This window comes from Adelges cooleyi, unplaced genomic scaffold (assembly GCF_023614345.1).
Source record: "Adelges cooleyi isolate 19-005CV unplaced genomic scaffold, UGA_ACOO_1.1 ACOO_flye_CR_arks_rails_tigmint_CR_PRNA_9, whole genome shotgun sequence".
In the NCBI taxonomy this organism is placed as follows: Eukaryota; Metazoa; Arthropoda; class Insecta; order Hemiptera; family Adelgidae; genus Adelges; species Adelges cooleyi.
The window spans coordinates 16166155-16427367 of NW_026096579.1; the positions used below are offsets into that span (position 1 = coordinate 16166155).

The 261213-nt window shown below is 30.6% G+C and overlaps 11 protein-coding genes and 1 long non-coding RNA gene across 26 annotated transcripts; 6 read left to right on the forward strand and 6 right to left on the reverse strand.

Annotated features, from left to right (window-relative positions):
• Positions 1–24627: 24627 nt before the first annotated feature.
• On the forward strand, positions 24628–141245 carry LOC126846448 (leucine-rich repeat-containing protein 24). Of its 2 annotated transcripts, XM_050585843.1 has the most exons (5): positions 24628–24946; positions 51516–51539; positions 80473–80537; positions 98968–99028; positions 136070–141245. In XM_050585843.1, the coding sequence occupies exon 5, from the start codon at positions 136145–136147 to the stop codon at positions 138431–138433; it is 2289 nt and encodes a 762-aa protein (XP_050441800.1). In that variant the 5' UTR covers positions 24628–24946; positions 51516–51539; positions 80473–80537; positions 98968–99028; positions 136070–136144; the 3' UTR covers positions 138434–141245. The 2 variants fall into 2 exon arrangements, with proteins under 2 accessions (XP_050441800.1, XP_050441801.1); XM_050585844.1 differs by lacking the exon at positions 51516–51539.
• LOC126846454 (uncharacterized) lies at positions 74190–126369 on the reverse strand. The gene is made up of 2 exons (XM_050585859.1): positions 126240–126369; positions 74190–74824 (listed from the first exon to the last, which is right to left on the reverse strand). Exons 1-2 carry the CDS (start codon positions 126274–126276, stop codon positions 74502–74504), a joined length of 360 nt encoding a protein of 119 aa, XP_050441816.1. The 5' UTR covers positions 126277–126369; the 3' UTR covers positions 74190–74501.
• On the reverse strand, positions 84562–86148 carry LOC126846455 (uncharacterized). Its single transcript, XM_050585860.1, has 2 exons — positions 86097–86148; positions 84562–84937 (listed from the first exon to the last, which is right to left on the reverse strand). The coding sequence occupies exons 1-2, from the start codon at positions 86105–86107 to the stop codon at positions 84640–84642; spliced, it is 309 nt and encodes a 102-aa protein (XP_050441817.1). The 5' UTR covers positions 86108–86148; the 3' UTR covers positions 84562–84639.
• Positions 141246–171830: 30585 nt separating the features above from the next.
• On the reverse strand, positions 171831–194963 carry LOC126846449 (GAS2-like protein pickled eggs). Its single transcript, XM_050585845.1, has 9 exons — positions 194558–194963; positions 190074–190241; positions 182202–182480; positions 181854–182078; positions 177478–177585; positions 177299–177392; positions 176705–176795; positions 175282–176162; positions 171831–173075 (listed from the first exon to the last, which is right to left on the reverse strand). The coding sequence occupies exons 2-9, from the start codon at positions 190239–190241 to the stop codon at positions 172636–172638; spliced, it is 2286 nt and encodes a 761-aa protein (XP_050441802.1). The 5' UTR covers positions 194558–194963; the 3' UTR covers positions 171831–172635.
• A 4165-nt stretch (positions 194964–199128) lies between these two features.
• On the reverse strand, positions 199129–214442 carry LOC126846733 (ubinuclein-2). Its single transcript, XM_050586515.1, has 20 exons — positions 214167–214442; positions 211868–211960; positions 210860–210970; positions 210192–210320; positions 208948–209046; positions 208638–208857; positions 208431–208556; positions 208220–208343; positions 207952–208104; positions 207509–207589; positions 207304–207393; positions 206663–206839; positions 206088–206592; positions 201089–201250; positions 200863–201018; positions 200440–200781; positions 200178–200332; positions 199713–199767; positions 199392–199473; positions 199129–199310 (listed from the first exon to the last, which is right to left on the reverse strand). Exons 1-20 carry the CDS (start codon positions 214311–214313, stop codon positions 199297–199299), a joined length of 3021 nt encoding a protein of 1006 aa, XP_050442472.1. The 5' UTR covers positions 214314–214442; the 3' UTR covers positions 199129–199296.
• A 1070-nt stretch (positions 214443–215512) lies between these two features.
• LOC126846734 (arrestin domain-containing protein F-like) lies at positions 215513–222450 on the forward strand. 2 transcript variants are annotated; one of them, XM_050586518.1, is made up of 11 exons: positions 215513–216002; positions 216860–217574; positions 217996–218045; positions 218105–218246; positions 218392–218490; positions 218915–219096; positions 220294–220418; positions 220513–220647; positions 221172–221392; positions 221941–222101; positions 222164–222450. In XM_050586518.1, the coding sequence occupies exons 1-11, from the start codon at positions 215972–215974 to the stop codon at positions 222181–222183; spliced, it is 1881 nt and encodes a 626-aa protein (XP_050442475.1). In that variant the 5' UTR covers positions 215513–215971; the 3' UTR covers positions 222184–222450. The 2 variants fall into 2 exon arrangements, with proteins under 2 accessions (XP_050442475.1, XP_050442473.1); XM_050586516.1 differs by having other exon boundaries at positions 215515–216002; positions 221941–222450.
• Positions 222451–223647: 1197 nt separating this feature from the next.
• Positions 223648–229856, forward strand: LOC126846735 (serine/threonine-protein kinase greatwall). Its single transcript, XM_050586519.1, has 13 exons — positions 223648–224072; positions 224818–224873; positions 225441–225541; positions 225607–225698; positions 225772–225893; positions 226603–226709; positions 226870–226961; positions 227038–227282; positions 227670–227855; positions 227925–228084; positions 228145–228304; positions 228369–228482; positions 228565–229856. The coding sequence occupies exons 1-13, from the start codon at positions 223977–223979 to the stop codon at positions 228828–228830; spliced, it is 1797 nt and encodes a 598-aa protein (XP_050442476.1). The 5' UTR covers positions 223648–223976; the 3' UTR covers positions 228831–229856.
• A 116-nt stretch (positions 229857–229972) lies between these two features.
• On the reverse strand, positions 229973–241025 carry LOC126846736 (kinesin light chain). Of its 3 annotated transcripts, none has more exons than XM_050586523.1 (12): positions 240828–241024; positions 239937–240027; positions 239472–239665; positions 238645–238866; positions 238219–238312; positions 237079–237313; positions 236741–236828; positions 235304–235474; positions 234531–234735; positions 232287–232513; positions 231752–231910; positions 229973–230747 (listed from the first exon to the last, which is right to left on the reverse strand). In XM_050586523.1, exons 3-12 carry the CDS (start codon positions 239658–239660, stop codon positions 230718–230720), a joined length of 1620 nt encoding a protein of 539 aa, XP_050442480.1. In that variant the 5' UTR covers positions 239661–239665; positions 239937–240027; positions 240828–241024; the 3' UTR covers positions 229973–230717. The 3 variants fall into 3 exon arrangements, with proteins under 3 accessions (XP_050442480.1, XP_050442477.1, XP_050442478.1); XM_050586520.1 differs by lacking the exon at positions 229973–230747 and adding an exon at positions 231055–231481 and having other exon boundaries at positions 240828–241025; XM_050586521.1 differs by lacking the exons at positions 229973–230747; positions 239937–240027 and adding an exon at positions 231055–231481 and having other exon boundaries at positions 240828–241025.
• A 692-nt stretch (positions 241026–241717) lies between these two features.
• On the forward strand, positions 241718–249143 carry LOC126846732 (serine/arginine repetitive matrix protein 2-like). Of its 4 annotated transcripts, XM_050586511.1 has the most exons (12): positions 241734–241846; positions 241992–242054; positions 242787–244304; positions 244407–244538; positions 244621–244717; positions 244986–245170; positions 245283–245393; positions 245458–245844; positions 245947–246046; positions 246920–247038; positions 247180–247965; positions 248405–249143. In XM_050586511.1, exons 3-12 carry the CDS (start codon positions 242808–242810, stop codon positions 248954–248956), a joined length of 3966 nt encoding a protein of 1321 aa, XP_050442468.1. In that variant the 5' UTR covers positions 241734–241846; positions 241992–242054; positions 242787–242807; the 3' UTR covers positions 248957–249143. The 4 variants fall into 4 exon arrangements, with proteins under 4 accessions (XP_050442467.1, XP_050442471.1, XP_050442468.1 ...); XM_050586510.1 differs by having other exon boundaries at positions 241718–242054; XM_050586514.1 differs by lacking the exon at positions 241992–242054 and having other exon boundaries at positions 241718–241846.
• Positions 249144–249379: 236 nt separating this feature from the next.
• On the forward strand, positions 249380–250367 carry LOC126846738 (uncharacterized). The gene is made up of 3 exons (XR_007686924.1): positions 249380–249605; positions 249690–249998; positions 250142–250367. It is a non-coding gene; the product is annotated as an uncharacterized LOC126846738 (long non-coding RNA).
• A 740-nt stretch (positions 250368–251107) lies between these two features.
• On the reverse strand, positions 251108–253505 carry LOC126846737 (3-ketodihydrosphingosine reductase). Its single transcript, XM_050586524.1, has 7 exons — positions 253188–253505; positions 252926–253091; positions 252665–252807; positions 252411–252602; positions 252160–252327; positions 251540–251641; positions 251108–251468 (listed from the first exon to the last, which is right to left on the reverse strand). Exons 1-7 carry the CDS (start codon positions 253299–253301, stop codon positions 251355–251357), a joined length of 999 nt encoding a protein of 332 aa, XP_050442481.1. The 5' UTR covers positions 253302–253505; the 3' UTR covers positions 251108–251354.
• A 2116-nt stretch (positions 253506–255621) lies between these two features.
• LOC126846295 (E3 ubiquitin-protein ligase RNF126-A) lies at positions 255622–260045 on the forward strand. Of its 8 annotated transcripts, none has more exons than XM_050585592.1 (9): positions 255622–255914; positions 255980–256180; positions 256249–256359; positions 257465–257574; positions 257760–257861; positions 257931–258094; positions 258173–258288; positions 258399–258517; positions 259523–260045. In XM_050585592.1, the coding sequence occupies exons 2-9, from the start codon at positions 256091–256093 to the stop codon at positions 259788–259790; spliced, it is 1080 nt and encodes a 359-aa protein (XP_050441549.1). In that variant the 5' UTR covers positions 255622–255914; positions 255980–256090; the 3' UTR covers positions 259791–260045. The 8 variants fall into 8 exon arrangements, with proteins under 8 accessions (XP_050441549.1, XP_050441547.1, XP_050441548.1 ...); XM_050585590.1 differs by having other exon boundaries at positions 256076–256180; positions 257928–258094; positions 259523–260044; XM_050585591.1 differs by having other exon boundaries at positions 255622–255874; positions 256076–256180; positions 257928–258094; positions 259523–260044.
• Positions 260046–261213: the final 1168 nt, after the last annotated feature.

Below are 261213 nucleotides of genomic sequence, written 5' to 3' on the forward strand. Positions count from 1 at the left end.
TCAAATTTTACTTATAAACGAGTGGTTTGCTTAGGATTTGCATATAGTTTTATTGTAATAAAGACAAAAACAAACATGATAATGGACAATCCCAAAATTTGAGGAAAACAATATTTTGATAAATTTAACAATGAAAAATAAATTGATTTTATCGTCGGTAAACTGTTGGAAATTCTATTATTATTTAGTGTATTTAATTTAAGGTATGTAAATGTATACTTTATACTATACACGATCATTCTTGGCAAAATATACTATTTTGATTTTTGTCATTTCTGTGTTCTTATAAGTCCGTAATTGAATAAATATACTACAATATTTAAATTGTTAGCCTATTTTATGACAACAAAGTGCCAACAATAATATTGCAACACGACTTGTGATTTTGAAATATTACAAATGAGTTGAAGGGCATTAGTACCCTTCTGCTACTCTTAGAGACTGTAACGGAAACGTTTATACATATATATATATACCGGGTGATTCTTTTGACGCCCTACACTAGTTAACTCTTAAAATAATGGCAATTTCGTAGTGTTTTTTTTTTTAAACAATTATTATTTATACTATATTACTGTATGTGACAATAATTACATTTTTATCTTTTTTAGTATATTCTAGAGCTTTATCAACTTTTGAAACTTAAATAGTAACGTATATATATTTTAACCTTTTTAAATTAACAATAATTTGCCGAAAATGTTGACTGGTCTATAACCAGTTTTGAACAAATAGTTGTAAAGTTATTAAGTTTTAAAATTTAGGACAGGAGAAAGAGTGGAGAGTAGAGTTCTTTTTATCTGTGCGCTATTTCTCAACCGCACTCCACCTCCTGTCCTAAATTTTAAACTTAAATAACTTTGAAAATAATTTTTCAAAACTGGTTATCGACCAGTCAAATTTTTAAGCAAATTATTGTTAATTTAAAAAGTTAAATATATATTTACGTTACCGTTTACGTTTCAAAAGTTGATAAAGCTCTAGAAAATACTAAAAAAGATAAAAATTTTAATATTGTTTTATACAGTATAATCAAAATGTTTTTTAAAAATAAACACTACAAATTTGCAATTATTTTAAGAGTAAACTAATGTAGGGCGTTAAAAGAATCACTCGGTATATATACATTGATATCTATATTTTATTGTTGATTCCAAAATAACACAATTTTTTTTTTTGTTTGTTGTTGAAAACCAATAATCTGTCGGCTGTTAGTTAAAACCGTTAAGAAGGGATATTAACAATAACAGAAGCTTTTCGACATTCCCGTTTTGCCCAAGTACCTTTTGCCCAAGTTTTTCTAGCACCGTACATTTTATTGACTTGGCGTATTGTTGGCAAATAAAATGTTTTTCGGTGGACGTTGTGAAGAAGGGTACGATCCATATAGGGCTGGTCTTGTCGTTACCAGTAGACACGAAAAATCCATTATAGATAAAATAATGCGTTTGACACAGGCCCCTTTTCTATTATGTGTTTTTTTCTAAAAGAGAACCAGAGGAAACGTAACAGATCATTTTGATATGATAATATATACAAACGACATCCGCACGGCGCACAATTTTGACTGTATGTCAATGTGTATATTACAACTGTAAGGAAGTTACGTTACTTGCTAATGCACACCCAAAGTATTCATGACAACGAAGGGGTGGATGAAAATTGATAGCTGAGAATGTTTGTTAAACACAAACATTGAGTCCCCATAATTATGGCGTACATACTTAAATGAAATAAATATGAATATTTAAAGAAAGAAAGAAATAAAAAAAAACCTAAATTTCCGTTGAAAATGCTGACTTTAATAATTTGTATAACAGTTGTAAATATTAAAAACAAATTGTACTTTAAGTTTGTATAATTCGTTAAACGGATTTCTATGGTGCTCTGTTGATATTATAAAAAATATACTTGTTTGTAAATCGGTCAGATGTAGACCGGATATACTTTAATTATTATAAGATGATTCGATTGTATACAAATAATATAAGACCATTATAAAAATAAGTTTTCAAAATACTTATCCTCTCAACACATTTGAGTATTGATTTATAGACCTAACTTAACTTCCCTTAATTTACTCAAATTGCACACTATAAACCATGTAATCATTTTTTTTTATGTAGTTTTTAATAAATTAGATAGATACGGGATGGTAAGACATAAATTATTATCATTCACGTTGTTTTATTATTCTCATTAAGAAGTTTATAAAATATGCGTCATATTTAAATGGGCAATGAATTTTAACTTTGCTTTGCGGGGTATGAAAAGGTTAGACTTTCAGAACTGAGATTATTAAAAAATATTAATATTTTTATATCTCGTGTTTTTCTGTCGCCGTCTGATCTAGAGTGGCATTATTTTCACTCTTATCATTTTTGTTTGTTATGGAAATTTACCACTGCTCTCAACCACTTACTGTATAATTATTATGAATAATATTCCTTTATAGCATTACCATAAAAAGCACGAATACGAGGCACGCGTTTTTTTAAGGTTCACATGCATTATTCATATTAATATAATAATGGCTACCGACTAATAATTACTAGGGCTATACTAATAATTACAATTTTAAATTTCCAACTAATAACTTGATATGTTTAACTTTACTAGTATTTATACAATTTAAAATTTAGTTAAGTATTAATATTATGGCAGTTTTGTCGTTTTAAAATAGTTTTGAATATTAATTGTTGAGTGTTTTGTTATTTCATACAGCTATAAAAAGTAAAAATAATCAATAAACATATTATATATATAGAGTTAGATTACATTAGAGATCTTCAATATGTTATTGACTGGTATTATTTTTTCTTGTAAATACTTTCATTGCAATCTTGTCAAATCATATATTTTTTATGTTTAAAAACAAGAAAATAGTAATTTAAAATTGTAAAGTTTAAAATATTATCTAAGGATAGTTTTATAGAGTGACTTTTATAACTCAAACGACAAACTGTATCGTAATTAATATATAATTTGGCTAATAAATGATAATGACATTACTGAAATTAAAAATAATTATATTTGGAATGCTTAACTTTTAAGTCCGTATAAATGAGAAAAGTGTGTGATGTAATACAATTTTTTATGCGGTCCAATTTCTACTCGCATTAAAAATTTTAGCGCTGCTTAAGCTAGAAACCAGACTTAATTTTCTACCGAGCAATTTTAATCCGGTAACCTGTAACATAATTATGCACAACCGTAAACGTAAGCACTAAGCTGTAAAATTAATGAACACCTTTAGTCTTTAGCCGACTTAAAATTTGGTTCTAGGGCTATCGATTTGAAGACCAGCGAGCCATCTTAAACACTGATTAAGTGGTTAAAACCTCTGATCTAAACGTATCTTCTTACTACAATTCTTGCAGTACTTATACTCCAATTTCTTTCGGGTGACCCGAAGAAACGTGTGTAATCCACTCCTTTTGAGGTAGTTGAACAAACATTTCTAAAAGCGCAATCTTGTTAATGGACAGTACACAATTGTGTGGGCACAACTTAGAGGTGACTAAACTGTAAGACTTCCGCTTCATGTCAGTTAATATAAATGTCAGTGTATTATTATCACATTTACTTATTGTATACTAAACAGACGGTCAATATTTATCAATAAAGCTCATTTAATAAAACAATTTTTTTTTATTAGTAATAGCTGTGTTTAGATAAAAATAGCGTAACCTAGCTTCCATTTATTGGTCCTTGCTACAATTTGTATCCATACTAAGGCAGTTAACGATCCCGCCAAATCCGTCTCAATACAATATAGTATATTTACCTAATGAATTCGATACAATTTGGTGTGATGCAAGTTTAAATTTTACCCCTAAAGAGTAAAAAATGTATACCAAGCCGTTCATCGAAGCGATAATTTTAACTCGGACGTCAAGTGTCAAATTAATGTTTCGCTTTGGTTAAATTAATTTAGTCAGATTTCGGAGAGAAGCTTTTAGGTCTAAAATGTTAAATGCAAGAAAGTAAATTTCAACGGAATTATTTAATCATCCTTATTTGATGAGAAGTTAATGCACTAAAATACTAAGACAACAGCCGGGTTCACTTTGTCGCGCAAATATTTAAATAGCATTTCATTAGTACTGTTTCTTTGTAGTATACAAATACATTATTTTGCAAAAGTCACTAAATATATACCGGTATAATAAAATAAATGCTATGAAAAGATACACCTATAAATATATAATATAAATGATATGACAATATTAAAAAAATTGTATACATACACACAATCAATATACTCTGTAATGTATATTATATCTCTGTATCTATATTATAATAGGTAGTGTACCAATTGAATATTATTGTCGAATAAAACACACAATCTAAAGTGTTTAAAAATTCAAAACAAACGTGTTTTTAAATCCGATAGTTATTTTTAATGAAATTTTATGAGCATAGTGGTTAAAATAAAAACATACATTTATTAATTTAACGCAATAATCGAATGCAGTTAAATCAATCAGATTCTATGGGGAGGCCTAGATTTATTGTCCTCAAAGAGCTGTCACGGCGTCAGCGTTGAATTTATGGACCATTCAAAACGGTTTTCATTAAAGAGATATAGTCATAAAATAATATAAACATATTTCTTTTACATTGAAAAATGAATAATGATTCACTAATTAAAGTAGACTCCAATGTTGAACAGAAACAATATATTTTAGTTGATAAAATACTTGCACTCTTGAAATACGAAAAAAAAACACTGATTAATAATTACTATTATATTATTATGCTCATACTATTTAATTATGTCCCGGAATGACTTTTACAATGTTCATAAATCATACATAAAAAAAAAACGTATGGACAATCTATTTTCAATTTATTGTCACTGCTCCAAACGGAAATTACAATAACAGAATAGTTTTTAAATTGTTTCTGGAAAATATTACTCATAAATGAAGTATTTATTTGAAAAAATTGAGTTCATAAATTTACAATAAAATTATTAAAACATTTGTGTAGTACATATTTTATGGTATCAGAATACTTTTGACAGTAATATTAAAATTTAATATTTGCATTTATAATATAATGGTATGGGTTTAATAAAACAGTTTAAAACCCACAGATGATTTATTTAATACGAGTATCAAGTGGGCAATATTCATGTATAAACCTAATAAATGTTTCCCAAAAATACCAAACGGCCTTGACAATTCTTTCAATGCGAAAGTCCTTTACAATTCAACGGTTGTTCCCTAATATCGCATTCTGTAGGTTTGTTGAAAAATATAAATACATATATTGATGTCATGCACCACATTTCTATATTTACGTTTTTGACACCTTAACGGTATTGCAAGAGTACAATATTTCACCGTATTTCACCTTTCAATACCCGTCAAAAGTCAAAAAGCAAAAAAAACATTTTTCATTTAGATATTATTGATTTTCGTTTCGTTAACGGCAGCCTGTTTTATAGCCAACACTCAACATTAAGGAAGTGTATATTTATATATGTATATATGCATGTTCAATCACTTTGAAATATACACATTATTATTTACCTTTCTTTTTCTCATACTAACGTGTACAGGTCGGAAGCAATATTTAACGTTATATTTCAGTATTACAATTATACATAACAACCGTCTCGTGCAAATAGTTAACCAATTTAATTTTTTTTTTAATTTTAAAGAAGACAAATTTAACGTAAAACGACGGTTTTATGATTTTACATTCAGACCAATTATGTGCAATTTTAATATATAGTATAATTTCGTTATGGAACTTCTTTACTTTTCTGTAATAACTACATAAATATAGTTGATTAGAAATGCTGTTTTAACAAATTAGTATTTAACATTTTTCATACACATATTATTATGATAAAATTATGAAGGGACACATGTTTAAAATATTTGGTTATATTCTTGTATTATTAAAAAAAAAATAACTGTGTACCATTTTAGATGTAAAAGTTAGTATTAAATTTTGACAAAAATGGTTATAGTTAGCTTTACAGCTTTTCGCTGTAGAAATGATCATATATTTTTTTAATATAAAATATATTCCAACGGTCCTTGTGGCCATTGTGTGGTCCTTTATTTAAAGAAATTATATACTCCAAATAGTGGTTTTGTTAGACCTAATACCAATAGTGATTACTTGGGCTTAAAACTGTATGTATAGAGTATGACGTACATATGTACATTCCATATCACTAAGGCCAAAATATAAAGTTATTTATGCTTCTATAATATGTTTGCGTGAAGGTAAATCTAATTAAGCTTGGTCTACGTAATACCTTCACGCAAGTCATATATACTAGGAGGTATTTCGGCTTTATAATACTGGTAGCATAACAATATAGGGTTCAATTACGGCCTACGCGATACAAAGGTATATAAGCAATCTGAGTAGGTATCCCAAGCTAGGGATTAGTTTATTGGCAAATATTATTGATATTAATTTTATGCACGTGTTAAGTTTTGTGTCTATTTTTAATGTGTTTAGTCAATCTCCATAAACGATAACGTTTAAGTACAATATTTTTTTTTAAACATAAATACTTACTAAATATTATTATCACTAGTCTTAATCATTCTACGCTTAACTTCTAAACAACGAGGTTTGTGGCTTTTTAATTAGAAAATAATTATTAGGGTTCATCGGCCAACGACAAAGGATTAAATTTGTGTAACAAGAACAAAGGTTTACTACGGAAATCCCGATTTCCCCGAAGCCTTATCCACCCATAAGTAACATATCTAGATGCGGTAAAAATATATGTATATATAAACTTACTACAAAGTCCACCAACAGGGTTGCGTCACAAAGTAGTTCTCCTTTAAATTCGCATCTCGGTGGATTCCTATATAGGTTATATCTTATAATAATAATTGCACACTGTGCAAAGAGTAAACACCATAATATTTTGTTCACTACGATATGTTGACAGCTCTGGCCTACCTATAATAGTTTCTGGTAAGGAATACGCTTTCTACTTTATAAATATACACTTATATATTTATTCATTTAATCAGAAGTGCTTTAAAATGCGTTAAGAATGGAAATTATTAGGTTAATTTTTTAAATCAAACTAAAGCCCAGATCGAGCTGAAAAAGATTAACAATTCAACAAACAAGTTACACTTCAGAAATATTCATAGATGCAAAACCGAGTTTTTAGTAACATCATATTAGTAATTGCTATGAGTAATAATTAAGTCATTTTCATCACAATTATTATATTATAGACATTTGTTTGAGATTGTCAGAAAAATAAACCATTTAATAACGCTATATCGAACGTTAGATTAAGCTCACTAAACTAATTAAGTTGATCTGACTAAATTATCAGCCTGCAATATTTTTTGTAGCTTTTTTTCCGAAAAGCCAAAAAAGGCAATTTGAGTTGCATTAACAAAAAATGCTAGGTTAGGTTAGGTGAAGCTATATCAACTTAGATGCAACATCTATCAGCGGCAATCAGCCTAGGATGAGTTTGTAAACAACATGGAGTTTATAATCTTATAAACGATTTTGCCTATGAGCATTGTGAGTGAGTATAATATTGCTAATAAATAGGGCCCGAAAGTTTATGCACTAAAAAAAACCGAAATATGTTTGTGTTTATGCGCTAATATTATGTGTACTTAAAATTGTTTTTCATATTATATTTATTTTATAAGTTTTTTAGTACGTTGTAACCACAATACCTAAACGAAAAAAGTTTTTTAAGTTCAATACACAATATTTATTTAAATAACATAATACATTATAAAAACAAATTAACACTTCTTGTTTAAAACATAAATGAAATGAATTATACAAACGAAATTATTGTCAACTTTTTTTCTTTTTTATCTGATAATAATGATTTATGTTACACTATAATTCAGTATTATTCTAAAAAAAAAAAAAATCATATTTATTGTCATTATTTGGTCGGTACTTTAAGATAAAAAAAAATATGGAAAAACTAGAAATATGTAAAAAAAAAATGTTAATTTAGATTCTTTTAAGTGTATTTAATTCAAATGTATGGCTTATCTGGCTTTTTTTCGGACCTACTAATGAACATTTATACATAGATATGTATACAGAACCAATCTGGAGGAACTGTAGGACTTCCCTTAAGTAATAAATAATTACTTATGGTATAATTAAGGTATAATAATATTGTAAATGAAAACGAACGGCAATCTTCGCTTTTGCTTAAAATTCGATTGCTTTGTTTGACATTATATCGACTGAACTATACTGTAAGTAAACTACACCCGAGTGTATCGTTTCTGGCTGTTTCTGCCGACGTGATATCCAGTAAACTACTTAGAGTGTGCATGTGGTTCAGCAGGCGGTGTATTGGATTTACTTTAATTGGCTGCGTGGAATTTAATTGTAATCTAAACTCAATATGTGTATCTACAATATGTGTTTGATTTAAATCCGAGTATTAAAATCATTTTGAAACATTTAATTTCCAAAATAAAACAAAAGTGCTACGGTTTGTTGTGTAGATTATTGGCGGTTATTCTCCATTTGTTCTAAAATCACGTTTTTGTGATTGTTTTTAACGGTTTAGCTCAGAAAATGTATTGTTATTACAATTATTTTATTTTTCTGTTTAAATCTCCTAGACCGCTGAACATTTATCACCATGAAACGTCGGTGCGCTTTAATTTTTTTTTTTTAAATAGTTTAATTACTTCAAAATTAATGAGTGATATTCTTTAGATACAATACCATACCGATATATATATATATATATATATCGAAAGCCCAAAAGTATATCATTAACCATTTGCCTTGGGAGCAGTAGAAACATTTCCTTTATTTCACTCTTTTTGGTGTAGTTTTTAGACTTAAAATCTCAAAATTATACCCAGGTAGCACTATAGTGAGGCTATAAACAATTATTTCAAAAACCTGTAGATCAACTTATCCTTGTAAAGAAAAAATTACATGTTTGCCTTTACAATGCTTTACCTCCCCGACACCAATATCTTTTGAGTCATTGTTTATTACATTACTTAATTACTATATATTGATAAATTAAAGGTAATATATTAAAGTCACTTTTTATACTTAGTTACCTGACAGATTTAAAAAAAAAAAATATTTTTGTGTTTAGAAAGATGATATTATTTTCTATGCCGATTTGTTTTTAAAAAAGTTATAGAAAACAAATTCAAACGGCCTCGCACACGGTGATGTCTTTTTCATGTTTCTATATTGTTTAGTGGATATTTAACAAGTTTATCGCAGCACAGCTCTGGGAAATGGTTGATCGACCCTTTTAAGACGGTTGTATTGTTACCTTTCGTAGGGTTGTTTCGGACTGAAATAAATTGGATATCTCAAAGGCTTGTAAGTAAACTCGGGGGTACCACCTTCACCCACAACACCTTCTGCGGGTCGCAACGACGCCTAAGCGCGGGGCAATTGCTTTTACAATTTATACACATGCACACAAACAAATTGGATATATTTTCACGTTACAAACGACGTGCTAAACTAGCGGTATGTGGACGTAGACGGTTTTACCGGACAGGCAAGTGTGTAAGTATATATACATACAAGTTTACGCGATTAATAATAATAATATAAGGGATAGAACAGGTAGGTACGCAAAAACAATATAAAACGAGACGAAAATGAGAAATTAAATTTCATGCGGTTTTTGATTGCGATGCCGGCATTTTGGCGCCCGAAAATAATGATTACTCTTCACGCACACGCGCCCAACCGGCAAAGAATCTGCCCCCGCCGCCGTCTTTCTTCCCCTTTGCCAGCATCCCTTCCCCCTCGTCCCTTCGTCCCTCCTATTTTGTATTTGTACACACACACACACACAGACCGCATACGTCTCCAAACGAGCTTTTTGTCAGTATTATAATAATATATATTATATACAGCACCTACTCTACTAAAATAAAGCGATGGCGGCACACCGATTACGATGATAATAATAACGTGCTACATATTATTATTATTACTAAATATATAAATTCTACCGCGTATGTTGTTTCCGGGTTAAATTCGGAATAATATACACAGTAATAATAATGATGATGATAATGATAATTTGCCGAACACACTGTTTGCGTTCACATCTAGCACACGTCTAGTTACAAAAAAGAAAACGTTTTTACCAAACATACAAAATCAGCTTCGAGCAGCAACGGTAATTGCTTTTTGTGTTTCGCCGAATTAAATCGCTCGTTGTTTAAACAATGCAGACCTCGTTGAACGTTTTAAATTGAGTTACCATATACGTTTAGTTAGGATAGATAAAAAAAAAAAAATGGTATATTCCTCGCGTAAAAAGAAATTGTTTGAATATTTATAAAATATACCGTGTAGGCTGCAGCCTCGGGGGTTACATGATAATATATAATAATACAAAGAGAAAGATACAAAATGAATAAGTTAAAACATTTTAAAATTAAAATACTATTTATTTATAAATGGATAACAAAACCCCTTTAGTATACGAATGAAATTCAATATAATATCGTACAACGAAAAACGACTCAATACGAATAGATAAAAAAATAAATAGGTGTATGTAGAAAAAAAAATGAACAAATTAATAACAGTAATTGGTAGTACTAATAACAAACATTACAGTTGTAAAAATAAAATCTACAATAATAATATCGAAAATAATATCGATTAATAATATCAAATTCAAAGCTTAGCAAATTACGTTTAAAAAAATTACAGGACATAAAAAAAATCAACAAGACCGGTAATTTGGTTTCTTAATAATAGAGCTATAGGAATAAAAAAATGTAAAAATATAACTATTATTATTATTATTATAAAATGGAACGTGGAACAAAATTATATTTTATAGACACCTGTGGTTAAAGGGGATACCTCGAAGCTCATACAAATTAACCGGTGAATTAATTATTGACATGGTAAAAATGTATTAAAGCCTCTTGCATTCTTAATTATTGCATATTCAAAACTCCTTAAACATAAACCTCATCCAATTAGGTAACTAAAATTATAACATTTTAATATCATTTAATATATTTTAAAAATGTATGCTTTTTGTGCTGTACTAGGACTAGGTCTTAAATACATATTTTATTTATTTGTTTTAATATGATTTTTTTCTTAGAAATTAATAATTTGCAGTATAATTGAGCACAGATTTTCGGGACCAGCTCCACTTGAAGCCCATTACTCAGAATTTGCTCATCTACACTTATTAAAGTGCGAAATAGTAATATAAAAAGTCTATTAACTGAGTATAGTGTACCTACTGATAATAGTATACTTCAGCGGTATACCATTAATTTTAAAACCAATGTTTATGGGTACTTGAATACAAAAAAAAGCAAACACATTATAATTGGTCCGCAATAATTACATAACATATTATGTTGTTTTTCAATTAAGTTTTTTTTTACATTTCCTTGAGTTATAAAATCCAATTTACAATTTAGCTGAGTGTTGAAATATATTTTTACTAAATTTGGTCATTCAAAACCAATCTTTATAAACGAAATAATATATTCAAAATCCATATAAACATACTATGAAGCCAGGTGTAATTAACCACCATTGTTAGATTATTGATTTCTTCGGAATTGTTGTGGCTACTAATTAGAATTTCTGTTAAATAGCAATTATTATCTGTCTTTACCAAAACCGTATACCTTCTACGCCTTTTTTATAGAAAAAATATAATTAAATTATAAAATATTTAGGTTTTTTTGTAGTTTTACATTTTTTTTCCGTTATCACAATAATCGTTTTAAATACACACAAATCACAATTTATGTATGACGCGCATGTTGTAAATCATAGTTATTTGACATTACTAACAAACTAGATTAGATTTTAGATTTGAAACATCTGTAACGGATTTCGATTACACAATGTATAAAACATTTTTAAAACTCAATCATTTTTTTTTCGCTTAAAATTGGTCAACCGATATAATAATACGTTGAAAAACTGTTTATACTAGCACAAAATAAAAAAAAGGAGAAAGAGAGAAAATATTAATATTAAGTGTTCGGTATACCGTGTAATGCGTTTTAGGATTTATGTTTCCTATAAAACGTAAATTACGTTATTTCCTTATAAAGGATTGTTTTTCACTATATTTTATCTTATTATAATACGTGGGTTTTCCCACAGGTGCCATTGAGATGTGGGTATACACTACTATGTACTATGTAATATGAAGGTTTTTAGTTCAAATATTAAATAAAAATACTGTTTAAAACCCATTTTTTATAGTATTTTTATTACATACAATATTTCAACAAACGTACTATATGAAGAGTGAAAGTGTCAAACGTTCCAAGTGCCAAAATATAAAAATTGTACTTTATAATTTGATTTGTATTTTATTCATTACCGGAAACAATTTTGTAAATTTTTCAAGTAAAGAATAGTTATTTATAAAAAAAAACAATCATATTTAAAACTCAAAAATATGTTAAAGTGTTTCCGGTAATGAATAAAATACAAATCAAATTATAAAGTTCAATTTTTATACTTTGGCACTTGGAACGTTTGACACTTTCACTCTTCATACAGTGTTTTACTTATTTACCATGAGTAAGCGTTTGACAAATAAATCCAATATTAAATCATCAATCTGAATTGCTTATGATCCAAATATTTACTTTTAAAATATTTTTTTAAAAATGCATTGAATTCTCTTTGGTCGCGAGAAAAAAGTATAGCTGTTGTAATGCTATCAGAGGGAAGCACCCAGAAAAAACGAAATAAATAAACATAAATTAAGTTTAAAATGGGTAACGCTATGCAAGTCTATTAATTTAAAACAGCACAGTGGAATTGGTGTGTTGCCGTTTTTGGGGACGGCAACTAATTAGTAATTAGTAGCTTGGAGATAGGTATAAAATTAAAAGTAACGAAGTATCTTTATTAAAAAGCAAAAAACCCTCTTGAATGGTACAGTATTTTTTCTTCCAGCTTTATCTTTTTCATACATCAGTCAATTACTTCTTCTCATTCTCCTCCTCCTCAGAGAAACGAAGATAAATTATTACTGCAAGATTTGAGCTTCCTAGGAATTAAGCCATTATACGTCAACACTGATGTAAATGTAAAACCAGTGTTGTCACAAAAAAAAACACATTTTTTTTAGCAATTCAAAAGTTTTATACTTGATATGAATAAAATGTATATTACGATCCATAAAATATTTTATAAGTATATTTCTAAAAAAATTATAACTGAGAAAAAACCGTTAAAATTCAAAATAGTGTGTGAACCATTTTTTTTTTTTAACTTTTGTATATTGCCAAGTATTATTAAAGTAGGATCTATTTTTTTTTAAGAATCTAGATTTTTAAGCGTCATATTATATCATACATTTTTAAATAAAAAAAATTGCCTTTGATTAATGCACAATGCACATCATATTAAAACTAAACCTTCTAAAATCAATAATAATTTGATCATTATTTTTATTTGTAAGCTATTGTTATGTATTTTTAGAGATATTTCAAATTTTTAATTATTCTACTTTACACTTTTCATTTGCTAGTATAGTTATCACATAATCTCCCTTAACTTTCTTAATGGACAAGCAGATTCTGTTTGATATAATATTATAGTATAGTACTTGCCTTTCCATCAGCAGGCTAATGATCATTCTTCTACAACATATAGAATGATGGAAATACAGTGATTATTTTGACTAAAAGTTTACCTTGTATAACTTTTATTCAACTCGTGATCTCTTATACGCTTTATGCTGTTTCTATATGCTTTGTGTTATCTGATATTTTTTGCATACATTATTTGGCTTTTGACTGCTTTTCGAAAACTTTTTCGAAATAATATCCCACACCAACTTATTATAGTATCATAGTATAATACCTTTAACTCGCCCATTCGCAGTAAATTACAAGACTTTTATCCCTTTTCATAGACTTTTTATGCCACCACGTGTAGTTCTTCTTACTACGGTATACCAAAACTGTCTTGCAATTTTTTAATTGATTTTTTAATGTTGAATACATTATACAGCTTATAACGTTATACCTACTTTTAGAATTTCTCGTCGGGTTCAACCTTCTAACGATATGTCGTTAACCGTAAATGTTATTGATCGTTTCCTCCTATGTTTTTGTGTGGTCAGGTCTTATGTCAAATCGTATATAATAATTAGTTGTGTTGGTTTTATCCAAGACATTTCAAAACATTGATATTCCCTACACGTATGAGCCACGAGGGACAAACCACCAGTGTTGACTACTGGGAATATAATATTTGTAAACAAATTAATTCATAGATATACCTAATATTATCATTATGGTCTAATGCTGTTCAATAGATATTATGCCATTTATGTAAATTCTATAATAATATGATACATCATTCAAATTGAGTTTGTATTAAATCTCTCAACCGTTGTACAACAACATATTAATCTTATCATAGCTGAAATCAAAAAGTGGAGTGTTACTAAATGTAGGAACTAATTTATATCCCAAAATGCTTTAAGTGTTTAGTTACACAAGGTTAAGTTCAGTCCACTACATTAAATTAATAAGGTTGGTATTGTACGAAGGGCTGACAAGCTCGAAACAATGGCTTTAGTATTGTGCACTTAAATAAAATAAATATATTTTACTAATATAGCTGTAAAATATATAAACTATAGATTTTTGTTTGTCAAGATACTGTTGTCTTTTTATCTTTAAAGTTATTAACTTTTAATGCACTCGTCATTCATACTCTCTTTAAATGCGTTTTCATCCATCTCTTTTTTATCTGACCTTAGCTTAATACACAACACAGTTCTTTTCTCAAACCTACTCCGTTGTGGTACTCCGTTTTGTTTTCTTGATATTTTTCAATTTTCTGATCTCGTCTTCCTGTTACATCTTACGTCTTCTTCTTATTTACCCTAATTCACTATTTCCATTGAAGAACTTTGTTTTAAAATCGGTTATCATCATTTTACCATTATATAGATAATGGCCTTGCATAACGATTGAGAGGCAATAATAACTAATGAATGAGTAAAAAGTCAACAACAAAATCGTTTTCGAAAAACATTAAATAAACTGAACAAGCTGTATACAAACTTAATATTATCATACTTGAAAAGTTTTACTTGTTTGTTAGTTGTTGTAGGTACTGAGAAACCGATTCCTCAAAACAATAGAAATAAATATATGTTTGTAGATTTTTACTCCGATTTCTTGTTATAGGAAAAAAACATACTAATAAATACATTTTTTTTGTAATATTTTACATTCATATTTGTTTCAAGTTAAACTTTTTTATTTAAGTGGCATAATTAAAAGACTGTTTTCGTCATAGTTCTGAGAAAACTAAGTTTTATTGGGCAAACATTTTTCCGGTGTTATAAAAATGCTTGTCTCAGAAAAATATTGCACTTTTATCCGACTCTATTTAGTATGTTAAAAACAGATTCTTAGCAAATTATTTAATAATCTTTTCCAAAGCTTTTCTTATATCCTTTTTTACTAGCCTTGCATTATAATTTATAATCATCAGAGAGCTAAAATTATTAGGATTAATTATAACATTATGGTTGCATGTTATTCGATTTGATGAAATTTTATTTATTTACATAGAAAATTATTGTACAGCATCAATACAACGCCATGTACCACGCCATAACGGCCGGTTGAAAATTTTAAACAAAAAAGAAATTACAATTTTAATAGATATACCTTTTTTTTTTTACGAGACTGATGCAGATAAGATAATTTATGCATTACTATATAATATATATTGTTTAGTAAAAAAAAATAAACAGGAGATAAACGCGATTTTTTATCATCAACAACAGCCGACGCGTTACACCATGCTTATGCTTAGCGTGTAGGTACATAGTTTACACGACCGGCAAAGTTCATTCATAATGGATAAGATATTTCTGCGGGTTTAAGCGAAAAGGACTCGATTGCATGCGACAGAACGGGTGGTGGTCCTAGTAAAATACCTTGGCTTTTAAAACGCCTTTGCTTTTATATAAGGTGCACCGTGAATTACAGCGCATAAATATTAATGGTTTCAAATAACAGAGACAGTGAGAGAGAGAGAGAAAGAGAGTGTGTGTACTATAATGACAACCTTACAATATTTACGTAGGACAAGTATATATAAGTAAAAAATGTCATCTCTAACAGGGAAATAAGCTCGGCGAAAGAAGAGCGATAGAGTGAAAAACGCTCACAGTGACATCATTGCACACACACACATATATATATATGCAATAATATCTCACCAGCCGGGTGGAGATCGGCTCTCTTGGAAAATGGGCAATTAAGTTCTCGTTAGGGACGAACATTACTGGATGATAAATTTCACGAGGCCTTTGAAAATCACTTTTGAAGTGCTAAAACGTAGGCAGCCGCCGAATTCCTCGTAATCTATACAGTCGAAACGATTAGACCGTTTTTTCTGTCATTTGAATTTTGACACTTAAATAATGTAAACACATTTATGTACACAATCAAATATAATGTTAAATTATTGTCGGTTTGCTGCGAGTCTTTCAAGATGTTATTATTTATTAACGCGACACATTTAATTTAAAAAAATTAGTTCTTTACTTATATTATACTTGCAAAAGGCAGTAAGTTCTATAAGAAAAAAAATGCCTTGGGTGTTTGCTGATAGTAGTTAATTAAAATGCTTAATAAATGTCTTAAGCTCTGTTATTGGCATTATGACGTGTCAGAGACGATCGGAGAAAGGAACAAGTCCAGAAACCATTTGCTTCTTATTAAGTACCGATAGTCGACCTTCGATTTTAAATAATGCTATTTTGTTATTTTTTACTAATTAAATTGTAAATTAAATTAGTTTAGCTTATAAAATGAATAGGTACTTGAACACGTAATAATATTATTATACGTTTCATTTGTACACACAATATATGGACTATTGTCCCTAAAATCCAGTGCTTTAATATTAGCTACATAAACATTTTTCGAATAATGTTATAACTTATATCATATATTATTTTCAGAATGTGAATATGCAAAACTGTAATAGTGTGTTTATGTTTGTAATAATTTTGCCGAAGAATATTAACTTTTCAATTTTCTCTAGGTACCAAACTAAGTTGCAAACGCCAGTTTAGATATTCTGCTTATAAACAAAACGTTAAGTTGAAATTATATATATTTTTAAGTCACATGTATACCGATTTGGAAAACTAAACAATAGGACTATCATAAATATAGAACGCCTGCAGACACGCTGAAAACATACAATTTTAAATCGAAAAGTTTCTTGGTTTAGCATGGAATCCAAAAATATTATATCATATCTGTCACTTTTAGTATTTTTATAACGCAAACCCTTGCGCAAAAAAAAATTATTATCATTACATGTATGACAATATATCATATTATTTTTTATATTATTGCTAGCATGAAAAATCAGTTATTCAAAAAAAAAAGCTCTAGACCAATAAAATACTTTAGTATGACTTGACAGTATTATTCTATTATTTTTATACTTTAATAAGTCTATAAGAAAATAAATATATACAATATGGTATGAGAAATATAAAATCAACTAGATATTTTAAGACATTAAAAAAAAAACTATTCATATCTAACGAATTAATTAATTGAATAAATTCATTGGAGGGATAGGATTTGCATTTCATAAAAGCTGAATGCATACAATAAAGGAATTCATAAAATAAACCATAGAATGGCTATTTTAAAAGTAAAGACCAAGTGGTTTGATATAATATCTGTAAACGTACATGTCCAAGACACAGGAGGTTCAAGTTGAATTTTAAGATGGTATGGAGAGTATTTTAGAGGGAATGTCGTATGGCAAGATACAAATCTAACTTTTTCAAATTCTTCTGTCTGAGGAACCTTTTGAATAAAGTATTATGTAATTTATAGAACTACTACTCGACGAAAGTGATCCGGTATTAAAAAAGTTAATACTTACTTTTTGAATACAATTCAAATATTTAGAAAATAAATAAAAATCGAACAAAATTTTGTAAGCAATAATATTTCTAGGTAAAATAAATACTATATTATATTATGGAAAGCTAGTATTATTACTTAAAATACGTCTTTTACAATAATAATTCTTATATAAAAAAACACAACTATTTTATAACGCTGCAGTGGATAGAGTTTAATAAAATCACATACAGTTAAAATATATTAAATATCACTGAGGAAAAGGGTTTATTATGAAAACATTGAATTAATTGACAATTTAGATATAAGTGCGACGTATAAATATTATTAAAGTAAAATAAAAACAGTAGGTGCTATATAATTTGTTTAAAACCTAGCTACGATTGCTGGTTTACAGTAGGGTACCAAGTCTCTATCTGTTTCGTAAGTAATTCATATTCTTCTGTACCATTTGGGCCGATTCCGGTTTGCATAACAATTACGCCGAAAAAACGTTTGTATTTGTAAACGATGCCGTTTCGTAAAGTTATATTGCAAATACCAGAGATAAGATCAGCGGTCTTTATTAATGGATCCGGAAATTTTATAGCTCTTAACAACGCTATTAAACGACATATCTCGCCGAATTTGCGGATTGCTGGTGTTTCAGTACCTGAAAAATGAATTTAAAAAGTTTTTTTTTTAAAGAATTTGCCAATTTTAGCTTCCAACTAACTACTTTTGTTTTTTTTTGTTCAAAACGCAACTAATACACGTGTATAAAAAAAATCATAGCAAAGTACATTACTCAGGGTGTCTGTATTGTAAAGCCTCAGTCAATATATTTTTAAATAGTGGAACACCATCGAACACCCTGTATTTTATAATCTATTATTCAATTAAATTATTATGTTATTGGGCTGGATACAAGAAAATTTATGTCGCCGTTTTCATTATACAACATTAAAAAAAATATTAAGATATTAGATATAAGTGATAAGAGATAAGTGATTAGAAATAAGAAATAAATGATAACTGCTAAGATATTAGGATAAGATACAAGGTTTCTTTTTTGTTGAAGGCTTTAATGCTTTTAATTAAGTAAATTGTTTTACATTTTTTTTAATCTGTTACAATGTGGCAGAGATTGACAGATAGAAGAGGCATTCCAGTGGAGGATCTTCGACAGAGCTAATTAAAGATATTATTTTGGTCTCCGAACCAAAGTGTTGAGGAATTCATTTTTTTTTAATTATTATTTTTCTTGCAAAATAATTAATGTAAAAAGACATTGCCTATGCGATGGACCAAAAAAGATAATTTCAATCGACATGAAATAAATTGAAAATACAATAGATATAATCATAATGCTACCAATAGTTGTATGTTAGGATAAGAACTTCTAGACAAATCAATCCTATTTGTTGATGTAAAAAACTGCATTTGTGTGCTACTATGGTACGAATGGTTCTATGATATTATTATGTATTATTTATGAATTATAAATGGATATGACTCCTGTTATTATTGAAAAAGAAATTATTTTATAAAATCATTATAAGAGTGGTACACCAATAAAGCAAAACCAGTATAAATCTACACTAGTTATTAATATATTTACGTATTTCAGCGAGAAGTATCGATTTTGTAACTTTTCCAGTTATAAGTCTTCTTTCTATTCCAAGATCTAGTAATGCATCGTCATTAATATCTATGAAAATATATAAATTAGAGTGTCTTTAGAAAAAAAAAATGTTAAAGAAATTTTCTGTCAGTGAGATAGTCGCATAATTTTTTTTTAAATCGAGCGAAATATTTTCTTTCAATTTATATAAATTTCTATTTATAATATATGTCTTTAGGGTTATCTACGGTGGTCAATAAATGCTATAAATAAATGTTACCTATGTATGGGTCAAGTTCAAGGCTAGTGACAGCTGTATAGAAAATTATTAATTTTAAAAGTTATTCGTAAAAATATGTTAAACTTTCTATATTTACTTGTAAATCGGTATATTTTTCTTTGGACATCATCCTGTTCGAGTGTGATAAACAAATCTAAAATACAAACAAAAAAATACAGATTTTCTTATGACAAAAATTATAATACATTAAATTGTTACCTGGTATGTCGAAAATGTATCCATATTCTGAAATTAAAACGAAAATAATATGTTATGCCTAATTTAGTTATAAATGATTATTAAGCAAAAATTATCAGGAATATTATTACCCGGTACAGCGAATAACAATACAATTTCCTCTAAAATAAAATAAATATTAATTGATAAATTATGATGTTAGATTTTTTTCTACAAGTTATCTAAAATCATATTTTAATAATAATAATTCTAATAGTATTTTAATTTTTTTTTTATTATATAATAATGACTAGGTACCCATCGTTCTATCTCCATAAACATAATATTTAATTACAGTCTCCAATCCAGCAACATCTATAAGCAAATAGTGGTTTGAGCCGTATAAACAATTTCAAATAAATCATAATAATATATAAAATTATATAAAAAAATCTTCAAAACGAAAGTATACAAACATCAGTATCACGTGTACTCACATAAGAATTACTTAGGTGATAAGAAGGTGAGAATTGAAAAGAAAAAAATGGTCCAGACCAAAAAAGTCAGTCTATCAAAGTAGTAATATCTACATTGTAACCTAGTCTGTTTTATGGCCATATGTTAAGCTATAAAAAAAAAGAGCAGTGTTGCTCATGAAAGTAGATGTGAAGTGAGGTTATGGACTAAAGAAAGAGCAGACTTTGCCACAATGTAGATATTACTACTTTAATAGGTTAACACATTTGGGACAGGGTTTGGAACATAGGCCTGTTTTTTCGATTACATTTTTGTTGGGTTGTATCTTACCTGTAGCAAATGCCTTGTCGATGAGTAGGTCTGTAATAAATTATTTCAAACATAATATGAATTATAATGATAAAATTTAAAAAATATGTATATTTAAATAAAAAATTGACACTGACTTGTAATGTAAACCGACGTTGCATACTCCGCTGTGAGAAAAAATTAAATATTTTGAATTTTTTTAATTAGATTTTTAACTTCTTTGATTAGGTAAGTGTAGAAATAAAATAATTACTTGTCATTATTGGCGAAAAGTTTACAAAGGCAAGTGTTATAAAAATGTAGTGCAGTTCCATATTGTTGAATAATATATTAATTAAAAAATTCAAACAATATAACTAAAAAAGATTTAAATTCTACTAGCTTGCTTTGCTTTCTATGGGAGAGTGATTTTCTCGATGTGTCAACCGAAACAGAAAAATCGAAATATATTTTGCACTTGTATGGTGACATATTTACATTAGTTTGAAGCGAATTTTCATATATATTGTATGCGTTTCGAAAATATTGTCGGCTTGTGATTTATTATAACTTTCGAATTTTTCAGATGAAATATTGTGTCAATAAATGCACGCACAAATAACAGAAAACCCAATTTTGACGGTGTCGATTTCATAAAAAGAACATTTTATAAGTTATTAATTTAAAATAAGTACCAGAAATTGGCACATAGAACAATTTGTATTTGCCCACATACCTGATTTAAGATTACACATTTTAACTTAAAGTATATTGTATAATTCTGTTATATTCTTCATTCGCAGTATTGTACAATTTTTAAGTACTTTAATTATTGTAAATAATTTAATAACGACAATTTTATAGTCTTTTCTGCAGCCTATTTCTTAAAATGCCAATAATTCCATAAAATATATTTGTTCAAAACTTGTTATCAACTAGTCAATCTATTGTAATCGGATATTCATGATTATGATAAATGTATAAAAAATAAAAACATATCATTGTAAAAACAATACCTTTTCAGCTCCGCGTCGAATCTAAATACTATTTATATCTGATAATGTACAAAACATTGTTTATATTTTTCATCTATCGTTTTATGTTTATTAGGCCTGGACTTTAAAATACATAAATAAATACAATTTTAATTAAATTTAAAACAAATTTCATCCAACTAAAATATGAATACAATATGCATTTTTGCAACCAACATGAGCATAACTAGTAGAAAGGTAGTTTTAAGAAATTATGCCACCGAGAATCGATTTTAAGTTTCAGCCTTTCTCAATATAATCATAATTATTCAGGTACTTCTTAACTCATTTTCTATTAACTTAAAATATTGTTATAAAGTAAAAAAAATTGAGGTTAGGACACACCTCCAATCAATATTAGTTTAAAATTAAAACATTGCGTTGGGATGAATATTGAAATACCTAGTTTTAAAATACATGTAAAATTTAATTCAACAAAATAATATTTGTTCATCTTTCTATCGACCTTTAATTATTTACTTATTTTAATTTTCTTTAATGTATAATATTTCCTTTTTTCTACTCACCTCTTTTATTTAATCTCACTTAATTACTATGCAACTCTCTGTAATCCCATCCTCAGATTCATTCTAACATGCTCCCTATTCACTTTTAATTAAAGTTTTCTAAATCGCTTAATAATACTAAAGCAATGCCTTCCCACTTCACATTTAAGTTAAAAATAATATTTGCTGAACTTCGTTAAATGTAATCAAAATTATGTATGCGAGTTGAAAGTTTAAAATTCAGTTTACAAGCACATATTGTACATCAAGATTATTTCTAATTGTTAAAGAAGTAGTTACAAAAGTGGAACAATATAATATTGTATTCCAAAATTATCTAAAACAGTAGGCAAGTGAAATCTAACAAAAATAAAACTCTTGTTAATGAATTAATTTTTGACAAAATGGAAGAGCGTTAAATAAAGTGATGGATAAAAATAATATTACACTTTAATTTACCTCCTATCAAATCCAATAAGAGCTACTAACTGTACAAATAATTTTTGGAACTTAATTTCAATAACCATTAATTGTGATAAGTTTTTTTAAATTTTAAAATGTAATAAAGTACACTGTTACTACTGAAGTTTTAAAATTTATTACAACTCCTGAAAACGTCAATAAGATAAGTTTCAAATGAATAATTTATTTCTTTATTTTTACCCTAAATAAATAAAAAAAATTGGTTTTCTATAAAATTAATACATTTCCATTACCAAGCGTATTTGAGTTGGCTAGAATCAAGTCTTGTGATCCAAAAACTGAGAAAACGAGTTGGTAACATTGCCTTATAGGATTTTTGATGCTGAATCTAAATATTGTGTTATCAGGTATTTTGAAAACATATGTTAAGAACATGTATATCATTGAACGTAGTAGTTCAGACACTGGTGTTAAGGTGACAAACATTATTTGCCTAAAGGTGGATACCTAAATATTTGTGTACAATCGGTTCAATCTATATACTCAATGCTTAATCGTTTTAAGGTTTCTATGGAAACTAAACGCCGACATTCTTGTACCGTCTAACGAATCGTCTTAACATATTTTACGATCGAACCTATTAAAAATGTTTTATATTGGCTTCGACGCTAAGCTGAGAAGGTATTCTGTTGTTTTTATGAATCTGTACCATGTACAATTTTTTTTTTATTAAGGAAAAACCAAAAAACATTGCTATGGCGTGTGTGACTGAATCCAACAGACACGGGGGATCTGAAAATATTTTTTCATTTCATTGTTAGCTACAATAATATAAAAAAATAATTAAAAAATCAAATGACAACGGTTTATAAGAAAAATATGAACATTGAACTGTGCGGGGTATTAAAATAGTTTATATTCTCAGAATTATTCAGATCACAATAAAGGTCTGCATTTAATTTTTTTCATTTATAAGTCTGTAAAATAACCAATTGTACTTGTTTTTTTTTCTTTTGATACTGTCTGTACTACGCTATCAAGTCTATTTATTTGTAAATAATACTATGTATATATTATACAAGATAAAAATTAAGACGCCTGTACATAAGTACAGGCGTTATATATGTATCATATTCTATAAAAAACTAGAATGTTGACTCTCTACTATCACAACCTTATGCTAATAGGAGTTGCATATTTTATATCTTTATATATATATATATATTATGTTGTAACGACAGCAACAAATTATCAGGTATATTACATAGCCGATCAACCCAATAGTATCCAAGTTTAATGCTAAAAATTCAATTGTACGCACATTAGGTATTGTCATTTCAATGCGTTTATCGTTATTACCTATTGTAACATCAAAGCGTTGTTTATTCAGAAGTCGATTTTATCACTTTCAGCTAAATACACAATAATAATAATAATAATTCCCGTAGACCAAAAAGTGCATGCAAACGCTTGTCGAGTAACGATGGCAATATTCTTTTAACGGCAGATATATTATTGTATTTGTACTCATCCTTGTAGATTTGTACTGAAATCAACTTTGCCACAAGGTGTGACAACCGAGAAGCATCGACGGGGAAGGTGAGGGTAGTGGGCAGACTGGATGTGATGATAATTCGATTAAATCCTTGTTTATACTCGGTTGGGGGGGGGGGGGCAAGACGTACGAGAAATGATAATAATTAACACACAGAAACGTACATACACAAAATTCACAATACTGCACACACACACACACACTTTGGGGCCGAAGCTTGCTGCCAGTCGACGGATGCCCGGCCAATAATAAGAGGCGACGACGTTCGGGTGGATTCGGAAACCGCCGTCGCCGAGAAGCACACACACCCTCACAAAATGGGGATTTCAACCCCCTAGGCCATTATTATTTACCCTGTCGCCGGTACCTAACGTCGTTAGACCATCGCCGTTCCGTCGCGTCACGCTTCCTATACAGCCGGTTGTCGCCGGTTATTTTTTTAATTTTTTTTTTTTTCACAACCGAAGGGTGTTTTTTTGGTTTTTGTCCGAGTATACTTACATATGAAAATATCGTCAAAAAAAAAAAAAAAAAACGTTTTAGTGCATTTTTCTGTTTGCGATACACCCACGGTGGATTTGACAGTGTGTCGAGAGATAATATTATTATTGGCGTGCAATAATAGGCAACGCACCCTCGGGAGTACACAACAATAATTACTACTTAAGGCGCTGTGTTAAAGCGGGTAAGTCTCCAGTAATGTTTTTCATTAGTTTCTAATAATTACATGGTAACAATTATATACTTTGAGTGTAATTTTAATTTGTGCCGTTTAAATACCAGAAATGGTCATTGATACAATGTACAAACAAAAAATACACACATCGTTATTAATTAATGCACTTAAAACGTTAATAACCGATAAGTGTATTGACAGTTGTTTTGGAAAATCGGTTATTTTATTCATATTTAGCAATTATTCAATATATGTATACGTCTATTAGCTCTGTACACTGCATTCACAATCGAACATAGTACATGTTACTACTCGGATATTCTTGTTCCCACTTTCTTACATACTTATTGGGTTATCGTATAACATGGTTAATACACTATCGACAATCACTTTTCAATGAGCTACGATAGAAACCGGTAATGCGTATTATTTTGATTATGCCGAACAAACAACCGACTGTAATTGAATAATGTATTCATTTTTATGTAGGTACCTAGTTTTCTCCATTGACTTTATCCCCGTTTCCATTAGTGTGTAAACAAGTGGGTAAATAATACCTACGGTATTAAACATGAAGTACGACATAAATTAATATGGTTGCTTTGTCGTTTCAACATTTGAACAATACTCGGTATTAACGATATATACATTTACCTACACGGGTTAATAAAATTGAATTTCTTGTAAAACGTATCATTCGGGGAAATGATTTTATAGTGTTTCTTAGAAGGTATTCAACATGATATTATAATTTATCATTATTTTGTATTCCGCAAATTCTTTAGGAGTTACATTTTCAGAATAAACATTTATTTTATTTTCATTTTTAAAAAATGAGCCTACATAGAAATATTATAAGTGTTTCTTTGGCGGTTTCATTCGTACATTTTTTAATAATGAATAATACAATTCGAAGTATACTTCTTAGTTTATACGGACAAGGTATGATTTTTTTTTATTTAAAAAATGTTGTTTGTTCTTTGAATTGTACACATAAATAGTAAATATGACATAACTTTATATAGTGTACTTCATATATTATACTTATTATTGCAAAACCATGAACGATAATATAAGAAGAGTGTTAACCAAATTTGGCAGATGAAGTATTAATTGTGTTTATTAAATATTTTTCTTTCCATATTTTTCTAGATTAATCTTCATTAATATTACAGTAATTTTTTTTAATCGCACTGGTAAAATAATGTAAGGCATTTAAATTTAAAAAATTAACTACATTCTTCGGTTATTTTTTGTAATTAACCATACCCGGTGCTCATAAAAACTGAATTTTTTGTTTTTATTATTCATATTACTATATTATGTGTAACAATATTAATCAGCGCTATAGACAATTTCAATTAGTTACTTTAATTATCAGTGTACATGTATTATAGCGGTGTCATTGGATTCATTAAATTCTATTCACGGAAAATATGTTTTTATTTTTTCCCGAGCATAATGTATTTAGTAAAAAGAAGATACGGTTAAATATGTACTATCTGAAATTTAACATACAAAACAAGATAGTATGTAAATTATTTGTTAGCAATTTTATAACAGTGTAATAACCTCCATTCTCCCTTTTACAATTATTTACAAGATAAAAGGCTAAATGTATAATATTATTATTGTAAAAAAAACGCTGTATTGCAGCTATGGAAACGGTTTCGAACAATTTCAAAACTTTAGTCAATATTAATAATCTCATTATTGTTGTGGATCAATACACAAACACATACACATACACACACACATATATTTTTGCGACGCACACTTAATTTAGTAGCTGATACATCAATCAAATACAAAACTTATCAGACAGGCCAACCAATCAGGCCGAATATGTGTGTGGCTTCTAGTTTTATTTTCATACAGTTCGACGATATAGAAATGAATGGACAGACTGCATTTTTTTTTTTTAAACGAACATAAATTCTGATAAAATGTATGTATGGCTAATAAAAGTTTTAATAAACATAACTGCGTACCTCATATTTCATTTCAACGAATTCAACGCGCCATGAGAACAAAAAGCTCCGTTTATACATACCTATATAAAATGAAACACTGGTTTGAAACACAAGTTTATTACTTATCCATACACGGGAGTCCCTGTAATATTATTTTATCGAAAATAAAAATTAATTACTTACGTCCGAACAACATATGTTTGCGTGAAATTAAACTTAAACTTTTTCTATGACTCAAGTTTTTTTCCAAAGAAAATACCCCGGTGCGCTTATCTTTAAATCACCTTAGTGTCATGGCGCGTACTTACAAATGTACATTGATTTGATAGTTTGACATGTTCTTTAGTTGTATGCGTCTAACAAGAGATTTATCTTCTTGTGTTGTTTCTAAGTCTTTGTAGAAAAGAAGAAAACTAGTCAATTCCACGGTGTAACACAGCAAAAGTATGTCGTGTCTTTTGTAATGTTTGGCGTTAAGACTGAAACTCTTGTAGTGTAGGTTAGGTTGGTTAGGTTAGATATGTTTCTAGACGTTCACTGTATTATGGAAAAAGTACATATGTGGCCCGTTAACAACACAGTTACTATTTGCTTCAACCACAATTATTTTAGCTTTTTTAAAAAAAAAAAGTTTGTTCCTGGCAATCCCACATTCTATAAACGGGACTATGCCAAATTTCAACAATGTTGAATTGTGAGAACAAGTGCCCTCAGCGTTTGAAATACCTATCATAGCTTCTGCGTTCTATCAACCATACAGAACACAAATATTAAAACCATAAACATAATCAAAACTTTGTTGGATGTTATTTGATTGGAACCTAAATTAAAGTTTAAAAAATTATAATACGGATTTATATATTAAGAACAATCGCACTAAAATAAAGTTTGTGATAGGTAATTTATAAATAAAATTTCCATTTTATTTATTCATCAAATAGTTTATATTTAAATGTACATGTAAAATAGCATTGTTTCCAATAAAAAATAATTTCCCTTTTAAGCTAAATACGAATATAAAAAACTATAATAAGATTAAAGTTATTTTCAAAAGGGTTAACATTATTTTATTGTTTGAATCAAAAGTTTCTCATTTCTACGAACATAATTCAAACTAAGTTAATTTTTTTATCATTATGAGATAGTATAATTACATTAGTTAAATCAATCATCTGCAGAGTTCAAAAACAAAAATTAAAACGACATTGAGAAAGTCCATTAAAATATTTTGGCAAGGATTAAGTTTTTTTTTAAAAAAGTTTTTCTTAATGATCAGTATAAGCTTTTTTTAAGGATCACGTTAATAGTAATTATTTTTGATATTAACGGATTTAATAGTAATTTTTTTTTTGCAAAGGAATAATAAATGAAATCATACTTCTGGAAGACTTTTGTTTATATTTTACCAATCTAATTATGTAATAATTGTGATAGTTTTTTGGCTGACAATATTTTAAATATCCTTATAACTCTTTAAATAGAGAGCTTTCGCAATGTGTCTGGAAATAAAAATTGTATAACAAAGACATTAAAAACTTAATACTAATTCTCGTTTGAGAGAAATTCATATTATCACAAAGTACATACGAGTATTTTGTAAAATTTTACATTCCACCATTGTTTTTTTTTGCGATAGAATAAATATAAAATATATATACATATTTTTAAATTTTACATGAAAATATAATGTATAGTAATAAACTGTATAGTGTTTAAACATTTTTTTTTTATACAGAACCAACGAGGGGGAACTGTTGATCACATGACTTCCCCTCACTGTATATATTATAATACAATACTTCCTATTTACAAAATGCAATCATTAATGTTAAAATAATTTTTGTCGGTCATGTTTATCATGGTTAAAACCCCATATAATAAGGCACGGATTGTTAAACCTTAAATACTGTAAAAACACTTAGATAAAGAACAAAGAGTAAAAAATATGTCTTTTATAGAAAAATGTACAACGATCGAACCAACTTATTTGGACACGCTGATGTTTTGTAGAAAATTTCATTGTAATATTTATTGATGATTTCACGGTGGTGAAGAATGAATTGTACAAAGTTTTATTTATCTCTGGAAAATAATATAATTACATTTAACGAGCGAGTGACTTTAAAAAGCATTCCAAGTCATTATATTTTATGGAATATCTCGACGTGTATCGGTGTGCTTACTCGGCGAATTTCGAACTTACTTGTGTGCTTTAATGACGTTTTGACTTGATCGGCATAACGGCATTGGAAAGAATGAAGCCGTTAAATCTACATAATCGTGACTTTTCATACCTGGGCGCCCTTTGCAAAACCACGCACCGTGCATAATGGTTGTGCGCCAGCATGCTAACAGACATTAAGACGCCAGTTCCGTTTAACGACTTTATCAGCTGTAACTTCTTCTTCTTCCCCCGGGGAGGATCTACAGACCTTGGTGGTCGGTAGTCGGCTCGCTCGACACTTAACCCCTCTCTCTTTTGGAAACCAATAACGGTATATATTAATCGGTCCGGTCTAGCAGCTGTAACGCGAGACATGAAAATAAAAAAAAATTCTGCTAATTACATATAAAAAAAACCATTCAGACATAGTTGTTGAACGAGTGGAATTATTTCAGTTCGAACGGTTCGCAAACACTCGACAACGACTGCAAAACTGAACAAAAAAAGTATATTATATATATGACCATCTTAGCGTTTCGCGGTAAGACCAATCATTAAAGTCAAACTGAATGAAAAGATCCCTCGGCAGCGATGCTCGAACTAACGCAAATGACGGTGGCGTTTCCACTGTAAGTTTAACCGACCTAAAAAATGTATTGTAATATAAGTCGAGCAAGTAGTTTTCTGATGTACAGAAGTACACTGTGCACGAGAACGCAAAGAACTTTTGCGTTTTAAATGTTTCTTAGAACTACTACGCTTTCTTGTTGTAACCCCTCGACCGCGGGAGGTAAGTAAATCTCCGGTATCCACATTTCGCGGTTGACCTGTTCTCGAGTTTGCGATAACATAATTAACCAGTTGGCCGACCAGTGTTGTTTACACGATTACCACAGCGGTGGTATAAAATTTTGGTATATGTAGCAATTCGGGCTTTGCCGAACAAGAGCACTTTTTACATACATTTTCGTCCAAAAGAGAGAGCACAATTTTATAATGCCAAAAAAACAAAATAATAATTATTTAACAAAAAAAAAAAAGTTTCATATAAATATTTTATCACATCAAATTATCAAAACAAATTTCAATCATCATTTGAATTTTTAGGGTAGTTTTTAAAAGTCAATTAGCAACCCATATTATATTTAACCGTCAACCGCTATTGCTGAACTCATTATATGGAACGCGTATTGCCTATATATAGTCGGCTACCTATGAAAATGTCCATGAATTGTTCATGATATTAATTGTTCCTTCTATGATTTATCAAAATACATTTGACGGAGTTATCATCACGACGTAATCATCACCTAACCTAACATTTCTATGATTTCTCAAATATATGACCACAGACCTAATCTATCATTTTTAATATGTATCATGGAAAAGTAACGTAGCATTTTTACTTTCTATAAAATTGTGGTACACAAAATGGCTGTCTCCCGGGTCGAGATATTTTTCAGTCTGAATATATTATATTGAGTTCAGTGACCGCTGTGTGTACAATGATAATATTTCAATAGCTTCTGTGGCAGTGTAGGTCCATAACGTTAGTATTATTATTATTATTATGTAACCACTGACAACTCATTATTAGCGTGTGCACAAAGGCTCATTTGTCATTTGTCATTAAAATCGTTCAACAGGTTCCCGTGGCGCTTTTAGACCTGGAAACAACCGAACGTTAACATTTAAACGGATATGCGGACATGTGTTTTACACAAACCGAGGTTATGATATGACATTAACGGTTATGAACATTGCCCGCAGAGAATTCGAATGTAGCACAGTAACACAATACAAGCAAACATATTGTTATTATAATATATACAACCGTGGAATTCACCCTTAACAGAGCTTGGGTGGTCGTATACGTCCATTTAGCACGGGCAAAGGCATACCCAACGATATGGTTGTTGTATAGGTAATATAATATTATTAGATTACGAGGTCGGGTAATATATTATGTGAAATACTCAAGAGCCGCATCGTTCTGTGGACTGATCTTCCCTCAGAGTGTTTTTCGCAGAGCTCTGTCATTTATTATATATAAACCCATTAAAACATACAGTATAATTATTATCTCAACGACTTTGTAAACAAACTTGGGCCGTGTGGTTTTTCAACATTCTCGGTATCATCGGTACCCGCATAACTAATTTTAATGAAAACATGTGAGTACAACAACCTGTACACAATCCTCAAACAAACTGTGTTGGTACCATGTGAATTCGTTAAGTTCATAATGCACGTCAGTTCGAATAATTGTTATAGAACTTTACTACTGTTGACTTACACCTGACCTGATTGAGAAAATGTTTGCTTCAAATTTTGTACCGGTCAGAGAGTTAAAAAAAATATATAATAGTATTGTATTTGAAATAAATCAAAAAAAGTTGTTAACTACTATCAAATCTATCTTTAAAAATAGAATAAAGTCATTTTAAACTAGCTATATATGACTTTATAATTTGTATAATTTAAATGATTTATTTTCTGTCAATTTATATGTTGATTAAACAATTCGAGCTTAAAACTTAATAAGTAGTAAGCGCAGACAACAATAGAAAAACTTAATCAACGATAAGAATCGGATTAAATTAAGTCTATCTCTGTTGTCTGATAAAAGTGAATTCATTTTGTGTAAACATCCAGCTTAATAAGATCTGCCAGTAAACCGTTTTACCGTTTAATCGTTGAATGTACGTTTGCGCACTCATTATTACACTCTGCTCATATTTGAACTCGCTGTTTTAATTTATTTTATTTTCTCGTTTAACGTTTTAATATTAAAAAATAAAAATTCTCTTTAACAAAAGTACTTTTTTTGCGATGGATCATTATTTTTTATTTTAAAAGCGATATGGTTCAATGACCTTTGTTGCAAATATAACTAATTGTGTTGACAGAATACAATTTATATTCAATTCCAAGCAACTGAATCACATTGTATATTGCTTCCTCAACGAAAAAGCTAAGGTTTCTTGAAAAATTTGTTTTTCTTATCTCGGGATCAGACCAACGTTATGTATTCTTATAGAATAGAACTTGGAATTCAGACAATGTGAGTGTCAATAGCTACTATGGGGATTCGAATGTTCCCATTGTGTTTGTTTGATTGTCTAAGTAAACTGATTAATTTCGGTCATGATTGACTATAATTTTATTTGGATTTATTTTTAAACGCTTTTGGTTCTAGACGTCTGAAGTATGTACGGTTTATATGTAGTTGGATGAACCCGATGTGTGTTAAAAATGTAGAAGTTATGACTTTTTTTGTTGTTATCGTCCTAACAATTATTAACAATAAGGTGTAAACCTTATGATCATTTTTGGTATTTTTGTGATTTTATTTCTGTGATGGAAAAGTAGAATTCGGTTTTCTGACAAAGTCAGAAACGTTGTGTACAGTTATAATAACAATACATATTTATGTGAAAAACAAACGTGTCACCAACGTGTTAACCGAGTAAAATGTGCAAGGAAATGAGAATATGTATTCAAAGGAAGTATATTAATGCGGTGTCTCGCCGAATTCGAAAACTTTGTTTTCAAGTAATTCGGTAGATTATAAAAATCTAGGTGAAATATATTAAGACTAATATTTCATTGTTAAAACTTCGCGAGGGTCGGTATTATAAATAATTTACGATTACTTAAAGTTCACAGACTAACACACACGCAGAGGTTTAACGCAAAATAAGTCACTGTTGCGGCAGCCGTTACCGGGCTGTTGTTTGTGCTTGGCCGGGACTCTAAGAATATTGATGACGGCGGAAGTTCTATATACAGTAGGCAACGTTTTCGCCGTATCTTACATGCGGCACAATCTATTTTACCTATCAACGCTGTTGATATTGATTAAAAAGGGTAAACGCTCCGTCAACCATACAGTGTCTTCCGGTCAATTGGGTCACGTCTCCCGAGCGGCACCACCACACCACCCTATCCAAGACAGATTACAAGTCACGACGCCCACACCGCCGTATAATAATAATAATAATAATAATAATAATGTGTTTTATACTAATAATAATAGGTCTTTGGCCTTGCGCTAATAAAATACCCACTGCGCCGTCGGTCGGGCGAGGGTAGCTGCTTTGCGGATTAAAGTGCTGGTGCGGGTTGATTGCTCGGCTCTACGTACGCTGAATACCGTATGAGTCTTTTGTGCAACACTGACGTTAAACATATTATATATATATATATATATATTGAACCCCTTTTTAGACTTATCGCTTAGGAGGTCGGCAGTATATGGAGAGCAAGCTTTTTGGAATTCTGCTGGCGACACTGTCCGACCTTTGTGGCGGCGGCTCCGACCGATTCACTATCATAAAATAAACCCCGAAATCTGCCGGACGCGCGCTGGACCGGCACAAGGCGGACTTTATTATTTTTTATTATTATTATTTTCCCTTTATTAAGGAAAACACGTCCAGGTAACGTGTATATCACCCACCCTCTCCCTCAGTTCCCCTTAGCTCGACTTAGCTAGAGCATAGATTTTAAAACAGGTAGGAACGTATATAATACACAGATAAGCGGTGCCATAAACAAAAACGGCAACAGATTTTATGCGGGATTCCCGCCGTCAACAGAGGTACCCCCGTCATAGTTTACCATCCGCCCATCCACGTGAGCGGCTAGAGGGTACCTCTGTTGACGGCGGAAATCCCGCATAAAAATCTGTCGCCATTCTTGGGCGTTGTGTGGTTCGAGAGAAGAACCCGGTAACTGCGGTGTGTATACAAGTGTTAAAAAACCCATATCAAATAATCAATACTTTCTCAGTATACTTACAATATAAAATGTAAAAGCCACTCGTTTTGCGGTTTTATTGTTGATTTTCATTATTATTATTATATTATTGAAATAATCCAAACAGCGATGTCACAGTCAATTTTTACAAACGTCTAAGTTAATGGACTTTAAGACAAACATTTTTGCTACAGAACTGAACATAAATAATGTATGAAAGTCAAAATGGAATTTCTCTTAAAAGAGACCATTATCAATACGATTGCGTGCCACCGAAAATGTTGTGAAATGTCTTTCATCAATGAACAACAATAATAATAATAATAATAATAATAATAATAACATGTTGCTTAGTTTTCGACCTCTATTATTTCTGTCTCGAGGGAAATCGGTAGGTAACACGGAAATCACACACAGAGAAGAGAAATGGGGATAGTTTCTTTTCAAAACGTTATGCTCTTATAGAAAGATGAAATAAAAAAAAACATTTGTCAAGAAGAAAACATCATATTTTGTCAAGTTTATAGCTAGATTCCTGTGCTGCACTAACGAGTTATATTGGTAAAACTGTATAACAGTGAATTGAATAACACACAACTACTGATATTATTATGTAAAACCTGTTACACTTGATTTTATTTTTAAGCAATTTATAGTAGGTAATATTTTTAAGGAAGAACGACCCAGTTGAGTTAACTCGGTGACTTGGAAATCAAGCGACTTGTGCGAAACTATTTAGGCCGTCTCTTTAGGGAAGTTTAGCTGTTATGAATGAATGCTAATACTTGGCACATATTACAACTTAGTAATTTATATCACGTTTCGCATGAACCCCGACTTACATTACACGAAGGCATAATAAAACAAAAGTAAACATCTAGATAAGGAATAACACGTGCACAGTAAGTATGTAAATTCGCGTAAAATATGGTTAATATCAAAAAATCAGATAACCAAACTTTGATATATTATCATTATATTTTTTTTTTTATAATATTTATTGCATTACGAATGAACGATAAGTTGATGCAAAATTATTGCAAATAAAAGTTAATATTTTAATAGGTATCTAATAAAATATGTAGTACACAATGCTATCTTTTTATACTACCTTTTACATCGCGGTATTAAATGCAATGTTTTCTTTCCTACCAATAGGAAACGAAAGGTATTTTTTTTTTGGCTGTACATAACAGCTGACCTTAAAATCCAACGACTGACTTAATTAGTTGGCCGTTAATTAATTAGCAAAGTCAACGAGATTCGGAACCAAATAGCGTAGGGTAAATTTATTTCTCAAGGCGGTTTTTACAGAATAATTTACAATATGTACAGGATGACCAGTTTTTGGGCCACGTGTATCATGAAATTAAATACAATATATTTATTCAGTGACAATCCTGGCTGGACAATACATTATGTGTATATTTAATTTGGCGCGATAACGTTTTAAATTTAAATTATATTAATTGTGATGATAATCTTTTCAAATCTATCGGAGAATTTAGATTATTTATTTTATCAACCGTTTATTATAGTTTATTGAAAATAGCCAAGTGATTCACCTTTGTTATATTATTTTCTTCGTTGTTTTTTTATGCTACTACTTAATAATTTATTAACAGCTGTTAAGAGGGTAATTTGGTTAGTTATTAAATTAAAATACAATAATTGGCGTTAGTCGACTATACTATGTGAACATTGTATAGTTTTACAAACAAAATGTTTTTGTAATCCGAATAAGTATTATCTTTTTACGGATCCTATCGGTTGTGGCCACGTCTTTGGCATAATGTGCATGTTATACACCATTGCTCGTTGTACCCGTTCAACTGTGCACTATAAATCTCTCGGATAAAGCCTCTTCTATTCCGGCAGCACACAACCGCTTGTCCTGCCCGTTCACTCTTTAATCAGGGGCACCTACTACCGCACCGGATGGGGAGGTGGGGATAAGGGCAGAAGGAAAAACAAAAATAATAGCCTTTTAGTCTGTATTATAAATCCCGCAATCCGACATTCTGGCGACCTTCTCGTATTAGCCCCGTATAAGTCTCGGCGTTATTAAAACAGATTAATACTGAACATCTGGCGCGCTAGTGTTTATTTCCCGTTTGCCCGGCCGACCTGCAACCGTACGTTTTTTCTGGATCATTCTTATTGCTAGAATGCCGTGCACGATCAAATCGTCAGAGCTCGGTTAGGTCGTCTGGTGATGTGAAACGTTAAAAAAAAAAATTTTCCAAACAATTTGCAAACGCCGTGCCGTGCGGTTTGGCGAACTCCCCACTAACGACGTTCACTCACTATGTCTGTCTTATAAATTTGCTGTCCAAATTTATTCCGAATAAACGGGAACACCACGGCAAAATCGAAAAGTAATACACTCATTTCCTAGGAAAATATGAATATTTTGGAAATTATTTTTTACTTGTAGATACACAATTTACTGTATTTTTCAATACCTTGAACATATTCAACATCATTCTTGATGATTTTCGTTAGTTATATTAATTTTAGTGACGCCAATGTGTTGCAACACGAGACTTGAACTTCAACTCACCTTACTAAGTTTTCAGTATATTCCTGGTTAGTGTCAATTAAACGCTCGAACAGACGTTCCCCGCACCGTTTCTGATGTTAACGAGTAACCGGCTACTTTCTTGGTTACATAATACAGTATTTCTAGTGCATTATTTCCCACCAATTGTACTTATATGTATTCACCGCCCAGTAGTCGAAGAGTGTGTGAAAAAACTACAAGTTATTATGGTAAGAAAAATCAATATTTTATTACACGACCCGAACTTAAATAGGGTTACTATACTATAGCGTGTGTGAGTCAATATAATAAATTACATCTTCCCGTTCACTATGAATAGAAATATTATTAAGATTTTCGATTATTAAAATTACAATAGGAAAAAAAAACTGTGTATAGTAAATGGACCTATTTCGTTGGACGATAACACTAAACGACCGGCTATTTTACCCGGAAGTCTGTATATGAGTATAATATAACACTCAAGTGAGTACTGTACACAGCAAGAAAAATGGGATTTTGCGGTGACCCCGTTGGTGTAGTGCTGTTTTAGAGAATACCCCAGAGCACTTTCAAAATATCTCAATCTGAACGACCTTCTATTCTTATATCCCGTATAGTGTTACAAAATACATATTATCTGCGTATAAAACTTTATAACACTCCGTTACGTGACCTTGTCTTCGGTCTATAAGTATGCAAAAAATTATTTTTTGTCAAGCACAAAATATTTTATACATATATTTTACATAATATTATCTTCAAACAAAACCGTTAATCGTGCTTACCTTTAGCATTTGATACGTTAAGCTAGTTATTAATTTACAGCTGAACTTTATAGTGATTGAACAAAGCCGTTTGTATTTCTATCTTACAACTGTTATTATTTTTCAATATACGGTCATAGAACATGACGATTTTTTATAGGAGTTTCACGCCACTTATCCCGGCGTTAATAAACATTTATGAGTTTGAAATTTGGTTTATAAAGTTGCACCTATATGATGCAATTTTATTACTAAAAGGTACACTTCAATTCTTCTATCAAAACTACTACTACAGTTACAGCTTTTTTATTTGAAACGATTACCGCAGACATTATATTATAAGGAATAAAAGAAAGTTTATTTAATTGACCCCGCAACTTGGCAAGATTATAGCAAAAAATAAAACCTAATTTTTAACAATACTACAAGAACGACAAAACTTTCTAGTTTAACGCAACTGTTCAATTTGTTGAACGAAATTCTACAAAAACTTCAAATGTGATAGTAAAAAAATGTACTTATTCTATTTCATTTTCTCTGGGGTTTTTTTTTTAATAGGTACTATAGTGTTGTGTAAATAGTATACACGTTAAATTTTAGAAGATAATAATTTATTTTAAAAAAACTTGTAAAGTGGGACATTGTAAGGTCGATGTAATCACATGGCTGTAGAATGTAAGAATTATTATAACAGCTGTGAGTTTTGAAATCACTCTCAAATAAAATGCTTCAAAGCGAACCTTAAGATGATATAAATATTAAATATCAGTAAAAATCATTGTGAAGACGGTGTTGTGCTTGAAATGGTATTCTTAGTATACTAGCGAGAGAGTTTTTGAAGTTTTATAGTGTTTTATAACAATCTAGAACTGATTCGACTGTTTTTATTTAAAAAAATCATAGCACGCCACAATAATTTTAAGTTGAAAAATAAACATATTTTAATTTTATGAACTGTTTAAATTTTTGGACTTTGGTCAGTTCTTTTGACCGGGATAATCTCTGAAACTACTGGCTCGATTTACAAGTGGTTTTTTCTTCGTTTTTGGTGAAATAAAACAACAGATTGAATCAGACTATGGTACTTTATTTCTTCGGGGGCTGTCTGAATAGTGCTTGCGTTTAACACTCACAAAAACTATTGTACGTTTAGCTGTTCATCTTGAAAATGGACACCGCATGGATTTCTCGCCAAGTAATGCTACATAGAGTAATAAAACATTTCATAATTAAAATACAAGGTTCTGCTGTTGAAGGATACCTTGGAGTGTTCAGGCCTGACATAATAGCAAATGTTATCATTTGAGAATGTTACGCTGAATAGAAACAAGTCCAACTCCATTCAAATATTTGTGAACACATTCAACTTTTCAATTAGTGTACAAAGTGCGTGGTCTCTTGGAAGACGATTCGCACCGCATACACACATTGACAAAAGCTGTTTTCACACACGAGAGTTTTTTTTTTTTTTGCGATCTTTCGTCATGTGACAGATCCACTGGACCTCTGGAACGTATAAGAAGAACTCAGCAATATTATAACGTCTTTATTCGGAAAACCCCGCAATATATTTACCAGGAGTTCCTGTTCCTGGAACTTCAGAGTAATGTTTATTGAATAAAAGTTTTTCAGCCGAGTCTGCAACCACGAAAGAGCATTTTCATATCTCGTTGAAATAAATTTAAAGCTTCCAGTTACAGCATAAGGCCAAGGAGATAAAAAAATTATGTACAATCAAGTTTCTGGCTAAAATTGTAGTGTTTATTATCTAGCCCAAAGTAACTTAACATAGAGAATTAAATTATTTTGAATTTATTATTTAGTTATAATTTGAACGTTGAACGTACAACATATTTCTTATCTCCCTCCCCCTATCTCCTACCTCCTATCTCCCATCCCTATCTCCTACCCCTGTAACGGTTTTGTAACGCTTTTGTAACGAACGCTTTTTTCGTTACGCTTTTTTCGGTTATGTGCCAGAGCTAAGACATGAAAATGTCAATAACGATTAAGTGAGATAACATATTATGATGTGTAATTGTAGAGAGAATTGTGGACACAAATGAGCAACTATTGAATGTAGTATAGTGGATGGCTTATGCAAACATTTTTAGCGAGTATTCGAGATTAAGCCGGAAAAGTTTTTTCCTCGGCTGTACCTAAAAGGACAGAAGATACTTTTCTAACAAGTTTATTACTATCTAAGGTGCCACCAAAAACCTCATTGATCTTTCAGTTACATCATCTGGCATTCCTATAACTCTTTTTTAAAAATTTAAAACTGCGCATTCAATGTTTTGAACTACCTTTTGTGATTTTCAAGCTGACACTTGCCATATACCTAGAAAAAGCTAACTGTATAGGATAAAAGTACAATGTCAAATCGAGGTTGTTCTGTCTTGACGGGATGTGCTGCAGGTGAAAATGTCTCTACCCCAAAGATCCCTTTAATCCCATTTTATCTTCCTTTCAATTTTTAACGATTCCAACTCCCAATTAAGGTTTGCTTCACAGTTAATAAATATAATTAACACAGCACCCAGTCAAGTTGCTATACACAAAGAAATGTACTTTTTTTGTTTATCGATACAAGTGCATTGTTAATTTAATTAATTTTTAATTTTATACAATTTTATGATTAAAACAATAAAAAAAATAATGTTGAATTTACTACTTTCGTTGTTTTTTTTTATCTAAATAACAATGCCTAATACTTAAAACATGAAATTGCACACCCCAAGCGTAGGGATGTATGTATATTTATAATTAAATTTATAATAAACAAAGGCATGCTAATTAGGTATATGATGGTATGATATTTTAACAACTGTTATTTTATGGATTTGACGTTGTTGTTTAAATTTCAGTGAACATGTTTACTGTTGACGTTTAATCTAGCTTTCCAAACGTAAATTTCGTGATGTTGGAAAATTTACAAAGCTCAAAAATATTGACTGTAATGTTTACACGAGTAACAGCAAAACAAACAAAAAGCAATAACGTTGATTTAGTCTTTCGACATGTTAATTTTATTATTGATCATGTTTTGTTCACAATATAATGTTTGTACAAATAATATTGTTTAAATACGATCATAGTTTTGATTACTACTTTGATGACATTTTTATTATTACCGTATACAACAGATCAAAGGTAGATACTTATTAATCCGGTTAGTCATTTAAAAACCGTGTATACATAATAATAAAAAAATCTATACTTTTTTTCAGGGATTTGCATAAATTAAATTCTATTACCGAGCAATTTAATTAATTTGTTTATGACTTGATTTTTATTTTTTCTATTAATGACAAACGGTTATTATTCTGGCGGGTCGTAACGGACCCGAACAATCGTAATTAATGGACGCTTAAGTAATATGTAATACCCGTTTGTTCGAGTATAAAAATATTCACCGTAAGTTGTTTAAGCGAATACTTTATTTTTTTTATCAAATAATCCCATAGTATTTTTTTATCAAAAAATCCCATAGTATTTTTTTTTTGTATTCCAGAAATACTACTAAATCACGGATACACATTTTTATTCATACAGTCGTTGGAATTCTGGGGCCGAGGCCAATAATAATTTGTCAGTAAAAATAACCGGCGTGTTTCCTTTTTTTTACTCTTTCTCCCTATCTTTTCCAAGGCGGCGGCCGAGGAGGTTAAGAAAAATGAGTCTAGATTTTTATTATAACTCGGCGCGCACCGCCACTTATTTTGCCGAAGGGGTGAGAAGCATCGCCCCATCCCCCTCACAGTTGACCTCCACCGGTCCGCCCTATCCACGTGGCAAACTTGGAGCCGAAAATGATTATGGGCAAACCCCGCATTCATCGAGGAGATTTACGACCGAGTGCATTATAAAGGTCCAAAGTTTAAAAGGTCCACATCCGTGATCGGAGATACGTTTGCCTCGGTATGTACACCTATCAGTCAAAATTGCTGCCCATGTAAGCTTCGACTAGTATACGGTTAGGTTTTTTTTTTTACATCACTCCACGAAACGCCGCTCTGCGAAGATCCCACAGCAATAAACTGCCGGAAACAATATAATATACTTGCCTAACATTGTTTTTATCGTCTCTACGCATTTCAAAAGGCACTGAAAATAATAATTCTAATACCGCTTTGCATTGGCTCGCCGGAAACCGTATATGGAAAAGTTTCTGTTTTTTTTTGCAAATGCACAAATACGACCAATGTTGGGGGGGGGGGGCAAAAGGGAAAAACAATAGCAACCCGCAAAAAAGAGCGCAATATATGTTTGTATATACATATAGAGAGAGAGTACCTACACATAAGGCGTTTCGGAAGGATTTGAGCGTTTCGGAATAGAATGAAATAAAAACGTCGCTGCCAATATAATTCAGCTATAAGGTCGATGATTTAACGTGCCGTTTGATGGGATTTATCCGTGAAAGCCAACTTGATTCGATTTATCGCACAATATTTCTATTATAATATATGACACAAATATATAATTTTATATTATAGCTGGTGTTTGTGTGCCCGCTAGATGCATATAAGTCTTATTATTTAATCTATATAAAAAGATAGTGTGATACTGTTACCACACTAGGTACTATACTGTATTGTTCAGAATATTATTTGCTTATGACCTCGAAACAAAATTACTAAGCTAGTACCTTTGAACTGTATACTAAGTTAATTAATTAATTTGTTTTTTTTTTAATAACGGACAGTTAGTGCAATTTTAAATGTGGATAACAGATATTATATAGATATGATAGAGATAGAAACTATATAACTAATAACTATATATATTTTCCTATACACAATCAATATAAGATAAACAGTTAAATGAATATAATAAGAATAATAATAACATATATATAATAGGTGTTCATTCATATTTTTTCCGACGGATAATAAAATATTGACAAGTGAACATCATGCATTAAAGGTTTAGTTAATAATGAGGAATATATAAAATGATACTTTATTTCTGATACTTTAGTTATTTTTTTAAAAGAAATGTTGGATAGTAGGGAGAAGTCGTCAATATTATTATTAAGTAGTTTATACAGAAATCTCATATAATGAAAGTTTATTCATCTTTTAAAGGTTAGGTGTGGTTACTATAAAAGGTTTTTATATTACTATATAAAATCAAAAATGTTGCGTTGTGGGTGAACTTACCACTCGACAACTCTGTAACGCATATATTATAATATGAACAAAATGAATGGTATCAAATAAAACTGGGATATACATTTCGAATGCTGGAAAACTTTTAACGATAGCCGCAATTATGTTTTCCAACTTTAAAACTTTGTACTGCAATACAGCGTTACATTATAATTATACTATTTTTTATATTTTTTTTAGTAGAATTAATTAAAATTGATACATATATATATTTATAGTACTGAGTGTATCGAATTAATAGGAATCATTAAAATGGTGAACAAATTATTTTGCTGCATAATCTTTTTTAATCGAGAAAAGTCTTCCGCTAATTTATTTCATAAAATTCTTTGCCGGATTTCCTCAAACACGTTTTCAAATAGAGTTTTTTTTGAAAATGTTCGTTTAACGATAATAATTATAATATAGTCACTATATTCAAATATTCGAATCATGTTCGTTGGTTTTAATAGTAATATTCTTGTTTGCATGTTTTAGGTCATCTAATAAACTTGTAAACCAAAACCAAATCAAATTTGTTTTGTATTTATTATAATAGCAGAGAAGATGACATTTAATTAAATATTTGAAATACAGCTGTTATCATTGAATCGTTGTATTATTTTTTAGTATTTCATAATAAAAAAAATATGACATTTCAATTCCGTTTTTCAATTTGATATTTTACATATTATTTTTATCATGATTCTTGTCATAAAATAATTACCGAATTTCGCTTATAATTTTAATTGAGTTATTTTTTATTTGGAACGCGAGGGAAATATATATTCAGTGTACATGATATTGATTTTGTTTTTCCACTAGGATTTTTATTAGATACAGCGTAAAAGCTTGTCCTAAATTATAGTAACTGGTTTATAAAACGCATGCACAACAAAATTAGGCAATTTAAATTTGCACCAAACGACGGAAAAGGTCTGTTCTTGTCGTAGTAATCGATTTTATTACATTATTTGCTTGTTAAAAGTTGTTGAAATACATGTTGCAAATTTGCGAAGTTCGGTCAAATTATTAACTCGATCTCAATTGGCTGTGGGGGCTTAGTGAAAAGCTCCAAAGGTCAATTAAAGGAGAATTTGTGAGTTTCAAAATACTGATCTTTCAGCAGACAAGTTCCGGTCTTTTCTACAAACATTAGTATTGACCCAATTGAACCTGATGTGATCGTCAAATCGTTTGGAAGCTTTACACTCAAATTGGTGTATTGGTCATTAATGGCCAACATCAAATAATTTTGAGCGAATTAAAATAAACATCCATATTATAAGCATGAGAAATGCGGAGATAAGAAAACAGGTATCAAACAGGGTCAAAGACAAATAAGTCAAGTCATTAAAGCATGTTCATCTGCCACTAATAGCATATAACATTGTCATTCTGTGCTAATAGGTACGGACTGTCTGGGAGAGTAATATTATGTTTGTTGAGTAATGCACTATTTCAATTCAACGCCGTACCATATATACTCGGTAGAAAATCATAATTTTTTTTTTTTACGTTCAAAGTTTTTCCTTGGAAACAATTTTGAAAATACAATTACACTGTTATTTTGTTTTGCGTATAAAATGTCCATTAAACTAAGACGTAACGGTCTTGACAGCTGTAATAACATAAACTTTTTAATATGCCCTCTGCTGTTATAAAGGGATCACGTACTTGTAATTATGCCCCAGTGAATTGTTAATTTTTCATTTTCCTAGTATTATATTTTCACATTTAGTCCGGCAACGAGTAAATATCAACCGTTTTTATCGTTTTTTTTTTTATAAAACTTACATCGCAGTTATTAACATGTATTAATATATATATGCATACCACTATAAAAAACAGACTAGTACAAAAAAATAACTACATGCGATAGCCATTTTTAGTTGTTAAGGTCAAGCGGGCGCGTTTGAAGAACGAAATGATATTCATTTCATCAATTGAAGATTACCGCAACTTGGTAGTTAATTATTTTAAGCTATTACAGAAACAAATGTAAATCCTAAGACATCTTTATACGATGAAAGTAATAAAGTACAAACGATTCAATAAACACAAAAAAAAAACCTATTTCGTTTTAAAATGTCATATGACAGTGCTAGTGTACCTACATTGGGGCAATATTAACGATTTCCCTTAATTCAAATTTAGTAGCCATCTCGCCAATATAAAAGGCATATTTAATTTAGTCCATAATCGCATAGGATCGTGTCGAAATGGACTTTAACGTCACCTATTGTGTACCTAAACGTTAGCGGTATTTTCTTTGGCGTATAAAAAACTATGACAGAAAAATTGATGTTGTTTTGGGCATGTGTGTCTTCACCATCTACAATATTCTAGGTTCAACTTTTTAATTAGAATTTTTTTGTTTAACGTTTTCCGTGTAGTTCATTAACGTACTATAATATAATATTATGTTGTTACCGTTAAATTATTCTCGACCAAACCGAGTCGACATATTATTTTGCAGCAGATAAAAAAAAAAAAAAAAATAAAACCAGAACGTATAGTATCTCTTTGCAACATTTTGAATAAGCGCGGTAGTAAACAAATGGGACCTGGCAGCAAAAAAATAACACACACGCATATACAAACTTTTGGGTCACATCTCACACACACACACATACACACAGAGACGTTTTTCCTTTTTCTTGTCCGCTCTCGGTACGAATAAAATAAAATGTATAGGTTTACACAAAACCAGTGGTGGACCCGACAGCACACACTCACTCACAAACGGTATACTATATGCTTACGACATGGTTATATGTGTGAATGTGTGGTGCAAGAGTCAGCCGAGGCCAGGGTGATATCGATTGCAGCCGGTGGCGAGGGCATTTTCTGGCCCCGTTCCAAGGGAAACGGCGTAGCCCGTCGCTCGGACCGAACGTTTATCATGCCAAAGAAGAAGCCCTTTAACTACGTACTTAAAAGATAAAGAAAAAAAAAGGGCAAAAAAAAAACGAGCAACAATAATAACCGCGTCCTCGTCTCTTGTGTCTCGCGTTAATTGCGCCGAAATACTTTTAAACGGAAAACGGCAACCGCAAACTTTGACACGACCGAGTGAGCACCACCAATTAAATAATATTATATTTTTGCTATTTTAATTTATTTATTTTTCCCCGTTATAATCTTAAGAATACGGTAAACAATTTTTTAGACTCGGTTAAAAATGTGTTTTTTCTTAATTTATGAAACCACTATTATCGTTATGTATAAAACTATATTATATTGATTTCCAAGCCGTTAACGGTGTCTGTTATTGTATTGCAAATTTATTAATTGTCTTATGTATTTGTGGGCACCTTACTTAGAATAAAAGTCGTTTCTTCTTGAGCAAAAAAATTCAATACAATCATTCTGTCTTGTACGGCGAATTAATGGAAACCGTTCAAATTGAAATTGAAATAGGTATACCACTCTAACGATTTATCAGTATACGGATTACGGAATTGTTTCTTTCGGAACGGTTTTTTTTTTTTTAAATTTCTTCATCGTAAAAATTATCAACCCTCGTGTAGGGTTTCAGTAGCTTGAGTCCTATTGTCCTCGGTAAGACCACCAGAACAGTTGGGGAAGCGTTCAGTCGTTCAATGTGTAATGCACGCATTGCACCCGGCAACGGCTCACCCTATTGTTTTCATTGTGAACACAGTTCACTGCAATGACATTTCAATAGTCCCAAACCGAAAGCTACACAAACTTTTTTATATTATTTTGAATCTATAAATACTAAAAAAACATACTAGAACTAACAATAAATATTACAGTGAAGTCACACGATGGCCGTAACGCTTTAGTGATAAACCATTTTTTTCTTTATTGCTCTCTCTCTAAATGATTATAGTCGGATCGAAGTTTTGGCCTCTTTTATATCATTGGCTTTTATTTTTATTTTCTCCATAACGCTGTAACATCAACAATTTTGGTTATAAGCTTACTTGAAGTTGTTTTTATTATTTGCTTTTACTTGTAAATAAAAAAAAATTATATATCTATGTCCAAGCAGACCTTGAACGCCTGTAGCAATTGCAACCAAACTTGGTACACTCACATGACTTAAGTTTTAGAGAAAAAAAATACTGTGGCAGTAAGACATCCTCAGCACTGCTAATGTTAATATTAATGTTTAATTCATAATTTTCGGTATAACTTGGCTTATTGTAAAAATTTGCAATTTTTTTATACTTGGATCATAATATTCGAAATAGAGCAATCGCAAATACTTTGAACTCGACATTATATTATTATAACGTTTTCAAAATCTGACCTAAAAGTCCTGTTCTCGATTTTGATTGCAAAGGCTCCGCGATAAAAAGCAAAAGCCTAACCACGAGATAGAAAAAAAGGCTGGCAAACGCTTTTTTGTTTTACCATTACTTTCTTGCCATTTAATATTCTGTATTAACCCCTAAAGATATAAATTTAAAACACACACACACATACATATCTTTATATATATGTGTGTAATGGCGTTAAAGGTAACCAAAGATCTTATTGAATATTACAATTTATATAAATAAAACCTATAAATATACTTAGAGAAAACCCTATTTAAAAAACAGTGTATTTTTAAATTATATCTATCTTGAAAATAATTGTATGCTTAGCCTATGAATGAATCGATCATTGAACGTAACTGACATTGTAATGGAAAGCAATCAAGACTTGGCACATCATGTCAATGTTTAAATAATGACTGTCGAAATAATGATTTAATATTCATTAATATGATTACAACTGACAATTTAATTGATAACTATAATTTATTTGTTATAACATAATTAAGCAAGTTTTAAGTAAGTCAATTGAGAAATGTTTCTTCGAGTATAATAGGATTACTAATTATTTCCAACTAAGTAGGTCACACTTTCTTATAGGATTTCTATTTTCCTATCGTTGGTAGATCTATGCAGGGTAAATTACATTTTCGCTATATCGTAAAACCCAATTGAATCTACTTTAATGGTCTTTTCTCAATACGCTCTCCACCATTATATTATATGCTATGCTCGCAATCCGACTATGTTGAACATTTCAATAGATTATATTATTATATGGATATAAACGGTTTTATTTCGCATCCCAAACGTTTAATCTTTTAAGTTGAAGCCGTACGATAGAGTATAATTTATTGTTAAGGTGCTTTCTTTACACATACGCGTTAATTGAAAATCGATTGTATGAACTAAACATAAAAAGCTTAATTTTTTTAGCATTTTCATACATTTTTTTTTTTTAGTCAAAATTTAATGAAAATACAGAGTTCTCCATACAGTGAAATGGTATGAAAAATCAAAGGAGCGTGCACACGATATTTTGTTGAATTATAACATTGGCCGATTGCGGATTAGTGCGAATTTTAGCGGTTAATGTAAATTGCCATGGCAGCGAGGAGCGCGTTTATAATTATTTAAAACAACAGGATAGGCTTAACGTGCAATGGCGTGTCCGTGTGTACGACGTGGCGCGTATAGTGACAGCAAGATAGGGTGGAGAGCCCAAAGAGACGTGATTTTGAACAGCCACCAAAGGGATTAACCGATTCCGTACATAATTTTAGCCGGGAATTAATTGCTGCGGGTTTTAAACCTCGCCGAATTATTTATAGGTCCCCGATACTACACTAGACGAGTATAATACATGTGTATATATTATAATATGTATATTGATTTTTCACTGAGTATTTATTTTCCAATTAATAACCGCGTCTAACGAAAACCGACACAACCCTCACACCCTCACCCCCAGCTCCTCCCCTCCCCCCCGGATTTGGATCTCTTTTTTTTGGAGTAGCGGCAATGATCGCCGCGACACTTGTACAAGACCATGACTCGCGGATAGGGCAGTCTCAGGCGGTGCAATTAGGGTTAGGAGTGGGGTAAGTGCGTCGTTAACATGCTTATGTTATTAACTGTGTTAACGTTTGTTTGGAATAATATTTAATACAATATTTACTTATTATTTTCTGTTGTTATAGACGTATCCGCTATATATACAATATATATATAGGTTCAAATGATTCCCGTTACAGACAGTTTACCGAGTGTGATATTGTATGTTATTGGTTATGGAAATTGTGGATAACGCTGTAATGGTAAAAAGGCGTTTGCTTTCTGGTATTATTTTTATGATACATCATTGTAAAGACAAATGCTAACGTTCGACTCGAGAGTACGTTAACGATAAGAGGTGTGGCACCTCATATTCTATTTGTATAGTAAATTGGATACAATGTTATTTGCGTTCATAGAAGAAATAAGTGGTGTATTTGATAGCATTCAAATGACGACAAGTCATACACTAGGTGATTTTTTTAACACCCTACACTAGTATACTTATAAATGAATTTACAAATCGCCTATGTATTTCAAAAATAGTTAGAAAATTAACGTTTTGAGAAATAGCGAAAAACTGTCAACTGAGTTTAACAAATACTCGACCGTCGTGTCACCAGCGGCCGAGGCTTACAAATGAGACAAACAGGGGCGGCCACGGGGGGGGGGGGGTAAATAATTGAATTTGGCCATAGAAAATCGACAGTCCGTATAAGAGATCCTTTTTTCCACAAAACCCTTTTTTTTAAAAACCAAATCCCCCCGTTGGGGGAAACTTCAATTTTCGGCGAAATCTCCCATGTTATCTATGCACACACTCGCGTGTCATTTGGTAATGCCGTTTGCGTCTAGCTCTGGGCTTCGGTGAATTGCCCTCCCCAGCCATCCGTGTCATAGTAGTATTAGGTTGTTGCGTGCCCGACGTTCGGTATTATATTTTATAACCCGTTTCCAATATATAAATTATGAAAACATCACATAACCGCACATAAATCAGTACCTCCCCTAACGCGACGACTGTGAACTTATAATATTGTATTATGTGTGTGGGGAGGGAGCAAACCGACTACTGTACAGTTGTCATCGATAAGAAACAAAAAACATGTTAACCCGTCGTTGGTAAACCTATATTGTAGAACACAATTGCTAGGCTGCGAGTGCTGCGCTCACACGCTATTTTTTCAATTATTATAAATTACTAGATAAACTCAGAACATTGAATCATACAAAGAAATATGTATCTTTTTACTCACTACCAATTGGTAATCATTTTTTTGTATTTACTATCATAAGAAAATAAATTAAAATAAAAAACTTTAATTTAATTTTTTTTTTTAAATTGTATAGTACAAAATAATAAAAATTAATGAAATAAATGTAAAAAAAGGCCTAAAATGTAAATTTAATGATTATAAGAGATTTAAAATAATTAAGCTGAGGAGATCGTCATGTTATTACAGGATACACAATAATATGTAAAATACAGTTGACAAACTGTGAGCGCGGCGCTCACTTTATCGGTACAGTCAATTTTGTTCACTGATAACTCCGGAGAAAGTATAGTTCGCGGCTTCTTTTTTTTTTATAAATATTTGTTTACTTGTTATTCAAAGGTAATAATAGAATCAAGCCAATTAACAAACATTTATACGACTGGCATTCAAAACTCTATCTGTGTGAGCGCCGCGCTCACGTGTTTCCCAACGACGGGTTAAGTGTAGTTATATATATATTATATATATATATATATATATATATGCCCTAGACTGTTTTTGATTTAATTTTTAGATTTTTTTGGTTTCTCCTGCGGCTCTGAGAAATGTTTTTAAATTGTTAGGTAGACATCTGAAATTATTCGCCAAATTCTTATACTTAAATAGGTGACTATCGATTGGAAGAGTAAGAAGAAATATTTTTTTTTTAGACACAGTCCAATATACATATTACTATACAACAATAAGTAATCTCGTTTGTTTCAACCTCCGTCGTGTTTGGGCTTTGAATCTCATCTTATACAAGACCATTTCTCACAACTTTTTCAAAATGACAATGCTCGTTTACAATGTTGTATTCTCCGAAACTTACCTTCAATTCCAGACAACACACTTTATCGTCGAACAAACTGTCAAAATGTCCAGGGTAATATTATGACTAAAACATAAAATATTAAAATTCAAAGAACAATATATTACTTTTTCGATATACGAATGCATTGCGACATTACGATAGTAGTCACTGTTTCCTTGAATGACTGTTTATTGTATTGTATAAAATACAAAACAGACGTTTTAACTTGAATTGTGTGTACATTCTAGTTTTTCAATAATTATACATATCTTAAGTTTAATCACACTTTAATTATTTTGAGATATAACATAATCGAAAAAACAGATATTGAAATTTTAGACAACCTTAAGTATAAAAAATGTCCACTTTTGTTTTGTCCAAATAATTAATTTTCTATAATATGTCATCTGTAACTTTGTGCATAACACTTAAATTATTTTATTGCTTTGTAGCAATTCAGAACAGGCTGCATTACACATTGTAGGACGGTAGTTTTATGTTGATTGTTTTCGCTATTGCCTAATACAAGATTTTGGGTAAGTAACTCAATTTCCTGTAATTGGGTAACAAGGTACAAGATGTTGCAGTTTACAAACCGAGTTACCCTTATCAAGTTATTCATCGTCCTGGGACACATATGTAGTCATAGAAGACTTTAAGTTGACCCCAAAATAATACAGAGCAATAATTATAGTTTCCCTTAACAGCTTAAAGTACAGCATATTAGTAATATGTTATTTAGTCCTTGTTTTTTTTTTAAAGTAATTTAATTGACTACTACCCGAAATAAATTATATTTATTTTATACTTGAAATTAAAATTAGTTGCATTTAATTTTGGCAAATAGTTTTCGTTTAAAATTCATAATACGAGAATATTTCATGCATAAATATAATATGTCCAAAAACATGTGTATACACTTTAGAGTGTAGCGTTAGGCATCTGTAATGAACTTACTGACTTCTGAGAAATTTCCAAGTTTAAATAAGTTTCTGTCACTTTATATATGCTACACAACTTGATGAACTATAATGATTAATAAGGGAAGTTTGGTTTGCACTGTCTTACATCAAGAAAACATGTTCATACGGGCCATAACAATAAATTAAGTTTTGCCCATAATATTTTATAAGATTAAATGTACATAAATAACATTAAAAAAGTCATCGTTAGTAACGCTTGCTAAATGTAAAATAAATATAAAAGTATTACATTATCATTGTATAAAAATTTGTAATTGTATTTAATAATACTTATTTGTTTTTAATTTATTTGAAATACATTAGTTTTTCTTTTTTACAGATAATGAATTTTATGACAATGAAGGTAAGCTAGAACAATGATAAGCTATTGGAAGTAATTTTTTCTAATACTTTATATATATTATATTTGTAAGTAAATTTTTTAAACAGAAAATTAAGAAAAAAAGGTCATAGAATATTTTACAAAACAAAAATGTTTATTATTACAATTTTGTGTAAATATAAGTGCATATTAAAACAAGTACGCAAGTATTAAAATATTCTAATCCTCAAGTTAGCAGTCAACCTACGGGTGCTACTTATAGCTTTAACGATTTTTCATAATAATATTTTTCGACTTTTAATTCTGTATTCAAATAGAACGTTGTATTTAAAATGAGTTGAATTTTCGCATTTTATTTTTATTAGCGCTTAAAGAACTTTGCATAATGTTTTTCATTTAAAATTAAACATAACTTACCGTCGTTTAGTTCAATGATTTCCATCTGCAATTTGTTCTGACTAATAAAAATAACAACTCTTTCCCGTGCCTACTGCTGTTTTTATAATATTGGGTGTTTATTTTATATACGAATGTAAACCGGATTTACAGTCTTTATGTTTTTGAGTGAATAGCTTAAAAAAAATTATTAACTAGAATTCTGCAAAACGGAATACTTATACCAGCCTATATAGTAAACTATGTAATAATATATGTACATTTTTTCACTCAAAACCTAAACCAAAGGAAGAAGGCATTATTGTTATTTTTTTTTTCAATTTAAACTTCGTTAAAAGTATTTGTTTTTTTAATTTTATTAACGATATAAACCAGAAAGGATAATTCGGATACAAAAAAGGTTAATGCCGACAATTTACATAAAACCGGAAAAGGATAAAACGCTTTTGTTAAAAGTGTTTGGGTAAAAAATATCGGTCGAAAGAAAATATTTGTATAGCGCAAAAACTGTCCACATCGCATAGAATTACCATGATATTTTCATTGAAGAATTTCTTTTTTTTATTCATCTTAAATTTTGATATTTTCCATGAAAACTAAGTCTGTATTGGTTTTCAGTTAATTTTCATTTTATAAACCAATGATATGAGGCAGTGATCACCTCACAAAATATACACATTACCTACATATTATTATACAATTTCTTGTTAGCTTTTCCAATTTTTACATGTGAGTTTATATATTACTGTAAATTCCAACTGTTCAAAACCACTATATATTTATCATTTTTAGTTATTTTCCAGAGCGCCGTCAAATTTTGAAACTCAATAATTGGGAAAGTATACATTTAATTATTGTTTTAGAAGAAGTATAATTTGCTAATAGTTTTTTACGGGTCGATAACCTTTTCTATCGATTACTTTTAATGTTATTAGAATTTAAAATTTGGAAGGGGGGTTTGACTGCGGTTGAGCAATGTCAATATATTAAAATAATATTTTACAGTTTACTCCACTCTTCCTCCGACGCTAAACTGTAATAAGTTTATACATAATTTTTTAAACCTGGTTATCGATCAGTCAAAATGTTCAGAAAATTATTCTTCTTCTAAAAAGTTAAATAAATATATAAGTCTCAATGAAGTTTCAAAAGTTGATAGCGCTTTGGAAAATACTAAAAATGAAAAAATTAGGTAATTTTCTAATAATGTAGAATAACATAAATGAAAATTAAAGTACAAAATGATAATTATTTTCCTAATCTAATAGGTACACATGAATTGTTATAATATGAATACATCTTTGACAATTAATATGTTGGTTATTTGTTAAGACCAAAGGATAATATTACACTGTAATTTCTTGCTATTTGTCCATGGGATCTAATGATATGTTAAGTTATGATAGAATATTGTAACAGTCAAGTTGTACCTATATTTTATTCTGTATAAATATATTATACATAATATAGCTCGCAAAAGGAAAATTTATAAAGTTGTTGCTGAAATTAAATTAACCAACTAATAACAAACTACGCTCATCAAGTACGCTCGCTTTTAATGAAACAAGATGCAGTTATAAATGAAGTAACGTGTTTGAGCGACGAGCAAAACCATTAATTATTATTGTATTAACATAGCGCCAGAATAGGATTTATAAATAAATGAATGTAATTTCAAAAAAAATATATGAGATCCAACAAAATGAATCAATACATAAATAACGCATAGCAGCTGCTATATTATATTAGCTTCATCCCTAAAATCTTTTAGTGAATAACTAGGTGTACACTATTCTCAAACTACAGCGTACATGTACTTAAAATATTTTTATTGTTTTTCGTAAGACACTATTATCTGTAGTATCTTATCAGCACGATATATTTAACGGTATTTTATTTTCTTCTAATTAGACAGACTGACTTTGGCCTTACACTGTTTGCGTCGCATTCAAACTGCTGTTTTTACCTATATTTTCATTAAGTATGATTTTACAGACCCAGAAGAAAATTTAATGAAATCTTACCGGCCAATGTACAACAGCTGTCATTTTGCAGATTTTCATAGTAATATATGTAAAAAAATATGTTTGTATTGGCCTTGTATATATGTATGTATGACACTATATGAACGGCCAATATAATGTCGGTGAGCTGTGTGGAACGGGACAAGCTTTAAACGGCAGCCGAACAAATCGCTTTTAAGCCTGTTTTTTAGTGCTGTAACATTAGTATATGTATTGTGCCAGTGTATACAACAATAATAGCGCGTTCGCATATTCAGTAATGGCAGCCGATTAACCGCAGCCAAAAGACCAGAAACAAAGGACTTGCCTGCGCTAATACTCGCAAGCTTGACCTTCTTTCAACCGTTTTCGAACAAATCCGATTTGCCTGCCCGCGCCCTCCGACTTTGGATGATGATAATAATAATGATATCGAATCGCAAAACGTCATCCGCAGAAACTTTTAGTATAATATTTTCCAAATCGAATTTCTTGCCACGGCGACGAGGTTTGCCCTTCGTTCATAGAAAACGATTTATCGATTATTGTCTCCCCACCCTCCACTCCTTACAACTTATATTAACTTATATTCCATAATGATCATACAGACGTTATTCCTAAACTTTCGAATATTCACCGGTAATAGAATCACATACAATTGCTTAATCAGGTTTTATTATGGATCAACTGCGAGTATTATATTATTATGTGGGTACTCTTCAGAGGGATTTACCTAAAAGGGGTTTATTGGGAGGGGGAGGGGTTGAGATAAGCTGATTGACTAACTAAATTGTCTTCGTATTTCTACGGAAAATATATTAAATTTTGTAGGTCGATCCAATTAAAGTAACGCACATATGTTCTACGAATATAATTTTTTATTTGGAATCAAACGTAACTTCTTAACCCGTGCTTCTTTTTTCTTCGTAAACCCAATATGGTGTAAACAGATTATGCCGGAAAAGGTTTTTTTGGCACTAAGTAATGAGCAAAACCTTGATTTTTGCAATTCATTTTTTAAAAAATATATTGTTTTTTTTGTTTGTACATTTTTATTCTTTGAGCAATTAAAATCGCAAATTCGTCATCATCATTATTATTATTTCAAATATAACGATTCGAAAGAAAACGTTTAAATCCAATGAATAGGTTTCCAGTGAAAAATAATGAGTTTACTTATTTGTCTTTTGTGGCCATTTTATTTTTATTTGCGACTTTATACCCCATTGTTAGTTTTGCATTTCAGTTTGTTATTTTCTTTTCTAAAAAAAAAAAATAGAACCCTTTAGTTATAAGTAATATGTAATAATATGTAAAAATACAAAGTTAAGTGGAGGTTGTTGTAAGTATATATAAAGCACATATAAAAACATTTATTTTTATTAAAAAAAAACAAACAAAATTTGATATTTTATTTAAACTGAAACTAAGGAGTTTTTCAATTGATCTAAATATTGTTTCTTGTTTTATTTCAAAAATCGCAGTGAAAAAATCGTTACATATTGTTTATTATTGTCTTTGAAAGTTAGACTGTCCAACAACCCTAAAAAATACAATAAAATAATACAAATTTTTGGTTTGAAGTTTTTAAAATAAAAAGTCAAATTTTTTCTGATCGTTTGAAAAAGATGCTAAAGGAAACGTGATTAAAAGACTAAGTTTTACTTTGAACTGTTTACTATGTTTAAAGTTCCCTACAAAAACCCTGAGAAGTCAAAATATTGTCTATAAATAATTGGGGTTTATTAAATAAAATAAATCTTTTAACTAAAATAATTTATGCCTTCTATAGAAACACAAATAATTAATTATACAAAAAACTTGCTTGGTAAACTTATAACTGCCAAAGGGTCGTTTTAGTAGGTACCATTTTAAAGCAGTTAATTTGCATCATACATGGCGTTGCAGGTAATTATACTATTTAATTTTCCGAAGGGTATTTTTATCAGATTAAAAGTTACCTTTTACTTCATAATAGACTTATAAGGATTATAGTGTAAGTTTCATCATGGCCGGAAACGTATAAAAGTAAATGACTTGAGCTTTATGGCTCGAGAATAATTTTGATAGTGGAAAATTCATAATATCTAGGTATTATGAGTTTTATGTTATTTAAATATAAAACAAACTTAAGTAATTGTGCGATACATAATATTAGGTCATCGCGATTTTAGAAGTTGTCTGTTTATTGTATTTTACTTGTTACAGTTACTCCCTTTTATACATATTTTTTTAATAATAACATGTATTCTTTTCTTTTCTTTAATTTGTTCATAATTTTATTGAAAATAAATGTTGTCAAATAGTAAACGAAATAATCATACATCTTTAATATGTTCTTTTATCATAAGCAGTATCTCGTTGTATTAATTATTATTATATTAATTAAAAGTTAAAACGATAACTCGAAAGATGCAAGGTTTTAATAGCCGAGCCTAAATGTAATTATTGGCGATTAAAATTAACCCTTCGGGCTTCGGATATAACAACGTTTTACGGTATTAATAGAAAACGACCCTATTAGGTATTGCAAGCGAACGTTAAATTTACATCATAATTTTATTAGCTCGGTAGATCAACCATTTATATTATATAAGCTGACTGATTTGTTTTACTCGTTCTGTATAAATAGTTATATAGGCGTAGAACAGGGGGGGAGAGTACTAAGGGGGTTCTAGCCCTCCGCAAATTATTTTAGTCTGCCCACGAAAATACATAATTTTTCTACAATTACCCTAACAAGTCTGTCTGTTCACAATCTGTGCGAGGGCCCTAGCTTCCCCACAGAAATCCCGATTGTATTGGATCGAATCTGTCCGTAAGTCATTTTGGGACCTGACCGAAAACGATTTTCACTGTAAACAGATGTACTAATTTGGCAAAAGTTTTGTGCTAAACAAGCAACCAAGTTGTCTCTGCATTACTTCCCACTCTGTGTACCCTGTATTTACTTTTACTATAAACTCTCCCTCTCTCTCTCTCTCTCTATTTGGTACGCGCGCTCGGAGATGATGATTTTGAGTTTTGATAATGTCAGCGAAATTATTATTTTCAGGTGTATAGTTTGCCATTTGTGTGTATAATAAACGTATATACAGTACACATACACACATACATTGCGAGCACGGACAAAACTATAATAAAATATAAACCCCCGAACCGTGTTAAGCTTTTGGGTACGTGCGCGAAAACTTCACGTATTTCTTCGACTAGGTGCGGTACACGTGTGGCGCTGCTAACAAAAAGAAATATAATATAATATAGTGTTCTTATTGTATGTAATATATGTATATATATTATGTAAGACGGGGTGCAAGGGCGGACCAGGTAAAGGGGAAACTCCGGGCTGTGTGTGGCTGTGCGAGGACGGCGGATATTAACGATAGCGTTGACGGGTCCGCGGCGATGATTTTATTAGCGAAAGAGGCGGTGCCGGTGAATTGCTCTGCCGGAAATGAGAGAAACGTGTCGGTTTCAACGATAATTTCCTGTCTTGTGGCAACCGCCCTGATAACGGTTCGTTCGAGGGTGCTTTCCATGACGAACCACAGCAGCAGCCGCCGACATTGTGTTCTTCCCTTCCAAGTCGGATCCGAGTGAAAACCCAAACATTAGTCCCGACCGAGAGAAAAGTACACAGCGACTTCCCTCGAAGAAAAAAACATTAGATCATAAAATATATTATGTCTATTATATGGTACCTATAAGAAGGGAATTTAGTACGACAGATAAACCTGCCACTTTAGAATATATAATATTATGTTCGTGTTCATTTTCATACTCTCCCTCTGTCTACAATCTCCTACCCTTCCCTTGCCGTCACCGTTATCTGATGTCCCTTATCACTATTCTCGTATCACCTACCCTTTATCGGCTGTTTCTTATCACTATAGGCAACTATTTAATTCGATCAATACCAGTATAAGTATGTTTCTTCTAACTTGTATTATAACATTTTGTAATAAAAAACCGTGTAAAAAAGGAACAATATATTTCGGGTATAGAAGGGACAAAGCCTCTAGCGCACCGGCCAATTCGCAATATTCGAAATTTCCCTATTCGTTCTTCTCTATATTATTATGCCTTGAACCCTTTATTGATAACGGAAACATCGTGTGAACAGCACAAATAGATATGAGAAAAAAATATTAAAAAAGTCAAGTCCTCACTTTTCTAGATATGAAACGGAAATAAAAAAGCATGCATGTAATAAATATTCCAATAAAGTTTACGATATACAGGCAAATAATACATTTTATTCATGTTTTATGCTGTATTTTGTGTTTGTAAAATATTATTAAATTGACACCTTTTTCTGTATTGAAAGTGTACATAAAAAAGAAAATATTTAATATACTCCGACACTTAAGGTATTCAGAAGGCATGATGTGTTATTATTTTTTTCTATTGACTTGATAGCTTTGACAAAAATAGAACTTTATATTTAAATATACTATACACATTTGATCGTATATTTTATCCAAATACATCAATAGATCCAGACAGTTTTCGAACTTTTACTTTTAGGGCTTTAAAACAGATTTATTAAACACTATATTGTGTCCCAGACGAAAACAAAAATATTCAAGATTTTTAGCACAAAAGTATCTTTTAAACAGTATCGAAATGGCGGCATGTGTTATTAAAAGATGCGACTCAGATGAGAATTGGTGGAAACTGGACGGGAGGGAGTACTCTCTCTACTGTTTAGTCCATGCCCATTACATAACGGCCAATTAAGCAACGACCATACATTCATGTTATGAGGTACAACTCTTTGGCATCGTATCTCTATAGATTACTTTTTCTTTTAGAGTGTTTGAGATTGATGAGCACACCCCATCGGCTGATTTGTACTTGGAAATATTATTATATTACATAAGGGTCACGGGCTTTATCTTTGCACCACAATCTTGATAGCGTTATTAAATATTAATTTACAAGAGATAAGAATGTGGAACAGTTGTTATATTTAGTCAATAGGCAATTTTCTAACGTTTAACCTTCTCAATAAACTGTAGCTGAACAAATCAAATTTATGAACTACTTAGACACATATACATAACCATAGACGCAGCTGTTCGTGGATTATTTATGTATATTTCAGTGGCTTTGCTATGTATATATATTTATTTTTATTTTTATGAAGTACACATAAAATGTCGACGCATCACGCAAGAATTGGTATGCACACTGTGGAATTTCCCAAGCTATTAGCTAATGACAGAGACTGTAGTCTTTTATTGCCACATTTCGTATAGTGGGACAGAACGGTTACTGGCATATTATTGTTTTTCCTTCTTTCACTTTTTCTAATAGCTGTTACAGTACGGTGGACTGTGAATGGTATTGGAATTGCAAAATTGCCGGCAGCCGGTAAAAAGGATATTGGATTTTCCGAAGGGGGAAGAAGCGACTTACGGAGAGGAGAGCGTTCGACTTATCGGATCGGCCGTGAAAGTGAAAATCAATGGAAACACCCTCGGGAAAGCTTTAGCAGTGGAGAACCCTTTAAATTACAAGTGATAATGATGATTTTGTCAAAATATTAGTCTAGTTCAATTCATTGGTTTCCTTTACAACGACGACAACCTTTTGTTTCACCGCATAATTCCCGTGTCACAGTCAACAACAAACTCAGAGTATTATTGTACAAATGATAACTTTAATTCAAAGTCACAAATAATGAATACTAAAACAGCATAGACTACGCGCCACACGGTAACTATAATAGTCGAGGTTTTTTTTTTTACATATATTTTAGCTTCGACGCAGAGCTGAAAAGGTATTGTTTTACAATAATGTGTTTTCATTTTTGTCTATTTTTGTGCCTTGATCCACACTATATTTTTAAGCAATGGACCGATTTCTTCGTGTAGCCAATCTATAGATCAAAAGTCGTATCTCAAAGGTATTTTATTTGGCTAAAAATTTATATAATCAGGCAGATATAACATAGTAGGACTATAACATATTAAATTTTCTTAAAAATGAAGTGGATTCGATTTTTTGATTTTTCAAAACATTGACATTCGAAATACATGACAGAGTATGTCATTATGATAATTGTTTCGATTAAATTATTAAAACACAGCGGCGATAAAGTAACTCGAACACATTTTTTTATTTTTTTTTATACAACTTTAACGTATACGTTAATACCATTTAAAACATTATCAAATACATCTCATACAAGTTTAACAGGATATTTTACCGTTTTTCTTTTACGTCAAACGACGATGTCAAGTTGTCAAAAGTTTGTGCAACGTTTTATTCGTTTCGACGTTTATTTTGGATAAATAAACATTTATACATTATAAACGGAAGAGAAAAATAGCCGACGCCGAGGTATAATTAAGAAGGTTTTGCAATCCGGTTGACTTGCCAGCGCATTAATGTAAATTATGGTATTGTGGAAACTAAAAAATAACCGTTGCGGTAGCTATAAATAACAACTCCTCTCTCACTGCTTGTGCGATGCTACCTATTTCTGCCCAAAACGGCTTGACGCGTTATAATATGATTACTATGCATCGTCTCGGTCGTTTAAATCCTAAACTAACCATTACTTTGATTTGAATACATTTTCGTTGAAACAAAACCGTAACAAAGAGTAGTTAGTATAAAAAGCTAAAAAAAAACCTGTTTATCCTCTTTATAAGCCTTTTGTACAGCGTTCATAATTACTTAGTAGTTCACTATATTTGATATGAAAGGTACCTTTCCCCCCCCAGTTTCGTTCGCCCACGGTCCCAAAGGAGTTCATCATTAACCAGTTGGACGGCGGCAATGTTTAGTTCATAAAGTGGAACCAGAAAAGGTCCATTCGTGTATATACTTAGGTAATACTTAGGTCTCCAGTACTCTTATTGTGTTTTGGTTTCTTGTGTGTATACATGATAGAATTCGAATAATAAAAGTCACCAATAAGAAAATCGTCAAAACAAAATATGGGAAACTTCTTTTTTATGCTTCAACATGTGCTTGAATTCAGGAGCGTTGGGCTACTTACTATATTCTGACGTTTCAGCGATTACATAACTAAACTACTCAATTCGCAGGGCTCAAATGTTATTTTATAATAAGCAATTATAATTTTTACTGAAATTCTGATGAACCTCTTAAAATGTTTAAAAGGTCGTCTGAACACCCTCTCCCCCTCTAATTTCACCATTGTTTGAAGTAATGTACTTACAATGTACTTACCTACCTTAATTTTTTTTTTTTTTGATAAATGTTAAGGTATAACTTATTTACCGCAGTTGAAGTATTTAAGAGTGTTGTTAATTGGTTACAAATTATGTTATGCGCCACTAGAATAACAAATAAAGCCAATTAACGGTTTGTTCAACGAGATAGTCCTTGGATCTATAAAAAAAAAAATAATACTTCAACGCGATTGTCAGTTGTCGATTGTTTTGTATTTTGTTTGCGCTGTGAACTAACTAAAACGGAGTATTGATCGCATATTTATATATATATATATTGTCAAAGATAAATAACTAGCAACGGTATTATAGCGAGAACCGCGGGTGTGAATTATAGCCTTAATAATTCCACATGAAAAATATGAGTTGAAAGTTAATTGCCAATTTTTGCAGAGACGCTGTAGAATATATATTGGTTAGCCATATTCTCAAAAGAGGCAAAATAACAGGAAATAATGGCAGATTTTCATTTTGCAAAAAGAAATAAACAAATTATATAATTCAAAATTTATAGAAGTTTTCCTTTGCGATTTATGTACATTTTTTTTTAAATATAGTAGTACAACGAGAATGGTTCAACGAAAATTATGAACAATTTTGAATATTACCATCTTGAAAGTTTTTTTTGCTTAAACTTTTGGTTGCTTGTGATTGGCATTATTCTGAATTCTGTAAAATAAAATACAGATTATCGTTTTACTTATTTAAAATAGATCACACATGTACGACAAACTTGTAATTTTTTTTTTAGTGAAATTTTATTTGAAATCGCAAAATAAAAAAATTATCCACTTAAGAAGTTAAATTCCTCCTCTAAATTTTATTAAGCGCTGTCACAAAATAATCTAAGTTAATAACTGTCAATACATTTTTAATAGGGTTTTAATATTTTTTACGGACATTTCGAAGAAAGTTATTTTTTTTTTATAAAGGCCGGCTAGAGGCTACGCGAGATTCTTTACTTATGAAAAAATTTCAAGAATTATTATTTGGTTTATTACTATCTTAGTAATACATTATTAAATATTTAAATAATAATTTAAAAAACTCTAGTTATATTTTGAAAAATAATATTTTTTTATTGAAACCTAATAACCATATTTTTATATGACTAAATGCCAGGGTAAGTCTTAAAAAAACGAAAGTATAATAACCATTGATTTACATCCTAAAAGGTTAATCAATGCCAATAGCCTATTTTAGATGGTACATTTTAATAGTTAAGCACAATTTTAGCTGGGGGTAAAATGCCATATACGGCTGTCTTGTGATACATAGGCAAGTAAAAAAAAAAATGTTTTTTTTAATATTAATTTATTGCTTTTGTACACATTATAGCACACTATATGATATTAAAAATGTAAGTTTAATTACTCGAATAAGTTTATAGATATAAATATGTGTGTTACATACATGCGTGTGTTGCATTACTTACATAACAATGTTGAATTACCATTTCATAAATGGAAAGAATTCATTTTGTCATCTCATCTGATAGTATCCGTTTAAATGGTAGTATTGTGTTTCGTTGTGGTTTAATTTCAAAAGTTTATTGCGAGACAGTTTTGATTTATCTACAAAAATAAACTTGCTAAAACTATATGGTCAACTTGGATTTTAGAACTCACTTTTGTACCAAATATTTACTGCTCCCGGGGCACGGGCCCATTTAAGTCGTTCACCGATTTTGTGTACTATTAAATATTATATTTCACCAGGTTCAGTGTCTTATAGCGGGTCAATGACACAGCAAAACGAGCCTCGGAGCATAATATTATTTCAATATTATAGTTATAAACAGCTATCAACCCGTATTCACTCTACTTACACCCCTGCGAGTATTGTTGACACGGACCGGTTAAGGGGTTGTGTTTAAAATTAAATCCCCTCACCGTTTTCGTCCGACTTAAGCGAGTGCATAGGTACTATTCTTATCCGGACAGTGTGCACTTGTATCGCAGTTCGTACTTAGCGCGTAATGTACAAGACATAGTCAAATGCAAATTTGTTTCGCCGTCTTGCTTAGATTACTTTTTGAATTTTTACGGTCACTGCATTAATACAACTTAATAATACTTTGGACGGGACGAGCACTCATGACTTTTTAGTGAAATGTTCATTAAGACATTGGATTTGCATTTAAAAGATTTATGCACGGGCAACAAAGTTTATTTAAATAAAATATAATATCATATTATACTTGTTAATTTGAATTACAGCTCGCCGAATTATTGCAAACCCGAGGATTAAAAACTCTAAGTTTTTAAGTATACAATATTTCGAATACAACAACGGCAAACGTTTATCACAGTTGGACTGCGATAAATGGCAGCCTTCTTATGAATGATTACAAATAATCGGCATCTTAGAAACATGAGGTCGTAAGTCGATCACAAGTAGACACATATTGTGTACACACTGCGGTGCTCGCTCATCTGTATTCAGGGAGATACACGATTCTGGCCATCTGCCTTCTCCCCCTCACCCGGAATAGAGACTGGCCGGTAAAGTTGTAATTCATTAAAGGTGCGGGGCGTTGGACATTGAAAGGGTCTGCGGGACGGTCCATAATAATATAATGTAGGGTCTGACGTTACCGGCTTTTGACGTGGTCCGGAGTCGTTAATTGTTCTGCAAGACACAGCGCGACCCTTGTCTTGCATTTCGCGTTACTTATATAGCAGGTCCGAGCTAGGTCGGCCCGGGAATACTCGAGGAGAAAATTCAAATATACCGAATTCGATTAACGCGGACAATCTTGTCTTGAAACATATCATACAGATAACTCGAACCAACTGATTCTCAGTTTAGAATATAATTATTCGCTCGCAACGGCCCAGCCGCGGTTTGTTGTTTCGTTAAAACAGTTAGATGACGGCGGAATATATTATAGAAACAAAAACCCTGTGACTTGAAGTTGGGTAAAATCATTGACTATATGAAAACAAATAGCTCACTAGGAATGTAAACAAAAACTACTGAAGAAATGTCAACGGACCGAATACCAGCTAAGATTGGCGATGGCGACACTCTGATACGGTCATTATATTTTGCGATTTGGCCGTTTGGACATTTGGGCGCCAACGGTGTTCGGCTGTAAATTTCAGCCAACAAAAGACCACCGCACTTACTGCATTTAGATGGCTGTCATCGTCTTACAATAGCCGGCTTTTGAATAACCGCTGACAAGGAATACCAAAAAAAAAAAAACAACAACAACACTGCACGCTCCATTACTTTACATCATTTCTTCCAAACGCACAACGCAAACGGGATTAATGTTACCATTCGGAGAAAATACAGGCCAACTCACTCGGTGGTGTGTAGCAAAAGTGCAAGTCGCGAGTGTGCATTCCACTTGTAAGTTCTAAAGTAGGTTCTAGAGTCGACCGAATAGTTCAGTCGCTCGTGTGGCATACTTAAAGAGTAGGATAGTTGAAGAGTGAAAAGCGCGTAACGTCTTATAGTTAACGCGGTGCACAATGCAAACATATTTTCGTTGCAGGAGAGTCTTTGAAGATAGCGGTTTAAAATATTCAACAGCAGCTGTAAATTATGAATATTATCTACGAGCAGTACTTAACAACTTCAACATTCCAAAATGTTTGGCTCCTTTTCTACAGTGCCAATATTCACCTGAAAGGTGTGATTCTAATGGGAAAAAAGAAAGTTGTAAAATGTTTGCTGATTTACTGAAAATTACTAACAGTTGTTCTTAAGCAATTACATAGGTTAGGCTCTACTATTAGCAACTCATCTTATATTCACCTTATATTATACCATATTACTTATATATATATATATATATATATATATTCGTGGCTAGATCTGAACATGATATGTTTAAACGTGAAATGTTGATTTGATTAATAACAAAAAAGAAATAAACTTTCATAATATTGTTTTAACAAGTTATTATTGATAGGAACTCGGCAAGTTCGACCAAAAAAAAAGCCATCAAAGTTTGGAACTTTATTTTTGTATTATGCTAAAAAAAATCGCTTAAAGAAAAAATAAGAGGCTTTTTTTTCACGGCTTAGAAATTATTTTGTTCGACTTACATTATTTTGCAGCGTAATAAATCATCGGCAACAAAAAATGAGGGATTAAAGTTTGTACACATGACACAACCGGAAAATATAATATTATATGAGTAGTTACAATTTACAAATAAAAAACAGTCTTAAAACAATACAAAACTCGCTAACACAATATATATTTGTTGTATATTTTAACTTTATTTTCGCAAATGTTTTATCGATTATTAAAATAACTGATATATATTAGGGTCAACAAAATAAACACAGCCACCGGTTAGTATTTTGACCATATCAGTTAATATAATATAATTTTAAGACCTCTAAATGTTTTCAGCAAGTAATAACAGTGATAAAACAGCTAAAATGGGTACTACTGAATTAATATAAATAAACTAGAGTATTGAAGAGATAGAGTGGCCTTACCTATAAATAAAATTAGAGCGTAACCGGTACTGAAACTTCAGTTTAAATAAAGTTGAACACCGTTTTATTTTGGTTTTCGGTTGAGTGTAGTTTATAGAAAATATGGTAAAGGGGTGTCCGATAAAATAACTGACAGATTTTCCTGATTTCCGTGTAATGACAAGTATTTATGACAGTATTTAGCAATATGTATGTGTTTAAGGATACGTGTCCACTTTTTATCAGTCCTCTGAAAACTTCTTTACGGTTGACGTTGTTTACTCGAATTAAACTTAAGTACACCATCGGTGAGACGATACAAAAAAAAAACAAATATTCTCTTCGCGTCCAGTAGGCACCAGCCTGGCATTGTTAGCGCGTGGTGGTACTTAGGGAGGCCCAGGTTGACAGTGAGATAGTAATGCGGCCGTAAATTACCGTGTAATAACATAGGAATAGCCGGGGTAGCTATGGTGGCCAGCAGCAGGAACAACCAAGTGTGTATTTATATATTATGGTGGAAAGTATAGAGCTAGTGGTAGACGGAATCTACTATAATAATCTAAGTATAAGCACAATGGCTGTGCTACGGAGCACTCACCGAAGGCGCCAAGAGGACACGCGGCCGGGTAGGGTATAACTATTTCGGGCGAAACAGATATACGGTAGGGAGGCTTTTACAAAACGCGCAAAACCAGGTTATTCGCGGGGGTGCCCCCAGCTGGGGAAGGGTGAAAGGGATGAATTTATTACTGGTGTCCTACCTCCTGCCATCTGACCGCTCGGGCTATGCACAGCCGATATATATCTACCACCTCGGCGAGGATAGCAGGACAGGGATTTATGTCCACGGTTGACTCGACTGGTCACCATATATAAAACACCATCACGGTGGTGGGGCCGGTTGTACTGTCAAACGTTTAACCCTTTCCCTGTCACCCCCTTCCCACCCTTCGTCCGCGTCATTGCCACTCTAATGTCACGCGATAATCCGTTGATCCCTATTTAATCGTGGCGTATAACTTACACGGTCGGCGTGACCGTTAAGGTGTGTGAACGCCAAGATCACATAAATTCAATACGCTTTGTAGAAAAAAAATTATGTAACCACCTGTACGAGTACAGACACACTCCGACCCCCGCCGTCGACCAATCGAGTGGTGACCTCCGAATTTTGTAAGTACACATCATACTTTGGAAAGTCAACCGGTTAACACCGCCGCTGAACTCGTGTATGTTGTAACTTGAGATTGGAGTCGTGTAGCAACAAAAAACTTGTATCCAGGAATGCGGAAAAGAGCTTCACGGGTAACATACATATCTACCATTGCCGGCATGCCTATACGATTAGCGAAGCCCTGTCAGAACGGTAATCATGCGAGCTTACAGGAGATCAAACGAAAAAAAACCGTAACAATTTTCTCATACCCGGCGATCCACAGTAACAACAATAATCCGTACTTAAACTCAGCCCCTACGAGAGCAAAGTAAAGGGCTTTAAGAGTCACGCCACAATATACAAAGACGTGTGACACATAATATTACGTGGTCGACCACGTTATTATTAAGCCCTCTTGTCAGCCACCACTTTAATCCTAGATCCATTCAAAATTATCAAGGTCAATTATTGTCGGCGCTTGTCAATTTTGGATTTTACCGCATTAACGACGGTATCTTTAATATTTTTCTTCATCGCAGTCTCGTGTTACGCTTAAAGACTCTCGAGTTTATTTCCCAGTGTTCGTTCAATCGGTTTGTTAAATAAATATTGGCAAGGCAGGGCCGTTAATTTATCGATTATTGATTTTATTTTTAATTTGTTATCATCATTTATAGTGTATCCGTATCAGGACTTCCGAAGAAATCCGAATTACGTTGGCACTGACAGAAATAGAGACACATTACAACAGTATGTTTCTTAGTGCCCGACACAGGTTGCTAGCGAAATGAAAGCCAAATAGTGTAACCATACAGCATTAAACATAATATTAATATCGTTCAATCGAAAATAATATTCTCATGGCATGCGATAGAGATTAAATGTGTAGTATGAATACGATAAATATCAAACATTGCGCGCGGTGATACAAATATTATTATAGCTCCGTCTCGTGGGAACGATTTATAGTTTTAAACAAAGCAGCCGCGCTACAATAAAAGATAGGAAAATGTCTTAAGTTTTTGGTTGTTTCGAAAGTAGTTTTAAAAGTTTACGACCAAAAATATGATGTCAATAATACAAAATAACGAAGTTACGTCATAATGTTGGAAAAATCAACTATGTATAATACACATACACATAAGTTTATGTTCACCAATAGCATGACTCTGTGACGTTGTAATGGTTTTTGATATCATGTGGTTATATTAAACTGTTTAAATTCAAATTATTTGTATGATACATTATATTATGCATAATGTTTTATACAATTAATATCAGACTATGTGACAACACATAGTTGTTATTCAAAGTAATCTAACCTATCTCTGTTTTGAGCTCACCATATTAATTAACGAAACATACACTAGTTATGCGTTCAAATATAAGCATTTTTAATTATAAACGGCGTAGGTAGAAAATCACATTTAAGAATAGCCGGGAATGAAAAAGCATAATAATAAACCAAACTACAACAACAGACGCAATCAACGGTATTGTAAAAAAAAAATAATGGAAGCTTGATAAAAATTAAATTAAAATGTATTTTTATACTGCTGCAAGGTGCCATCAATGACTTTTGAACTCGAAACGTATAAATGAAATAAAATAATGGTAGTCTGACCGAACACAATTGAAATAACTACCTCAAAACTTTTATACTTAATGTGGAAAAATCAAAAGACTGATATTTAAATAATAGGAAAAGTAAGAATCGCGCCAGCAAGAATTGGATACCCAACTAACACACACATACCCAACTAACTCACTCATATCTTGTCACCACATAAAACTAACAACCATTTTTATTTAAAATTGTATAAAAGAATGTACTGAATTTTTAAGGATTTTTTATTGTGGTTAGTTGTTTCGGAGAATCATCTAATTTAAAACTGCAATTCGAAAAAAATGTAATTTATATTTGAAATATCGCTTTCTGCTTTTACAATTGTAGTAAAATGTTAACTGTATACATTTTTCGAAAGTTTTTTTATTTTTTTTAATGACCGTTAGTAATCATAAAAAATGATTTTACTTCTTTAATTAAAGTTTTCGACTGATAATATCCGGAAAAAAGTTAAGCTAAATTATCGAACCTCAAGATCTCACAAAAAAAGAAGAACTTAATAGTTAATGTTTAATTAATTAAGAAAACATTCGATATAAATAACAATTTTTTTTTTGTCCGTAATATAATTGAAGATAACTAATAGTAACTAAAACGTATTTTTTCAAGTGGACTAATTACTTACAAACCGACTAAACAAATAAATGTTGAGTAAATATATTCAACGAACATCGCATGTTTTCGAGTAGTGGCTTATTTGTTTGATCGTTTACTTTAATTGGAACTTCTTAGTTTTAATGTTCTTTATGTTTCTTTGTTTATTTCCAATCAAAACAAAAAATACAACAAATAAACACGGTCGAGTATTTAGCGTGCCGGCCAATCAAGAGCAGTCCAAACGGCTTATATACGTGTATTTGATCAGCTGCGCATTTGCGTTGTAAAGCCCAGTTTTTACAAACACCAGAATTACATTTTTAAAACTCAATTCACGGTACAGGAAACACGTGGTTTGTACTGTAATACAAGCGCATGTACGGTGGACTATTTTTTTTTTTGCATTGTCTTTGTTTTTCCCTGAAAAAAATGTATAATAATATATGGCTACCTTTTTTTTTTTTTTTTGGTTTCGTTAAGTCTGTCTGTGCGTATGGTGGCTAAAAAGGGATCAGGTCGGTATTATAATCCTGTTTTTTTTCCATTCTTTTTTTTTTTTTTGTCTGTGACACCGATCTTAATGACGGGCAAGCGATAAGCGTTGCTTCCCCGTAACGAGGACGTGGTGGAGGAAAAAGGGTGCTAACCTAAATCGTTTAAAAACGATCAAATGCTGAGAGAAGATCCCCAGAAATATTGGAGTTAAAAAAAAAACAACCCTATGTTCTATACATTTAGCATATCGTGTGCTTGTGCACGGTTTTCCACGTTTGTGCAACTACACGTTAAACATAACAATATGAAAACTCCATTATGTTATTTTGCCAGTTTTTTTTTTCTCCAAAGCTCCAAGTTCTTTTCAAAACGTTTGATGTACTGTAGTTCAATGAGCATGATAGTTGATTTCTCGGAACAAAACCTATTGAAAGTTTCTACACTTATGTTTAGAAATAACATCAAAATAATATTTCTGTTAACCTTTCTTACAAACTTTTTTACTACTTCGTTTCAGCCATATAAGTTTATCATTTACAAATACATACAAGTCGACATCTCATGAAATTGTTTTTATTTATGTTTTAATTTTATTATTGAGCTGAACTGCTCAATTTTGATCAGTCTGATTATATTTTCTTCAGTCGAAGCTCGTTTGGATTCAAAAATGATAAATCTTAAAAAAAAAATTGGACGTTCTACAATAATTATATAGGTACCTAATGTAACTGAACATAATTTAAAACAAGTAAACTATAAAATATAAAAAAATTGGCGCTATAAATATTCTACTCGCTGTGTGTACAATTAATACAAAATCATCATTGTGAACTCTAAAAAGATGTTTTCAACTTTGTACCGATGTTGAATATTATTTTATTTACTACATTTCAAGTAACAATAGAATATATCTTAAACATAACATTTTGAGGGGGGGGGGGGAAATAGGTATAAGCATAAAATATGCTACTGCAAAATAGCCATTGAACAAAAGCAACAACACCACAGTTGATTGTTGCCAAAATAGAAGTTCTTAGAATAGAAGTTCTCTAGAAACGAAAAAACAAGAAACTTGTTTTGGCACTGGCGGCAAAGGATTGTGGTCGGTATTCTTATTTATGCCAGTTAACTTATTTCGTATCATATTTAACTGTAATTCTGGAAAGTCTTGAGTCATAAAATTAAACCGATGGGTAACTTAATGTTGTATATTAATTTATACTATTATAGTCTATTTGTGTATGTGAATCGGCTTCGCAAAATAATAGTATTTAACTCAGGTATTTTTCTTGTGAAATTTAACTAAAATTATCATTTTTATTTATTTTTTGTTAAATTTTTTTTGGGACTTGGAAAATGCGACTTGTGAGTCGTTTTATTCCAAGACAAGCATCAGCTCTAAACCTAACGTCTCGGATTGTTATTACCCGCCTTTGTTTCACCCGACGGCTCAAATCCTTTTTCGCCGCATTTATACAGCTTTTTCACCCCTTGGTAATGCCCCGTCGCTTAAAGCTGCTTCTTTGGACTCGAAACTTGTCGCCGGTAAACAAGATAAATTATACTTTACCAGGCCATTGGAAATAAGGGGGGGTGAGCAAGAAGACTTTTTTTTTGCCCCAGTCGGTTCTAGGTTTTTTTTCTTCTTTTATTCGCTTCCTTACACCAAAGACTGGTGGAATTAATATTATTTAAAGATATATTACACTGCGTACACATACTTATGGAGATGACCTTTTTTTTTCCAGTAAAATTACAAAACGAAAATCAATAGTTATTTTGCAGTAAAAATAAAGTTGTACGTCACATGCCAATCATGTCTGTTCATTATTATTATTAGTGCATGTCCGTGAAAAGGTGGGAAGGGATAGTGTTGTCTATAAGTGCTATACAATGTTGAACCGAACTGACAATGGTTATTTTCCATTTTGCAAAAGGGGTAGGAGAGCGACCCCGTCACGTATTGGACGTTTTAATGGAAGTTTCATGTGTGCTCGTGTGTGGGTATAATAATATGTACTTGTGTATAATGTTTCAATGGCAATATTGTCGCCATAACTATATATATATATATATATATATATATATGTGTGTGTGTGTGTGTGTGTGTGTGTAGGATAAGGACCGTGAGCCGCATTGATCAAACTATACGTCGCGCAAATCCAGATTGCTATTCCTTACAACACAACCGTTTTCCTTAGCCTACATATTATTATTGCCATGACGGCAAGGAATTATATTATATAATACGTTTGATACGATATACATGTAGTCGGTAAAACGTCTACATTGAGCCTGCCTTCAACCGGAAACCTACTACATATAATATGCATTTATAAACTTAGCGTTAAGCGTTAAGCGTTTGTCGAATAATACAAAACTCGAAGCCTATTGTTTTCAATCTGCTGGGCGACTATCGACAAAGCTAAATGTGTTTTACAACGTTAAAAATAACACAAATATATAGTATTGGACTATCGAATTACACAAACCCTAATACAATATATACTTGTGCTATTTCCCTATCGTCTTAAGGGGCAACATATCTTTAGTATAATTTATAATTAATAATTTTCTTGTACACAATTATGGTATTGGAAAATTCTAGCGTCGGTGATTCATGCGGTATTCGGCCTCAAGCTCAATTTCGTTGGTATACTCTAAATGAAATTCTGAAGTAGTTCTTTTCGCTCTGGACGATGGGGGAGACCGCTCCGATTAAAAATACCAAAGTTTCTGAACGAATTTGCCCCCAAGGACCCGTTAAAAGGAAATAAAGATACAAGAGGAAACCTCGTTTAATCGTCCCTAAACGGTTTTGTGATTTTCAACCGGACCCTCGTGTGGCCGTGTTTAACTGCATCCTCTTTTTTTTTTCGAACCACGACATACAGCATTTTTAATGTTATCTGCTTTTACCGTTTGAAACGACGACGGCGAAGAGATAAACAATTTTTTAGAGAATCGTTTACTTGAAAAAAAAAAACATTTAAAAGAGATAAAAGTATTCGAGACGTTCACGTAGAAAACAGATACAGCGTTTTTTTTTCACCGTCGACGGCAGAAAAAAATGTATATGTATTTCTCTAAAAAAAGAAACTGTTTGCTCAATAGAGAGTAGAATCCGTTGGCTTTTTAATAAATTACGTTAAAAGCATAGGTATTTTTTTCAGTCACAATATTCATAGGCGACCCTCGATAATGCATAACGTGTGTGCTTATAAAATCGATCTAACTCTTGGCGGTCGCCCATAAAATATAATAATATTTTACAGGCTTGAAAATAGTTGTGTCGTGAGCACGAGGAAATTGTGTAATTTTTCTTTCATGTAAAAACGATTCACAGTGGCAATACTGCAGTGGCGTCAAACTTTAAAAAAAATCTTCACATAAAACTATTTTATGTGAAGTAGCTTTTTCAATATTATATAATCTGCTATATCGGCAAACTTAGTTATACCGTTTAAGAATCGTAAAATAACATTTTAATATGTACATAAAAATTCGTTTTAAACCTAAAATACACAATAAACAACTATAATCTAAACACCGAAGTGTAGAATTTACTGTAAACGCAAAAATTAAAAGCTGCAATAATAATTATAATTATACAGCAAATACTCAAAAATTAAGTGTCTATGTGTAATGGTAATTTGACAAAGATAATAATTCCTTATAATCATAGCAATCAAAATCGTTGTCGATGAAGTTAGTGACAAATATTAGGTACATTGTAGTTTCAGTAAACAATGAAATCATGATTGATAAATGGTACACATCGCTCTGGAAAATACTAAAAAAGGGATAGTTATATAATGTTATATTGCGAAACAACAAAAATATAAATGTTTTCCATAAGAAAAACTATAAAATTCACAATTATGTTCTGTTATATTGTATAATAACAATGGTAATAATAATATAATAAATACAAATTGCAATTATTTTTAAATACATTTTAGTGTATTTATGTTAAATGGATATATACCGAAATAGCTATCGGTTGAACTAGTGATGACTCGATAATAAATTCACAAACATTATTTTGTATCATTATAAATACGATAGTTTTATAGAAAATTAAATATAAGCCTATAATAGGATTTCCTTTTTCTTTTTTTCCAATTTCAAATCATATTACTTATAAAACTCATAGTCTGAGATGATATTATATGTATGTATATTATTCCTTTTTGCTTCGAATGTAAGACAGAAGATTATGATAAAATCAATAGCCATAGCCTGTAGACACGTCTAATTTTGTATTATAATTGCATCAAAAAGAAAATAAATAAGATGCTCGACAATGGACAATGATAATGGTAATTGGTTTGCGTAGAATGGTTTGTTAGTACTTGCAAAAGTTTCAAAACGGGATATTTTTAAGTATACCGTGTGATCGTTTGAACAGAGAGCACAACTATTGGCAAGACCGTTGCGGTGGTCTTTGGTACCGTCGATTGACAAATGGTCCTCGTCTTATTTGACACAGTAAGAAGTACAACAGCTACAGAAATTTCGAGCATTCCTATAAGCTTGACAATAGCAGCGCCGAAGAAGACCTTGATTAATTTTCCAATGTGGTTTCATTTATTATATGGTGTAGAAGAGAATAAGGATGTTGACAATTTATTTAATATGACTGTTGAGTTCAAGGCTGACAACTATAGTTTTAGCATGCGTGTGTTTCTTAAAACATATTTTAAAGGCATCTCAACAACTGAGTCTTAATCAAGTTCGGTTTGTTTATTAATTTAAATTATTATTATATAATGAAATATTAATCGCTTGAACACACACCCTTCGACAGACTTCAAAAGCATTCAGTATTTAACATGTTGAACATAATATATTTTGCAACAACGTTCAACGTAAGCTGTGCTGTATAGGAAACATATTGAACTACTTGTATGGAGGATAAAACATTCTTATCGACATTTACAAACAAAATAAAAAACAGGTTTAATTATAAAATACAACTATAAATGGTTTTTGTGGACTAACAACGAGCAAAGAGAAATGTACTGTTGGCACATTTTCAAGACAACTTATCCCTCTAATTTCTACTAATTTCCGTAGAAGCACCTTCAAAGTTATCATCCATTATTTTCCGAGCAACAGAGTCGGTCTTAACGGATCTCATCATGGCGGACAAGACGTCGGCTTTTTTCCTGGCATCCATAAGCATCTTATCGTTTTCAATGAACTGAAGTCGTGAACTGTGTAACATCGATGCCGCGTACGACACGTCTTCCTGAGCTGTTTGCAATCTCGAACTTGCCACCATTACTTCCATGGTAGCCGCCTGCATCGTCTGATCCGCATAGTTGGCTTCGATTTCCATCAACTTAACGTCGTCTTGGGCTTGTTTTGACTTGTCTAGAACCAAAAGTGTGCACAGAGGGTTTTATTTAGTAGTTTATTATGTATATAATGTACATACATCGGGTAGGAGTTACAATGACAGAGTACGTTGTACCAACATTATTATATGAAATTAACTAAAAACATATTTATAATTATCAAATTGGATGGACGTTTAAGATAATTATATCCTTAACCTCTGAATTATTTTGCTCCTTAAATGCATTTAATTTAATTAAATAATTACGCCACATATACTTTAAATACAGTAAAACAAATATAATTGGGTAAACTAAGCCGTTTAGGTGAACTTATTTGGAATTGAGTAATTACTTTAAACAGTATACTTTATTTAAAACTTTATTTAAAGTATTAGTATTAGCGCTCAAAATTTGTTTAAACATTGCAATTAAACCGCAAAAAAATGTGTTTCTAACATTATTTGTATTTACTTATCTACACAAACTCAAGTTTTAATACAAAAACGGATATGAAGAAACGGTCTACACAAATATATATTTTTTTATTATTATTAAAAAAATAAGAATAGCGTCGTTTACTTATTATTAAAGTATCTAAACATTAAAGAGAGGTTTTTTTTTATCTGGCCATAAGCGGCGTGAGCGTATGAAACGTTTGTATGATTTTGATTTTAAGGAAAATAAATACAATTTGTTGTCTGCAAATTCAATTTGCCTGTTCATCATCAATTAACGGTAGTAATATATATATATATTTTATTCGAGGCTGATAATTATTGTAAATTTTACCTTGTGCGCTGAAATACTCGACTAAAGTAAATTGCAAAAAATCGTGATGGTCCAAAGCGTTGGGCTGAGAAAGGTTTTTGGACGACCGGATAACGGCCAAGACGCGGTCACAGTACTCATCGTAAGAATCTCCTAATGATCTTGTACAATACAACATCCAAATGATTCCGCCGGTTAGTAGCTGAAAAGTGTGCATTGTATTGCTCCTGAGAAAACCGCCACATAATACCTACCGGGTCGTTTATTATGCGGCCATTGTTACCGCATTCATAATATATATTTTTCAGGTTACCAAGTATTATTATCTGAATAACACGACTAATATCAACAGAGCTATTTGACAATTCAAAAACAGCCAATAAATAATAAATAAATAGACATTTAGACAGACATCATATTTTGAACGTAATCCGAAATAACGTTGAGATAATAACAAATTAAAATGTAAACAGATTATTTACGAAACGAATTTCCTTTTTGTAGTATTACTAACATGAATTATTAATGTGTTTTACACAACGTTTCGAAACAAGTCGATAAACAGTATTAGTAATTTAAGTGTGAGAGACATCAAAAGGAACAGTTCAAAGTAAGTATTCTAACCTTTAGTATTGTTACTGGTATTGTGTAAATAGTTAAAAAATAAGATTAATGCAAAACAATGATTTTAATCGAATAATAACTAGCCCCACGCTTGATTTAATAAATCTATCAAACGACATAAAAATACTGGGCCACAACAATATTACAATATTAGAAAGTTTTTAGTAAGCCACAAAATATTAAGCTCAACTTAGATATTGACAACATACTTTTTTTTTACCACGTCTTAATGCAAAATAAATGACATTACAATGGGAAACTGTTATGTTTTCACTAACGCGGTTAACTAGGAGTTAGATATGACCGGACTTGAGCCTTATGATAATAATAATACCTAATAGTTTATACTGTTATTGTCTACCTAAAAATTATATAAATTTAGTTTTCTACAAATATGTGTATAAACAAATACATATATACTTAAAAATGTTCTTGTTAATACAATCTATTCTTAGACTAAAACTTTAAAAATAATTTATTATATTATGTAAAATTATATATATTTACATAATATACCAATAATAGTAATGGATTTGAATTAATGTAAAAAATATAAAAGAGGATACAAATTATGTTTACTTTAGACTTGACCATAACATATTCTGTATAATAATTACAACAAAACGCTAACCTTTCTGTATATACATGAAACTAGCACTATGAAAAAAATCCGTTTGTGTCTGCTTTTTGTTTCGAACTATTCAAATAAGGATTTTTTTCCATTTTAATAGCATGTTATCTATTATACAAATTACATACACATCATTATTTTTAGCAATAACACAGTATATATACATATATAACGTATTCAATCATTATTCACCATGTTCTTGAGTGCACATTGTTATTTTGGTTTTTATTAGCCGACACTACGAAAAAAACTCATCTTGAGTTAGTTCTATACTAAACAAGCGTTTCATAAATGATGAAACTATGAAATATCCAAATAGCTGAGGACCCGTTTAGTTTTAACGTTTTTGTTTTAAATTAATAAAACTTGCACATAAAGTGTGGAATAATGAAAGAGTACCGTGAGTGGTATGCGAATGCTATAACAGTGGCACGTTATGAAATACATCACGTATAATGCAATGTGTATGTGTCTATTAGATAATTTAATTTACAATTCCCAGGTATATAAATTAAATGTGCCCGTTGACCGTTAACTTCATCCCATTGAAACTTTCTGTAGTTAAACGACCCAAAAATATTCCCGTAGTTTTGAATCTATTCCAGCGAGCAGTCGACAAACAGACAGAGTTTCCTTTTCCACTTGAAATCACCAATTCAGAAAATTAACAGAACGCCGAGGTTTCCTTTCATTCGCATAACGATTCAATATCGTCGCTATACATAACAATATGTTTGCACCCAGTATAGCATTGACCTAATTATCATGTGCACAAGTAATAGTATACAACTATATAACGTATAACCTTATATATATAAGTTATAACAGTTGTATTGTTATGTAAAGAAAAACAAATCGATTTGTATTTTAGTTTATGAAAATATCCGTTCACGTGTAAAATTTACAATACTTACAACATTATCATACAAGTAAGTGTATTATTTTGATAATTGTTTTCAATCGTCCCCTTTCTTATAACTTCGAAGGTCAAAATCAACGAATTAGTGTTTCTGATTGACACTAATTCATTGATTCTGTTTTTTTTTTTTACTTGAATACCTTAATTTGCTATTGAAACACTTTTAAGGTTAACCATTGTAAATCATTTTTTTTTTTATTAATACAGCTAACCGGTAACGGTACAAATAAAAATGAATTTATCATAATAATAGTCATTCTATGTTACTTAATCACATATGTATGTATGTAGGCGGGAGAGAGGTTCAGTGTAGTATTATTGTTATTGCGCGCACTACCTAAACCGCATTGCTCCCCTGTCTCTAAACTTTGAATGTTATAAGCTTAAAAGTTGTAAATTTTATATAATATTTTTATGCAACATACCCGTTTGAATATTAAAATACGCTTTGTTCGTTGTGTGTCAACATAAAATGCGCACATATGATAAGTGGTTCTTTTTAAAAACAAAATAATAAAATTGAGTTGGCAACGTTCATATTTTTCAACACTAAAAACGAATAGACGAATAGATCAGGCAATTAGACGCTTTAACGTCGACAAATTTGTATGTTTAAGTAAATCAAGTCAATTCAAATAACTCCAGTAGGGACCCAATAGTAAAATAATAAGAAAACAGTTCTTATGTGAAGCAATAAGAATACAATTTCCATTCATTTTTTTTAAAGGGTTAATAGTTTATACACACTAATGAATAAAGTAATTAATGTAATTACACAGTGTGCAAGCAATCGAGTCGCCATAGTTAATCGTATTCACTGGGTGCTATACATTTCATTCACTATTAACAATTTATTTATCATTATAATTTAAGCCAAAATTAATACTTATGGCAAATTACTAATTAGGTATTCAAATACTGACTTTATTTTTAACATTTTTTTTAGAATGACTAATTTAATTTAATGCTTTTTGTTTCGTCACTTTGTTTAACATTGCATTACATTTTTGTTTTCACCAACTCGGCTCTTGGCTAAGACTAGGAAAAATAATTATTTGCGACAGCCATTTATTTTGGATATATTCCTATTTTATAAAATACATACAACAATTTCTCGTTTTTTAATTACATTTTTTTTACCAACAATTTTGACATTTTACCGGTTTTCAGTGCGCATAGTGTTTTTAAAACGTCATGGCATTCAAAGTAGGCGACGTCGGTCTTTTTGTTGCCTGTAGGTATAGGAAAAAAATCTAAATTAAGGGATTATATAGTGCACCACTTGACCGAAGGCGAAATGAAAATAATGGTCTCGGTGAAGTCGACTCAAGGACACGCGCTTGCTATTTCGCGTTCGCAGGGCACTTGATAATGAGAAAAGACATGCTTGCCTCTGAGATTCCCCTTCGCTTTGCGTTTATTAGATTTTCCATTATGACCGTCGAATTCACTTAGACTTTAGACTTAGTTAGGCTTTTTTTTTCCCCAATATTGGATTGGTCTTACCTTTTCCGCAGTAATCATTACACAACGTTTTTCATTTCCTTCTTGAGCAATTACAATATCACAAAATTCAAGTTGGTTTATTAACCAACAATAATATACAAAATAATATGTAACTTTGTACACAATAAAAAAGTAGTGCAGATAGATTAAAAATGCCCTCACGGTTTGTTGAATTTAAGAAAAACTATATGCATATTATTTTGTAGACAACAAATAAAAAACTATCACAGTGTACAAAAATCGTTCCTTCCCATTTGTAGATAAAAAAATTAGAAATTTCGTTTTTTTTTTTCATGTAATTATTGCAATTTAAAAAACAAATGTATACATCACAGAACTATGACGCACTAGCTTTTTTTCAATCGAATAACTATTTGTTTTTATTTTTATTAAAATATTAGAAGCAAATCAATATAATTTATAGCATTACTCATAGTTAGTTTGTTTTCCAGTTAATTACATATCAAAGGAATGAGATGTTGGCACCTAAAAAAAAATGAAACATATAGTAACTGTTGGGTTCTAAACATGGGCACATAATATAACATCCTCTACTAAGGTCAGTACTAAAAATTGTAACAGTACAACACAGCCATTGAATTTCTTTGTTTTTATGTAAGCTACTGTCTAGTCAGCTTTATTTCATCGAGTGCCTCGTCATGGTCAAATGTATTAGTACTTTAGGTAAATACTGGATCATCAGTTCCATTGTTTTATTTTTTATATCTAGCGTCAACTAGCTATCGTAAGTTCAACAATATAAATCTCTTTAGTGTTTTTTTTTTATAGTCTATTCGAAGTTGTGTTATTATTTCAGATTTTCAGGCAATAACTGTTGTACTGTACGTACTGTTGTTGTTTTATAATTTGGTTTTTAATATAACATGAAAAATCTAGTTTCCTATAATCATAAATCTAATTACAAAACAAAAAAAACTATAAGATTTAGGTATTTTTATTAATTCCTTCAATGATATCATTAAGTATATGTTTAAACGATTTATATATTATACTACATTCACTATTACAGTGATGGAACGTAAAGAGTGTAACATGATGAGCTGACAGATCGACATAGAATTATGATAAACCTGGTATTCTTAGCCTATATGTATGTTAACAATTAATTAAAACCTGCAATATAGTGTTGTTGTAAATTCAAAATGATAATAAAATGATATTTTACGCCGTTTGACAGTATTGATAAATTATTTTTTTTTTTTTTTTTTTTTAGATAGAATAATCATTTTTTAAGGATTAAAGGAGAAGAAGTGGCTACTGAAACTCAAGAGGAACTGAGTAAGTTTTTTAATCCAATAATTATTATACACATAAATCATAATATAATATATGTGTCGTTAATTGTAAAAGTGAGTGAATTTTGAAATAATGAGCTTTTTGTAAATTAATTTGTAGAAAAAAAAATACAAGTATTCATTCAGTGTTTTAAATTTTGTATATATTTTTGCATTTATCGAAGTTGCTTTTCTTCTATAGTTAAAGATATGACTAAATGCGACTCCACTAACGAAAAATATGTATGTTTTAAAAATTTGGAGTTACACCACTTTTACAATTAACAATCCATATATATATACAATGTACCCATATTCACATGCGAATATCTACTATTAGAAAATCATTGTAATAACTCTAAAGGTAATACAATTCCACGGTACACGGATTACAATTATTTGAAATGAATATTTCCCATTACGGATGCATAATAAATTTACTTGCGTACAAAATTCAGTTATGTACTTTATGGATTGCTCGGTGAGAAAATTATTGTTCATATCCAACGGGCAATTGTATATAATAATAATTATTATTACAATATTAGGACAAAATGGCCGCGGGTAGGCTTGAACGCTTTTTGCTTTCATATTACATATTATAGGTCGGGTGTTATAAGAAAAGCGACGTCTTGACTTTTTCAGCAATATGGTCATCAGTTATTTTTTATTATTATTTTTTTTTTTTGAAAACTTGTTGGAACTTTCGGTACTTGCCACCCCTGGGCGATCGTAAATTTCGTTATTTATGTTTATTCTATCAACTTGCCGTTGTTTATTAGTACCAAGGAAAGTTTTTTTTTTTTTAAAGTTTCCGATACGTGCTGGCGCAGAAAGTGTCCTTCGATACAAAACGTTAGGTATATGTAAGAAATCCGTTACTGGTATACTACAAAAAAAAAAAGTAAATCATAATAAAAAATGCTTATGTGTAAAAAATCGTATACACAGATGCTTTGACGTCAATTGACGTAAACTCTGATAAGATTGGTAGGTAATGTTATTATTATAACACATGCACAGTATAGTCCTTCGACAGTCTTACAAAGTTATGTTGAATTTTGTGTATGTTTAACTCCAAACAGTTTATCTTCTAAAAAAAAAAAATGGTGAAAACGCAAATTGACAAAAATAAAATTACCAATTTAACAGTTTTTTTTTTTTTAATGCTATTCGAGTAATTGAGACTGAAGTATATCCGTGCACTTAAAATATAACATCCTACACCAACACTTGTAATGCTGTACCGACATCGCACATGTACTAATGAATAGTAAACTGCATAATAATTTACACAGTACGTGTACCGTTAATAATAGACAACGATGCCGTTAATAATATGTTTCGTTAGAATTTGCTAGATACACAATTTGCCTTAGAAAGCAGTCTTCTGTAATGGCATTTGATCTGATACCATCTCTGAATGTATGTATATTGTAGTATAATATTATGGTCTCCAAAATAACAACAGTACAGCAGTAAACGTCGTGCAAATGTGATATTCTCGACAACTTCTTTTGACGTTTATGTCAAACAGTGTAATTCTAAACCGTTGTGTTTTTTAATATAGTTTTGCCATCTCAAAAAAATATAACTAACAGGGTCTTCATTCACAGAAAACCCTTAATAGAATAACATGATATAAATGTTTTAAATATAAAAGTGAAGTGAATTGTGTTTATGCTTTTCTATTTTAACACACAAAATAAAAAAACCTGTAAACGTTGGACAATTTTATGATTCAACGATTTCAATTATTCAACTTTATGATTTCAACCGGTTAGATTATTTTTTTAAACTATACAGTTTTAATTTAAAATGTGTAGGTTGTTTAAATTTTCTAACACTCCTTTAATTGTGTCTATCACTTTAAAACATTGATATAAATAATATATATTATTTACCCTGATACTCATATGCATATATTATATGGTCAAAGACATCGCAGTCTGTTCTGACACCAGAGATAATTATTGGGATATTAGAAACATATTTAATTAGAACTAACAAAACCAATTACATGTAAAATATACCTTGGTATACAAAAAGGCATAAAAAAAATGAAATAAAGGGAATGGAGTACAGAGAAAGCTTCATATAGAACCAGTATGCCTGTTGGTAGTTGTATCACGTAAAAAATAAAAGTACCACCAATAAAAAAATACTTCCAAGTTTAGTCAATTTACCCGAAGCTTTCGATTTAATACCAATGCGTGACTATCTGGAGGTAATATTATTTTGCACTTTGCTGACAGAAACCTCGAAAATGTTGATTAACTGATAACGTTAAATGTGGAAAATCGAGTCGACTGTTCCTCGTTCGTTTTCTCAGAGTGATTCTGTAAGAAGAAAAAACTCATTTATTTTTATACTTTTTCGTAATGCCTTAAGTTTTCAATTATTAGATTGTGCGGATATATTGTAAGAAACTGCTGTAGGATACAAAAGTTTAAAAAGTATATTATTGGATTTGTTCTTGGCGTTGCTTATCTTTTAATATACTTACACAGTCGTGTGCACTAATATTTACTAAGTATAAGTATATAATTCCTAGATTATCGTTCGGCAAAAATGCGTTGTTGGTTGTGAGACACGATTTGTACTGCACTTTTCGGATAAAAAAAATGTCTAATTCAAACTGTACAACATTTTTTTGCTTTTTAACATAGTAAAGGAAATTTGATAACTTTTTATCTCGAACGTAACAATTAAATATATTAAATCTAAATTAAATCTATTCCGAGGTAAAAGCTCGGTATGATATGCAAACGTACAACACGTACGTACTCAAACTAATGTGTATTTATATATATACATATTGTTAAGCGAATACACAAGTAATCCTATAAAAGATACCCAAGCAGCGGTACTCTGACAGCTTAAAAGAGACGATTAACAAGGTATACAGCAAAATGTTGTATAAGTCTGACGTTAATTTGTAGAGTCCCGAATTAACCGCTTTGATCATGTTAATACTAATTTGATGAGTGCACACACTACGTCATGTCCTTTGTATCGTTAAAGGCATTTCCAAATAATAATAATGTATCTAGCGAATGAATCCAGTCGTTCTGAGCGTTTCGATTTAATTACAAATATAAATACAGAATAATCAAAACAACCGCATAAACATGTGTATACATCACATAACCTGATTACTTTTTTTTTAATTAGTAAAATTACCTAACCTCATTCCCTCTTTTAGACACCAGAGAAAAAGAGTCGAAATGTCATCATTGAGTTGCCTTAGCCCTTATGACACAGTATACTATTAGTAATAATGTTATTTTAAATATTCAATAATACCTAATATGGTTATGATGATAGTTAGATTTCGTTATTATTTTGTCTTTTAGTGAGCTTATAACCATCTTGATAAGTTTAAAAGTACATTAAATAAAAAACGAACACCCGGTTTTGTTTTCTGCCGTAAACCCGGATTATTTGTATGTTAGTACATATATTATAATATATTCTTATCGTAAGACACTACTAGTGTTTAAGTACCAGTTAATATTACCATTGGCGGGCACTTTATTTATTTTGTAATCAATGAGTTGCCGCACCATTGTACAACAAAGCCTAATCGAAATTTCTTTGAAAAACGTGATAAATATAATTATTGTATTTAACGATCTTAAATTATGTCACTTGCCTGTTTAATATAATAATAATATGGCAATATACAAAGGAAAATAATGTTTGATATTTCATTAACGCCGCGCCGCTTCGACACGAATGTGCAGCGATAGTTAATTTTCATTGTTCATATTTTAAGTACTCGTTAAGGGAAAACAATGTAATTATTATTGCATTTTCATTTTTAATTGTTCATTAAAAAGATAACGCATATTAGCATCGTAACCATTATCCATCGCACTAATTACTTTCTAAATAGACTTTATTCAGATGTAAGAAAACTATACTACCATCAAAATACACAAAGCACGTAGGTAGGTAAAATTGAATAGTCGTTAAACAGGCGAGTAACTAAAGTTATTTATTTTATATGAACTATTTTACTGTCATGTGTTTCTGCCATTTTCAAGTATACATTTTAACGACAGCCGCGTGTAGGTAATTTTCATATTTTCACTCGATAATAATCACAATCTTTTTCCGGTTTCCAGAAAACGTTTGACCTCTTTGTATTCGAATCCGTCGTGGGCCGCCTGGTATTCGGTCCATCCGTTCATCTTGAAATATCTCAACTCTGCTTCTTTACTCCGGTCAAGTGGTTGGTTCGTTATCACCGACCTTATGATCGGATAAAGGGTATCGTACGAATTTGTGTATGATCTTTGTGTGACTGTCCACAGACGGCTCATCAAAGCCAGTACACGGTCGCGTTCCCTACGAGATACTTCCAGTGTCTTTTCGTCGTCCAGCTTAAAAGTGCAATACCTAAAAAACGTAAAAACGCACATTTATTATTCTCAAATGGCAAAAAAAAAACAATAAGAAACTTTCAACGACGACAATTATTGCAAAAAAATAAGTTGTGGTACATATTTTTAGAGAAAACCGTCCTTATTTCTATTGTATATATAGTGAAGTATGATTAACAACAAAAAAATCCTATAATATAAGTACACAAGAGTCCTATTCACTAAAACTCCGTGGATAACATTTTTTTTTTATAGATTAATTAGTCTGAAAATATTTTCCTCGAATGAAAATTATAATGTATACAACATAATATAATCTAAACTAAGTTGTTCACAAAAGGTTTTTGTCATAAATTTCAATGTAAAATAATTTATCGAGGTATTTTATAGTGAAGTGTTTATTTGGCAAAGGTATAATAACTACATTAATTTATTATCTCAATAAAAAAATATTGCGTAAGTATTGTGCACGTATTAATTAAATTTATCCAGATAAAGAACTGATGAAAACAAAAAGGCCTTGATTTAACAAATCGATTAAAAGTTGGTACCTTATCATGTATTCCGTTAACATGAGAGATTTCTCGTATGTTTTATAAGGCCGTCTGGATGTTGACAATAGCTCAATCTATTGATCTCGTCTGTGGGGATACATATCTTAGGTTTTGGGTTGACTTCGTTTCTTGTCCGGTTTAAAGACATGGTTAATTCAAGGATTTTTCTATTTTTTAAGTTCAAATTTTTTTTCACGGCAAAAAAAAAAAATTTTATCATTGTTATGCGTCAACTTGGAAACCAGTCAATAAAATTCATTGCTAATTGTTATAATAATTTATGTTCTATCGTACAACTATAAAACGTACATACTATTTTCCAAAAATCAATAATTTATTTTTTCTTTGATAAACACATTAAATGATACCTACTATTAGGTTTACCGAGAATTATTTTGTTTGATGAAATAGATACAAAGGGCAAAAAATTACTATATAAAGGGCAAACAAGCCTTTGGAACCAAGGTCAAAGAAAGCAATTATTCATAGTTGGACCTATCAAAAGTGGGGTATTTATGTAGATTAATTAAAGCAATTCATCTGGAAATAAATTACATTTTAAAATAAAGTATTTTGTAAGGGTTAGAGTAAAATATATTAAATGTATAGTCTAATGCTTACCATATATTCATTTGGTCTGTGGCAATTTATCTGTAAAAATCTTTATTTATCGATAATAAAATAAAATGAAAAGAGTAATAGAAAAAATAGAGCACATCGAACCCGTAGTTCGTAAAAACTAAGTAATATAATATTGTCTATATTACATGGTATAAAATAAAATAAATCACCTTCCGTCAAATTGCAATAAAAAATATTTATTCGTCTCTACAAATAACTAGTACGCAATATTATATTTATAAAATGTACACTTATAGTTATTGTTAGTTTTCAAACAAATCGCATAATTTACTTTAAAGTACTAAAAGTTTTATCGTTTAGTTACTATACGATTATTATATTTTATACTTATACGTCATAATGTAATATAATAATATGTCTTTTTAATAGCTAGCATGTTGTATTTATTTTGTAGTTTCGTTAACTATGAACAGCTACTAATTAAAAGTCACCTTTTATAATTGGACCAATTTTAATATTTATCTTTTGACTCGGAGAAGTATATTGTAAATATAAAATGCAATTTCACCGACGATAAGCTGTTTCTAAATTAAGCATAATTAAGAATTCTGTGCTATAAGTCAACTATAACGTACCACCCGTTATTGCAGTTTTAGAATTGAATAAACCGAAAAAACCCAACTTTTCTCATCTGCTCGGATAAGGTGTTTTCGAATAAGCCCGGCAAACGCCTTGAGCTTTGTCCACAAATGCAAACGACGCAGGCTGGCACATGTAATATTATATGTACCTATAAAACACAGAAGTTTATATTATATTATAATAAAGCGACAATACCGCTGCAACAAACGTTATACGTTCATGTGGCCTTTGCCAATGTTTGCATAATAAAAGAGTGGTGGGGTACAGAGCGTAGACCATATTGTACTTAACTTGCACATAAATATATATGATAAATAAATAGGTACACATTTGCCGGGTTGTTGTTCTCTCGGCGGTGCGGTCTTACTGTTAATCCGCCCCCGCTGACACTTGTCGTCTGACTGGTGCCGGCGATGCCAAAGTTTACATGGTAAGAAAACATTTTTGTCTTGTATTCGCGAGACGTTATTCGGCGTTATTACTGAATTGCAAACTCGATTTGAACGGAATACACGATTGCTGTTTACCGAGCAATTGTTGACGAACGCGAACTTACTACTAGTACTTGTGTGTATTGACATTCTAATGAAAACGCGCGTACAATACTTACGAACTAGCGAGTCGTCCTTTTTTTGTATTATTACCTTGACGCCACGGCGTGGCTTAAGTATGTACCTATCTACCTACACACGTATATAGCTACACATGATATTTTGTCTTTTGCAATTTTGGAGGTTTTTTAGTTTTAGGTGTTGTTTTTTTTTACTATGGTTTTAATTTTTTTTCCCCCACCGCTGTCTGATCCGGTTATCCCGTTGAATTAACCTAACGCTTGAAAACCGAAACTTTGGAACGAAAAGTTATTGGTATCTCAAAGTTTCCGGATCGTAAATTTCCCGCTGATAACCGATAGGGGCGCGGCGAGACGACAGGGAAAATAAAGTTTTTTTGTTTAAAAATCGTGCAAATACCTTTTAGACGTTCTTCCCATATTGTGTAGCCACGCAGACATTTATCTCGTCCCAGTCGTCTTACCTATATGCGCCGCCGAGAAACCGTGTATAAGGAGACTTTCGCTTCCCGGATTGTTGTTCCGTTCTGATAGTAGTTCCTATTTAATAGAATGCCAATCCTTATTGTTACAAATGCAATTTGGTCCGGTGACGCCACCGGGATTTTTAGAGCCATTCATATATTTATTAACAACATAAAGAGATAAACTAACATATACTGATAGGAATGGGAGTCGAAGTCGTGGTCATTTTTATGGTATTTATGTGTGTATAAAAGAATCGTAGTGTGTATTGCTGTCAACTAACCTTATAACTGTTATAAATTGTGATAACAGTTATAACCAGGTGACAGGTTCTGATTTCCAGAAAATATGGCGGAAAATGGTAACTTCAATTATCTCTATTGGCGGCATGTACACTTAGCAATCTAGTTTATTCTATAAATCTGTGCATATACTAGCTGTGTGCATAAAGTGAAGTAAACAGAACGACTAAAACCAGTGTGGCCACACAAAAGTCCTCATCGTTAAGTGATTGGAATAAGATAAAATAAGTTTTTTACCCTTTTTCTTAAAATATTATTATTGTTTTTTTTTTTTAAGCTAATGTTTTCATTATATTTAATGGTATTTGTTGTTTCTGGACAGACTGACTTTAGTCACATTAAAACTACTATGGCCACCCCCCCCCCCGGAGCTGTTATATTATGTACAGCGTTAACGACACACTATTAAATAGAGTTGTTAATAAAGAAAATTACCAAAATTCCAGGTACTTTCAATGAAAAAACGTTCACGTTGAAAAAACGAACAAAGTATAATATATTATGTTTTATGATTTCGATTATCGTTACAGCGTGTACCTATTTGTCGATTCATCAATCGCTCCGGACAACAGCTATAATATAAATGATTAAACGACAAAACATCATAAATGTGGTATATATTATAGTATGTGTATAAAAAAAAGTAGCAGGTCGGGTTGTTGTATTCAAGTCTTCCCGAGAGACCATAAATAAATGGAGCTTCATGAGTAGGTATATACAAAATATATAGTCGACAACAACATGGGGCGGGGCATTGTTACTTTTTGCAACCATATTTTCTTCGCCGCCGTCTCTGCTGCCGTCTAAACATTGTAGGTACCGTATTTCTATTGGCCTGCTTAATTCACACCGTTCAAATGGTATACACCGACACAATGAACGTCTATCGCGTGAGACACATTACCCGAAGGAGCCGTAATGGAAAAAACGCAAGAAACAACACACCGCATTTTGGAATACCGTATTTGCCGCCCTTGGGAACTCATCTCATCCTTGCCGACTATCTCTAAATGGCCTCCGTTTCGGTGGAGTACCGCAAGGACCTAACATTAACGTCTATGTAGACGTTAGGATCGGCAAAGAAAGAGTTTGAAAATCTTACTGTTACACAATCAAATCACACGGATATCGATACTATGATTTTGTCTTATTCTCTACTAGCATAATAATTAATGTCATTAACTTAAATTAAAAAAAGTTAGTAAATATAATATTAACATTCAAGGACTTAGGGCATTTGTACAATCTGACGCTATGCTGTTGAAAAATTCATTGAAACGTTTTTTTTTTTGTTAAGCTACATTCTTGGTTTTTTTTGTTTTTAATTAAAAAAAGGTTTATAGCACTAGCGAAATCAATTGCTGCACCTATTCCTATTCAACGATAAGCGTTTCAACCTAATACTTCAAACCAATAAATGGTGTCCGCAATGTAAATGTATACAACACCTCACCGCTACTTAATTGCTATACAGAGTCCTATTAACGTGACTCGAACGATTTCTAGAAACGCATCATGGCAGCCGGCCGACTGTAAAGTAATCAGCAGAAACCAACGTGATGTTCAAAACTAATTTAATACTACACTAATATGGTTTGTTGTGAGATATCGACCGAGTCGTCGGGATTTAAATGGATTATCCTAATTATGAAACATGAATGAAATTGCGTTATATCTTGAAAAACATAAGATAACTTCATGGTTTCGCATTAAAGTCAAAAATTGATTCAAATTATACTTAATACGTTTGATAATATGCGAGGCAATGGTGTGTTGTTCACAAGTAATTGGAAATTAATAAAAAAAATTCGATTGATTTTCAATGATAGTGTTATAAAGCTTCGTACAAGTTAACACAAACAAACCTAAACCTTAAGCTAAACACTTAAGAATAAAGAATGAACAAATTAGTGTTAAATTTGTATTTTATCGATGTTCGCAATGGCACTTTTGTCCAACATAAATTATTTACTTTAAACCCAAAAGTCTTTGTACTGTGAAATTATAATAAAAACCAAAATAATCCAAGTTTACTTTTGATTCTAATAATAGCCTATCGAGTAAGTAACTCTAATAATCTCAACGAAAATAGCCATGCTATAATAACAGATTTGTAACGATATCTAGTTGAATATAATAGCTTATTCGATAACCATCGATATTTACACTTACCAAAACCATAAGTCTATGGTAGGACGATATAGTTAATATGTTCCTTTTCCAAGCCATACCATATTTTTCCAATTTATGTAATACCTATTTGAAAAATAATATATATAAGTATAATTACACCAAAACTGATTTTAAGTAACGTTTATTTGTGTTGCCATCCTTCTACGGAAATAATATATGTACATTGTTTTATTTAATCAGACAATCAATCAATAAGTAAAATAATTCAATCAATACAATTTTACTTATCATAACAAAGTATTTGTTTCGGTAAAATGTTCAAGTAGATTGTTTTATTGATAATATTTAGTGTTTTGTAACCCGGCGTATCGTGTAGGCAATTTTACTACGGTTGTGTCTACAAACACAATTGTGTTACATAAACACATGGTATTATATTTAATATATTATTAAATTCAAGTATTAATATTTAATTTTATATTGTCAACTGTTAGATTTACTTGGTTTCTTCCTAATATATTAAACGTTTACTACGCGATATATTGTATACTCTTAGTTTTATAATCTTCTAAAACCTCAATAAGTTCTCATACAGTTTTGAACAACAAAATCCCTATACCTAATGTGTTAAGGCCTTTTATATTATAATAATAAGTAAAATATATCTTAACTATAGCTCAGCCCGACCAAACTATTCTCCGCATCGGCAGAGACCAGGGGAGGGGGTAGGGTTGAGATTCTAAAAACCTTAAAACTAGTGCTACGTTTATTTTTTATTTCAACAAATCGCTCACTCAAAAATTAATGTAGGTATATTGATATGTATTGGTGTATAGAATGCGTACATCCGGACCGTACGTTAAAAAACATACTCTCTCGCGTTTGTATTACTATAAAATAAACTATATTACTGGGCGGTAACATGCTGAGTATAGTACATACTATATTACTGGTCGCCCATAGGAAACCTTCATTCCGGAAAGCATTTTTTTCTCCGTCGGTTCGTTTGGCGAAGTTCGTTTCAATCAATCATACGGTCGTTGACGGTTGACGGTATGCATTCTCTCTTGAGTAAATGGATGTGGGCATAGCTGTGGGTTTATTTTGTTTTTGGACACATATATAACCTATTGCTATGGTGGTGGTGGTGGTTGCAGTGCACCTTGGACCGGCGACACACAGCCAGCAGAGGAAGAGCATTGTTCCAAAGGAATAAAAGTGGTGCACGAAGGGGAACGAAATCCAACGGTTTCTTGTAATACAATTTAAACGCGGTCGTCATCGCCCCCTGGAGGTTCATCCGTCAACGTCGCTACGATTTTTATGGGGTTTTCCGATGCCACCGCTACCTCCGTTTTCCCATTAGCCGTTTTTAACAAACAGAGGCGGAAAAAAAATAAATGTACATCTCGGTTTTCCATCTTCTTTATACAATTGTTTCCAGGTGCGTCGACAAGAAATACCTATTATTTAAGGGAAAATAATAATAATAATGTTAAAAAAAAATACCTCACTAAAAAATAATATTTTCTTATAATAAAAAAAAACGAGTATAAAAATAAATTGTACTATATTATTTAACTCGTAGTATTATAATATTAATTTCAAATTGTCAAAACCCAATGTAAAAATATCATTAACAGTAGTATGTAATATTTTTAGAATATTAAGAAAACCGTTTTTAGTCCATCAGCCATCAGTAAAAAATGTATTCAATTTGAAGAATACTCTAAACGTCTTATCGATTACCTAGTTAAATGTTTAATAAAAATGCAGACAAATTATCAGAGCAGTTTTGGACAATTATTGCGTGTGCTTATAAAATATATTATTTGTATTTGTATTTTTTTTTCAATAAAAAAATATATAATTATAGCTTAGAGATACCTTGTAAGCGATGCGCGGAAACTGTTATTATTTACATTAGGAACGACGTGCCATTTGCGAGGAGTTTCTGAATTATTTGATTTTCGTTTTTGTAGTTAGTAACAATTCGCTCTTAGCACATTCAATCCGTCTTAACGTTTCAACTCTAGCAAAAACGCCGGTGTCTAGTTTAAATTAAGTGTTCGGTTAATAGGTGTCTGGACGAGACGACGCTGTACAAAAGGGAGGCCTCGTTACCGGGAAAACGTCAAATAGAAATCTTCTTAACAGCGTGCTTTGCCGAGCAAGTGATTCGCATTTGGTTCATATTTGTCCGCCTCTAAAACCTTCTCCGCCGTCTTAAATCCGAGGCAATTAATTTCTCCATCAACGGCGACAAGATCCCTGGGTGGACATTAAACATGCCGTACTGGCGGCAACAACAGCTACTACGACCACGACGGTGAACAGCGTTTCGCACTTTCCTCAGGGAGCGGCTGTACATTGTTATTATTCTTAAATATACCGCACAATTAACAGCACTCGATGTTAGTATAATGTTTATGACGACGTGTTAACCGAGTCTGCGCCGTTTATTATATCGCTATCCGTTAATTTATCGCTATCGGTGTTTTAACCAGACCGCAGACACACAATGTTTTAAACTAATACATAATATAATCTTATTGCCTATACAATACAAATGAGTTGTATTTTACTGAAAACAATTTATTGTACAATGGCTTTATTTGGTTAACACGATAAAAAAAAACACTCTGTCTACACTGTTGTAGTACCGTCACTACCGTGTACTACATTACTTAGAGGGTTTTTTTCTTAATTTAATTTTTATATAGATATTAGAAGAAAATTTGCTTTTGATAATTAAATGAAATAATTAATGAAAATTAATTAAATGAATAATTAATTAATGATTTTGACCTTTATTATAAACTACACCATAATTATTTTTTTATTATTAATACATACATACGAGTAAAATATATAAATACATATAGTATATACAAAACATGCGTGGGGTTCTACTTTCAGTGAAGTAGTCTCATTACCATAATTATTAATGTTGTTCTTTGGCTATACTATTTTCAAGAATTTGTTTACGTTCACTACGGGTCCCTGTGACAAGAACTACTACCTTAATTATACTAATACCTCGAATAGTAAATCTATAATCATTTTTTTCAAATGCTGTCTTGGTTAATAATGGGTACGTGCAACTCGGTTCTGGTAGTATGAATATTGTATAAATTGGCCACAGCTCTTAAAAAAAAATGTACCCTACCAGGTCATTGCGAATATAGCCGGCGCCGTCAATCAGAAACTAGACTAATATAGCGCTTTGTTTTTGACAACGAGATTTGTTCATCTAGGAAATAAAATCGCATTTACCGCCATTATGGTACGTCCGGTCATTATTTCCTATGAAAGCGTTTTCCTTTTAAAACAAATCCAAAGTCGTTTGTTCCTCGAAGCAAACCCCTACTGTAGTTTCGTTCAGAGGCTAAATTTAAAACACACCAATGTACATAATATATATTTATGTATTGCTAGTCTGTCACTATGATAATAAATTTGAAACCATACTTTAACCGTGTTTTGCACTTTTACCGTAAACTTACAGGCGCGTTTTGGCAAACGTTTCGACGATACAGCGGTTTTAAAAACGTGTTTTTCCATTTGTATAATATAATTGTGTTATTTTTTTACATGGAAAAAAATGCATGGGTTGTTTATTTTTATCTGAAATTAAATTTTTACTACCTAAACTGCGTGGCCACATTTTGAACTTTTATCCATAATAATACATTCTTTTTTTGGTTGTGTTCGCAAAAAACGTCTAAAATTTCAGTCAAAACCAGAAAAATTAAACAGAGTGAAATTATATAAAAACATTGAGTATAATAAAGAAAGCAAATGAGAAAAACACAACTGAGGTGTTCTTTTGTGATAAAGGGTTCAAATCTACGCGCCTATTTTATGCAGCCTCTAAAAAATATAATTATTATAAGATAAAAGACTATTATAATTAAGTATTTTTTAATATCTCAATATATTTTTCTTTGTTAATCGCAATAAAAATGCCTCATTGATTAAATAACTTTTGTATGGTTAAAACCCTTTTATGAGTTATAAAATTTAATTTAGTACTAGCACTTATTTTTTACAAATTATACATGTTGTAAACGACTTATGTACTAAAACAAAAATGTTTGTTAGCTGCTTTTAGTAATATGTTTTTGATTTGACTGATATGAGTTTTTCACAGTTGTAGAACCTATTGGCCAAATTTGTATACTTGGAAAAATAATGTACTTAATTAAACATCTCATGCGAGAACGAAAAATAATTCCATTTTACAGTGTTTTCATATTTTGGCAGCTTTTTAGGTTTTGGAAAGGTAGTTTTTGACGCAAGAAGGGTCCATCTAACAAATTTAAATTTTGAAAATATCTGGAAAATATTTAAATGTGTCATTGGACGAGCAAAATGGTACCCAGACGTAAGTACTGGACTTGTGGCCCTTATTGCATAAAACAATGAATGTTTTATATTGTCTTTAGTATATTGTACAAACAAAATATAATAAAAACGTTTAGAATAAAAGTTAAAGTACATTATTTAGGTTATGCTTCCAAGTAAAACTTTTTTCAGTATTATAATTTGGATTTATCATTACTATTAATTCCCCCTTTCTGCCAAAAGGAACCCAACCTCCAATGAATTTTTGGAATTTCTTAAAGCAGAGTAAGAATTCTAGGAACAAGAGATGTTGGTATTGGAGACAAAAAATATATACAAAAAAAGTGGTTGCTATCGAATTTAGAATTAAAATATTGAAATTAATTCTGTGGGCTAGTTAACAAAAGTGTAAATATTTAACACAACTTTAAATTAACTAAGTATAAACGTCAGTAAACTTTGGTAATTTAAGGTACTTTTGAAAAAAACAATTTTTGGTTTCTGCGAAAGAGAGAAAAATAATTTGCTCCAATCAGACCAGAGCAGACCGTATTATAATTGAATTTTAATATAAACAGCTTCTGTGAACTAACTTTACTATAATCGTGTAAATTCGTATGACCTTTGCTTGTTTTAGTTTAGTCAAACGAATGTGTTACCTAACACGTTTTGTAATATATAGTATGTTTAATCAATTTTAAACAGTTAATATACATACACGGTTTAATTAATATGTTTAATCACTTTCTTTGTTTAGCTTCAGTTATTTTTACTTATCACTTGCAAATAATTTAACTGTTATTTAAGATCGGTGAACATTAAAAAAAAAAAAAAGTACTATAACAACCCTTTATTTTTTTTATATTAAAGCTGTACCGTAATACAACCATTCAATTGTGTTGCATATTGTATGGAACATAATATAATATATGGGGAGAGAGAAAGAGAGGGGGAGAAAAGTATTGAACCCCAACAGTTGTAATAGTATATATATTTCTGCATAACTTTTATTCGGGTCATGATCGCAGCACAACCCGAGTACCTTTCATTGGCACGGGCATTGTAATGATTATTTAAAAACTCTAAATTATATATAAAAAAAACCGGCATAAAATTATGGACGATGGATACTATGAAGTTTAAAGGGTAAAACTTTGCCAATTTACATACTATCCACTGTACGTGGATGCAAAAAAGGCTGCGTAAAAAACACCGGAAAATATATACATTGTATCACGCCTTTGTAATTCATAATATTTACATACTCCCGTCAGGCAATGCAAAAAACCAAAATCGATTATTTTCTCTCAGCATCTACACTTACACGTGCGCACAATATGTTGTTTGTGTAACAAAACATATATTTTAATTGACTAGTATAATTACAATATAGTAATACTATTGTTATAGTATTCAAATCTGTATTGTAATACAGATTACAGACAGTATTCAGAATTTAATAGCCGAGTATATATTATATTTTTATTAAATAATCGTTTTAACTGAAAAAAGTTTCATACATCTTATAAATTCAGCTAATAACTATATTTATTTGATCATATAATGATAATAATTTATATTGCTTAAATTCGAAATTTGTATTATATCGGTAATTTTTTAAAGTCGAATCCATATTATTGTGTAAGCCACCAACACAATAGTGTTGAGTGAACAGTTAGCGTTTTAATATTATTTAACTAGTGCAATGTAATTTTTGTACTCGCATACCACATAAAAATTAAAAAAATATTCAAACAAAATAATTGTCGACTATTTTTTATTTTCATTATATTACTATCGTTGTTTAAAAATGTAAATTGTATTTGTATCCCATGTAGAAAAAACTAAACTTCATTATAAAACAAAAATACCTTCTCGGCTATCGCATCGTAGCCAAAATTAAATATTTTTAAAAAGTTGTCAAACGTGGTTTGTTATATTTTGTTAATTTATGCTTTCCCCCGAAATTTAACGTTTCAGAAGTATTTACAAAATTTATACAAATAAAATAAACGTAAAATGTTAAAAAAAATGTTTGTATATTTTTATGTATAATAGAGATTGAAAAGATAAAATATAATATAATAGACGGTATGCTGAAATGTTCACAGCAATGTGGAATTTACATTCCTTTCATTTAAAAACGAAGGACAATCTTTATTTAGGTTCAAAGTCCACTAGAATGTTAATTAGATTTTTTAACGGTCAAACACCTTTCGGTTTAACCGTTGTAGTGAAACGTGTTTGATCATATAATATTTACTAATATCTTGTTTGCCGCAACAAAATTATTTTTTAAAAGGTGTTACAACATTTTAGTGGTAAAAAAGATTAATGAATTTTACGTTTTGCGACCGAAATTCAGAATTTTTCAAAGTGTATATTTTGTTTACATGCTAAACATTTAACAATAACAATAATTATTTTGCAAAAAATACAGTTTCTAATTTAATTTCAATCAATGTATATCCTTATATTAAATAAATCTATTTCCTGTATTATAAAAATGTCCATCTGGTAATGATTATTTTTATTTAAAATTTACTACAAATAAAAATAGCTAGTTAAATGCTAGTTGAATAGCTTGTTTACAAATTGAAAACATTTTAGACCTTGAAAAAATTTAACACTACAACATAATATAACGGTAACGTTGTGTTTTTTTCGCTTAATAATTTACAGTAATTCATTTGATTTAATGGAGCAAAAATAGACCATAATTCGACTTGATCCAAACTAAATCTACATTTTTATATTACGTCGATCGAATAAATTCAGAAAGCGCTTTGAACATTTTAAATAAACAATTCGATTATAATAATAGAAAAATAAAAATTGATGTTAACATATATTTTTTCTTCAAAGCGTTACATAAAAGTACAAGCTTTATATTATTGTATTGCAGATATAAATGTTATATGCAACGCTTTAGCGTACTAACTATATAATTTGTTCTGTATAACTGTGTCGTCCCTGTATGTATGGATTTTGTAAATATTTTTATATCCCTTTTCACTAACATAACCGTTCGTTCAAAGGCTTTAATACGTTGTATTGAACAGTTTTATGGCTTCTCTATGGTTCCATTAACAGTTTTTTGAGCATTGAATTTTTGCCCCGCTTATAGGTGACCAAAAACTATTTATTACATATTTCATGACGCGTCCGTTTTGAGACTAGTGCTCGAATTTTCTTAAAGTAAAGAGCAGTGTACAAGTCGTTGACACGAGGTAAGCCGAGATCGATTTTGCACAAAGCGTACTTCCGGGAACCCCGTGAAGAGAACTTCACTTCCGTCGTAGGAATTTTCCGAGAATGAAAGACATGTGTTTGTAGTGTTCAAAAAAAGATAAGTTTATAACTTCGTCGTTCTTTGTCAATGCCGAAAAATTCAAGTAAATAATAACAACAATAAACAAAAAAACATTAACGTACCTACTTGGTATAAAACGCGTACTCTCGCTCATACTTGACATTTCAATGGGGGAAAAAAACCATACAGTTTGATTCATTAAGAACATGACACTCTCCATATCTCTTAAAATAATTGCAATTTTTTAGTGTTTTCTTTTTAGAAACTTTTCTGTTATTTTACAATATCATATAACGACTTAATATACATGTTTACCTTTTTTTAGTATTTTCCAGAGCTCTATACAATTTTGAAACTTAAAAACGATAACGAATTTGTTTGATTAACTTTTTAAATTCAGAATAATTTGCTGAAAATGTAATTAGTAAAAGGTAATTACTTTACAATTTACTAAAGTTTAAGTATTTTAAAAGGAGATAAGAGCTTTGGAAGAAAACACAAAAGACACGACATTAAACATTGTAAAAAAAAACATAAACTAAGGTGTCTCCAAAAAGGAAAACTACAAATTTGCATATCTTTTAAGAGTAAACGAGATGCTTGTCCACAATAAATTATCCTGAAATTTTAGGAATTATCCTAAAAATAAAGCTAATACAGTGGGGTCGGGGCGTAGTGGGAACGGGGAGGTGACAGATCTACAGGAATTATTATAACTGAAAAGTGATAAAATCACTTTTATATAAACGCTTCTATGCTAATCTGTGGCAAGTTATAGAGCGTCGTAATTTTAAATTGAGAAATATGTACATTTTTTGCGGTGTTTTTCTCGATTTTGATGTGGAAGGGATAATTTTCCGCAATTAAGTACTTTACTGGTACGATTTCTGGTCTATAGAATTGCTACACGAAGAAATCAGAGGCCTAGAAGATATCGTGGGTACAGACACCAAAATATAAACAAAAAAATTAAAACACATTATCATAAATACAATACCTTATCAGCTCCACATCGAAACTAAAATGTTTATAATACACATGCATAACCACGCGTATACTATGATTATTAGTGCTGCGCCCGTTCTCTATTAAACTGTTTATTTTTACATATTACAATATATTATATTTGTTTTACAGAATCGCAGCTGGGCTGGATGCGGAGTAGCCACGTCGGGGGCCGATCGATATCCATCGCTAAGTGAGTGAACTCCGAATTGTCGAATTATTTTTAAACTCTCTCTCTCTCTCTCTCGACGGTGAATTTCTTGAACGTGGCGGACCGTAAGATTATGACTAAAGATCTCTTCGAAGATCCCCCCCCCCTGCCGATCAAGGGGAGGCGCAGAAGGGTGTAGATTGATGACAACTGTGTAAGTACGGTCGGTCACGGATCCGTCGTCGTCGGAATTGAAAACGAAACAGAAAAATCTAACCGAATCGAAAATGAGCGAACGGGCATCGACACGACGGTGGCAGCAATAAGGGGGACGACAGTCATTTCCCAGGGGATGAGCGTTATCACTTTCACGGTCGATAGAATCCTCCCCCGCCCCCACCACGCCACCACCCCAACATCCGGTGTCCGGTTTATTATATATAGTGTACACGATGCAAATAAAACGGAAAACCGCCTGGTCGTCCGGAGGCAGCGACGGGATATTTATTAGGTGTGCGTATGTGTGTACTGTATAAATTACTGACGTTCGGTATGTACGTATATAGAACCGTACGGTAATAGGAAATAACGTGTGCGGGTTGTACCACCATCTCGCATTGTCTCTTAGGTATATGGCACACGGGAAAAGCGTATTGAAAGCACAGACAACCCGTCCGTCTATAATTCTCAGCGTCGTTGCATTATAATAGTTATCACCATATTACACAACAAGTTACAAATATAAAACCAGATAGTGCACTTTAAAATTTAAAAAAACCGAAAAATCTAAACAAACTTTAATAATCTCACTTCAGCGTGACCAAAAAAATAAATGAGCTAAAAATAATCCTTCTGTTATCTTAATGCTATCCTTTTGTGTGGCCAAAGAAATTCTACCAAACATTTGTAATATTATCACAATCGAACATTTATTTAATCTGTGATTATATGCGCGGACTGGTCAATTCGCAGCTGCTATAATTGGACGGTTATCACTATTATATAAAATGTATTTTAATATTTTTTATTTTACATTATTCAACGACCGCCGGCATAATAATTTAACATATTTTATTCTTGCTTCTGCGTCCATGAGATATTAATTTCCAAAATAACCGACGGGTACCTGTTCGTTTCTCGACTGGCAGACGGTGGTTTTAACTCGGAAAATACCAAGGCACAACCTTGGCGGTATTTTACACCAACATTTTAATTAACACTTTATCTTTTAATACCTACTCGCTAAGTTGACAGTATTTAATTATGTTTGTATGATTTAATTTAAAAATTTCAACAAGGCTGTCGCTGTAAATGTGTTGCGTTTGTAAAAAGCAAGTACCTACTTTCAATATTATACTAAATTATAATGGCTTTATGGATTGGCTTAGAGCATAATTTTACTAATTATACAAATAATTAAAAAGGTTAATTTTATCCACGTGGCTACAGTCAAACGTTTTCGAGAAATCTTAGATTTGAAATAAACATGATAATAAATTCAATTTTGACATCTTTTTTTGTTTTAGAATCCATAGTTTTTTTTTTTTTAATTCAAAATATATCATAATACTTCTTTTTGACAATACTCACTCCAAAACTATACTTAGTGTTATATTATATTCAGTAATTATCTGTCAATACATATTATTAAAAAATCAATTTTTACATAATTCAGATACTATATTTTTTCCTGATTATAATTATTTATCATTTTATCTGTTTATTAATTTGTATTTATATAGGTAGATATGATTATTATAATATTATGTAATTGTACGGATAGTAAACATTTTTTCGCTACTTTTTAAAACAGAATTAACCTAAACTAATTTGTATTGACCCAGTTTTACTGTAAAATTATTATGTTTGACAAACGAACAGAAAGAAAACAGAAATAGTAACTCAACTGATACTGACTTAAGAAAATATTTAAATGAACATAATAAAACCATTGTTCTTCTTCGCGAGGGTAGTAATTTCTGTAGACATTTATGAGCCATTTTCGTTCTGACAATTGGGGTGCAAAATACTTTTATGTTTTCAGCAATAACGAGCGACTCGATTGAAGACAACATTAAAACCAGACGGTGCGATGAGATGACTATGATAAAGTATACATTGTTTTGAAATGTTTACACGGGCACCGCTATAGTGTTAGATAATTATATCTATCGTGAGTCAAAAGCTAATTTAGTTGGTTTTACTTAGGAAATAAAATATTGCTATATTTACAATGCAAACAAAAATCTTACAATTATTCAGCTTATTAATATATTTTTTTAATTTATACGCTTCGCCGTGCGATAATAATAATAATATTATATTTTTAACAAACTCCGTTCGCGTTCCAAGAAATTATTAAAGTTTTTTTAATAACAACAAAAACCGTATTTTCTTATTTATTTTTTGAATATACATTAAAAACAGTTTGTTTTTATTTTAAACGAATTAAAACGAACACAGTACAATAAAGTCGGATTGGGATTTGAAAACAAGCGAGGCGACTTTTGAATACAAATGTATTTTGAACAAATCCAATTATATACTACCTATTATAAAGTCAATAGCATCGAATACGTACATACATTAAACATTGTGAAATACCAAAATGACTAAAACTGGAACATGTATGTGACAGCTAACATATTTTATTAATTAAAAAAAAAAAACAAATCACAAACAAATCAGATTCCAATAGACACTACTGTTGTATAGGCTTCTGTAACACTCAATTGTGTACAGGTTTTATTAAGTGCAAATTATATATTATATATACATTATACATTATATATTATACATATAATTTATATAGTGAAAATATATTTGCCTTCAGTTTTATATAATATGATATCCAAAGCGAAAACTAAACGTTTGTGAGAGTATAGTATTATAAGTTTAAGGGCTCTAAAACTCAACAACAAACTCGACGAATCGACTTGGGTGATGGATAGATAATATGAGCCATCTTAGACATTTATAAATACTTAAGCAGACACGTCGTTTGCCAGCGTTCGCTCGGTATAGTCGTCAAAACGACCCGAAAAATAGCTTTTATCGATAAATCGATTTCGTTGTGCAGTAACGACTTGACTTCAACAAATCAGTGTTATTTATGATACGCGGCTGAGTGCTTTCTAATTCCTGACAGCTCTGCAATGATTTTGAAATGTTCGGGTAACGTTGAAAGCTATTTTAACTAGAATAAACTGAATAATACACACACAATCTATAAGCAATAATATATTTATTTTTTTATTTGCGCTTAATATTTTATACACGTTGTTGGACGAAGCCTGGAAAATTAATGTGGGTTTAAACATAACGGCACCGAGGGATGTGTGTGTTTTGAGTGCACAAACGGTGACGGATAGAAAAGAAACGTGGGCGAGTGAAATTGGCCAACCAATCTTATTTAGGCCGGCATTTATAAGAATAAGACAAAATAAATACAACAATATTATATACACGTTTTTAATTTAAACTGATTTTGAAATTGTCTAAAAATAAATTCATAAATTGGGTTTTGGGGCAAAATAGAAAAGTAAAACGGTTAAGACGTGTCAGTCTGTCTGTTGCATTCATTCCCCGCATACGCACATGTATCGATATTGCCTACCTAATGCGCCGCCATCGTAAACGACTGGTATAATATGAGTATAATTTTATATAGACACAAAGTAGGTATATAATACATTAATGTATAATGTAAAGAAATTAATATTTAAAACCTTAACCATTTAAAATAATACAATCTTTGCGAACACATATTTCGGTAACAATGTTGTCATATTTAACGCTAAAGGCAGACTAACTGAGGTGAGTGTAAGATTTTTGTCTATTTTTTTTTTTTTAATTTTACAAGTGCGGAAATGAAACATGTCCATATGGTTTTTTTGTGATAATTACTGAAAAATGGAAAACAAGGGACCGACGTGTCATACTACCGACCAGTGTCACTACTATAATCATCACATACAAACTTTTGGAGAGATTTTTGGGCTTCTGGTTTGATGGCCGCGGCATCCAGCTCCTGAACTTCTCCCGCGTTGACCTTTGGGATTTGGCCAGCGTTCCAATTGGCTGTACTTGCAGACAGGAAGATGTCATTGTGTTTATGATATCGACGTTCGAATAATAATAATACCGTTGTTATTAGGTACATGAAACTATAAAACTATTAAACTATACAACCTTTGGCCGGTAACCATGTTAATTGTTAATATACATATTATCGAAATATAATACACTACTTGAATAACTCAAACATAAATAGGATCAAAATTGATTTAGTTTTTGGTTTTCGAAAAACATGTAGTTATGGCTTAAATTCGGGTAATTAAATACCAAAGTAATATTTTTTAATTATTAAACTATGTAGATATTTTCGTATACGAATAATCTACTACAAAACAATAAGAACTGTACCTAGTGAAAATAGGGGGCAGGGTCGTTGCTTGGTATCTAGATTTGCATCTAGATGCGTGTGTGTGGGATGCTAATAGACACAGCATAATAATGAACATTTGTTAATACATATAGTTGTATTTATAAGTTGTTGTATGGAAAATTAAAACAATAGTTAATTAACTATTATAGAATAAATTGAGGTGGTGTTCGAAATAGACGTTGGGGTACAAAAGGGTAAATGGATATATTATTGCTTTTTTCTCACAAACATCCATTCCGTTGATGCGACTCCTATTGGAGGAGAAAAATAACAATTTAGAAATGATTACAGTCGGTAGTTTAACGTTTTTAAAGTCCTATGACAAATAATTTAGCAAAATATTAATGATTTTGCTGGTAGTAATTCCTCGATAAGATTATTATTGCGGCGGAACCCAATAATATATTTTACCTTAATCTTCTCAGTAGGCCCGGGACAATCGTTTCATTATGCCAGATAATATAGTAAATTTATTTTCAAAGGGATGGTTAATAAAATAGGGTTTGTCGAGATTATTTCAAATCGATTATACCAATGAATCAGGTTGTTGACTTTGGCAAACGCCCACGCGAAGGGATAGTAATTTTTATTTTATTGTACGTCGCCTTCGGAGGATTTATAATGTAATTTTACTTTGGCGTATAGCATTAATTATATGTAATCGTTTTGATAAAAATTTATCGAAAATGCCGGTACATATTATTTTGATGAAGTGGTTTTAATGCCATTTTTAATATAGACATTTTGACGTCTGATAAATTATTATAGTGCTATTGAAACAACTTTTTTTCAATTAATGTATTTATATCTATAGATAAATCAAACTATTTGACTGTGGACCAAATTTTGGAAAAAGGTTAATTTTTTATTGTTTTCAGTAACTTATTAAAGGGATTTATGCAAAAAGTATGCAAGTATGCTGAAAATAATTATTTAAAATAATAAACTATACATACTGAGAGTACAAACTACGATAAATATGTTTCAAGAACGTACACACGGTTAATAGAGGGTGTTATCGGCCCCTTCATGAGATTAAATTATTTTTACAATATTTTTTATATTTTTTAAAATATACATACATGCCTGATGCCTGTAGGTTATGTTAATGTATAAATATAATAATATGTAGTACCATGTATAATATATTAGTATAACGGTATTATGCCATTTGGTTGTGTGCACATAACATATTGTTGTTAATTAGAACGATAAATATATATATATATATGAGTGTGGTATATAGCGTTAATGCACAACGAAAGGTCGGTTGTGTGTATAATGGTAATTTTCTCGCGCAATCATAATTATTATTCAATGGCTTTTTGTAAAAAAAAAATACCAAAAGCGATAAATTTGGTTTAACAAACCGACGACGTTATAAGAGAATGAGAGAAAAATAATAATATTTCGGCGTTTGTATTGTTCCGGCGGATAAATTTAATTAAACGGCGGATTGGTATTTTGTGTATATATCGCATTCAAAATGCGTTTTACAACCGTAAATCAGGCGGGGGGACAGTTAAAATTGTCAAGCTAAGTTTTCATTTAGAAAATACTGGTGTTTCTCCATTGCCACCACCGGCGTTCCTCGTCAATTCCTACCGAGAAAAAAAAAAGAATAAACATTGATTTTTTCCCAATGTTATATTATATCATATACACACGGGTCTAATACCGCCGTGTACACCTATGTACACTTGCGCCTGTCCACGGTCCTTCCCCCGTGTAATTCGATATTATTTTCATAACAGCATACATAGATACATATATATATATTTAAATATATTATACACATTATATAACACGGTCGAGTCGCATCGTAACCGAATTACTGGTGTGCATAAATCGAGACACGTCGAAAATTGCCAGAACCCAACCCCTGGCAACACGGGGAAGGCGTTTACAGGCGTGTACGTCGGTGGTGAAAAAAAATTGATTATTATTGCCAAACCCGGTCTCTCATAACTCGATTATCTCCACGGGGTTGCCGGCGGTGTTGTCCGGTATACACGATAGGAATGCTAATTTGTTTTCCAAGCTCGATGGTACGGATCATCCGCACCGACCGTGTACGGCGACGGTTTTTGACTTGCTAAGAATGCGTTGGCTAAAAAATCTATGGTAATAATAATAATACAGCCAATAATACGGCCAAAAAACGGCCGAGCACTGCGATACCCTCGTCTCGGGCAACGAATAGACCAAGCGAAACGTCGTCTATTGTGTGTGTTGCTTGCTTTTTTAGAGTTTACCATATTGCGTTTATCTTTTTTTCACCGGTGCAAAAATCCGGCTGCCCCATTTAGCTTATATTATAATAGTGGATGATAGCTGACAACGTCGCTAGTAGGTAATATTATGTTAAGGACGACCGTCGTCCGCGCAATTTTTCAATAAAACTTAACGTTTAGCTTAACACAGCAAAAAGAGGATTTCATTTTTTTTTTTCAACTTTTATACAGACTCTATTTTTGTACAAAAACATTTACATGAAGTCGTTCGTGGCACAATTTTTAACAATTATTTTTAATTGATTAAAATAATTTCTATATTTGCAAAATTGCAATTTTTGATGTTATTTAATCATTTTTTACAATAATGAGCAAAAATGTACTCTGATCGATACACGAAGAGAGTATTGAAAAATCCAGTTTCCAAAACTGAATAATACAATAGACAATTTCTTTGTATATCTAAGGCTGTTCAAATGTATGGAAGGGTTAAAATAACGTTTAACTCGTTTACTTCACTTTTTTGACGATTTTATTCGAAATAATGTTCTATTTACTGTTGTTTTAATGCTATTAATACATAAGTTTTAAATAAGTGATTATAATGTATTATATTAATATGTTATTTACTTTTGTTAATATGGTGTATAACTAATGATAATACCTATGTTATATACCATTTTAATATATTATTTTATACTTACACAAATTTATTACATTGGGCAACGATTACTTATGTAATTTTATGTACATGAAATTATTTTTAAACAAATTTTAAGTTGTGTATAACTCATAACAGTATCTAAATAATAAACTTCGTAACTTATAATAAAAACAAGTTGTTAAATTTCATCCGACACAATAATCAAACACACAGTGTTACATAAAAACTTTTTCAGTTATACTTTATAAAACAAAACTACGGGTTTTTTTTTAATAGACACTCATCCTATTCATATTTTGTATCTTTTGTGCGTTGAAATGAAACTTTTGAATTAGCTTGTAACCAGTATCACTATTATAATATGCTTATTCATTGGTATTCATAATTCGTTAAACAATTAAACTTTGTCTGAATCAACTCATGCGTTAATTCCGAAAGGATATTTATAAAATGGTTATAAATGTTCTGAAGTATAACAGTTAAAAACTCAATGTTTTTTACTGGATACCATGATGAAATGTTATTAAAATTATTGATATTATTATATTATAAATTTGTATAAAAGAAATTATACGTTTCATACTATTTAATGCGTAATTGGTGAGTTTTATTTATTTTTCAAATATAAATAAAAGCAACAATAATGATTATGCACTTAAGTGTTATCTTTTATAAAAAAAAATGCATTTAAAAAATTACCCATCATTATTATAGGTAAGTCATAATGAATAAATACCACATGAAAACACACGATGACGGTTTATTTGAAATAAATATAGTTGTCATTAACGAATCATCTTCGACAAATGTTTTTTATCATACAAGGACCATATTAAGTTTGAGAATAAGATAATGTAAAACTGGAGTGTTTTTTTTTAGTTATATTTTATAGTGCCAATATAAAATTTGTACATTATTTCCAATGATTAATATTATTGTCTTAGACAATTTTATTTACCGATACTAGTAATTGTAAGTGCAGTTTGTATTTTTTTCAAAACGAAGAAGATTAAAATAGTACAAGAATCAATATTATACTCCACTAGGATAACAAGCGAACGATGTAGTAAAATATAAGAATCCACTGAAGAAATAATGGCCAACGAATTAGGCTTTCTTCTAATTGGAAAACCTGAAACATGCGAATCTCTTAAACTAAATTGTTTAATTAGGGGTAATTGCTTTACATTATTGGATTTTCAACGAGGTAACACAGTAGTAGCAAAGATGCCAAGCAATTTTAGATTAATATTCACTTTATATATTTTTCTTTTTTTGTACTATTTTTTTGTGAATAGTTGTACACGTACCTGTAGAAAAACACAAGTGTTTTACTATCATTTCTTTGTTTGTATTAAGCCACAATTTATAAATAATATACTAATTTGCGTTTATTAGTTAGAGTAACATTTGTTTGACAATATGATTTCTGCTCGTTTTAATTTGTCTCCACACTAGTAGCTTTTCAGTAAACATTTTCAGAATAATAAAAGTTCATTCTTACATTATGCACAAATTCACTATATTTTGTTTTATGGCTTTTATTATCTTGGAAATATTTTTGTGTAATTTGTTCACGATATTTCATTCTCTGGTTGACTAACCAAAATTAAACAAACACTATAACTATGCTTTTATGGTATCTAATATAAGCATTTTGGATGTACTTAATTTATTGCATTTAAAAAAAAAAATAATAGTATTCACAAATGTTTCTAAGTTAGGCTGTTCTGAATTTATGCGCCTTATTTATACCTCAACAAATAGCTTTCCAACAAACATTAACTTGTTATGATTATACATTTTATACCGAATTATTTCAACCAACCTAATTTTTGGTTTATTATTGTTGTTTAAGGCGTGTGAAACCCAAAGAAGGTATATTTTTCATCACTTTACGAGTAAACTAAGAAAGGTTGTGAAAACGGATTGCGGAATTATTTTTCAACATGAAACATTTCATACTAAAATCTCTACGCATATCAAAGTCGATGCACACAAGGGTGTTTGTTTCCATACAAAATGCGTTATAAAAAACATGCTTTTACGCGCAACGTGTATTATGTGTCAAAACTAAACTTGTAATTTTGCGTTCCATTTGCATCGCTTTGACTAAGTCTGAAATGTTGTTCGAACGCGACAGTTCCATAAAGTTCAAGCAAGACTAAACAATATACGGTGTATATATAGCCTTTGCAATACATTATTCTACTGTCTACACTCCCACAACTGCCATAATAATCAAAACGGCCCGCTAGAAAAAGACCGTACAATGACCTGAAAGTTCTTTGAACAAAGCAAATATTTGGGAAATGCTCTCAAAAAATGTTTCTTTTCGTCAAGTTATTCATCCGTGTCTTACATTTAAAACGTATTTTGTTTTTGTAGTGAATAAACAAACATAATATTTCCTTTTGTATCAAAATAATGATAACATATCGTTGTAAATGTTAAATATGCTGCGAAAATATTTATAGTACCTAACAATAGATTTTTCGTTGACTAGCAATAAAAACATCCTATGTAACAATTTTTAAATTGTTTAAAAAGAGTATTTTTTAACTTTAATATTGCATTGATTAATACGACTAATGAATTGATGATATAAAATGCAAAATAAGTAATTTGACATTTAAGTTAAAAACACACTCAAACAATTTTGAAACTTTGCCAAAGAACTTTTTCATTTTCATCCCACGATAGACCAACACTTGCTATATTTTTTTCCTTTATACGGTGATTGGCAAAACACATTATTTAATTATTTTGAACTGAATAATTATACTAATAATTATAATAATCTGGAGCAGTTTATAAGATTAAAAAATATTAAATATTTTTTCCAAAGAGTTAAAAATATAGTAAATATGTAACAATAATAAAAGACAAAATAATGTACATACTGAATTCTCTAGTACCTACATTAAGTTTTTTTAAAAAGTGAAATGTTTGTAATTACTATTTATTTTAAAATGTATTCAATGAATGATAATTCCGTTAAAAATACTTTTTTTTTTATTGTACTATACTCGTAAAATGTATTTTATATAATATTTGGTTTTAATACACTTTTAGAGTGTGTGTAAATTAATTGTGTTCTTTAACAACTCGAAACATTGTTATTTTTTTGCAGTATTGTTTAATCTAATTATTATGGTGACACGACAAGAGGCCTAACTTAACCTTCATCACAATGTATTTTTTTTGCACATGAATTCCACAGACAGGCGCTTACATGCTTCTATCTCAAACCCGCACTTGTATTAACGCCGTTAGTCTGTCATATACAGGATTAGTAAAAACATAATGTTGCAGTAATTGTGTCTAGTAATTAATTATTTAATCAAAAATTATATTAAATATATTTAAGTACCAAATATTTGTTTATGGCGGGTTGCTTAAATGGGTAACTTTTAATAGTCAAATATATACCTACATAATGTTATTATGGTTCCTTAGTAAAAGCAGGATGAGCTATTGAAAACAATGACGCAAATCGCACCTAATCCTCCGACAGGACCCTGTCAATAGGAGATTGCAAATGGAGCAAGTGCTCTGGATAGTAAGGTTAACTAGAATTAAAAAAAAAAAATTCTCTAAATAAAATATCTACAGACCTACGATACGAAAAGTGGCGTTTTTAAAGTGTCATTACATGCACTGCATACACACCTTGCACGCATGTTATACCGGTAATATATACTAGGTATAATAGGACTTTATCGACCGCGCCTTAATCCGTCCGGCCCAGCGGCGTGGCGGCTTTCGTCTTATAATACATTAAGACGGTGTTCGCATCTATCTACGTTGTGCGTTTATATCTCCTTAGTCGGTGGTCGATGGAATGTATTTATTCACCGAACCGGAAACAAAACGTTCGATCGGCGGCGATAAAATATGCACGTCCGCCCGTCAAAATGGACCACAACCCCGGTCGTTATCTCCGCGGAATTTATGCGGCGCTATTAAAAAAGGTTTATTTTACAGCCATTAGTCGTCCGAAAGCGAACTAAACGTGTCCGCGACGCTTATAATTCACATTAGGTTAATATTATAAACTTATTAACGTCGCCACCCGGCCATTGTTGAAGTCAAACTATGCGGCTTAACTTCATAACCTTTGGAAATTTATAGTGTCCGCCGCCGCCGCCACCTTTCGGACCTACTCTAACTATCGACGAAGGCGTACACAGCCCACGAAGAAAGCAACTATATATGTCTTACAGCTATTTGTTACAATAATAAAGGTAACCGAACAGAGGTACCTAGTCCATAGTGCAGTGGCCCGATTTGACGTGTACTGTATTATTCACAGAATAGATGAAAGCTGAATGGTCACTCTCAATGTAAACAAAAGACTGACTATTTATGTTAAATCTCTACAAAACAAAATATAATAATAATGTATAGTTATAATGTTATCATTATAGTGGTGTAGCCATAACCCTTCGGTGGGCGCGTGGTAGCACTGAATGCTGTTATCTCATCGTGATAACAAACAAAATAACGTGCATTCCGGAAAGTTAAAAAGATGGCCGCCGCGTTTTTGTGTGATAAGTATCTTCTCCGTGTTACTTTTTATCAATGTCCGGGTTGTGCTATTTAACGAGCTACCGGGTGGCTATACCTATTGTAGTTTTAATGTGCCGCTAACAGTAGGACTAAAGTAAGTCCGCCTAGTTAAAAGAAAAAAATACCATTCAATATAATATCTCGGTGATAAGATATTAATGGCAACAGCATTTTGAGAACGATTATAATATTTTAAGATAAGGGGTAAAAACTTATTTTATCATATAGAGTACCAATCGTTTGTCAATAATAAGACTTTTTTTTTGCTTTTGTGTGGCCATATTGGTTTTAGTCCTTCTGTTTACTTCACTATCGCGTACAACCTATAGTATATGTTAGTTAATCTCTTTATATTATTACTACATACACTAAGTCAAGGGGTCGCAGTAAGACGTAAATTATTATGAAATAATATAAAGGCAAACTGCAGTGTGACCAGAATGTCGAAATTACATTTCTCTGGTATAGTTTTTAACTTATTTCACTACTGCAACCACGTAATACATAAATATATCAGTTGCAATGTTATCAGGTTATCATATTATCACATTAAATACAAATTTTTTAATTGATTTGAATCACCATCTAATAACCAGGACTGACTATAAGATTGTGATCTACACAGTTGATAAGGATTATTCCGTGCATTGTTTAACAATCTATAAAAAAGTAGCCACACTGTCGCTCGCCTTCTTGATTACGTCGTTGCTGAGTGCAAGACATTAAAATGATATTATAGATCCATATATATTTGTTACCTTATGCGTTGGGTAAATTTTTTCTGCGAAGCAAGTACCTATTAGGTATATCATAACCACAGATAAGATAAAACTTGAACAAATTTACCTATCTAATCTGTGTCATCATAACAGTTGGCGGTGTGCTCATTTTCCACGCGAACAAACATTGCGTTTTATACTTATTTTCGACGCGAAACTGAGAGAGTATTTTTTTATTTATTATTATTTTTGAACAGATCAGACGATAAGCTTATGCGTTTTTTTTAACTCGATGCATCTTAACGGCTTTGAGAAGATGATAATAAAATCAAATGTCAGCGAAATAAAAAAAATTAAAAATTAAACAGTTATGAAAACATTATGACAAAAAATTAATATCTCTCTTTTTCTTTCCATTCAAACGTCAAAACGTTATTTTGGCACGATTAACGAAAATAAATATCAACATTGAAATAATATTATAAAGAATATTATTATAAAACCAGATAACTGTTCTGTGTGCCTCCACTCAACGTGGTTAATTTGTTTACTTTAAAATTAGCTCTCTATTTTTATTGCTACTAAATTTCTTTTTAATAACAACATCGACAATATTAATCTATTGTTTCTCAAGGAATTCCATAAAAGTAGACAATATATGTTTGAAAAAAACAAATTGATTTTGTTAAAAAAATAATAAACGCGAATTCTTTTAGCAGCGATTACCATGCAACGTGAACAACAACCTTTTTTCTATTATTTTATTTGTTCAATCTAAAGTCAATGGCTTTAGTAACTGATATTTTTTTATACTGCCATCTAGAACGTTCGTGTAATCATTTAATCTACATTAATCATTCTCTGACTTTGTCCATAAGATGAAAAAGTATATTTGCCTGGCAATGTACAAAAAAGTTCAACTCTTTAAAAATTAAGTAGCACAGCGGTATAAAATAAAATACAAAATAAGACAACCCAGAAATAATTATGATAATGCCATGGAATCCCAATAACTTCAAATCCTTGGGGATAAAAATAAATGTAACTTTTTGAAAATTTTGAGAAAATGAAATATTGCGAAATTAACTGAAAATAAATTATAAATAAACACAAAATGGTCTTGAAACACAAAATTGCAAAATAACTTCAATGTAATTTACTTGTTTCAAATGATGTTTGAACTCGCCAGTTATACTAACCGTTGCATTGTAAAAGAAAAATATTCAAGCATCAGAATTTAAATTTTTTAATGAAAATATGAATATTATATATTTCAGAATTATTTCTCTTCTTTTTATTAAGATAATCATGGCTAATAACAAACAGGATTATACTGTTTCAAGTTGATTAGAATTTAAATTAATTCATTAACACGGCAAGACCTGATTGCACCAAAAGTATGAAACAGTATTAATAATATAGGTACAATAATTATTTAATATTTTTATAGGTATGTACTTTTTTTTTTAGACTTTCCATTTCTGGCTTTATATTTGGCACAAAGGTATATACGCATATATCAATTTTTTTTTTGTTACAAAATATAACGGCTTTTGCAGGAAAACTATTAACGGTGAAAAAGTTAAAAAAAAATACTTGCAAAATAATGGAGTTTAATAAGTATTTTATGCAAAACTACATTATGTAAACTTTGAGGCGATGAACATGTTACGGATATACGCCATTTTCGATTCTGTAATGCCAAGAACTTTTGTACACCGATCTATACATATGTAAAACGTTAACACGACTTACAACCCTTTAACTTTTTTATAGTTTTTTTACTTGTAAATTTTTATGTAATTTTCGAACAAGACTCGTATTCATACAACAAATGTAAAACACGACAGTTAAAATAGTATATGTTATATATTATGTACTATATATAGTATAACTATATTAACCAAGTCCATAGATAGATGTATTTTTACTGTCTTGCGGAAATACATTTATATACAATGTTGATTATTCCTACTCACAATTGACTATAGCGTCCCGTGCACGTCAAGTGTTCTGGAAGTATAGTAAGTATTCAAAGAAGAAAAGTTTCCAAACTTATTGAACACTCAGGGGACGATTTACTGCGAACGATAAAAAACTTATTCATGATATGTATCATCCGGAATCGGTCAAAACAACATAGTTGTCCGGTTTAATTTTAGCAAGTACTTTTTTATATGTATCGACTGTCAATCAGTTGGTCTATTAACGTCTTGAAAACGTCATGTTTTATTTAGCGGGTTGGCGGTACACACACTGAACTCAATATAATATGGAACGCGTATTGCCCCTATAATGGGCTACTTATGAAAATGTCTACTACTATGAGGCTGCCATTTTGTGAGCAGTTATTGTTTTATCCATGTTGTTTTTTTCTATTATTTATCAGAAATATTACCACAGACTATATGACTAAAGTCTGTGATATAACGTTGTTATCATCACCTTACCTAATATTTTAATAATAATATGTACCACGGAAAAGTAACGTAGCATTTTTACATAGGTACTATGAAATTAGTACACAAAATAGCTGCCTCCCAGGCGGGTAATTTTTAAATCTAAATACATTACCGTGTTGCTAGATGGTTCAAAAATGTATTTAAATTTAATTTGTTTTAGACTAGCGGTTTTTTGAGAAATAAAAATTATGCCCGTGTTTTCCAAGCGAAAAGCGTCGAACAACCGCAGAGCAATTATTATTGTTATAGCTGCTGTTGGTCTATAATTTTCGGGGTTTTCCCGCAAAGGCGAGGGATAGTACGCGAAAACTTTTGGAACGCGATAAAAACCGCAAAAATATATTCTCCGGCAGATTATAATATGGACGCCCGCCCAGTTTTTAATCCGAAAGGCCCATAAACTACTTTTTCTTGTCGACGAGGCCGTGTTGTTTTAGTCGAAATAACATTATTATTAATAATACACGGCGACCGGTCTGGATTTGAAGAAAAAAAAAACCATGTTGCCATGTTGAATTTCAAACGGATACTTAAGCTTCCGGAAGGTCACCGGAGGTCGCTATATTAGAAAAACTAATGAACCAGTAACGACCAGTGGCGTCGTAAAACATGAAACCTTTTAACGAAGAGGGTGGTTGGCTGGCAACGAGGGGAGGGTTTGCAAATTTCGCACGGCGGGGCAAGTGGTGGTGACGACTTAGGGGTGGTTGAATATTAAATTCTCTTGTGGAAACAAATGATTGTTTCCGCTAACGATCCGCTTCGTAAGGTTTTTATTGCGACAGTTTACAAACTCCAGACGGGCCCACCTCCTACGCCCAGTCTTATGGTATATTATATTATAAGATCTTTCGGTGTTCTGATGAAAATTATACATAAATCCCTCGACCATTATTGTAATGTTGTTTATTATTATTATTATTATTATTATTGTGTTACCATCTTAGGTACACCCACCCCGAGTGGACCTGTTTACCGCGCGGACGATTAGTCACATCAGAAACTGCAATGATACTATTGTTGTTGCAATTAGTTTGTTTCGCATATTATACAACTTGCAGAGGTAAATTATAATAATATTGTGTTTATCCAAAGCGACACTATAACCTACAGTTGGCGCGCTAACTAAGCGCATTCGGCTCGCTAATTACAACAGACATTGCCGGGGACAATAATAGTGTTCACATTATATTTGTAGAGATCATTCGAGTAGATAATAATATACACGCACATACGGAACGTTTATGCGATACAGTATGAATGATAATATAGTCCTTTGCTCTTGAACATGACAACACAACGCAGGTATTACGATTAGCCGTTTGATTGTACCAGAATTATCTAAATACAAAGGCAATTTGCACACGCCTATTTACCGTAAACGCATACATCATGCCACTGGTCACCGCAGTACTAAATTGAAACACCTAAATCACATCCAAAACGCGTACATCAACTCTAGTCTGTTAGTTTATCAGCCGATCAGCTTGTGTGATATATACAGTTGAATTTGAATATGTACTTATACATGGTGGCCCACAATGATTTGACAAATGAAATAACTTTCGTTTTGTGAATATTTTAAGGATTTTTTAAGGATTTGAAACATCAGTTTTGACTTGTAATATTCGTTTGATTTTTAAACGTTAAACTAATAAAATATACTGGTGGTGGGTTATAAAGCAATCAAAAATATAATTTATTATGGTTTATGTATAGATGTAGATTTTTTTTCCGTTATGGATGAAACTTATTATTTCTTTTATTATAATTTCTTCAATGCGTTTTTTTATATTATTGAACGCGTTTTTCTCTCGTACTGGGGCTATTAATCATTGTGACATAATTTGCCTTAAAATATATTACTACGTTTTTAATCAAAATTAGATTATATAACAGAATAATTTAGTCGATCGTGACGAGAAAGAACTTACACCGTCTCACGTTGTCGTGTGAGGTTATACATTTTAGAAAATCGAAAAGAAAAAAAAGAAACTTAATAACGCGAGCACAATGATTAACACAAATTATTATTGCATAAAAAATATCATACCAATTATAAGGAACAGTCAAGCGTAGAGAATATTATAAAAGGAACTACAGGGGAATTGCCGAAGGACAAAAAGAAAAAATATATGTCTGGAATGTGTGTGTACCGAGAAGCCGTAAAAACCAAGTGTGCCATTTGGTCTTGACACGTTTTCACGCTTTTCCGACTAAAGTGGTTCAAATGATACAGTTTTCGCTGGGATCTTTACCCTACCAACCCTTATAATACTGAATATTTGCATGTAAATCGTCAGAGTTTTTCTTAAACTGCGTCAATAATCTGGAACACATAAAAACACTAGTAGCTTTCACTGTGCAACCCAATGTCACATTGGCACATGCCAGACAATATTATAATTTTATATTCCGGCTAGCTGGGTATTATTTGCATTAATCGTGTATTTCAATTATATTCAATGAACCTACATATTATATAGGATTAATCCTTGGTTAAAATTCATTAGGTTATTGCGAATGCACAAGTTGTAATCGCTCGAAAAAAAATGGCAGCTAAAAGGTGCTTTACATTGTGGCATTTATTTTAAATTTGTTTGTAGGATATGATGATAGAGTTCTGATACAACCTAGTGTATTAAGACTTAGGCAATGAACAAATCTAGGTCGATATTAACTGCTGTGTTATGAATTTTTCATACTTAAAAAATTTGGTTTTTAGCAAATTTTTCTTAAGTCTTCCTCTAAATTCATCTGGACTAAACCTTCTTTACTGTTTTACTACTTAATTTTTATCTTTCTATAATTAATCTCAATCCATCATAACCTATTCTCTCTAAATTTTTGTTGCTATTAACGAAATTTCCAAACTATTCGTTATAAATAATTTCTAGTTTTATCTGATTCCAATCATTCCATATCTATTTTATTATTGGTACATTTTTTTTTTTTGGTAAATGTCTTATTCAATGGCTATACCAATCAGTTCCATATAACATAGCTGGTCTCATTACAGTGTTCCTTTTACTTCAACCCTCCTGTCGTTGGCAACTTTCTTTTGCCTCTTTTCACCTGATCCTACCTCACTTTATCAAACTCATTTCACAATTGCTGTGTCGTAGTTTGAAGACATAGAATAACTTAATTTTCTCCTTCGGCCGTATTATCACTATTGAACCACCGTGTAAGATCGGTAAGAAACAACAACTGTTTTTTTTTTTACTGTGGATTTCTAATATAAAAAAAAAACCAAACCCGAACACGAGATGAGCTCTTTGTGTTTTGACTGAGAAAACTAGTTTGTCGTTATTATATATCCGACTAACGCGTTATTTTAGACAAGACCGGGGATTGTGTGATTTGCGATTGGCAATTTTGTTTCTTCTCTATACACTATAATATGGTATTCCCATTTAGATATTGTCGCCGAGTGCCCTCTCACGTAACGCGCGTTAAGTGAAATCACCTCTTTGAAATTCTCTTCAGCACTCATCCGTATTTTCAATATACGGATAAATAAAGAAAAGAATACACATACGCTGTGTTTTCCTCTTTTTACTCACTCTTACCCCCACTCCGGAGTCGGATGTTTGCAAGAGTAAAAAGCTCTTTTAACAGAGTCTCGTGTCATTGTATTGTACATATATATTGCAGAATGTATCAACTGAGAATATAACCACAACAAACATCATGTCAAATCTTCCCTGCCATTCCCCCTGTCATTTTCACGGTACAAAGGAGACTCCCGAACCCGGCCAGGGATATAGTGCGGTTGTTAAAGTAGTCTATGCACAATCCTTTCTTGCTCTACTCGTGGCTACAACAACAACAACAACAACAAAAAAGCTGCCTTTGTATAAAAAAAATATGATTTTACTACACCACTCCTCGCGCATATTTCTGAAATACTTATCGCTAATTTCGTTAGCTAATTAGTTAATTTCGCTAATTTCGAGTAAATTTAATTTATTATTTAAAGATATTTTTATTAGGTAATCGACAGAAACGCAATCACTGAAGTGAATGATTTCTCAATAGAACGAACGGAGATTGAAGAATAACAAGAGAAATATGTCATGTTATAAGAAGCAGCAGCATTTTGATCGGTCTAAAAATTAATGTAAATTTAGTGATTGAAACATTTTAACGATCAGTAAAATTATCACGTTTAAATATTAACAAAATTAGTGAAAACTTTACGTTAATTTGAAAAATGTTCAAATTAACTTCAGCAATATTTTCAAAATTACATCAAAGCATATAATATAATATCATACCGTTTACAACAATAGTTTACACGATGGTAAAAATTTTAACCGAAAATAAACAAACGAGATGGAATCCCTTGTTTTTTTAACAAACAAACATTCAAATAATAAATTTGTTTTGTTCACTCTCTGAAAAAAAAACTACAAAGTTCCACTCGGTTTTGCTAAAACTGTCAAATGTAGATAGATAATTTTTTTTTACTTGAAAGTGACACGATAGTGTAATGAAAATGTTTAATTTACACAATGTTTCCCAAATGAGAAAAATAAATTAAAATAAAGTTGAATACAGTGTTCAATTTACCGTAAGACATTACATTTGTAATTAAAATAAAAATGTTGGATATTTATTTTTAGACTAATAGGAACAATTTTCTGGGTTTTTTCACTTATCTACCGACAACCTTCGTAGGTACTTATAATGATTATAAAATCAAGAATCCTATTGTACTTAAAATAATAATTGGTCAATAAACAGTTATGCACTTTAAAGTTTAGACGATAAGAGAAATTTAGTTAAATTGTATGCATGGTTGAGTGTAACATCTTACCTGACTCGAGTACAATTTTAAACATAAACAACTTTAAGATGATTTATTTTCACTGAAACTTTATTGACCAGGTGTAACTTTTTCAAACTCGTTTCTTTTTTTTATATTATTCTGAAATTCAAACAAATTACGACAATTAATTTTCCAAAGTAAATGATAACTTTGAAGAGCTCTCGAACAGTAAGCACTAAAGCACTGTTATATTGCAAAATATTAACTGAGTTTTCTCAAAAATAAAAACTATCAAACATCAATTATTTGCAGAGACAAAGACAATAGAGTATTGTGTAAAAATGTATACCTTGTACTATGCATATATAAGGTTTTAGATTTAATGTCCAAAGCTCGATTTTCGATGATTTCAAAGTTAATTGAAAATATTTGTATAATACATTGTTTTTGTAAATCTGTTGTAATATTATTGTGTTATAATAATAACACCAGCCCGCATTTGCACGTTCAGCAATTTGTACACGTTTAGTAAAAAAACAACACGTGTTACAATTCAGTGTATTCAAAAGGCCTAGTACAGCACTCAACCACAAAGCCGCTCAACAAACAAGTCATTTCTAACGGTTTGCCATTCTAAATTTGAATAATACCCAAATCCCTTTTTATCTCTCGTATGCAAAAAGATAATACTGAAAAAACAAAAACATATACTTCAACTAACGTACTTCACTAATACAATATGTAAAGTAGCGCGATAATTAATATTTAAAATATTTTTTTCCAAAAAACATCTAACCACAGCCCTAAAAATAAAGAACATGCAAGTTCTCCAAAACGTTGGCAGGCCTGTCTCTCAAGTAGGAGTAACCGCAAGTTGTGTAAATAGTGCAATTTTGCTGTATAGTATAATTATATAATATAATTACATGTCTGTAACTCAAGAAACCTTGTTCAAAACTAGTTAACCGCACATGACCAGTATTTTTTTTTTTTTACCGTTTTAAATTTTTTGTACAAAATACTATTTTGAACTTAATATAAAAAGAAATACACACTTTGGACTTTATTTATTTGATTGGTAAATAATTCAAATATTATGTAGAAATTTGTTAAGCGTGCGCCACTATAATATACATTGCTGAAATTCAAATAATTTTCATTTAATATTTGGAAGGAATCTCAATGATATAATCCTCTAGAGACATTCCGTACAAAATTGAAATGTGCTCGAGTTATCTGTTCGGTAACTCGGCTGCTTTATAAGAATACAAATATTAAATATATATTTATACAATATTATATATATATATTTTATTTTTTTAATTGTCTTATAAAAAAAACTATACAGGGTGTTCTACGAGGTTTTATACATTCCAAAAACTACTAGGGCAATTGAAAATTTTAAACTTTGATTTTTTTAACTATATCAAAAAATTAAAAATTCCCTATTAGGTATAATTGAATGTATCACATCTCGTGAGATATTTTATAAAATAGAATCGAAAAATTAAAAGTTTGCGTTTTTTGTAGTAATATTGACGGTGTATGTCTTATTTCAAAAAGGTCTATTCCCACCTGTATAACACACGACACGGCGTCTTAAATATGCAATATTCATACGCGCCTGTAACGGGTCATTTAAGTTGTAAATTAAATTTTTGAATTATTAATTTATTTCATTAATTCGCAGTACAATAATTATTATTAACCATACGATTACACAGAAGATGGTACGCAAAACACAATACCGAGATTTATATAAGACTGAAAAATGTAAGCTAAGGTCGATAATCCAACGATTTCTATGAATTTGTAATAGAAAACAATAAGAAAAGAATACGCTGCGTGGGTATAGTTAACGATATCTACAATTTTGGCATCTTGCTAAATTTTTTACATTATAATAATATTGTAACCGTGTAAATATTAACATTCGCATGGCGTCGCGTCGGTTGGTTAATGGAAGGATATACATTAATCTCAATACGGATATCAACCCACTCGGTATGGCGGATGATTATTGTATTAACGTGCACGAATATAATGATTGAGTAGAAATGCACGGCTTACACCGTAAGCTACCGTTGGTTTAATGCAGGTATTAAATATAAAATTTCAATATAAAAACACATTATTTATGTATTTCATGGTGTCGCCCGAATGAATGAAATTGTATCCCGCTCGGTACAACGGTATTCTCCAAAAAAAGGCAATGTTTCACATGAGCGGGCAACAAAAAAATCGCATCCATAAATCAACGGATCGTCGTTGATCTGAAAAACTTCCAAAGTGTAAAACTAGTCGAAACCAGATGTGTTGTCCGTATCAGTGTGTACAGGAAAGAATGAAACTTTAACACACAAAAATAATATCTTGTATTAACGCTAACCAAAAGCACAGATTAGATAACTAGCCAGATAGTGCACACCGAACAAATGCCTGTGTGACCAAAAAAATGGAAAAAATTAATCCTTCTCTTATACAGTGTGGTCGAAAAATTATTATCAATCCTCTGTGGTGTTATTGTCATCATCAACAATCGTTAATCAACAAGTATTTCTTATCAGTTTATTACTGTAATAGTGTGTACAATATTTTCAGCATTATAATTTGGCCCTACTGCAAACCAATTTAGTAAACCAATCAAAAATCGTATGTTTAAAAATTGTATTGTTTTTCAACAAAGCGCAATATCTGGTTTTATCAGTAACATAATTTGTTTGAAAACGGTTGTTAGTTGCCGCAATAGCGCTTAAGAACCCCGAGGCCTTTAGTATAGAAAGCTTCCTTGTCCTTGATCATAACACGGAAGAGATCTCTTGGGACGTTTCTTCAAACGAAAAATCAATCTTTTTCTTGACATTAAATCATAAATACGTCTATTTCTCCTCCACCCCTCCGCCATAAAAAAAATAGGCCACGCAAAATTTCGACAGCCCCCCCCCCCTCAGTTAAAAGACATTTTCATGATGGAAAAAAATATTATTAATATAGACAGCAATAAAATCAGCCTTGATTACTTTTAAGACCCAAAATACCTCATTTATACGTTTAACTAAGTAAGGTATGCACTTGGTATAGTGTAATTATCATAAGCATGCCACGTGCCGAAAAGGTATGTATAAATAATACACCGGTTACTTACCGTTGTAGTTTTATGTGTATACAAAAGTATTAAAATACATTTTGTATTTAGATTGGACATTTTGATCTTTGCGCTTTTAATAAAAGCAAAACTATCTGTTGTCTTATAAATAATTTAGATCGGTGACCGTGTTTTACGGTATTCCTATGTATATGTTGTGTTATTTAGGTTTTAAAGCTTATCGAAAACACCTTGCGTGGGTACTTGAGTACACGGTTTTCCATTTTCAACATCATTGCAGCTCACGGTGTTCGGTAAATCGTACATTGTCGTAAAATTAATGTTATCTCCGCAACCGTCGCCGAACCATTTGGGACTTTTTTATTTCTATTATTTTTTTTTATTCCTTATCCGTTCGAACACGAAAACCCCATTGCCTGCAGCAGATAAACGGATTGCACGCATTGACGTCCGTATACACACTTTATGTATAAATCGTTAGCAGAAAAGGTTTATTGAGACTCTTTTTCCCCACCCCACTTACGCGTGAGAAGGACATGCGGGTTAAGAAATAGCAAGGGGACCGGAAAAGTTACAGAAAAATAAAGGGAAGTGAACGAGAGATGTGTGTGTAGTTGTAAATAAGAAAAGAATTACAATCGTTGGGGTTACAGTTTAATTTGCATGCTGCTTTTTTTTTTATTCCATGCAAAACACAGACAGCCAACTCGATTTATGTGCTCTTTTTTTTTTAAACTAAGACACCAAACAACTCCTCGTTGGTATTAACACAATTCTCTCTTATCGTGTTGTTCGTGCTGAATAATATATTAGGCGACCCCCGTGGTAACTGTACATAGTATATAGTAGTATGCGGTTTAACCAGTTGCGCGGTTCGTGATAAATTGGAAAAAAAATAAGCAAACAAAAAAATGTTGATATTTTCGCAGGCCGAAACGATAATAATAAAAATGTGATGAATCTCAATTTTCTAACAAAAACGACCTCGACACCTCGACTGTTCGGATGGTGCGGTCTCTAAAGATATTATCCCTTACTAATTACATACTGTTATGTATATATATATAGGCGCTTTATAATATATGCAAAACGTCTAGCAAAATAACCGTTTCATCATGCATTTCCGCCCTTTTTCTCTTTTGAAAATGTCTACAAGTAAATTTCCCGGTTAACTGAAACACAAAAGCTCCGCTAAGATCACCCAAAAAGGCCCAAACAAAATAAGAAAATCAATTTTTTTTTTTTAGATGTTTTAATACAATTTAATATTTGTATTACTGTAACGTTTTATCAAAAGACCAAAATAATAGTTTAGAGATACAATAATTAACAAACGATTCAATTATATGCCAACGCTGTTAACAATAATTATAAACGATACAACAATTTTCTATTTTCCAACTTTCTTATTAGTATGAGCGGATGAATTGCCTAAAAATATTATGTCTTAAAAAAAAATGTGCGTTTTACAAAAATTTAAGTACATTAAAAACAATATGAATGGGAATAAAACTTCGAGAAACTTAAGTTTCAAATGATAAAAACTGCGTAGTTGTTGTTTTTATAATATATTTCTTTGTATACTTTATGTCTACAGTCTTTTTTTTACAGTAATTTTCAACAGCAACCGGATCGAATTTTGACTAATTTCCACTCTCGAAACGTACTTACATTACAGAAAATGCGTTCCTTTTAAATGTAGAGAGAAAAAAACGCGTTTGGCTTATTTTCCATGACCGCCGGACGACCCTGAACGATTATATCAAAAGTTGTCGGCAAAGATTTATTTAGTTTAAAAAAAAAAAATGTGAAAAACCATCAAAAACGAGATTTTCTCGTCCCCCCCCACTCCTCCCCCTAATCGGTCTATCCCACGCACGCCCATCTATCTGCTGCAGAACGGGATAAATCACCAAGTTGCCCAGCCCCGGTCTATGCGTATAGGCACTCGGCGGTTCGTGTGACGAACCCATCGCTCGAAGATCAATAAATCCAACACCTGGGGGGCGATTTTTATGCGGCCAACCCTCCCACCACTTGTCCGGAAACGTATAATAAAATATATATATTTTTTTAAGTCCATGTTATCAGAGTATCGTCATAATTTGCCATGTTAATACGACATTCATATTATGAATAGTATTACTGCGTTGGTCACCTGTGTTTTACGACTGCCGTTGAATGATCATACCTGACCGGCACAAGACCAGCAAAGGGCGTTACAGCGACAAATAATAGTAGATACCTACCGCCATATATTATTATGATATGGACCCGTGACTGCCGGCCAGATCAATCATACAGCTGGGAGATGACTGCCACGTTTGGTTTTGACCGATTGCACTGCCGTCAATGTTAATATACCTACCTACCGGTACAATAACATCCCTTATAGGTAAACCACCCCACTTGTGCTGTATAATATTATTATCGTTTCGGTCCGGTGACGAAATCCCGGTTTTGTTTGTATATATTGGCCATGGCAGCAGATGGATGAGACGTCCGCCGGACCGTCAAATTGGACGGTGTTCGGTCTATGAGTGTGACCAATCTTTAGATAAATCTTGCAGATTTATACATTATATTATATTATTACTATAATTTATAGTTTAGCCTTATACCAATGATTTTCCAACGATGAATTATTATCGTCGGAGAATCGGGAAAAACGATATTTATTTTTTCATGCACTGCGCGTTTCCCGAAGGACTTTTTTTTCCCTTCCCGTATGTATATTTCTATAGCACATGATCAAGCGGCCTATATTATACGATTCGACGCATATGTAAAACGATTCGGTCGACCGTTAAACACGTACCCTCAATAATAATTATCTCGACCATATTACTGATATAATAATAATAATAATAATAATCATTATACCTAACAACAACACCATAATTACACGGTTCACGCGGTTTCAAGGTCTCGTGTATTATTATTACATTTTTTTTTTAGCATGTTATCAGTTTAAATGGGCTGTAAGTAAAAATTCACGAGGAAATACTTGGAGTTGAGTTAGGGATGTGAAATTTTGGGGGTTTTTATTTGAATAGGCTACTATATCGGTTGGGGTGTAAGTAAAAAAGTCTGTTTTTTATACACAATCTATTGTACAAACATAATAATATGGTAGTAATAACTCGCCAACAAAATATAATATTATTGTAAAAATAATACTTTTATAACTTATAGTGTTATTCGAAAATATTGATGATATATTATAAACACATTGCCATACACAGTATAAAACATTTGTGCTGTATGTAACATATGTTGTGTAAAAGTATAGTATTTGTGTCGCATGGGAAGTCGTTTATTGCAAAACAATTTCACCACTAACGATCTCTAATTTCGCTCTAAAAACAAAATGATTATTAAAAATCATCACGATGCTAAAGTTTAAACCTGCTGACTTTGGGTATAGTCGTTGACTGTAAACAAATGCCTGTACATCTCTTTCTGGTGCGACGGTAATTTAATACTCACAATTTATTGTAAATTCTATTTGGCCAGTTCACACTTGACAAAATTTGCATAAGCAATTGATAAACTTTAAGGACGTTTGTCGACGTTCAACGTTCTAGGTAAATTCCTGAACTCCACGAGAATGACCCAAAAACTTTTATGGTTAACCGCGACCCCCGTTGTACCCGCTCGGTGTGCGGTTATTTGTATTGATCGTTACGAAGAAAAAATATTATAAATGTTAATTAATTAATTTCAGATAAGTTTTTGTCGGATAAAAACCAGAAGCTGCTATCAAAAGTGTCCCATCTACCTGGCAAGAATGCCGTGCTTTTTTTATTGCACACAATTTTAGAAAAATAATATTGTTCATAAAAAAAAAAAACAAGATCTTTATAATATTTTTCATAGTTAGATACTAAAAGAGTCATCAAATTTTAATTTTAATACTTGACATATAAGTACCTAACAAAAGACAGCTGCAACAACAATATATATTTTACTAATTGTTTTTTTTTTAATTTTTAGTTGTTAATTTATTCAACGGTATGTCTTTATTCGTTGAATTAAGAAGTCTGTTAAGTTAAGGTTATCGTTTCTTTTGATCTAATCCTTTCTCTCCGCCTCTTTTTTACACCGAAAACAACTTAATGTAAGGCAAAAATACAACAACAACAAAAAACACCGTTCGTGCGTTGATGGGGTTATTTTTCAATTAAAATATTTATTAATTATAATAACAGGGCAATGATGGAAGCCCAACAAAAGAGAATTAGATTAAAGACAACAATGGTGTTAATCACTTACCGAGATTATATGTTCGTCGATGAATTGTCTGAGCCATGTTAGACAATAGTGATCGGTTCGAACGGTCTAAGTTCGCCAAGATCTATTTTAAAGGCCATTAACCGAAAGAGCTGTGTTTGGACGATTTCCAACTTATCAATAAGAAATTGTGCCCTTAAAACACAACTGCGCCGTCGACTCGTAAACACTACAAGTGTGCATTAAAACAGATTAATATAGTAGAAGCAAACGTTAAATTTACCGTTAACCACACCGCGTGGTTTTAATTAATAAGATCACGTTAGCTGTTGTTTGTATTTTATTTAATTTAAAAAAAAAACTCACGACTCGCATATTGTAAAAGAAAAAACCGTATGGTTTGGTTTGGGTTTTTTGTAATTTATGGTTTGCGCGATTTGGCAATACTAATTTTTATAAGATAACTCTGTTTGCTGAAAGAAAACCCATACCGTTCCCTACGATCCGCAATGAGAAATTATTGCTTGTAATGTTTTTTTTTCTTGTATCGTTTGATTTATTATCGTGGCCGGAATGACCTTTTTGCAAGGAGTTTTAATACTGTTTGTCGTTATGTCCTCGTGCTGTTCATCGTACATATACTTGACAAGATATCTGCAGTAGATGAGTAAAAACGCAATACATATTATTATTATAGTATATATATACCTAAGTACAATATTTATGAAATATATAGAGGGAGAGTTTCTTTGTTCTTTTTTTTTTTAAATGTATAAACTGTGCTCGACCCGAATGATAACCGAACCGGGGGGTCAGAGTAAAGAAATATATTCTTTAGCCCAACTCTCCTCCCCAGAAGCTGTCCAGAAATGGGAGAATCATTATGGTGCCGGTCGCCTTGGATACGTCACGTAAATTTTGTTTTCTGACCGACCGTAAACCATCATCAAGGCTGCCGCAACTTTTTTCTTTATTTTAAAATCGCCATTTTTTCTTTTCAAAAACAACAAATTCCGCTATAATATAATAACTAAAGCTCGGATAGAACCCCATCAAAATAATTGTTTGTTATCATAATAAATAAAATTCCCTTTTTAAATAATTATCCTATGTTAAGCCGACCCCCAAAAAAATATATAATTGCATATTTTGACATTTTAAAATGCATATTTCAGTACATTTATGGTCATTAACATCCGAACTCTACATTATCCTTAACGGCTGTGTGTCACATTTACAGATTGTTTTTTTGTCACAGTTGTAGTGACGGTCGATTAAGAAAATCTACTAGATAGTAGATTTTCTTAATCGTTTCTTCTTCGTTTAATCGCTTCTTCTTATTCGTGTCTTAATCAGTTTTCTTAAAACTGTTAATGTTTAATTGTGTTTTAAATCCAAGCTGTTTTCCAACGCGAAACGACTTGAGTAATAATTTATTATTATCGTACACCTATATTTTTGGTTTTTTTTTTTTGTGTATTATAAAATTGGATAGACTTTTCACTATAACGGTCGTCGGTAAGGGATAAAAATACATTTTATCCGGGCGAGAAAAAAAACTTTTAATTTTTAAACTTGCTCGGAAATTGGTGTATTTTTTTTCTCAACAATTTTGCAAAGAAGTTTGCTTATGGGCACCCCGGCGAACGCGCAAAGGTGGCGGCCAAGGAACACGGTTTATATTATGTATATACACTACATTCGTCTGCGATATTGTGTAAAAGTTTTGTATTTGTGGGTGGGAACACACAATACGTTTCGCGAAACACCTGTTTTCCAACTCTGACCTCTTAGCCCTCCCCTGCACATCTCCCCGACCGTGGTGTCGTTTGACCCACGCACAAGTATATGTACTTACCGACCACGCTGGCTAGTTAATTATTGTTCACTTTCCGACATGAACATTGCCGTTATTTTCATACCGTCTGTATATGTACATGTTTAAATATATATTGTAGTTCCACAGCTGAATTATAAAAAAAAAAAATGCTACAGTCTGCTATTTTGGACAACATCTAAAATGTGGAAACGTGAAGTAAATAATACAAAACACATTATACAAAGTGAGCGATAATTTTAAACGTATACATATATTAATATGTATTCATTGGTTTTAAAAACGGAATTTCTTACAAAACATAAAAAAAATATAGGCCAAAAGGTCTCACAAGGTCTTGGGATGTTCTATAGAATTTATATGATTGGTTAATTTTTTGATAGAAGTACTATATTTAAATTATACTTAGAACTATAAGAGTTTACAAAACTTTATGTCTCCACTCTCCTGGTATTAATACTACAAGTATACAAATACAGTTTACTCGACAGTAAGAATAAAAAACATCGTTTTTGTTTACTATGCTTGAAAACGATCAGTGGAGAATCGTCTTAATAAACCACCGTATCTTGTCGTTATAAAATTGCATTATTACTTACTAACCTTATTTCTACACGAAGGCCATATATTTCGACTTTATAATAACCCGCCAGTAGATATTATAAATTCGCCAACAACATTTTTTTTATCCTTTTATTTTAAGAACATAATATCAGAAAATAATTTTCAAACTTTCGTTTCGACTAGCTGATTACAAACAGTTAAGGTTATAAATTATGTATACATTTTCGATAAGCCAAGCTGGATAAATGAAATATAAAAGAGTTTACATTTTAAATATTCCATTTTTTGTCAGTTTTGAAATCATAATAAAAAATTAATTAAAGGCACTATACTATATAGGTACTCAATATAAGACAGAAGCGTCTCATTTTTACAAAGGCATTTGTATAAATAAATTAAAATAATAAAAAATTAATTAGTTAATTAATACAACCAAATAAATAATATATTTTTAATAAATGTTGAAATGAAGAACAACAAAATAGCAATAAACTATCGCAGTTTAATCAAAAAAACCGTACATAAAATGAATATTTTTTTTCTTTTTTACACATTTTAAGAATAATGTAAAGTTTACTCGCTATTATATACATTTTAAAAAAATAGGCCTAAGAATAGTTCTTAGTGAAACACAAAGTATTGTCAATAAGCTGGTTCAAAGCAAGTACCTACCTACCACGTTTTTGATTGTATATATACTTCTATATAGGAGACACACTTGTAGTAAGCATACTCCATCTACATAAACAATACGAAACGATTTTTTACTGTTACGCTGTTTGATTAAACACAAAAAAAAAGTAAACAATATATACCGTAATATAAATTGATAAGATAACACTCTGATGGCCATTTATTTTAACTTTTTCATGTAATTTATCAGTAAAGTAGGTCTATACATTCATTATCGTTTTTATCTCTTAACTTTTGAAAATTCGCCTAATAAATTAAGAACGCAAACAACATTCCCTCGTTTTAGAAGGGCCTAGTTTTTAACGAAAACTAAGAATAAAACAATGGATTCATAATGAGGATAGCCCTAAAAACGGACAGCACATTTTTCGATTCGGTGTAACGAAATTGGACTTTTTTTAAATTATTATTCCCAAGGTACCAATGATTTCTGATCTAAAAAAATGCTCCAGCGATTTAAAGTTGTACAAACAAACACAATCATAAAGTAATGCGTCATTAAAAAAAAAAACATTGCCTTCTCGGGTTTTCGTTGAAGTTTAAAGCACAATATTTTTATTAATATTTCCACGGTGGGGGTAGAAAACACCATCAGCTGCAATTAATATTGTTAGTTTTATTATGTTTCCCTTATAATAGCCTAAGGGTTGCACGCGGTGTTAAAAAATAATGATTTTTAATACATGTTTTTCTTAAATTAAATAATATTTATACATCATTGGACATGTGGATAGGATTTCTAATATTAATTACAAAATGTTTTTTCAGTTATAACCTTAACGACGGAAACTGTGGGTTTTGTGAATTATCGGATTTCAACTTGACCAGTTTTTTAGCTACCTAAAAAAGTCGATGATGGCAGCGCTTGGTAAAAAATTCCGAGACGTCATTCTTTATCGACCGGTAAAAAAATATTAACATAAAACAATATATAAAGGCAAATGGTGAAATGATGGGAAAATAACTGGATGGCTAAAGAAACGCAAACATGTGGGCCATGGTGTGCTCGTTAGTTTATTAACAACAACAAAAAAAAACCAACGCACTTTGTGCGAGAAAGTCTTTCTCAGAAGGGAAACGATATCTGTACTATGCGGTTAGAACTGAAAAGAAAAAAATACGGTTGAATACACACACACGTGTTTCTCGCTTATTATTAAATTATGACCTCTAAAAAAATATAATAATAACACTAAAAAAATTACTTAATTGTATACTATATTCTTTTTTTTTGGCTCCTCTAATGTTACGGAAGTAATGTTGTTATACTTTTATCGAAACAAGAAAGTGGCTTGATACTAAAACAAAGCTTAAGTGCATTGATACTTGTTATTTATTCATCACAATAATGCCCGTCGATTATTATTGTTAGTGATGTTAAAATACGGGTTTTTGTTTTATTATATGTACTATAACAGTACTTTTAAAACGCAACTTTGTTTAGTTAATAAATTAAAATACTTTACAATGTACATGTATATACGGCATTGGATTCTGTTATTATGTTTGAAACGAAGACTGGGATTTTTCCAGAAAGGTATTTTCTGCAAGACAGTTGGGACACTAATAAAGGTTTGCATAAGGCGATTTAGCCTATTGTGATTTGAGTGTAATTGTTTTGCTTTGAACAATTACAACGAAAATGTTTATACTATAGCCTTTGGGGAATGCTCTCTATGCCTGAAAGTCTACCCTAACGTTTATACACTCTCAGTCCCGGAAAAAAAATGCCCAAACGGATTAGGCCTGAGATACCGTAGGTAGCTAAAGACCAACCACGTGCTTGTCATAATATATCAATTTTTTTAGGTTTCGCTAAGACTGGTGGTGTTTGAAAGTCAGTCTCGTCGAAGGTGTGTGTGTGTATATGACGACCGGAATTGTGTGTCGGACGGATCAAATATCGAGTGCCTAGAGATTTGCTCACAATAAACCGACAGCGGTTGTGAGTCGAAGGTGTGTGGTATCGCATGGGGAAAACTTGAGTTCCAGAAAGAGGAAAAAACGGGATTAAATCACAAGCCGGCACAAAGTTTGTACGCAGCCGACGGCTAACGCGGCGTTTACCATGGCACCGCTGTGTGTTGTACCGCACAACAATGATTAACATTTTTCCCACTCTCTCCAAAGTTCTCGGCAAGACAACTTAAACTTTTCAAAAGCCAATGGAACTCACTTCCGTTATTTTCTTACTTATAAACTTCGGTTCGCCTCCGCCGTCGCCACCGCCACTGTCGCCCGATACGGATATTCGTTGTTTGCATAGATGCTGCAGCGTGGGGGGGGGGGGCTTGGGATACTAAAAACCTTAACACTTGAAATTAGGGCTTTTCAAAATACCTACATTTGTTGAAATACAAATAAACGTAGCGCTAATATTTTAAGTAGTTGTTTTTTTACACTCCCCCTTCTTATCTCCGCCACCGAGCCAACGTTGACAATAATTGACATCAGTCGCTGAACATTACATCTTATCTGGCGATAAAAAAAAACATCCAAAAGTCATGTAAAAGGCGTTTGCCAGCGATCGATGATCTCGAAATACGTCAATCTTTAAATGTCCTTAGCAAGAGATGCGTTGACTTTTTTTATCATTTCTTTTTCCACGGTATCTCGGACGAAGCCTCTGCTCTTGGCCTTTTTCCTGGTTATTTTGTTTTCCGTCACATTCGACCACATTCGCAGCACAGATTATATTATACCGGCGTTAAAATCTCAAAAAAAAAACCATAATCGTACCCCGTCTGTGTATATATATATGCAAAACACCCGGACACACGTGATTTATAACCGTTATATTTTATACGAATAACGTTGTCTGGCATTTCCACGGTGAGATTTATTTTTTCCAAGCGGATGTTCTCGATGATCCGCTTAAATGTTGCAAATTGAACAACACACACACACACACGGTGGTGATATCTTTCCCTTAAGCTCGACAGTAAACGCGTATCAGATCCGAAATATATTACACGGCTTAAGGAAATAGAAATATTCGTGCATTGTTTATAGCCGTTGCGTTGGTTCAGTCACCCTTCAAAGCTTTATAATAATAATAATAATTAATATTATTGTCAAGTTATAACCGCGTGCGTTCGTGGGATAGGTCGAGAACTCAACGACCAATCCGCGTTGGTAGTGTTGCCTGCCGTTTATCGAAAGCACACATTAGTATGATATTTGGTTTGTATGTATAATACAATTATATTATATAGGTATCTGCATGAGTGTCGCCATATAGGGGGGTTTTGGGGGTTCAAACCCCACAACACTGTGTCGCAGCCAATGCATAGTAATATTATATATACTACCGTAACCACTAGGTCGTAAAATTGTCACTTAAACTCAGAGTACAGTTGCAAATAGTATGAATCGATAAAATATTTACTCCAATAAATTCTGCCCCGTTCGAGCACAGGAGAGGGATAAGTCTAAATTTATGATATTTTTTTTTTTTTTTGGCTGAAAAAGTAAAAATTCATTTTAGCATTTCACCGACGATGGCAGTGGTTATTGAATATGATCACAAATAATATTCAGATGACACAGCTACTAAGCTGTCCTACTGATATTTAAATGTAAAATATAGTGGTCACTTTCCAAAAACGTCTACTTAACACAAATATAACAATATCGATTCGACATAATATATATTTTGTCTAAACGCCACAAAATTGTTAATTTAAGTACGTTAACCGTCAATCAACGTGCAAATAGGTATTCTATACTTCATCAATACATTTGTTAATCAATTTAAATCCTCTAAAATTTATCAACTAATTAATTTTGTAAAAACCGAATTAATAAACTATTATTACCAAATCAATAAAAACCGTTTTAAATAATGCAGGAAAAAAACATCAAGAGTAAATTTGTACATTCAATCGCTAGCAAAATGAATTTAACCGGTGTCCTGATCGATGATAAGTTTACTCCAATTCTTACTTGGTGTTGTATTTTTTTTATTATTAAGTTTTACCGAAAACTCCTGTACAAACGAATTAAATGTTAAAAAAATAAACTACATAATAAGAAAAAATTATAACTTCGTGGACAGAATTTCTTGAAACAAAATAAAAAGAAAGGTAATAAACTTTTGGAATTATCTCGGTTTTTTTAAAATTCTTTTTATCTGGCGATTGGCCCGTGGGCGACGACACTTTGTGCATATTAAGCGTCATGTTGGCAATTAAAAATTGAAATTATTTTTCTTTCTCGATTTGTTTGTTTTCTACGTCACCGGCTCTGATTTCAATGAGAAAATCGCGTTTTCCCATTGGCGGTCGACTCACCGTCTTATAATAACAATAACAATGATAATTATTATTATTCATACTTTTCTTCAACAAAGATCCGTTGCCCGACCGAGAAGGATATACAAATAATTGCGTTCTTTATCGCTGGTAGTTTCTGTGCACATTATCAAAAATTCAAGCCAAGTCCGGATATCTAAAAATAGCACGTTGAAAATCTTAATGTAACCTAAATATAGTTCTATAGTTTATAGAATTATTGTGATTTGTGATTTTGAAACTTTGTTTAGGCACTGACTATAGATAATAATATGAAAACAGATAGCTGACTCGCGAACATATCAGTGTAGCCGCATGAATTGGTATAAATTATCGTGCAAATATTGTACAAACTCCTAATTAACAACCAAAACGGTTTAAATGACGACTGACCATAAATGATCACGGATTAGAAAATGTATCATATAATAAATTTATTGTAAAATTTAAAATTAATCCGTGATAATCCGTTTAAAAAATGTTATGCTCGAGTCTGCGGTCACACTGATTTCATTTGGAGGAGTCATGGTTTTTGTTCACACGCCGAGTGGGCTATCTGTTTTTATAATAATATAGTCTGTGGTTTAGGCCTTAGGGTACCTTATTAACTCTGATATTAAATTAAATTATAGGCACTGCAAGTACCGCCGACCTGAATACCGCCCGAGATGATATAACTGTAGAGCATGTCCCTTGTAGAATTTCTATAATCGAGTAGTGTTTTAATTCGATTATTGTTCCCATAGTCCATTAATGCATCGATATGGCAGTTGTTGTTGGCAGGCACGTACTTACGGCCAGCATCGATTTGTGCGAACTTAAAGTGTGCCCAGAATTATTTTATTCAATTATCATCATAATACCCGACCGTTTGTTGCCTTGGACAGTGTCAACGCCGCAAAACAGTTAGACAAACGCATTGCTAAATAATTTCACCAAAATGTATACTATATTTTGTTATAATATTATAACTAACACAAAAGTCGAATAAAGCGATCGATGGTTAGCGCAGACAGCTTAACCGGATGTTTTGAACTTGCCAATAAAAAAAACGTTTAAAGTTAATTAATGCCATTCGGAACGGTATAAAATATTGTTCCTGCGTCCAAACCTTTAAAGTGGTTTTACTTATTAAACCAGAGCTTATTGCAATGCATTAGGCGGTAGACGCGCTCGTATACATTTTTTATTTAGCTAAGACAGAAATTATTAATGATAATTTGTTCGTGAAAACCGTGTACACGCAGCGCTGGCAGTGTACATGTCTTTATGGTCTAACTAAGCGAGTCTTAAAACGGTACACCGTATGACGCTTTAAGTTACAACATCGTAAAGTACAGAACTGCATTAGAGACAAACAATGTAGAAATAAATAGTGCAGCTGAAATTATTATACTTTTGTCTCATAAAATATAACCCATAAACAAATCTATCTAAGTGAAATCTATCACTGGATAGCTTCCCTACTCGTAGTCTCCAAGTCATTATTTACATTGTTAACATATTTGCTTATTGTATATTTTTCTTAATGTACAGATTGTAAATGTTATTTAAAAATAAAAATTAAAGAGTTTTTAACTACAACGTCTAGCTTTAACGAGGTACTTAAAAAATATTTTAATTACAACCGTTGCTGATGTTGGGTGTTTTCTCTAACAATTAATTATATAGATCGTTAGAAAACAATCGTTATAGTGGTTAGAAAACAAATTTTATAATTAGAGCAAATATAAATTATAATCTGACATTGTACATGTACTTAAGCTAACTAACTTATAAGAGCATATGCAACATGCTGATACATTTTAACTCAAATAAATAATAAACCAACATTTGTTTAGTTCTTATTAATTAACTGGTTTTTTTTTAAGAGTAGTCGTTTGAATGTGTACTTATTGTACGATAACATGTTATTGGTTATAACTTTTAATATCCTGTTTAATCATTTTGATTCGACGATACGGGCAATCTTTTCGTACCGTGTTCGAAATCGAACTTACCTCTGTCAGGATAAAAAAAAAAACAAATTATGTTTGAGTCATTTCATCTTCATGCTGCGTCGAATAGGAAACGTCTGTCTGCAATTCTTGCTTTTTCGCTTAGTTTACCTCGACACGGTACACTACAACATGGCCCGCATCACGTCTAACGTACCGTATACGTTCATATCAAACGAATAGATTTGCCGGTAGAATTATTAGCAATAAAGGGCGTTTTTCAAATAGAAAAAAATCAAGGAATCGTTATAGAAATACCGACGTCTCGGGCTTATTTCCCCATGAAATCGACGTCGCTTTGAAATAGTTTATGGCCATATCCATTCGTTTATATTGCGTAGGTAAATCAAAATATTTCACTTAGCAGCTGTTATTCAATTGCTAATAAATGCTATAAAATTGGAGTTTATAAAATCAAACTATATAATGTAGTACCACTTGTTATGTCATATCGCATCTAACACCACGTTGTACAACTTGTGTTCGCAGGTCGTGAAGGGGAAGCATGTGGACGAGAGACAAAAGTGGTGGAGCTGCTACCGGTCGGTTGAACGCCATGTGATTATGCGTTCGGACACCCCGCTGCTATTGTTGGCCGTCGTGGCCGCCACATTGGTGGCAGCGACGGCCTGTCCGTTGACGTGCACGTGCAAATGGAAAGGCGGCAAGCAAACTGTGGAGTGCGTCAACAAGAGCCTGTCGACCATACCGGACGGCATCGACCCCGGCACGCAGGTGCTGGACATGTCGGGCAACCCGGTGAAATCGCTGCCCCAAGGTCGGTTCATCACGGCCGGCTTGGCCAACTTGCAGAAAATCTTCATGGCCCGTTGCCGGATCGCTTACGTGGACGACGGCGCATTCCAGGGTCTGTCCAACATGGTCGAACTGGACTTGTCCGACAACGGCATCGCCGACATACCGAGCAAGTCGTTCGACGACTATCCCCTACTGATGAAGCTCGTGTTCAGCGGCAACGCCATCACCGTGGTCAGGACGGCCGCTTTCAGACGGCTGTCCTACCTGACCGTGTTGGATCTGAGCCGGTGCCGGCTGGAGACGATCGAGCCCGGAGCGTTCGACGGTTTGGCCAGCCTCGAGTGGCTGCGGCTCAACGACAACCGCATAGTCCGGATGGTTAGCGGTAGCGGTGGTTCGGTTTTACCGCTATCGTTACACGGCATCGAAATACACCACAACCCGTGGGACTGCGACTGCCGCCTGCTGGACGTGCACCGTTGGCTGAACAACAACAGCGCGCCTCATACCGTCGAGCCGTCGTGCCACTCGCCGGAACGGTTACGCGGCATGGCAATCAAGAAACTAGCCCGGGACGAATTGGCTTGTACGCCGACGGCAAAGACGACGTCGGCCGCGTTCCAGGAAACGGAAACGGGCAAAAACTTGACGCTTTCGTGCCAACTGAGTCCCGCGGGCGTCACCGCCGCAATCTCCTGGTGGTTCGAGGGACGGCCCCTGGGCAACGAAACGGCCTTGACGTCCACGGCGGACGAAACGGAGGATTTATTGATCCCCGAAGTGACCGTCCGGCACAACGGATCTTACTCTTGCGTGGCCGAAAACCGGGCGGGACGAACGACCTGTAACTTCACGGTGCGCGTCATCCAGGGGCCCTCCGAAACGGTGGCCGGTTCTTATTCTCCGTCGACTGCCGTTCCGATGTTGACTGTGGGCATATTAGCGGGCGGAGCTCTGTGTTTCCTTATTATAGCCGTAGCCAGTATAGTGGGCTGTCAAATTATGTGTTCGGGACGAAGGACGAGAACGGGTGGAAAGTCGAATCCTTCTCCCGGCGCGAGTGCAACGCAAAACGGACAGGCTTCCAAATCGACATCGGACGTCAGACAATCCGACTCGGTCAACCTGACTGTATCGTCGACGGTAGAAGGCAAAATGTCATCGGTCGAGGACGTCAGCGCATACGAGTACGAGGCCAACAGTCCGGCATCGGCCGCTTACGAAGTTCACGAAGTCCTCCAAGTGAGCGGCTACGACATGTACCAACCGGTAGCCGCCACACAAGGTAACACCACGTTGGAAGCAAACCCTGACCTCATAAGCGACGCGTCTACCGTCGTCAAAGACAACGGCGACTACCACAACGACACCGCTCGCGAAGTGTACAAATTAGTGGTACCGCCGCCGTCTGCGGTTAGTCGTGCAGATTATTGGTCGCCGGCCACGGTGTATCCCATGACCTCCGGCGGAGGAGGATACGACCTGCAACAGTTATCGCCTAGCAAACTCATGGCCGGCGAGCCGTACCCGGCCGATTACGGGTTACCCAAGTTGACGTTAGTCGCCGACGCCACGGCTTACCCGCCGGACTACGGTCTGCCCAGAATGTCGGCGTACCCACCGCCGCCAGCGTTGTACCGGACACTGCCGCACCGTCGCAACGCTGCCAAACCGCAGGGTCGCACTTGTCAGGAAGCCGAATTCGTTTTGGTACAACAACATCATCACCGCAATCATCGTCATCATCATCACCATCACGTGAGGTACGAGCCGCAGAACGTGCGGTACAACCAACAAGGCTATCCGTACGTCGCAGCCGGTCCCGACGCGTTCTACGTGGCACCGACCGCGGGCGCGTACTACGAATCTCATCCGCCGTCTCTGTCGAACGCATCCGCTCAAACCCTTGACGAAGATATGGAGCCGCAGTCGCAGCCGCCGCCGACGGCGACTCAACCTCCGCCGCCACCGACATCGTCGCAATCAAACTACAGACAACCGGAGCAACACAAAGCGGTGGCGTCCGTGCAAAATCAACCGGCTAACTCGGAAAGCCCTGACGAAGGGTACGTGGGTGAAGGACCCGATTCATAGACCCGTTGAACGAGGTGTCCCCATTTGTACAGTTATGGGTGTTATGTTTTTTTACTGTAGTTACCGCGTTAACGCCATCAAATCAAACGTAATTTGTACGGCTGTAGATAATATATTTATATGTATAACATAATATAGCAATTGATAAATCTTGTTTGGGATAGATTTAGCTGTAAATAATTTAGTTTACAACAATTTGTATGTCATAACACCGTAGTAGGTACTGTGCGAAATTATTTCATAAACTATTATTCATTAATTGTTAATCCGTAACAAACAACATCAAAACCCTCTCAATTTCAGATTATTGTTTTTTTGTTTGTACGCGTTGCTTATATTATTTAAATTCAGTACCAATATTAGGTGTGCCGATTGTGAGCAATAGAATAGATCCCAAATTAGTAGTAGTAGTCTTTGAACAAAACTCCATAAATATTCAAATCACATATTAAATAATATACAGTAGCATATTTTAAATAATAAACTTCAATAATAACTGCCAAATGGAGTATGAAATAATGACATTATGTAGCTTACTCACCGAAACATTAATAACCCAAAATTCAAAAATGCTTTTTAAGTAAATGATATTAAAAAAAAAATCACCAAGTTCAAACATTACGTTTTCCATCATATTTTAGTTTTTACCTTGTTTTATTCCGAGATTTTTTTCTCTTTTGAAGTATGTTGTTATTATATATACACACATTTTTAAAAGCATCGAGATTCTTGCACAATTTACTTTTCGTTGTATAGAGATAGGTTGAACTTCAAAGCATTTATATTGAAAACATATTTTCGCTCTCTCGCGACCATCTCGAAACAAACCATTATAATAATACGAAGAAAACGCTTTAAGCATATTTTCTGAGACGGCCCACGGCATTAGCTCGGGTAAAGAATATAATATTTTATTATTATTTCTTCTATTTTTGCAATTGTTATTATTTGCCGTTTATAACGGTAAGAATTCAAAATAAATAAACGGTTGGAAGAAGGAAAAATCAAGACAATCCAATATCATAATGTAAAATTTCACCAAGACAACACAACCTCTAAATACGGTGAAATATTTTCCGCGGTTTAATGTATAATATTTCTTTGGCCCAGACACGTCAAACAGATTTCACGGGATAAAACACTTATCGACGTCCTTCCTGTTACGGTTGACGTTTTTGTATAACGTCGACCTCCCTCGACATGATTTCCCAACGTTGTGTTCGAATTATCGTCAATCCTAAACATGTACACACGTTATACTCCATGACAACAACGCTGAACCGACTTAAGTCACGATAACGAGGTTTAGTCCACAGCAACAAGCGCAAACAGTATTGTTATCATACAGGGTGATTTATCGACGATAAGACACTAGTCATCCATTAAATTAATTGCATCATTTTGCCAGTGTTCTTTTTGGAGACACTTGGGCAACGTTATTCTTAATTTATACCCTGTATACGAGTAAATTACAGGAATCAAATACATATAATGTTTACTCTCCAAATTAAAGTTAGCCGAATAATTTCTTTTAGCTCAATTGAAAGATAGTTTTTGATTAAAATCTGACTGCAAAAACGATTAGAGCGTTCCAGGTTTAGGAAATATGGCAATAATAATAAATTTATGTAGTAAAAATGGACGACGAATGGAAGGAACACCTTACCGATACAAGGAATAACTGGATTCAACAGAAAACTCAGTATGTCATAATATACTCCTTGCCATTTGTCTATGACTGGACAATGAAGCTTCTACTAGTTTTACCATAACCAAAACCGACGTTTAGGATTTTTTTGACAATTATTCTTTGTAGTGTGAATACAAAATGGCGTTTTGAGGGATAGTCAAACGGCGGTCTAAGGCAAAAAAACACACCAAAGATTTCCAATATTTTTCGGACCATTACCTACCGACGTATCCGTGCGAATGATGTAACAATAAAACGCTTAGTTGGGCAAAACTATGCGATGGCAGACATAATAAAAAAAAAAGTGCCCGGGGGCATTCCACGGCAAACGGCTAGAAGTCCTTGTCACACATTCCGGGGAACGGGAATTTAATTTCGACAGTCCTCCGCGGAGAGACCTAACCCGTGTTGATTGTAAATAACCTAACGGTTCGGCCCGACAAGACGGTGTTCTCGAGATACAAAACATTTCTGGAAACGCATAAAAATTCGACTTTTCCACCCTTATTGGACCACCGAAAACATAGGAAAAACTTAACTCACGCCCATAGATATACATTGAAAACTATTGTATAGAATGCTCTCACCTCTTGTCGACAACCCAACCGTTGTCGCGTGTCGTCCAAGACGAATAGTTTACCGTAATATTAATAACCAATTATGATTAGAATATACGTATAATATTATTATTTTATAGTACAATATTTCGATGATGATAATAATAAGAAAAAAAAATCAACGATATCACTAAATAAGTAGAGACTAGAGTGATAATGTTATTATTGTATAATATGAAACTATAATATTATCTCTATCATTGTTGTATATTGTTATGATATTTTATTAGTATACGTCAAGCGGTCAATCGCCGCGTAGGAACACTGTATTTAAAAAATATTTTATAGAAATAGTCTAAACTCTAAAATATGAATTTGTGTCTCGATTGACCTGTTTTATTATTTTGTAAGCTGTATGTATATTTTATGATTATAATAACTACACGGGTTAGTATTAATGATCTATTATAGTGGTGTATTCTGTAATAATATTAATATACATAGTGTATAGCGTTTTGTACCAGAAAACATGCCGAGTTAATAATCTACTTGTATGTAAATATATATCGCCTTGAACATTATAATTAATAACAATTATATTTATGTTGTTTAAATAAAAAATTAAAATTTATATAGACATTTAAATTCTGTGTAATTTGTTTCCAAAAATAAAATTAATAGCCAAACAATTGGAGCAACCCGGCCAATTTTAAGCGCTACAGTATGACATTTATTCATACTAATTATATTCACAGACAATATACCGTAATAACATATGAAACTATAAGTGTACAAATTATGGCCATTTATTGGATGACTTGTCTTTTATAATAATATAGTTAAATTCGCATAACATTTAATCCAATGCTTCTTCGGCGCCACGTCGGAGCTAAGATTATGATAATATAATTTTCCCAGTCACGATAATTGCATAATATGAAGACATAAAAAATTCTAAGCCGATTAAAACTATTTCATCTCGCTCTCGCGGGAATTTATCCTGCTGGCGCTCTTGTGTATACATATTATATAATAATAATACATATATATATATGACTTTATACGGCCATACACTAACTATAATACCAACTCTGTTATCTTTTCACCTAATCCCTATATATAGAAGCCAAGTGCAACAAAAAAAGTCATTACCGACTTCGTTTGGATCCAAAAATGGAATATTTTAACTTATTTATTAGGTTCCCATAGAATAATTATTCTTATTTAGGTAGCCAAACCCAAATACTGTATCTTTTGCTATCAAGCTTTTCCAACGTTGAATCGATGGTATTTACTAATGTATTTGAGTAAATAATGTCTAAGGCATTTTTAATACCGCGTTTAAAGTCAAAATAAATTATACTCGGATTAATGTTATTATTTAAATTTAAGCGACGATGCGAGACTTCAAAATTGATCGAGAGCCTTAACTTTTCCGGACACAGACTATTGTAAAAACTTACAGCTCGAAGTACGTCTAAGTTTCTTCGAGTGATTCCAAACCAAGCCGACTGTTAACGATCATTATAAACATTCTATAAGCACACTGAGTTCCTGGTATAAATTCAGCCTGCTATAAAATTTAAACAAAAATTCATCAGCATTTATATTTTATTTATTTGCTTCAAGAATTTTGGAGAAACTAATTAAATAATTAAAATAAACTACACATAATCATAACTATAATTAATTAACTGGCAGTGGTTTTTTTTCTAGCTTTCTCGCGCGTTACAAATATTTCTATACCGTTTGTTTTTTTTTCTTACACAAAGTTGATGTTTGTCGTTTTTTTACATTTATCACTACGTTATTAATCTTGATATCTTGAGTTATGACGGCTGAGTTCAGGAGCCCTCAGCTATCTGAATTATGCATGACCCAGTAGAAAACTGTCGACGTTTGCCGCACCATTTAACTTATATGAAGTTCTAGACGCGGAGGTTCCAGCATATTATATACTTTATGGTAGCGCGTACAGCTCATGTGTGAGAGAGGCAACATTCACCAAATCCACATACATTTTTGTGCACCGCCATGCCATTGGAATAAAAACCTAAAGATCGCATTGTCAAAAGGGTACCCAGTATTATATCGAGGGATTTTTCGGGATTTGTATCCTTTCTTTTATATTATATAGCTGCTATATGTCCATAGTTTAAGCGGTGTATTGAAAAGCTCTTGGACAAATGTTTAAGTCGACCTTTTCACAACAACAATTGCGCGATAAGCTAAGAATATTGTTTTCCCTGTTATGTACTTAAATAATATATATTACATACGTTGCGACATTTGTTTTACTCAAACCTACTAATCACCTTAACATACTTAATAGCTGTTAAAGTATTTTCTAACACAAAAGGGTCGAACAATTACAAAACTATATCCGATTATACGGCTGTAAGCTTACTGTTTTAACTATAACAATTATAGTTTTATTTAAAAAACAGCGCACAACTCATTATTGTCTATTTAATTATTTCATTTTTTGATTAATTTATTTGTAAAATGGTATCATTTACAATAGAAAAACTTTGGCACTATATAACAATATCTATGTAAATATATTATTAATTATGAATCATTTTAAAGATATTACCGTTTATATATTATAATAAAACATAGCACTTAACAGCTCATATATATTTTGAATTTCTCTAAGCTCTAAATATTTATAAGACAAAGTTAAGAATAAAATCTCTAAACAATTGTTGTATGCGACACCATGTAGGACAATCATTCAACGAGGCTAATATAACGAAACTGTTTCGCAAAACCCTACTCTGTTGGTGTACAATTTATTTTAAACGTCCTTTGTGTAGACGATTTATATTAGAATACAACATTTTCAATGTACACTAAAATTACTTTAGCTTTTGAAAGAATTGAAGACATTCAAAATGGTATCACCATAATATATAACAAATATAATATATGTATGGAAAAATAACGTGAGCAAAAATTGAATCTTAAAAAAAACTGCATCGAGGTAATAACTCGTACAAAAATTACTATTGTTAGCTAAAAATCAAGGGTTTTAAATTGCTAGAAAAAAAACCAAATAAACAAATGTAACTTGAGCTACTTAAGACTAATGATACGACAAATTCTCAACTTAAAATAAAAATAAATATTCCGTTTCTTTTATACAATTTTTATTTTTATACTTAGAATAACAGTTTTACAAAATATTGACGTTTAAAAAAAAATACTTTAACAAGCTGACTGTATGATGTAACATTATTGTAGCCATTAATGTTAAAATATCTAACCAACAGTTATATTTTGTTCATGGTTATATTATGTAGATTTATGTTAACATAAAATACAAAATATATAACATTATTAAAAATCTTTTGTTATACACTTTTAAGATGTTGGTAATATACACTATACAGGTCTGTCTAATATTCGGTCTGCTTTGTTTTAAACAAATTATGATTTTCCTATTAAAATATCGAATTATGCTTTGATGTTATTTTTTTTACCAGTATTTTCCACCCTTAATGCATTAATTCTTTTAAAGTATTTTTACATAAAGTACTATTATTAAATCTAAATCTAACACTACTATAATAACCATATGAAAACAAATTATTTATCATTTATTAACTATATTATATATATATATATATATATACGCGGTGTAAGGGAAACCTAGTGATATTCAGCTTTATTTTATCAAAATTAAAACACATTTTTATAATAACTCGTTTTTTGCTTTTATTATGTATTTGATTATACCATTTAATTCAAAAATACTTAGTCTTATAAATAATTATATAAGTTATAACACATTTAACATGACATTTTCGCAAGAATTATTTTTAATAATTCTTAGTCGATTAGTCGAATAGTAACCAATCGATTGACTGGTTACTATTTGTATTAATAAAATAGAGAATCTTTATCAATTACCTCCTAATCCGCGTGTACAGTGCATAAACAAAGGTAGTTTGGTCTGTACCCACGTCATGGCGGAAACCCATATTCGACAAATGAGTGCTTATGTCGTGCATGTAATATTCCATTAGGTATACATACAAATCGTAACTGTTAGCATTGGGAAATTGTCTATTAAACTCATTCGTTAGCCGTTCGTTAACATACAACGGTGGGTACCCTGGATGACAGTTAGAAGTCAAAAAGGTCTGCAAGGTAACGTTATGGTTTACCATCAGCTGAAATTGAGCGAAGCCACCTTCTGGTGATATAGCAGTGTATTCCGTTACGCTGTGTTGGTTGAGAAAATTTCGGATCGTCGACATGTTTTGGTAGAATACATCTAAATCAATATCGTCGCCGATAGTGGAATGGATGTAAGTCAATGAGCGCATCACGTCTAATATAGTGTTGGAACCTTTTCGGAGAGCCTCCGTAAGTCGGTTCCAACAACGATCATCGTCTTGAGACAATCTCCTGCACTCGCCAATAACACTGACGGCCAACGAAAGAAACCAATAAAACTTCACCCCGTACACGCATCCCATCATCTGAGGGATCAGGTACAGTTTCTTCCACGGGCCGGGTCTACAACTTGGATTGACCAAACGGTCAGCGACCATCCAACCCGTTCCGTCTTTGACTGATCTAAACCACAACTCGGGCCAATGCCTTTCTTTGTAAACACCGTCGATCAGGTCCAGCTGCTTCGACGTCAACGGCACTGGCGGCGCCGTCGGCATGGCCCTTACTCTAGTTCCGTCTTGGACGTTTGTAATGACAGGCAAGATTAACATTGAAATCATCAAATTGTTATACATTGTGAATTTTGTTTGGATTTAAGATTTACAATTTTCTAGAAAACGTGAAACATTTATTTGTGTTACCAGAATGACCGAATATACAGGATATATGTCTCAACGCACAAATTTGTTTGCTTGTATAGCAAAATATGTTAAATCGTTATTGCAAAACATACAATTTGTATTTACATTATTAAAAACATTAAAGAAACTAATATTTTATTGTTTGACATAATAATAATTTAACGACTTTTTCTTAATTCCATTGGACGATATTTTCGATTCTCAAAGCTCGGTGCGTGCATAAAAAATGTATACCACAGACGGTGTTTACTTATTTAATACACGTGTATTAAATAAAATATACTATTTATAATATATATATATACCATTTTTTTTTTGTCTGGGCCCACGATTTTTCTTTAATCACTTAATCGATACCAAGTCATCGTATTAGAGAATATCGTAGCCGAAAGGTATAATGTTAAAAGTTAAATTTTAAAAAATATGTATATGTCTTTTCCTTCAAAATCTAGAAAAATACCCTAAAAATTAACATATTTTTCATCTTGTAACTAAGGCACATTATAACTTTTTTAACAGTGTTCGAATTAGTTGTGAATCTATGTAGGATATTTTTAAGTTTAAGTACTACCGATATAAAGTGAAAAATCAAGAAAATAACATTAATCCTGTCCCCCAGAAGGGGTGGTGATTTATTAGTTAACTCGCTTTTATTTGTGTGCTTTTAGGACTAAGATCTGAAAATTAGACTAAAGAAAGATTTTACCATCTACGGGTTCGCATCGAACCGTTTATTTAAAAGTAATTTTGTCGAATTCTGTTAAAATAATTGGAAAAGCCTGGTGACCTCTCTGATCTCAATATTTTACAGCCCACATGAATGTAATTTTCTATATTTTGGCGTATCATAAATGTATGTTTGATCGTATACTTAAACGCAAGTTGTTATGACATTTATCTAATTCCATTACGCCCAGTTAGTTTCAACAAAAACAACTTCTCGTGCTTACACCCAACAGAGTTATAGTGTATAATTTAAGTTCCAGCTTAAGTCTTTCACGCTGTTGTGTTGGAATATTTTACGCGTCAATATTTTAATTAAAACTGCCGAGAGACACCTAAACAACTCGCAAATAAACTAATATACATACCTGAACATTTTTATTCCTTAAAGTTTATATAATGATTACATAGTAATAAATAATAATAATTTTACAACGTTATGTTAATTACTGTTTTGCAATAGCTGCGTCTGCAACATGTTAATTATTTGAATGCGAACAAACCATTTAGAAATATGAATGTATGATAGCATTAATTGTAAATGCTATGAAATTTGGTTTAATTGCGTTTTAGCCAAATGCGACAAAAGTTTTATAAACTCTCATTTATAACACGGCTTGCGAAATCGTCTCATACTTCATCTTGAGACTTGAAACCAACTAAGTAGTGATTTTCTCCCTAGGTACCCACAGGGCCCAAACTGCCCTCTCTCGAGTAAACCCTTTTATAAATTGTTCAGCAATTTGGAAAAACCCGTTATGATTCATGAAGGATTTTTTCTGTAACATAAATGGACAGTTATTGTAAGAGTGTATTTATTGCAAAGCTTTTCCGGGTGCCAATTATGTATATTATATGTAATAATTGCACAGATTAAATAAAACCAGATAGTGTATTCATCAATAGTAAAACAATAGATTTTTAATTGGTTTAAACTCAATGCAAACTGATAAGAAATACTGATAGCCACGATCTTATAACCAGGTCTGGTAACTCCCTACACGGAAAAGCGTAGCTGTTTTTTTCCAATATAGCGACCACCGGCGTTCGTTGATCAGCCGACCCGTTTTTGTTTGTTTGTGTATAAAACATTATTCCGTTGGCCGCCATATTGGAAAAAATGGCTACGCTTTTCCGTGAAAGGAGTTACCAGACTTGGTTATAAGATCGTACTGATAACAAGTAGTTGATTAACAATGGTTGATGGTGATAACATTAGAGATGTTTGATGGTATTTCTTTGACCGCACTGTACGACAGAAGGATTATTTTTTTCATTTTTTGGTCACACTGATCTTAGATTATTAAAGTTTGCTTACGTTTTTCGATTTTTTTTTTAGAGTATATTATCTGGCTGTATTTAATCCGTGCTAATGGCGTTGTATTGAATGGAAAATATTATGTTAAAAAATCGCAATAGCGCTAGCGTTGCAACAATGATGTACGGCGGCAATGACGGTGCATATAGCAGGAGGTAGTCGCGTTTCTCGAGAATGATTAAATTATCGTACAGCTAATTGACAAGTGTTATTGTTAAGAGACAGGGACCGATCAAAGAACGAAGGAACGCAGGTACACACAATACGGATGTGTAGGTATGCATCGCATGGCGGAGTGACGTTGTCGTCAAAGATTAATTAGATTTCGAAATAGCACACCAAAGACGGTGCACGTGTGCGCATTTCGAATTTGACGACGCTGAAACGTGACAATGGAAGTATTAACATTAACATATACGTCTAGGATCTATCTTTGCACGTACGGTGTAATCCACAGGAAGCGGCCACGGGAGGAGATATGACGAGCTCGGTTTCATTAGCGAATGAGCAATGAGTTTGCCCGGAACGACAATCGGGGATTACCCGGCGATTCGATCGATCACAACAGGGATAATCCGTAGGTAGCACACACAAAGTGTACCGGATGCGCAATATAAGGATTAGCAGCTATATATAGTTACCGTTTTATGATACAACAACAACACCTTTCCGTACTTGGACGTCTACTCGGAACTATGGCGGTTGTTGTTTCTGATTCTCAAACACAATACAAAAAAAAAGTACATCTTCGGAGCTGATAGAAACGAGATTTTTTAAAGCCGCTGGTACGTCCGCGAGAGACCCGAATTTATTATGGACTTTTAATTAGTTGTTAAATAGTTTGGCTGGAGTTTCATTACATCCATTGTCGACTGCGGTACAGACGACGGCGACGCCCGTTCAATTATTTAAAACCGCCGAAAAGGAATTATACACATACATAGCAAAGCATACACATATCGAGCAAACCGCCTACTCTGCCCCGTTAGGATCCCCCGTGAGTTTAGCAGAGGTTTTGGTAAAAAGACGGTTCTATACTTATAGCGGTTATAATTAGCATTAAACGTAATAAGCACCGACAAACTCGACGTATAAGTGCTGTACCGCGAAAACGCCATTAACAAGGACGCTTTTCCAACGGTCTACGCAGAGAACACTTTCCCCATCGGAGGTCATCTTCGCGGTTAACGCTAAAACTGTGCTGTAGTAGTGGCAATAGTTAGTAAAAACAGGGTTTTAACTATTCGCAGAACACTTTAAACGTTTAACGGCAAATCAAAACACGGAAATTATTGAATTTAAATGTGCTTAGTCTGTGTTAGATAAAATCCGGTACATTAAAATTATACACAGATTACATTTTTTTTTCTTAAAGAAAATTAACAATGTGTATACAAAAAAAAAAAAATACTCTGTGTACAACGAGTAAATAGGCTATTTTAAAACTAGAACATAAAATATGAATTTAAAGGATTAGTCATTGGATAATTAAAAAGAAATTACATTTTTTTTTTAGAATTCGACATCTTTATGGGTCTCAGGTTATGTCGGCATTACTTGGGACGACTAACAAGCTTACCGACTTTTCAGCTACTCCTCTTTACTGGACAATGATAATGAAGGATAATATACGACCTTAGTCTGGTTTTACTTTTATCTTACGTTCTTCTGTTAAATAAAAAAGATGTCATCGGATTTTTAAAAATAAAGCTCTGATAAATTGAAAACATCCAATAAATGATATAAAATGTGACTTCGCGCTATCGGAGCCTCTGTGCTTCAAATTTAGATATTTTTTTTAATTACATTTTTTTTTCAAATGTTAATAATTTGAATTGATTTATAAACTATACTTCTGATTTAGAACGTAGTAACATTACCAGATACTACCTTTCTTATTTGTATTTAGATTTCCACTATGTTAAATATAATACATATCATACTATCTAAACTAATAGAAGTGAGTGAATATGTTTATGTATTAATTTTTTTTGTTACTTGGCTATAATATGTAGTTATAAAAATACAAAATTTCGATAAGTGGCTTTTTGGATAGTTAAATCTTAATAAAAAAAAAGGAAATTATATAACATAATACAATGATGCAGTGTGGGGTTGAGTTAGCCAGTAAGGTCCATTAAAGCCACGTTCGTCATATCGAACATTTACTTTTCAGGAACTAGGCCAACATAATCAAGCATGTTATACGCTAATTTTGGGTAATTAAAGCTGACTTGCTTCAAATACTTGACGTCATCAGCGAGTCTAATCTAGGGGTTACTTTGACTCCCCTCAACTTTGACCTCGCCTGCCGAAGCATGTGTTCTTGGCCATTCAGCCGAGATGCAACCCGGCTATATATATATGTGCATATATATATATATATATATATATATATATATATATATGATGGAGTGATTGATTGTCAAATTAAGTCTCGCACAGACTAACAACATCTCCCATAAGAATACTAGGTAATACATTATTGATTACCCACGTATTTTACCATAATGCATGAACGGGGAAGTTGAAAAAGGTAATAAAAATTATATGTTTTTATTTGTACGTCCGAGAACACTAAAACTTTTATACCCCTAAACCGATATTTATACATTGGAAAAGTCGACCAAAAGCCATATGAAACATGAGTTTCATATGGCTTTTTCACCAAAAAGTCAGTAAATAATTCATAAAAAATCTCACGAAATAATTAGAAAAAAAATATAAAAGGTTTGATAACATCACTTTTAAGTACACACGTCTTGGGTATGTTTGTATGATACACTGATTACAAATTTAACGGAAACAACTATTAGAAACTACAAAAATAATATTGTATTCGAGTAGTTTTCTAATTAACATCTTGAGTTGTGAGTACTGGTTGGAATATAGATATGAAAAAAGTTTTAAAACCTTTTTCTTGTACTAAACATTTCACATAGCCTACCTTTTAAAACTTAAAACATAATTGAGAATGCTTGCCTTTCTTAATTGTCTTCTCATCGTGCAAAATTTCCACTGGCCACAGCGTTGAATTATTTCTTCTTCGGTCCTCATTAATTTCTAAATAGAAATATAGTATTAAAAAAATGTGTTTAAAAACTTTACTAAAAAATAATTGATGAACATGGAAAACATTCGAACTATTGACACTTTTACCAGCATTTTAACAAATTTTTTTTGTTTAGTATTAACTTTCAATCAATTTTTCCAGAAAACATTTTAAATTTAGACACATCTCTATTAAATTATATCTAATGTAATAAAATGTTAACATGACTAGAATAACTTTAAAAATAATACATTTTTTTTGAACATTCATATTTTTAAATTCTCCCTTTATATACTTAGTAATTATACCCTAAATTACTAATAAAGCAAGAGTCAGGTATAATGGTATACCTTTGTCGAATTTATACATAACTGTAAATTATACAACATTCTATTTCGGTAGTCATTAAATGTTTGAATAACATATATAAATACATTTTGATATTCTTTTTTGAATTTATCTTTTAATTAATAATTTTATAGAGTTTAAACAAAGAAAATATATTGTAACAATTTATGAATACAAACTATAATGTAGTCTAAAAAAGGTATTATTTAACTTTGCGTTTGTAACTGTTATGTGTTTTTCCATACTTACATCGACGCAAATTTCAGGGGATGTTAAAGGTGCTTAATACACCTATAGTTACAACATTAGTATGGTACTTGCAATGATATTTGTAATTGTGATAATATTATTTGTAAATAACAGTAATGAATATCATAAAATATAAATGGACCATAAATCAAAGTATTACATTTTTTATTCATTATCATGTGGCTTAACTGGCCTTGAGACCAAACGCTGCCATCATAAGATTGACATCAAGATGATCAAATTCGCTATCCAGAATGAGTGGTTGTCTTTTGCCAGAGAGGAGAATGACTGTTATATTTTTTTATTACTTTTACATATGCATTTCAATGTTTAATTATATTTAAAAATACCAAGTTTTTACAATAACATTATTACGTACACAAATACAGTAAGTATACTAATTAATCGTTTAATTGAAAATCACAATGAAAAATATATACGTTATTGTTTTAGATACAAATGGTTTTACATTTCATTAAAACCTTTAGTTAAAATTAAATTAGGTAATGATATTAATTTATTTTATAACAATCAGCATTACACAATTTTTTTTTATAATGAAGTGTATACAAATGCTTACTGGCAATATCGCTTTTAACCCAATTGTAATATCATAAAAATTATAAATAAAAAGGCTCTTGACGTGTTAGGTTCAAAACTTAAACATAAATCTGGTATCATGTTTAAAATATAAATAACATAATAAAATTCATAGTATAGTTGTACGGAAAAACACTAAATTTTCTTTGATTTTTGGGGTATTTTAATTAGAGAACAACAGGAGTTATTTATCACGCTATAAACAATGTTTTTAAGAAAACGCATTTAAACTTATCTTAGTTGTTCAACGCGATTAAATTTATACTCCTACTATATATTTTTGTCCTGTGAGTTTTATGATCTTTCTATGCCCATTAACAAGGTGCAATCATTCCAAAGTGATAAACTTTTGTAATTCAAAAGTTTAAATGACCGTGCATAATTTGTACAATTACGAACTGGGATCAGTTAGACTTGAATTCCGGTCCGCACTCAAACATATTATTAGAATGAACTACTAACTTTACAAAACACAATTTCAACGAATAAATACCGTTTACAAGTTACCAAGAGTGCTCTATAATAATACACCTCCGGCGGAGCATTACTGAAACCGGCCACAAAGCGGAGAAAAGGCACGGTGTTTAAACTTTAAAGTATTAAAATTGTTAGTACAAATTTAAAAAAAAAACTCTTATAGTAGTTGATTGGTAAATATTAAAACATAAAAAATCGTAAAATGAGCTTGAAAAATAAGCATGAATTAAAAGGAGAAAGATATGGGGGGGGGGGGAAATGATAAACACTGTAATATTTTTGGACGACACCTTTTTTGGCCAAAACTAATAACAACCGATTCCCTTTTTTGCCGTTTCCGTAACACTAAACCAACAATAAAATATATTTTGGAACCAATGTTCTTAAACTTGTTAAGCGGCCTTAGCATATAAAAGTGTTAAACATGTATGATAGAAATCATTAATATTTCAATTGTTTGTCACTTATCTTTTGTGGTTAGAAGATAAAACAAATGATTTAATTCTCAACTATCTTATTAAATGTATGCGTGTATATTTTGCCGTTTAATAACAGCAAAATAACATTTTTTTTTTTTAAATATAGGTTTTAAATTATTTTTTTGCCACTTCAAGTTGTCTGTCGCATGCAACGCAATTATTACACATGCAACCGCTTCCCTACGTGTAGTCACGTCGTATACAGGTATATATTTTTTTTTCAATGGGCTTTTTTTTAAAAGGAAAAGTTAAAACTAGGCCATTAATAACGAAAAATCACAGTTTATTTCGTGGCACGTGACAAATATAATAACGACGATATGGTTTTGTGTATTCCAACGTTCAATAACTTATTTTGCATTTAATTCCGTTAACCCTAATCAATTTATTAGTCAGTGGCTTGGCATATTATAATTATTTATCAGTCCAAACGTTTGCAAGGATAATATTTTGAATAATTCATCACACTATCCTACGTCCAGGGACCGCTGACCAGCACGTACCACGATCCCGATGTCATCCCCGTTGACAAATCGACCTTGTCTAACGACAGCCAGGCTTACTAGTGAATTGGTAGTTCAATACTTGACTATCAATGTGATAAACGTGGACACAGTCTGAAAATCAGCTGTTATATTTAAAATATATAATTTTTAAAAAATCTCTACAGTGTACATAAGACTGCTAAACGTAAGACACTAAATATTTAATTTTTAAAAATAACAAAGAACTGATAAGTAAACGTGTCAAATAGAAATTTAATTTATTTTTAAAAAAAATGTAAAAACACAAAATGTAAATTAGTGCGATTAGTTAAATTAGTTAAATATGAACTATTATGTGTAAATAAACTTGGAAATATGTATACAATTTTCTTATCTATTGACAACAAATATTGTATTTGGAAATATATGAGTATTTTTTGTTGTATTTTAAATCACCGCTATTGTTATTATGTATTATTGTTTTATAATTTTAGTCTTGAACATATTTTATATTCCAAGAAACGCCGTACAATCAGCTCGTTTCGAGACTTTGCATAAATAACATAATTATACCGTAAAGTTTACCTACAATGGTCTGTTTGCAACAAACTTGTTTTATTTCAAAACTCAAAAAGATAAAGCTGAAAACTCAAAAGTTGCTTTATTAATTTCTCATAAACTACTTTCTGCGGCAGCCAACGGCGAATAATATTCAAAAAACATGAAAGTTATTGAAATCAGCTGTTATAATAAGAACGTTTACTAAGAAGCAGGTACCAAACTTACCTACCTTATATAATATTATATAGACAATATACCATTGTTACAATCCGACTACTTACTAAATATTTTATTTCCAAGGCAATGTCGGCGTAATTGATATCCGTAAAAACAGCTATCGTTTTTAACATCATCACTATAAAATAATATTCTATTGGAATTTAAATAAAATAAATCACAAACAATTCTAGATCTTTCGTCGTCTTTCAGTATTTTTCGAACAAATTTAATAAAACAAAAGTGTTTACTACAATGTACCTACTACGTATACATATAGTACAGAACGTTAAATTGACATAGGTCTTAAGAGCTTTATTATTGTTTGGGTGTGGCATCGAAAGGTGAATCTGTATTCACCGAGCTGATGCGAAACGTGGGACTAGAATCCTTAATTCGGTGGCGCATCCATTGCCAAGCCACACTAGAACAGTTTATATTTATTTGTATCGTCTTTATTTCTGAGGCTTATTCAGTCTTCAGAGCGTGCGAGAAAGATTCTACTGTGTGTGTGCAGAATGTATAAACACTATTCGAACACAAATGTTTCTCATCGCATCTTTTATCCCCCTCCCACCGGTCCATCATCACAGCCGAACACTTTCTTTGCCGGCAGTGATTTACCTAAGCACTGTGTCGTGTGTTAAGATTACATAAATGTCACTGTCGTTTGAAGTAATTGTTTTTCTATGTAAATAGAATACAATATAATACATTATTTATTCGTATAAAACTATGTGAGAGTTCCGCTTATGGTAACACCCATCGTTGGGGGGAAATAAATTAATGCTCGAAAAAAGGGTACCTATTTAAGATCACTTGTCACTTGTTGTATGTACAATTAATAAAATCGTAAGTTCTATTAATAATAAAAAGAACTGTTGATTAGTTACTAAACTGTATTAACTAATAATAATAAACTACTAATTAGTAAATTTTGAATAATACGTCGAAAAAAAAAATTGACAATTTAACCGTACAAAAATGATATAAAACACAGGTTTAACTGAATTTGATCTGAGAAACAGAAGTAGGTCATGAAGTAATATATTTGAATGTTATGAAATTACATTTAATCGAACACTTCAATGTAAATGTGAGAATCAATTTTTGATTGAGGTGATATAAGGTGACTGATCTGTAGACAGTTCATTATAGAAAAACTGTACTACAGTCTACAACTGTTTAAAAGTCATTGTTCGCACATAAAACAAAATATAAAATATGCCAGAGCAAAAAACATCATGTACATGACATATGTTGAAACCCCATTCTAGATCTACCTTCAGTCTAATCTTCAGATCTTAAGACTTAAGACATCGGTCGAAAAAGAGAAATAAAGAAAAAGTTTCTAACCCGTACTGTTATAAATTTTTGGTTTATCGATAATACCTACTTTATGAAAAGGATACTCCATGCAAACTTGGAACTAAATCGAATTTTTTTTTTTTTAAGTTTTAAAATATACATTTTTGGGAAGTTTTTCTGAATTTTGAACGGCAAGGGGTAAACTTTTAAAATGTTTGACCCCACAAAGTACTTCTCAAGTACGATTTCTGATCTATAAACTTGTTACATGAAGAAATCGGTTTAGCGGTTTAGAAACGAAAATAAAAACACATCATTGTAAAAACAAAACCTTCTGAGCTACGCATATAAGTATGTTATTTCAATTTCATTATTTGTGAATAATATAAACTTTCAATAAGTATTTTACTACTCAACGTTTGTTTTAAACTTTAAGGATGCACCACGTAGGTTGTTCTATCGCGCTTTTGAGTTAAACATAACCCTTTATAATCGCATCGAAAGTTCTTGGATTTTAACGTAAGAGCATGTAAATTATTAAGCATCAAGTCTTATTGTTTCACACAAAATAATTATAATGTCTCTTATTATAAATTAAAGAGTTTCAGCTTCGTAAGTTTCTTCTTTTTTTTTTAAGTTTCAATTAAATCTTTAAATGGCCTAGGCATTTTTAGTACCAAGATAAATACTTTTATTTAAATTTTTTTAAGTAAATATACTATAAAAATAATTGATATTTTATGTCTGATTCCATAATTAATCTGCGTATACATAAGTAATTATTTTGTGATTTTCCATTTATTGCAAACAAGTCAAATAAATTAAATTTAAGTTTAATATTTTACAACCTTATTGTTAACTTAGAGTGCCTACAATACCTACATAAATCGCTTGGTCTCTCATATTATTTATCAAGGAAACTGAAAACTCTACCATTCCTTCTACAAAAATACATTTACTTGATACACATTTCACAGAAAAACTACTTAAGGCTTATAAAATAGAGTGCATGTTATGTTTAAAAAAAAATGTTGTTAGAATGAGACAGTAATAAACTAGAATTATGTTTTACATTTAGTAGGTATAGTTAATTATTTGAAAAATATGTAATTTATTAACCGATCTAAATATATTGATTATATTTTTTTGACACTAATTAATATTTTATAATTTAAATGTTAAATTATAACAAACACATAAACCTATATTAACGAAGGCGCCCGTATAGACAATTTAAAAACTTTCATGCATTTATTTTGTATATAACATTCGCCTATCATTTGATTGAGTAATTAAAATATAGACTATAGTAAATTGAAATGTTTTTTTTTTAAACATATTATACCAATTGCTTCAAAAAATAAATACAACCTTTTTTCCCAATTCAAACATTTTACATTTATTAATAGTTATTGCAGTAAGTACTTATGAACAGTGTACGGTTAAGAAATTTTAGAACCCAAAGTCTTAGATACAAAAAGTTAACAAAATAATAGTACTGTACCATTTATAGGGTCACTTTTATTTTGTATTTATATCTAAAGATAAAATATAATAAATAAATATAACCTATATAATATTAATATTCTAGGAGTTTTCTTAAAAAACTGACTACTCACATCTATATAATAATCATTTAAATTAATAAATAAATAAACAAGATCTGATATTGTATTTTTTAATTTGGGACAAGTTGGGCAATTTTATACGAATACGAAAAATATAAATGACATTTTTCTTGTAGAAAAGACCTACTATTTGTTTGTTAGGTATATATAATTGTATTATACATACAAAGACATATAGTAATAATTATAATATGTTAATATATGCTTTAAATTTAAATTATAAAATGCCAATTATTTTATTGTAATTTTAATTAACATATTTTGCTCAATTGGTTAACAATAAATTAACTCTATTAGAATAATATTATAGCGATTAAAAATCAATACAAAACATACCTAACGCTTAATTTATGCACAAAAAATTACAATTATCAGCTGTCAAAAAAACCAGCACCTGTTAGTATTAAAATAGAATATACAACGAAATGGGACACTTAGAACTTCTACAGAGATGGCTATAAAAAATAATTACATATTCTCTAATTATTGTTTCAGGACAACTTTTAGTATTTTATGTAGTCAGGACAAACCGCCATCTAGATTAATACTATTACATATACATGTAGATGAGCAATAATTTCACTACTAGATAGCAGTACCACCGATATTCATCAAAACAACCAATATCTATAGCAAAAAGACAATTCCAACTATAAAAAGAGATTTGGCGAAAGAAAACTAATTTGATACTTATTTACTTTACACCCATCCGGTTATATATACATACAGGGTGGTCAATTTAACGTAAGACAATAATAATAATTGCAATTTTGTAGTTTTTCTATTTTGAAAACATTTGTTTTGTGTTATTTTAACATACTATTGAATGACTAAACATTTACCTTATTTTTAGTATTTTCCAGAGCTCTATCAACTTTTGAAACTTAAATAACTTTAAAAATAATAATTCAAAACTGGTTATCGACCAGTCAATATTTTCAGAACAATTATTCTTAATTTTAAAAGCTCATTACATAGGTACTTGTTCCGCGCAAAGCAGTTTCAATCGAGAAAAAATGTATCTTTTAGAAATTACTGCGATTGTCTAACAAAAAAATAAATGACCATCAATAAAGAATGCTTATTACTGTATACACAATAGTTCTAACCCTAAATAATAATTAAGATTTGGCGAAAAATTTCCTAAACTTTACACCTTAGAAATGGGCGGTGTTGTGTCGTCCTAAAACTCACAATCTCGATTTTGTGAAAAAATCATCGTTTTTATCTCTTCACAGAGCACAACATAATACGAGTTTTAGTGTATGCAAATTGTATTTTCTCTTTCTTTTCATCGAGCCTACGCAGTATCATCATCTGGGAATAATCGATAACGAATTACATCAATCCAGTAGTCGAGGCACGGAACTCGACACAAGTCACACAAAACTCGGATGATTCCTAAAGCTATATGTACATAATAATATTCTAAATTATGTAAATTATCCCTACATAGTTACTATACACTACGGCAGACACCGTCGGCACGTCGTGATGACGGCAGGAGCTAAGCTAATGATCGGTGCTTGACATTGAATGCACCGTGTGTGTGTGTGTTGTGTGTGCAGTGTATGTGGTGTTTAAAAATACAACTGCGGGGCATGCCTTTCCTTAACCTTAACTATCCGCTTGCGCCGCTGGAGTAAGAGACCGGCACAATTTCAGAGCCTCTCCGTGTTTGGGAACCAGTCGAATATTATTACCGGTATACAGCCACCATAATCGGCACGACCAATGTCAATGATATTAATTCAGTGTCGAAAAAAGTCGAGGTCGAGATGTAGTAAGTGCTGGCGTGAACCCCCAAAAAAAAAAATAATAAAAAAATAGGTAGGTAGTGGATAATAATATAATAATTATGTGTCACGCACACAAACGCCGTGCAGAGGAAACTACACAATATGTATATTTTATTATTATTGTTATGCACTCGACGACTTTGAAACCACAAACGGCGGTCGTTTCTGTTTTACTTTTTCGGAACCCGAGACCTGCCAGGGCGGAGCCGTGACCCTTAACTTGAAAGGCCCCCATAGACATGCTAGCATAACGAAAGCGTGCGAGTCGGCAATTTTTATCACATAACGCCTTGGTAAAATATGGAATGCCGGATATTAAACGCCTCGAGTGATGGTGGTGACACTGCGAAGTGGCCGATTCCAGACGAGAACGTTCGAGACAAGTACAGATACGGACCTTAAAAAACCCTAATTTGAGAAACGGTCATTTATTCGTCCCCTAGGACCTAAACATTGTTTGTGCACAACCGACTTAATAACGTTACTATCTTTATAGCGTCCAAGCCAGTCCAGCTTGTATATAAGTGAGGAACTGACCGAAAATTGGAGATTAACGTCTATATTTAACTAAAAGTTTTATTACACAATTCCACTGTGTTTACACTTTTACAGTACTATTAGAGTACAACTTAATTATGAGTTTATTTCAAAAATAAAACAACAAATTGTAAACCGTACCAGACATAGAGTATTTACAAACATATAATATTATACATATTTCAGAGTACCCTTAACCATATCAATAATATTATAACAATTATTGCTACTTAAAAAACTTTACATTTTGTTACCGACCAACGTAATTTGCTTCAAGTCTTATGATAAGTAAATCTATTGTAGTAAAATATAACACCGGTACATAGCTTTGAACTTTTAGTTTTTTGTTTTTAATATTATAAAAACGGACGTGTTTGTCTTTCCAGACGTCCTGTCTAGACGGTGCTGCTTCTGAAGCGAATTAAGCATCCATTAAAACGTTTCGATCAAAATAGCATCATTACTTTGTTTCAAATTAAATACTATAATAATGACAAACCAAATAAAGAATGAAATTCTTGTCAGAATACCCAAAGGAATAACGTTAAACGAATCGCTGACTTACAACAACAAACTATTTATAAATATTTAAAAAAAAAAAATTGAAAAAACGCTTTTAATAAGAATTGTCTAAAAACGAAAAAAATAGCAGCTACCAAAAATAAAAGCTTAGAGCTCTTTCTTTTTCCGAGAAAAATTGAATTTTTTTATCTTCAAAGGCCTTGTACCTTGAAAGCTGACTAAATGGGAAACAAGACTTTGAGTTTTTGGAACTCATTATCAAGCATCACCATTCAAATGTTGTATGCCCAATGCACTAGTTGAAAGCTTTTAAATTTCTAAAGTAATTAGACATTCCAGTTATTTCATTTATGAATTTTCAATGATTTCTCTTAATTTCTTCTTAGGGCATTATACAGGCTTTCGTAGAAAAGAAACTTCTAGCTTATACGAGGAAATCGTCGAGTTTGATCGTTATAAAGTTAGCATATACATGGGCTTTATACACGATAGGTTAGATATCACGTAAATTAAGATATCCATAAATTAACCATTCCTTTAAGGATGAACAATGGAAACAATAATTTAGTCAGAAAATTTGCATTCGGAAATTAACTTATGACTACTTACTGTAAGGAACTATTTACTTTCTGGCGTAACTTTTATATTGTACCACCTAGGGTAGATAATGATATATATGTATATATGTACAAATGTATGACTAATGTAACTTAAATTATTCATTCTGTTTATTATAAATCGACACTGCTCATAAAAAACCACACATAGTCCACCGACTCGTAAGAAAAGCGTATTGAAAATGTAATGATCAAGCATTGTGTTAAAGTAAATAACATATTACTTGAACCGATTCGGTATCTTTACCGTACAAAACAAAAGTCATCAAAAAGGCCCCCAGAAGTCAAGAAAACTTTTGTAATTAACGCACAACTTATATGATTGCGCTGTTGGTTTTACAAGCCACGTTGCGGGCGATATCAAATTTATTAAATAATGTATTATACCGGCAGCCCCCAAGGAAAAAAATCCTTCTGAAATGTTGAAATCACAATTCACATATTATACTAAAAGTATAATAAAATTACTTACAATACATTTAAAAATATAGATAAATAAAGTTTTTTATTATTTTAACATTATTGAACTGAAATTGGGCCTCTCCCTTCTACCCTTCTTTTATATAAATATACTACCTTCTAAGAAGAAACTTTCAAGCTTAAAACCCTCAACAAATACGTATTTTGATTCAACTGTTTACTTAAAAATAAGCAATTTGTTTTATTGATCTCTTAATAAATTAATTTTAATAATAATTATTTATATTACTAGCCTTGTTGTCTTAAGCTTAATAAGTGTATTTCCTTAAGGAATTACTGCCTTGAGTTACTTACACTTATGTGCGACAGTTAAGGGTGCAATTAAAAGTTTTAAATGCAAAACTCTTTAACTTAAATGTAATTAAATTTAAAAGTATTATAAAGAACAAATACATGATAAGCATTTAGATATCAACTATAAAATCATAAAACAACAAAATTAATAAAACTCCACAATTGATAAGTTATAATTAAATTTTAGTTTTTTTGTAATTTAATCAAAAATAATGTTATATGTGTTCCAATGTAATACACTATTGAAATTATTTAATTCCATTTTTATACTTAGCTATTGGAAATTGTGTTCATGATTTTAAAGTTGAAGAAATCTTTATAAAACAAATAACCATAAATCAGCAATTTAATTAATTTAACAAACATGGCTATAATTTACATTGATCCACGGTCTCAGTATGGCTATCCCGGATAAGTTAAGTTGGAAAGCTATTATATCTTAATAAATCTCCTTTGAACTTGTGGATGCCAAACTATTGATCTAAACTCAAAAAAATACTATATATACTTATAATAATACATTTTTATATACATGTAAAGTATAAATATTATTGAATTACGAAAAAATATGTTTTTACAATATTGTATAAGACAGTTTTGTCCAGTGATTTCTGGTGATAAATTATCAAAACAAATTAATCATTTTAGTTAACACTATGGGCTACCACTTATAGTAAAAACAAACAATATTGTACCTCGTTATTGCCCCAATTAGTTAACAATAATGGCAGCGGTGACACTTTATAATGAACACTAAGTAGCAAATTTGTCGAATACTTACCAACAATAAACACAGTCATAAATAACACAGCGAAAGGTTTAAATAATTATCTTAGTCCTTAAAAGGTTAAGTTAAAACTTCTCAGTGAAATACACGGTCCATAATTTAAAAGCCTAAAATGCCAAATCAGTATTCCCTGAACGTATACTGCGTACATTCACCCATTTTCAGCTTATAGAATAACTTATATATATATATATATATATACGATATCGATTATTGTGTATAAATTATAATATTATGTTTTATTGTTAGTCAGTAAATCGTGATCATTGATATTATTAGCTAAGTCTATTTAAATTCAAATTCAGTATTTTTTTTTTGGCAAAAACGTGTTTTCTATTGTTTTTATCTCATTTAAACGTTCTTATTTAATTAATAATTACACATATATACCTTTGTTTGTTCGCATCCTGTGTCACGATTTTAAATTTTTTAATAGTTAAGTAGGTATACTATTATTTTCAATGGGTCATTGTATATTCCATACAATATAGTTTTTACGATACACTCCGGGCTTGTTTTAAAAGCTACCACTCGTGGTTTTTTATGAATATAATAAAAATATATTACTTAAGCAAATAATACAGTTACTCTGTAAGTAGGTACTTGGAAAAAACCACTCAACCGGCATGAATGTGTAAATATAATATCCGGTTAATGGAAACATATTCTGGTCACATGTTCAGTAGATTGAAAAACAGAAGTTCAGTTTAAAATCGAAATTAAAAGTTGTATTAAAACTGATTAAATATTTGACAAAAGAAGTATATTTCCATTTTTTATATTATAATATTATGGATCGTATTTAAAAGAAAGGCTTATGTTGTCAAGTAGTTGGTATTAACTATCATTTATTTATTATTATATTAAGTATGAATTACAACGTTTTCTACTTAAAACGATTTTAAATCATGTTTAAAAATACTTTACTAAGCATAGAAGTTTTAAAGAAGAGTTAGATCATACAAAATGAACGCATTCTTAATCCAAATACGTAGATGATTAGAGTAAGCCTGATAATAACAAAATAGTAACTTAAATATATTTTACCTTTCATTTGCAGATCTTCATATTTGTAACGTTTCTTAATAGACCTTATAGAATGTAATAAAATATTTAAGTAATTATCTTAATTAGTCGTTTGACAAGATAACGATGCATATGAATAATTGCTATTGCATAAGAGAATTTATAATACTTTTTACTCGGATTTATTTTCAATACTTCTGTAGTATTTATAGATGATAAGTTGAGAATAGCAAATAGAAAAAGTATTGAAATAATACTGCAATCAGTTATCTTATGGACTATTAATAGGTAACAATACATAATTGGATACCTGTGTATTATTATATCGTAAAAATATTACACCAGCTGAATTTAAAAATGTATGTCCACAGCTGAGCTTTCAAAATGTATTTCAGTAAGAAAATAAAAAATACTTATTTAAAAAAAAAAAGTATAAGTAGTTATTTTGTTAAGCCTAATTGAATGGTACTATTTGTATAACTGTGAATTAGCAAATATTTGAATCCGAAAGACCATACAACGTGCATATGGCGTAGAGTCTGATGTATGATATTCACCATAGAAATAAATTATCATGCGTATTATTTTCAAATTAAATTAATAAACATCTTACTCGTGCTCACACATCCAGCGCAACTCGCTTTAAGAATGGTGCCCTCCCATTTACAAATTACATTGTTCATGAGCCTTGTCGCTGTAATTTATTAGGGATTACGGTTGTTCCACCGAATAAATCTCTCGTTTAACCAGGTTTGTATAATACTTTGTGTTACCCTACATATATTATTATTATATATATAAGTACTCTACCAGATGGTTAGAACACAACGAAATGACTTCAGCGCGAACAAAATATAACATAATATTATTATTACACTAATTTGATATTTCGTTATTAAACGTATTTATTTTCTTTGATGTTCGCTACGACATTGGTCCATGCCGATTCAACTGATTACAAAGGTAAGTACAAACCGATTACTCATATACGTTAAATGTATTAGATCCATGTTAGGAACAACACAAACAGCTTGCGTGAGTGTTTTAAATGACAATGACACCGACATTCTACTTAGGGGTACCAAGGTCGTCGTTGAATGTTTCCCGGGCGGCAACTCATCGTCTTAACACCAAATTATCGTTATTCTAATTAACCGGACATCTCATCAATAAAATTTTATGACTTTTTCAGAAACGCGTTCGGCGTTACCATTTTTGTGGTCGGCCGAGACATTCCATAAAAAGCGATGCCGACTTAGAAGAAAACGCTTACCGACCGTCCCACGTCCTAAAATGGGTACAAAACTTATACGTTTATTTGTAACCAAGGCTTTCGACGTTCCAGCGATATTAGTTTAGTTTTCATTCTATTCTTATATATATATATATATATTTTTTTTTTTTGTCCAAGGATAGACGGGTCGTTAATATAATTACAGTGTTGTCGGAAGTGTACAGATCCGCGAAAAATACATTTTGATTCTGTTAATAGCAGTCTTCACCCGGCGAAAACCTAAACAATAATACCATTATTTATCTTATTTTGGTGAAATATCGATTTGTTTTCACAATTATACGAAATTAATAATTCATTACGGTAACTTGTCCGTACACGGGAATGATTCCGTCTGGTTAGGTATTATTATATAATATCGAGAAAAATGTAAGTAACATAATTGCATTTTGGCGTTATAACGTTCTTACAGTTTTCATAGGGTGATGTGGTAATGTATCATGGAATTTTTAATTAGGTATATCCATTTAAGTCGCATTAATAAACCCAACACAGTAAAATCAGTATTTAAAGTGTAAATTGTAATTTTCCACTTATTAACTCGGTCTGTACAATATAGGTATACACAACGAATTAATAGAAAGTACGGACATGACGTTATAAACATAAATTGTTGAGAACTTCCAACGTTACATTTAATGTACGATACTAATTACATTTTTCGATTAAGACAACATTCCAGTAATTTATATGTGCAATAAAAAATATATCCTTGAAGAAAAAAATGTATATTTGCTCTATTTAAAAGCTGTATTGCTCGGAGAGAAATAATTAAAAGCACGTGCGTATTTGAAATCCTAAACTATTGTTTAACATTTTATGATGCAATGTAATTTAACGTGATATCAAATTTGTTCAACTATTATGATGATCTTTTTCAATATCATTCAAGAAATGTAGATAGTGTGTAAATATTTAATTAAACTAATGAACGAAAAAAACCTCCAATATCAATACAGTATTTTAGTAATATATTTTCTGGTCAACTGTTATTTATTTTGTTGATTGTAATTACATTAAAAATGAAAATATATCAAATAGAGACATATTGTGAATTATAAATACAGTAGATTGGTATTGTTCGCATTATAAAATCAACATAATACTATCAAAAAAATTGCATACATAAAACAGAAAAAAACCGAAATAATCGTATTATGTTATGCAAAAAAAAAATGTAAGATGTAGAATTATTTTTTAAAATATACGCGAGGGGAAAGATAAAATGAATAAACATTATGTTTTAGATAAAAAAAACAAACAGGAAATAAGGAACGATTGCATAATTTTAATATCTTAAGCAAATAAAAACTAATTTGTATTCATAAAAAATTGTAAACAGTAACCGCTTTTATTTTTATATCTATAAAGAGTAAATAATAAAACCACCAGCTCTGTATTATTCATTTGTAAGCAAAGCAATAATTAAAACAAATAACGGTCTGTACAATATCCAAAGATATTCAAAACACGACCCTTAAACCAACAGTTGAGTGTACGGGTGGATCTCATCGTCGACCAACGTCCCGGGTAGGTTTATAATAAAAAAAAAATCGTGCATATATTTTCTTCAAAGAGTGTATATATTCTTTCAGATTTAACGTATCGCATACTTAACGATGCAGCACTAGCGTCATTAAATATAGGTATACGCCATTAAAAAACATTTGAATCATTAGCGAAGGACCTGCATATAGTGGTATGTAAGTGAAAAACATTGTAGGCGCTCTTATTATCCACATGAAGTCTTGTTTGCACACGGCCCTCCGAGGCGGTGGTGGCGTGCAACAGATAACCATCGCCGCTTAAGAGGAGTATAGCGTTAAAATATATACATATTTATATATGGTCATAAATTATTATCAGTGCTAATGTCGCAAAAGAGATGGATGCCCACTCGTTGCCAAATACGAACCCGGACAAATCAGGTGGTAATATAATATTAATGCCATGAAAACGTCTAGACGTCAATGACCTGGATAAGAAAAACTTCTCAAAGTAGAACCCAAAATGTTGGGCAATGACTACTATGACCTACGCCTTAGTCAAAGTGTTATCACGGTGGGAAAACATTCAATTTGTGTACAATAATTATATTCATCGACTTACACATGTACACAATAATAGAAGGCTATATACACGGATATTATGTACACACAAAGGATATATACAAGAAATAATATTTCTGTTTGCTCCGACAAATCATTATTTTTTATCATTAATTATTATATACCTACATAACAATTCGAAAGTATTCAATAAGTAGTGTCTAGAAGTTAGGAATAAAATGGCTAATGGCCGATTTTTTGAAATCAGTAAAAAAGTATAAAAGTAATTAGACGTAAATAAGTAATAGGACGAAATATAGCGTTAAAATATCCCAAACACTAATTATAAATTATCAGATAAGAGTTACCAATTTTGTTTACTTTTCTTTTCGAATAAATTGCTAAAATGTGTTAAAGACGATTGCGTTTTAGATACTTATTGCATTTTCAGGATAACGCGTCAATAGTCTTAACTCTTAAGGTTAGGATCACATTTCTGGAAACATTTCTAGCTTATCGGTCTTTCACATCAGTTTCGTTCACGCACAAGCCACCGAGTTGAACTTATCTGATCACATGTACCACCCTCGTCGTTTTACTTTGGCTATAAATATATCACCGCTAAAATCCGCTTATGAAACACAAGTTCCAAAAATATTAAATAAACAATTTGCTAACTGTCAACATTAATCAGTGAGAGATTTGTCATCTTTTGATAAGAAAATATACTTATTATCTTTTATAATGTCAGTACCCTCAATCACTAGATAATGCTTTTATAGTATACTATGTAATAGAATCCCAGAGGGTAGACCACTATTAAATTATTTTTACACCAGATTTCAGATTTTTAAGATTTCCAAAGATAAATCTTTAAAAATCTTCCCTCTGTAGAATCCTTATGAATGTTATATTATAAATAACTGATAAATACATAATGCATTAATTACTTATAAATAGGATGTTTGCCTTTTGTCCAAATTGGTCCACATTTTAAACGAATTTTAATGTGTTAATTAAGTTTGTTATCAAACATTAAAACTAACAAGTAGGTTAGATAGAAAAATCGACCGTTACAATCCATTGAAATATTATTACAAGTAAAGTTATAATAATTTAACTATATCTGAACTCTCTCCCTCTATGTATTTTTCTCGTTACACCTTAAGATTGCACTAAGACACTAACGTGATGTCAAAACTTATAACGATTATTTTAATCAACTCAGACGGATATTTTATTCGAAACCCAGTAATTATTATCCATTTTAAAATATATAATTATATTCACTATTGCGTGCGTTTGTTTTTTAAACGATTGAATTTTATTTAAAGAAAAAAAATTAATAAATCTGTTACCACGCAAAATAATATTGTATGTAAGTATTATTATTTATCTGGAGATGATTAACGACAGAGATTCGTGTTTCTATACAGCCATCAGGTTTCAATGATTTTACACAGTAGTCGCCAAACATGGTCGTGCTCGGTCGTTGCCTTAAATAGATGCAAATTACTATTTACACGCTAAAATAATAACACATTGTGTGTATATTACGTATTGACTACTACTATTGGCTGACTAACCTGACCGTCGACCAGACTTGCGCTTCCTACTTACGCGTGTACTTGACTTTGTGTGCATTATTATTAAAGCGCGCTCGGCGATAAATGTACAATTTCAGTGTTCTTCGAAGTCTTTTATAATTCAACGATCACTTTCCAGGCCACGTTAAAATTTCCGCCTTCGCGTCGAAAAAAACGCATTATTGATTAATAGCCCACACAACTGGAAGCTCCCCCCCCCTCCCCCACGGAAGCTTTGCTTTAATTTAGATTGACACGGCAAACTTAATGGCCCTGTGGTGACGTAAAAACAATTAAGCAAAGCACTCGGCGGAGTATAAAAATTGCAAGAACCAAAGATACACCAGGCTCGCTAAACGTCAGAATTATTTATATCGTGAACGAGAAATTTAAGATTTTCCAAATGGACCGTCTATTTAAATTAAAATCTCACACTGAGCATATGCGTGCATAAAATAGAACCTAATATATTATGTGACCTTTTAAAAAAAAATAGGCTAAAAAAATTAAATATATTACACATATTACAGGAAAGCCGATGAAGCTTTAAATTTTCCAAACCGCTGTTGTTATTGATAAATCACTGACAAATGCGATGAATAATATGAATATTTGAAAAAGTAACTTATAGTTCCACGGTGATAAAACCTAAAGTACAGTTTATAAAAATAACATATTCCTGAAAATCAATTGGACCTATTATTAATAATTGTTCTTTTTGTATAACAATTTGTTTTCTCGTTATTTAAATTCTATGTTTTTATGGCCACGCCAAAAGTCAAAATAAATATTATTCCTTTAATATACTTTATTTATTTATTTATATAATAAACGCCAATTGGCTTTTGGTAAAGTTAAATAAACAAAATAACACTGATAACAGTTAACAAAGTATGAACAATACAAAATACATTTATAACCTAATGCTAAAATTAAAAAGGATATGCAGTGAACAAGTATAAAACTCAAAAACATAAAAAAAACTGACTAACATAGAAGATGACATTTATAATAGCAATTAACATAAATAATTAATAATTGTTTACATTATTTTTTGTGAAAAATTATGTGCCGGACATGACGTTTTGTCGACATTAAGTGTATAAATTACTGCAATAACACGCTTGATCGCAAATATCAACCTGTGGTTAACATTTTAATTATATCTTACAATGTATACATATCTGTCAAATGACGAAATATGTTCGGATACATCTAATACCATCTTACCAAGTTCCAATTGGAAATTCATGTAAGTACCTACATTCGTATGGTATAAACCTGTTTATCTGATTTTAAATGTGCAACACTAAACTTTTGAAGATTATATCGTCGCCACAGCTTAAAGGGGTGCAACTTGAAACTTTAAAAAGAAAATGTGATCGTCTTTAATTATTTGCATTATGCTCAATATAGTTCTTCTACCGAAAACAGCTGTTTTGTTTACTCTGTAAACTTTTGGTAATTAGGTTAAAGTTGTAATTTAAACTGAAACAAATTTGATAGAAGAGGCTAAAATCCATACTGGTTGAGCTAACCTGAAGTGTCCTACTAGCTACTTTTTTTTATGGCTTTAGTTCCCAGCAATACCAATCGCCCACACATAGGACTGAGAACAACCATCGCAACGAATAATATTGTATTTTTTTATTGTTTAAAACAGATAAACCGAACTATAATGAATAATATTATAATTATTTTACAAAACGATCAGCAACCGTTTTACATAATATATTAAACGTTCGACCGTTCAATGTACTTAATGACAATTCAACGTGCTTGCGTTACAGTAGTAATATCAGTAATAATTATTATTACTATTAATAATATAATACATCTATTAGGGACATGTGTCGTACGGATTATGCCCATATCGGTTGTATTACGTACAGGACATACGTGTGACCGGATATGGTACAACAAGGTCTTGTTGTCAGTCGTATTACATGCATTATGGTCTCACATGTTCACACGGGCATCGATTAATGTTATTTCATTTATTTTATTATTATTAATATTTTTATTTTTTTACAAGTCACAATGAGACGGACAATAAATTTAAATTAAATTGTCACAAGTCACCGCCAACGAATAAATTCTGAACCGAGAAAAAAAACAATAAATTTAAAATTGAAATATACAAACTTATTGTTTAGTATTGTGGATACTTTCAAAAAAAAATTAGAATAACCTTAGTTCAATGTCCGAATGCGTTTCAAACACATATCACAATATTTAATCACATAAACAATTTAATTGCATACTTGTAAGAAATAAAACATTTATATTGCGTAGTGTTGTCTTGATTTATCACAAAACAGAGTTAATAGATAACCTAACCTAGTCTTGTTAATAGTATAATTTATCTTTGATCAGACTAATTCACGCGACCCTGTGTTTATTTTGCAATGTCAGTTTCCTGTTTATGTACGTTTAGTTATCAGTTTTTTTTTTTTTTAATGAAAAACGCACCATCAAAACTTAAAAGTCTAACCGCAAGGATTTTGGTTTCATTGTGTATAATTGTCAAAAAACAAAAGCTAGATGATATTTTTTTTAAGATATTTCAAAGTTCTTGATGAGGTCGCAGCCGGTTTACAATCTTTCACCGTTGGACGTCTACGACAGGCGATATTATTCAATATTCGAACAAAAGGGGACTAAACAAACAAAATATTATAAAACAATGGAATATTGGTTATTATTATTATTATTTTAATAACGTTTCTGTGCCACTTCGGACGTCACGAGACTAGACAAAATCACAACGATAAAAATTAATTTGTTCTAAACACTCAAGTCCAACCAATAATGGTAACCGCACAGTTTACCAACACGAACAAACCACCGTCGGTCTTATCGATGACAAAACGTTTTAATAAAAATATATTATGTTTCGTTAACATTATATCATTATAACCAGCTTCCGTCATTTTATACAAATAATAACACCCAGGACTTATTGTAATGGCAGGCGTGAACCGATTTTAACATTAACCAGTCCGAGTATGTCCATTAGGCGACATGGTCGACCATAATAATAATTACGAGACGGTTGTGATTCAATCATGTGTAGTTGTATACCGATGCAATCTTTGGCGACGGATAGAGAAAAACACAAACGTCTCGAATAGTGTAAAAAAAAAATATTACAACAATATTATCCCATAATAATAATATAATAATAATAATAATAACAACATATAGAATACAACGTGTGACCGCCCATACGAGTCAGAACGACATGACATCGCTCACTTGACAACTGCGTTATAGTTAGGGCGGATGCATAAATCTTAAATGAGAAAAAAAAATACATTACATATATAAAAAAACATTAAGAGATCACGGTCAATTACTCCCGGAATGGCTTAAATAAAAAACCACTGAATTATGACTTTATTCAATATGATATTTAATTGTCTCCTTTTAAAGAGAAGTGAGAACACAGCCATTCCGGGCGTTGTAAACACTACTATTATAAATTACTTAAACACAAATGACGCACAATAAGCAGTTATTAACACACGATAGAACTATTTTCACGTTATCAGTTGTAACAGTTATTGTATTTTTATGCAGAGTGCAAATATACAAATCATACCATCGTCTGCTCGTGCCATTATTTTGATTAAAGTCTATATTATGCTAAAAAAATATGTTTACTATACTGTTATAACATTAGTCGCGTTCGTTAGCAAGCTGGTTGCAACATTATTGTAAATGACGTGGACCGACCAAAACGACAGTGACCGAGTAAGGTGTGTGCGGGTATAACGTTAATATATAATATAAAATATGAACACTTAATATTATACTGCGGTATGACTGTAGAAAAAAAAGTAACAGTTATATAATATTATATATTTTCAATTTTTTTTTTTAATTTTCAATTTTTTTTCTTATATAAATTTCACTATATAATAAATACAAGAGGACTCTGCGATAATAATAATTTAACATTATAATAAATAATACTACCGATAATAGAACGGCCTGAATACATGGTGTTAGTGTAGGTACGACATAAAATAAATAGAATATAGTATTTATAAATTTCGATGACTAATAATAGGTAGAGTTAATTTTTGCAAAAAGGCTATTGCTTTCAATTTTTTTTTTCGTCCGCGAACGATTATTACAAAGATTTTTAATTCAATAAATTATAATTTTTACACATTATTATTATTTAAATAATATCCTTTATTATTATTACACACATACAAGTCATATAATATATTATCTATACACGCGTGAAATCATACAGCGGCCAACGCGGGCCAATAGGTAAACGTGTAAGGCCATATTTTTTTCTCTTTTAGCACCATTCGTTTGCACAGAAACGTCGTTTCTGTCGATAACAAATTTTCCAAACAACAACAAGAATTAATTTTTTAATAATAAATACAATCACGTAGCTGGTTAGTTGCAACAATAATAATAGTTCTCTAAGTATAAACCCTGTACAACGCAATAATTGCAATTACAATAATACTACTACAACTATTATTGTTATATCATAACGGTTTAATCACGACTATAGGTTGTTGTTTTACAAACGCTACAGTAGGTAGGTATTGCATAACATGGGAGGCACCTATGCATGGTAATTAACAATAATAATATTAAGTCTGTTTCGAGTTGAACTTTTTGGATTTTGGGAAGGCAACGACAACGAGGCAACGCGGACGGACTTCACGATCTCTGAACAGGCGCCGGTATCCTGGTCACCATGGCCGAGTCTGGTTTCGAGTCTTTCCTCGGACTGGGCGACAGCGCCGCGTACTGGTTGATGATGTCGGCCACCTGCTGGCAGAACGTGTCGGCCGTGATCTGCGGCCGCTGTTTGCCCGTCCAATGCCGGCCGCCGGCCGCGTTCCACGTATTGTTCCGGCCGAACGCGACCGCGCTGCCCGCCGCTGGACGCCTGTCCGCGGACGGCGACCGGCGGCTCATCTGCGGCGTGGGCGTCTGCGACCGGCTGACGACAGCCGACGACGGCGTCCGCGGTTGCCTGGACGACTGGTTGGTGGAACGGTTCCGGCGGAACGGCGACTGCTGCGGGCTGGGCGTCTCTTTGCCGCCAGCCGAACGGCTACGCGGCGGCCGGGCGACCCGCGTAACTGGAGGTGTGCCTGCAACGTTTCATAAACGACATGGTATTATTATCGTGTCGTGTTAAGTCGTGAAAACCTAATAAGTACCGCCCGTGGTTATAGCACAGACATATAGGCGTGACGACGCGGTGCAACCGTTTATCGATTTTAGTGTTGGGCTTTTCGATGCATATTTTTTTCCATTTATCCAACTACATCTATTTTTTATTATTATTATTATTTATGGAAACAACGTTGACACCGAAGCAGAGCCTGCGTAAGGCACAGGCAATGTAAGTATATCGCCTAGGGCGGGGTTTATTTTTTACAAATTGAAAATATTTAAAACTTGATGTTAGCCTAGATTAAAATAGCGTCTAGCGCCGGATCTGTAATGAGTTTATATATTTGGTCAAAAGTTTATTTTGAAATTGACAACGAAATAATAACGAGAAGTTTAAAACGGAAGTAACATAAAACGTTTTTAACGCGAAAACAATATTTTCCGGCGGATTTCATATTTTAATGTAATATTAAATTATTGTTCTTTCTGAGTTTTTAAAATGTGACAACTGACGTGATAAACTGTCATCTTATCGGTTTTTAATGTTGCAAGATCACTACAGATTTCTAGGCTCAAAACCCAAGATTATGTACATCTTTATGATTATATGATTTTGGAAAGTATTAATTTTTTACGCCGCACCGTAATCGATTTTTTTTTACAGTCTGTACTTTCCACCAGCTTCGATACTTAGCCAAAAACATAAAACTATGTGTAAAAGTTCTCTATTTTATGAGTTATTTTTCTTATTTTTACAATCTTAAGTCAAATAATTTAAGACAAAATAACAGCATTATTCATTAATTTCCGGTAATATTATTTTGTGTGTGTAACTAAATGGAAAAAAGGAATCTACTGATTTGCATCCCTTCTTTACTGCGGAGTAATTTTTTCGCCTCTTCCACTTTCCTCCTGTCCCAACTTTGCAGTCGAGGTCGAGTCGATCGACCCAATCAAATAACTCAAGTGGGTAGACAACTCTGTGTAAAATAATATAAAATTGTTTTTTAAAAAAAACCGAATCGCCGGTCTGAACGTGCAGGTTTCGGTTCGGCGTGTCAAAATGTGGGCGGACTAAGGTAGGCAAATACGAATAATGCGTGTAGATTAAAATATTATTATCGTATCCTGCGGAACTTAAGCGATGATGTATAGGTCGGCCAACTGAAAACATGTTGAACCGTGTAGGGTTTCGACACGGTGGTAGTGAGGAGGCGTTCACGTGACAGCGTGGCCGGCCCCAAAGGATTGGTCAAGAAGGAAAGAAGCCAAAGACGGCGAACCGACATAATAATAATATATTGTAGGTATAATAATTTAAATACACGTGTGAACCCCGTTTGGTTATGAAATCGTTGTCATTACTGTGTTGTGCAATAATGACAAATGAATTGATAGATATTTCTCACTAAACCAAAAATTAAAAATCACTGCAAATACCTTACTCGAGGGACTACCGTGAAACGGACTCAGAAAACAACATTACCGACTTATTGCGCCACGGTCATATGACCGGGTAAAACATTAAATTATAGCTCATACAGCAACAATCGGGCAATGATCACATGAGATTTGTATGCGATTTGTGGGTATCTTTATTGTGTTGTATGTATGTATGTATGCTAGGTACTATAATATTATATCCGTCCGTCCGTACCTGTTGTGTCCTCAAATCCGTCGCTATCGCAATGTTAATTAATGCGTTGGTCGTGCAGTATCGTTCAAACGCGCATGCAAGAGACACACACAAACGTCTACGCAAAGCTACTCTAAAATCGCATCGACGCGACTACGCATAATACGCATAAAATACAATTATTATAATAGTAATAATTTCAAAACAAGATTACCAATCGCGACAAAACGCTGTTGGCCATAATCTACGCGTGGGACATCGTCCGTGTAGTAATAATAATAATGAAAAAACCTAATTATATTGTACACAATTAATTCTATGTGGTGGTCCTGATACTATTACAATACATATGCATGCGAGTGGTGTTTGTCGGTCGTATAAATTGCATTTGAACTCTGAAACCGCGACAGTGGGCAGTAGCTTTTGTTTTACCGCATAATAATTATTATTAGGAATGCCTAAATTTATCGGTTTAAATTTTAAAGAAGAAAAAACAATTTTTATATTGACATAACCTTATTGTACGCTGTACACTGGACGCTTACCGTTTAATTTGGGCACAGCTTTTGCATTGTGGTTGGCTGGCGGCGTAGTAACGATTCCCAAACTCCGGTAGCCTTCGTCCGACACCTCTGAACCGCTATCCGTGCCCACCGGTTCGGATTTCTTGGTTTCTTTGTTTGTCGAATGCGATTTCCTTCTGCCGGTGGTCGGCGAATACTCGTGAGTGACCCGCAGGCTGTCGGACACCCGGTAGACCGGCGTGGTGTCAACGGTGGACTCTTCTTCTCTGACCGTCGAATGTCTCCTCTCGATGGCCGCCACCGGCGTGCCGTTGAGTACGTGATACTGGTCGGTTCCGCGAAAATTGTCGGACACCCTGCACGTGGACGACGTGTCCACGGTAGTGTGGTCGTCGACGGTGTCCGAATACTTTCTCCGGGGTTCGCATTTGTCCACGGACGGTTCCCTGGACAGGCGATCTCCAATTTCGCGAGCCAACTCCGACGTGAAGTTGACCGAAATCTTTGGCGTTGGCGTGTCGTCCACGCCGCTGCGATTGACCGAGGGCGATCGGCTCCTGTTCGACTCGGCCGTCATGCTGGGCACCAGCAGGCGATCGACCGGCGATCCGGCCCGGGGGTTTTTCTGACGGTTGGGCGTCACGGATCTCGACCGGCCGCCGTTTTGCTGCTGAACCGTCAACCGTTCGGTGTTGCGAGGCGTAGGGCTCCTGCTCCGGCGATCTGCGTCCGGAGGCGCGCTCAGTCTAGTGGTCACCCGCGGGGACGGTGATCTGCTCCGACGGCGGCTGGCTCGTCTAGCCGTGTTCAGGCCGCCGGTGGTCAGGCTCAAGCCGCCTGCACAACCGTTGCCGCTGCTGCCCGTGCTCGACGTGGACGAACGACGAGTCCTGGGCGGCGATCTGCAGACGAGAGTCATGTATACCCATTTATTTTTGTTTACATGGTATTTTAAAAGTTAGTTTTAACCAATTTAAGCAGTTCGCAAAAATATTCGGATGAAGTAAAAACAAAAATTGGTGGTACTACATTTTACCGGATTGTATATATTATACCAAAAAAAAAAACAAAAAGGCAAGAATTTTGTAAAAAAAAAAAGAGAAATTTTGAAATAATCGCAATGGTAGTCGTTTCTTTTTCAATAAATCATTTAGATTAACGGTTTGTTAATGATGCGGCGGCGCATAGTTATATATTTATAGGTGGAAACTTGTATTACCGCCCTATATGGTCTCACGATTTTACGGATATATACCTACCTATTATTATTTATAACATAATCTCATCTCGTTCTACACGAATGTCGGTCGTTACTGCATGCGTCGGCAAACGATGCCCTAACAATGCGCATGCAAAACTTCAATACTTCAAACTCGTAATGCGAAAAATAAATTATTATCGTTACTATGTTATTGCCAAAGAGGACCTCGTTCTAAGTACTGACCTGTCATAGTGGACTTGGGCGTGCGATAGTTCCAACGCGGGCCCGCCGCTCTTGACGCCGGTAAGTTTAGCCGACACCGGAGCACGATGAGCTGTCCGAATGAAACATAATAAAAAAAAAACAAATACAAAATAAGCTACTCAAGCTATACGACTACACAAGCATGACCAAATCAAAATAATTTACGACGTTCGTACTACTACTTGTCTATACTTTAGCACACAATAACAGCTCAAATCTCAACGTGCCAGTTTACATGCAATTATAATAGCCCGATATAATATTATGGTGTCTACGCTGGGCACTATACCTATTATTGTTGACCTTGCAGGACGAACACAACAAACGGTGCAGCGGTATTGTTACTATAATTTTTTACACTGTCCTTTTATAAACTATAAACGCTAGTAATCAGTATACATATATTATATACATATAATAATGCGTAGGTATATTTTAATTCACTGTTGGGACACAATACAATAACAACAATACAACGTGCACCGTTCGCATTAAAAAAAAAAAAACTTGGAGGATTTCGCCAGTTTCTTAAGAGTGATTTTTTTTTCTTGTTATAAGGAAAAACCGACTTACCAGTTTTACACCGGCACGGATCGTGTTTGTCCAAGTAATGAGACAGCGTGTCCCATCCACCACCCACTCTGACCATAACGTGACTCCTGAGTATCTGTAAATGTGGCATAACACACGTGACGTTTCTTATGGTGATGATAATTCAAATTATAAATAAATACAAAATTCGCTCAACTCACCCTGACAAATATCAACACTTTAGTGTCGCCAATACGGTATTTGCCCTCCGACACCCTGATCATAGGGAACTGCGTTGGACACTTGCACCTCTCTACCAAATCTCGTACCTATTGCAAAATTTAAACACAACTACAATTATTATTAATAAATATAATAACATAGAACAGTTGTAGGACGACTGAGATTTGTTTATGGGCGCGGTAACCACACCGTACATGGTAATTTGCGTTCAATGGCCCTCGCGGACGCAGGTTCCCAGTGAATTAACTTATGATGAATCACTGACATTAGAAAGTATAAATCAGACTTATATTCGGGAATCGCATATCTCGTACCGACATCTAATGTCAAACTATGCAGCACATGTAAAAAACCACACATTCAGTTTGCTAAACGCGTTGCTCTAATTTTATTTTATTTATTTCCCAAACACGGTCAAATTATATATTTTCACATTCCATTCTATCCTAGCTTAAGCGGCCCATTAAGGGTCGGCGCTGCCTCGTCTAAGGAGGAGCTTTCAAATTTGACTATTTATAATTATTTAAATGATACATTTTAATTGCTATTTTTATTGTTAATAAATTCCAACATTTGTCACTTGAACAGTTTGAAACGACGTGCTTCTTATCAATGTTGTTTAAGTATTATACTAGTCTAGATTTTTATTTTATAATATTTATAATATTATAATAATTGGGTTCGTCCTGTTATATTAAATAAATACGAGTATTAAACAACCCGTTTATAAGGTTGAACTAACAGCAGTTTATTTTATTTCCTCTTCCCATTTAATTAAATTGGTATATATTAATTATAATTACAATATTAAACCAGAAAGTATTTAATTTGTATTACTATCTATATTTCCGTTCTTCGCAGCAGTGCCTACTGAAAACCCGCTTTACTAAAATATTTTATCGTAATCTATAAATGAAAAAAAAAATAATGATTTACCAACTGGACCGCATTTATAAGTCGTACGAGTCAACTAGTGCTATCTCGTCGTTTGATAAAACCGCATTAAACGCCTACAGTTACTGTTTTTTATGAGGTTTTTTCTTTATCAATATGTATATTAAGATTCTACGTGGTCACATATTATAATATAATAAATATACAAAATATACTATGTACCGTTCGTCGTTGACATAATATTATTTATTTTATTATCATCATAAAACGTTTCGCTAAAATAATATCTTAACACAGTGTCCCTTATTGTAAACAGTATAATGCATTTCTTTCAATTCAAATATCTGAACAACAGCAATAGGTATCAGAATTATATTAATTTAATTGCGCTGTTTTCGCTTCCGACGTTAATCGAAATCAGTGTGGGTTATAACCAGCCGTTTGTCGCATGTATTCTGAATTATATTCGATATCGTCTGACAAACAGCTACATGTATTACAATATATTATTATTTTTCAACTCGTTCTGGTCCCGACGGAAACGCATAATTTATAAACGGATATCGGTTTTATGGCCTGGCCGAGCGAAAGGGTGCGTTTTCGACCAACGCACTCACATTTTCAACAAAAAAAAAATGTTTAAAAAAACTAAATAAGTCAAGTTCTACAAAACATTTATAATTATTATATCTCGCCGGTGCCACTCCTTGTGTACATTTTCCATCTCTTCGGTCGGTTCAACCTCACTTTGCCCTAACACCGTTTGTGCAACCAGACCGATTTCGAAAAGGGTTACAACAGTTAACGTTTTGAACTTAGTTCCTTTGGATATAACACCGCACTGCTTACCATTCTCTACAGTCTATATATCTTATGCATACACGTGCAAGAACAAATAACGACTAAAGTATTGTTTCTAGTTCAACGTTCGTCGTAGCGTACAACGCACTCGTTTTGCCAATGAACTTTCTTGATTCGGCCGATTTGTGTTGTTTCAATTAGATTATTATTACAACATAACACAGTGAGACTGTGCATTGATTTCTTTCTCTCGTGTCATTGTACTGAATATTATTATTTTTTTTTTTTTAATTACAACCAAGCCGACTATGTGTTCGTATATTATTATTATAATAATACAAATATATTACTACAATGTTTTTATCATAACTGAGGCGGTGATTCCACACACAAGTTGTGCCTCAGGTTCTGAACGCCGCCGACACCGCGATGGCTATAAGGTCGGCAACTTCGTAGTACCTAGTTCTAATATAATTTTATATAACGCTTTGTTTTCACTAATTCGCAATGTCACTATACGTTTTGTTTTCGTCCAATAAAAATCAAGGCCGCACACAAAGCGTTCTGGCGGCGGCGACGGCGGAGGAGAAATGAAATATTTACTTACCCGAGCATCACGCCAGTAAAAAACAAAACAAAAGAAATTACTAAGACGAACGGTGTATACAAATGTATTCCGCAATATCGAATCGCATCCGCTTAAAAACATTAGCACCGCATCGACGAGTTTGCCACGCGTAGAATAATGTTTTAATGGTTTCGATTAAAATTAAAATTAACTCTTATGATTATTTTTTTCCTGCAGGATGACACTCCATTATCACTTTTTTTTTCTGTTTTTACGTTAACCTTCACCGAAATTTTATTTTTTATACTTTATGTCGATGCACACACGTTATGCTTACTAAACGGTTTATTAGTTAGAAAATCAGTTAGAACGGGTGTTATGTAAAGACGTGTAGTATAATATTATTATTGCCCTTGCAAATTAACTGAAATCTGAATTCGAAAATAATTTTATTAGGATTTTGTAAAGAAAATGCTAAAATCGCATTTGATTATTTTTTCTAACTAAACTGATATAAGATTGCTCAACGAAAGCTCCCAAAGTATTTAGGACAAAATAATTTCCTTATCGTAAATTTTATAGGTTACGGCTATGTTGATGTTAGCAGTAAAAAATACAACGTTAAAATAAATCCTAAAATATGACACATAAACATCCTAACGCGTTTTCATAAATCCATAATCTGTTATAATGTACTCACTGATTCAGTAAGGTACTATGTCACTATTTCTCTCTAAAAATACTTACTACCCTCATATTTTTTTAAGTTAAATTACTTCATATTTCCTGGTTAAACTGTATTATAATTGCAAGGCTATCACAAATAATACTTAACTGTGTATTAGTTAACTATAGAGTTAATGATAACTAAGCCATTCATTGTATGGACTATATTCTCTCAAAAAATGATATAATATGTTTTTATTAACAGAAGTAATGAACTTGATAAAGTTTTAGTTGGGAGTGTGAGCAATGAAAATAGCAGCAATGTACCAAATTCTTAAATTTTAAAATAGTTACCTTTAACTATTATTATTTAAAATGCATTTATTATTAGCAGATACTATTTTTTTTAAATAAGCATAAATTAAATAATATATATCCTTGGGTTTGAATTTCAAAAATCGAGTTTTGCAAAATAATTGAGAAATAATAAAAATGTTAAACATGTACAAATGTTGAATTTCATCAATAGAAAGTTTTCTATAAAGTAGAAAATAAATTTAGAAGTAGGTATCCTTAACAAATCAGTCAACATAACAAAAACCTAATACTTAGAAGCATAATATTACAATGTATCAGAATTATATGAACATATTGTCTTTATTAACTATATTATACTAATAACTAAAAATATATTTTATGATTTAAACTAACCATAACTTGAGGATTATATTTTATATATTTTTTTACCTCCTCGTCTTTTAGATCATAATTTTTGATAAAAATAATAATTAGTTAACGTTATTTATTTATCATCATAAAACGCTTACTCTATAATTTATTTTATCGCAATTATTTTTCGTCTATTGTTTAATACAGCCACAGGCAAATTTGTATGATCCATTCTCGATATAATAATATAATATTGTGTTTTTAAATTGTAAAATCATCGTCACACGCATTTCACTTTTTTATTTTATCTAAAGATCGCCATATTCACTCCTATTATGTACAGTATTATGGAAATCTGATTAGTCTTTTACTATGAAAATAATCGTACGAGTCGCAGTTCCACAAGTCATTAGACATACTATCAAGATAGAATTATAAAAAAAGAATACGGCAAATGTTTTGTCGGTCTCATGGTTAAAGCCATTCTTTAATAGTCTGCCCACTATCCAAACACTACATAACATTATATTTGTTCTATATAAAGTGTAAAGTGATGTATGATTTTTTTTCCCCGTTATGGCCGTTCAAAGAATCAAACCTTATCACAGAACGCTGATGGTATATCAAATACACTCGCAATACCAAAATGTATAAGACGTTTTTTTTCCCGACGCAACAATGTCGATGCTTTTTACTTTCATAAACTGGTACTACTATTATTATTATTATTATTATTATAGACACGTTGCAACTTACCATTTCGTCCAAGCTCTTTAGGTCGTTCGTGACGATTTGAGGCAACGGTCCGTATTCCGTGAGGTCTTCGCCGTCACTCAAGTCAGTGTCGTCGCCATCGTTGAAATCGGTACCCTGCGAGTACTGAGCGTATTTCTTGTCGGCAGCGATTTCCCGGTCGATCTGCCTTTCCATCTGCACCAACATGGGCGCCGGTACACCGACCCTGGCTCCTCGCCTGGCCACCTGGAAAACCATGGAAATGCCATACTTACAGCAAAAAAAAAACATGTATGTCTAAGCGCAATAACTGCTTTGTACGCAGGTATGGTACTACACAGTATGGTAATGGCTCTCGGGATAAGCTACCTCGAGCAAACAGAGTATCACGTGTTTTTCGTTTTTGCGCATGATCAGGTCGTCGGTCTCGAATAGCAGACATTCGAAAACTCCCAGTCCGTTTCTGCACCAAGTGATAAAATTGGAAACGTTGTCTCTGGCGAAAAACGTGCCGGGCTTGGCACCGGGAAGGTATCTCACGGCTGGTAACTGTAGAACTATGGTTGCTATGCCGCTAATGTTAGATTTTCCGGCCGCTTGCCTCCGGTTTACGTGGTCTTCGGCATAACTCCTGACGCAATTAGCGTGCTAAACAAAAGAAAAAACCAAGAAAACATTACTTCTATTGATATAATTACATTACGTTTAACAATAATATATAAATAAATATTTTTTTTTTATGTAACAACTCGAAAATTAATCAGAATTACCTAAAAAATAAGTTACAGTTTTGAAGTATAACAATAATACCTTCAAGAAGTATATTTTAACAATTATACAGGAACAATAACCCAACAATTATATTGTATCTATGTATTACGTCAATAAATAATGTCATCGAATTTCAAAGTTAAAACTTGAAAAAGTCCAGCTAAATCACTAAAAATGTTAGTTCCACCTCAAATTTAAAGAATTTAGCTTTCTCGGAAATCCTAATACAATACTAAAACTTATAAAAATAGTCATACATCTAATCATAACCTTTTATACGTAGGTACTTCATAGGTTATACCAACCAGTTATCTAATTTTGTAACTCACTCAATTGGTTAGCATGTCAAGGTCGATTATTAAATATATAACCAACATTTTTATATACACTATAATGATATGTAATCGTTGACCAATTTTATTACCTTAACATAACATTTTTTTTTTTTTTTTTAACTAGTTGGTCTGATTAATTTATATCATATATGTTAACATTACACATCATATTATACAAATAATTTTGTGAAAGAAGTCTACAGTAAGATGTGTTAATTTCTATTAGTCGCAAGTAATAGCATGTTGTTATTCTAGTTTAGTCTATTTAATATGCCTAAATGTATAGAAACATACTTATTGTGTTATTTGCTACTGTAAAAAAAATCGAAGATAGTCAACAATAACAATTTTTCATCTATTTCTATAGAGTTGTAAAACACACATAGTGTCGTAGATCAATCATTTAACATTCTCGCTATATTATACTAAATTGTTTGTGCATATACCTACACATAAACATAACTAAAATCGGGTCAATCCATTGTTATTGACACAAGGTTAAATTTTCAAAGGCTTCTGAATACACTTTTATTCAATAATCTACATACGAATGCACTAATGTATGTGTAGGTACGAGCTCTAAACTAACAGACAAATTATAATTTTCACGCGTATAATATCTGTCGATACTGTGACCCAATAAAATATAAAACGATTATTCATGGCGTTAATCGATGTATACCTGCGGTGTGAAATGTGAATAACATTCGAGCTATTATCAAATTCAACTAACATTTTGTTTCTACAAATAGCAATAACGTCATTTCGGTGTTAGTGGGTGAGTGAATGTTTGCCATGCAATGTTGATTCAATGATACCAGAAAGTTTTCGCAGCCTAATAGTGAGCGTTCAGTAGGTATAAAAATTCTACTTTGTTTTACTGTGTTACGGTACTAATTTTCAATTGGTTAATCTATAAAAAAAATCCACACAATACACACTTATAGTTTTCGAAAAAAAAATCGAAAAGACAATGTAGGGCAAAACGTACTGCGACAATAATAAACCGTGGAAATTTTCCCAACGTAATGTCGGCTTAAAAATAAGAAAACTTGCATTGAGAATATTCCTATTTTCTTTATCGTCAAACGACTATTTTTGTTTTACCCGGCGACACTGCTGCGTTTTGCTATTTTGGTCAAACCCAAGAAGCGCCGCGTTTCGCTTTCCAGTGGACTGGAAATTACCGACAGTGGCCCAAAACTAATGGAAAACTAAGTGTTTCCTGTAATTTTCCACGACGAATAAGATCATAATTATGTACTTTTAAACTTGAACCACCGAGGGAAAGCGTTGAAGAACACATTATCGACACTTTGATAAAAAGACCCAGTATTCCAAATTCATACGTTCCAAAACACAATCCGATGGAATTGGCCGTCGTGTAAGTGTACTTGTCATCTGAATTTTTCTTTTGACAGTGTACACGGATAATAAGGATCGATAGCCGGTGTAGCTCCGGTGGAATTATTTACCTATTAGGTATGACTCGATGTAGGTATAATGCCTTAAACACGCGCAGTACCTGTAATAACAAGGCACGCCGAATGAACGATGTGGTCGTGCCGGACGGGATCGGTTACGGACACGGTTTGCGCAAGGCTCTCTGACCGTTATGAATGAATAGCAGTTTTGAAGTTTTTACACGTTCCGTTGTGGCCGCCGTCAGTGTAGGTACGTCATAGGCGGTGCCATTCATCCGAAACATCATTTGCAGTGGCCAAGACGTAAGCAACAGACGGCCACGATGATCGGATAATATTATTGTTGTCTGTCGCGCTACACCTTTAAACCCGATCCGATCAGTCCTGTACCTATTCACACACCCATTTATCAAACGTGGAGTTTAATTTTGTAATAAGAAACGGTAACCCGATACACGGCGCTATCCCACGTCGTTTGCTTGGGGAAAAAACAGTTACTTACCGAATAATTGACTCGTACTGCGATATTAATATACTTATACCCGATAAAGTCGTTATATGAATCCGTTTTAGAAGAGCATGGCAGAATTTCAGAGCACCGATGTATCTCGCTCGCTAGATCGTTGGCATCGCAACATCTATTGTTCAATATTATTGAAAAGCCTGTCGGTGCGGCATTATCAATAATCGCCACTCATCCCGGATCGGCCTGACCTACTAACCGGACGGCCGGGTCGTTTGATTTTGCTTCGGTCCGCAAATCTGCCGGGAAATCTCACAGGTTTAACGCTTGCACATCACACCGCAGACGTCTGTGTGTCGTTTCGATACCGTTAAACAATTTCTTACATTTGGTATACCCATAATAGCGTTCCTGTAGTAAACGCCAAGTCTATACCCGTGAAAAACAAACCACACGTACCTACCTAGCAGTAAATCAGGAACGCGGCGACTTGCAGTAGTTCTGCGGTATAGTTTAACGAAAAACTAAACATACATGCCGATAATTACACGTCTACTCCTATCCATTATATAAATACAGGCTCCAGCAGGTGGTAATGATAATAATAATAGAAATATTATCGCGTGTACAGTTATGGCGAAGACGACGAACCCGACGTGTGTAATAGATTTTTTGTTCTCTACTTCCCGCAAAGGTCAAAAATAATTGACTCGCGCCGCATTCGATTTAAGTGTTAAAATAATAATAATAATAATTATAATTGTTATTTTCATTACGAAAATCTCATAGACGAAACGGACGTCATACCTACTCCGGCAGCGTTTCCGGAGTTCGGTCATGCTCTGAAAGAAAAATTGCATTATATAACCATGGGAAATACATACAAACGAACCACTTGAACTTGAAGAATTATTACGCGTTACTGTTAATGAAATGCGTTTTACGCTTTTTACATTGTTTGTTGCGCGTTTTAAAATTACACATAACAGGTAACGATAAAGTAAGTACAAAAAAAAAAAGATATACTAGTTACCATAGCATCTTATATCTTGCATGTAAAAGTTGTAATCCAGTGTTGTTTACCATAAATCACCGTTATCAGATCAACCATAGGAGTGCCTAAGTCGCATAATATGTTCGCCGCGACCGCTATCAATTTGTCGATTGACCAATCTTGTTAGTAGTTGTTAATTTAAGAAAAAATAACATTTACTATATTATTATGCATAAGTGCATTAAAGTTACATGATGTCGCACGCATTTGTGGCCGCGATAGAGCAATAAACTATCTAAGGTAGGTAGAATAGGGGAAAGGCAACCGTTGTAGAGTGAAATGAGGATAATTGCGTTGAAACACTGTTTGGCGACTATCATTAATGTATATATCTATGCTAATGTTATCAATTTTAGTCACGAAAAAGTGCACCGGGCCCCACATATTGTATAGTTACTACCTACATTGCAGCTAAAAATCACATTCGACTAAAAAAATTGTTGGATAAATTCAGAAATTTAATCAAAGAAAAAAAATTAAATATTGTATACGACGAGTACTCTTAACTTTTCCTAAGGAAGAGCTCAAAAATAAAAGTCATATTTTTAGTAACTAATGATAATAGTAATACTCAATAGTTATGAAATGGACACATTGCATAAGCCTTACTTATGGAGTAATGACTTTGTGTCATTCGTACAAAAAAAAAACAAGATTATTCCTTATTATTTTTTAACACATAAACGACCCATTTATCCCAGATTATAGGCTTTTTCGTTTTTTTATGATATGGGTTTTATGTTTTATAGACTTTTTGAACATTAATCAATTATTAATGTATCAAAGCGTGAATTTTTTTATCGTAAAAATATATTTATAAAACTGGTCTTTACTTCGCTTAGAAGCTCCCGCCTCTAATGACTGTTTTATGTATTTTAGAGTTTGTGGTAACAACTAAGTAATAAAATAACAAAATATTAAAAAACACCTTTCACTACAAAAAAAAAAAAATCCACCTTTTAGTAGTAATCTGTAACGTACACGCTTGTTTCGATAGCAATGCTATCACAACAGACTGAACTACTTCTAAAATTTGCGCTATATTCTGCGGTGAAGGGTGTTTTTTAATATTTTATTATAATATATGCGAGTCATTACTATTACTTCATATACACATATTATCACACTGATCAATTATAATTGTTTTGTGAAGTTGGTGACCCCCCGGCCCCCCACCCACTATGACAACAATCTAAAGACGCGCCTGTACATATAATGAACACCATCAATAAATAGACGGAGCACGTTGTACGTGATTTCCTACAGGAAAGAGAAAATCGTGCTACAAATCATATACGCCATACAATATTGTACAGCGGTATGCGGAATAGAAACTCCTGTACATACTCTTGTTGTTCGGTAAAAAAATAAAGGAGCATTTAAGATAATAATAGTATCTATGAAAATAAAAGTACGAAAATCTAAAGAAATTGAACGGCACTGATGACTACACGAGATACGAGTTGCAATAACGTGGGACACATAAGCAAAACTATATAAGTATCAGTACGACGCTCTTATTTTATGACTGATTTGTGTACACTACAAGATCTAATGAGTACAAAGAACACTGAATACCATTAATGGATGTTTCCTCCATTTCCTTAAAACAATCCCACTCAAGACTAAATATTATCGTTTAAATAACGACGAACAGAACAGTAATTGCTTGAAAACGATTTCTAGACATTGTATTAGATATTAGAAATATGATAAAATGTATAGTAGTCATCGCGTAATGATCCATTTATTATTATTATATCGAGATTACATATTGTAAACATAGGCAATTTTTATTTTATATTAATAATGAATATTTATGATAAACAACCATTAAAAAGATTATGAAACTCGATGGAACGGTTGTGATTTTGTATAATTATCCAAGTTAATTGGTCAAAGAACAAAACATATTAAATCCCCCAATCTGATGTTCTAAATATTGTATTATAGTATTATTATTATTTTATTTTATTATACGAGTTGAGCCTTTTGGTAATAATACAAGTGCACTTACAAATTACAGAAATGGCAGTTGGCACATGGAACATAATATTATAACTTTACAAACAACTAATTTACTATAGGTTTGTTGGATTTTATCTACCCTTACAGACTCCAAAAAGTTTTTTTAAAATAGCCGAATTAGTTCCAAATTTTTAAGGCATAGTATTAAAATATACACGGAAAAACCGAGAAAATATCAAAAACCCTTTTCCCTAGAAGGGGTGGAAACTTTTTCGTTGTTTAGCTTTTTGGGGCTTAAGATCTGAAAATTATACTGAAGTTAAATCTAGAGTAAGTCTATAACATATAAAAAGACAATAAAGGAAAAACTGAAAAAGGAGAAAATTTACACTTTGGCCATAGAAAATTAAAAATATATTTTAATTATATTGTAAATTACAATGCATCGACAACATATTATAAGCAAACGATCAACTTTAATCGTATCCACTAAACTACTAAATATATAATTTTAAACTCATTATTGTCACTATTTTATCGATAATAATTGTATTTCTACCATCTACGGATTTGCATCGGAGCATTTATTTAAAAGTGATTTTTTCACATTCAATTGTAATAGTTAACATAATTCCTGAAGATCTGTAGCTATCCTCACTATGTCCCCACCCCACTGTACTGTCTGTTTTTTATTTACTTAGTTTGGTCTTAAGCTAATAGATTTTCTTTTTAATATTTGAAACAACCCTTAGTCTTTAAAACAACCAGTAACTTCTCACATCGTGCGCTTAACTCTAAAGAATGTATATATTTGCGCGTTACAAGGATTATTTTATTTACATAGTTGTCAACAAGATACTATTATTATCAACTATATTGCCCAAAAGTATATCTGTCTTTCAACGATAAAAACTCATTACTTAAGTATGAACTCATTGGAAATAACAACATGATAGAACCTTGAAATGCATTTTAAAACATTTAAGTGAATGCTTGAACTTTAATATAAATGCATGTTAATAAGGTTAGGTCATGTTATCTAAAACAATGAGTCATGTAATATTTGCTACAGGTAAGTATAAAATAAGTAATACAAATACCTATCTTGGTACATTCGTATTATTAAAAAAATATATTATTATAAAATAGATTTTCCAAATCATACTGACGGTAAATAAAATACCATCCCGGATATATTATTAGAATTATTAATACTCAAATAATTATACGTAAAATATTAATTTATTATGTAAGTAACTATTTACTTTTATACCATGTATTTTTAGTTTTGCTAATAATTTTGATGATACTATGTATTTGATTATTTAAAATTATAAACATGCTTCTTGAATCCAATACTTGTATAAAAACAATTTTTTAAAACAAAATAGATATAAAAACGGAAATAAAATTAATAAAGTAAAATAGAAATCTACATAGATAGACAGTCCATAGTATCCACCAAACAGCTTCAAAATACATTTGATGATATAAATCGAAATTACTGTACGGATCATTTAAGCCTTAATTATAATAATTGTTTTGTTATACAAAATATATTTTATAAAATTCTTGAACATAATGTTTTCCACGACATAACCAGGATCAAGGATGTCATATAAATAGGTTACTTAAGTATGTTATCATTGTTTTTATACATAGACTATGACATTGTTTGCCAAAATGCAATCTATCTAAAACGAAAAGTGAAAGCGTTTCGCGTAAAAATGGAACATTATAATGGTATCAAACAAAAATACATGAAACCACACTACATTTCATACCTATTTTTTTTACTAATATTTTATTAAATGAAAATAGTCGAGTGATTATTTTGCATTACCGTACTGGACCGAGTACTTATCTATAATGCCCAATTCAATCTACACCATACTCGGTGCAACAAAAAAGGAATGTCATAGTTTAAAAATACATTTACTTGGACAGAAATAATGACCTTTTCGAATGGAATCTTCCTGAGTAATTTTAAAACCTCAAACACCGTAAGATACGTTTCATTGCCAAGTCTTAATAAAACAAGTTATATTTTATACAAGTAACCTAACGTAATAATTCATTTTAAAGTAAATAGCCCACAGTAACTTTTTGTTTTGTTATACCAAAATAGTATTGTTATGAGGAAAAAAATTAACAAAATTCAATTCAATTGTATCAAATTAGTTTACAAAAGTAATTGACTAGAAAAAAAAATCCAATTAAAATTACCTTGCAAAGAGCAACACCGGTATCTAGTCTATCCATGAAATTGTTCACGTTTATGTAAAGTTCAGGATATAAACCGTTTAGCCATTCAGCCAAATCTTCTTTCATGGCGTACAGGTATTCTTCACTCGACTTGAACGGTCGAAAAGACCGTGACTCCAGTAACGCCATCTGCAACAAAACAAATATTTTTAACCAAACCACACAGAAAACGTATCAAAAACAGGAATGTTAAAACTTAAAAAAATATACTATATATTATGCTAAAACATTACATATTACTAGATAAACGTTGTTACAGCTAGTCATTTTAATTAATTTCCACATGCCAATAGCGTGTCTTATTAAACAACTACCTATTCAGAACCTTCAAATATGAAGTGTCCTTGGCAGTACCTATAATGCATTGGACATACAGTTTTATGAAAAAAACTTGATTCTAAAATTAATTCAAAATATGTGTGCGTGAATGTATTCATGTCAAAAATAATAAATTATCATCGCTAAACCAAAATAAACACTAATTAATATTAATTGGAAAAACGTTAACTACAGAAGTCAAATAACATCAGTTTCCTAAATCGGACAAGTGTTACATCATTTGATATACCTAATGAATTAATATATGCGGTTGCATAATATAATATTTTTAAAAAAAAACTAAGACCTCTCGACTTTACTTTATTACAAAATCTAAATAAAAATTGCATTGTGTATTATCATAGTCTTCCGATTTCACGATGTTTTCCGTTCATGTTATTTTCCTTTATTGCCCATTGTTGTACATAATATAAAAAATATTTTAAAAAAAAAGGTTAGAAACCTTTTCACTAATATTGTTATTTCATTATTCATTAAAAGCAATGCGACTGTGCTACAAAATTTTGATTATCACGGATAATTCGTTATGCCGAGTTCAAGCACCTGAATACCATTGTTGTCACCGGGCACTAAGCTTAAAGAGGTTTTTTTTGTAATTATTGTGATCACATTTTTTTTACAAATAAAAATATTGTCATTTACAAGAATATGAAATATAGACTTAAAAACGATTTTATTAAATCATGAAAATGTATAGGTACTAGCTGCAAAGAAATATTTAATTTTAATTAAATAATGTATTTTGAAACAGTTTAAGAATAATTAATTTCTGTATAAAAACCCCTATTCCAATAACCAATTTATTTATAGTTTATATAAATTGATTTGTTGTTTAATACCGAAAGATATTATGAAGCTAATATATTGTTTTTCATTGATATTTATTGTTTATAAATATTTATTATTGTAGTTATGTGTATAGTTTTTTTTAATTAATAAACAAAAATGATTACTTATGCGGTTTGCGTTTATCTAATGCAAAAACTTAATTTTACTTACTTAAATACATTCGTCATGATTGACCTATGACATAATAACACATTTCTTAATTCCTCCATTTACCTATTTCGTGACTACAGCAACTTATGAGTTGTAAAATAATGATACGATGTGCATGTTTTAAAGGATTATTATAATATTAATAATTATTTTACTTTGCCAAAAAAGGCAAAGCACACTTATATTAATTATAATGCTAGTTTTTCAATTGAGCTGTATTGAATGATTAAAATTAACCGGCACAGCATTTATTTATATTTATAATAATTTCGAAACTATAAACATATTAAAACTATGTACAACACCAAAGATCATGTATTACCTACATCCTGTGATCAAACTTACAACGCATTATGTAATCACGAAACACTATCGAAGTAAACATTGAACATCATATAATTATTTATACTGCTTTAGGTATCAAAATTATGATTATGATTATGAACCAAACTATTTATGAAAATATAAACGCAAAAATACAAAAGTATTGTTTTTGTTATTTAATACATTTTACAGGAACGACAATGTAAGAGAAACGTACACAAGCAGATTGTGAAGCCAAAACGAAAAACACACGTGTGGTGCATAGTAGTATATTATCTAGTCACCCACGTTACTATTTTATAACGGACCATCACCAAATTAGGCAGGTTATTTATGCTTTGCGGGAAGATTTTACTTTTGTATAGTGTCATAATTCCAAACAACTATTATACAGAACGCAGAATTACCTACTGCGTATATTAACGTGCTTCTAATAATGATGCTGGTATATTATGCGATGTTACAACATTTTTATTGAATACAGAAAATAATAAATTGTATTTACATGAAACACTTTAAAAAAAAAAAACATTACCAATATACATTATGATAATTTTTACCTTTTCAGAGTACATGGCCACATCACTTTAAATAATTTAAAATATATTTTAACTAAAGTTAGAATAATAACATATTACCTATAACAAAAAAAAAATGATTTGTTTTTAAAAATATCACTCAAATTCTAACAATTAAAATAGCAGTGCTTAAATCAAGAATTTGAGGGTACCATTTTCAAATTTATTTAAGCCTTAAATACTAAAATATCACTTTCCATTTTTCAGAATTACTCGAAAAAATGTTATCCCGTTCTCATTCGGGCTAATTTTTTTTGTGTACTTTCCTAACCTAATTGAAAAAGAGTCGACAGTTTCAAACTCCCTAACTAAATATAGATGACACGGATCTAATATCCATAAAGACGAGTATTTTAATTGTGTATAGAATTTTGTCCACTGTATTAGAGGTTCCAAAAAATTACTTTTAATCCCTTTTGTTATTTTGAATTGCACAGCTTATTCTTAATCTGAAGGAGACGCTGTTCGATGATGTCTGAATTCAAAATAGAAGTATTAATCCTTAATCTTTAAATTATACTGAAATCATTTTTATAATTATTTAAATTTTTAAATGTAATTCTCAATTTTGTATATGTCATATTATGTTAAATATTTTGTTGCTACTTTGTTATACCATACGAATAACTACATTTAGAATTCAATTAAGGCAAATATAGATTGTGTTGTGAATTTTTAAGATTACTATAGAAAATAAAAATCAAATAAAAGGTCTAATAACATAATTCAATAACTGCACTTAGTAAATAGTATATAATATTGTCATACAAAGATAAACAAACTGATAACAGAAACGGATGAGCTAGCGGTCTTTCTAATATTTAGCTTCCGCGTTAAAAAGCAATACGGAATCGTTAAAGATAAGTAATTTTACACAAAGGCCGAACACACCCTATCTTATCTCTCACAACACATGCGACAGTAGCGGTTTAACGTCCATAAAACTATCAATCGTTAGTCATAGCATTAGTTTTCTTTCTTTTTCGTTTAACTTCAACATATTACATAGCCGTTGGATTAATCGTTAAAATGTAATCTTTACCGAGTAGACGTCGAGAAATTTCGTTTTTATTGATGTATATTGTATACATGTTTAGATTGATATGTATAAGCACAAAATATAGCCTGGATATTCTAGGGGAGTCTAAGGTCCAAACAGTTAGGTTAAAAAAGATGTCTCGGAGCTAGGAAGTTGCGTTTTTGGGTGTGCTTGAACAATTTTTAGGAAGTGTATAGACTATTCCGACCCCATCGTTTTTATTGTTTTTTAACGAGAAACAAATTTTTTAAAAGGCTAACGCGGATGTATATATAACCCGCACGCGTTAGACAGTAGGTCTACAGTAAACTATAGGGTGTAGCGTGTACCAGGTACCTAGTGTGTAGTAAAAGCGTAGCGGTTTATCGACATTCTCGGCGGCCCCGGCGTTGGCCAAACCTGGATTGGTACGGGCAATTTTTGCGCATTGCATTTAGCGCAATCGATTTGCCACCCCCTGTACCGAGACACCGTACAAACTTTTCGGTCTCGGTTCCTGCCGCCCGCACAATGCACAAAACAACCTATTTCGGTCGGAAAATGCATTATTTTACAGTGTGCTCTTCAAACGTTATGCATACATTGTTATACCCATAAAACACTGCACGTGGTGTGTGTGTGTGTGTGTGTGTGTATGCAAGTCAGTCTTACAGCATTCAAAACGTGTATAATATAGTGTTGTATCGATTCATGCCGTGGTGACCGTGCACGCTGCATAGTTCGACGGTCCGTTAATGGGTTGCAGGCCACTTTAATTGCTTGTATTATATTATTACACATTGGGGTGAACGAGATACCGGCCTTGTGCGAGCATAGCGGAGGGAGCCAGACGATTTTCAAATGCCAGATTATAATTTAAAACGCCGGTTTGTCTGCCGATATCCAGATTATACCACACACAGACATAAACTCCCGCATCCGTTTTGTTACAATAAAATGAATACCCGAAATCCACAATTCATTCACCCGAATTATTATTATAAGCCCTTTGAGGATAAGGAAATCACCAATTATAAAAAAATCTGTCCAACTCCTAAATCCAAAGTAGTACAATATAGTTATAATATAGGGTAGCACTACAAGCTACAGAGAATTTTACATTAGTGATTAGTGATTGCTTAGTGACCGCAGTGAGTGTGTAAATGCCTAATTATTACAATACTAACCTCGGACTCGTCTGTAAGTCTGGTATGTAATTCGTACGATCGAATAAAATCGTCGGCTTTGGTCGAGTGTGCAAGATAGATATTATTAATATGTTAAATTGTAACGGTAAAGCGAGTAGATATTTTTCACGTTATCCATTGTTGCGTGTCGTAGCCGTTTTGACGGTCATGTATTATTTTTTAAATTTAAACGTGGCGAGTAAATAAATTCATAAAGCTTTAATAAATATATATACATTCATAATAAATTAGCAACTATAAATAATAAAAAAAAAAAGTTTAAAAAAAACGAGTAAGCGATAAAAAAAAATGTAAAAAGGACCGCAGAGAGATGCACGGCCGAAATCGCAGACAAGACTGCCGCGCGGCGACTGCTTCGGAGCACGGCACACGTTGGATTATCTTTCCACGCCGCCTTCCACCATACCAAAACTCATGGTCATACGGTATAATATAGCAACAGCAGCCCTACCCCAATTCAGTCTCTTTGGCATACACGCACGGCTGTTGGTCTTTCGGTGGCTCACGTGGTGTTGTCCACCATTCCCACCAACGACGGCGAAGCTGACGTTTCGGTACTCGGGTAGCGCTAAACGGCCGCTATAATACATTATACAGTCAAGACTCAAGCATAATAAAAATAAAAATTAATTTTTTTATGCTAATATTCAACGCTAAAAAATATCGTCATCGAGTACCACACGGGTACACGTACACCGTAAATATGCACAGGTTCGCTGACATGAGTCTTAGCTGCCGACAAACGTGCAAATACAAAAAGAAAAAACGGCACACTATACCTGTGTAATCATTTAAATCTGTAGCTCTCGCGTATCTTCTTGTCAGTTTTTTTATGAATGAATATTTGGTGCATAAACATAATTAATATATATTTATAAAAAAAATGTAATAGTCAACGTGTTTTTGTTACTATTTACTAATGGCTTACAAATAATTAGGGTGTTAAAATAATTACCATAACAGCTATACAATAGCTAAAAGTATGTGCATTGAAATTTTGCAGCTGACGGACGATTAATTAAAAACGTAATACTATTTATTTGGTTACCAATAAATTATATTAACACTCGAAACGTTTGTGTTTACAAAACAGTTATCCTGTAGATAATAAATATTTAAATTTACATTAATTAATCAATGCATTGATATATCATTTTTTTTTTTACTGTTGTCTGTTGAATCTAATGAATAGCTAGCCAATAGCCACGTCTAAATTTGGGAACAATTACTTGCTTAATAATACATAACATACATCACTTAAATAATTTATAATTTATAATTTATGGGAATATTTTAAAATTATAGCTTATAAACAAACACAGTTTAAAAATAATAATTAATACATCCTATTTCAAGTCAGTATATCTTGTTGCAATAAGTTTAGTACCCATAAACATAGTATGATTGTATTCCATTGAAGACGGTAAAACAAAAATTTCAAAATATAATACAAAAGTGACTAGAATTATCTCACGGTTTAGTTTACAGATACTATTAGGTAACAAATGCAAATTGCTCAAATGTTTGCAAATTTTACTTTCCCTTGATTATAATGTCATGTATAACTTGCATAAAAATACCCGTGAGTGTTATTGTAAATAACTGAGATTTTCAATTCAAAGTGCGCAAGCAGATCTATTTGCGTGCAAATAAGGAGAGTTATTGCGTGATCGATAAATCGTTAGTTGTACTTAATGTTTTACATTGTTCTTTAGTTATAAGTTGTACTTGTACATTATTGCTGCCAATGTAGGTACAATAAGTTAGGTACAATAAGCTATTTTAATTTTATGTGGAACAGAGAAAGTATTGTTTTTACAAATTTGTGTTTTTGTTTTCGTGTCTGGACCTGCGATATCTCCTAAATTTCTGAACGAATTTCTTCATGAAACCCCAATGTGCTAGCTTTTATTATAAATTAAATTATATAATATTTAATTTATTTTGTTATGGTTTATGAAAATAATTTGTATTCGGGTATTCAATCGAAACAACAACTACCTATTCGATATAATGTAATTATTTTTAACACTAAATGCCAAATGACATTATATTGGTACTCGGAAGACAAAGAGTGGGGCAGTACTCCCTTTGATAAAATAAGTTCCAATCTTAAACGCTAAAATATTAATAAAAACGCAATTGTTGAAAGACAAATTGTTTTATATAATTGTTGTGTATCTTGGTGATAACGGCAAAATATAATATCGACTTTTAAAACTCATAAAAATGTAAATTTACATTTTTGAAGTTTTTCAGTTTTCTTATAAGAATAATAACTTGAGCTGATGTTCACTGCAGCTGAGTGTTCTATGCAGTACGCACACAGACGTTGTCGGTCCCTATTCCCAACCCCATTTTACCACTGCAAGTTTTGAGAGAAGGCTTATAAGTTATAAGTTATAAATATAAATAAAGCCAGCAATCTAACGCTAAGCTTGAAATTTAACATAACATTTTACAAAATAGGATACCAATTAAAAAAATGTAATAAAAAATACAACCATTGTTAAAAAAATTATGATCGTTTTTGAAAACTCGTCTTTCCCATTTTGAAAGTTACGCTACTGATAAAATCTGACGTAAATGCCTAATAATTCTACAACAACTGTTGTCTTAACCTAGTGCGTTCTTAAAACTATAAGGCCACTGACCTAGCCAAACTTACCTACTGCGGAATGTGGATGGCTTACGCCGCATCGCTGAAATCTCGGATGCCAGTTATTAAGATTTCAGGCATGCGTATATCATATATTTAAATACATTCAAAATGTTTTGATACTTAATTGCTCTAGAAGATTTTAGGAGCAATATAGGTAATCCATATCGGGATTTGAAAACCTCATTCAAGCTGATTTCAAACCAAAGAATAGGTGGGGTTGCGTGAGTTGGAGAAAGACAACAGGGGAAATAAAAAAATATATTATTACATATAACAAAAAAAACCATACTATATTTAATATTTAATCTACGCTTTAACTCTTTAAGTAATTATTTTTGTAGTTATAAAAAAAAAATAATTCATCATTTATAATATTGTTCATATTTACATCAATAGACACATACCATCACATATCTTTAATAAATAATTTTCTAATGATCAATTTTTAAACGGTTGATACCAAAAACGTGATTAATATTAAAGTAAAAAACCATTAATAAAAATGAATTATATATTATATAGATATATTAGCAAACTGGGAATTGGAATGCGCACGTGCAAGATGAACAGCGCTCGCGCGATTGCCCACTAAAACTACATGCATGCACAGCATGCTCTGTCTTTTAGTATAAGGGTAAGAACATATCGTCATAGTCCATAAGTTTCCACGGCCAGAGGTTCCCAGCCGCCCATACAGTAATATATTTCAAATTTTAAAACTTGGTTATAACGTCTTGTTACCTGGCAAAAAAAAAAGGACTACGAGGGCATTAACCGTCATGACCACAGTGGTAACTTGAAAACTTGCCATGATCTGGAAACCTATGACCGAATACCTAATATGAGGTCAATGGTTACCGTGCTTTAATGCTTATCATATTTGCATTATCTTAAAATAATTCCGTTAAATTATAAATTATGTATATGGTAATGGTATGTAGAGTTCCATGTAGGTAATTGAAATTACATTTAAGAATTATTTGATTTTTGTATTTAAAACATACTCTACCTAAAAAGTATTTTGTTGCCATGATACTTAACTTTTTTTTTTAGTTATAATTAATTTATTATTTAAATTGTTTTATTATTATTATAAAAGAAACCAACATACCAATCTAATTAATGAAGCATATTTAACTTCAGATTCAGGTATTCATTAGACTCCCTGCTTAAATCAGTGTCGATTACCTACTATAATGTATAACGGGTTTGTTTTTAAATGTATTGTATTGTAATAATGAACCACAGCTGTTAATTTTCTTGAAGTTGTATTGTAATAATTATTTGTGTTATTAATATGTCAAAAATGTTTAATACAAGTTTTACCATGATCATTATTATTATTTGCCCTTACCTTTAAAAAGTAAATCTCTGATCGCCGCAATGTGTTGTGGCGGGATGTTGCAGCTGTTTTACATACTTGCATAATGATAATCCCCAATATTCAGTAAGAGTCTGCAGTAATCGGCAAAAAAAAATACTATAATTTTGTATGAAAACTGACAATAAAGAAACCCAACTTCAAATTGTAAATTTAATCAAAATTTAAATGAATATAAAATTATCATCTAAATTAAGTAATTAATTATTGATTTGACTAGTCCCATAGTAATAACATTAGTTGTAGCCGGCAGGTATGTTTCTTTTAATGGAATGTTCATAAGGAATTTAAAAAATGCACTATTTTATTTTATATGTAAAAAATATTACTATTTTCTATTTATTATTAAAACCTATACATTACTTCTTATTTACAAATAATTTATTTATTTACATTAGTAGTAGAGTTTAACATCTAAAATTGTAATACTATAATTTAAAGTAATACTAATAATATAATAATATAAATAAATAATAACAGTTTTAAAATAATATCTATTGTTTGAGTTAAGAAAAGTTGATAAAACTACAAAAAAACACTTCATACAGTCTTTACTATAATGTTATATCGAATTTAGATACAATATAGCTCTCAAAACAAAAATATTTTAAGCAATAATATGAACTTCTCTTCTAATATTATTTCGGAAAAATGCACAATCTGCTCTGATTAAATTTATTTATTATTATCTAAAAAAAACATAATTATTTAAGATTACAAATACTATCATTATAATAATGAATTTTGTGTTTATTAATTGTATAACTTACTGCTGTATTTGAAAGAGTTATGGCTCATGTCAGAATTTGGTTTTTTATTTAATGAAGAATAGAATTGTTGATATGAGAGTTTCTGGAATTATGTAAACAATGTTAATAATTACAACAATTATTATACTACATGGTAGTACATTAATGGCTTCATTTAAAAATGTTGTATAAGTACAAAACATGTTTACTGTATAATCTAATATAGAATGATTTTAGCCTGGCAAATTCGTATAAGTAATCAAAATGTAAAGAAAATTGGTACATACAACATTTTATTGTTAAACCATTTACAAAATTTACAATTAAATAAAATGTATTTACATCAAGAGTTGCAGGACTATTTGGTAATATACTGTAGCGCTCAACACCATGTTTTCTGTGAAAAAAAATTTGTATTATTTTTACCTGTATAGCTTAGAACTTAATATATTCCATTAGAATTTACTCATTGCAATTTTCCTTAAATAAAATAAACATTTTAATTTTGTTTTCTCAGCCATTTCTATAAAAAAAAATTTCAGTATTTATTCTGTGAAAGTATTTATACCATTTTGTTAAAGAATTTATTATTAATCAATCATTGTTATCTATAAACCAGCGTTAGAAAACTATTTAATTTCAACTTTAAAAACAATTAACAATTAAAAAACAATAGTAGTTGTAGTGTGTGAATAGAACATTTGTTTAAAACTAACTGAATTTTTATATCTTCACACAGAAAAATTACAATATGACAAAAATCCTCAGGAGCACACGGTTTAAATACAATCGTAATATACTAATTACTGATATTTATCCGATGTTGAAAGTGAATTTGTTTCTTCAGTTTTCACCATGTGTTTGTGAATTACATCATGAAATCCAAAACTCATTTTTGGTATACCAATTGATGAAGTATCTTTTGTTAAATCAGTCGTTGCCTTTCCAAAACTGCTAACGGTCTAAATTCAAATGAATGTTTTATTATCATTATTCATTCAAATGAAAGTATTATTATCAATTAAAATTACAACTATAAATAACATTTATAACAGTTTTCTACACATACTGTGTTATATGTATTTTTATAGCTGGGGTGATGAATGACTCCTAATGATGTATTTACCACTGAATCAAAATTATGGGCTGATGAGTACATAGTAATTGAAGGCGAGTGCTTTTTAAAAACATCCTCTTCTCTAGTGGTTCGCGATGAACAAGATGATCCTGAAGATAGTTGGTTTAATACTAATAATTCTTTAATCATGTCTTGTGCTTGCTTCTCAACTAATTCAGTGCTTGAAGCCCGGTTGTTATTGAACGGGGTTTTAGTTGAACTTCGATCACTTAGCAAAGATTCTTGATATTCAACTTTTATTGGCACTGAAGCAGGTGACTTTGATTCTTCTCTCTGCAAATAAATGATTTTACATTGATTATACTTTTATTTTAACGCTGCACTAAATATATATAATATATGCTGTTATAGTACAGGTTTATAAAATGGCGTTGTCAATTGAGACTGCAATGGCGTTGTGTTGTCTTTAAGAGAATCATTAATCATTTGGCTCAAAATATCCTTAGCTGTAGGCTTTATGTCAACTTTTGGACTATCTAATTTGTTTGACGACGATACCACTATTTCATTCTTTAAAAAATAATAGTAATATTAATAGTATATTTTATTGGATTTGACTACAAGCACATTGCTAACTAACTTTTGCTTTTGAACAATGCCTTTCTAATGGAGAACTATTAGGCAATGAACTTTGTTGATCAGATAGAGGAACATTATGAAACTCTTGAAGTAATCTTTGTTTACGCGACATTGAATGATTAACTACACTAACAGGTGATTGTTTTGGGCTACACTGCAAGTCCTGCAACAGGTCCAACAGTTATTCAATATTATAAGTGGATTAATTAATTAAATACAGAGAGGAAGAGTACTTATTGAATACATATGTAGGTATTAGGATGATTCATATTGAATAAGTGCTTACAATGACTATAAGAAGTTATTGTGGGCACTTATTAGAATAGGATCCTTTTGTAAAATCAAAATATCATTTTTTAAATAACCTAGGCTTCAACAACACCTGCAGAGTTAGTTCTAACTTCTATATAGTTGGTATACATACCAGGGGTATTCAAAAAATAAGTTTCCCTCTGCCAGAACAAAATAAAAAAATGCACCAAAACTATTTTTGCAAATAATCGCCGTTATTTTCCCTTTCCTGCGCTGGTCGAAAAACACCGAATGAGCAGTATTAATAGTTGTGTGGTCGACGGAAATGATAAGCACCCTTTGAGTGTCCCATAAAACCATAGCAATCACCCTACCTAGGAAAACTTCTGGAGAACTTAAATAACAGCGAATAAGTGAAAAATAGATTATATCCAGCTGTGAATATTTTACTTTTTGGATACCCTTCATACAGCATTACAATAAAATATATATGTTTATATATATATATATATATATATAATTAACTTCATTATAAATGTGTTCACAAGATTTTTTTTTACTAAAAATAAAAAATGATTTAGTGTGCATTGGTTTTTTTTTATCTGTATATTTGAGTAAAAATACATTTTTAAGTAGTTAATGCTAATGCATTGAACATTAACTTGATCAAAGAAAAGTTAAGTAAGGCACATGCCTTACTTAACTTTAAACAGTATGGACTACAATTGAAACTAAAATTAGGTTTAAGAGTTTAAAAAGAGCAGTACCAATATATATATTTTAATGTAATATGTAAATTATAAATGTAATATTATGATGAATGACAATTACTATAAGCGAAAACTACAACATGTTCATTTAACAATGTTAAAATGTGATTTGAAATTAGGAAATATATAGTTACTACATTGGTGGAATTATTTAGTAAACTCATACATATTTGATTAACCTGAAAAGTCATTTGATTTATATGTAACATACTTTAGCACCAGTTAGAACTTTCAAAGAAAATATTTTTTTTGCATGACTGGGAGAACTTTAAATTAAATCATTGGTTTTGTCCAACTAGTTTGTTACAGGACACATTTTATAATTAATTACTATATGTTCCTATCAAATTATATTTAAATTTTACAATGTATACTATTTCAGCCAAAGACATACTTACTTTTAACTTTGTATTAAGATGAATAAGTAACATATATATTCAAGTAAGTATTTGTTTACAAGTAAACATATAGATAATAATACATTTTCAATGAATTAAACCCTATTATTTATTATGAACAATTGTCATGCAAATCTTTAAATAAAAGAAAATTGTATTCTGTCGAGTGTAGCACCAGTGAACGCTAACTCACTTCCGCCTAAATATGAAATATCTTATATTCTAATACTTGAGGCTTAGAAAAATATGTAGTTTATATTTTTCATTATAATTTAATTTAATCAAATTAATTAACTTAAAAGTAAATAATAAGATACAAGTCATTTTTAGATAGGTACTTGTTGTATTAGTACATGCAGTGTAGATGAGAGTCATTTTCGATGCTTTTAATTTAGAATAAAATTGTTTAAGCGGGAAACATTTATTACAGAACCAAGACATATTCATATTTGATTTTTATGGCAGATATTTGATACTGGTTTTACATTGTTTATTGATTTTTTTATAATTAAAATTAACTCATAATTTTCCAAGTAATTTAAGCGTACTAATTAGCTCAAACCAAAGCGTTTTTATACAGAGAATTGTATTAGTTTCAAAATGGTTGACTTTTTTTCAAACTAATATCAATCAACCTCTATGGTAATTTTGTATTATTAGATGATATCCTCCGTGCAAAATTAAAAAATTTTCTTTTGTTCAATACATCATTGGTTTAGCATACTGTTGTTTATTTTAGTCATACTTATAATGTGTACTAATACAGTAGAGTAAAAATATAAATTACTTTTGGAGTTAATTAAAAATTAAAATAATGTTTGTCTAAACAGATAAACCTCTGATTTAAATTTGTTTAAAATTTTAAAAGGTTTAATCATTTAGAGAAGCATATTATTATAATGGTATGATTTAAATTCTTGGTTAAATGAAAAAATTTTGGACCGGACGACCTTCAAACTCCTCATGAGTGAAACATTTTGAACCTTCACAATAATAATACTAAACCAGTGAGCATAAATAATACATGCAATTAAATACATAATTCTAATTAAGAATTTATTTTGTTTATTTAATAAGCACATATTTTGTGTCAAAGCATGCAGTAGTATAGCATCCACACAAAAAAACGAGTTAGCATTCTTCCAAAATTAAATTGCATAATAAATTCACTGTTTACTGTGCTAGTTTTTTCTTAAGTGCTAGTTAGTAACATTATAAAGTACCATATAGCAAGTGATTTTTGCACCTCCTTGGTTAGGTTATTTATATTTCATTGTCCCTTTACCGTGGCGAACATACACATTTTATTGAATTTATAATGCCTCATTTAATCCCTAAACAGAGCCTACAATGTTCATAAAGTGAATGATAAGTCACTAAATATATTAATTGTTTTCCTACAATTTCTAACCCTCCCAGAAAGTAGAGGATTGTGAGGATAAAATGTGGATTGTGAGGCGAGGCCAAACAACAAACAAACTAGATTTAATAAATATACTACACTTACATATATAGTAATAAGCTCAAATTATATTGCATAGCTTATAAGAAATGAATAGTTACTATACAAATCACTTCTTTAAATAAATTATTAATTAATTGCTTCTACGCTTTCCCATGTAAATTAAAAATATTTATTTATTTTAAAACATTTTTTTAAAAACCACTAGTTCTGATTATTGTATTCAGCAAAAAATACTAACTTTTTTTTTTGTCACAAAACTTATATTTTATGTGGGCAAACAATTTTAAAAAATAATACTAACTAAATTAAAAATAAAATTTTGTTTAATTTTAAAATAAGGACATTCTGCATGAATCTATACTTTTTTTGTGTTCAAATTTAAATCACTGTCAAAGATATTTCTAGTTATTAATTTAACTTGTATACATTCATTTCCCAATATCCTTGATAGGTTAGGATTGACAAAGGGCTTATGCCGATTCCCAACCCTACACCCAATATCCATCTTAAATTTTATCAACAGTAACAGAGACTACTACTTAGATAATTGGTATTACTTTACAATTCCTGGTAGAAAATAAAATCATTGTCTCGAGGTTCTAAAATTGATTTTTCTTTCTATTCCTTTTGTTAAATATTTAAATAAAAGGTCATTTGAATTATGATTCAATGAAGTTCTATAGTTTTTAAATTTATATATACACCAAAATTAATTGGAAACATGACCAGAATAAATACTAACCACTTTGGCCACTTTATTATGTCAATATTAACATTAATACTTTTTTTTTCTGGAATCCCTAAAATTAGTTTATAAAATAGTTATCAGGATACTAGTAACTTAATTTAATACTGAAATTTGTAATTAAATACAATCAGTGAAGCCTAAGAGGTTGAGCATCCCATAATTTTTTTAACATATTAATAACATGCATCCAAAGTATCAAGTTTTTTTTCAACCATGAATTAACAACTGCATATAGTGGTAATATAGTTCTAGTATTTAAATATATTTAATTTGTCAAGAAACTGTCGCATAATGGCAGTGTTGGGCTTTCAAGGTCTACATGATGACGATGACTATTTAAATACTTTTGTCAGTATCAAATACTTTTTTTATATCTTTTATATTATAAATAAATTGTATTACTGAATACATCATGTATATAATTTAGAAGTTTATTTTTATTTTTTTGCTTCAGTCTCTAAAAGTTATTTATTTGTAACTATGAGACAGTTTCCCAAAAATAACCCAAAAGAGCAATATAAAATTTAACCCTTACGTTTGTAAACTAAAAAACAATCTAGCAAAGAAGCGTTGAGGGGATTAACCTTTTAAAAAGTGGATGAATCAGAATAATAAAATCAATAAAAAATAAATACACCTTGATGCAAAATTATGTTGTGGAAAAAAATATAGAAAAAAACTGGCAATAAAGTGTGTTTGTAAACGTGTTGTTAGGAGAAATTGTACGTATGATTACAGATTTTTTAAGTTTTTAATTATATTCTAAAATTTAATAGATACTTCTTAAAATTAACTTTCATTTTTTGTTATTATTTGCAATTAATAATCTGTATAGTATTCTAACTACGATTGTTTAAACAATAGAATAGATTTAAGCTTTTCTTTATTAGGTACAGCTTAAAAAAATGTCCACATCATATTTTTGCAAAATAAAACCGAATATACAATTGTTAAGAATCCTTCAAACGAAGACTCGTGTTGTTCCCAATATTAGTTTAATGATAATATTAAATGTTAATTTAACATTTTAATTTATTATCATGCAAAAAAACAAAACAAGAAATAAAACTTTATCCAATATATACATAAATATATTATAAAAAAAATATTATTCTTTACTTAAAAAAAGCATTTATAAAATACATTTTATTAAACATAGATACTACTAATTCAAAAAAAATAAGTAAAATTGAATTTATTTTGTACAAACTTGTTCCTATTCAGTAACCAATTCAATTAACTTAAAAAGTGGAAAATAAATAATAATTTTAATTTAGAATTTTTTTGTATTTTAATGTAATAAAAAAAAAAAAAAACAAGAAATATAATACTATGTAAGTGTGCAATTAAATGTGGTTTATTCTTACCGGTTTTCCAGAGACGTTTTTCTCTTGAGGTGAATTATTATTAATCACTGAAACATCTTTTAAGTTATTTAACACAAACGATATAGTGCTGGCCTTATTTGGAGACAAATCCAATATATCTCCAGTTTGTGGTTTAGTTTTTACGATAACACTATTACTCTCAGTTTCTTTTTGTGTATTTCCATTTAAAGTTGTAGTAATAGTAGCTTTATATGGACACACATCATTATTTGGTGTACTTATGGGAACTGAAATGGACGAACTCGGAACGGGCTTAAAATTATGAGTTGATGTTGTAGGGACAGGAACTGTAGTAGTATGACTAGTTATTACAGAACTCGACTCATTACTCGAGTCTTGAACTTTACTAGATTTCTGCTTACACCACTTATGTGTTTTGTTAGTCATACTTGAATGGGATACTTTATGTTCAGAAGCTATTTTGATAGCATTTAACAGTTTAGTAGGACTGTTATGTAATGCTTGTTTTCTAGTAGTTTTTATCCTAAAAAAATGTCTAAATATAGTTTTAAAGTATTTTTGAATTTAAAGAAAAATATGTGAAAATATTTTACCTAAAATCCTTGGCTTTAATTTCTTTTAAAAGAATATTGACTTTCATCCATCCCGCTGGCCACAATGGCTTTATTTTGCTATTTAAAAATGCTGTAATATAAACATCCACAGATTCTATTCTTTTAATTTTTGAATATGTAGTTGTTCGTACATTAATAATCTCTCGTAGATAATTTCTGGAAAAATTGAGTCTAATTATAGGAATATAGTATAATTTACAAAATAACAGAACTTGGCATACAAATTTAAGATAAACAATTTTAACATATTTGGTCTAAATTTTGATAAAATAATTTTACAAGCACAGTATGAGGTTTGATATGCGTAGCACATTCAAGGGTCTGAATAAAGTTCTAGTCCAAAACCATGGTTTACTCGCATACAAAAAAATGTTTTCTCAAATTTAACAATAATTTAACATTAAAAAAAAAATGTATTTAATAATATTATTCAACAGCTCTACTTATAAGGCCCCCCCCCACCCCGGATTAGAGGGTTGAGCATTAAATATAAAAATGAATTAAAAAAATATATACACGTGTATAGGATAAACAAATTAACACTGCACTCATTACTCGTAAGTTCCCATGCATTATTATTAAATTGATTGTAAATTAATAATAAATATTAAAAGCAATACCTAAATTCATCATTCCATGGAAATTTACGACGGGGAAGTTTTGGACCAGGTTTTAATTTCATTCCTTCAACTGGAGTTCCATTCACATTTCTGAAATTATTTCAAAGATATTATAATATAATAATACAGTGGCTAAATATTTGACAAAATTGCACTGTATTTTATAAATAGTTTAACACCAATTTAAAACATTTCTAGAGCATACCTTCGTTCTATGACTGTTTGGCAATCAATACTATGTTGTTCAACTACAGACGGCATTAATTTATCAATGGCATTTTTTAACCTAAAAAAACAGAAAAACAATTAACATAAAAATTTTTAAAAAATTGAGATTGATAACTTTTTTATAGATTCCTCCACATTTAACATGTTTATCTTAACATATGGATCAGAATTTCAGATGAATGTTCAATTTTCTAAAAAAATTAGGATCACCCTATATATAATTTTATTTACAGCCGAGATGGACGAGAATTGTTACCAGAAAGTGCAAGCCCATTGAGGTGGTTAATATCTATTTTATTATTATTAGTCGTTGTATGTATGAAATACATAAACAATCAACAACAGGGTTAGGATATATTGATAAGTCTTCCCATGTTCTATAACAGTGAACCACCACTGTATGCTTTTATTGTATCTTACCTAATAACAAGATCAGAAATTTTTGCTTCTTCTCCATCAACCAACTTAATTACTTGTTTAACAAGTTTTTCTTTGTCACACAACATGTGCTCAGCTAACGTTGCATAAATTGAATTGGCATCAAAAGGAAATAACTCTTTTTGATATTCAAGACTAAAATAAAATTATGCTTATTAATAAATTAAAAATATTGATAAGGACATTTAGAATTAAGATTGACAGTTTATTAAACCAAATAAATATTATACTACATTATTATTATAATCACCTTAATAATAAAAGGTTCATTTGATCAGAGAATAGTTCTTTTGGAGGATTCATTTGAGTTGCTATTTGAGCTTCAGTCTTAAGTGACTCAATGATTTCTACTAAAACTTTATCATTGTTGATTGCTAAAATATTACAACAACCAAAATCATGTTAACAGTATTTTCAAAACATTTTAAGGTTTATCTTTAATGATATACAATATTACTTACATGATGGATTAGTAGTATGTACTTTAGTACATGCTGCGGTTATCACAGATTCAATGACAGTGCTTACATTATTTTCAAGTGTAGGTTCTATTGGAGATGAAGACAATTGAGTATCTTTTGAGCAACCTAATCACGAAGTTACATTAATAGTCTTTGTGAATATTTTAAAGAATGTACAACCATATAAATCTAGTGGTTTATACTAACTTGGCTTAGACTCTGGCGCGTGCACTTTTTGTTCTTGCATTGGTTTGTCGGTAATAATTCTTTTCCTTTTAATAGGTACTATAGAACTGTTGCTATCAGAATCAAAAGACTGTCTTCTTTTTGTTTTTCCATTAGTAGAAACAGTTGGCTGATCAATTGATTTTATACATTCTTTTTCTTCTTCAGAACTAGATGATAAGCCTTTAGAAGTGTCTGAAGCCTAAGGACATAATAGCAATTTATTAATAGGAATGTGATAATAAGGTGGTATTATATTATTTTTCAGATAGTTAAAAAATAATTTTTTTACCTTTGATTCAGGGGGTGAATCTTTATCAGAGTTATTTGTTGCAGCAAAGCTTGGCAGTTTTTCATCACTATCATCTAATATTACAGTATTGATAACATTCTAAAAAAAAAGTGAAAAATTAATTACTGTGGTCTGTGGCTGTATTAAAACATTTAAAATATTTTTCAAACGATAGAATGGAATATTAAAATATATTATACTTTTAAAAAAACTATTGTTTAATTTGTATATATTTTTATAACAAGTATTTTTTTTTAAAACTATACATTTTAATACACTTTGTATAGTAGTTTATTTTTGTAACCCTAAATATTAAATAGATTTTTGTAAAAATGTTAAATTAAACTATTAAATATAAAGTTGTACTAAAAATATTTTTAAATTAGTTTTGTTTTGGATTTTTTTGGAAAATTATGAAATAAGATGATAAGTTGTTAAGAGCCCATGTGTAGTTCAGAGAATCTTAACATTTATTTTTTATTATGAATAGGTCTTAGTTATATGACGCGCAGGTTATCACAAAAATTATATTTTTATTCATAAGGAAAGAGGTCACAAGTCATTTTTATTTCAATTAGAAAATAATTTAAAGATTAGTTAATAATACTCACAAAGGTTTTAAAAAAGTATTGATACCGTATATAAAATAAAAAAATGTTTATATATGTTCTTTTACATCTCCTGAAACTAGCGATTTTTTTATTTGTAAACCGTCTAATTATTTAGTACATATCTGTATTTTAGAGCAAAAGTGTATTGTCACAAAATGTAAATTTTACAGGAGAAATATAAAACTAATAATTTAATTTAATTTATAGAATGATTTAATAAATTTAAATAGATGAACTTAGATGGACTCATCTATGAGTCCAAATGTTGTAAAAAGTAGATCAGTAAATAGAGCGCGATATTTAAATCTATATAAGTAAATCAAAAACCTGGTCAAAACCTGATCAAAATTAAAATTGTGGAATTAAAACACTTTTGCTCTGAAGTACAGATATGATTTATTAGTAAATTTTATTCATTTAATCAATTTTTTGTTTAGACATTTTTTATTTAATAACAAACAACATAATATCGATACCTTGAAGCACACAAGTGCTATGTCTACGTTATATCGTATGGACATAGCACTTGTGTGCTTCAAGGTATCGATACGCATGTTAATATAAGTTTTTTTAAATTATCTAATATTAATTACATAAAAAGTTAAACACTATAAATATTTAATAATAATGTACCTTTTGTCGACTAGATTTTTGTTCCTTAGAATCTTCTGATACATTTACTTTTTTGAATTCTAAAGAACCTGTATTTACATAATAACCTCCATGTTCTGTTTCAACTTCTTCTGGCATAACTTCATCGAACTATAATTACATAAATGTATACACAAATTAAACAATTGTGAAAAAATGCAGAATTTTATAACTACAATTTTTGAATAATATACAGTGATAATATACTTTTTTAGCTAATAAAAGTTTCATAATAAATATTTATTATATTAAATTTAATTATCAAAAATTATAACCTTTATTTCTAGACAACTTTAAAAAAAAAAAAATGTTCATTTAACAATAATAAATAATTGGGAATAAATCCTAAAATCACCGGAAAGTTCCCATTAGCTTCTAAACCTGGTGGTGCTATTAGGAAAAGTTTAAACAAAAAAACCTATAATATAACATTGCTTTGTAATTCATGGCAAGTTATCTTATTGTTAAAATGATAACAGCATTCAGGAATAGTATTTTTAGCATAAATACTAAATTAATATCTGTTATTTTTAACAGCATGAATTCTTATATATTATAAATTTATGTAACCTGATCTATTATGTTTTAATAATTAAAACATGAAATATAATAAGCATCGAGTGTAATTAAATACAAAAAAATATACTTACTAGTTCAGTATTGTCAATAAATGAATCATTCTCATCATAACCAGCAGCAAGTTCTGAGTAATTATAGAAAGCTGTTTTTTTCTTTTTCTTTTTCTTGACATTATTAGAAGCCTAGAAAATAAAAACTAAGTTTTACTGTACAATAATAAATAATACAAATAATAAGTAAAGACATAGAGTCAAAACTCTTTAATTAAAAAAAACTTATTTTAAAAAAATAGCCTCAGAATATTTCTCTATTCCAATTATAATATGAATTTAATAATAATATAAGTATTTTAAAACAACATTAAATCATATTGTATTGTTTTTCTCAATTAAGTTGTTATACACAGTATAAATGGTGTCCCACAAAGATAAGACAAATGTAATAACTTTTGTTTTAGTGAATATTTTTAAGTTTTTTTTTTTTTAATGAATTTGAACTCATTTGCGCTATAAGAACCACGTTTTATGTTGCACTTAACTATTTTACATTTTTTTTAATTACTTTTTTTTAGTTGCATTTTTTAAAAAAAATTCAAGACAGCCATTCTATTGAGAATAATTTGCTGAGAATTTTGACTGGTTCATAACCAGTTTTGGATTATTGCTTTTTAAGTTATTAAAGGTTAAAGGGTAGGATGGAAGGTGGAGTGCGGTAGATAGTTATTTGTATCTGCACGCATTACTCTATATTATACCTCTATACCCCACTCCACCTACCATCCTACAATCTAAACTTAAATAACTTTAAAAGTAATTATTTAAAACTAGTTTGTTGACCAGTCAAAATGTCCAGCACATCATTCTTAATAAAATGGCGGCTATCTTAAATTTATGAATATTAATGTAACAAAAAAATTTTTAATATTTAAAATAGTTAAGTACAAAAAAAATGTGGTGCTTAATGAGTATAAATTAATTTAAAAAAAAAATCTAAAAATATTCACTAGAACAAGTTATTTTATTTGTCTTACCTTTGTGGGACACCCTGTATAATATAATATACATTATACACAAACTTACATATTTTTGTTCAAAATGATCAGCTATGTTTTTAACTAGATCATCATTTTCTTCAAATGAATTTGACTGTTGATCTCTTCTACGTCGTCTTTTCTATAAGATTTTAAAAAACAATATATTAGTAAATATAACTTTAAAAAAAAATAAAAATATCACAAACACGGTACAATTATAATTGAACTTCTAAAATTTTTAGAATAATAAATTTAATTAATTATTTTATACTATTTAATCTATATAATGTAGTCCTCTTTGTTTGTATTGTTCATAAGCATTGTATAAGCTTAACTTGATCAATGAACTGGAAGGACCTACAATTTAAGCTATTTTTTTTTATGTCTTTACTTCAAATCTTGTAAAAATCTTAGAGATTAAGGAAAAAAGTTAAGTGTTACAATGATACTTTTGACACAATAAAATTTATACTCAGATTTACTAAAATATTTTGTGGTTTAAAACATAATGATAAAATACAAAAAAGTAACATGTTTTGAACTTGTATTTTTTACTAAATATTTAGCGTAGATAAATTTTGAATTAAATGTAAGAACACATATATTAAGAAAAAAATTAATTAATATAATATGCTAGTAAAGCATAATTGATGGTAAACAAAACAAAAAGTATTTTTTCTTGAATTTAAACAAAATTTCAAAAATTAATAAATTATTCTTCAATATTATAAATAAAATCCGCCTACAATTAATAAATACCATTTAAAATGTTAATAATATGATATTTAAAATACATTTTTTATGGCCTATCAAAAACTATATTATTTATGGCAAAAATAAAAGTTTTTTAGAAAACTTCCTTGGAAATACTCATTTACTAAAAAAAATTCTAAGGTTTAACAAGCCATACATCAGAATCTAATGCACAAACAATAATTCTACAGCAAATTATAACTCATTCAAATGTAGTTTTCGACTAAGTTATGGTCTAAAACAAAATTAAATCACTTTTACATATTTAAGGTTATCAAAATATTGACATAATATGCAAACAAAATATACACTACTTATATCCTCCTTATCACATCAATGTATATTATATAAAATAAATATTATTTACTTAGGTAAACATTAGGCGGTACTTAAGTTACTTCAATAAATTTAGTTATCCCTAAAAATTTTGTTTTTTTATACATTTTTAATTTATCATTTTAATTTTATTAATAGGATAGTTTAAACCAGAAATATGGGAATTGATTGGAACAACTTTCCAAGGATTTAAGAATTGTTTTTATTTTAAGCAGTTCTTAAGAATTGGTAACTAGCAGTTTCTTTCTCAATGAAAAGAGACTATTGAGAAGAAAAAGAAGAAGAAAAGAAGTAGCCAATTTAACGCAACAAATTAGTTTGGTTAGCATGGGAAGAAATTTACTGCAATGGCCACGCACTAAATCTAAAACTGTTATGTAGTTGGGAAGAACAGAAATAAGAAGAATAAATACTATATATCAAATTTTCAATATATCTATACAGATATACAGTGTAGTATTAAGTATAAATAAACTAGTACTTATTCTACAAAAACCCTACAATTTGTGTTTAATTTTATTGTAACATTTATTAATGTATGATAATTAACTCATAAGCAGTTGCCCATTGAAATTAATTCATCTGAATTAAATACAAACATTGAACTACAATTTACAGATAATAAATAACATAAGCGCAGCAATGTTAAATATTTACAGAAATTATTTATAAAAATATTCCAAAACAAAAAAAATTTTAAATACAGCCTTAGAACTGAATAAAAAGGGAAAACAAAATAATATCATGTTGATACACAGTTTAAGAATATAAAGATCAGTATAACTGATAACAGTAACAATAATAGGTTTTGGATTTTGGATGGTCATAACATTATTTACACTTTATTCGTAAAGAGTATATTGAGGTAATTATTTAATGAAATTACAACATGTTTATCTCACATAATACTTTGTACCTACATCCAAAAAACTAAAGAAAAGAATGATTAACTTTCAGAGAAATAACAAACATTTTTTTCAGATAACACGTAATTAATTTCAAAATGGTCGGCAAGAAAATCAAAATGTTAATAGAGTACTTAAAGAATACGACGTTCTATCGATTTCGATTGAAATACATATTGTTTTTAAGACTTGTATACGTGATAGTGCATTAGTGCACGTTGCATACAACACATACACTCACAAATCGCAAATAGGTACATACACTCCCTCACCACACACACACACACACACACACACAACCGCAACACGCATTTCTTGCCTACAAGTATTGCAACTCTGTCGGTTACTTACTTCTTCTAGAAGCAATTTTTGATAGTTGAACACGGGATATCTGCTTTCAGTTGGTTCGAACAGGTCAGCGTGTATGCGGATGGTAGGCGAATATTGAGGGTTTGACTTGGTTTCCGATTTCTTTACATCAGTAAACGTATTTGACATTATAACCGGACAGACGGACGCACAACATTAACAACATCGACGGTCGGCGAACACATAACAGCCAGCACATGTTTCATATACGCGAATAACTTCCATACATGATCGGCGACAATCACAAACTGAAAACAGAAAAACTAGGAACTGTAGGAAGCCGAGCCGAGCGCAGTCCGGAGGGCAATGGTTTGAACCGTAACCAGTGACACCGAAATTGCGTCCAATCAAAATCCCGCGCTTTTGTGCTTTTTTTAAATGTTCCAATTCGTAAAATCCTGTGTAAAATGTTTTCATTTTCAAAAACTATTTACTTCTCAACTACTTAAATTTAAGCGTATCCGTAAATACAGTTTTAATTTATTTTAAATTGAAAATATTTATTTATCACGAATGATTCCAAAAAAATTTTCCTTTTTTGTGACATATCATATTTATAGTATATAGGACGCATGCGGGTTAATAATTTAACTGTGGCTCATTACAATAACATTAATAAGACATTATCTAAAAGTTGTCTCTAATTAATCCATATGGTATGCAATCATAATAGAATATTATAGGTAATTACCGTGTAATAATGAAATAATCAAATACTTTGTACTAAAGTCTAAAGGTTCTCTACTTTGTACAAACAAAATAAATATGGAGACTGAAAAATATATTTTCTGTTTTGCGTGTTTATGGTTAATATTATATTTGTACTCTATTTTCTTTAATACTATTTCTAATTACAGTTTTAATGACGGTTAGGTTTGGTTAACCTATTAAGTTAATACCATTTATAATATTATCCATGGCCTTAACCTTTATATACTTAAACCACGATCTACTCATTATTTAAATTTTAATCATATTATCAAAAGACTTCTCAATATTACTGTTAAATAACTTATCGTAACACTTAACAGTATTTGGACTTATCAATGAGATAATACTTATAAATGTATTAACTATTGTGGCGAATTGATATATCATATATAGTATATTTGAAATTTTTGTATTTATATAAATTTAATTTATGATAAAATATGAATAGATTGAATACTATGGCAATGGTTTTATCATCTATAGATAAGAACATTTTATCTTACCAACAAAATAATATCATCAACAGTGTAGCCAACATTAACTTTAGTCCATAAACCAGTTTCTTTCTATGAAATTTCAATTTTCAACGGTTTTTCAATGTGCTTACTGCTTACAAGTTACACCTCTAGAGTCTAGAATACACCTTTTATATTAAATATTTATATATATATTATTATATAAGATATATATACTTACATGATTTCCGATTTGTTATTTTAATCTATTCTCTGCCTGGCGCCTGCAGAGCATAGAAAAGAGTGCAGCTGGTTAGTTAGTACTTAGTTATTACAATTTACACTTAAAAGTTTGGTGACAAGAGTACACTTGTTGGAAACTACAGTCTACACATTAGTAGTTTTTAATGCAAACTACCGAGTTTGTATTAAAAACTACCTTTGTTCGTACAAAATACCTCATCCACTTGTCTGCTGATTTTTTAGTGTCCAGTGGCCGATAAATGCTTTATTGTTATACTTTAAAGTACTTGCAAATTTTATATTTTACTTTTTAATTGTGAATTCTTAAAACAATAGTTAATTTAAAATAAATATTCAACGTTTGACCTACAAAGAAATATGAAAAAAAACAAACAAATTAAAATCAAAGGTATGTATTTATGTTTATATCAAATGTTTGTTTATTTTAATTTGTATGTAATTTAAATATATAATTCACATATTGCAATACATAACATCGATGGCATAAATTAATTAAGCTGTATATCTCCAGTAACAAAACAGATCCTTATTCATAGTTTTGGTATAATTATGTACATTATGTGAGAGAGAGGGTGTAAGGCATCTTGGATCTGTAGTTAAAACAGTTTTATTAAGACTAGCTCTTCTAATAATTTGTCTTTAGATACTCACTACTTGAAAAACAAAAAACCAACGCCGTAAACAAAATTCGCTAAATTCTGGAAACAAACTGATGTAATTTAAATGGACTTCAGTAAGGCGCTTAATACTCTCAGTTATTATATTCTTATATCAAAATCACAATATTAATAATTTGATAATCAAATCACTATATTTAAAAACATAATTTAAATGTAATCGACAACATTACATATTAATATAACAGCTAAGCCTTCAAATATATTATTTTTTTTCAGTCTTATAATTACCTAAATATAAAAAAACTACATTTAAATATAGTTATAGGAAAACAGGTTGATAAGGCAGAAGAGTGTATTGTGGAATACCGTTGGTTAGTTTTTATCCATAGACAGCTCTTTTTATTGAATAAACAATCGTTAACATTGTGAATATTAATAATAGTTCAGTGAAACTTAACCGCCATTTCCGGCGACTGACTAACCATATTTACAAGGTAGCAAATTTATTAAGAAACTTCTTCCTGGAAAAAGGCAGAAATGTTCATTAAGTCTAATAAAAAAACTAATAAATAAGTTTTATTATAATTTTGGAAATATTTGACTCATTTTTTATTTTTTTTTTTAGCACAATTGAAATTAACCACAAGGACAAAACAAAATACAACCATTTATCAAGAAATTAAGAGTAAAAAGGAAGATGACTTTGACGATGATGATTTAAACTCATCAAATTCTAGTTTAGAATTATTTAAACCAAAAACTAAAATATGTTTAGACTCTAAAAAAAAAAACTATAATATGTATTCTACTATAATTGACCAAATTGATTTGACAAATGCAACTAACTGCAAGTATAATAGCTCTGGAGTTCAGTCTACTTCATTAACAAATTTAAATTTTGACAATAAAAGAAATTCCTTCAATGTTCTAGAAAAGTCTTTAACAAATTGTTTAATAAATAACAGTTCTGACTCAGATGGAAGTTTTAAATCTGCTACCAGTCTAACCACTGAAAACACAAATAAAAAATTTGACATAGGATCACCTATTAATATTTCTGATGAATCTGATACAGAGAATGATAATTTATATGAAAAAAAAACTGCTAAAGTAGAATATTACAAAAAGTCTTTTATATGTAATTCTAAACAATTAAATAATAGTGACCACGAAAATAATGGTTTTTTAACGCCTACAAAAACCTATGAACAACCAAATGACCTCACGGAATCTGCAAAAGTTTTAGATCGATTGTATGGTAATCAATGGAGAAATATTAATGGAATTATTGTAGACGCAAAAAAGAAAAACTTAAATAATCTATTAAGAAATTTTAATGAGTAAGTTTATCAAAAAAATATTTTATTAAAATATTTTTAAATACCATATAGTAATGTAGGTAATAATATTCAAAAAAAAAATTTTACAGTAATTATTCTATATCTAGAATGACAAATTAGTGACAATGTTTTTTAATACATAAATCAAATGATTAGAGCATTTACAGTCTCCTGTTTTGATAGTAAATAGAAAATTTATAATTTTACTATATTTAGTTAATTATTTTAAAAAAAGTATTCAGCTATAATCAATTGGGAACTTGCATGTTTTTTGTATGTCTCAATTTGTATTTAAGTTTTGATCATGTTTAACTAGTAGACATCTATATCAAAAATAGAAGATTTTGTTTATTTTACTGTTCAAAAGTCATAATTTCATTTGTATTTTTAAAAATTATTAATTTAAAATGTATTTTTTCAGATCATTTTGTGACAATAGTTCAAACAGTAACCAGTCGGAATTTGACAACTGTATGTTACATCTGTCGATTTAATTAAAATCTATTACTATTAATGGTTATGTGTTTTAGCTTTGTCATGTAAATCACCAGTACCATTTGAAAACAAGAAATTATGGAACATGGATAAGCATAGTAATAAATTAAGCAAGGACTGTGGTTTTCAGACAAATAATATTCAACAAGAACTTGATGATGCTTCTCAAAGTCTAATGTAAGTTATTTTTTAATTTCCATATTGACAGTGTTAATAAATATGTACATAATAAAGTAATACAAGAGTGCTTTTTGTAATTTTCACTTATCTAATGTTAAAATGTTATTCGTATAATCCATATTTTTCTTGTAAATGTTAACAGGAATGTCAGTTTGTCCGAGCGTTCAAATAATTTACCTACAGATCTGTTAACATCTGGTGAAAATTGTAAATCATCTGTTATAGATTATATAGATTTATCGTAAGTTCAGCACTACCTAATTCCTTTATTGCTAGAAAGATATTTAGCTAGTTTAAAGTATATAAAAGAAGTTATTTATACCGTGTTATAATTACTGTGTATAAGTACAAATGTGGAATGATCAATTGGTAGTTTATTCATTTGAACTGATAACTATTAATGAAATAAATAGCTACTCCTTAATCCTGTAAGCACTAAACAAAATCACCACAATAATGATTCCCTTGAACACAACATATTATATACTGTTGTTATTATAAAGGTCAAATAATATATTGTGTTATTATGTTTTGTTGTATTTGACAGTATGCAATAAATACATGTTACAATATTATTTTTACAGGAAGTTCTACCTTTAATTATAATATTTATTGAATTTTTAAGGATTATTATATAATTTACCATGAACTATTTATTGTTTTAGGACTCCAGTAAAAATACACAGTGATAATGAAAATTTAAAGTTAAATAAGACTAAAAAAAAGGGGGTGAATGAAAAAAAAAAGAAGAAAGAAGAATGTGATATAGTTATGAAGATCAGTGATATCAATGATGCCTACTCTATTAGTTCCGATTCAAAGCTCTCATTTTTAAGTTCTTTATCATGTAAGGTTTTATGTATTATTGTATTTTATAATTCTTTCATGTAAACAGCCTAGGGATAATATTCTATTCTTCATATTTCTCTGCTTTTCTTTTTGATTCATTGTATAATACTTTTTTATATTCGAGTGGTGGCTTTCCTCAGCTAATTTTTCCTTCTATGGACTCCTCAATTATTCTTCCTCTTAGATTATTGTATCAAAGTGTATGTCCAATTAGTTTAGCTCTTCTAATTTCCAGGGCTTTTAGGAAACTTCATTTGTTTTACGATCTACCCAACTTATTTTAAGAATTATCCTGTCGCACCACGCCATGAATGCAAGTAATTCTTTTCTTCAACCTTCCCTAGTGTCCATGACACACACCCTTAAAGTGCTACGCTTTAAACAGGTCTTTAGTAGGTTTTCCTTTATTTTCATATCTGTTTTTATAGAAGTAAGTCCTTTTTCTTTAAAATGCACATTGTGCCTGTTGTAATCTGCATCTAATTTCTTTGACGCAACGTCCGTCATTTATTACAATAGTTCCCAAGTATTTATATTCATCAACTCTTTCTATCGTGTGACCATCTGGTTTTATTTAGTTGTATTATTGTGGCTACAGACAAGGATTTTAGTTTTTGTTTTATATATATTTATGTTGTATTAATCCTTAAATATAATATTCATTTTCATTTCTCTGTTAATACTGCAATGTTTTCTGCGAATCTACTTTTTTTACCTTGTATTTTTATTCCTACTTGAAATATTTCTCTCACTCCATTAGTGGCTTATGTACATGGTTAAATAAAGATGGAGAAAAGGAACATCCCTGTTTACACATTTCCTAACTTTTGTTTCTTCTTGGCTGTTTCCTTAACGTACTACTTCAATATTGTGTCTACAGAGACTTAGTTATTCTTCTTTCTGAATATGTAGTTCCTGATTTTTTCAAAATCTGAAATAATATTATCCATTTTACATTGTCGATGGCTTTCTCTAAGTCTACAAAGGCTATTTACGTTAGTTTGCTTTTTCAGTTTTGTTTAATAGCTAATAGAAAAATTTTATTTTATAATGTATTGCATAAATTTTAATAAAATGCTTTTGCTAATAATTTACTTGCTTTTCACCAATAAACATTAGGTCAATATCTATTTGTTTTTATAACATTTTAATCATATAAGTAGTTTGATAGTTAAATAATTTAAATATATTTCAGGTTTTACTGGTTCAATGAAGTGTGATCCTGAAGCAGAAAAATATAAACTGAAATTTAAAAAGCATAGAGATGATTTAGTATGTATACTATTTAAACTGTTCAACAAAGAAGTATTTGAAAATAAGGTAAATATAAAAGTTATGTAGAAGTATAAATGTAGTATTTTAAAACATAATATGCATTTTTATGTTATAATTTTTAAATATTCTTTTTTTTTAGCTTCCAACTGACATGAACTTTAAATGGAACGCACGGTTAAGGACAACTGCTGGGGCGTGCTTCAATAGACGCTCAGTAAAAATAAATGAAAATTTAGATTGTATAAGAGTATCTCGAATAGAACTCTCTTCTAAGGTACTTGTTTTCATTACATGTATTAATACTTGTAATAACTATTTTCAGTTGTATCTTCAGTGGCATAGCCACCGTGGATGCAAGGGGCAACTACCCCAGGCCACGTTCTAATTTAGGGCGTTTTTGTACGGTTACTATAGACATTAACATGTAATATATGACATAAAAAAATGTCTTGCCCCTGAGAGCTTTAGTCTCTAATTACACAACTGCATATCTTTGATTTATTAAAACAAAATTTTACTTCTTATAATTTATGAAATTTGTATAAGACATTATATATTTTAATATAACGGGTACATTATATTGCCCATAACTACTCATATAATCAATCGTCGAGAGTCGTTCAACAATAATTTTACTTTGATAAGTATCCTAATATGTCATAATAGAATATATGTGTCATATATTCTATTTGGCGGGTCTTACTAGTACCGTTAAAAATAAAATTAGTTCTGTTCCATTGTTCCTTACATTAAATGTATTTGTAATGTATAAAGTGTATGTTCATTACTTTTCTGTAGATAATTGATACTGCTGAAAGACTGAGAGATACATTAATCCATGAGCTTTGTCATGCTGCTTGTTGGATATTTAATAATGTAGCCGAAGGTCATGGACCAGCTTGGAAAAGTTGGGCAAACAAAGCGATGCAAAGATTTCCTGAACTTCCTATTATAAAAAGATGTCATAGTTATGCTATACAAACAAAATATACTTACAAGTGTATTAAATGTGGTTATAGGTGAGTTATACTGTAATGAGAATATATTTACTCATTAGAATTATTTTCATATTGACACAATTATATTAAATGATGTGGTAAACTTCTCTTATCAATAAATCATCAATGTTGCTATTAACTTTTTTACTTACAAATTGTGTACTAACAATCAAGTATGCAAAATATAAGTAAAAATAAATACTAAAAAATTTTTAGAGGAAACTTTTATTTTTATATACAATTAAGAAATAATAATGTTTTTAGCAGTAATATTATCCTAATGAATCATTTTTAAGCTTTGATAAGATCATAAATATAAATAATTTAATGGACAATAAATGTGTGTTAAAAATATATATAATATTTATGTTTTATTGGGTTTTCCTAAAAAAAACATAACACCAATATCTTCTCAGCTTTGCATTAAAGCTAAACTATTTTATGTTTTTAGCATTTATTAACAGTTTGCTATTAAATATTTTGTTCTCTGTTAGGAATTAAAAAAATATTTTGTACTAAGAGTTTAACATTTTTCCTATATACTTATTTGGTGAACATTTCATTTTCAGTTTTGGACGTCATTCAAAGTCATTAAATTTAGAGAAAAAGCGTTGTGGTTATTGTTATGGAGAATTTGAATTGATTGTCAACAAAATAAACAAAAATCCAGAATTAAACAGTAACCTTCCCAATATACAAACAGACCCTTTAAAAGAATTGTATAATATTGGTGAGTCACAGCAAACAACCAAACTTCCAAGAAAACCCTCTAAATTTGCAGTGTTTGTAAAGGAAAATTACGGAAGAGTTAAGCGGGAGAATTCCCTGTTGAAACATGGAGAAATCATGAAAGAACTTGGATCTCAATTTGCAAATGCTAAAACAATCACACCTGACGAAATATTTGACAGACTACTTGATAGTTAATGTAGTCAATAGAAATTAGTATTATTAATTTTACTAATTTACCACTCATTGATTAAATTTGATAAGACTTTAATTTTTTTACTTTATTAATTTACTCATAAAATTAATTTTTAACTGTAAAAGTTTGTGTTTTTAAGGCAAAGTAGCAAATTATATACATAACTAAATAATTTATTTAGAATGATTTGTATAAAACATAAATATTATGATATAAAAATATATTTACTTTTTTTTGTATTACTGTTATCTATATTTCATAGTAGAAAACATGTGTTATACTGTGAAATTTATAATGTTCAAGTTTTTATTTACAAATTTAATCTCTTCATCAGTAGCATAATCATTTTTTTTTTTTTTTTTAATTAAATCTAAATAATTAAAATGATTCATAGAAGATTCAATGATTAATGAACTCGCCTTTTTGAAGCCTCTAGAAGTATATAATGAATACAATTTGTACTAATTGATGCCCCACTCGAGAAAATTGATCTAGAAACTTCAAAGCTATCAAGTCGAAATGTATGTATCGACTTGTACAGTATATTATATGTTTGCATCCGATTTTTAACTAAAGCCCATTTACCATCTACGTAGAAATCAAAATGCTTCTAAAAGCTGGTGTATGTTATAAAGTTGAAAGTGTTGTCCACTTAGAACGCTAGTCGCTACTCGATACTTCGTAATTTGCTAAAGATAAAAGGGATTGCATGCGGTTTTTTTATGTTTTAGAATTTAAAAATGTGAAAATAGTTGTTATTTCTAAACTATATGTATTGAGCGTTATACTTGAAATAATAAAAAAAACCCACCGTCTTGCCCTCCGGAATATTGTTCCATTTTGAATTTATAATGGGTGCTTTTACTCTAAAACCAAAATTAAGCGAGTTATTTTCAATTGGCGTAAACATGTTTATACCACTGAAAATCACCGGTGCGACGCCCCCTTTAACGGTCCAACAATATTTTGATAATGTGTCATGGCGTTGGTGTATACTGTGCTGCTAATACCGTATTATTCTAAGGGGCAGCACAAATACTCACAACATCTTATTATTTTACACCATTATCGAGGAGGATGGAGGGGCTTATAGCCTTCATTACAGGCTACACTTCAAAATAACACCACCGGAGAAAACATGCGCCTGGTATCTTTCAATCGTGTTACTATACTAGTTTAATATAAATTAAATTTAGTATAGATTTTTTTAATAAAATAATATTCCTATTCAAATCTATAATCCGAATAAATCCCATCACTGTTGGTTACACTGAGCATTATCATTAACGAAATGCTAGACCGTTATTTTAAATTATTATTTGGAAACTAATAACTGATAAGCAGTGTAACTGGTAACAGGCAAGCTGCAGCTGCTGTGCATGCTGAAGCCTGAACATCACTTCTCTTACGCTTTATCTGCATGCAATATTTTATTATTATTAATTTTTTACCATAGAATTAGAATAACCTTGTCGTAATGTCTTGTTAGACTTCAAAGTAGTAACCGGACTTCAGTTTTACACATGTTTCTTCATTCTACGGAGAACGGCTCACCCGTCTTTACTAAATGGCTGTGAGCGTCAATGTGTTACTAATCATGAATAAAGTGTAAAATTATATGTCTTATACAATTTATTTTATTTAAAAGACCCTTTAAACAACATTATAATTTAAATTAAAATGGCCGAAAAAAAGGAAGACAATGTTGAACCCACCATGATTCCATACGAAAAAACGATACTTAATACTATAACTAAGAACACTAAGGAAGCTAAGGTAAGATTTGAGAATACATTTACTTTGTAAGACATATAACTCGGTTTTAGTGATTTAAGAATTTTAACAACGTAATAACACCTGCCAATAAACGATGTTTAGGATATTTATTTTATGATTTGATTCGTCGGTGTTAAGTTTTGACATTTGTATGTACTGTAGTATCTATATTACTGTGAAAGGCTCGAGTTTATTTTATAGCTTTATAAAAACAAATTGTCAATCATTGGCATACATCAGTGGCGTATATAGGATATAATTTCGGGAGGGGGGGTATAAAATAAAAATAGATTTAATTAATATTATATATTAACTTTGATTAAATAAATTTGCCCATGTGCCGTACCAACCAAAAATTTCGGTGGGGGGGTTGAACCCCCAAAACCCTCCCCTATATACGCCACTGGCATACATAATGAAGAAGTTATTCTGGGATTATTCATCCTCTTGGAATAGAAAAAAAATGGATTAATTTTATCTATTATTCGTCTAATAACTAATGTTGTGGTGTTTCTTAAATTATTTTGGTTTTGATAGGATTTATTAACATGAAAAAACCCTTAGTTTACAGGATCTAGACCATGTGGTCTAAGGATAAAGAGCATTGATGCTCTCGACATTTTTTTTTGTATATAGGGTGATATGAAATCCTCTTTCCTCCATAATTAAGTTGAATTAACCTCACTGCTAATAATATGTTTTATACTTGATAATATGAAGTAATATAGTATTATTATTGTTTCAGCATCCTGATATTAGCGATTTCAATGTAATTAAACCAATTAGCAAAGGAGCGTTTGGGTGAGTAAATAAAATTTACATATTTATGAGTGATAGTAATTTGTATAAATTTTCATTTGTGTACATTTAAAATAAAAACTAAAATTCATCTGATCTTTATGAATAATGATACCTAATACAAATCCATAAAATATCAAAGCAATATGATTTTGTGAAAATTTGTAAATTAAAAAAATGTTTAATTGCAAAGATAATTATGATATTAGCAAAATATGTTTGTTTTATTTTATGATATATATTTATTTATTTTAGATAAATGAAGGGCTGCGGAAAAAATGATCAGTCGACTTTTTTAAAAAATTAGCTAGCTTCACCATCTTGTTTGTTCTCAAACAAATCGATCCATAAATTAAATTGTAGATAAAAGTTAACAATCCGCTCTTCATTAAAGTTTAAAAATAAGTATGACGGCAAAGCAAGTGGAATTCTGAAACTTTGAGCAGAATTGCAACACTAAAAATTTGGAAATATTGACTATTATAGTTTTTTCCCGTAGCTCTTCAATTTTATGGTATTACATAAATCTAAATATAGCTTAAAAAAATTAAATGTTTGTTAAAAATTTAGAAAGGTATATTTGGGTCATAAAAAGAAGAATTTAGATCAAATGTACGCCATTAAAGTGATGAAAAAAACAGACATGATTAATAAAAATATGATTACTCAAGGTAGGTTTATTAAAATATTACTTATTAACTAAAACTTGATTATGCTTATTTTTTTTTCCTCGTAGTTGTGAATGAACGAAATGCATTGGCCCTAGCAAATAGTCCGTTTTGTGTTAAACTATTTTACTCATTACAGACTTCAAGTTGTATTTATCTGGTAATTAATTTTGAAAATATTTATTTAATTTCAAAATATTTATAATAGTTTTAATTATTTTTTTGTTTTAAAGGTTATGGAATATATGGTTGGTGGAGATGTCAAGTCATTGTTGAGTGTTATGGGATACTTTACTGAAGATGTAGCTACATTTTATGCTGCTGAAGTTGCATTAGCATTAGAATATCTTCATAGGTAAAAATACAAATTTGAAAGTTAAAGTGTTATTTAACAATACTCAAGAAGAAGAAGAATTAAATAAAATAAGTAGTATTAAAATTATCATTAAACCATAATTTTCATAATTTAAGAAGTGATATAATAAAAAAATTTAAAAAACTAGACTGATGCACAAAATGTAAAACTATAGATTAGAATTTAGCAAGAACAATACGGTTTTTTTACACTATTGGCATTTTTATCCAAAACTCATAAATTATTGTATTATATGTAAGAACTCACGAACGGTGCTACTTTTCGTACAGGGCGTCGTTTTATTCTTGAAGGAAATTAAATTCCCTACGAAAAAGCTGTCTTTGTAAATTTTTGTCAAACAAGGCGTTTTCATAGAAATCGTGCCTTGAACATTTAACTGTTTTTTCAATTTTTTTTTTTAGTTATGGATAAAAAATGCCATTAGTGTAAAAAAAACGTCAGTCGTCATGATAGGTATCTTAATATTAATATTAAGGGCTCTAACTTTCACCATAATTTTTTTTTTATCATCATGAACAATATTTTCATAGTACTGTTCAAAAAAAAAGTTGATCATTTTTTTTGCCCAGTCTCTAATATACATAGATAAATGGTCGGTATTTGAAACTATTTTAGATTTAATTTTAATTTTGTTTTTGCTATATTATATTTATCAGTTATTACTTCATTTTTTTTTTTTTGTTATTAGTCATGGAATTGTGCATAGAGATTTGAAACCCGATAATATGTTAATATCTGGACAAGGACATATAAAACTAACAGATTTTGGTTTAAGTCGGATTACAATTCATCGTGGTAAGTTATTTCCTAGACAAGAAATCCATTATCCAAGATAACTTGTAAGATTTTAAATCATTTAGATGAATAGTAAATCATGTATGAAATGTCTCCAGTCATTACCAAGATTTTCTTGTGCTCACTAGGGCTTATATATATATATGTTGTTTTTTTTTAGATTTAGAAATAACAGATTTAGTAAACAGTTCACCAAATGTACCTACTAGAACACCTGGACAGTTGCTCTCTTTGACATCTCATTTTTCATTTGTAAGTATTTTTCGTCAATGACATAATTATGTATTTAATCATAATTGTATACATTATTATTATTATTAATCAAAAGGGTTCAAATGAGAAAACACATTTCAGTAGTAATAGTAGTAGTATAAGATTTAACATGGATTTGGATGAAGATGATTATAACAGTAGTCATGTTTCTGGAATCGTCCCATTTCAATCGGCTAATAATACATTAGAAGGTACTACGTTCTTTACATGTCAAAACTGTAGTAACGTAGATTGTGACTGTAGTAAAATACAAGATAAAGTTAAACTTCATGACACTCCTTGTTCAACTAACAATTTGAGGTAAACTTATTTCAATATTTTATTGTAATTTTTAAGTATTATCATATTATTATATTTGTAACTTCAGTGTTTATCAGTGTACGACAATAAACTAAAATCATAAAATAAATTAATAGCAGTGCTAGTCATTATACATGTCAGAGTATTTTAAGTCATATAAACAATTTAAAATATAAAGAATGGGTAAATCTAATAAATTAAGGCATGGAGGCAAGTGTAGTGAATAAATGAATGGCAAAGAGAGATTTGTGGAGTGAATGAAAATGGCTGGCCGATATAAATGTATAGAATATATACAGTGTAGGCTATGGGAAATTTACAGATTTACTTGAATTTTTTTAACACAAATGTTCATGACACACTGTTTATGTATATTTTTAATTATAGTAAAAGGTTTAAGTCTTCGGGTACAGATTCACTTAGAAGGTACAGACGAAGGATATTACCCCTTCGAGATTTAGAAAACAACACAATAAATAGCTGTGGGCTTACGCAACAAATTAAACAAGTGGATTTGTCACATATTGCACCAAGCACTCCAAATTCAGCAGTTAAGAGTGTCATGAAATTAAAGTTAGATATATTTATTTTATCCAACTTCTTAGAATGCCCTTAATTATGATTTGATATGTATTTTTTAAGGGTCGATGAACGACTAAGCAGTGGTAGAGTTGCTATTTCTACTCCAGTACAATGTTCCCGCAAAAGATCATACGGTGATACCCCAAAAAATTTGAAAAGTACTCGGTTTTGTTTACCTACACCAACACGTTCTCCATCTTTTATTAAGCGTTCTCATATGGTAAATATACTTATAGTTTTATACTTTTACCATTTGAATTAAATGAACAATAACTTTTAGGATGAATTAATTATGAGTCCTATTGCTACACCGTTCTTACCAAAATTAACTCCATATCGAACTCCTAAATCTTTGAGGAAGGGAAAAAGAGCTAGTGACGGTAGAATATTAGGTACACCTTATTATTTAGCACCAGAATTGATCCAAGGAATGGAACATGGTAATTATTATTGTTATACTTAAAAAATACATCATGTTAACCAAAAATAAATTATGGTTTATAGGATCTGGAGTTGATTGGTGGGCATTAGGGGTTTGCCTATATGAATTTATGATTGGAGTTGTTCCATTTGAAGGAGATACTGTACAAGAAATATTTGAAGACATTTTACAGCGTGGTAAGAAAATATTAAAAAATATTCTTATCATACTACTAATGTTAAATGTAATTTGTTTAATTTCATAAATTTTATGTTATAGAATTGGAGTGGCCTTCTGGAGATCAGACGTTATCTAGAGAAGCAATGGAAGCAATTAATGGTCTAATGGCAATGGATCAAAATGAAAGGCTTTCTGGTTCAAAATTAAGATCATCCACTGAGCTTTTTTCAAATATTAATTGGGACAACCTTTTAAATGAAGTTCCTCCATTTGTTCCTACACCAGTCAGTATTGATGATACATCATATTTTATGGCAAGAAATGAACAACAAAATATACAGTTATCGAATATTGACTTAGGGTAATTTTATATATTCAAGCCTCCAGGTTTCACTATTATATTTTTAATGTTACCAGTAGGCTTATATTATAATGTTTTTATTTTGTGTAACTTATTATTTATTATTTTATTTCAATCATAATTTGTTTTTGTATATTAACCTAATTTACTTGCACTTCTTTTTAATTGATCAAAACTAGCATTATTATCTAAGTTAGATAATAATATGAATGTGTAAAACATGGATAAACAGCAGCTTAAAATTTCTTTCTCTTTTTATAATGTATCTATTAAGAATTTTTTAAAATATTTTCACTGAACCAGTATTGAATATATCAAACATATACAATAGATTTGTTTACAAACCACTTAACGATTTATAAGAAAAGAACATCTTAGGAAATAAGTTGAAAAAACTAATAAATAGTAGGTATTTAATTATTATGTGCGGCAAAGTATTAATGGAAGAGTATGGCATATTCCTGGAAATGAATAGCCCATGTTTATGCAGATTACAATACTTTAAAAAGTTACTTTTTTATACAGGATTTTTTTTATGAAAATTAAAAAGGTTTTACATTGGTAATTTTTTATTACTTTAGTGTATCATCAAAAAATCAGGAAGATCATAAAATTCTGAAGACCCTATATTTATTTTAATTTATAATTAATGTCAGTTATAACAGATTACTAGTGTAATATACATTATTTATATAATAATATATATGTCTTAAGCTGCACACCATACCATACCCCCTACCAAATATATGTGCCTAACCACACAAACTCAATCCAACCAAATAAAAAACTTTTCAGTAGAATCTAGGTAGTTATAACAAGATTTTTTTTTTACTAAGATGTACATGTAGCATTAGACACATGCTAATTAAAGTAAAAATTAATTTTTTTTTTTATTTGACCTTATTACTGAGAAAGTACATCCCTTATTAGTGGTAAAATATAATTTATCTTGTGTTTAAACTGTCTTAGAAGTATTTTAACATTTTACCATGTATTCCTCATAGATATACTATCACAATCGCACTCTACACCATGTCTAATTTTTTTAAGAAAACAAAACAATAGATATTTAATAAATATAATACAAAACATTTTGTATATTAATATTGAAGCGTAATCAAATGTGAGTTGTAAAAATAATAATACATAATTTAATAGCTATTATTTTAAAAAAAGTGTATTAACAATTAAATAGTTGGTAGTGGCGGAATGTTAATATTTTAAGTAGTGACATTTATTATGTTATACTTTTTGACATGATCAGTTCAATATATTTAATTGATACATTAACACAAGAAGTCATATAACCTTTAAGTGTAAAAAATGTATCACATGTTATCACAATACATAGTAGTCCTGACAATAATTTATAAAACCACACCAAAAATTATGTATGTTGTAATCTTAAAACATGCACTACACTGTAAGTATTGAAACCATGGTTATCTAAATAATTGGATTGAAACATACTAAGCATGTTTTATTTCAATACAATATTTGTCATTTAAATTAAAGTTTTTATAAAGAAATAGTAACAAAAGGAACAAATCATAATTTAAAAATACTGGTTGAACTCACTAGATTTCTTGCAAAATGTTTGGTAGGCAAAAAAACCTTAAAAAAGTTAATTATTTTTTCTTTTAAAGTAAAATGTAATTTTTAGCTTAGTGTTGTTTGATCAGTTGAGGGTCATTTCCCTAGTATTGTAAATTATATTATTATTGCACTTAATCTTATAATACTATATATATAATATAAATATATATATTTTTTAATGTGAAACATTTGACCTTTCCACGTCTTGTGTCTTAAAGATTGTTTCATTAGCCGAAGCAGTGTAAATTAATGTAGTGGAATATCAAGTAGATAATAATTATTTTGTGTTTTAACTCTACTTCTGTTGACCATCTGTTCCAGATTTCTGTAAACATAAACACAACTTTTTGAACATTGGTTGGCATAAATTACTAATTTTATCCAAAAATATTTTATAAACTAAAATCAGTTTGAAATGAAAAATAAAATTCTAAAAACAGAAAAGGATTTAAAAAGTGTGTATTCCCAAAGACTCCTTGTTAAGTGCAAAAATTGTGCTTGATTGTAAGATTTAAATTATTTTCTTAATTTCACTTATAGGAAAAATAGTTATATTCTGTAAAATGTGCAATGAAAAAATAGGCATGTACTGGGTTTTGATAGCAATATAAGGATAAAATAATAATAAAAACTAGTAAATAAAATGTTTAATCTCTCAATACTACAAATGGTATAAATCAATATTTAAAAAAAATGTCTTAATTTTTCTTCAGATTGATCATTAGCATTTTTTTTTTTTAAACTTTGTATATATACTATTAAAAATGTACAATAAGAATTTCAAAATTTTATCACATGAAAAATATTCTTTACAAAATATGTAATATATATATATAGATGCATATATTATATATATATAGAATATAATTTTAGATGTAAAAAAAATTAAAAATAATAATAAATAATAAGTATATATGTTTTATGTATAATGTCCCACAGCCACAGCCTCGATAATATCTCTCCAGACAAAATAAATCAGGTAGAAGAGGAGTTGTTCAGCCCTAGAGCACTGAATAGCTTTGTTTTCAGGCCGCCTTGTTTGCCCAACTCAGGCCCGCTCTGTCATAACAAATACAATCGATATTCTTAAAACTATATATTCCCGCTCAATATCTAGACACTAATCTCCCAAACTTTACAGGGTATCATTATAGTAATAATAATCGCCGATTGGTGAACGATTAAAATATATTTTATATATAAGGTGTTAGTGCTATAGCATTAAGAAGCATAATAAGAATATAAGGAAAGAATACTTGGTAGGGAGTCAAAATTTAAATAGAACAAAACATGCAGTATTTAAAAATGAAAATTAACGTCATAACAAACCTCATCTAGTTTTGTTCCAGGTGAACTAGTATCATACTCCAATGATTCTCGAGAACCGATTAAACGACTTGATCGATTTCTCCTATCATTACTATTCACACTACTGTTCGATCCACTGAGGATTTGTGCAACTTTAGCCTGTTTTACAATATCAAATGCCTGTAAATAAAACAAACTATTACATTTCATAAGGATTTTTTTATTTTAAAACACCAGTTAAATATTTTAATGTAATGAAAGTTAACAATTACAAAATATGTATAGATTCAGTTTGGTGATCAAATGGAAGTGATATAGACTTTAATATTATGAATATTAGTATACAAGTCTACAGTATATATATATATATATATATATATATATATATAAGAATATAGTGCTATACCAGATGATTAGAAACAAGAGTTTAGAAAATAAAACAAGCATTAATGATTTAAATATTTAAAATTAATGATTATATTTAATATATAAGCTGTGAATATAAAATAATACTGAACAAATTGTAGGACAATACTATAACATTATAACAACCAACCTCTTTGCGAGACCTCAAAGCACAGTCTTCAAGAGTTTCAGCTGCTTCATATTTTCCTTGTCTTCTATAAAGTGCTCCCAAGTTTTTAAGTGTAGTGGTCACTGTTGGTGAATCAACTTTAGCAGCTTTGTGCCAACCACCGTATTCCGTATATGGAGCAGTGCCGGTACTTTTATTTTTATTTTCTTCTCGTTCTTCAGCAACTTGCCATATTGGTTTATTATCCCCTGTAAAATCCAATTCCTTTTGATTTTAAAAACTATAATGTACTAAATAAATGGATAATATGTTTATACTTTATGATGCATTGTTAAAAGGGGAAAACTAAAAATGAAAACCTGTTGGGTATTTTTTTAGAGTAATATTTAATTCATAGTTCACTTAAATAAATTTGTAGAAATATAATAATTATTGAAAATTTAAATACATTACTTGAGGAATATATTTTTAGAAAATAAATTTTATGTAGATACAACAAATACATAAATAACAGTAAACAATGGTAGATACTAAGACAATTTATAACAAAAATAATTTATGAAAAGAAGAACATTTAACATCATAGAGCAATATGACAATTTGTAAAAAAAAAAATTTTACTAAAATCTCACAATTTATATAAGTACGTTGCTATATTAATTAATACTTTAAATATGATATTGTTATGATTTAATAATGATGGTAAATCAATAATTAAGAATTGTTAAAAATAATCTATAAGTGTAAACACCACTATATATATGTTATAAATGTGTCACATTATAGTATATATATATAGATATATATATATCGACTGCCCCAACGAAAAGGGTCGTATCTCGTTTTTTGCAACTTTTCAGGATGAACCAAACAAACATTCAAATTTAAATGATTTAAATTTAAAACTGATTTGTTAAAAAACAGAATAAGAATTTAAATTTAAACGTTTGTTTGGTTCATCCTGAAAAGTTGCAAAAAAAGAGATATGACCCTTTTCGTTGGGGCAGTCGATATATGACTATTACATGTTATAATAGAAAATAAAGGAACATAAAATATTGGTGAAAAATTATAATTTTCAATAAACAGATAATATTAAATATAAAGATTTTTTTTAGATTTTATATGTATTAACAATTAAAACATATTGTTAATTAAATTCAATTATAAAAATTAAACTATGAAGATATAATTTTTTTAAATGTCAATACATTTAAATACAAAACCACACCCAATTATAAAATGAATAAAATGTAATTTTAAATATTATTTCAGTTAATTTTATGTTTGTATTATATACCAATGAATCAACCTACAAAACAAATAAAACTAGTAGGAATGCAAAACTTTAGAAGTATATAAAATAGATACTTTAAAAAAAAACATAATAGAAAATTTACTTAAAAATAAAACTGTGCAAAATAAAAATATGCATAAAAAATTAAAACAAAATAATTTCATTTTAATAGAATAATAAAGCAATAAATAAAATAAAAATGTAATTAACATAAAATATACAATGTGTCATTATTTTTAATACTAGATATAATAATTATAGTGCATAATAAAAAAAAACATGCTACATATTATATGTACCTAAAAACTAAAAAAAAAAATAGATTCAGTGTCATAACAAAAAAACAGTATGTTTAATATGAAGAAATAAAAATAATTTACAGTCACATAATGTTTTAAAAACTTAATAATGAGAAGCACCATGCAAATTAAACTATTATAATTTCTTGATATTTATTATATTTTCAAACAGTGAAAAGCAAATTAATAAAACCAACATAAAAATACTAGTTACATAGATAACTTAATTGCAAATATAGTACAAAGATCTTTAAAGTAACATTAAAATTAGTTCTAATATCAAACAAATTTAATAGGAATGTGCATAAACTACCCTGCAACCATTTTTATGACTTATTAGTTAGTAGTATAAATTTTACGCTTTGGAATTATTATTAATAGCCATTGATGCCCATTCCTTTTCGTCACCTAATAAAAAAAATGTAAATAGCACATTTACCCTTGTGTCTACAAAATTTCAAAGGCTTTTGGGGGTTGACAATTTTACATGCATATGTATTTGTTTTATTCTGTTATCCAGAAGTATCTTTTTAGATACCAACAATTAGAAAACCAAATTTGAAACACCCATGTTTAAGGGGTAAACGTTATATAGGTACTATACTAATTTAGGTAAAAAAAATTGATTATGTAATTTTGTATTTAAGGTTAGTAGATCTTTTTACTTACCATCAATTGTTCCAAATTCTCTTTCGTGGGCTCTTGTCAACACTTGCTTGTACAGTATTTCTGCTTCTTTGTATTTACCTTGTTTTAAATAACATGATGCTAAGTTGTTTTTAGTTTTTGCAACATTTGGATCATCAGGGCCCAGTTTTTTTTCATATATCTCTAAAGCTCTTTGATAATAGCGTTCTACTTCTTCATATTTACCCTATAAATATTACAAATAGAGATAAACATTTTTATGTATATAATATTGCATTAGTCAACTTATCACCAGAAATGCACATGTGCAGGAAGTTCTATGATATTATATTTAAAAAGAATATGATATAAACAGTTCAATTAAATTCTTTATTTTCTTATATTGGGACAGCTTTAAAGAGTAGTCTGAATATAATAATCTAAACACATAAAAGAAAACTCTGTGTGTATCATAAATAGGAAAAAGTGAAACTTTATTCTTCAATATATTATTGATAATATTAAGATATTATTAGGTTTTAAATATTTGAAATATACCTAGGTAAATGATTTGCAAATATTTTACTATGTATGTAAAATATATAGGGACTTATATATAAATTTATAGTATATAACTTAAATACAATTTTTAAACACAAAAATGTTATACTCAATTGTACAATTCGTTAATATATTATTAATCAGCTGATAAATTAAATATGTACATTAAATTAAATAATTAAAAATTATTAAACACATATTAAATTCAAATAATCATTTAACTGAAGGATTAAATTAGAAAAAAATGATTGTACCTGATTTTGACAAAGAAGTGCTAAGTTATTTAATTGCTTTGCTACGTCTGGATGTCCTTTGCCTAGTACAGCTTCTCGAATTTCCAAAGCTCGTTTACATAATGGTTCAGCATCTTTATATTTACCTCTTTTTCCGTAGAGAACTGCCAAATTATTTAATGTTGCTGCAACCTTATCATAACAAATATAATATAGTTGTAAAATATTAACTATACAATCATAACTTGTGTGAGAGTATTAAATTAAAAATATACCAATAAAATAAAATGAGTAGTTGATTAAAGAACTTCAGATATGACTGAGATCATTGAAATTCAAATAAGCTTTTTAAAAGACTGCCTAAAAAAATACTTTTTAACTAACCTTTCCCCCACCTCAATTGATAGTAGCCAATTCTAATAAGAAATCCCTAAAATTTCATATCCCTACCTCAACTCAAGTACTCCCTCATGATTTTTGTGTTGTCATATTTTTCAAAAAGATTTTTATTCTGAAATGCAGATTTAAAATTACTCTCTTGATATCCCATAATAAATAAATGTATTTATAAAGTTACTGATAACCTTATGATATTAATGTCAATTCCACATTTTATGTGAATTTAATGTTTACATAATTAATGTCAATTATACAGTTTGTATACTGGATATCAACTAATTTGTTAATAACTCATCAACCCTTAAAATAATTAGCTATTTTAATTATTCTGTTATTACAATGTTCACATTGTGGTTTGTTGCTGTTTTCTAGTTAGAAAATTATGGCCACAGGAGAACAGAGGTCATGAATTTCACAATTAATGGAAGAACTGTTTCATTAGAAAAAAAGTTCTAATGTAGCATAACTTTTTAATATAAATTCACATGTACCCTTATTATAAACTGTAATTGGTGGCTGTTGGGTAAGTGTTAAGTAGAAGACTTGAGTGTTAAATAATTTGGATGTAATTGTGTTTATCTAAGGGTCCTATCACTGGATAGCTTCCCTACTCGTAGTCTCCAAGTCATTTATTTATATTGTTAACATATTTTCTTATTGTATATTTTTCTCTATGTATAGACTGTAAATGTTATTTAAAAAGAAAAAAAAATTGTGTTTATCAACACATAAATATAGTAGGATATATTAATAAACTAAAACTAATACTGGTAAAATAGTAATAGTAAATACAAAATTAACTTTGAGAAAATGAAGGGGTCATAAATCAAAACAAAACTTCTCAGTCCCCCCTTTTAAGTTAACCTGTGCTTCTCTTCGGCCTTAAAAATGAGTAATTTTCCTTGGGGATAAAGGGTTACTTAAGAGTTTTACTTTGTTATAGTATACTCTTTTCCAATAAGAATACATGTTTATGATTGCAAGTTAATAGAATAGTAGATCATACAATTATATTAAACATAATTATTATATATTTGTAGATGATTATAGTAAACTTACTGCAGGATGGTTTTCTCCTAAAGTTTTTTCACGAATTGCTAAAGCATCATTTAACAAATTGGCTGCGTCTTTATATTTGTTTTGATCTCTAAAATGTAAAAATTACAAAAAAAATAAAAGCAAATGATATATTTATATTATATAATGTTCTATTAATTATTATTAGTAGTAATCATAATCTTAAAAGTGATACATATACACATATTTTTTAATGTCACTGAAATCTGATGATTAAAAGTTATTGTAAGAGTCCAGAAAGAACACTTTTTTTTTATAAATTAACAACTAAAGTAATATCTTTTTAGCTCTGCATCAAAAATAAAAATAGTGTTACTAACCTATAAACAAGTGCTAAAATATTCAACATGGTAGCAACATCTGGGTGGTCATGACCAGAAGTTTTTTCCAAATCTTCCAACGCCTGTTTGCACAATGGTACAGCAACTTCATATCTTCCTTGTGATGCATATTGTATAACCAAATTATGCAATGTTCTTAAACGAGCAGGAATTTCATATCCAGCTCCAGCATTAACTTGTTGAGCGAATTGTGAAGGTGGTGTGGGTGATAATGCTAGTAAAGCAAAACAAAAAACCTTATATTAAAACTAAATTTACATACAAAAAATATGTTTAACAATGTAAAAGAAACTAAAAATAATTTGAAATACCAGACATGAAAACTAAATAACTCAAAACCCAGACAAAATAAATTTTCATCTATTACTTGAAATGTAATACAATTGATAAATGTATAATTGATAATGATGTTTGCTTAATTGTGTATAATATACATTATTCATGTTTTATAACAACCTAAGCAAAACTCATAATAATTTAAAAAGTTAAGTAATAATAAAATAATAAAGCATTAATAGACAGTGAGGCGCTGACATTTATGTCCAACATGTGTTTTATGCTAAATTCGGCCATTAGTGATAGAATATATTACATCGGGTATTGTAATAACTTCATGGGATATTTTGAACATTGAAGACTAAATAAAAAAAAATCTGATGAGAATCTGGACTGTTTGTTACTTAAGACTTATTTATTAATGGGTTCAGTATATGTAATTTTTCACAAAATCTTATTTCTAAATTTATAATGAACCGTATTTTTATTAGCAGAGCATTTAGGATTTATTGTAAAAAATCAATTTTTTATCAGATTACTACAGTGGCCACAATAAAATTTTATTTATTTATTTTTAAAGTACTAAAAACTTTTTATAAAATTATTCTAGCCTAACATATCTATGGGGAATGTTTTTGCTTATTTCATGACGACTGATCAGCTAGCAGGGGGGTCTTGGTAGGAACGCTATGACTGGGGATGGGCAGAATGCGCTAAATAGATTAAATTTTCTCAGGCAGTTGCGTTCTCACACCAGAGTATAAATAAAATTTTGAAAATACGCCAAACGTACTTAAAAATGTATAAGTGAAATACCCTTTAAACAAATTTATTTTTCCTTACTATTTCTCTCTTCATTGTCATCATCTGGGAACAAGTCAACCACAGGATCATCATTTTTAGATTTTTCTTGTTTATTTTCAGTCTGATCTTCAGTCTGCAACAATATCCAAAACATCCTTTTAAATTAAGTTAAGAATATAGAGCAACATCACCAATGAATGAACAACCATTATAATTATATTGTTATTTTTCCATCGACAACAGAACAAAACATACAATATCATCATTGTAAAATTATTTAATTAACGAAAAATACAATTATTTTTAATGTATTTAGTAGTAGTAGTTAGTAAAATACTAAGTAGGCATTATCCATAATTACATTAATGAACTTTAATAAACTATGAATTATATATAATCAATTTTTTTTTTAACTACCATAAATCCTATAGAAACATAAATAATTGTATTAATCTAAAAAAATACCTTGTCAGCATCAAATTTGCTAATAGATGCCATAAACTCCAGATGTTTATTTTGTTCATCCAGTAGTGCAACAGCTTGCTCTGATGCTTGTAGTTTTTGCTGTGTATTTGCTAATTCATCTCTAAGCCATGCATTTTCTTGACACAGCCTACGAACTTGAGTTCTCAATTTTTGTTTTTCTGCTTCAACATTTTGAAGATGAGACGCTAAAGCTAACATGACCTGGATTTTTAAATATTTTATAAATACATTAAAAACACCATTTTGTTATCATTTTTATCTTGTTTATAGAAATGAACATCAAATATTAAGTTTCTCGTATAGATTTAGAAAGTGTATATAAACAATAAATATACGCATATTTCTTAGGTTAAAAACAAAATAATGATTTTTTTACAAAGCTTGACATAAAAAAGTTAAAAATTACTTTGCCGTAAGAAAAATGTCAAAACAATAGTTACACTGAAAATTTAGTTCTTATAACAGCTCAACGAATTTTAAAATAATAATTGATCATTTTTTTATTTTTCGAACTAGTTTGAAGGAGACCGGTAATGTTCAAATTTGTACTTTACGAATAAATAATAATAACTAAATCATGATCGGTAGTGGTTCATAAATCCATTGTATTGAAAAATGAAATAATTTTATGTCCTAACATTATCAAAATATGTAACAAGTGTTATATTCTAAATCAAAATTGACATATACTTATATACATCAATACATATATATTTATTTATAATGTAGTTATGACTGTAATACATTTAAATCTTTATACGAGTTAAAATTTTAAATATACTTATAGTTAATGGTATTTTTATTACTTGAGCTTCTCCTAAGCCCAATTCAGTCATATCTAAAGTTTTTTGAAGCATTGATTGTTTTTCTTCTGGCTGCATATTACTTTGACCCGAAGGGTTATTTGAAGCTGTCAGCTCATTCTTTAATGCTTCTAACCCTTGGGCTACTGTTTTAATACCGACCATCATTTCTTCTTGTGACATCACAGTCATTTTTACTAGAAACAAAATACATTATTTTGTATAAACAACAATTATTTAATTTGATTAGAAATTAAAGTTATAAATTTAAGTCAGACATTTTTTTTGTTAATGAATGTAGCCATTTTAAAACAAATATTATTATACTTAAGTAATATTTGTTAGCCACACAATAATATGTAAAATCTGACTGGAATTCATTCTACATCCTTGATTAATACTAACATTAATACTACTATAATATTAAATGTAATAAATATTTAATGTAATTCTAAGTACATAACTTACATTTTTTTTTTCACAAAATTATATTTCAATTCAGCTTAATAAAATTGAAAAAACAAGTTCTTCATTTGTGACAGATCGATTTCTCATGTATCTTAGATCATTAATAAATAAAAAAACAATTAGTAAGAATAAAATATATAATTTTATAACTATTCAATATTTGTTTATTAGTGTTAATTTTATAAAAGTAAGTAGATGATAAACAAATTGCTTAAAAACAAAAATGTTGGTTGTTTAAATATATTGTAGCATTTTAAGATAAATTATTAATGAATTCTTTACATAATTGTAGATGAAAATATATAATTTTTATACCTATTACTTTTATACTTTGTACACAAAAAACTAACCATTTATTGTAATTTAAACTAGTAGATATATGTAACTATTCTTAACTTAAATCATATAAATATAAATTTACATTCTAATATGATGATTTAAGCTAAGGATAGTTATATAAATTAACTTCTTTGACAAAACCTTATCATTTAAAAAAAAAACAACCCACAAGACATAATGCAGTGAATAGCAAATCAAAACTAGTTCAGAGATTACCAAACATACATTACAAGAATGAATCGTCTTTAAGAAAAAAAAGTTCATAGAATAATGTAATTTTTAACTATTTGTTTAATAATTATTTGAAAATCCTTGAAATTTAATTTAATTTTTTTCTTTAATTTTTATAACTAAATATTAAAATAGTGATATACGAATTGGATAGCATGAAATTGATACAATATTTTTTAAAGTTAATAAGAAAATAACAGCTTTATTAGCAAAAACTAATAAGATTAGCAGAAAATAATAATGATAGTACCTAATCGTATTTGTAAGTAAATAATTAACAAATATTATAAGTAGAACAAAAGAATGTGTGGCAACTCTTACTCGATTAACTCGTATACTACAGCAATTGTTTGAATTGATGATCGATTTAAAAACAATGCATATCCAAGTATAAATCAGCCAGATTTATAATTTATAGTATTAAAAAAACACATAAGGAAACAAAGCCCTTCACAATTTTTTTCTTATATTGCTAATGAGTAATGAGTAATGTTGATTGCTGCCTGCTGGATGTTGCTAGTTGCTACTATAACCATTAACCAATCCTACAGCCCAATTTTGATTGGTGACATCATTTAACCACTTACCAAGTAACATTACTAACCACGAACTATAGATAAAGATACTGAGATGTAGATAAAAAGGCCTTGCCACTACTAGATGGCGGGTGATTGTGCGGTATAGAGTACTTAAGGTTTGCGGGGTATTTTTCTACAAATGTCAAGTATTCAACATTGTACACTACACTTTATAGCAACGGTGAACGGGTTAACGGAATGGACATTGGTTGGATCACGAATTAACATTTTGCCGTATTACCATTATTCAGTGAATAATAAAATATATTATTATAGCTAAACTCCGCGGGCTAATGGTTATATACCCTTTAATTATTTTATAATTTTATAATCGGTCATAAGCGCTTAGACCTTTGTATTTTTATAATAAATACCTACATGGCTACATCTGTTATTCTTATATCAATAATAATAACAATTTGTTTTTCATATTATAATTATTTTTGTAAATTGTAATAGCAAATAATATGTACTGATTACATATTCTTCAAATATTTGTTTTGGCGCCATATTTTTAAAATTGTATCGCAGAAGGTTTTTCCATGATAACCTTTCCCGGTTCTCCATCTCTCTCCCTAATGAGTAACCATGTTGATTGCCGATCCCGGCGTTCATCCAATCAATTATCTATTTGACTGGATGCAAAAGAAATTTTGACTGTACGGCGCACTGTAAAGAATTTATTAAATTTATGAACTATTCTGTGTTGGGATTTGTGATTACCGATCCGTGTTGCTGTCGGCTGTCGCTGCTCACTAATCGGTACTCACTATCATCATCTACATTGCATTCAGTAGTTTAAACTTTAAATATTTTAAATATTTATATACTTATCTATGCTAAGTACGAATAGGAATTTTTTTTTTAAACACCTTTATTATAGTCATGTTTTATTGTTTTATATTAGCAATTGTTTCATGCTAAACAATAAGCTTACAAAACGTTCCTAATATTTTAATTGTTGTAAAAAGTAAGTTGTAATTTAAATTACTCCAATATGTTTTACTTTAAATTTTGTTTACATATTATAAATTATTACGATGGAATTTTTGTTTATTATTAATTTTACAATGAATGGCTTTTACTTATAAGTTATATACAGATGTAAATGATAACACTTCAAAGATAGGCGCAATTTATGGAGGGGGTTTAGATGTGCTTAGCATCTGTAAAATTGTTTACGTTCCTTACATTAAATTACACGGGAAAAAGTATTTAGCCTCCCCACTATTTTTAGTGAAATTGCGCCCCTGATTCAAATAAAATTATACATTATGTTCATTATTTGAAGTGAACAACTTAATCAAATCAAACATTTAATGTGACTTACAATAGCTATTCTAGATTACTATAAATTATTCTCTAAGTAAATACTGTTTTACCTATTTTTAGTTAATGTAAATGATGTTTAGTGATATATTGTTACTTACAAAGTCATTTTTAATATAAGTATATAGGAAATTAAGAAATACAATATAATATGAACTGGACAAATGACATAATATTGAGATATAATTATTTAATAGATTCATGCATACTTTTTTAAGACTACTGTCTTCAGTGCAATTTAGGGATGTTTCAGCTATTTCAAAAATTTAAAACACATACCATTAATATTTATTACTTAACATATTTTCTTATATCCAAATTTAAATGTTATTTCATTTAATATTAACTATTAAAAAAATGTATTATATTTTAGGTGGTTAAGGAATAATTTATCATGGATAGAGGTGGACGAGGAGCAAGAAGATCTAGAGGTGGCAGACCATTTATAAGAGGTTATTATCGTGGTAGAACACCTGGCAGAAAAGGAATTAGGGGTTCAATGAGCAACAGGCCTGATTCAAGGGACAGATATGAATCATCTCCCTATGATGAAAACAAAGATACATATGAAGATAAATCTTGGAACTCTCCGTCTAGCAGACCCCATACAACTGAAGGAGATAATACTTCTCCTATGAGAAGAAGTAAATGGGATGATGACGACAGCAGTGAAAAAGATTCGCCTTCCATTAAAAAAGACCATTATAACAATTCTAAGTATTATAGGCGCCCTTCTGGTCATCCTTTTAGAGGTCAGAGACGCCCATATCAAAATAATTATTGGGAAAGAAATAACCGTGGTAAACCTTTTTCACCTCAAAGCCAGTATCGTGTTAGACCATACAATACATCGCCTAGAAATTCTAGGCGATATTCACGTTCTCCTGAAAGACATCGTTCGCCAAGTAGATACCGTTCACGTACACCTAATCGATATTGTTCACGCTCAGATTCATCAAGTAGATCTAGGCGTCGATCTCATTCTAAACACAGATCACCATCAAGAAGACGGTCTCCATCAAGAAGACGATCTCCATCCAGAAATCCTAGAACATCAGTTGAACGTGAAAAGCCATTAGAAAAAAGTAAAGTTATTAAAAGTACATCTAGTGATGACTCCGATGACTTTGTAGAGAAATTAGAAGCTTGTAAAAACCCTAAAACACCAGGACGAAGTGAATATTCTGGTAAAGATAACGACGAGTACTGGATTGAAAATGAAAAAAAAAATGCATTTATTGCTAAAGAACCAAAAACACCATGTCGATCCAGTTTTTCTTCCAGAGCTCCTAAAACTCCAAGTCGATCAGAGCAATCCAGTCAAAAAGATAAAGATGATTACTGGGAAAAATCTCAGACAAAAAATCAATATTCAAATAGTTGGGATGATTCACCAATTCGTGAAGAACCCATTCCAAAAGCACCAAAAACTCCTGGTAGGAAAGAATTGGTCTCAAAAGAAAGTGATGATTATTGGTTAAAATCTTCACCTAAAGATAAACGTAAAGATTCATACTCTAAAAACACAAAAAACCAAAACTTTTCAACTTTATATGTACAAGACCTAAGCTCATCTGATTCTGAAAAAGAAAAATCCTCAAAACAGTCTAGATCTATGTCAATAACAAATTCAGATAAAAGTGATACACCACCACCAAATTTAGAAAAATCGGGTAAATCGGGAAGTAGCTACTCACAAGCACCTGTTTCTAAACTACCAGGAAATGTATCGGAACCTCCTCCTCCTTCAATATCATCTGAAAACTTATCTGGGTATAATCCACATTGGTCTGGAGTGCATAATACATCTTCCTCATACATAACTCCAGAAAATTGTACCCAACCGCAGGCTACACAGTATACTGGTTATCAACCACAGCAACCAGTGTCAGTAAGTAAAAAAACCGTTTAATATAGGTTTCTGAAAAAAATTAAATACATATAAAATGTAAATTTAATTATTATTGGAGGTTAGAAAAGTCTATTATTTCAGGCTCAAAATCCACAATGGTATCATCAATCTGGTTTTCAACAATATGGATCACAGTATCAACAATTTCAACAGTTTGAACAAAAGCCCCCTGTTTCTTTTATTCCTCCTCGCTCTAATCTTGAGCAAGTTGTGGTACAAATTAGTATATATAAATTATTGTACTGTTAAGCATAATTCATTAATTTTTATATTTATATTAAATTCACAATTTTAGGGTTACCAATCAACAAACCAAGGACTATTATACAATATTGACTTAAAACAGGTTGATACTACAAAGCCTCCTCCAAATATCACACCTATTACTCCAGGTAAAAATATTTTATAATAACTTAATTCAAAGTTTAACTTAATTATTATAATAATATAAACTTAAATGTCGAATAGTATATTATTAATATTATATTAATAATATACTATTGTAAAAAATATTTCAAATTATTTAACTTTTTAAAAACAGCTAAAGAGAAAAATTGAGTTCTAGAACTTTTAAGTAGGCCTATTCAAAGAAATTAATATGTTTTAATTTTTATGAGTTGAATGTATTAGTCATATGATAAAAAAGTCATAAAACTTAAGTTCCAGAAGTACAGCAAAAAATATCTCAAGATAGTTTATTTGAAATGCAACGAGAAACATATACTACAAAACTACTGAGTTTAAAAAAAGAATTGGAATTATTGCAAATACAATATGACAAATTTAAATTAGATAATTCTGATGGTCGACATAATGCTGAACTAAAAAAAAATAGAAAAGAACAGGTATTTCTTGTTAAATTGTATAAATTATCATTTTATAATTTTCTATACTAATTTAAGAGCATGTGAAATAAATAAATGTATGTATACATATAAATTTTAACTTATATTTTAGGATGATTTGAATGGAAAAATCAGAGGTGTTAATAATATACTTGAAGTACTTAATACAATGATTCCCAAAGATTCTATTAATGATGTAAAAAAAGTGGAATCTAAAAAACAGGTATATTAATTTCTTTAAAACTTTACTTCACATTAATTTCTATTATGCTGTACATTAAATGAAGGTACCGAAAGAGTCAGATTTTAATAAAACTAAAGAGGAGCCAGTATCACATGTAGAAGTATCGTCTCTGCAAAAACATCAACGCCAAAGTATTTCTTCATCACCATCATCAGAGCCTAGAAAAAAACATAAAAAATCATCAAAAAAAGTATCTAAATCACTTTCATCAGATGAAGAGGATTTAAGTAATAAAAAATCACGAAAATCTAAAGAGAAATCTGAGTGTAATAAAAAAACCAAAATTCGTGCTACTGAAAAGCAACCACAGTTCAATTATGTTTATTGTGATTCTTGTATTCATTGGTGTCAACCATGCAATATTTTCCCAAAAACTGCTAAAGAATATTTAACACATTTACATAGTGATTCGCATAGAACAACTCTCGAGGTTTGTAAAGTATTAATACTGTTAATAAAACAACAAAATATTGGTTGATTATAAATACAATATTTTAGAATTTACTCATTTAATATGTTATATTATGTCTAGGAACTAAATATTGTAGAATTACCTTGGCATAATACTCAATTAGAACCCTCACAACCAGAAAAAAACCCTGATTTACCTACTAAACGTGTACCTATTAAAGGTAAGTTATTTAATTCTATATAATATATATATATTTATTTTTATTTTTTTTAATTTTAAATCTGTTTTTGTTTTATCGTTAACCATTTGTTGTTTTTTCAATTTAGAATAATAAAAAGAAAATTTTATTATAATTTATTTATTCCACATTGATATAAAAGTTAGATAGGCATTGTTATTTCTGTCCATTAAAATGTAAGTGATCATGAAAGTGTTACAAGAACCGACTTCAACAATATTTTTTTTTAATAATTTTTTTTACTATCAAAATCTGTGTAACACAAGTTATTTTGGCATTTAGTATATGCATTCACTATTAAGATAATTAAAACAAAAAAAATGATATAGAATGTACATTATTTTTTACAACTATACATTGGGGATAGTTGTATATTTAATGTTTGAGCATAAATAAAAATGACAGATAATATGAAAACATAAAATATTGTTACATAAATTATATTGTGTAATTAAATTTATGTATAGAAATTAGCTTCGCGTATATACTATGAACCAAATTTAATTATATTTTTTATTATCAGTGGAAAGTATAGAGGCTACAGTGAGGTAAATGTTGTACTATTTAAAAATTGAAAATATTTGTGCTTATGCTACTAAGAGAAAACTAAGTTCAAAAGAATATAAGAGAGGTTACAAATTGATTAATTTGTGTAAAGATGGCAGAAAGGGAAATTGTTTAACAATAGCTAAATATATCTATGGATGGAAGAAAGGTATGTCGGGTTAGGAGACAACCAAATTGGACAGTTGAGTTGTTAAGTAAATATAAGTTTTTAAACCATGGATATGTAAGGATATTTGAAAAAATTATTTTATGTATAAAGAAAAATTATCTACAAGGTTTTTTTTTTAGGTTTGGAATTTTTTATTGGAACAAATGCTTGGTATTGCAAACTTTGTGATGTATGGATTGGCGATCTTCATTGTGCTTCTGCGCACTTTAAATCAAAAAGTCATAATGATTTATATGCGGTAATATGTTTTTGTATTATACATATAATTATTATCAAGCATGGATATTTAATGCTTTATTAACTGATTGCTTAACTCATTGTACAATTTAATTCTTAATTAGTTATAATTCATTCACTTACAATACTTCTTTATTTTCAGGCACTTATAGCCAAAGAACCTAATTGGGAAATTGATTGGCTAACAAAAAGAACTCGTGCATTTGAGAAGTCAATTTTACAAACAAATAAACCCAAGTCAGAAACAGTAAAAGAAGAAAAGCCTAAAGAACCTTTAGTTATTGAACCTAAACCTGAGAAGTCTTTTTTTGAGAGGGATCTTAAAAAAGAAAGAGACCGGATACGAGAGAAAGATAGGGATAGAGACAGAGATAAAGAAAGGGAAAGGGAAAAAGAAAGAGATAGAGAAAAATATAAAAAAGAATCTAGTAGAAGGAACACTGAGATTAAAAATCAACTAAGTCCAGTTAGTGAAAGCACTGATGCTAATAATCTTTCATTATCAGATTGGATGAAGCCTATTAATTTGCCGGTAGATAAGAGTATGATAACATTAAAAGAATCTGTGCAAAAAGCTAAAGTAAAATTAGGTAAGCACAAAACAGATGAAATTGAAGATCACAAGTCCAACGTATCGGAGAGCTATTACACAAAAAAAAAAAAATTTGAAGAAACTAAACCTGTGTATGATGAAAAAAAAGAAGATAATTGTATGATAAATAATCGTAGCAAAATAAAATTACCTTTTATTGGTAAAATGCCATTTGCAAAGCCTATTCCTAAAAAATCATCGAATTCACTATCCAAAGATGTACCAAATTTTACTGTAGAAACTAAAAATGAAGAATCAAAAGAGAAATCAGTAGCTTCTAAAGCAGTCCAAAAACTTATAATAGAACAAATGATTTTTGCTGCAAACGAAAAAAAGGTAAATTTCAATACTTGCATGTTGTAATTTTCATAGTATTTTGTTAATTAATATTGTGTTTTATGTCTTATAAACAAGTAGTTTATAATACTAGAACTCGTCATAATAATAATTGTGTTATAAATACTGAACATGTTATTTGGAAATTAAATTAATAGTATTTTACCAGTATTATTACCAAATAAATCAAGCTCATAATTTTTTTTTTAATGATTTCTAATTTAAATATTGATTAGAGAAAAATTCCAAGTTTAGTAAAATATTATTAACAATTTTTTTGGATTGATTAAAGTAATGTGTTTAAAGATTAATGAAGATATATTTTTTTAAACAATATTAGAGTTTTTCCAGATACTCAAGTATTAAGTATTTAATTTTTTTTTTTTTAATATTTTTAATAAAAGGTCATTATTATTAGTGTACAATTATGTTATTTCAGAATGAAAAACAAGTTTTACCTGTTGATATGGATCTTGATGATGAAAATGAAAACGTTGAAATGATACTAAGTACGGATACTAACTCCATTCTACCACAAATAAATCTCGATCAGTCTAGAAATCCAATTCATCAATTATGTAATATCCAACAAACAACATTGCCTCAAGATTTAAATACTGCATTAAATTTAATTTTTCCATGTAACGAGCCTTCACTTGTACCTTGCACAAGTGTTCCGATTAACTCTCAAATTAATAACTCTTTGATACTTCAACAAAATGTAAACATCCCTCAAGAAATAAATAAAAGTTTAAACTATTCTCCTGAGAGAAAGAAAAAGAAAAATGCACCTTCTCAACGTAAACGAAGACACATGAAAAAGAATATGGGAAAAGACGATGAAGATGATGATGATAAATCTGATGGACAAATAAATTTAAGGTTTAAAAAAGGAGATAATATAGAAAGGTCTAATGGCAATGAATCTGAAGGCGATGAGCTTGCTATGCTTGGTATCGATGCTGAAGATATGGCTGCTCAATATTATTAAGTTTTTAACATAATTTACATAATTTTATGTACTTTTATTAAACATGATAAGAATTTTAAAAGTTTAACAAACTATTACAACAGAACATTTTTTTTTTTAATGAGTAATATGAAAAGGAACTATTATTCTTTAAATGTTCCAGTAATAAATTTTAGACAAGTTATTTCTGTATTACTATTTGGTTTTCTATTAAATGATATCATTACTATTTATATGAAATATATTATTAACTATTTACTTTAAAAAAATGTAAATTTGAATGTATAAATAAAAAATTGTTTAAGTCTTTTAAAGAATCAAGTTTCATTGAAATATTTAAAGGAAAACTTGATAGTTTTCCTTTTATTGCAATTTATAAACTTATTTATAGTACATAGTTTTAGTAGAAATCTATTTATTTAAAAATATTTGTAAGGTTTCTTTTTTGTTTAATTAGTTAAAACTTTATTTTTTAAAGTTTTTTATAATGATCAATTATAAGGATTCAATTTCAGTATCAATACAATAATGAGATTCTTTGTTTTCCGCAGAACATTGATTAAAAATAGCTATTCTATCTAACTTGGAATTAAAGGTGTACAAAGTGGTGACAATTTAGGAAGAAATATTTTATTTTTAAATGAACTCTATTGATCAATTACCTTGTAAGGTATGATGTTAATTATTATATTTGTGATTATGATTAGGTTTATTTTATATCACTTATTCAATATTTGTATTTTATTTTGTGTAGTAGTACATGGAAGTTGAAAACATAGTTCCAGCAAAGCGATTTTAGATAACTAAAATTAATAATTTAAAGACAACATAACAAGACAGAAGAAACCATTATATTATTCAACTTTAAAAAAAAAAGATTACTTTTTTTAAACATGGTATGGTCAAAATAATAAAATCATTTACATGTCTCCAGTTATCATTTAAAATGAGTGATGGTAAAAATACTTTTCATCTATTCCTCTACTTCTCAAGTGTACACTAGTTCAGCCCGTTTAAACTAATAAAACGAAAAAATGTATAGAAAAATAATCTGTACATACAGGTAGGTATACTTATTTACTTATATTTATTCATTCATTTCTGTAATTAGTTATTTATATTTATAGTTTTTATTTCATTGGTAGAATGAATGACATAATTTAAAACTGCTTATTATATACCTAATAAATACTTTTTCTTTTTTAGTATGCTTAGGAATAATTAAGACATAAAAGTATCCTCAGAAAATGAGTAATAGTACGAAATAGCTATAGCTCCAGATCTTACATTTTCATCATAGCAAAGTTGCTGTCAAATAATAGAAGAGATTCAAATTTTCAGAAACACGATTTACTTTTATTTATAGCCCATACATATTCTTATGCCGTTATGTTTAATTTTAAAGGTAATTTTTGTGAACTGAATTTAATACTAGTGCTATATCTAATCAAATTGCATATGTATGCTATAATATGTTGTTTATCAATAATAGAACTTTGCAATAAAACATTGGAATTTAAAAGTATAAAAATTGTCATTTATTGTTTAAATTTTCTAAATGAAAAAGCTTGTAACTTAACATTTTTTAATAAATTTTGAATTTCAGTTACAAATAGCAAAACTATGGTTAAGGTTTTGACTTCTACTTTTCCAATTACTCCATATAATTTAATAGATTGGAAGCAAATAATTTTGAAGATACCAATTTCGAAACGAGAATTACTTAGTTATGCTCGTCCAACTCTTCTTCCTCTTCAAAATACATTTTTTTTTTTTTTTTTGAAACAATCAATATATTTTTAAACTATTTACAACACGAATTACATGAGAAGTAGATCTCTCAATTAGGTACATTTTTTATTTTTTAGCTGCGTACATTTTTACACCTCGTTCATTTTAACCTTCTAGGTGGGTTTGCATAGATAATTCCAACACCAATTCGTTGGGGTTGCCGATGAGTGAACGTTAGTAGTGCAACAATGTATTTTGATTATTTGTGTTTATTCACAAAATACATCTTCGCTATTTTATTTTATAACATGATGTCTTATAGAGGAATGTAATACTGGAAAGAAGGTGGTATAATCAGGAAAATACAAAGTGAAGTAGTCTATCAATTGTACACAAACTATTTCTTTATAATAATATTAAAATAAGGCATTTACAATTTGTGTAAGATATATTTACTTCTAAGCACTATCTATGTAAATAATAATAAGTATAAAATATCCGTTTAATAAGTTTTAAATGATTAATGTGTATAATTAGTAAAATTATAACCCATTCATACCAGTTGTTATTTGTTCTAAATTTGTAAATGTTACATATATCATAGTGTTACAATATAACATTTTACTTAATAATATATAAATACCACTTATTTTAGGAAAGTTATATCACTTTTAGTGATGATATATACTTAGCTTATTTTCCTAGAATTTTCTTCTCTTTCCAACTTGCAAGTTTTAATTATTTTATAGAATTTAGCTTGATAATAAATTACTATCAGTCTTAATAAACCAGAAAAAACAACCTAAATGTAGCAATAAATTTAATAATAATAATTTCGAAAATAAAAAATGTAAAATAGAATAATAGGTATACCTGACAAACGAGTTCGAAGTATGAAGTGCAAGGGGCCATTCCAGAACAACCGATGGTTAGCAAATGACCTTCAAAGCCAATAGTACTGAAAAAATTTCCTTCCTAAAACAAATGGTAAAATAAATAACCCTTATTTTAAAAACATATACCCTATGAAGGGTATAGGTATAGGTAGAAAATCAGAAGTCATTTTTTATAAATTGTAATTTTGGTGTCATACAATTTGTTTTTAGTATACTTTGTACTTTTCAACATACAGTTCTTACCCATGAGTTCTATACTCATACAATTGTGCAGATAAAATATTTGTAAATAATATTTATTATTGAGGTAAAAAAAATAATAATATTAAAACAATTATAATTTTATACTTATTTATTAATACCAATATATTTATTTTCAGTATTGTTTTAGTAATTTTAGCTGACATATAAGTTTTGATCACCTACAGTTTAAAAATTAGTATTAATAATATCTTTTCTTGAAAGTTATTTAGTTACTTCAAAAATAATATTTCTTGTAAACTTTTAATATTACCACTGCTTACATTTAAGTAAGGTAAATAGTACCTAGGTACCCATTGAATTTTTTTCATTTATCAAATTAATTAGTTTAATTACCAAAGCATCTTTGAAAATTTGATGGCCCACTTGTTCAGGAGTAAACAAATGTCCACTTTCCGAAATCAATAATGTTTCTAAAGGTTTACTTTTGTTTTCCTCTGCAAAACCTGGCGTATCTGTGTCTGATGGTAAAGCTAATGTTATTTTTATTCCATAAGCTTTAGTCTGTTAAAATACAAATTTTGACTTAAAATTATATTTTGCATGTATTCATGTACTAAAATTAGTTTATTTTAGTTTTTAATTACTTCCATGCTTAAAGCTTCAGCAAACCCTCTTAAGGCAAACTTAGTAGCACTGTACACACCTAGTCCATAAATTCCACACATAGCTGCTTGTGATGCAGTTATTACTATGGTACCATGGCCAGTTTTTTTCATATCGCTAATTACTGCTTTAGTAGCTTGAATAGTAGATATCAAATTCACATTTATTAACTTCTGTTATGACAAACTAATAAGATTAATATATAAATATAAAATGTGTTAATTTATTTTAATACCAAGATATCATTAATGGACATTTCTTCTAATGTGCCACAAATTGCCATACCCGCACAGTTTACAAGCATATACAATGGTCCTATTTCTTGAATAGCACAGTCCAATGCATTTTTTACACTATTATATTCACTACCTAAGTCAACTAAATTATGGAATAATATAAATCTTTATTATTTTTAATCATTACACAGTGCACTATATACATATATATATATATATATATATATATATATATATATATATATATATATATATCTTACTGGATATATAATGCAATTTTTGGTTTTTTTTTATAAACTGAGATTTGATGTCATTTGCAGCAGCCTTAAGTCTAGTGGCATCTCTAGCAACAATAGTTATATTTGCTCCAAGTCTAGCTGCTTCCATAGCCACACATTTACCAATACCTCTTGATCCACCTGTTATCTATGATAATAAAGGTATTATAATCTATATAATAAAACATTGTATAATAATATTACAAATTCAAACAATTTAATGTTAAATCACCAAATTTCTTACCATAATGTGATGTCCATATAACATTTTATCATATAATTTATTAGTTTTAAATTTAAATTGTATTATAAATATTACGACAATAATGGTTATTATGCCAATTGATATTAAAAACATTTTATGACCGTGTCTTCGTCAAGACGTGTATCAAACAGCAAAATGACAAATCTAGTTTAATTCTAAATAGGCAATATGTATGATTTGTGAATGGCTTTGACTAAAATTTGAATAACAAATTTTTGAATTTCCGTACTACGTCTACAGTGCAGGTAATAACGAGAAAAACAATGACTTTTTTTCAATCAACTATATAAATCGTATATGTCTATAGACATAACGGATAACCGTCATTAGTCAACATTCAACCCATAGGCGATAAGCTCCAGCTGTTGGCTGCGAATGTCGCTGTACCCCCCTTACTTTTTTTCCACCATAAATTAAAATATAATAATATCCACCATATTTTAACGACTCACTTTTTTCTATTATCTTTGTCAGCTATAAACACACTATAGGTACAGTATATTTTTCATACTAAATCTACAATATTTCGCTCAACCTTTTATTAATAGGTCTGACCATGAAAACTAAATATCATATTTTTACCCATAAATAAAAAATAAATGGAGAGGCAAACATTTGAGGCCTCAGTTCTGAAGGGGGAAGCTAAAAGGGTGGCAATTAAGACCACCTTTTTAGTAGAAATGAATATGGCCTCGAATTCTTATTCTTATAATTTGTAAGTGTAAGTTTTCAACTTGGAACGCCAATAATTGAGGAGGCCTCCTATCATTTATTTTTTTATCTGCTTTCGCATTTCACCACAGAATAGATTTTAGCAGAAGCCCAGGATTCCCGGTTTACACGATGCTTAGTACTTGTCGGTTGTGGAAGGAGTTAGGGGTAGGCTACCCCGGGTAGCTACTTGTAAGTAGTAAATAAAACGGAAGTTTTGTTCATTCGTACTCCCGGTTTGACTAATACTTGGTACTATTTTTACCTGTTTTCACGTGAGGTATTAGTGCGAGGGGCAAGTACTATAATGACAAGTACTAAGTATTCATTTCAAATTGAACGTTATACTTACTCTATACAACTGCGTACCTACTCAACTCAATGCTCCATCCTAACTGTCAACTGTGCTTTCATTTTCGATCATTGCCTAAAATAATTATTTATTTTACTCATATACACTATATATATATATATATATATGAATTCGATTAGCACAACGACGTCTACCAGTCGCAGACAGGAAAATATTTCGGATAAGTGTATGTGTGATCTGCACAGACTGTATTTACTTCTTTATAGAAGCATGTGTATGATCTACTGTCTTATTTGCATTCTGTTGACCCTTGACAAATGCTCGAAGGTCAAGAGTATTGAGCTTTGAGTATTTGACATCGGCTACACACAAAAACCCCTAAATGCATATCTCAGGCCTCAGCCAGTACAACACATGACGTCACTGCTTTAGTCTTTTATTGTGTAGACACAATGATTAATGTTCAGTATGGCACAATCATAAAATAAATACAGGTGATATCAATTTTTTAATTTTCAAAATTATGTTTTACAATGCAGGTTGCTCCCATAGGAAACATAAAGCACCCTGCAAACAAATTCATATTAAGTAAGAAAAAAATATGCAAAATGTGCAATACTGATATAGGTGCATATATTATAATAGTTATAGATTTACGCACAAATTCATATTACAACTGAAATTTGAATATTGATATCTGTGGATGGATATTGTACATCTATATCACGATTATTTAGACAACATTACACAACAGCTGCTGCTGTGTGTCATGCCTCATAATCAGTTAATAAGTTATATACTTAATACTATACATGACAAAGTATCAAGTAAATTTCATTACTTTATTATGATACTATAATACAGTAATACATAACTTTATGAGAGTCGAGCGAACATGATTTTATACCTTGGTCGTTGATTAAGTCATAGACCTTATACTACTGAATGGAGCATATATTTTTGTGTAGTTCCAGTGGACGACGTGAGGTCGCTGTTCATATACTGCCGCATTGAATGACGCTTGCGCATTCGAATTTCGAGTTCGTTAATATATACATATATTTACACATGTATATACGACGATAGTCGACAGTCGTTACCACGCCAACCATCTGCCTCCCATTTCTATTCTCCGTCTTGTGGTATAATTCAAGAGGTCTATGGATTAAGTTCAAAATAGGTTTAATCATAAATTTCACAATATACTAGTATTTTATTAATCTATGATTTAATCAATTATGCCTTGGTGTAGACCGAGAATCGTTTGCTTAATTTCATAAAGTAAATACTCTATGCTTAATTTTTGCTTCCATGAAACTCTTCCAAACTTGTCACCAACAGCTGCTGTTCCAGCTACAGCTATCCAACCATTAGGCATTTTGTAAATTGTGTAATGATAAAATATAGACGGTGGTGTGGAATGTGTTATTGAATATTATGTTAAATACTTATTATAAAATACATTTTTAGTAGATATATAGTAAATATAGGTATGTGGTGAAAAATTTTAAGACATCGATTTAAAAAAAAAACTATCGATTATTATGTTACGTAAAAACTTGTAATAAAAGAACTCTTATCAGTTCAAATTATGTTAATACGTCTTGTGAGTTGTGCTATTTGCTGTTAAATACTAATTCAAGTGAGATATTATCAGAGTTGAAATTTGGAAATTATAAAAAGTAAAAAAGTTATATTATAAATAATTAACAGTGTAATAACTACTAAGAAGAGGTACATTTTGTAGGTGATCCGTATTGGAAGTTTGCTTTCAGTATTATTCTACATTGTTTTATATTAGTGAATTGGTTTGCCATAGTAAGGCAACCATTGTTTATTTCAGAACCGACCATTAATTATGGATACTACATCAAGAAACAACGATAATTTAACAGATAGTCGTTATTTTTGCCATAGCTGTGATGCAGAAATAGGATCTGTAACTGATGTATGTGACATACCTTGTAATGTAAATACAATTTTTGTGCTCAGTTTAAGAGTTATGGTTTATTTCAGGATTTTAAATGCCCAACATGTAATATGGGATTTATTGAAAAAGTTGATGAACAAACTAGACCAGAAGAACCAGATGATGAAGATATGGAATTTGCTGATGTACATTTTATGGTGAGTTGAATTGTACTGTTTTTTTTACATTTCCTCAATAGGTAGATTACTAATTGTAAGACAATAATTTACAATTATATTCGTTAGTGATAACAATATCATTTTTTCAACAAATTATACAACAAATTTGTCTTATTGCCATCTTGCGCTGTTTATGAATCCGGAGTCAGAAATCTGTGGAATCCTTTAGTTCAAAAGTTACAGCTATTTGAAATTTGAACTTTTCCATGGTTGCTAGTGGATGCGACGGCGGGGGTCCACTGCGGCCGTAAGTGGTCGGCAAGAGCGGCACCATGCAGCTGTTGTCCCCACGCAAATTAAAAACAGCAGTTTGTTTCAAATTTGTTATCAATAAAGTACCATAATCATAATATTATTTGAACTCGGTTGAAGCAAAAAAAACAATAAACACTACGAAGGAGAGGGCAATAATAATTTTACACACCTATGCTCAATGTAGTAGTTTGTTAAAACAGGGAAAATTCACAAAAAAATGCCATTTTATAATTAGCACTGTATACTTAAACCTAAAACTATATAAAACGACTCCCTACGCCTGCTGCTTCAGGAGCTAACTCTAATCCCTTTCAGGACTCTTCGTTATAATAGGAGGTCACGTCCCCAAACCCCCCCCCCCCGAAGAAAAAAATAGCATGCCTAAAGGACTCGACTAACCTAATACTCAGCTTTGGAAGAGCCAGCGGCTGAACAAAACCGAACTTAACGTAACCTACCTTTCAAAATAACAAAAAAATAGGCTTACGGCTTTTATGTAGCTGACCAAGCGCTAATGTCCACCGTTACACGCCTGTGCCTGCCGCGTACTGTTTTATAAATGCGGAAAAGTTCAAGTAGTTATAACTTTTGAGCTAGAGGAGTCTGAAAAAAACACTATAAGAAAGGGTGGAAAACATTGGTTTTTCATAAAATTTTGTTTATTGGTTTGTATGATTGTGAAAATCTAAAACATGAGAACGATTGAGGAATTCATGAACTTCAACATGATTTTAATGGGTTTTTTTATTATATATATATTTTTAAATAATATAATATGTATATATGTTATTTAAAATACCCTAATTTTAACTAACTTGTGTATTTTTAGGTAAACGGTATGTTAGGTGATGGTGAAGTTGGAGGAAGAAGGAGATCGAACATACGACGCCGTAGATTTACAACCAGAGCACCTCATATGATGACTTTAACTCCTGGAAGGTAATTTGTCAATTTTTTTAAGTTGCATTGCAATATATTTCTAGACTAAGTTTTTTCATGAATCTCAAAAGAGTTTTCAACAAAATTATCTGATAACATACTTTAAAAATATATAGATATTTATTATAAATTTAATTAAAAATAATATTTGATCTTTAAAACTTATTGCTGAATGTTTAATTTAGAGGCCCTAGACGTAGCTCAGGAAGTACTATTGAAAATTTAGTGGAAGATGTTATAGTTAATTTTGCTGATTATGCCAACTCTCGTGGGGCTACGGGCCCAGTGTAAGACATGATCATCTACTTGTGTCTGATACTATTTTATAGCTTTTTGTTTTTAAATGATTTTAGTAGTCGATTTTTGCTTGGTAATCCTGGAGATTATGTGTGGGGAAGAGATGGATTGGACTCTATTGTCTCTCAATTGTTAAATCAAATAGATGGAGCTGGACCACCCCCTCTAACTAAAGAAAAAATACAAGAAATTCCAACTGCTCTCATTTCCCAAGACCATTTGGGTTAGAACATTTTGCATTTGTCAGGACAAATATTATAGAAATTCATTAGTATAACACACTTTTTTATAAATATTTAAGATTCCAAACTTCAATGTTCTGTTTGTTGGGAAGATTTTAAAATTGAAGAAAAAGTATTAAAATTGGCTTGTGAACATATGTACCATAATGACTGTATAACACCATGGCTAGAATTGGTAAAAACACTTCATTTATTTATCAACAATTGAGTTTAATTTAAACTTTATTTTGTTTTATTGTATATAATATAAATTTTTTTTTTACTGTTACTATTTTTGTTTTCTAGCATGGGACATGCCCAATTTGTCGAAAATATTTAGCAGATGATGGTTTAGGTTCCATAAACTCCGATCCATTAAATGGAATTAGTTTGGGCGTTGGTCCAAATTTAGCAGCACTTATCAGGTATGTTACTTTTAAATAAAATTAAAATCTTGAAAACAATAATGTAGGATGACTATATCCACCAATGTTTTTTTAGATTTAGTGTACCGAAGAAAATACATTTTTTTTTTTTTTTACAAATATTTCATTATTTTTAGTTTTTTTTTTCAAGTTATTTATCTGATGAGGTTTTAACTACTATAATGGTTGTTAACTTAAATATTATTATTATTTTATTTTTTGATTATTGTAATTCTTTTAAATTTAAAAAAAATATGTAATTAAACATATTTTGTTGAAATCATTTTTAACAACAGAGGTTTGAAATTAGTTCAAAAATGTATGTTTATTTGACTATCTGTAGTACTTGCTCCAAGCCAAATAACAAGGAATGAATTAATTTTATTTGTATTGTTTTAACAAGCTAAAGGTATTTTTTCTAAAAAGTATTTATTCTGCAACAATAATGAATAAAAGAGTCAAATAGGAATAAATTCTAGACACTGATATATTATATAATAAATTATAAATAAATTAAATTAATTATATTAAATTTAATTACATTTAAAAAAGTTAAATATCAGTTTCTAAAAATAACTTGTAAATTGATAGATTTAATTTACAGTGTCAATTTATTTTAGGATCGTTTTTTATGTTTACCAAGAGGGGAACAGAGTGTGTATATTTAAATTTAGGAAAGGTATTACCCTCCAATCAACTTACCTAATCACTGTTTCTACCCTGGCATTAGATATTAGAATATGCAGATCCACCAGGTGGTCTGACCGCTCGGCTTTTTTTCTTGATTGGGTAGATGAGTGGTGTGATTAAAATAAAAGCTGTGCGGCATGTAACAAAGTATCAAAAAATGTAGATCCACCTTTAGAAATTATAAAGTATGTTTGTGTAAGGTTCAATATTTGATAATATTTGTTACTCAAGTTATAAAAAATATGGGTCACATTTAACAGAGAACAATTACAATTATTCATTCTATATTTTAATTAATTTTTTTTAATTGGTCAGAGCTCGAGGACAGCGAAACAACGATCCAGTATGGGGAATAAACGATTTTGACTTGGCTTCTACATCCTCAGATTGGCCCACATCACTTATCAGATTACAACTGCCTTCTTCTTCATCTACCCAAACTCCAGCAATGGCCACATATTCATCTATAACTGCAAGAAATCCTCATGACCCTCGGTTAACTGCTACATCTACTAACGCCGAACCTATGGAAACTGATCATGATCAAAATTTACCAGCTGTGAACAATGCAAATAATTCCTAGTCATTCTTTTAATTTTCAAAAATGTATCTAGCTAAATACGACTACTGATGAAAATAATGAACATCAAATATAATTTTAATAAAATATATATTAAAAATTTCTTCTTGTTCATCATTAATATTTATATTATATTTTACATTAATAAATTTGTCAGCGATTTATCATGCAATATTTATTGTAATATCAAATTATATGTTTTATGTATATATTTACATAAATATACATTTTTTACATAGCATTGTAAGCCAGTTTAACCCCTATTAAAATTATTCATGTATTAAACTTTATTAAAATGACATTAAAAAGGTTAAATTGGATTGCTTTTTACCGTATAGGTAAGTTACATTTAAAATTTTATTTATTATTGTTATGTATCATAGAATCCTTTTTATTTAATTCTGTGTTATGATATTCCTTTTCATTATACAATTTTACTTATTTACTATAATACAATTAATACTGTTTTAGAACTTAACATTTTGAAGCTTATTGTATTTAATTTATGTACTCCATAATGGAATAAATTCAAACTTTGTACAGTGTTTCAGACATAGTTTAAGTTAGAAATACCATTAAAATGTTTGTTTGTTTTTTGTAGGTACCTATGTCTAATAAAAACAAATATTTAGTAAAAAAAGTCATAAAGCATATTTCAATTATTTATAATACAGGGTCCGGCAGTGAAACGGGATGATTTCAATACTTAATTACTATTTAATGAATGAATAAATTTTAATAAATATAAATATAAAGTATAAGAGTTACAATTGTAACTCTTATTATTTATATAAATTGGCATTAGTATTGGAATCTGGTACCACTAATATACTCTGTATTTATTGATTATCATCATTTATATTTATTATTGAGTAATAAGGACGTTCCATGATACATTAAAATTATTTTATGAAAAAATGTAATATTTCCAAGTTATGACACAAATATTTATTTATATTACAGTATATGACTACATTGTTCCAATGCCTATTTAATTGGGGACATTTCTTTTATGACCAAACGAAAAATAAGATATGAGTAGTACGAAAAAATAGAAAATAGTTATAATAATATGCGCAACTTTATGAGTCTTTTAATTAATTGAATAAGATCTATTCTGAATAGCGAGTTTTTTAAATAAATGTAAATTTAGCAAAACACATTTAGAATGAAGAGAATGAGTTAGATACGGTATCAATGGTTTTATATTCTGTATTTTAGGACTTTATGTTTTAGTAAACAACGTATTAAAGCAGAAATAAATATCGCTTAAATAAAAGCACCAATGATTTGACTATTGACAATTTAAAATATACCATAAAAAAAGAAATAATTCCCAATATATGGGTCGTTTAATGTTGTAAAAGTGGTGTAACTCTGAAATTTAAAACTATACATATTTTTGCTCAAGAGGATTGCATGCGGT

Excerpts from the sequence above, each read along its gene's own strand:
- LOC126846734 (XM_050586516.1), top strand. The coding sequence starts at position 215,972 with ATGAAAAAAAACAAACAAATTAAAATCAAAG. Across the intron at positions 218,491-218,914 it reads ATAGATTATATAGATTTATC|GACTCCAGTAAAAATACACA; the intron begins GTAAGTTCAGCA and ends TTATTGTTTTAG. Across the intron at positions 221,393-221,940 it reads TGTATTAAATGTGGTTATAG|TTTTGGACGTCATTCAAAGT; the intron begins GTGAGTTATACT and ends TTTCATTTTCAG.
- LOC126846448 (XM_050585843.1), top strand. The coding sequence starts at position 136,145 with ATGCGTTCGGACACCCCGCTGCTATTGTTGGCCGTCGTGGCCGCCACA.
- LOC126846736 (XM_050586521.1), bottom strand. The coding sequence starts at position 239,660 with ATGACTGTGATGTCACAAGAAGAAATGATGGTCGGTATTAAAACAGTA. Across the intron at positions 236,829-237,078 it reads ATTTTAGCACTTGTTTATAG|AGATCAAAACAAATATAAAG; the intron begins GTTAGTAACACT and ends TTTACATTTTAG. Across the intron at positions 231,911-232,286 it reads CTTTGAGGTCTCGCAAAGAG|GCATTTGATATTGTAAAACA; the intron begins GTTGGTTGTTAT and ends TTTTATTTACAG.
- LOC126846454 (XM_050585859.1), bottom strand. The coding sequence starts at position 126,276 with ATGGCTCAGACAATTCATCGACGAACATATAATCTCG. Across the intron at positions 74,825-126,239 it reads TCGACGAACATATAATCTCG|ACAAGTCAAAACAAGCCCAA; the intron begins GTAAGTGATTAA and ends TTTTGGTTCTAG.
- LOC126846737 (XM_050586524.1), bottom strand. The coding sequence starts at position 253,301 with ATGTTTTTAATATCAATTGGCATAATAACCATTATTGTCGTAATATTT. Across the intron at positions 252,808-252,925 it reads AAAATTGCATTATATATCCA|TTGACTTAGGTAGTGAATAT; the intron begins GTAAGATATATA and ends TCCATAATTTAG. Across the intron at positions 251,642-252,159 it reads AAATTTTCAAAGATGCTTTG|GAAGGAAATTTTTTCAGTAC; the intron begins GTAATTAAACTA and ends CATTTGTTTTAG.
- LOC126846732 (XM_050586510.1), top strand. The coding sequence starts at position 242,808 with ATGGATAGAGGTGGACGAGGAGCAAGAAGATCTAGAGGTGGCAGACCA. Across the intron at positions 245,845-245,946 it reads CGCATAGAACAACTCTCGAG|GAACTAAATATTGTAGAATT; the intron begins GTTTGTAAAGTA and ends TATTATGTCTAG. Across the intron at positions 246,047-246,919 it reads TAAACGTGTACCTATTAAAG|GTTTGGAATTTTTTATTGGA; the intron begins GTAAGTTATTTA and ends TTTTTTTTTTAG.
- LOC126846733 (XM_050586515.1), bottom strand. The coding sequence starts at position 214,313 with ATGTCAAATACGTTTACTGATGTAAAGAAATCGGAAACCAAGTCAAAC. Across the intron at positions 210,971-211,867 it reads ATCATTTTGAACAAAAATAT|GCTTCTAATAATGTCAAGAA; the intron begins GTAAGTTTGTGT and ends TTTATTTTCTAG. Across the intron at positions 207,590-207,951 it reads ATTTCTGATCTTGTTATTAG|GTTAAAAAATGCCATTGATA; the intron begins GTAAGATACAAT and ends CTGTTTTTTTAG.
- LOC126846449 (XM_050585845.1), bottom strand. The coding sequence starts at position 190,241 with ATGGCGTTACTGGAGTCACGGTCTTTTCGACCGTTCAAGTCGAGTGAA. Across the intron at positions 177,393-177,477 it reads AAGTGTTGATATTTGTCAGG|ATACTCAGGAGTCACGTTAT; the intron begins GTGAGTTGAGCG and ends CCACATTTACAG. Across the intron at positions 176,163-176,704 it reads GCCCAAGTCCACTATGACAG|ATCGCCGCCCAGGACTCGTC; the intron begins GTCAGTACTTAG and ends TCTCGTCTGCAG.
- LOC126846735 (XM_050586519.1), top strand. The coding sequence starts at position 223,977 with ATGGCCGAAAAAAAGGAAGACAATGTTGAACCCACCATGATTCCATAC. Across the intron at positions 224,073-224,817 it reads AGAACACTAAGGAAGCTAAG|CATCCTGATATTAGCGATTT; the intron begins GTAAGATTTGAG and ends TTATTGTTTCAG. Across the intron at positions 225,542-225,606 it reads TAAAAATATGATTACTCAAG|TTGTGAATGAACGAAATGCA; the intron begins GTAGGTTTATTA and ends TTTTCCTCGTAG.
- LOC126846295 (XM_050585590.1), top strand. The coding sequence starts at position 256,091 with ATGGATACTACATCAAGAAACAACGATAATTTAACAGATAGTCGTTAT. Across the intron at positions 256,181-256,248 it reads AAATAGGATCTGTAACTGAT|GATTTTAAATGCCCAACATG; the intron begins GTATGTGACATA and ends GGTTTATTTCAG. Across the intron at positions 258,289-258,398 it reads TAACACCATGGCTAGAATTG|CATGGGACATGCCCAATTTG; the intron begins GTAAAAACACTT and ends TTTGTTTTCTAG.